General features: G+C 43.3%; 1 protein-coding gene and 1 long non-coding RNA gene across 16 annotated transcripts; one reads left to right on the forward strand and one right to left on the reverse strand.

The window, feature by feature from the left end:
- The first annotated feature begins 54,463 nt into the window (after positions 1 to 54,463).
- On the forward strand, positions 54,464 to 195,094 carry LOC140661773 (uncharacterized). 14 transcript variants are annotated; one of them, XR_012045873.1, is made up of 14 exons: positions 54,464 to 54,542; positions 55,232 to 55,344; positions 57,827 to 57,895; positions 59,395 to 59,501; positions 60,378 to 60,435; positions 66,536 to 66,668; positions 67,885 to 68,009; positions 91,160 to 91,220; positions 102,547 to 102,577; positions 108,430 to 108,509; positions 135,671 to 135,748; positions 146,957 to 147,239; positions 148,276 to 148,325; positions 149,179 to 149,830. XR_012045873.1 is itself a non-coding variant. In XM_072884419.1 (13 exons), exons 5-13 carry the CDS (start codon positions 60,426 to 60,428, stop codon positions 195,001 to 195,003), a joined length of 660 nt encoding a protein of 219 aa, XP_072740520.1. In that variant the 5' UTR covers positions 54,464 to 54,542; positions 55,232 to 55,344; positions 57,827 to 57,895; positions 59,395 to 59,501; positions 60,378 to 60,425; the 3' UTR covers positions 195,004 to 195,094. The 14 variants fall into 14 exon arrangements, 5 of the variants coding, with proteins under 5 accessions (XP_072740520.1, XP_072740524.1, XP_072740525.1 ...); XR_012045874.1 differs by having other exon boundaries at positions 146,957 to 148,325; positions 149,304 to 149,830; XR_012045872.1 differs by having other exon boundaries at positions 148,276 to 149,830.
- Positions 195,095 to 281,760: 86,666 nt separating this feature from the next.
- On the reverse strand, positions 281,761 to 283,512 carry LOC140661887 (uncharacterized). 2 transcript variants are annotated; one of them, XR_012045922.1, is made up of 3 exons: positions 283,410 to 283,512; positions 283,100 to 283,218; positions 281,761 to 282,819 (listed from the first exon to the last, which is right to left on the reverse strand). It is a non-coding gene; the product is annotated as an uncharacterized lncRNA (long non-coding RNA). The 2 variants fall into 2 exon arrangements; XR_012045923.1 differs by having other exon boundaries at positions 281,761 to 282,380; positions 282,531 to 283,218.
- Between the last annotated feature and the right edge of the window lie 4,846 nt (positions 283,513 to 288,358).

A 288,358-nucleotide genomic window follows, 5' to 3' on the forward strand; every position in this document is an offset into this window, starting at 1 on the left:
TGTTAGCGTTTAATGAAAATGTGAGCTATATCAGAGAAGATAATGATTTGGCTTTTAATTCAGAACTGCATATGGCAAGTCAGTAGTATCTATTGCATAGAAGAAAATTGGAGTTATTGAGACACCCTCCCAGCCTCTTTATTTTATGAATGCATTCATTATAGTGTGCTTAGTTGGTTGATTGTTAGTGATGCCGTAAAATAGAGGCTATCTCTGGTGTTTACAGACTTCTGCTTGTTTTCATGGTTCCCTGATTATGCTGTATATCTGCTTACCCTTCATGCCATCTTGTGAGGATGTCAGACCATTGTCAGTTGAACAGCCTGGTTCTTGTTCCTCTTAAAAGACTTTTTTCTCTTCTGTGCTTTTGTGCAAACCAAATAGCAGCCACTTTCCATTTTACTAGTGGTACCTAAACTGTAAGGAAGGCTGGCCGCTAGCCAATTCATTTAAGTCTCTAGAATAATAGTTTGCTCTCTAATGAATAGTCTGGCTTTAAATCTCTCCATTCAATTGTGGTGGCACTCCTGAAGTTGACAGGTACTTATAAGACACTGAGGAAAGGTCATTTGTTGGGTGTTAGTTTCATTGATTTGTCCAGAGAACCTTCTAGTCATTCCTCTCCGCTCTTTGAAGGCAAAAAAAAAAAGACAAAAAACCAGGCAGAAAATTCATTAATTTTCTCATATTTGCTTCAGAAGTCACAAATAATCCATTCTAGGTAAGAAGTTTCCTTCTTTTCGGCCTGTAAGTCTGGGTCTATCCATTATTACATGTATTGGTGGCCCATTATTTGTATTGGTAGTGCAGCAGCTGAATTTGGGGCTCTGTCAGGTCAGTTTTGCAGGCATATGCAGAAGGAGTTGCTTTCTGGCCCTAAGAGATTGTAATGCCAGTAGCCCTGAGAGGAAGAAGAAAACAAGGAAGGATGGATTGTTTTTCTGTTGTATAGATGGGGAAAGATTTGATGATTTGCCCAGGCTCACACAGGGACTCTGTGGCAGAGTCGGTAACAGAACAAAATACCGCGAGGGCTAAGACAGCAGTGTCATAACTGTAGGACTATCCTAATGCCTTCACGCTGGTTCTTTTGTATGTATCCTAGAGACATACTTTATATAGAAGTATGTTGCTTGATAACACTGTCTCCATGGATTTGCTTGTGAGTACATCATTTTATATTTTTATGTCTCGGACAAATGTAACGGAATTCAGCTTCACAGTTAGCATCATCTTATTCTGAGCAGGGAAATAGAGACGCAGAGCAAGGAGAGGACTTGTCTTGGACATCAGATGTATGTGCTAATCTTGGACTGGAATCTGGGTGCTCCTTGGGACTGGCTTGCAGTGAGCTGGAGTAACACCACAGTTACTAGATTTATTGCTTACTTCATCCTTCTTCCCCTGTACCAATAAATCAAATGCTACCATTTTCTTCCTGAAGCTGGAACTTAATGAACTTAAAAGCAATCTGAGGAAGGAGTCCTGTAGTACAAAAACTGGCTGTGCTAATGCCCTGTTCCATTTACAAAAGAAAACCAAGAGCAGTGGCAAAGTTCTTTTTACTGTAACTTTAATTTACTTGAGACTGCAGCCACTCCCAGGAGTTGCCAGTCATATATTTCAAGTACTGGCTTCTTGATGCCCAGGAGAATAAAGCCTAGAGTGACTTGGATATTTCTTAAGCCATGCTGGTAGGGAATGGCTCCTATCTGCTAGCAGCGGACAAGAATGGGCTTAAATCACACAGTTTTGGACCCAAATCTGCATTTTTCTTTGTAAACTTTTTGTACAGGGCAAGGGGAGGCAGGAGATTAAAACTGAGTAAATCGTTGAAAGCACATTTCTGGTGGCCATTTCTAGCTAGCTGCCTTGTGTCCTTTGGGAAAAAAAAGGAGGATGGAAAGGAGTGTGAAGTGGTCGGAAGAGAGGAATATGATCAGTGTTTGTGCAGGACCTCCCAGCATGCTCTAAGGGAAGAGCAGGGAAGAGTAGAAACCTGCTTGCGAGTGTGGAGCTCCAGCTTCTGCTCACAAGTCACTGGAATTGCTCTTGCAAAGCTGAATGCGTATGAGAAGAGGGTGGCATACTGTTAAAATATGGCTTTGAAACAAGGCCATTCAGCATTAAAAATGGAAGGCTGAGTAAAAGATCCTTTATCCGAACTGGTCACGGTAGCAGAGTCCTAGAGCTCTGTGGATCAGGCTTTGCAAGGGAGAGGATGGTGGTACAGAAGAAGGCATGGAAGTCAGGGTAGGAGAAGGGGACAAAAGGTTTAGATGTTGTAGGGTGAAAGCTAAGGCTAAGTTAAGAGGGAGTAGGAAGCTACCAGAATAAGGGTGTGCGTGGACCTGCAGGTGAGGCTGGGAAGTTTGAACCTGAAGAATAATGCAGGAGAGAGTCAGTGAAGCAAGGAGTGCTGTGGTCAGAGTGGACCATGAAATGAATGGGAACATTTCCCACTGTAGATAAGAGGAGAGCATGCCCGAGGTGAAGAGTGCTCAGCCCAGGGAAGTTATTAAGTGTCTGAATTCCTGGCGGCTGGCCTGAGGACATTGTTAAGAGAGGAATGAAGTCAAGCGTGGACCCCCACTATGACTTGGCTGAATGATATTTAATATTTAAGCCTTTTAAAGTGGAGAGAACTGCGTAGGAGCACCTCTTAAAGAGGAAGGAACACAATCCCTATTGATGAACTGTGTGCGTTCTCCATGATTTTCGTTCAAAATGATACTAGCAAATTAGCTTAGTCTGAAAAGAAGCTTTGGAGAATTGACGCTTTCCAGCTGATTCACAAGTCCTAATTACTCCTTCTCTCTCCCCTTTTTACCCAGTGTGTTTTTACATTTTCCTTTGGTTTGGTTGCAGCCAGGGATGGCAGAGTGCGTGGCTCTCAGGTGGTGCAGCTGAAGCTGATCAAAAGCAAAATAATACCTGTTTTTTGTCCGTAGCAGTTTTACTTCCTAGAGGACAAAGCATTCTGCGTTATCCCTGTTTGGTAGAGGGAAGTGAAGGACTGGAGAACGGAAGTGTCTTGTCACCAGCAAAACAGTAGTGTAGACAAAAATGGAACCAAGGTCTCCTCTTGAGAGAGAGAAATTGGTCAGAGTGCAGCATTTTCTCTAGGGTACAGAATGGAAAGTCTATTTTAGAAATTGGTCACTTTAGAAATCAGACTGTACCGGAAACTGAAGGTTATTTTGTAAGGAAAGAAAACCCTAGTCCAAAGATGACTGAAGTCACTGGAATTCTTTCCATTGCTTTCCATGGGAGCAAATCTTTATTTAACAGTGGTTGGTAACAGGCAAGATAACACCCGACGAACTGTTTCCCATCTCAGTCCTCAGGCTCTGCAACAAATACTGCTCTTCATTTTGAGCACGGTCAGCTGTTAGACTTCCATACCGAAAATGGTCAATTGACTTCTATTTGAAGGAGGAGGGAAGAAGAAATGGAGGTGAGGGTAAATTGCAGCAACAGGCAGCGCAAAAGTGAAAGAAAGAGGAAGCAGAGCGTATTTGCTTCTCACCTGCTACAAATTATCCTGCAGCACAATGGCAGCAGAAGGCAGTGAGGAGGAGGAGGAGTGGTGGGACAGGCGGCGGTGCAGCCAGCGTGCCCGGAACAAAAGGCTTTCTGTCTCAAAATGCTGTGCACCAAGGTGGAAGCTCCGTGCTCGCGCTGTGTTTCTCTGGGCTTTGGTTTCACCAGACAGACACGTGCTATGGAAGGGTTCCGAGAGGCTGGCCCACAAGTCTGGGAGATCTTTTGCTCCCTAATGACACTCAGGCTGTGTCCTGCTATTGCTGGTCAGCGTTTTCCTTGCAGGCTTATGTTACAGTTGTACCAGAACTCGTTCCATATTGGCATTTGATCCTGGGAGAACGGGAAAAATCTGGTCAATACGGTTCTCATTAGCCAAAAAAGCTGTAACATGCTGGAGTCATTAGTAGTTTGTTGATTGAGTTAACCGTGCAAGGCGGGCTGCAATTGATCATCTGCATTTTCATTAAATATGCCGCAGTCTAGGAGAGTTTGTTATGAAACTATTTGGAGGACATGAGGAATCTTGGTTTCAGCCAAGAGCACCAGTTTCAAAATATCTTTTGGCTTAAAGCTCAAACTGTATAATTAATATCAGAGATGAGACTGAGGTATAACATAAAAGTAATCTTTCACAAAAGTGTTACTATGCAGGGTCTTGTTTCAGCTCAACATGGGGAGAGAGATCGGGGCTGAAACTTAAATCCAAATCTAAACTTTCTTAGTGCTGCAAGAGGCAAGGGAAGTGGTGAGGGTCTGTGGCTAGAGGATTTCCATTTGGAACGGTCTAGTAGGTATTTGAAGGAAGGAAGCATTGCTGTGCTTCATTTAAAGATAATGAGGTATAGTAAACCCTAACCAAAAGTCAAATTCACTTCATTTTTGCATTGCTCATGAGGTAGTCAATAAGTTAAAAAGACACATATATAGAGAGAGGTGATACAATTTCACTTTCAAGAAATGGGTGAACAGGAGTTGCTGAAGAGTGTTACCTTGAAAATATATCATGATCACTTTAAACCTTGTCTGTGTCTTTCAGCTTCTGAAATGCTGAAGATCACATCTTGAGGGAATTTGTTAGAGCCTTTGAAGTATTTTTATGTTAGGCCCCTATGGCAGAAGATTGTACAGATCAAGAAAGTACCGAGTAGATTTATTCACAGAAAATGCATTTAAATTACCCAGCTATACGGGCACACACTCTTCATTTATAGCCTGGTGTCTGGTCTCTGAAATCCTCCCAAGAATTGAGGTCATAGAATTTGAAAATGAGCTTCTGTACATCATACTTCTGGCCTTTCAGATGTAATGTAGTCTGTACTGTGTGGTAAATTGGACAGAATTCAGAGAAGAGCAACAAAAACGATTAAGGGAGTAGAGGATCTGACTTACATGGAAAGATTAAAGGCGTTACAAATTTGTGGCTTGGTGAAGCAAAGACTACTGCAAGTCATTGGAAGTTTCTGGAGACAGGAATGCAGTTTCAAAATCCCCGGTCTTGTCTAAACCTGGTTTTGTTTGTGTGTTTGTTTTAAAGCAAAATCTTTTCAGAGCAATATCCTCATCTGGTGTAACTTACCACAGCTCCAGTGAAAACAATGGAGCTACGGGATCTGTGCCAAATTATACTGTCTAAAAATGTGGCCCTTGCGCTTTTTTAAAACTGGCAACAGGAGGAGTGGAAGCAGTAGTTTAGGGAGGCAACTGGTGTTTTAACTCCTGCAAGTTAATTCCTGGTATATTCAGAATACAGAGTGGTTACATGCAGAAGATATTTGGACGTCTTCCTTCTGCAGGGCCTCTGCCGCTGCTGGTGCCTGTGCTGGGGGAAGAGTGCTAAGGAGCAGAGGCAGTACCAGAAAGCTTAAAATTTTGTTTAACACTTCAGCTGAATATTGACAACAGGATGGACTGAAAGGATACCTCTGTTACCTTTTTCTTCACCTGCTCTTGCAGAAATACAGAGAGCTTTTAAGCCAGTAGAGAAAAGTCTAACGTAGTCCAGAAAATGGAGGGACATTGCCATGAGAAGTACCGAGAAGCTGCAGGTGTAATCCACTACTGAATGTCTATGACGTGCCTCCTTCTGTGCAACTTCTGCACAGAGGAGCAGTCTGGAAATACCCCAATTAGTGAGTGTAGCTTGTTGGAATAGGATATAGCAGCTCATGTTTTCAGCCTTAGAAACCCTTAGTTCTGTCCTTGCTGAGTTGATCAAGATGGTGGCCACTCTGCAGACACAAGGAACGAATTGTTCATGATGGTCCACGGGGATTGAATTACAGTGAGACTGAGCAATTAAAAACGTGGGCTGACTCTTAGGAAAATTAAGTGTGAAGCCCATTGTACTGCGAAATAGTCTCAGAAGGGAAGTGATGGAAGCCCTGTTGCTTGGGATGTGGTACTTTTCATAAGGATGGAGCGTTAATTGAAGCATTATGGCCAAATTTTAATGGAGAAGTTAATTTCTGGCTCCTTTGCGTGCTCCTTGTTCCAGCTGGGTAGGGAGTTATCCTGTCCCAGGGCTGAAGTGCGGTGTGGCTTGGCTGTGTGTGGAGTTCAGAAGCTGCCACCTTTCACGTAAGTGATTGCTTTTATGAGATGGGTGAAGCTGCTAGAGAGCAGAGGAAGGAGATGGGAGTGTGGTAGCTTCTGGATGGAAGTTGCTACAGATATCAGTTTCCCTTGTAATTCCTGTGTGATCTTCACTGAGGGATGAAAGCGGCCAAACCTGTAAAACATAATTAGGACTAATTTTCAGCCTTGCCACTTGCACCAAAAAAGCAAAAGCACTAAAAGGGCCTGTGGAGACTGTGCTGCCCTGTTGCCTTCATCCTGATTTCTCTGGGTCAGGAGTGGGGCACGGTGACCTGCCAGATACCTCATCATCCCTGTGATATCCAGCTCAATGGATGAATAGAAAAAAGAAGAAAACATAGCCCTCCTGAAATGAGCATTTGGAAAATGGGGATTTTGAGTGTGTGACTGAGACGAACAGTCAGACAGGAATACCGAATGTGGACCGAAGATGCCAGGGGAATTGTTTCCATAGAAACACAACCATGGAGGCTCACATGGCTCCCCCATCTCAGACTTACAAATTCATATGATTATCTTAATGGTCAACATAATGGATTGAAAAGAGGTAGGTGATTAGTAAAATTTGATCCGAGTTTGTTGCAGATGTAGGGAGCATTGTGCTGAAGTCTCTGTCTGATTGCAACTTAGAATGGCTCATATGCTGAGTGTGTATCGCTCTGATTTGCTGCAGTAAATCAGGATTAACTCCTGAGCAGTGAATGGTATCCTACTGGTGTCAAACAAAGGGAATCAGACCTAGTTTCTTTTAATTAACTTGAAGAAAAAAGGTCTACATTTGTTTCTTGATGCATTGTTCTTTCGCCTTTGTTGTCCAGTCCTTTTGCATGGCTACAGACATAATCTTTTGCATGTAAATCAATACCATTCAGAAGTGCCTCAGGAAATATTGTTCAGAAATGTACTCAATGGAAGCACATGCCTTTCTGTGCCAGAATTTATGAGGGGCCCTGGGAGTCTGTTTTCTTAATTTGTTCATGGAAATATTTCTTCTTGGAAAGTCCAAGATGTTTAGGACTAATTTATGTTGCTTCAGCCCCTTCAAAGAAGCTAACACCTAAAAGTGGTGGTTTTGCATTCTATCAGTAGGCTTCTGAGTGTAATATGGATGATGCCACGTTTAAACGAGTAAGCTTTAGTAACATTAAAAAGGGCATTTAACTTTCATTTTTATGAAATGAGGGTGTTCTAGGCTTTTATGGGTGGCATTTCTAGGTTCTGTGCATGATCTCTCTTCTGGTGGGCGTAGTGTTCCCAGTCGAGGTGTTTGTGTGGTCCAGTTGACCAGTCCTGCACAGGCACAAGCAGAGTGGGTTGCTGCGACGCTTCAGGAGCAGCTGATAAGGTGGCACTTCTGATGCGCTGGGCATCAGGAAGGATGAGAAACATCCTGTGGGAACGCTAATTATCAGGGGTTTCTTGCCCAGTAACCGAAATGTATCCTGATAGCTCCCATAAACCCCCAAATGGAGCACCAATGTAGGAGTCAAATTTCATGTGGGAGAAGAGGCTAAGCCGTATAGTGTAGGTCTGAGCAACCCCAAATGAAACCCCAAGGCTTCAAACCGTGGTGCAGATGTGTGGCTTGGGCTTCTCTCTGCGAAAGCCCGCGGTGGCCTGGCCATCTGCTGTGATTCTGTAGTTTAAGCTGGGCTGAGCTGACTTGGTCTGTCTGATTTCTAAAGCAGCCAAAACTTTGCAACCCACAAGCTTCATCTTTAATGATAGTCATTTGTGCTCTTTTTAGAAGAGACTCTGTCTATGTGGAGGGGGAGGGAAGAGCAGGAAGTGGAGACAGGACAGTTTTGTACATGATTTCCAGTAACTGATGTTTGTGAGAAACTGTCCCATTATCCAAGTCAGTAATGGCTCTACAGCCAGAAAAATATGTGGTGTTATCTTTCTGGGTGCATGTGGGGGGAAAGCAAAATAAAGGCTGAAATTATGGGGAAGATGGCTCTCATCTTTCCTCCTGGTTTCCCCAACCTCTCAGAATTGTCAAAAAGTTGCTAAAGACCCTCGAAGCCTTAAGACTAGCCCAGCTCCAGGCTGGTCTCTTGATAAGCATACATAATGCTCCTGCAGCTCCAAGAGGAAAACATCCGAGGTTTGGGAAGGGTCAGCCAGAAATGACATAGCCGCAAATATGAACGGAAGTCAAAGAACTGCAGGGTTCCGCCCAGGAGAGAGGAGAGCATGAGAGGCAGCTGGGCCAGCCAGCGCCGAAACAAGATTAACAGGAAGAGACGCCCAGAGAGAAGCATATTTCCTCTCAAACTTCACGTGTGAATTCAGTGCTAAGCTTGACCCATGCTTTCAGTTGCCTCGTTTTGAAATGCCCTCCCTTGAACTAAGTAAGGGGACTGCTCTTCCAGTGCTCCTAAGTTGCCTTTTTTTGTGGTGAATTGAGTAATGTTGGATATTTTTCTTAAGGACCTGGATTGTAGAGTGACAGGAGTGTGTCAGTAGTGTTGAGGCACCCTAATTTCAGTTGGAACCTCTAGATGATACTAAAATTAAAATAACACCACCATTTATAAAGGAAAGTGGAAGTGTTTCTGCATTTCCACACGTGAAACCTGTAAAGTGTTGTCATGCAAGATGACACATTAATTCCTTGATGGCATTCCTTCGTTTCTCCCATCCTGTGAGTTTCTTTTCCACACTGCAGTCTTCTAGGACTCTCCTCTTACCTCTTACCCTGAGAGCAGGGTAGCATTTACAAGAACATGTAAATGACTTGGACTTCCAAGTCCTATTGTAAACAAAAAAAGTGCTTAAGGGCCAGAATTTGAAAGGTATTCAGTGGATAATGACAGGGATAGGTTGAAAATGAGATTAAAGCAAACAACAATGGAAAGACTTGGTGTCTTGTGTCTCTTGAAATAAATGGGAATTTAGTGTTTCAGTGTTGCAGAAGATTCAGTGAGGTTCCTAGCACTATCTTTAGGACCCTAAATGCCTCTAAACTGCTGGTGACTTGTAAACCTATGTAAGCATTCCAGGCTTTTTCTATTTTCTCCCTTGAGCTTTAAGGCAGAGGCAGTCAGCTTTCCTAACTCAACATGTATGTCAAAACATCCTACGTCAGGAGTGCCACTGCTGTGCTGAGGGCTGCGCTGGTTGTGCAGGCAACACAACGGTACAGGCACCCTGAGCTCCTCTTAGCCTGTACTTGGCACAGGGATGCCCAGCAATCCTGCCTCCGGTGCTGTCATCTGCTGGGGACACGTTACGGGTCGAGGAGGGGCGTGTGTCCTGCCTTGCAGGCGTGCAGTGTGTGGCTTGGGAGGTAGTGGGGACCACTAAGTAGCCACTCCTGATTTCCCAAAACAAGGAGAGAAAAGGTGCAGCCCCTACCCAAACCCTATCTCTGAGCAAACATCCACTCTATCGTGAACACTATTGGTAAGTCGAAAGTTGTTAGTTTACTGAAGGTTTTCTTCCCCATCAATTAGTGAGGAGTGTAGCTTGGACCAACTTTGTCAAGCTTTTAATCTGGGGAGACTTTTTGCTGCTGAACTGCCTCCGCATACGAAATGTAATTGGTTCCCAGCTCACACTTCTCTGACCCATTCCAAAGCTATTTCATTTGATTGTGTTGGGTGATCTTTCTGAAATTATTTCTTGATTTTTATCTGAAATCCATTGATAATGGTTATTTAAGCTCTTTCTGTGCTATCTGGTTGTTTTAATTTCAGGGAGTACATTGAGGAGTTTAAGTATGTATTAGTTATCGTATTGATGGATCAGCCAAGCAAGGAACATTTGGAAATTCACATATTCCTTTTCATTGACCTATGATATTTGAAAAGCCTCTTGCATGCCATTAGCAGTTTGAACATCTATAAACATTTCTCAGTATGTTTAGATTTTGTTTTGGAATAGTTTGAGTATGTACATGTAGATTTTTCCTTTAATCCATCCAAGAATATTAATTGCCCATTTGGTTTGCTGTTTGCCATTTATTTAATACTTTTCCTTTAAAGTAGTATTGGTTTAGCTTGTGCTGAATCAAGTACACTGGTGAAAGCCGGTAGGATCTAGTGCACGGAAAACTTGCCTGAAAGCTGTGAACTATTGTGGTCTGTGACTGACACAGACATGACTTACATCCTGGGCCAAATTACGCACCTCTGCATCTCACTTCACCCAACTGTAAAAGGGTGAAAGTAGCACCTCCCCCTCATGAATGTGGTAAGATTTAAATAGTATTGGTACAATATGATATTAAAATTGTAGCGCTTACATTTTATTAATGGCAGAGCTCAGTGCATTTCAGAGGTGTTTTTGTGTAGGTTCTCAAATGTGTGAATTATTATTCACAGCTTTGTGCTGCTGAGCAGTTAAATTGCTTGTCAGAATTGGGCTCCAATGCATTTGAAAATCTTCAGAGGGGTAGAGGTCCCCTTCTGTTGCTGGCCCATGTTCACCTCCAATTGGAGGTAATCATCCCAGCCTCCTCTCTGGGGTCGTGCAGCGGAGGCACAGAGGCTGTCCTGGGAGCACACCTGCCTGTTGAATGCCATGCGTGGCTCTGCGGCTGGATGACAAACCCTGTGGGCTCCCGTTGGACAGAGTGGGACCATTTGTTGCACGTTGCTTTGACTCATTAGCATCCCTTACATCTGTGCCACATCTTACCCTGTTGAGTTTGGATGCATGATCAACCTTTAAGTATTTGTGGAGGACAGAAATGTGTTGAAGGGTTCTGCTCTGATGTGACAAGTGTTCAGCTAAAGAGCTGCAGCGAGGTTCATGTGCAAGTCCTGTAGCCTGTTATCATATGGTGAATCGGCACATAAACCATCTCAGTTTTGGTTTGTGCAGTTCCACTAGCTAAAGCTGAGAGTGTGAATTGACAGGCTGGACAACTCTGCCACTTGGAGATACGACACATTATCTCATCTACATACCTCATGTAAATAAAATGAAGTTGGTAGGCTTAGTGCTTTACTTCTGCTAAGGCAATCCCATTGACGCCAGTTGTGCCAACTTTGTTGTGCAACAATACCCAGGAAGTATTGGAAGTACAAACAGCATCAGTCTTTTGCTTGTGAGTCTGCTTGGGATGGATACTCAAAGCAAATGAGGAAAAGGAAGAAGTAACTGTGTTTAGAATCACCAAAGCTAGATGTGGAAAACCTTTAGTCACATAGTTTATCCCAATTGCAGGGTACACAGGATGGAATGGGTTTCCTAAGCACTTTATCTCATCCTGTCTCAGCAAGCAGGATAGCACTTCTTTCTACTGAAAATTGTCCCATGGATGTGTGTGGCATTCAGTGCTATCTGCTACCCTTCTGGTTAAGGTGCATGCCACTCCACCAGAGTCCCAGTTCAGTACTGCGTTATGCTGTTCTCCACATGGGCAGTGTTAACGGTGTTGATTTCCATAGCAAACGTAATACAAAATTGCTGGAGCCGCTGATACACCTGTAAATTGAATGAATCGGGATAAAGTCAATAGGCTCTGAAAATTTTTGTTAGAATTTGGTCCTCGGTACGTTATGTAGGTATATTGTGGCATGGCATTTGTTGCTTTGGGACAAATGCATCTGTCTGTCTACCTATCTGTCTATGGGTTTTGCATAGGTACATCAGCAGACAGCGGGGTGGGTCACTTCCTGCCTTTGCTTCTAAATTGCAGATATATGCTCTACTGTTACCAAAATTTGCTTTCTATGATCAGATGTGCTCTCAGTTTAGTGTCTGATGATCCTTTGACGGAGACTATGCTTTCATTATGTGTGATTTTTTCACTGCATCACCCCAATTTCTTTCAGATGTAACTGTTAAAATCAGTTGAAACTGGTTAAAACTTGGTAACTTGATGATGCATGAAAATGCATGATCCAAGGAGATCTCTTCAGTCTTTAACTTAGGTGATCCAGATGTGGAATCAATAGAACTACATTTACACTCTCTCCAGGAGCATTGTGAGGCTTACCTCACTGAAGTGTGAAAATCACTTCGTGATCCTTGGATAAAAAAATAAAATGCAAGAGCACAGAGCTGTAGGAGTGGTAAAGAATATAATTCTCTTTAAAATTTTGCAAGCATGTAAGGTCTCTCCCGCACTACCTCTCTAGATTCCCAGTATCTGCATTAGGAGTTAGATCTGGTCCTTAGGCAGAGAATTAATCTGGATTGTTCTGACAAAACACATCTCTCAAGTGAAACTTTTGCCTATATTTTTCCCAGAAGATTCTTCTCTTTCAGTCCAGAATTTTATCAGCAATTCTTATGCTAACAGGGGTCAGGAGATGAGATGTTTCTCACGTTACACTTGAAGCTTCTCATGAATAATGGCCTGTATCACCTCTATTGTCTGTCCAAAACATAAGCAACCAGACATAAGGCCAGAGGAGAAATTTAAAGAGTGCTGAATAAGCCAGCAGGACAGACCAAGAACTAAGATAGTCGGAGAGTGAAACAAATACAAGGTAGAGCAGATGGTTATTTGGGGAAATATCTGAGCAGATTAACTACTAGGCAGCTAGAGAATGAGTCAGTCCCTGGTTAAAAAGTACCCTGAAATCTTCAGAGTGAGATTAACGGAAGCACAGATGAAGATCACTGTAGCCAAAATAAATTAGAGGTCATTATTCCCTAGTGAATTTTCTTAAGTGTTAAGTAGAGCACATCAGGCTTTTCACAGAAATCTGAGGGGGGTTGCCATACTTAAGACTATCACTTGCTCCTGTGTAAGGGCAATCTGTCCATTTTGAAGCAATTTTTCCCATCAGTATTGTCCTTCTCTTCTTTCTCAAATTAATTTCCTTGCCTTTTTCATTCTCATATATATATGTGTGTGTGTATTGTGTATGGAAAAAAAATAGCTGCAGTTTGAGCAGGATGATAATCCCAAAATACGTGGAATTGGAAATTGCCATCATGGAAATTTTAGTTCCCCCCTAGCCCTCCAATCTTTTTGTTTTTCTTCAGTAAGACTGCAGCTGCCATCTGATTTGTATTTATATATGCTCTTTATAGATATTAATGCAATAACAGATTAAACCTAAAGTAACTGTTACTACACAGAGAAATCTCAGGGTCTGATCTTGCAAACATTAATGCCTCTGAATAACTTTAATCTTGTGCATTGTATATTTGAATTTAATGGGGACTCTTACATGCCAAAGTTTCTCACATATGCGAATGTTTGCTGCAACTTCAGACTTTCCCCATATGTTGATGTCAATTTGTTTTTGCAACCTCAATACGGTTTAGAAACCTAAGTCTCTGATCACGGTTTGTATATGTTTTTTCAGTTCTGCAGGCTTCATTGTACCAGATTTTCAATTGAAAAAATGGGCCCAAACCTCATTACTGTTAGTGAAACCACCTACTTATACCAGGTTAAACTTGGCTTACAAGGGGTTCTTCGGGCATTTTCTTTGAGGTCTGAGCAAGCTCATAGGTAACACGAGTTACAGAGTGGTAATGCTGTTTTTACAGTATCATCTCGCCACACATTCTGAAGGTGAATTCCTGAAAGAAACTGGATTGTAAAACTTGGAAAATCGTACGATAGCCCAGTAGCCAGTTTTAGTGCTTGTATAAATAGCTGAAAGTGTCCAGGAAAGAGACAGTGGAGTTGTATCAAACTTCTCTAGGGTAGTTGGCTGCTGATCTCTGTGTAAGGGTTCAAGGTAAACTGAAGAGTTCAGACTCACTGTGTTTGTTCTGTAGGGTCATCTTTTCTGTGTAGGGGCTTAGATGCCAAAAACTGTTTAGAGGATATTAGTTTTCTCAGATTTCCACTAGAATACAAAGTTTTGATAAATCAACTTCAGACCAAATATGGTTGGTCTCAGAATACTTTGGGGGGAACCAAAAATCTGTTTCTCTTGAACTGTAATACACAGATACTTAAACTCATGCACATCCTCCAGTGAGCCAAAGCAGTATATAATCCTTATATTCTGCCTTTGAAGGTATGGACCATACTCAGAGTGCACGGTCAGCCTGTTGTATTCTGCTGCAGAAGGCTGCTGAGTTGAAACACCAGTGGTTAGTTTTGAGTTCAATAATAATGGTAATTTTACAGGCTAATGTAAGGGTAATAAAGCCTTCCATAAGGCCACTACTGTGACCATCAGGAAAGTTTTATTTCTCCAGGTTCAACAGTTTACATGTGACTAAAGTACTCTTGGAGAAGAGGTGGCTTCCCTTTAAAACATGCAGCAGCTGACTTACAAGAACACTGATATGTCTGTGTTTGCAGTTAAGGCTCACTAACCATTGGCATAAATCTGATAAGCATCTGATAATACCTCACATTACCCCACTTCTCAGCTTTTGAGTGAATAAGACATATTTCTTAGCCCACAGATGTAAATAGATTTTTTTATTTTCTGTATCCTGGCATTATTTAAGATTAAGCTCCTTTCTGAAAGTTATCTCTGTATCTGTCAAGACCAAATATATATGTATATGTGTGTGTGTGTGTACATGTATATGAGTGTAGTAGAGGTAGAAGAACAATAGGGAGGTGAGAACCAAGGTAACAGACACAAGAAAATTATTATGCAGTTGAAATTAAGAAGAGATTCACTTAAGTAACATAAATAACATTGTCCATAACCTCTTTCTCACAAGTTTGCACTCCTGAGATATTAGAGGAATGCATGAGACATATCAGTCTGTATGTCAAAAAGTCATGTGGGACAGTTAAGATACTGGCTAGGGCTTTTGCAATGTGTAATTTTCAAATGAGATAGGATATTCAAGAGTTTTATCAGTTTTAGGCTGCTACATCCCTGTAGGAAATACCAATGTTAGTCATACAACGGCTGGACACTTCGGAGATGATTAATCTGGTCTAATTTTAAATGTCTAAAAATTAGTAGTTTAGGGCTATGCTGGTCAGTTAGGATATGTTTCTAACCAGTGGAGAGAAGGGGGCATGTCCAGAGAGTGAACGATGTTAGCTGTTTTAGATCTTGTGTTAGGAAGAAGTGAATTGCCTATTGGAAGTGTTGCTCTTTCCCTTCATTGTAGAGGGAGACTACATGAATAGTTTCAGCAACTGATTTTTTACGTCAGAAGTCATATGAGTGTCAGCCCTAAACGTGTAATGCTGATGTTTTAAAAGTTGTTTAGTTGTTGAAAGTTGCAGATAAAGGCCCAGTGGGGTTTTTTTTTTGGTGTTTTTTTGTTTTGTTTTGTTTTGTTAAATAGAGCCCATTTATTGGATATTTCTGAAAATCTTTATAGCATCTGTAGGCACTTATACAACTCTTGAAAGATGCTTGCTTGTCCTTCTTTAAAAAAAAGGCATTCTTTAAAAAAGCATCTTCTTTAAAAAAGCATGCTTGTCCTTCTTTAAAAACAAGTTGGCACTACTGAATTATTGGTGTTGATTAAATGACTGAGAAAACACCCCTGATGAGGGAACAAGGGCTTCTGTCTGGGTGACGATGGACTATTGTCCGCTCCTTTCTGAGCTGGGTGGGACTGATGAGTGTGTAGGGTGGTTCTTCTTGCTCTCTGCTATGGAGCAGCCTCCAAATTTCACTGACTTGCGGAGCAGCTGGGAGTCCTGGTATGGTTTAGTCTTTCCACCTTCTGTGCTATACCTCCAAGGTTATACCTCCAGGAGGTGCAATGGAAAATAAACCCACTGGGGAGCTGTTCTCACCAAGGCTTTGAGCAGAGATCCCGTCAGGGAGATCAAGAAAGGCCAATTAATAAACTCCTTTCTGTGCCTACTCCCTCCATGTGTGTTCTTCTCCTGTTTCAGATGGGCCTGAGGACTGGAGCTTGTCCTCAGAACACCACAGTACTAGAAGCTGCATTTTTTTATAAATTGGGAATGGAACTGGCCACCAGAGATTGAAAATCTGGCAGGCAGAGCTGAGTAGACATGCTCAGAAGAGCTTGCAATTTCACTGCTGGGTGCCCTTTGGGCTTGCAGTGAAAAACAAGGCTGAGCGCTGCCAATATTTGTATATGTGGTTCTATTGTTTTATCTGAGGATGAGATCACTTGGTGGAGAGACCCCAGAACAAAACTAAAGTGCACTTCTTTTTTTTTTTCATTCCATGGCATCATGAGCTGGGATCACCGCCCACCCCACCCTACCCTACTCCTAAACCAGTGCTCCTCAACCCTTTTGCGTTCCGGTGGCAACACACTGTCCTTTCAAAAGGACCTGTGCCTCTCTGTCTCATTTAGGTGCTAGGAAATGTAGAATTGTCCCAATATATGTCCCTGCCTCTTCTGGAAATCCCCACCCTTACTTGAGAACTTAAACCATGTCTGACCTCTTCCAGCCTTCTAATGCCGTAAGCATCCTCAGAATATTTTAGCACCTAGATGATCTTTAAAGGTGCCTTCCAACCCAAACCATTCTTTGATTCTATGATCTCACTTACCTTCAGGTTTTTCTTTCATTTTCTTATCTACCTTTTAACAATATTGTGTTGTCAGGTAATAATTTGTGAAATGCAGGTACTGAAATATACCTACTTTTATTTTGATGGAAAGGAGTGATTGCAGTGCTACGGTTTGACCGGGGATTTGGAGAAAGCTAAGGATAGGATTCCTAGATAAGGAGACACAGGGGAGCTTTTATAGGTGGTGGCTGACGAGCAGCATCCTTCTTGAATTGATTGTTTTAATGCTGAAATTTAATTGTAGTATTAATCATGTGCTAGAGCACCAGGAGCATTGTGAAGGTGTCTCTTTAGTTACTATTTCAGTAGAAAGAAGGAAATTGAATAATGACTATTTAAATGTTGTGATCAGTGGGGATTGAACCCAGGACCTTGGTAGCTGAATCTCTGTGTTTCTGTAGCTAAATTTCCAGAAATGCATCCCACCACATGGGACAAGGTCTGGGTCCCAAAGCTTAGATTTGGTCATGACTTTGAACATGTCCAGGTGGACTTTTTGTGTGCCTGTCTGTACGGCAACAAGACAGGTAGCTGGCTTTTTCTGTTGACAGGGGCTAACAGAGGCTCCACAGCTTTTGTAGACAGATGCATTACCACAAGGCCAGATGCTGCCATTGCCCCAGCCACCGAACAAGACAAACAATTATAGAAGCCTTCTCTTTATCAAATTCATTTGCAGTGGTTGCTCCCAAAGCTCCTTTGAGAGAGATGAGGAAAAGAACCCTGAGAATGCCTACTGAAAGCTTGTCCAAACCCATTTAAAAAAAAAAAAAAAAAAAAAGGAAAGAAAATATCGGTGTGTAAGTCTTTCTGCAGCTACAGCAGAGGGAAGCAGATGTAAGCAAGCCCGCCTGTGCCTTCTGAAGCTCTGCGAGTTCCTGGAAGGCAGCCAGTGCTGAAATAATGGCTGGAGGCGGCACCCCTTTCTCCCCTCTCCCTGACCTGCTAGCAGACAAGACATTTGTACGTTATTAAGCTGTGGAGCACATACTGTGCTTTGCAACGGGACAGTGCAGGGCACTGTTCAGAGCTGTAAATCTCCAGTCACATATTCGCTGTGAGAATCTTGTATGTCAGAAATATCCCCCCGACTCCTGCAGCCTCCCTGGGCTTACAGACCCCTCCCTGTGAATCGATGCTGACATGGGCACAAAAACTAGTTGGGGTTGTTGTTGATGTAGCGTGTCCTGTAAGTCAGGAGATGTGATCTGGGCTGGCTTCTAGCCTGAGTAGCTGGTTGTACCTTGGAGGTCACTGAGGTAGGTGTGCTGCAACTGCGCCGTGAAACCTGCTCTTCTAAGATGTGGTGGGATCCCAAGACCCCTATGGTTGTGCGCATTTACGTGCTCTATAGAGAGAGGGCAAGATACAGTGACATGCAATATAAATATTTCGCATTGAACTTCCTAGTCAAAGTTTCCTTTCGGTTTTACAGGTTTCTCATCCTAGATTTCTTTTTTCCTATTTCTTTAGCCTGCATTCAACTCTCATGTTTTATTTGTAAATGAATTGTCTCTGCTTCTACATGATTTATTTATTTATTGTTCTTTGTCTGCCAGCGAGTGGGCATCTCTCACTGTGCTTTAGCTGCAATTATTTTGCAAGTCAGCTCATGGGCATTGTCCCATTTCACTTATTGCCATGGTGTTTTCCGTTCCCCTCCTAGGCCCGCAAGCTTACAGTCCGTGTCTGACTCCGTGTGTGGCACGGATGGGTGCATTCAGATGCAGCATTAACAGGGCTTTTTTTTGAGGTGCTGCTGAAATTTGGAATTACTGAAATTTGATCATAAAAGATGCTAAGAGGCAAAGCCAGGAATGATCCTTTAAAAGCACTCTTTGAAAGGATTGGTGAAGTGAACCTTAAAAACCTCCCTTGTTTTCTGTTGTTCCGTTTCTTGTTTTCTCTCATAAAGATTTCTTTGCCCTTTCTGAAGACTTCCAAAATACACAACCTCACTGGAAGCCTGTTGCTCCCAAAAGAAGGTCTTTTTGTAGGTTTTGACCTGGGTCCATCTCCTATCACAGCTGCAGCTTCTTGCCTTAGAGGTAAAGCCAAAGCTGCTGAAATAAGTGTCAGCGCTGGAGATTGAAGGCTTCATCTGATCCAGAGGAAGGGGTTAACGGTGGCAGGGGCAGTTCACGTCCAGTTTCCTGTACAAGGCAACACAACAGGATCTTTCTGTAGGCACGATGTGTCTCTCGTCGCCTGTCACCCACCCTTGTCTCCTGGGAGGTCCTCCGAATCACTCCTTCCTTCTAAGCTGCTCGTCAGCCGCAAGGTGGTCAAGCCTTTTGGTTTGAGCTCTTGTTTCCCCGCGTGACCCAGAAAGGAGAGACTCGGTAGCTTTTTAGGAAAAGTGCCGCTGCGTAATATTCAAAGAGAGGGTATTTTGTAAGTCAGGCATTTTAAGGCCAAAAAGCTACCTTTTAAAAGAAAAGACAATTCCGAATTAAATCATTTTAATAAATGCAATGTTCTGGTTAATTGCCGTTTTCTCTTTCCTGTAGTGTTCGGCTCCTCCAAACAATACCCACAACGTTTGCAGTAAGGGAATTGAAATGTGCTTGGCAGCTCCATTCTGCAAAGCCTCGATAATTTTTGTCATCGATCCAAAATCTTATGCCAGTTCACTGACGTGAGGTCACTCTAATTTCATCCCATGGTTGCTGGTAGACTTTTTTGTCCCGGCTGCCCTCACCCCCTGCCCAGCTCTCTCCCCCACCTCGTTTTGTTGGAGGTTAATCACTGCGTGAGGTAACTCCATCCTTGGCATGTTCTGTGATCTGGAAATTTTGTCGCTAATTACCGCCTTCGCACCGGAGAACGCGTCTGCAGAGTCCTGCCCTGTAAGCGACTGCGCTCCTCCATGGCTCAAATTGCACAGAGGACGTTTCTGGCTAACAGGAGTCTGGTGGGGGTTGCCCAGTCTGAGCCTGGAAGAAAAATGGACTCCTCTTTATAATCTAGAGCGTCTACCTAGAAAACACTTCGTGCTCCATGTGCTTAGCAGCAGAAGAGAAAATACCTGTCTGGAAGGGGGACTGTCCTGCTTTCAAACAAAAAAAACTTAGGTGATTTTTGCTTTGAGCACTCAGGACTTGGGGTGAGACAGGAATGTAGAACCAAGGCTTGTACAGAGTGGCTTAAACATCCCCAAAAATCTTCCTAGGAGGATGAAATTTTCTTTTCTTTTCCCTTTCTGGTCACGTTTTACCACTGGAGTTACTCAGCGAATTAATAGGTATAGAAATGCAAAGCTCTTTTCTTATTACACGCCATCGATCTGATTGCAGTGTCATTAATTGAAAGACTCGGGAAATGTGATGGATGGTTCAGTTCAGGATTCCACATTCGTTTTGGCATAGCCCTGCAGGAGAAAAGCTGCATGAAGCTGATTGAAGGGCTCTTTTTGTCTGACATGAATTATTCTTTCATTGTCAAACCTTGTAACAGCATTCAGACATAGGGAGATTTACAATGTGAAATCCTAAATGGGGTCTATTCTTAAAATAAAATTAGAAAAAAAAGAGAGCTTTATCTCGCAACGTCGAAAATAGCTACGTTTAAAAAAAACCACAACTATTTCTACAAATTAAATCTCTTCTGCAAACCCAAGGGGCTGATGTTTCTCACTTAATTTTAAATTATTCCAATTGTAAGGCCTTAAATGAAAAAAAAAACCAATTGCTTTAATCACATAACGGTTGTCAACATTTTTATTGCGTTCAAATATGTTTGTTTGTATGAGAGGGTTTGCTTGTTCTTTCCACTGCTGTCATTTACCTAGCAGACCGATTTGTCCGTTGATCTGTGAATCCTGCTTGTCCTGTAAAATAAGACGAGGTTTTCTTTTTCTTTGGGGAAAACCTAGGTGGACGTTGTTTAAACGCTTGTTTTTAAGGAAGTCATTCTGCATTTTAGAAAGCATAAAAATGTATCAGTGTTGTATGCTGACAAGATTTCATCTCTTTCCAGCTTGTGTCTGAAAGCAGATCTTATCAAATAGCTCTGTGGATTTCATTTTTTGCTGTTGATCCTGGAGAGTTCTGTTGTTAAATTCCTGTTGCTCTTTTGTCTGTTTAAAAATTTGTGCCATGCTCTGAGAATTGTCTGCAACGTTATGAAATGTAACAATTAAAATCTAGCAGAAAGGTGCGGATCAGCTTCGCTTTACACATGATATCATTTGCAAAGCTGATGAAGAGTTTTGAATGCAAAGTAGCCACCCAAATTGTAGTCTCGTTTAAGAATAAAATACTGAAATAACATTATACGAGATCTGAATCAATGTCATGCCTATTACAAATGCTGGAGCTGGTAGAATAGCTAGATTACACAGAGTAGACAGATTAGATGAAGAAGAGCATTCGATTACATTACAACTGATTAGTGGTGTCTATTAATCTGGGTTTTTTTGTTGTTGTGTTTTTTTTTTTAAAGAAAGCTGACTTATTTTATTGGAATGCGGTATGTTTGAAGGAGCGATGGTATCAGGACTCAGGCGAGGAGCTAGAAGAATTGGATGTAAAATACAGTAGTAAAAATATCCAGCTCTCTGGTTTAACCGCGTTCCTCCCTTAGCTACCTTACTGCCTGATGGACCTGCGTGCCCAAGTGGTGTTAGTAGATAGATAGCCACGGGAATGATTACAGTCTTTGCTATTCTATTTAACTACTTTTCAACCCCAGATAAGTATCGAGCGATTAGTTTCTGTTTGAACTCCTAAACAAATGCCCCTTTTCACCTGAGATGTACATTTGCAGGCAACAGACTGGCCCGATAAAAGATGAGTAATTCACATTAAAGTGGGAAACAGCCTTTTCAGACACTAAGAAATAAAACGCATTGATGGGAAATGTTGTTCTCATCCCCCCGCCCCTCCCCCTGCCTATTCTGCATGTCATACCCTCGCGTACGTATATTTTAAGGTCTCATTGTTCGGCGAAGGGCGAGATTATTTTGTAGTTTTTGTTATGCTTTTGTCTGCCTGATAAAACCTCTGGCAAAGGGACCGCGCGCGTGGTTGTTTCTGGTGGAGTGGCAAAGCCGGCCACTGCTCTCCGTGTTGTGCTGGTCCTCTATGCGGTGCCTTTCTTTCAGAGAGCAAAGAGCCTGCGATAAACTCTGCGCTTGGCATATTGGAAATCTTCTGTCTCCATAGCGCCTGCAATTCCCAACAGCTAAGTTTTGAAATGAAACTGCATGGCGGGTCAGCACAACACCCATTTAGCACCGTTTCTTTTAAAGCCCGTTATTGCTTTATTTTACGCTGTACAGTCAGCTCTGGGACGCTTGCACTCAGGGCTTCTTTGGGCAAAGACATTGTTTTACTGCAGCTTTTCTTTAATCTTGCTTCATTGTGAGCACCTTCTGTGTTGTTAGCAGTGGCCGGCTGTAATCTTCTAGCCACTAGCCTGTTCTTAAAAGGTGAGGGAGCTGGAGAGTTGTTTCTTTAAGGAGGTATTTCTGTTGTTTTAAATGTAAGATTTTTATTTTTTCTTTATGCCGTCTAAAGCTAAATAAACTTGACAGTTTCTCGGAGCCCAAAATTGGGAAGAATGTTTTTCCTTTGGTGTCACTAATTAGCCTCCCATGGAAGCTGATACAAGTAGAAAGAGAGCTAACGACAGAGGGTTATGCAGCGTGCATCCTTGCAGGACTCTGTGAGCATATTGTACGTGAGGAAAAAATGCTTACTTCTCAGCAACAAACTCTTTCTGTCAAACTGCTTAATTTTTGGAGTTCCCTGCACTTCGAAACGGGGGGTATAATTTCTGCAAATTAAATTACAGTTTGGAGCCGTAGTCGCTCTTATCAAATCTGTGTAAATAACATTGTCCACAGACCGTGTTGTCACCTTTGAAATGCTCTCTGCTCATGGATAGCAACCTAGCTCTGTCTTTTCTTGTGGTGGAGTCAGGGTGGTGCTGGATTTTGGAGCTTTTCCATTTTATTGTTTTTGATTTTGTGCAGGGCATTTTTTTTAGTCCATTTTGACTCTGACAGTTTTTAAAGGTAAGGCTCATTTTTTGAGGTTAAGAAGAAGGAGAGAGTAAAAGGTACCGTATCTTTCTTCTTAATTGTTTGGCTTAAGTCTAAAACATCTGAAAAAACACCCTTAAAATGATCTTAGAAGTAACAATCTCTTAATTAAAAGAAAATAGTAGCAGATTTAGCTTACCCTCTTTATGGACTTAACTTCAGGAAATTAGGCATCCTCTCTGTCTCCTCTGGAATAATCAGTTTCTTATCTAATATATATGAAATGACCAAATACATCTACATCATTTGCATTTTTAACTCGGGAACAATTGATCAAAAAATGGAAGCACTGCTACAGATCAGAGAATCTTTTAGTTTAAAGCCTTTAAGTCACCATTTATTTCCATCTAGTTAAGCTTAATTTCCTTTTATTGTGTTGTTCAAATGAAAATATACAATGCCATGTCTAATTGTGTTACTATTCACATTAATAACCTGTAACTTTACATAACAATGAGCAAGAAGCATCGAAAAGGCAGAAACAGATGCGATTATTTGTTGCTAGCTAAGTTACTGTACGTGACCCAGGTGCTGTAGTACTATTTGCATGTGTTTCTCACCTTTGTTCACCCAGACACATGGGGATCTCAAGCTATTGCTGACTAATTGATAGTTGTAGTAACTGCTATAGGCTCCTTAGATTAGAAATGCATGCAGACGTGTGTCTTGATTCAAACATTAAGGAACACACACTCTCACTTACTTACATGGGCAGAAAGTCTTCATACTATTAGAGGTGTGTGATGGAGATAGCAGGACATAAAACAGAAGAGAGAGAGACACAGAGAGAGAGAGAGAGACAGAGACAGAGAGATGGCATGCAGCATATATACCCCTACAAATAGTTCTAAAATGCGTTTGCAAATGCAGAAGTCTTCAGAACCATCCAACAGTTCAGCACACCCTTTTTATCTCTTCTCTGCGGGACGTCTCCATCCAGATTACTCGAAAAAAGCGGAAAAGGTGAGAGCTCTGCCATCTTAGCTCTGAATTCATCTGATTTCCTTTTTTTTTTTATCCCCCCTCTCCCTTGTATTCCTCATGCCATTGTCCATTCTTATGATGGCAGCCGCCCTTGCTCTTGAATGCAAGTGTCACAGCGGGAGCAAAAAGGGTTCAGGGCTGCATTGTCAAAGCCATGGTTCCCTATTGTTTCTTAGCCTTTCACTGCTCTGCTTTTCCGAGCCTCTTTCCCTATCAGTGGCCCCTGTCAAGGGGAGGAGTAGGGAGAAAATTGCAAGAGTTAGTCGTCCTTTTTATTGCACACTGTTATGATAAACAGCCCAGCAATACATCCCACAAAATTAGGAATTATAACGACGGGATGGGGGAAAAATTCTTTGTAGGTTTGCGTTTGTCGCTGCCCTTATGTCAAAAGCTTGGTTTCTTAGGAAAGACTTTTGTATTGGTGTTTTGCCCAGCAAAAAAATAGAGGCAGCTGCAAAGTGAACAGTGAGCTATTTAGCCACAAGGTAAAAATTTCCTGTTGCTATTTGGATACTGATGCTTTTCAATTTTAAGGGTGGGGGGGAGGAAGCATGACTGAAAGCATTTCTCTACCTGTCCATCCGTTCATCCATCCATCTATATTTTATATTTTAAAGCAATTGAAAATGATTTTTTAAAAGGCCAGAGAGACTGTTTGCAACTTGGTTTTATTTGAGAATATCTCAGTGTAGAAGGAGGTTTGCGTTTCAGATGATTGAATCTTGTACTGGGAAATGAAGGGGGAATGACTGTCCTGCTCGTGCCAGAAAGTGCTGGTTTGTCAGGTCATCTAAAAGTAAAATCTTGTCACAATTTCTTCCTTTCATGGGGGGAAAAATGTATACAGGACTTTACTTGACATTTAAGTATGTGTTTGATTGTCTTGTGCGAACAGGCCAGCTTTTCCGGTGTTCAAAACTTCAGGGAGGTTACAAAGTCATGGCCTCAAAAGTTTTTTGTTTTACTGTGTTTGATATAATTTCTTTTTCTAAAGAATGTAATTTCTAAAATATGGCTTCCAAGAAGAGTACAAACATATTTACATATTCAAGTTGTAAATAATCTAGTCATTTCACTTTTTTTTGGTCTTAAAAATCTAACAAAGTAAAAGAGAAGCAAATGCAATTTGGTTTATGCTTTTAACTGTTTTTGTAAATGTGAGCATCTTTTCAAGCCTTAAATTTATACTTACTCTCCTAACTGTACAGTATATTTAGCAGTTTTGGGATTTCATTTTTCAAAGTCTATTATGATATTATTTTGAGTGAGCTATTACATTATCAGAAATTATAAAAAGAAAACACTACAGACCATTCAAATGTGTGCTTCTTGAGTCTGAATATCTAAGCCATTGCAAGTGTCTAGTGCTATTTTATCATGTCTAATAATAACAGGCAGAGTGTTTTCACAGATGTAAATACGGTTTAAGTCTTAAAGAAGCTTGCAGAGAAATACTCCTTACACTGCTGAATAGTTAGGCTCCTGTTTTGGTTATGTTTAGGAATATCTAGTTGTCCGAGTCTCCCAAATGATAAATGTTGTGAATTTACTTTAAAAGAAATGGGAAAAGATATTCCACCTGAATTCACTTTTAACTCTCAGAACGCTGAAATATAAGTGATTTGATGAACAAATTCACTTAGTTCATCCTACAGACAACTTGCTTTGCCTTTTATTCTCCGTATTAGTCTTTTTTACACATATATATTGTCTTGCATTGCCAAGTTCTAGGTCAAGTATGTGTCTGTTTGGAATATCTTTAGAATTGAAACTTTTTGAAGAAATGATGAAAGAACTCTGGCCTTGTTTTAAATCAAACTCTGAATGCAGCCGAGGCCACCCTGGGAGCACAATGTTTAATTTCCATTCGACATCTGCCTTATATTTACCATTGCAGACCAGTGTCTGTGTGGAAGGAGCACTTATCGTTGATAAAAGTTTGGTATCTCTTTTGTCAGAGGTTGTCATTTCTGTTCTCTCAATCTGGACTGTCATTTTGTAAAATCTTTTGTCACTGGAGCTGAAAGGAAAACCTGGAATGTGTAAGAGATTAAAGAAATGGGGAAGAGGATTCAAATGTGTAAAGCAATTCTGGTCGCTTGACTCTGAGACAGATGGTGCCTAATCCTGATTTTCCTTACTCCAGTGTAAATACCGAGCTGTCCCATTGAAACCACCGCTGAATACTGATGCAGCATCAGAATCAGGCCTGGCTCATTTCTTTGCTTTTTGAGACTGTGGGCTTATCTTGCAGTGCTTTATGCATGCAAAGCTCTCATTTTACACTCCTGATGATAGATGCCCACTGAGTGACTTCACGCTGATTGCAAACACACGGGTGTAAATCCTGAGTTTCAGTCATTACTCCGGACTCACGCTTGTAGAAGTGATATCAGTCTGACCTTCCAGAATCTGGGAATAAATATTTGAATAACTTGATGTGTTTTCTTTAGGTAGGTCTGGGTAGGGAAATATTATCCTCTTCTCCAAAGAACTGGGGTGGAATTTTGCATGTCTGGGCTTTCCACAGTGTCAGTGGGAATGTGGTGGTGGTGGTGGCTGAGATCTGGTCTACCTGGGAGGAAAAAGAAGTTTATTCAGAGCAAAGGCAGCAACATTTGGCCCCACAGATATGTTTTGCTGCAAAAAGGGTGATTCAGAGGGATTGACTGAAGAACTGTTACAGTCTTGGGATTAAGAGAGGTAGAGAGGGGAAAACTTTGCTCTGTGTTTAATTTTTTAAATGAATTTGATCTCCTTATTTATCCAGACAACTTGTGTTCATATTGCTTTTAATATCAGAAAAAAAAAAAGGCTTTTCCCCCGCCAGATCCATTCTGTATTCTGAAGTTGAAGTGCTCTGTGTACAGGGTCAGCTCAAGACCCAGGCACCTGTTTAACTTCTCCCTGTGGGATTTCAGTGAAGCACCCTTATAGTCCTGCTCTACATAGGAATAAATTTCCCTCTCTTCCCCCCCCCCCCAGGATTAACTTGAGTGGGATTGACTTCAGTGGGAATTGCTCATAAACAAGGAAGAGAAATGGACATCTGGATTCTTCTGAAGGCAAGAGTCAGGGCCAGAACTCTCCACGAAAGACCTACCCAAGACACAAGAAGAGGATCTCACCTACTGCCTCTTCTCCCGAGATTCCATCCCGCATTGGAGTTCAGGCAAGTATGGTTTTCCCCTGGTTGGAGCTTCACTGGTGAGTCCTTAGAAATCCTTGCTTCTCACACATATAAATTTTGTCAGTGAAGTTTTGTAATGAATCAGAGGGCAGGTTCTTGTACCCCAGTGTGTACTTTCACACCCTGCCGCTGGCCTGTGTGGCATTACATGCTCATGAGTGTGGTGGGTTTATGTAGTCCAAAATGCAAGAAGAGCTACCCTTAGTGAGTCATATCAGGAAAAGCTGAACCATTGGATTATTAACCTTTTTCTAATTCCAAATCCATATCCTGTTACCACCTGACACGCACATAGGTAGAGCAATATCACTTTAAATCACTGATTAGGTAACCCACTGCACTTACTGGCCTTTTGAGTTTTACAAACCGCCAGAGCCAACCCATTGCAATGAATTTTGTGTCCAGGTAGACTTTGCATGTCATGGGCAGCATCTTCCCCAGGGATTGGCACTGGTTTCCATATGCTTGTTTATCGAATTAGGTATTGTTCAATAGGAGCAAAGCGGTTTCAGCTTGGCAGGTAGAAAATAGGGTGGTTACAGCCCTGTTAAAAGTGGAAGCATCTGAAATAAGACATGGAAGAACACATTACGTTCCACTGGGAAAAGCCTGCTTGGAGGGACTCATTTAGCCATGGGAAGCTGGGAGAGAAGTGTGGAGTGAAAGACTAGCCAGGCAATTATTCTACTAATGGGTAAGATTATGTTGGTTTTCAGTAAAGCAGTGCAAATCTGTGGTTAACTATGTCTGTTGAAAAGATTCTGAATACAGAGAGCGTAAGGGGACAGACCCTTATCTGATGAAAACTGCCAGAGTGTTCAACATCAATTGGAGATCAGCTTCGACTGCAGGATGTGAGGCAGAGTGAAGTTCTTGTGTAAAACTGTCAGGGACTCCGTCCTGCTTGGTCTGGTCTTCCCTGAGGTTGAGACAGTTTTGTGCTGGCAGATTTCATTCTTCCTTATTCAAAACATGTGACATAGTTTAACAAAAACAGAACTTTGAAAGCCATTAGTATGTTAGCACAACAGAAAACTTTCATGTGACAATATTGGCAAGAAAGAGAAAAGAATTTTTTAATAATTGTTGCTTTCTTTGTAACTCAGGGTAATTGCTATATTTTGATATTGTGTCAGAAGTGCCTCATATGCTCAGTCTTAATTCAGATTTCAGAACATCATTTCAGCTTTGCAGGATATCGCTTTGCCACAATGTGATTTCGGTTGCAACATTATTTGCGGTATAACTTCAACTTTGTTTATATGCTTGAAATCTAGTCAACTGCTTTCTCCAACCTGTGTGTGGAATTCCCACTTTTATTCATGTGAATACATTTTTCTGAACCAGGGTAGTCGGTGTGGAAGTGTTGTGCGTGTGCTGAAAGTCGTGGACATTGATTTGTTTCTTTACATTGACTTTGACTATGATGAAGGGCTTAACCTGGGTGTAAGTTACAGATTTGAAAAGGGCAATAGACAGATTATGTTTCCACCTCCTACTTGTTCCTTTGGTTTTTCAACATTTTTGTCCATGGTTTGAGAAGGGACTTGTCTAATGGAAGGCACTTGTCTAATGGACTGGTCTAATGGAAGGCACTTGTCACCTTGTAGGTCCTGGCCTATTTTTTCAGTTGCCACAGAACGTGCAGCCATTTCTGAAAGGTTCAGAGGGCTGTTCAAGCTTTTATCAAAGCAAAAATCAAGCTCTGCACCATTAATAGTTTTCCTGTTCCTCACAGGTTTTCTTTGTCTTGTCCAGCTTCATCCTGTATTACTTGGCAAAACGATAAGGGAATGAGATTAAGAGACTACATAATATGCTGTGTAGAGAGAAGGTGTAATCAGCTGAGAGGACACTGAATGCAGGTGTGATCTGGCCCCAAGTGCCTAAGGAATGTGCCAACGTTAGGTTTAAATGCTGAGAGCGCCATAAACCAGTTGCAAGTCATGTTCTTCCTACAGAATTTACCTCAGGCTTTGTTTCTGGTTACATCTCCCTCCGTTCTGCTGATGATACCTACCTTGATATCCATCTCTGGTTCATATTCCCACCTGTGCATAGAAAAATCCTTCCAATCTTTGCCAAGTCATCACCTTCTCAACATGCAAAATCCCTCCTAAAACCTCACTTCTTCAGTATTGACCACAAGAAATAATTTATTCTTCTAATATATCAGCATATTTGTCAAGGCTCTAGATAGATTAGCTAGGCAGCGGGCACATATCTAAATGAACTGCATGATATTTTCACTGTAACCGTGGTTCTTTTTCCCTCATTTATTTAACTTTCTCATTTTGCTTGTTTTGTTGTGAAATAAGCTGATAAACTGCTTGAGTTAGGACATCATGTCAAGTGATTTCATTTATCCTTGTTATACATTTTGAATTCTGTATAAATAATAGGTAAGTGGTAAAAAAAATTAATTCAGGTACAAGCTGCAGCTCAGAAAAATGCCCAGTTGGCATTAAGATTCAGCAACATGCAGTGGGCAATGGAAATCAAACAGTGGTAATGATTACCAGCGGAGGATTATGTCTTGCTGAAAGCAACAGGGTGGATGAGGGACGGGGTAAAGCCTCAAGTAACTTGATTTGATCGCAGAGCTGACCCTGCGTTGAGCCTGAGGTTGGGCTAGAGGCCTCCTGAGGTCCTTTCCAACCTGAATTGTCCTATGATTTGGTGGATGTGGGTGGCCTGATGCTGGGAAATTATACGCATCCAAACCTGTTAACTCAGGCCAGTGGAAAGAGTGGGTTTCCGAAATGTGGCCTGTTAAAGAAGTAGACAGTTTGTACCTGTGAGCGCTGAACTTGTATGTAGTGCCACCATTCCTACTGGCAGCTCGTTATTGCTGTGCACGATGTTAGGCAAATCCGTTAGAAGCAGCCTCATTTCTGGTACGAGACAGTGATTCAGACTAATACTCACCAACTGCCGGTGCATGCTGGCGTTGGATCTGGGTAGAGGGTAACTCTCCAGCTGCACCTACTGAGGTGAGGCTAAATTGTTGTGGAGGCCTGCCATTCATTAGGCTCCAGGTTGATGGACGTGGTAGATGGACGACCAGCCGATGCTATCGTGGGCTCTGTTGTGGGAGGCTGGCTGGGACAGGGCTGTGGAGATATCATAGGTTGAGGCCAAGCCAAGGTTGAGGTCAGAACCTTGAGTGGAGTAACATATCTGATTAATTTAATTTCTTTTTTCTCTTTGGACGGTATTCTCATATCTAAAGGTCCTGAAATCTGCCTTGCGTGCAAATGTCACACTGCCCCTATCTGCTTATTTGATAAATATGCATTTTTCTATTTGCATATTTTAATCTTTTATTGGGATTTTTTTCTTTTGAGTTACTGCGTGTGTTCCCTCTTTGAATTATTAGGCAACATGTTAATATCTGGTAGAACAAATAATCTACCAAACATTAAATGTCTCAAAGAATCTCTTTTACAGATCCTATAGGACAAGCTGTATGTTCATGGCTCCTCTAGGAAGAAACTTGCCCAGTCTTTCTCTTGCATGATCTATTGTAGCTGTACCTACTAAATTCCCAATAGCTGGAGCTGCAGAAGGTGCCTTCTGCCCGTACTTCCATGGCTGGTGGGACTACTGCTTTTTTTCCACACAACATAGCGGCACAGTGCTCAGGGTGCCTGCACACGACAAGCCTGTGATGGGGAAGAAGAAGGGGTCTCACAACAAGACTGCTACTGTCAGGTTGTCTTTTTTTTTGAGCTGCAACTGGTTGTATAAATCACACGACTCAGTCTGTCTTTGACTGGGCTGTGCTTCTGGAGCAAAGCGTTTAGATTTAGCTTTCTGGGAGAATTCGCCTGTACAAATCTCACATTCCTAATGTAAAGACGGGCTTTAGGAAATAGGTCTAGATCATGGGACATCTCTTCATTGTAATAGGTGCCCTTATAATATAGCCTTTTTTTTTTTTCTTTTACATCTGAAGAAACTGTATGAAAGGAGAAATGATTTGCCAGTTTTTAGCAGTGGGTTCGGTATCAGCCCGTGATAAAAATGAAGGCCTTAATTTAAAGCAAAAGCTGATCAGGAGTTTTTCAGTAATACATTTTTCTATTGAAAACTATAATAGGTTAGTGAGTTAAATCCTGGGAGAGGTTTTTTTTATTTAATATCTTCTTGCAAAAAAAGGGAGAAAGAGTTCAGTTTTGATAAAGTTTTAAAAAATATTGGGAAAAAAGAAAATATTTACGTGTCATTTCACGTGATTTAAGATGGTTACATAGCTTTGTATACTTTCCAGGATGGACTTAACTATTGTAGGTAAAGTGGGTAAAATGCTATAAAAGGAAAAATTGAATGGGGAGAGAGAGAATTGAAGAAATGCCAGCATTAGTTCAAAGGCAGTAATTAATCCAGTATATAGTTTAATTCAGTAGTTAATAAAATCATGTTGTGAGTGTTCAGCAATTGAATATGTATAGAAAGGTAACGCATCACGTAGCATATACCCTCTTCCTTGAGTGCTGATGAATGAGTGTTCTTCAGTGTTTATGTTCCATATATTGACCTGAGAGTTTCAGTCATTAAGTCAATATTTTGTTTCCGAGGACACAGACCCCTGTTTTGGAAGCCTCTGTCCAGAAGGTGATAGAGAAACCTAAACCTTGGTAAACGATCTTTTGGGCCATCTGCTTCTGACTTGTTCAGAAAGTGGTGTTCAGAAGAGTAGATCAGACAAGGGACTCGGTGACAAACCTTCATTGTTCTGAGGATTAAAATAAACTTGTTGCGGCTAAAGATGACAGTGTTAGTTTCCCAGAATGTGTGTTGCCATTTCAGTGCAGTATGCTTTGTCAACCAAGCTGTGATTAATTGCAGCAGGGCTGCTTACAATTTGAAACAGACATCAAACGCTAATCTTTCCCTTAATGTACAGATCATATGGGGGCTGGCTATGCACACAATTAGTCCGTAATCCTACAGATACTTCTGCACGCGTGTGGCTGTGCTCGTGTGAACGGTCCAGTTGAAGTCATTGAAGCTACATGTGAGTCAAGTTCGGTAAGCACGTGTTTGTGTAACCCACTGGTATGCGTCTGATGTGTGTCCTGTTTTACTGGCAGCTTAATAAGTGCTGCTGACCTGTGTCTTGCCCTTTCACGCACTTAAGCAGGCACACAGAAATACTAGTTTGTCTGGCCTGTTGATCAGCCAGCCTCCCCGGGGACCAGATTTTCTGCCTTGTGAACTGGATCTGGCCCCTGAACTCACCAGCTGGCTATTCCACTCGGTGGGTATCTGTAACGTATAGAGAACAAACGGCCAACAGGTTAGTTCAGATGCTCAGAGCGGGACCAGCCTGGCTGATGCAGAGGCTAATTATGCCAGGTTAATGTGGCATTATACGTTTTAGGTCCTGAGCTGGTCTCTCTCCCTGGAACAGTGCTAAGATACATAGGCAAAATAGGTCTTTCGGAGTTAGTTCAGATATGTGACACAGTGCTGCTAATGGAGACTTACTTGAAGTGCCCCAACTCTAGGTCAGGCTATAATTACTTATAGTGTTACTTGGCCAACACTGTAGTCATCATAATTAGTGGAAGCTCAGCAGAGATGCCCAGGCCACTCTCTACTGTTCAGAGAAGGGTGTAGTCTGTTGGTCAGTGTGTATTGTGCATCCCTTGAGTGCCCAAATCTCAGAGGAACTGGGTCTGTCCTGGCTCTTAGACTTTGACCTTGCAGCTCAGGCTGTAAAGAATTGTTGGTTTGACTTTGGACATCCTGGGTGCAGTCCCAGGATAGCTGGACAAGGTAGCTCTGACAAACTAGCAAGCTAAAGAGCCCTAGGCTGCACATTTGTAGATAAAAAGCTTATGAACTATTAATATAATTTTGTTTCTGTGACATTACAGGCTGACTGTAAGAAGAGGTGACTTGAGATGTTTTCATGAACTAATCCACCATAAAGATGGGCATTGATTATGATGCTAACTGGTTTTATTACAAGAGAAATAGAAACAGTAAACCTAATTGGATGGGCATACTCCTTGCTGGGTAAAAAACTGGCTGTCTGGCCAGGCCCAAAGAGTGGTGGTGAATGGAGTTAAATCCAGTTGGTGGCTGGTCACAAGTGGTGTTCCCCAGGGCTCAGTACTGGGGCCAGTTCTGTTTAGTATCTATCAATGATCTGGATGAGGGGATCGAGTGCACCCTCAGTAAGTTTGCAGATGACACCAAGTTGGGCAGGAGTGTTGATCTGCTTGACTGGTTGAGGGCAGGAAGGCTCTACAGGGATCTGGACAGGCTGGGTCGATGGGCCAAGGCCAACTGTATGAGGTTCAACAAGGCTAAGTGCCGGGTCCTGCACTTGGGTCACAGCAACCCCATGCAACGCTACAGGCTTGGGGAAGAGCAGCTGGAAAGCTGCCTGGTGGAAAAGGACCTGGGGGTGTTGGTCGACAGCCGGCTGAACGTGAGCCAGCAGTGTGACCAGGTGGCCAAGAAGGCCAATAGCATCCTGGCTTGTATCAGAAATAGTGTGGCCAGCAGGGCTAGGGCAGTGATCATCCCCCTGTACTTGGCACTGGTGCGGCCACACCTCAAATACTGTGTTCAGTTTTGGGCCCCTCACTACAAGAGAGACATTGAGGGGCTGGAGCGTGTCCAGAGAAGGACAACGAAGCTGGGGAAGGGTCTGGAGCACAAGGCTGATGGGGAGCGGCTGAGGGACCTGGGGTTGTTCAGCCTGGAGAAAAGGAAGCTGAGGGGAGACCTTCTTGCTCTCTACAGCTGCCTGAAAGGAGGTTGTAGAGGGGTGGGGGTCGGTCTCTTCTCCCAAGTAACAAGCCATAGGACAAGAGGAAACAGCCTCAAGTTGCGCCAGGGAAGGTTTAGGTTGGATATTAGGAAAAAATTCTTCACCGAAAGGGTTGTCAAGCATTGGAACAGGCTGCCCAGGGAAGTGGTGGAGTCACCATCCCTGAAGGTATTTAAAAGACGTGTAGATGTGGTGCTTATGGACATGGTGTAGCGGTGGGCTTGGCAGTGCTAGCTTAATGGTTGGACTTGATGATCTTAAAGGTCTTTTCCAACCTAAACAACTCTATGATTCTAATTCTCGTCTCTCACTGCTTTGTCTCTCATTGTAACGTCATTTCAGTTCAGTGGGATTCTCCACCACAGGCTATGAAACAACGATATTAGAGTGGTTGCAAAGGAATGTATGATATTATGGAAAGTGGATCACAGTGACACACAACCCCCCCAAAGGTTGTAGGGAATTGGAAAATAAAGAAAGAATCAAAAAGAGACGGGATAGTTGTGCAAACTGGTATTTGCCTAAGTAGGTTTAAAGTCTCTTTCAACAAGCAGGAGTTTTATAAATGCATTCTTCATTGTGCTGTTACTGAATCCTTCAGTTAAAATGCAGTGCAGATTTTGCTGTTCAGTTTACATGGCTATGCTTGCCACATGAACTGTTGAACAAAACACAAGATGCTCAAGTTATGAAATTACTGTAAGTTCTGAATCTGTTCTTGATGTCTCCTGGATGGATTTCAGTGAAGTCCAAAGCTTGGTGTGTTTGTTGGAAACTGATTTTGGCTTTAGTAAAAGATTGACTGACACTGGCAAGAAGCGCAAACCAAAAGTAAAGAATGGGAAATTTATGTCAAGATCTCTGTAAGGTACAATTTGTTAAGCCGTGATGTTTCAATAGGATTGCATAGTTTGTGGCAAAAATTCACCAGCGTTACACCGTAAGACTGTTGGGCTGGATCCTCACCCAGGATGGCATGGTTGAAATCATGGCTGAGCACAGCTGACAGTCTGGTTTATGGGATGATTGAGGGGAATGGCTCTGCTTTCCATATGTGTCACTGCTGCCAATAGGACTGTTCTGACTAAAATAACACGAGATTTAACATCTTTTACATCAACCAAATCTTGGTCAAATCCAGGCAATCTTCGCTAAAAAAATTATTTCCCTCTTAAGAGTCTTAACTGAGAAGGGTTTAACTTCATGGAAGCCAGTAGGAGTCAACAAGCTGGTAGGAGTCTTTGAGGGAGCTCCAATGGATTTTGGATCAAACTCTTCCTAATACGTGGATTATCCTATATCTACTTATTGACAGTGGGGTTTTCACCCCTCTAAACAAGAAGCTGCTGGCTGAAATCAGCCACCAAATGGTGCAGTAGACAAAAGTGACTCCCTGTGATAATCTCATTATTTTGAAATGCGCTGGAATCTTTGGAATACTCCTCAGTAAACTGATACTGCATTTTGCATCACTGTTATTCAGTGAGCCTATTTCAGCTATGCCAGGAAAGTCATTGTCAGGTCAACAGCATTCATTTCCTATTGAGTTTTCATAGAGAGTTGAGCCACATTTCGGTTTTGTCCTCAAGACTGTTCACAGGAAGAGATACAGGAATACCTCAGCCTGTTCCCTGAGTTAGTCTGGTCCAGACAGATGGTGGCTAATTCACTTAGCACTTAACTGAAATTATGAAGGACTTTCTTATTATTTTATTTAGTTTACAGAATGATCTCAGTGCAGAGAATCCTCTGAGCTCAGGGATGGTGCTGATTTGAGCAGAAGCCCTTGAGTACCACACATGTCCCTCCTTCCCCTTTACGGTTTCTTCTAATGCTCTTCTGGTCCCCTTTGGCTCAGTAGCTTCCATATTCTTCAGAATTAAGAATTAGCCTTGTTGATTTATTTCCCTATTTCAGTGGCACTGGAGACAGATCAGAGCAGCCTGTTTTAAAAGTCAGAGAAGGAGAAGGAACCCAAAAGCAGAATTTGCTCTTCATCAACTTGCATATCTCTTCTTTTTTTCTGACAAGCAGGTTAGCTATAACCATAACAGAAGATATGGATACAACATAATTTTTATAATATACTTTATATTCTCATTATAGTCCTTATTAAAAAAATGAAGGTTTTGACAAAAGACCCTAACTAATCGATAATTATGCTATTTTGCAATCATTTTATATTTTTAAATAGGCTAAAAATGTGCTCATTATTCCTTGTCCATTATGTCAGTCTTGGTCCAGGACCTTTGCTCTTGCTGCCAAGGCTTGAAATTGGAGCAGCTATCTGGGTGTGGTAGCACTGCAGTGCATTTTCTCTCTGACCACAGGCAAATCCCTGAAAGCGGCATTTCGAAAAAGAGGTTTAGGAACCTAATCTGTTCTTAAAAATAATGTATGCTTCAGCTCAGAAGATGGTATTAATTTGAGGCAAGTAATTCCCATTGCTTTCACAGTTTTTTTTACTCTCTGTTGGTACTGAGCTTAGTAAATTACCACCCAGTCTTGCCTGGTATCTTCTACATGTGTAGTAATAGCAATAATAAACACCAGATATTTATGGAATGGGTCACAGGGACTGTGTGATAATTTTACAGGTCATACTCGTTGCCTGCACTGTATTTTGTTCAGGCAGAGATGAAGGGCTAAAGCCTTTGCTGTCACCAGATCCTGCCTCTCCGCTCAGTCCTCCTGCCTGGTTGCATGTTGTACCTGTGCTCACAGGTATACAACCTTCTTTGGCTTTCCCTTGTTTGCTGTTGCAGCTGCTACTTCTGGCTATTCCACGTGCAGCAGAGAGTTACTTTTTTGTTCTACATGACCTGATGTCGAGGAGACACCAGCTTGGGCTTGAAAATGGCGTTGCTATTTTAGTGGAGAACTCTGAATTGCTAAATCCCGTCTCTTTTCAATGCTTTTTAATCTGGGTTGGAGCTCCTCCTGATCAGCTGTTCTCCATCCACAGTGTAGTGGGCTGGCAGTAGGCTGAAATTTAGCCTGGCCTCAGGTGCCCAATGTATGTGGCTCAAAATCCTCATGGACACTGGCTGAAAATGGCACAACAAACTGCTGCTGGGTCCAGTGACCACTGCAGAGCATCCCAGAGGGTCTCTTTGACTTCGTTCCAAGAATAAAAATGTCAGTGGAGATTTTAAGGACAAAAGGTCACAAAAATTCCCCTGCACAAAGGGTCTGGGAGAAGGGAAAGACCTATATGCCACTGGCACTGCTCACTTCCCACTTTGCCGGTCAGGGCTAAGGTACCTTCAGCTGCAGAAGGTGGAAGGAGCTGAGAAGAACAGAAGTCCTGAAATAATATTTTCCTCTGCTGAAAAGGCAGAGAGAGAGAGAGGCTATTCATTCTGATATGCATCCAAGTTGTCTCTATTTGCACATATTAAGTGGCTGTATTTGCTATGGTTGTTATTTTAGGTTGGCACTGTCTTTATCTATACAATGGTAATTTATATATAAATGGAAGGCATAACAGTATCTGTGGGAATGAGCAGATCCTGGTTCCTGCCGAGTGATAGCAGTCTAACCATTTGTAGCCCTGACTCCTGCCACATGAAGTGCTCTTACCAGCACTCCTGTGTGTCTCACCCTTATTATATGGTGTATTAGTGATGGTGGAATTGGTCCCACAATATTATGTCACAGAATAGAAAACACACGACCCTACACCAGCTGTAATAGCATAATAGGATAAGTGCGAGGGAGAAACAGCAGGATATAATAGGTACTCAGCTGCTTCAGAGATGGGGCCTCTATATTTACCTAGATAGAAGAAGGCTGGAAAACTAGGGCAACATAAGAACAGAGTGACAGTGTAAGTGCTCCAGGAGGTGGTTGTGGGTGAATTGAAAATGCAGCAATATGGGATGTTATATAATAAATAATAACAATAATATCTGCGCTTAGTCCTGTTCATCCTGAAATATTTCACCCAGCTGCTTTACAGAGCACAAAGTAGTGTTGGGGCCTCTTTGCTATTAGCTTTCCTAATTCCTTCTCTTCTCCTGCTGTATAAAAGCCTCTGTGCGGTGTTTTGTGCTTTATTATGTCTGGAGTGTAGAGGAGCATTCATCTGCCTTTCTCCACCTGAAAGTCCTGAATTTCAGTTGCTCGTGGGGTAGAGAAATGTGTATGAATGACCAATGCCAGCCATGCTTCGTGATATTTGAGAGTGGAACTGATGGGGAAACGGGAAATCAAATGGGGGAAATCTCAACACTTCCTGCCTTGTCCTCTTGACAGCAGTACTCCATCATATGCAAGCTGTCTCCCACAGGAGGTCTTTTGCTGCAGGTTGCAGAAATCTGTTTTTCCGTATTTGGTTGCTGTGATGGTAGCAGGCCTCTGTGTTGAACTGCATACTCTTTCAGGCCAAGACATGACTTTCTGGCGCTCGTTAACATATTTAAGATGTGTTTTCTATGCCACTCTTTGATGTATACTCATATTTGCTCATGGCTTTCCGGCTTATCTACGTTACCAATTTTACTTTTAACTTATTTGCTGACTTGGCTTGAGATCCTCCTGCTTAAGTGATGAGTCATTTTTACTTGCATAAAGTTTTGCATTTTATTCCACAGAGGCACTTAGGAACAGGTTAAATGAACCATTTAGATGATTGAGAGAGAGGTGCCAGGGAAAGTGGTAATGTGTGCTGTGATGCTATTTTGTTACTCTTTGATTCAGATTACTTCTATTCAGTTACTTTCTTAGATGTGGATTGCTGAGTAGTGCCTCCCTCTGCATTGCCTCCCTTTCATGTATTTCTTGGTTTGAACTGGTTAGAATTCGTTCGTGTATTTTGGATTGTGGTTTTCCCTACAGTGCTGTGCCATCTAACAATAAAATTCACATTATAGTTCCAGAAATTGCCAAGGTGGACATATGCACTGTTGAACATACGTGGAAAGATGCACGTAGCAGTCTTTAGTAATAAAAGAAGAGGTGTAAAAAGTAGAAAATGAAACTTATAAATATTGTGTTCTTTGCAGATTTTCTCAACTGGAGCAAGTGGTTTTAGAAGGAAAATCTAGTTTAAAAAAGTCCCAAAGTATGAAACATAATAAATTTTAGAATTTTTAGAACATTTCCAAGGGGCATGTAATCTTTCCACAGCTTTGTGAGATTTATTAAGGGAAAATCAATGTTCATTTTTTTCAATATACAGAGGTGGAATCATTGTGCTGAATTACACGTGGTCAGACAAGTTACTGTCGTGGTTTAACCCCAGCCGGCAACTCAGCCCCACGCAGCCGCTCGCTCACTCCTCCCCGGTGGGATGGGGGAGGGAATCAGAAGAGTAAAAGTGAGAAAACTTGTGGGTTGAGACAAAGACAGTTTAACAGGTAAAGAAAATGCTGCGCACGCAACAAAGCAAAGCAAGGAGTTCATTCACCCCTTCCCATGGGCGGGCAGGTGTTCAGCCATCTCCAGGAAAGCAGGGCTCCGTCACGCGTAACGGTGACTTGGGAAGACAAACGCCATCACTCCGAACGTCCCCCTCCTTCCTTCTTCTTCCCCAGCTCTATATGCTGAGCATGACGCCATGCGGTGTGGAATAGCCCTTTGGTCAGTTGGGGTCAGCTGTCCCAGCCATGTCCCCTCCCAGCTTCTTGTGCACCCTCAGCCCACTCGCTGGTGGGGTGGGGTGAGGAGCAGCAAAGGCCGTGGCTGTGTGTCAGCACTGCTCAGCAGGAACAAAAACACCCCTGTGTGATCAACACTGTGTTCAGCACAAATCCAAACCACAGCCCCATACTAGTGACAGTGAAGAAAATTAACTCTACCCCAGCCAAAACCAGCACAGTCACTAAGTGAGGAGCTGAGCTTGCTTCCCTGAGGGATATAATCTGAGTTTGGATCCGAAGTAAGGAGGGGATATTTGTTGTTTGTGTTATCTTTGAGGACAATAGTTACGATATCTCCTGCCAATTCAGAACGAGAGGTTGAAATTAGTGAGCCATTTTGCGTAAGGGTGATGCAAAATCATCTGCATGCCAAGTCTGCCATGGAGAAAGAGAAGGACCTGTTGAAATATTAGCTAATATGAGTTTGATACTTTCTTGAGTTGTAGTTAACTTTGATTAAATGGTTTGTTAATAATTGGGTTAAACCATATAATAATTCTTCTCATGTAAATGTAGGTTCTCGCCTGGCCTATATTGCTGTAATATCAGGGTGTGTCCTATTTTGCTAATGTATTCTTCTGATAGCATCCCAAAGGCGGAATGCAGTGGTGGTGTCCTGTCTTACAAAGGGAAAACTGAGGCACAGAGGGGCTAAGTGACCTGACCCAAAGTTAAACAGAGCACAGTGGCATTTTAGGGACTTGAATGAGGACCCTTCCAAATTTTAAGCTCAGAACTTCCTCGTGGCACAGTCGTTTCTGCTTGCAACAACTGTATTGTTGGCTGGTTATTGATGGATGATTTGGGTGGGCATGTATTTCTTGTATGCGTATTGTGAGTATACACATACAAACGCACAGACAGCATTTAGAGGCTGCAATACACTTTAATGGTGAGGGGGTGGTTTGGAAGTGGGGTTTGTTATTAAACAGCCTCTTTGCGTGGGCAATATGTATGTGTTTCCAAAAATCCAGTGTCTCCTTGCTCTCCTCCCATTTTAGGTCTCTAAAAAAAGATGGGTAACAAACATCCATATTCAAACCTGCCATATGCATGTATCAAGCTTGAAAAGACATTTTACCGCAGCTGTGGGAACCTCAGACTGCCAATGCCGACGTGTCACATGATGGTCTTCAATCAGATTTCAGTCTGCAGTGTGCGGAGCGCAGAGCCCGTTTTAACTGCATTTGCACTGATTTGCTTCATATAGAAGACACTGAGTTATTTAGCATTATTGATTCCTCTTGACTTATTGGGTGCATTAGTTGCCGTTGACCCTGGCATCTTGCTGGAACAGACTGGTGCGTCATGTGATGCTGTCTGGCTTTGTCCTTGTTCTGAGTCAATTCCTGTTTTACTCAGCAGATGTCTTTTGTTCCTGACAAAGATTGCTCATCCGATTGTTCGGGGGTTAGCGGGTGTGCCCCGTCCAGCCCGGGGTCCCGGGTCCCAGCCCTTCCTGGGCCAGACTTACCCCCCTGCCCCCAGTCTGTACTGTGGCTGCTGTGAACACCAGAAGGAGCCTGGTTTGCTTTTGCTTTTTTCTCCTCCCCAGGGGTCTGGCTGGATTATTTCTGAAGCTGGCTTCTTTCTTCTGTGGAAGTAAGCCAGCGAAACTAGACTTTATTTTTTGGTAGGGTTTTGTGGGAAGCACCTGGGCCCCACCTTGAATAAATCAGCATAGATCCCTCCTTGGTTTTGATTTGCATCAGTAGAGAATCTGGCCCACAATGCCTAAAGAGATTTTTTTCATTTGCTGCATGGTAATGCATTGCTTCAACCTGCTAGAAGGGATGGGGAAAAAGTGACGGACTGTGACAGGGATTTGTGTGGCAGCCTACAGGATGTGGGTGCCTGATCCACTTCTCTCTTATGCCAGCATCTGCTAAAGTAGGCATTCTTGCTCTTCAAATCAAAAAAGACAAATCAGTGTAAACCAAAGTGAGCGCCCTCTCTGTCAATATGACTGCAATTCTTCGGGTGCCTTTAGGGCATTGGAGTACCTTGTGGGTACGCTGCTATAGTGAGCATTTTGGGATGCTTGAAAAAGCAGGGATCTGGCTACTACGCAGTGTCCTGGCGTGTCTGAGTTAGGAAAACGGGCATAGGTCAGGTGATGGACAGCAGAGAGGGAGTGAGAACTCGTTTCAGCCAACACCGCTACCTAAAGAACGGCTCATGAGACTGCAACCTGGGGCAGGAAAAGCTGATAAATTCGTCATTGTCTACTGATGGCTTTAGAGTTCAGGGTTTTTCCTTGAATTCTAAGATTTCTGTTTGGCTCTAATGGTATATTTGAAGACTTTCACTGCTTGTGGGGTGTGTGGAGTCTGGGCCAATCCAGGGATTGGGTTCTCCCCCACTTCAGGTAGTACTGGTAAAGTTTCTGCTCAGTTCCTTGTGTGTGCTGGATTGCCTTTCCTCTCCAAAAAATGAAGAAAAAGATCAATAGGTCTGATTTCTGCACCAGCTTACTGCAGCCAGGCTCTGTTTGTCAGCATTGTACTACTTCATTGCAACTTTATGCATGGAACCTGAATCAGGTCCATAAAAGCTGCTCAGAGGCCCATTATTTTCCATTATTGTTGCTTTTGTTCCATTTTTACTTTGTCTCAGGAACTAATTTTTTTTTTTTAGTTTAGTGTGGTTTAACTTAAACCCACACTTTTTCTACTAAACCACAATAAATTACTGTGTTAACACCTTACCTCAGTGACTGCAGCTTTGTTCACATGGCACAGGGATTCTTGGAAAGGAGGTTTTTTTTCTTACTATTTTTCTGTCACCAGTGGGAATTGGAGGGGGAAAGGGCAAAATTAAATTAATAAAAAAATCTGTTAAAGGAAAACCGATTCTGGTGGTAAACTCACCTTTCGGTCAGTACTGTATGTGATCCCCCTCTTCTGGTAGTCTGTGGAATTGGTCACGGAGGAAAGTTGCAGACTAGCACAGACAATAAGACCTTGGCAAATCTGATTGCAGGGGTATCGCTTTCATTATCCTGGTGAAAGACCTTTTTGGAATTATATAGCAGAATGTAATTTTGCTGCGTGTCAGATTCCCCCCGGCGTAACTCATTTGCTGGTGTTGATTTGCAGGCCGCGTAAGGGAGCTGAACGGGATCCGCGTGCAGCCGGACGCAGCTCAGCTATGTTTCGTGTGCCTCTATTTTTAGTGCGTCTTGCAGGACTGGCAATGGGGGAGACTGGTGCTCCCCGTCTGGCACCTGGCGTCGTCGTTTGTGCCTCTGAGAAGTCAAGGTGTGAAATGCTGCCATTCTGAGTTGGTAGTGCTTTAAATTGTATTTGTCTAGAGAAAAATCATGATGGGTAGAAGGCAGTTTAGAGCCAATCCTAGAGCATCCACAGGAGGGGTTGTGTGAGGCGTGAGTAGACAACAGGCAAAAAAATTCACATCAGGTGCCTGATCTGTCTGCCGTGGATGGTCTTGCTAGCTAAGAGCAAATCCATCACGCTATGTGGGGGTGAGAAAATGAAACGGGAGATCAGGTTTGAAACTTCTGGGCTTGAAGTATTGCAATATTTTTCTGGGTGTAGGTAGTGAGATTGTCTTTGGCTCAAAGCAGAGGTAGGGGTAAGCAGCCAACTTTATATCCATATCCAAGCTTCATCTTCCAGAAACTGAATCTAATCATAAAGGTCATTGAGCTACAGACATGTTCCTGACTAATTGTCTAACATCTGCCATCTTGCTCCATCCTATTCCTCTTCCTTTTTGCAGCAGTAATCACATTGGAGTTCATAACCTCTACCCAGACATTTTAAAGGAGGCAAGAAAATACTCTGGGGAAGACACTGAATTACAAACTGGGTGTAAATTGAAAGAGAAAACTAAAAGTGAAGAGAGATCACATAATGCCCCCCCAGCTTAAGGAAGTAGCATTCCCTTACTGTTGTCCATCCTTTCCAGGGAGAGTGACGGGATGAACAGTCTTGTCTCTTCTTCCTTCCTTCATGGGTTGAATTTACTGTAATTCCTGGTTGCACATGGCAAAAGAGATTGAACATAGATGTTGAACCCACTGTTGCATATCAAATGAGCCAGAGAATCTTCCTGGAGCCCAGACTTTCGTGGAATAGAAAAATATCCTCTGTTTCCTAGGGCCCCAGAAATCCTGACCCTGAAATGGAGCCCTATCGTAGAAGAGGGTTTCTTCTGGCTTTCTGTGTGTGCTCCTGTCAGACATGGAAGTCTCAGACAGAAGTTAGTTTCGCAGTTGTGTCAACTGGGGGAGACATATTTTCCTTACTGGAGTGGGAGATGATTTCTGAGAGATGTAAATGCCAAAGCATCCAGAACGTTGCAAGGTAACTTTGTCCCACGTGTCCAAGAAGAGGGTCCTCTTGGCCTTGGGTAGGAGGAATTGGGTACGGGCTGCAGATTGGTAAATGGTTTGGACTCAGAGTGTCTCGGTTTTGTTGCTGGTTATGTCATTAGTGTGTTTTAAGTCACCTCACCTCTCTGTTTCTCCTTCTCCCTTTCCTCTTGCTGTGTCTTGCAATCTAAATATCGAAAATTGTGTGGTATAATGGGGTCTCCGTGCCAAATAGTGCCTCTGGGAAATGCCATAATGCCAGTAACATTCGTGTGACCCTTAATGTTGAACCTGCTGGTCTTAAATCAGGTGCCCTCCTACCTTCAGGGGAAGCACTGTGGAAAGGGATGAGTCAAAAACTGCAGGGGGACTGCAGGAGAGGTCTGATTGAAACCCTGGGCTCTGCCATAATGGATCCATCTCCCTTTCTGCTAGAAAGTTTCCGAGGAGTAATAAATTCACTCTAGGTCTGCACTGAATGCAAAATTGATCAGACTGCAGGAGCCACAGGGAATCAATTTTGTGTGTGTGTGCCGGTGCGTGCGCCATCAGCAGCGCAGTCTGTGTGTGCACTGCATATACATTTGCTCTCTTTCTCTGCTTCCTCCTGCATTGGCCTGCGGATGCCACAGAAAATGGATTTTTTATGAAATAAAAAGGTGAACCGTGGCATTAGGCAATTCTGAGCCATCTGTCTTGTCAGGGCTCTTGTTGGAGGGAAGGCACACAGGATGGTTATTTAGAATTATTCATTAATAAAGAGCCACATAAACTGCAGCCAAAGATGTATCCTTCTATGTGAGAGAAGACATTTTCTTTTGTTTTTCCTACATAACCCATCGGTAAGCACAGGTTTTCTTTCCCTTAAAGACAAGTCAGCACACGCAGCACATCCAGTTGCATGCGTTTTCTTTTCTTGCCACCAAAGAGCCTGATCCTGCCAAGGTGCTGAATCATTCCTGAAAAAGCCAAGCACCTGCAACATCCCCCACATACAGGGCAAATCGCAGCTTCCTAGAGCCGCCGGCATGCAATCAGATATGTCTTTTAAACCTACCCGATACAATAATCTATTGAAACAAAGCAACAGATGCTGAGTCATGACCCAGCACTTTTGTACTACTCTGTTCACCCAAAGAAGCTGGAAATTGCTTGGCTTTCCTTAGCTCGGGAAGTAGGAGAGGATAGGAGGGTATCCGAAAATACGGGGCCAGAGCTAAGGTGGTTTTGGTAACCTCTGCAGGATTTGTGTGCTTTTCGGCACTGGTATGTCTTTGAGTATAGATTGCCCCTCCCCACCCCCTTGTCTTTTTCATTTTAAACTGACTCAGGGGTTTTTTTAGCTTTTCTTCTCTTTTTATATTTTGCTGCAATCTACAGCCAGTTTCTCAGCTGCTGCCATGGTAAAGGGCATTTCAGAATCATACCATGTCTATAAACTGCTCTAAAGTGAAAAGAAAGAGAGATTATGTTATACTCCTCCTTTATTTCACTGATGTTCACTATACCTTGAAGAAATCACAAAGTTTTTGGAAGAGATTCGACTTCCAGCCTGTAAACTGTGCTGTTTAGCTTTCTGAGGGGCAAGCTGCATCTTCCTTTTATTATTTCAATATTGTATCATGCTGAAGAGCCTCTGTTTTGAGATCATGTCAGAGATTACAGAGCCCCAGAACCCTCTTCTGTCCCCGAAGAATCAATCAACCTAAACTAATACTTTAATGACTCCTTTTCCTACCAAGGAAACAAATTCAGGCACACACACACGCATGAACAAAAAAAAAAATTTTTTTTTTTTTTTTTTAAAAGAAGCTAGGGGCTGAGGAGGACCTCGTCTGGTCAATGAAAGAAAGAGACGGATGTCTGGTGCCATGGCAATGGAACAGGGATTACTTTGCACTGGAAAATAGGTTCCTTTTTTTTTTTTTTTTATTCCAGTGTTTTTTCTCAGGCAGCTAAGAGTTGTCACTGAGTCTGAGAGGCCCATTTAGAGGAAAACGAGCCTCTGAGTAGAATTGAATGCTTGCTTTCACCGGCTGCTGCTTGAACAGTCTGCTTTGCTTTTCGGGCAAGGCAGGATGCAAACACCCATATTTGTTTAGAGCACTTTCACAATCACTGTGTGTGTGCATATGTGTGTATACATATCTATATAAAATAAGAGTAACTGGATACAGACTTGGGCTAGTAGGAACATACATTAGTAACAAAACCATGCAAATATTTGACTGTAAAAAATATCTAACATGGGCAGATATATTGTGTATGATTCTATGAGAATTTATCACTTTACTGCCAGGGATATTGTGTCTGGTTTGGGGAGTATTTAGCATTTTATTGCCATTAGGCTAGATTTTGACTGGGATTAATTAATTCCATTTAATGCAGGTCAAGACATTTTCTGACAAAAGTATTTTTTGTGGAAAATGCTGGTTTATGGAGACTTTTCCCAAGAAGCAATTTGGTTCTGTGCTGCTTCCTCCCTACCCCCAACTCTAAATGTTTTTTTGGAAACAAGTTACAAAGTTTCAAACTGAAGAAAATATTTTGGTCAAGACAATGTTGTTTTGAAAATTCATCTTATTACCGCAAACATTTTACAAAGAAATTGGCCAATGGAAACATACTGAGGTGACACTTTTTTCAAGATATTTTTTTTTTGACTGTGTTTTGAATTTCTGAACTTTTTAGAGGTTTTTGGCTTTTTTTGTCACCTCTTGGGGTGAAGGGAAGGCTTGCTGGCAAATGTGTACCAGCCAAGAGATGAAGGTGTTCTCTGCTCTGACCTGTTTCTTAGTGGATTCACCCACCAGCCTCTGGAGAAGGAGGTACTAAGCAGACTATTTATGGCAGGTAAAATGAGATAGAAGACCTTTCTGTGACTTTTCTGGGCTGGCCAAGGGATTCCCAGCTGATACCAGCTCAAAACTCTGTGACACCTGGGCTCCCCTTCGGGGCTCTTACCTCTCTCCTCTGCTGAACGGCCCTCTATTTGCCGTCCCAGAGGGTGAGAGTGTTTCTTCCCATCACACATGGCAGATACAACCCAGAAGTTAATTCCACTGGAATGTGTGGCTCTGATTGTTCAGTGCTTTGGGCCTTCCCTAGCCATGGACTTCGAGGGAACTGGGTTGATTTCTACCATTTTAAGAACTAGGCAGTGTCTTAACTTTGCAGTCTCGACTGCGGGGTCATTGAGACCCACGTTTCACTGGCATGAATGATGGCACAAGTTGCAAAATATTTACTCCCTGCTGATGTTCTGAGATGCTGTTGCTTTTTACCGTAGTAAAATTGCCTTAATGTATGAGCCAAAATATGGTTTTAAGCTATGTTAGTCTTATTCTATACATGCCGTGCTTTTTGCATAGCAAGGCCACATTAAAAGGGCCTTTGAAATCCTACTGTAATATTTTGTGCTCTCTGTCCTTTCTGGGCTGAGTAGATGTTTTAAGCTATGTTGTGGTAAACAGTACGTGTATCTCACCTCTCCTTGTCTGGAATGAAAAATAGCTTCTCTCTTTGATCTTCCCTCATTTGCTAAAAAGTAACCAAAAATAATCCCTTTTTTTATGTTGGGGGTAGGTGGTGAAATGTGCCAGGATTAAAAAAATGTGACCCTCCTTTTCAGTGATTACTAACTGTGAAACATAAAATCTCTGTCCAGGTAAAAAATTTGAGTTGTCATAGCAACAGCAGGATGGCTATTTATTTTTGGATTTCCATTTTCACTGATTTATTTAACACATTGACAATCCATTTATAATGAAGAGGAATTCAAGAGGGTTTTTGTTTCTGGTTAGGTTTATACTAAACCACGGTTGGGTTACTTCTCTTCATAGAAAATAAGCAAAGATAAAAGAGGTAAATAAAAAAGAGACCTTGTGCCTTTTAGGGGCTTTTCTTGTAGACAAATATGAGTGCTGAGTGGTGCACGGGAGGGTGAAAACATGACTTACTTTATTTTATGTCTTTTAGAAGAACCTTAGTGTTACGAAACGGAACAAAGATTTAAGCCCGGTGCAGCTGTGAGGCACAGGAGCCATAGCTGCTCCCCTCCACCTGCCTTTGGTTGCACGCACACACTTGCTGCCAAGAAGAGGTCATCAGAGCCTTTGCAAGTGACTCCCACTGCCCCATCTCCTTGCAGAAGTCAGGGAGTGCCCCTAGGCCGTGAACAAAAGCAGTCTTTCTCATTTTGGTTGTGACCTCTGCAGTATGCTCAGTGCCGTTCAGTGCACTCTCGGGCTCAGCCTCTGGGGTCACATTTGCCTGCTCTCCACATGTGCAAGCGGGTGCCTGGTCCAGGGCTTGGAAGGAGCCACAGAGCAACCTGGAGTTTGGGGAACCCAAACAGGCTCCATGCTTCAGCATGGGCTGGGTCCAAAAATGGTAAAGATGGCCTTGTCTCATTTTGGGGTGTTTGTGTTAAAACGGGCTGTGGTCTATTTTCAGGAGTGTTGATCACTTGCAAGTCCAGGTGAGGCCAGTAGCCCTTCGGGTAGGGGATGTGTCTGAAAGGTTTTGTCTCTGATGATTTGTGCCATCCCTGGATACAGTCAGTTTTGGATCTAAGCAAACAGGCACCCACAAAAATTAGTGGCACCTGGGAATTTTCATAGCTTACAGCAGTGTTGGTCAAAGCACTTTGACAACAGTGAAATGTAACAAAAAGCCCAAGAAATTCCGATCACCTATCAATTCCTAGATATCTTCTTCCCTGGAAATTTCATTTCAGTGCATGCCTTTGAATGCCATCAAATTTAACTGCCACAGAAGCCAAATCGAGCTTCAGTGTTTGGTGACTTTTGAAAACATCAGAAAATTGGGAAATTTGAGGCAGATTTTGCAGAAGTGAGCAGTGAAATGAGAGTGGAATAACACAACAAAAGCAAACCCAGCAGACTTCTGCCTGCCGAACGTGTCGGAGAGTACATAGACGAAGCAAATTTCTGCATGGGTTTTCTCACAGCCTGTCTTTCTGCAATTGCTCTGCAGATTGGTTCCTCTCTGGGATTTGTTTCCTGTGATGGATTTGGGTGACTAAGATTGATAGCTTTAACAGAACTAGTATTGATGACACATTTGTAAGGCTCAGTAAAAATTGTGAGCCTGGCAGATACTGGGGAAGTCTTCAATCATTTTCTTTTATTATTGCTATTTGTGGCGTGAATCTGGACTGTTTTCAAGACAAGTGTGACAGGAGGCCAGCAGCTGACCTCCTGTAAGTGTTGCACTTTCAGTCCAAACCTGTTAATATGTGAAGCATGGGCTTGTTTTCGGACCAGTCACTTCAGGAAAAGGTGCGCTTTGACCTGTGTGTTAGATAAAATCAAGCATTATTTCTGGATATGATCTTGAGCCTATAGAGAGGAGAGTACTGTCCATCAGTCACTGGCGCTTCCCCCATTTATCCTGGCGGAGGATTCAGCTTGCAAATTGTCTTTGGGGCTGAGAGTGGGGGAAGGGTGGGAAAACCCAAGAAATCAACTTCCAGACATAAATACAATATGGACAAGTCATAAACATTATTAAAGCAAGTCTATCCCTGCAGGGCAGGTTTTTCTTCATAATGCTTTCCTGATTACGCTTCCGCAAAGCTGGGGAAGTGAATAGTGGGCTGATTATCCATGGACCATGATCTACATCAGTGTAAAACTGTTTCCATTGTATGTGAGAAGAGAACTTTGCATATTTACTGGAAGGGAATAGCCATCCTGCTTCTTATTCCGTCTTCAAATTCACAGTGGGCCTGATCCAAAACACAGCTATGTCAATGGGATTCTTTGTTTGGGCTCTTCTTATGTTCCACATTACCATTGCAAAACCTGCCCTGTTTATCATCTTAAATATACATGCCATAAATGGACCTAGTATTGACATGGTATGTGATCAAACCCCAGACGGATTCAGCAAACGCTTTGGAAAATAGGTAGATGGATGGATAGGCAACTAGGAACTATTTCTGCAAAGGCTGAATAGAAGGGGAAAACCAACCAACCAGCCAACCAAAAAATGACTGACTCTGTGATATATTAACAGAATTGTCTCTAATTGTTTTTTCTTAAAAAACCAAAACCCTTGAGAGAAATCCAAGTCCTTTTACATAATGCTTTTTTGGAGCCAGAATCCAGTTGTCTAGCTCATCTTAAGTACCGCTGACTTTGTTAAGATTTCATATACAGTATGGCAGTGCTTGCTGTGAGGGTCCAAATCTGATCTTTGGTCAATAGTCAGAAAGAATCAGACTTTGTGTAAAGATTTGTGTGGGTAAGTATATCACGTAACAGGCCACTTATGCTTGATACAGTCAGAGTAGCAGAGACTTTTTAAACAAATGCACAAGGTGCATTAGTTTCATTATTCAATTATGACAGAATTTTTCCCAACATCTTAGTTAACATTCATTTACTTAGTATTAAACCATTTTTTCTGTTAAACGTAAAGATTGGTGCTAGGAGCTATACATTCTGAAAGATAATTGCACCATGTAATTCTGGTGCTTCAACAATTTATACTGAAATATTGATGGATATGGTCCAACATTCTTTTTTTTTTCACAAGTATATTTCATAATATTTTAAATATCTCTCTCCCAAAAACTTTTGTATAAAGTACAAAGCCTCTTATGTAATGGAAGTTTAATGCATCTGGGTACTGCTAACCAAACAAAAGCATTTCAGACCGATTTCTATTTTCAGAAATAAAAGAAGTTGTTAACATAAAGTATTGTAAATATGAATTTATGAGGGATCTTGCAATAGCAGAAGGGCATGACTAAGGATTCTTGAAAAGTTAAGGCCTCCGCTTTAATATTAGAAATATGAGGTATCTTTTCTGATTTTCATTAGCATAACTAAGAATAAAAAAAATTCCATTTTCAAATAGAAATTTAATGCTAAGTGACACTTTGCATAATCTCCTTAGGACAGTCACTCGGTAGCCCTACTGTCTGTGCTGTAGTTCTAGCATTGACCAAAGGCTGGTATAACGAACTAGAAGTGCGATGAGGTGACACAGAACAACGAAGGAGTATCTCGGAGAAGGAAGCCTCGCTCATAAACAGTGGCTGGAACAACAGTTGGTTCAAGGGGTTTGTATGTTTGTCGTGAAAATAAAACTTCAAGAAAGGAAATAATAGTCATTAATAAGTAGTCAGGATAAGGCATTTGGTTGTGAATTTATACAAACTATGCAGAAAGCTCTTGGGTCTGCTATAGGAGGAAACTGTTGGAAGGCTGCAGAGCGCGGAGAGCTCTGCCTCAGGCTGTAGGATTAATTGACACAGAAAGGTTGAGGGGTTTACCTTTAACACTGCTACTGGTTCCTAGTGTGTGAACAAAATGTAAACTGCAGAGAGAGACCTGTGAAGTCTAGTGAACGTTCCTTGAATTTGCTCCAGCGCCCTGTTTAGTTATGTACTTACAGTGCAGTTTCTGTTTCTGATGATCTGGGTGTGTTATTCCGCTATCCACTTGGCATGTCATGCCATGATGTTTTTCTGCTTATCTGCAGAGCTGGCTTTCCTACCTTTGTCTGGCAGCATTCCCTCTCTTTTGGTGCATCTTTCCTGCACTGTATCTCCTCTTTCTGCATCCTGTCTCATCTGCTAAAGAATTAAGTACGACTTGTAGAGGCAGCAGTTCTGAACCCTGATAGTTCACCCCAGCTCTGTCCTGGAAAGTCCCCTCCACTGACAATGAGACATAGATCAGCCTTTCTTCCCATTCAGTCCTTGGCTTCTTTGGTAAGACCACTAAGATGGATGCTTACTGTGATAATGGTGCTGACATTTGCTCACCAGGAATTGGAGTGAGACCAGCATTTCATGTCATATAGGTCTCCAGTAACAATCAAATGCTAATGAGTGCCAGGCCATTAGAGGCCTGGCGTGCACTCCAGCTAGCGTCCTAAACTCGGTGTCCTTAGCCCATTATCCATTGTATCTGCTAGGTATTGCTACAGTTTGCCCCGTCAGCAAAGATGTTGCACAACCAGCTAGTGACCACCCAGGGCTATTCTGTTTAGGCTGGATGCCATCTTTTCTGGGCAAGAGTACAGATCATGTCTTGAACTGTGCCAGACACACTGTTTGTGGTTCGTTTTCTGCTTATGAGCCTGGCTGAACAAAAAAGGCTATATATATATGTATATGTATGTACCAGTAGTGTTCACGTTACATACAATCTGACACCCGGTAGATGGTCCTTGGGGATTATAATGAGGCACCCACTGCTATACAGCATGTTTTGGCAGCCGGGAGGGCTGGTGAATCCCATGGCTGTCTTTCTTTTGCAAGTCTTTGAGTTTCTTTTTGGCACATACATGCAACGAAGCACAAGATGCAAATACTGCCAAAGCTTCTTGTAGAATAGATGACATTTATATTGTTATGCAGTTTGCTGATCTAAACATACCATTGCCTTGCCTTGATAGCCCAGGGCAAGTGCTAATCAGCTTGTTTCATGGGCACCGTGCCATCTGAAATGGTGAACACAAATAGAGACAGTATGTGCATCATCTAGGAGCGTTGCAAGAACACGATTCCCAGCTGAGAGTATCCAAATGTGTCTGTCTCCTGAGCTTGCATGTTGGCATGTAAAAGATAAGTGACAGCGTTAAATATAATGTATTTGGAATAAATCAGGGTTATATTCCTTAGGTGCTTCAAGCTGGTTTTCATTATATAGGTCACATCATCAACTGATGTAAATTGGCATAGCGGCATTGAAGGCAGTGGAGTTCACCGATTTTGATCTGCTGAGCATCTGGCCCCGTGTGACTGTTCTCCATGAGAAGCTTTCCTTCTCATTTTGCTCTCTAGGGCACCATCAGAGGTTGTTTAGTCTAAAAGGCAACAAGTAAGATGAGGAGTTTGGTTCCTATATTGTCTTCACAGCTCTGTCACTAACACTTGATGCTGGGCAATTTGCCCTCTTAGTATCTGTGTGCCTTGCTTCTCCTCCTGTATGTAACAGTACTTTTATTTAATTAGTACCTTAGTACTAAAGGCTTTAATGAAGGTTTGCTGGAATGGTAGGCATGGTGGAATAGTTAATGTGATTGGAGTGTTGCAATGGGTGGATACGGCTCTTTGACAAAAGATGTACACGGCAAAAGAGGACGGGGGTTGTGTTTTGTGCAGAGGAGTAGCAGTGGGTGTTGGGAGCTTGTGTGTCAGGATGAGAGTGGGGAGACCCACGAAGAGGGTATCGTGGTGGGAATCTCCTGTGAACCACCTGACTGAGAGGAAGAGCTGAATGAAGCCTTCTTTAAACAACCGGATAAAACCTTCTGTCATAGCTGCAACGAGGGAAATTCTGCTTGGATATAAGTGTGTGTGGGGGGTACCCAAGCCGGGGAGAGTGGTGCAGCACTGGAGCAGGTGCCCAGCAAGGCTGTGGGATCTCTGTTCTTAGGGAGTTTCAGAGCTCAAGTGGGCAACACCAGGTTCAATTTTGAGGTTAGCCATGTTTTGAGTAGAAGGATGGCTTAGGTGGCTTCCAGCAGTCTTTTACAACCTCCATGCAAAATACTATTTTTCTACAAATCTCTGTGCCTCTCATGAGTTTGTCCTGGAGTAGCGGATAGATGAGGTGTAGCCTCTTCATCCTTGTCCTCACTGTCAGTAGCATCCGAAGTAACCTCAGTGCCATCTCCTGCCTTCATTTGGCTGTTTCATGTACCGTCCCTTCTCTCTTTCTGTGCTTTTCTTTGCACCCATTTCCTATTTGCTTGCTTGTTTATTCCTCAGATTGGATTTTTCTGGCCATGTTATTCAGGAAAACATGGTCTGTGGGTATTACATATAAACAATTACATTTGAAAACCCCCGAAGATGCACTGAAAGTGGATACTTGCATGAAATAACAGGGGACTTTGGATGTACAAGTAGAACTCTAATAGCTGGCTTGAATTCGTTTTGGTAATCTGGCCCTTATCCCAGCCTTTTTGAAAGATAATCATCGTTCAAAGAGAGGTTTTCATTCACTATAGCATACACTTTATATTTCACTATGTCATGTAACCTTCCATACACTCAAGGAAAACAATTTACATAGCTAATTGCTGAACTCTGCAGATATAATACTTTAAATGGGTTATGTTAGATAAGAGTTTATGTTAAAAAAGAAGATAGGTTCTAGAGGAAAATTATTGTTTAGGGAATATTGATTTGCATGAATTAATGTTTTCACTTCAGTTGATAGTTAAAAATGGATACTTAAGCTAAGCGACATTTTTAGTGTAACATAAATGCTTCATTAGCTATGAACCTAGGGTGTGAGCTGAAGTCCATTGTTGTTTGTTTGGTTTTTTTAAGTCTTCAAACTTCAGTTGGCATTGGGTCAAACTATGCCAAAGATTTTTTTCTTTTTTACAAATGAAAAAAACCCCCTACATGGACTCAGAGATGGGAGGATGCTTTGGAGTTCTCATTGTTACTTACTCACTTTAGACAATCCTCTCCACCCTTCTGTCTCAGCCTACTTATCAGTAAAATTAGGGGTGATGTTAATTATCCCACCTAACACAGTTATTAGAAATTAACTGATGAATATTTGTACAATACAATATTTGTACAAAGGTGGTGTATTACATGTACTGCGGGAGCTGCCATCTGTCACACACATGCATCTCTCATTTAAAGACTGCAACAAAGATTTTGGGCTTGGGAAGTTAAGTAACTTTTGCAGCACTGAGATTTGGGGTTTTTTTGTGTGTGTTGCTGTTTTTATTACTTGTTTCTTATATTTTAATTTGGAATATAGCCCAAGTCTGTAACTGCTGTCAGTTATTGTGGCTTTATTGGCCCTATAGTTTGGGGTTATAGCACAAAGTGTCTGAAAAGGTTCAGCACTGTTTAGAAGGTGTTAGTAATGAACTAGACATAATGTTTGAGTTTAATTTAAATTCGTTTTCTCCCATGTAGCTGAGTGTTGGTGACAGATTGAGAGAGAAGGAATAAACCACAGCATTGTGTTTTAAAGCAACCCAGTGGAACAAAGGGTAGGTATATTTGTTTTCCATAGCGCGCTCTATTTATCTTGTAATTTCTGTGTCATGCTTGCCTTGGTTGTGTTTAAAGGAAGGTTGCAGATTCACATATATCTAAAGAAGAAGAAACTAAGGGTGATGTTCATGTGAGTCCGGGCTTAGCCAGTGAAAGTAGAAATGCAAATATGGAGCTGTCCTTAGTCAGTAGAGCATCGAGAGAGTGGACCAGGGCTCCGAAGGTAGGAGTCCGGCTCTCCTGATAATCAGCAGAGCCTTGAGTTGAGGCTCACAGCTTCTGCGTTAGGAAGCTCTGCTTCTCTACAGGTAAGGTATATGCCTAAAGGTCGACAAGTACCTTGAGCTACCTACCTTCTGCCGATGTAACTCTGCTGATTTCAGTAGACAAACACTGGAGAAGACAGCACAGCCCGCTCTGACCTCAGGCGTTGTTTCAGCAAGAGACTCTGGCTCTTGATTAACTTGTACTGACAGGCTTGTCCACTGCAGTCAGCTGGACTCTCATGCACTTACCAATGTACTGAAATACCTGAATTCTCCAGGCCTAGACTCACTCTTTTTTTAGGCATATATCAACCTTTCAGCATGTGAACAGAGCTGGGCTCTCCAGCAGTCAATGACTCAGTAAAATGTGGAGATCACATCTAATTCCACTATTGAGTGTGAATTTCCTTCTCTTTCAGGATCTACCAATACTGGTGAAGTCCCTTCCGTGAACCGCACGACAGAAGCTGCTGTCCCAGTTCATGGTGGCTCCTTCCCACTGGCAAACGGCCTAAAGAGGAGCTGTTTATAGGTGAGATGTTCAGCATCCAGTCAACTGAAGTGATTAGCTTTTTGCTCCTTTCTATTAGAAGAATTGCCTTACCAATTGTGACTTGAACTGATAATTAAGAGCTCAGAAGGTTTATAGCCCATTGCTACATTTGTACAATGTTTGTACAAAGCTGCTATAACGCTGCAGTGTATTACACAAGTCCATTGCTTCTACATGGTTACCTTTTTTCTCTTTCTTCTTCTCTTTCTGTTCTGTGAATTTTTATTATTTGAATTACCTCCTGCTACATCCTGTGATTTGCTGCAGCTAAAATTGATCTCACCTGTGAACACTGTAACTCTAAAGGCATCACTGTGTCTCTAAGTGAGTATCAGTATGGTACTGGCACTTGTGCGGGTCATTGAAAGAGCATGAAGAACAGCAGGGTGGACTCAGTGTTGAATAATCATGTATGTGGAGGTAATTCAAAGAACTAATCAGAGACAGACATAAAAAGAAGTTATCTTCTGGAATGCAGAAAGTCAGGTAGAACGAAAAGCAAACCTGAAAACAGTGAATCTGGTTTACATCAGTGAAGGCAGAGGATCCTACGCGGGATTAGTTTGGCCGTTGTCAGCACTTGGTGCTGCAGATAACACGAGTTCCATAGCAATGAATTTCAAACTTGAAATTCCTGGGTGCAAGGGTGCATATTAACTAGAAAACGGACTTGAGTTTCACTGAGATCATTAAAAACTAGCTTAATTTTATTTTCCACCCACCATCCTGCTCAGAAAATGGACTTATTTTTGAAGTCCTTAATTAAGGATGAAAATTTAGTGTCAGGCAGATGCTGTCATTTTCTTCCTACCCCTCCAGCAAAAACCCACGTGTAATGTGCTGCACTGGGCTCTGAGGCTGTAGGATGGGTTGTCAGTGATAAGCATCTGCAAAACCTGCAGCACATGCCCAGGGACTTGTAGTCAGATGAGTCATATGTTGCATGGGCCAAGTTTAATCCCAGAGAGAATGTTACAACACAGGAAGAAACCCCTGAAAATAACAGGAATTGGTACAGTATTTGGGCCGTAAACACAGGTTAGAACAGTCTGGGTATTTGCTTTAATCCTCTCTGATTCTATTTTGAATTGCAATGTTCCTGCTTGCTAAACCACTTTCCATTTTTGCTCTGTTTTACCGTGACATAAGGAGGAGGGATATTTTGGAAACTGGAAAACTGCCACTTGCACCAGAATGGCATGCCACTAATTTTTGCAGTTTTTTTGAACTGAGCATTGCCACTCTGAAAGCTCTGTCAACCTCTTCTTCTAGGATTCCCCGCAGAGATCCCCACCCTCCTACAAGGCAGGACATGCCCCAGGTTACAGGACTTTTGTTCCTTTCCCTGCAGGCTGTGCTGCCTCACCTGCTTCAAACTCAGGCACTTTGACATGATGAATGGAATATTTGAGAGGATGAGGGAGTTTGGATTTATGGGCTCTTCTGCCTTAGCCTCAGCAGAACAGATTCAGTGGCCCCAAACATTGCCAAAAGATCAGGAGTGCGAGCGCATCTGTAGTGTAGACAGGATGAAAAATTACTCTGCAATCTACAGTGATGTAGTTTAGCATCATTTCAAGCAAAGGTCAAGCAAAAAGGTCCAACTTGCCGTGAGGCCAGTCTCCAGGAAGGGTTTGGCTTCGTGGCAGCGAGGTGGCAAGGAACCGTCTGTGTAGTATGTGGGCTGGGTTGGGAGAGAGGTGCTTGTGACAGTCCTAGCGAGGAAAATGCCTGATGATGGACCTATCAGTGGCTGATGCTCATGGTGAAGCAACCTGAATGGTAGGTAAGAGCTAGAGATGAGGCTTGATTTTTTTTTTCTCCCCCTTTTTTCCCCCCCAGTATAATGAAATATTACAAGCGTCTTGCTTTGCACCTTTGCTTACTTATGCTGTGCCATATGTTTGGGTGTGGTTTAGCAGGCATGACAGGTAGCCAGGTTGAGGGAGAATCTCAAAATGTGTACAGTGACATAGTGAAGCCTCTTTTATAGAGGGGTAAACAAATCTCACTTCTACGTCTTTATTTTTTTCCTTTTCCCTTGAGCAGAAATTTGGGAAAGTCATTTAATGTCACCTAGTGAGTTTTAATGAAGGCTTGGAAGAAGAAGAAAAAAACCCCTCCTGTGTCCGCTTGTTTCTTAGGTGCGCCACATTACCCACAGCTAGTCTCACCACTCCCAGAGAAAGTTTGTGTAAGTCCTAAAATAATTTCATTCCGCTGGCCCACAAATATTCCCATTTGGTCAGCCTTATATAGAGTAATTACTGTTTAACATGGCACTGCAGCTGGGTCAGGGCTTATTTTGGGTTATGAGTTATAAAAAGCTGTTTGTAAAAAAAAAAAAAAAAAATTAAAAAAAAATTTAAAAAATTACTATGTTTGTCGATCTGTCATTCTAAACAAATGAGTCTAGAAACTTGTTAGTTTACTTATTCTTTTTTACTTGTTTTGCTTTAAGAGTCAGCATTCATGAGAGCACTGGCATTAGTACCAAAGGCATCCAGCCATCTCATCCTGGCTTATTTAGGTATGTCTGCACTTCAATTACAAAAAATGTAATTGTTAGGTAGCCAGGTGTTGTGGTGATATTGAGCGAGTATTGTGGGGTGGCACATGCTCAGGAAAAGGGGTCACGATTTAACCAATGGAGACGTGGGAAGTTCATTTTCGTGGGCAGGTGATAGGTGTGATGGGTGGGAAGGAGCATCTTGAGGGCAGTGTCTTGGCTCTGTGCTCTCATCCGAATAGGTCTTTGCATTTTATGTGCCTGAAGTGCTGTGCACAGAGCAGGCAGTTCATTCCCACAGCTGTGCTGTGGTGTCATTAGCATTTTTTCAGACCATGCCGAGTTCAACATCAAAGTTCCTTCTAATTTTAATAACTTTGATATACACACATATATGCATGTATTTTATGTTTGTGCATATATGGATATATATGTGTGTGTGCAGCTAGAAAAAAGAAAATATGGCTATGTATATACATGTGTCATTTCTTATCTGCTACTAAAATACAGGTGTCTCTGTGGGAAACAAGTTGTTAAGCTGTTTATTGTACGAGAGTTCAGGAAGCTGCGAGTATTATCTTCACTTATACGATTTCCCATGCTGGGTTGGTCATTTCACCTCAAAAATTAGCATCCCAGTCTGTTTCACAGAAGACCCCAATATTTTTAGTAATCATAGGAAAGAATGTTGTCCACTGGGACAGAGCAAGAGGCTGTGGATCAGGACTCAGGGTTTGGTTGTCTTTTTCTACTTATTTTATGGCCTGGGACAATTCTTAGTACTCTTCTGTGCCTCTGTTTAATAGCACAATGGGACTAGTAACATCGAGTTACCTTGCATAGAACTATTTAAAGACAGAATTGAAGTTTGGAGACCTTTTACTAGCCTTTGGCATCAGAGAAATAGAGCAATTATGAGAAGTATTCCTGTGGTTTGGCTTTATTAATCATATGAACTTCTTGAGACACTGTATTAATGAAATGGAGCTGGGAAAGAAACCAGAAGCAGATAGAAATCAAATCCCTTCATGGACAGTTATACAATGTGCTAAGTAAGGATGGCTGTATCCTTGGATTTTTTTCTCATGAAAAATTCTGAAATGCATATGGAGAATAGTTTCCTCTCTATAACAAAAACAACAAGACAACTGACATTTCAGTAATTTTTAAGGCAAGACAAATCTGAAAAGAAGTACATTGGGAGTTATGAAAATCTTTCAAACTGGAAATCTGAAAACAAAACTGAATCTGGGAACACGCGCTGTTGGCTCAGAAATGGCTCTCAGGTTTCTTGGCTCCTTGTTCTCTATCAGCTACGCCAGACAGGTGCTGAATGGCAGCCTGGAAGCCCTGAGATCCAAGCCTTGGACCAGAAGCAGATACGTCATGATAAGCAGAATTGGGGTGGGGAAGTAGAGCTACGGACACAATTTTTGCTCCGCTTGAGCTTGGGGTTTCCTGTCAGGTCATCCATCGTATTATTCCTTGTATTCATGTATTTCTTATTCCTCTTACCCCAGGTTGTGCCTGCTAAGTGTTGGAGGTGAAGAAGTGCACACCCATCCTCTTTGCCTTTCTTGCTGAGGACAGGTACAACGTGGTCATTCAGGACTGAACATATTGCCAGGTAAGGGAGCACACCTTCTGTCCCTGGGTGGTGGAGCGAGCAGCCAGAAGTGAACTGTCCACTGTGATAGTCGTAGCACCATAGGTTATAACATACCAGCTCTGCCTTTCTGTTGGATATTTCCTGCGTGTTCATGGTAAGAATCTAATTACTTTTCCACCTACAGCAAATCTAATAGATCCAGATAAATGTTGTTGGGTAAGCACTAACAGTAAGGAGAAAACAAGTTTGATCCCAGGCCGTCAGGGACCGAATCTTTTCCACTGTAGGTTGTGTCTTGAATTAGTCTGAAAGAGCTTTCATTTTATTTAAAAGGCTTTTATTGATCAAAAGGCTTCATTCATAGGCCCTATCTTCTTGAGTGGCTGAAGCAGGCTTAACTCATGATAGAAGTTCTTATTTGAGTTCACTTTTATCATCTTGGTTGTTGCTAAATTTCATGCTTTTCTGCTCTGTAAAGGTATCTGGAAAAGAGGCACATGGTTTAGAGTTATAAAAAAAAGTGTAGGTTTCCTTCCAGTCCATTAATTTTCTTTCATGGAGCTCCGTACCAGTTTGAGTGCACAATTGGGAGGAATCAAAACACAGACATCTAGACTATTACATAAGATCAAAAAGAGAACAGATTTGTTTTGAAGCTGGGTATAATGTATTTGTCCGAAGTCATGAACATTTTTGAGAGCTCAGAACATTCTTCCTGTTCTGCCTCAGGATGAAACTTAGATCATACGAACTGGAGAAAGATCCCAAAATACTCGAAGCCATTTAAGTAACTGTAGACCTAATTCAAAGTCCTTACTGAGTGAGGCCAAGCAGGGATTTGAACCTGATTTTTATGCACACTCTTTTCTTCTTTTTCCTCGTTCTAACTTGAAGTTCCATCTTGTATTGAAGAAACCATCCCCGTGGATTTCATACAAATGGATGTATTCAGGTCAGCCACTTAGGATTCTTTTTAACTGACCCAGTGTTTTGTGTCCAACCACCCCCACCCCTGAAACAAACAAATAGATTGGCTGTGGAAATTTCCATTGAAAATTTTCCTGTGTCTTGCCTCATAATTGTATTATTTTACAACAGTTTAAGTTAAAACTCTTCCTAACCGAACCTCTGTATAACGTAAAGGACAGAGAGCAAGTGGACTGTCCAGGCTAGGAAGATCTAGTATTTAGGGGACAGCGTACATCCAATGTATGTGCATCCAGCCGCAGCAGATGGTTTTGCTGGGTTCATTGACCTCTTGTAGTCTGTATACATGTCTACTAGGAACAGGCTAGAAACTGGACTGAGCTCCTTCTGCTGCCAGTCACTTGCAGTCCTGAACAGAAAAGGAAACACCAGTTTTTCTTCCGTCGTCCGGATGCTGACTCACCTGTGTGGTGAAAGAAAATAGCCAAAGGGTTGCTATTTCACCAGTGTCCCAATGTGCCTGGGGATATTTCATCAGCTGCCTTACTTGGGCAAGTTAAACTGCAAAGCTTTAAGGCCTGAGGCCAGTTCAGTAGTTACTCACACTTAACTTGGTCGTGCGCTTGATGCCCCGGTGTCTGAGGTCCCATCACCAATAAGTAAGTTTTATTTCGCAGTTGGTTTTAAAGCCATTGGCAACATCTAGTTGTTTGGCACTGGTGTTTCATTGATGCATGGTGTCAATTTGAGCCCATTTTGCTTGTAGTTGGAAACCTGTTCCAACTCACCTGCCTCTTCTCTGCGCCTGGTTCCCGGCCTTGACCCGGTCTGTGGTAGGACCGGGGAGCTGCCCCACTGCTGCTGTGTTTCCCTGCCCAGTAACGGGGGTTTTGGTGGGGTGGGGAGAGCCAAGCTGACAGGGATGCTGCAGGACGAAGGAACCACCGTTCCTGGATTTCTGTGGGCTGGCAGTGACCAAGCAGCACTGTTGTGGTAGCTGACTGTCATCAGCCATCCTGCTTCAGGCCAGGGGAACTTCCTCTGGCCTTGTGGAGTGTTTCCATGCTCTCTGCCTGCCCTAGAAGGCCTCCAGACGCCTTCAGACCAAGCAACTTTCTAAAAGCTTGCTGGAGAGGGCATCGCTTACGGTACTGCAGGAAAGGGGATTTCTCCCCTGCTGTACACCTTTTCCTTATTTTCAGAGCCGGCTGCCCTAATGGGTACCCAGGCTGGGGACACTAGTTCAAACAGCCTGCCAGAAAGGAAGTTTGCTCTGTGCCTCTAGGTCAGTGCTCAGGCAGGATGCCGATGGTCCTTGAATCGTGCTGGTTTGCCTGCAAGGTCGGGATCTGAGCTTCTCATCAGGTAGAGCCTGGCGCGAAGCTCAGGGCTAGCGCGTGCAGCAGCTGCCTTTGGCTGACAGCTCCCTGCGGCGCTGCTTTGCTATCGGTCTGCCATCTACGCTCACCTCTGCGAGCGTGGCCCATACGGCTAATCCGTGCTCAGCCGAACGCAGGGACGTAGGCAGCGAAGAGATTTAATGCAAATGTGGCACCGCACAGCCCTGTTCCTTCTCGCAAACTATTGATTACGTGTCTGATTTGCTCTCCCCTGGTAATAGGCCATAGGCAGAAGCCAATAGGGCGAGGAGGAGGAAAACCTGTCACGATCATGCGATGCGGCTGGCGAGCCAATGAGAGGAGAAAGACGTGGATTGGGCTGGGAGAGAGCAAGGGTGGGGGAACTGTCTTAGCAACAGCAGAACGCAACTCTTTCCCCCCTCCCACCGTGCAACCCTGCTGGAAAGTTCCTGACGATGGTCCTTAATGTATTTGTCTCGCTCACGCCAAGTTTGTACGTGATTTGTGTGACTTTGCCGCGTGTGCCGGTTTAGCCCTTTTCTCCGTGATCTTTTGGAAGGGGTAGAAGGGAATCTTTTCTGTTTGTCTGTCCTACTAAACCCAACTAGTGAGCTCAAGGTAAAGGGACCTGCTGCTGGATTCATTGCCGTGCAAGCCCCGAGAACAAAACTGAGTTTTGTATTGTCTTTTCGTGGTCGGTATCTTCCTCTTGACATCTTTCCAAGACAGTCTGTTGCTGAAACAGTCAGTTTCTTGCCAGTCTCCTGTGATAGTGGGAGCTGGACACCTTGACTGTATTCTCATCTCTGCTAAAGAGTCCTTAGATGAAACCAGGTGAATCCCTGTCCTTCAAAATCCAGATCACTTTGTCAGGTTGCTGGGCTCTCTGGTCTGGGAATTAGAAGAAAAGCTTTCTCAGCTGAGCCCTCCCTGTGATCTGTGGGCTGAGAAAAGCCAGTCCAAGGCACCATACTGCTTTGCCTCTTATCTTTTATCTGCCTTACAGCAGGAAATGTTCTTTCTGTCTCTCTGCCTCTCTCCTGGTCAATCTATCATTGGTTTAACCAAGCGAAAATGAAAATGGCAGTTAAATTTGTCCAAACCTTTTGAACATTTATTGGAACCAAACATTGGCACTTTCAGCACTCCCTTGAAAATGACCTTCGTTGTCCTCCTCTCACCTGCTGCCTCCTCCTGCTCATAAGCATTCACACGTTTATCTCACTATTTGCATGCTGATAATAGACATAGATTTTGTTAGTCCTGCATCTGTCCAGACGGCGGGGACAATAATAGAAGCACCGTCGGGACCAATATATATTGGTCTTAGGAGTGTGTCCAATAATGTCTGGGTCAGGGAGCCTTTAACTGCAGTGTCAGGGAATTTAGTCAGCTGTCATCGCTTCTTAATTAAAAATAGCTGAGACTCACTTACATTCCGTTGCTGTGTGTTAGCTCATTTGTCATCTTGTCCTCTGCTCTCCAGCAAACCCCCTAAACACCTTCAAAACCAGACAATGGATAGAAATGCATGCAGCAGGTAAGAAGACAAGGGAGCAGAGAGCGGATAACCTGTGCCATAAGCTGCTCTTTGGGTCAAGGGTTTGCAAGAGTTTAGCAGGATTCAAAGGGGATGAGGATACATAACACTGCAGTATGAAATGTACTGTGTGTATGTATTTTATATATATAAAACTAGCCTCTGCACAAGCATGTGTCAGGGAATAAATCAAACAGTAACTGTCCTGGGGTTACAAGAAACTTTCCTTGCGGGCAAACCAACTTATATTTTTCCATCTTGAGTTTCCAGCATCTTCCTCAGGTCCAGTACTCTCAAAGACAGAATGTTTTTTCAGTATGATCCAGTCCGAGGTTTCCTACGTACATAAGTGATTGGATTCCTAATTTCTTGCTAAATGGAATTTAGTGGTATCTGTGATTGCTATCACCTTCCAGTAGGTTTCACTAATTTATGTGTGATATTCCTAAGGGGACAAGGAGATGGGAGGTTACACAGAGGTTCAGGAGCTGCAGAGGGAAATAAATAGCATGCTGTAATATCATTACTGAAAGAAAATGTATCCCCCTCCCCCTGCCAAAAAAAAAAATTATTGTGATTCTAGCTAATGCTTGGAGCCAAGGGACAGTTTTGGCATAGGGAGAATTTTTCTGGCTTCCTTTTTACAAGTAAATCAGAGGTGGAAGGGCATTAGACTGACTAACTTCCTGAACTGGAAGTTGCATCCGGATTACCATATTTAATTGTCTGTGATTGACCTATCTTCCATGAATTTTGCTAATCCATTTTTGAACCTGTTTATATATTTGGCCTCCACAGCATTGGGTGGTGATGAGTCCCACCATTAAATCATATATTGTTTGAAAAAGTTCATCCAGGATGTCCTGTACAATGCTATCAATCTGTCCAGCGAGTAAATGCATGGCTGTTGCCAGGGCTTCAGATTCCCTCAGCCCAAATCGGTGATAATTCCCCTTGAGACCGCATCCATCCCTTGCACTCGAGAAGGGAAGCAGCCCCAGACCTTCTGTGCTTCACCGCCCAACTTGGGCGGCAAGGGACCAGTGTTAGCTCCCACACAGGCCAGCTTCTGCAGTCCCACTACTAAGTGGTGATTTTTCTGGCCATACATAGTTATTTTCCTCAGGACTGTGTTCCTGCTGACTTGCCTGAAGATCCAGTGATACTTGTTGATGTTCTAAGAATGTTGGATTTCCTGTAGAGGGGAAATTCACATGCAGCTTGTGGGATATACCCAGATTAATTTAAGATGTTCTCTTCAATTGGTCATTTTTTTCTAAGTCCAGTTCAAGAAAGCTGTAGAACAGTTTATAGGAATAAACAGGGAAGCCCACTGATCTGACTCGGTATTGTTTGGGGATTTTGAGTTACTCTGAGGTGTGCTGGTACAGAAAATCAGAAGCAACAGGTAAAAGCTCAGCTGAACCCCAAAGCATCAAGCTAAGGACAGACCTTCATGTTAGTAGAGACATTTTCAGACTGCAGATTTTTTTTTAAAAAACTAATTAAGCTCTGATGACTTCAGCTGTATTTTCAGCCTCTGATTAAGGCCACGATACTAATTAAACTCTTGAATTATTAAAAATGCAAATAATCAGACCTGTATGCAACAGCAGACTTGTGTTTCCATGCTCCAGGACAGCGGTGGGAATATTTGGCAGAGTCCCTTGTGGTGACAAGTTTTTCTTTTCCTTTTTTTTTTTTAAGATGGCTGCACTCCACTTGGTGCAGAGCTAAAAATGTCAGCTGCTGGGGTAAATGTCTCAACTGCCTTGCAGCTAGACAAGTTTGATTAAAACACAGCAAAGTTTTGGAAGGAACTCTGGGTCTCTTGACATCCCGACTGTGGCATTTTCACTGAATGGGCTGTTGGGATTGAAATACCATCTAGTCCTTAGAGAGTGAGTCTGCTTTCAGTAGCAAAACTCTTGGAGCTGCATTTAAGCTACCTACTTTGTTGTCATAGTTCAAGAGCATGATAAATTATTTAGACCTCTAGCTGTCCTCCCAGATCCTCTCCGTCTGGCATCCCCTACGACGATACATGCACCTTCAGTGAGACATATATATAGCAGGAGGTCTGACTGTGGCCTTTCCTTCAGTCCAGGTATGTTTTGGTTGTGGCACTATTAAACAGCAGGGGATCTAAAGGACGTCTTGTTCTCTTTACTGTCAACATCTTAGCAGGCACCAAGCACTTCTTCGGAGAAATAGCCATCCTTGTGTACAAATACATCTTTTGAAGTAGGATTTTGTAATCATAAGTAGAGCTCCTCTCCAGATGGATAGTCCTGCAGAAGTACAATTAGCTGGGCTTTGAGGTAAGATGGAGTTCTGTAGGCTGCGAGCTGGGCGAGCAAATATTGCCTCTCACTGGCTCAGCAGTGTGGCCTTGTACCTAGATCATGGAAATTTCTGTGTTTATAATAAAAGGTTTTGCACAGCTCCAGAGCCAAGAGCTCCAGCGATGCCCTGAGAACCACTTCTGCATCACTGCCTATACCCTGGTCAGTCTTTTGGATGTGCAGCCCTTCTTCTGGTTGAGGCCCGTGGGACTCAGAAGTGCCTGTCCCATCCTGTAGCCCTTTTACCTTGCCATTATGGAGGCTCTGCTGGATCTGGCAGGGTTTGCAGCCAGTACCAGCTGGGATATTAGAGGGATATGCCAGTAGGCAGTCTAGTTATAACCTGCCCAGAGGGAATTTTCTTCCTAGTGCCTATTCAGTTCATAATAAAGACATACATTAAAAAAAGGTGCACAAGGCACTATTCAAATACAGCAAGTGCATGTCATATTGAATAAACTGGAACCCTCGCTGGTGTGAAGTGACAACGATTTATTGGAGTCACTTACCAGATAAAAGTATGACCCAGTGTCTACAGTTGAGTCCAGTCAATGGCAGGTGTGATGGTAAAGTTATGTCATTTTTTGCTTCCCCTCTCGACTGTCCTTTTAGTATGTTAAAACAAAGAAATAAGTGGCCATTACTTTACCTATGACAACTGATTTTTTTCATCCTCCTGCTATAATGGGCTGCAGGTGTTTCACAGCCAGCCCAGGCTAATAAGGACAGACATTCTGGCCGCATGCCAAAATTATAAAACTGTCCAGGGAGAGAAGAAAAGAAAAGACAAGGGGCGGAGGTGGGGGGGTGGGAAGGAAAGGAAAAGAAAGCACGGGAGTCACTCCATGCTGAGATTTTGTACTTTTGTGTCTCCTGAAGTGAATACATCAGTCAGGAATCAAAGGTTTGAAAAGTCGTTCAGCCCCTCCAGATTAGAAGGCGAACCATCTGCACGACAGGATGGAGCTCTCCTCAAAGGCTGCAGGCCAGGGCTGATCTCAGTGACACCAGGGTAAGCCTGGAGTATCTCCACCAGAGTTACAACCAGCACACCCGGGATCTCGGATTCTGGCCTGGTGCATGCGTCTTCCTGCCAGAATAACGTTTTGGACCCAGCCCTTTAATGTTGTATCACCATAGTGACGGGCTCCTCTGCTCCAGAGCTGATGAGGAATCGCTGTGGGGTTGTCCAATGTTAATTAATCTCTTTTAGGCAAAATTTGAGCTCAGTGGAAACTGCAAAGACAAGGCAGCCCATTCAGAGCGCTGAAACCTCCCACCCTCTTCGATTTTAGCAATATGTCTTGCCCTCAAGTCCCACATGCCACAGCAAATCCCTTGTGTTTCCCAGAAGTTAGAGCAGTGATGGAAAGTCAATGGGGAGGAAAGATGTGCGGTATGAGAAGGGAAGATACGCAGGCGTCCTTACAGCTTTGCAGATGATGCTGTTTGGAAAGCCTGGGTTGTGATGCAGGCTTCCCAAGGTGCTGCATTTTTGGGCGTGAGCCAAACAGCAGCCAGGATAACCGAGCACAAAGGAAGAGCTGGATCTGAGGCACTGGCTGGCTTAGACCATTTGGCTTGAATTGCCCTAAGACATTGTAGCTAATGGCGAGAGATCGACCTCTCCAAAAGTACCTCTCTCGCCGTCGATTGCATGAGTGCCTTGGGGATGTCCCTCACCTGAGGCACCTCAGGCAGGTCCATAAAGGTAAGTGAGATGTGTCCAGGCCTAAGGGCATGTCCATGGGGTGAAAGAGATCCCAAAGCTAGTCCTGACTTCAGTTAGCCACGGCGCAGGGTCACAGAGATGCTCTGATCCCGATAGCTAGACTGCTCGTGTAAAACCAACCCGAGTGCATCTCCTCTGTGCTGCTGAGTGTTTCTGGGTCTGGATTAGCTCTCTTGGACACAACTGGAGTGTCCCTGACCCCAGGGTGCAGACATGCCCCTGGGCCACATCCTGAAAGATGCCAAAATACATTACCCAACCCACCAAATGGTTTGGGGTCCAGATATCCCAGTAATGGACACAGCTGAGGTAAATTTACTTCACTGGATTTAATATGACAGATCCCAACCACAAATTTCTTATCCAAGTTTGTTTGGAGCCAGGATTTGGTTCAGGCCAAGTGTTTTGTTTTGTTTGTTTATCTAAGATATGTTTTTGGATGCTTAGCAGGAAAAAAAAAGCCATAACTGATGGATGTTAATTATGTTCATTTCAGATCTCCTTTTGGCAGCTGGATGAGAAGGGAATGCCACCGCAAAGGAAGGATTACGGAGGCGAAGTTCAAGTTGTATTCAAAGGGCACACAAGTGCTGTGCATTACACCTACCAGCACCACGACAGGTCAGTACCTTTTCGCTGGAGTCACTCTCAGAGTTCTGTGAGTAGCGTCCGTGATAACTCAGTCAGAACCTGCATATGGATTTAAAGGTGATAAAAATGCCACAATTGAAATTCACTTGTGTCAGAAAGGAATTACACAGTTGTAAGGCTTAAATGATTTTAAAAATGGTACTAGATCACATGTTTTATAGTAAGCAAATGGTTGTTGAAAAGAACTTTCAGAAAGTGCTTTGTAATGAGACAGACTGAGTCAGCTTTGAATTTTCTGCTTTTTTGGATGGCCTTTGGGTTTTTGCATTAACCCGACTAGGTAGTTTGCTTGGAAAAGTCTGTGAATTCTGGCTTGTTGTTTGCAAAGTGCCGAGAACACTATGACATCTCTGAAAATACAAATAATAATGGTAGTGGGTCAGAACAGTGGTAATGAACAGCAGCTTATCAAAATCTTTTGTGATGGCTTAGAAATCCATGAATTCTTTTGCTCTCTGATTCACCCCTTGAAGTATCCTGTGCTTTGATTTCTGTCTTTGGATGCCAGTAATGTGCAGCTAAGATCTGGGCCAGTTCCTAAGAAATTGAATGCAATTTGCTTTCTTTGAAAGAGTTTCAGATAGGGCCGGATCTGCAGCTGGTGCAAACCTGTGTCTTGGGTGGCTTTAGCAGAAGTTATTCCCTAATCTGGCAGTCAGGGTTTGATTCTCCTGCTTAGAAGTTTAAGTTTCTTACAGTTCCCATAACCAGCACTCAGTTTTAGGATGGCTTCCTGGTGCTTTGATCATTCCTGTAGTTAACTTCAACATGGTTTATGCATATTCAGCTGCTGAGAAGGCCAAGTGCCAGTATAAACCATTCATGCTTCATGTTTGTGGCTTACTTTGAGACTGAAAACTTTTTAGGTGCATAGCATTTTATAGCGTAAGTGCACTAGAGCAATTCTCATTCTCTTGTACTGTATGTGCAAACTTCCTTAGTCCAAGACTGGTTCTGTCTAACATTAAGCATGTGGTTGGGCTGCCTGGGTCACAGTCCTATGCTTCCCAGCATAGTCTTGGGTGAGTGGAGAGGAGTAAACGGGTGCAAAAGGCAACTCAGACTTCAGGCGGATTGCATATTGCTCTGAAAGCGTCCATCTCTCCTGCTGATCCTGCGGAGAGCAGAGGGCATAGCAGAAAGGAGACGGATTCGGGGCACTGCTGTGCAGGCTTTTAAATGTGCTGCAGAAAAAGAAGCCAGAGCTCTTTATGGGGTGTCCTGATTTGGGAGCTGTTGTGGGGATGGGATACAGAACCACATGTATATTGGGTGGCAGGGACATGACTTCATTTTCTTTTCTTCTTAAGCTTATCTGAGGGGAGGAAACTGTAGACGTTATCTTTTTCTGAGTGGAAAAACTGATTTCAAGTATATATGTTTGAAGCTAGCAACAGCATGAGCCAGGTTAACTTGACTAAATAGGCATATGAGGCCACAAAATCTGACTGAGCCTAATTAGAAATCAGGATGCCTCCCAGCACTTAAAGGTTTCTTTTAAGATTATGATGAGCTGACAAAATTTATTAGTGAGAGGTGGAATTGGTATGAGCCACGTTTGGCATTTTACTACTTAGTGGAAGCAACAAGAGGCCCTATGTACAGATCAGAACCACACGTGCACAAACCTGGATTGATTCACCCCATCTACTTCTTGGTGTTTAACACCAATACCTAAGTTAGTTGCACAAAGCTCTCAGGGTCGATGAGGTGGGCTGAATGACCTTTGGAGATGCTGCTGATCTGCTGTGGAGCCCAAGAAGACTATGCTCTTAACCAGGGGTCTCAATTAATTGCCTGCACCTTATTGGGATGAGTGCAAGCCAAGATGTGGTGTCCACTCATCCCAGTGAGACAACTGTTGTGGTTTAATCCTAGCCAGTGACTAAGCACCACGCAGCCGCTCGCGCACTCCCCCCCCGGCGGGATGGGGGAGAGAATTGGAAGAGTAAAGTGAGAAAACTCATGGGTTAAGATAAGAACGGTTTAATAATTGAAGCAAAATAATAATAATAATAATAATAATAATAATAACAACAACAACAACAACAACAACAATAATAATAATAATAATAATAGAACATACAAAGCAAGTGATGCACGATGCAATTGCTCACCACCCACTGACCGATCCCAGCCTGTCCCCGAGCAGCGATCGCTGCCCCTCGGCCAACTCCCCCCAGTTTCTATACTGGGCATGACGCCATATGGTATGGAATAGCCCTGTGGCCAGTTTGGGTCAACTGTCCTGGCTGTGCCCCCTCCCAGCTTCTTGTGCACCCGGCAGAGCATGGGAAGCTGAAAAGCCCTTGGCTAGTGTGAACACTACTTAGCAACAACTGAAACATCAGCGTGTTATCAACATTATTCTCATACTAAGTCCAAAACACAGCACTATACCAGCTATTAGCAAGAAAATTAACTCTATCCCAGCCGAAACCAGGACAACAACGCATGGCTCAAGTAAATTGAAAAGGAGAATACCAGGTTCTCGTGCAATGCTTTGTAGAGAAGAGGCATTGCAGTCTGCCAGCTGTTGAATGCTGCTGGGTAGTTTACCAGCAGGGGTGAGGATTTAAAGAGTTGAAGGAGGGCACGGTAGTAGTTTTATACATTTCTTTCCAAGGATTTATTTTGCTTTGAGGCAGCGCTGTCTACCACTAGCCTGGATTCCTCTGCTATCTGTCCTGCCCATCGCATTAATACAGGCAGCGCGCTGCCTCTGTTTGTGGGATCAAGCCATCAGCACTGGATCGGGGCCTTAAAACTGTTGTGCCTGAGCGCAGCCAGGCTGCCAGCGAGAAGCGGGGCTGATTTATGCTGGCTGACAGTGGGACCCAGTGCCGACCAAATGCAGTCCTCTCCGTTCGATGCCAGCAGGTGCTTTGTCTATCTGGGCACTGCCAAGCTTCCTCCCGCTGTTCTCCTTAGTTCCAGTGTTTCATCTTTGCTTGTGCTGCTGTCTTTAATCCCTCTGCCTCGCTCCCAGCCCTTGGTGTCTGTTCAGAGACTCGGTCTCATTTGCTGTTGTCCTGGTGCCAGAATTTGAAGTCCGAGACGATGGAGCCGCCTCTGCATGGGGAGGACTCATGCTCGCTGGCTCCACCGTCTGGACCTGGCCCCCAGCACAGAGCTCAGCAACCCCTAACAGGTCCCCTTGCTTTCTCTCCAAGAATATGATTAGAGGTTTGAAACTGAGCAGACAGCTGGTATACTCTCCCAGGGCAGCCTCTGTGTCTGGGCCTCCATTGTTTTTGGCCAAATCATATCCTATTCCTTTCCAAAAGCGTTTCAGTCCGTAAAACCAGACCAGGTGCCTTTGGTTGTACTCATTCCTGAAATACCAGTGATGAACAAAAGCATTTTGGATTGGTCTTAAAATGGGTACGAAATTAATTTCAAACTGGGATGGGTTCCCCCCCCCCCCCAATTAAAGCATTTGAATCTTCCCTTATGCTTTCCAGATAGAAAACTGACCTTGTTCAAATCAGTCGTTGGTCTTATACCCGATTTACTGCATCCTCTTTTACTAGATCTTCAAAATTGCTTCATGCCACGCTGCAGTCTCTGAAATCTGACCTCTATATACGTTCTTTGCACCTTGACCTCTCGGGTTTTTTACGTAGAGTAAAACTACCAGCAAGTCAGATGATAGCTTTTGCTGCGGTGTGCTTTCCCATTCTGCTCAGTAACTTGCCAGAACAGCGGAAAAAGCAAAAGAAACCTTACCTTACCAGCCAAAATTGGTGGAAGTGTTTAAAAGCTCGGGTGGCCTCTGAGCCTTGGTTTAGTTCTGCATCCCTGTTAACTGCCAAGCTAAGTGCTTTGTCCTCCAGACTGTCCTTCATCTAAACAGCATGAGCAGTACCACTGGCACCAGGGCTACGGAAGGGCTCCTGATGCTGCCAAGAAGATGGGCCCTAGTTACGGAGCGGAGATCTGCCAACCTTCTGTGCCGGGGAGTTTGCAAACTTCCACAACGCATCTGTTTTATTTCAGATCATGGATCGCACTGAATAGTCCTTTTGTGTGCTCTGTCTCCAACTACTAAACCTGGCTCTGAAGAAGCCAGAGATAAATATGACAGCTAGTGTTATAGAGTATCCCCTGGATACTACGGCCTGACCTGCACCCACTGTCTATCTTAACGTTGTCAGTAATAATGTTTATATTGCTGTGTCAACTTCATTTCTTATCGTGTAACCAGAGATGGGCCAAATGAACGTGGAAAGCTTTTCTGTACCTCTGCATTCAGGGTCATTTGGAGGTCCACAGATGGAAGAGGCACTTTGCCACTGCACTGTTTACCCCGACGAATGCCATGATGTTCTATGTATCATTCAAGGGGAAAACAGTACTGTTCGAAACGACAGGAGAGCGTTACAAGGGTAGACTGAATGGCACGACTGCAGATCGGCAAGTCTGCCTACCCACAGCATGTGTTGTTACAGCAGGTTTTGCAGAGGTAGGCGCTGTCCGCATTTCCCGTGGGACATTACCTTCCAAACTGCCACAGATTCTCTGCGTGGGTTCAGATAGCTACAGTAACACTAACCGCAGTTTTGTGTACTCTTCATGTGCATTGTTAAATGGGCTTCGTTTTGCATTGTAGAAGTTCTTACACTTCAGTGGCAGGGGAAATGGTTTTGTGTCTCTGCCGCTGGATAAAGGTGTGCTTGCATATGACTATAGGTCCCAGTAAAGCGGTGTAAAGAGGAGGGCCATTTCATTGCACCTCTGAGCAGCAGGTCTTTGATGGCTGAATCAGGGTTTCCATTGGCCGATCTTATCTCCAAAGAGTGGTTATTTTGGAAAATTTGACCCATTTCATTTGTATTTAAGCACAGGCACCGGAAAGAAGTGCTTATGTCTCTAGTACTTGCAGCTCAGTTGCTGGAGTGTCACCAGTTCAAGACATCACCCAGTCAGAGCCACTGGGAGCCCAGCTCTCCCTGGGCTGTCTCTGGACAGTGTTTGACTAGACTGCTTTTATCTCTCTAGTCTGTCTGTGGGAGTTGAATCTTTGTACAGAGACTGCATTGCTTGGCATCTAATCTGCACTAGTTGACTCAGTCAGCCTCAGAAGGCAAGGGAGGAGGGAGATAAGTAGGAGGAAGAAAGGTGGGAGTGGAAAATAACATATTTGAGGGGACAGCAGGAAGCCTAGGCTCATTCGCATCTTGGGAATTGCTCAGGACATGACCAAGTGAGTGTTTCCTGATCCCCTCTTTTTTTTTGTTGTTTTTTGTTTTGTTTTGTTCCCCTGTGGGCCAGGAAGAAAGGACGCCTAGTAGGGCACGAGTGGGGGAATCCCAACATGGGTGATGCCCTTAGCAAATGTCACTAGAAAGCCAAGTGTCCCAGGTGGGTGGTAACCTTGACCCACCAAGATAGCTCAGCCGCAAAGATTTTCTTTATATTCTTTTCTGTGGTACCTGGATTTCCGTTGAATATCACCCGTTCAGTCCAGTCCTTGCTTATACCTTGAGAGGAGTGCTCTGCATGGAGGATATTTTAATACACGTTTGCTTGTTATTGTTTGCTTTTTCTGTGGGAAGATGGATCAAAATGGAGACTAAATGAGGTTCCTTGGTGAGGGAAAGAAAGTAAGAAAGACTTCTAAAAGATAAAAAATGTTACTGCTTTTGGATAAAAGGGCTGGGGGTTGTTTCAACCGGCAGGTTATTTGAGAAGAGAGGCCATTGTGGAGGTGGAGCTGTAAAGCAGGACAGGAAGGAGAGGGGTATAACCGTGTGTCTTTTCAAGTACTTCAGGACACTCCAATGTAAAAGTCGCCATGTGAATGTCAGACACCGTTATCTATTATTATTAAAGTTGGGGATCTGCTCATACTTTTAAAGATCAATAATCCCACATTCTCTAAACAGGCAGAGCTGGAATCACAGGATGCTCATTGCATGTTCCATGTACTTCAGGGATTGGTTATGTCTTTTCTTTGTCTGCCCTAATTAAATCAATAAATGGCCTTTGTAGTCACCTGTGTAGCAGGTGACAAGTTGAGCTGCTCGAGGTCACTGAAGAGGGCATCCCGGCAGCCTTTGAAAAAGAAAAGGATTTTGATCCAGAATAGTCATGATGTCCTAGTTTCCTAGTCCCTTGGGCCAGCTTGTTCCTAGAACAGGGCTCTGAAAGCACATAGAAAAGAACAGAAGAGAATTGTCTTCTCTCAGGGATGATCTAAGAAATCTGGTATTTCTCTTGTCTCAAATCTTCTGCTGTTTACTCCAGCTGTCACCTGTTTTGTTTCTTCTATGCTTGTCTTATTAACATATTAGTAATGCTGTGATGATTAGGTGAGCAGATTATGTGTCAATGTTGCATTATGATTTAGTTTCTAGTTGTACTGTAGCAGCTCCTGGGTGTACAGGCATTGATGGGAACTGTATTGTGTAGGTTGCTGTATAAACCCAGTGCTTATTTATCAAGGTGAGATCATTTTAAGTGGAAGTGGGTAGAAAGAAATTTTGATTCAGATTCCTCTGGGTCCTGTGATTGTTTGAAATCCAGATCAACTCCAAATGGATCCAAATTTTACATGCAATACGTGTTTCAAATCAGTTCAGCCTGAGTCTAAGACTGACACAGCCTCATTCTCAGAGATGAAAACAAATGCAAATCCATGTGCTGGGGTTTGTTCTGCTGGATTAGCCCGTTTTTTCCCAGATTGACGCAAGGGCATTTGCAGGTGTTTTCTCTGTGGTAGCTGTTGTTTGACACTGGGTCCTGGTACGCAGGTGTTTGGAAGAGTGGCCACTGTGACTAGCACAGCGGGGCTCCGGTAAGGCTGCTGCCATTAGCAGTTTTTTTGCCAGCCTCCTAGGATAAGGGTGTGTGTGCGGAAACCTGACCCTTCGGAGCACGTCCTTCCTTCCCTGGGACTCTCCGGGACGGATCAGCATTCCTAGAACCCTGTGCCTTGTTCTACTTGTTCTAGCACTTGAGGATTATCAATATAAAATAAAGCAGCACTACTAGGATGGGATTTTTTTTTTTTTTTTTTGCTCAGGGGTATAAAAATGGTATCTTTTAACCTGTCAGTATGCATTTACAACACATCTGAGGTTTGAAAGAGGCTGTCCAAAAAGAAACCCAAGAGTAATAGGAGTGTGTTAGTAGAGCCAGTAGGCACTGAATAGTCTCTGTGGTGGTAGAAAAGCCTTAGGCTTCAACTGATTGCTAATTATGTGGCTCTATTCCTTTTTAAGAAAATACCATGCAAGGTTTGTGAAGGAGGTAAAGTGTGTTAATCCATGGAGAGTTACCAGTTTTTGGGTTGGTGGTTTTATTCTTTTTTTTTTTTTTTCTTTTTTTTCCCATGGCTCAATTTGGTATTAGAGACCGGGCTCTGGTTTTAAAATGAAGCCGCATTCCCAAGTTCTGCCATCCATCTCTTAGAGCCGCTGTGTAAAGGGCACAAGTTATTCCACCTTAAAAAGAAAATAAAAAAAGAAAAAGGGAAAAAAAGCAAAACCCACGCTGTGTAGAGAGGGAGAGAGTTACAGAAAGTGGGCCCCCTGCTTTTTTCAGAGGGGGAATGTAAGCAGATCCTTGCTGAAACTGCTTCACTCAGCAGTTTTCAGCTTGTTTTAATTGGCCTGGCCTGAAAGAATTCTGAATGCTGTACCTGTGCCAATGAAAATGCAAATGTTTCCCCGAGATGAGGCACTCGGAGTGCCTGTGCCCCAGCTCTAATAGCAGCAGCAGGGGCATGGAGACATGTATGTGATGGGAAATGGGGAGGCCTTGATCTAACTCAGCTTAGAAAACAAAGGGCTTTGGAAAATGAAGCATGAATAAGGCAGACCAAGGCAAAATGTAGCGTACCTACTGGAACTCCCGCAAAACCAGGAGCTTTTCTGCAGTGAAGTCCATTACCCTCTCACCTGGCACTGGACTATTGGATACTTTACTAATTTACAGGGGAACTTGATAGATATGCCTCTCTCTCTGTTTTTGCTCATTTGTTTATTTGTTTAATTGTTATTTACTGCAGAAGGTCTCCTCTCAGAAAGAAGGCTATCCTTTCAAGTGCAGAGATGCTGTCATCGAGCGCATCCTTACAGCCAGTGGGTACGGTGATGTTAGGTACCGCCGTGTGCCGTCGGAGACTGTCTTGCAGCGGGAGAACTGAGGTTACAAGCTGACCCCAGACTCTTGCTACCTGCAGGAGTGAATAGGGTGGGCTGGGAGATACCAGTGATGTTTCTGCATGTGGAGTCTGGTGGCAAGGCTGTTGTTGAAGCAGTAGTTGATGGATCCTGCTCGATGGTTTGGGCTCTTCCTTGTCTGTGCTGCTGTAGCCCGGGGCCCCTGGTCTCGAGGGCTGTTCCACCTCACACTGGAGCCAGATTTTCTGGGTGGCTCAAAAGGGTAGCACCAGGGCCAGTGAATCAGACACTGACTGTGTCTACTAAGGTGCTGGAGTTTGATTTTAACTGAGAATTTGGATGAGGGAATCAAGTTGTTTCTCTGAACCAGTAAGATCTTTTCCCTGTCTATCTGGTGTAGCCTCATGCTCCTTAGTACTGAAACTTCAGCATCACCCCCATTTAATAATGATTATTCTTTCCTAACTCCATACAAACTATTACTTGTGTTGCTAGCTCAGCTGGTTACAGCATTTCTGAATTAGTTCAGTTTCACGGTCCTGCATCCAGACCTGGTGCAGTGTAAACTGTATTCTCTCCCAAAGCATCAGCTCAGTGCTGGAGTCAGAATTACTGGCATGACTGTCTTTATGCTCTAAGTTTGCCATTATCTTAAAACATGAAAAGATGACTGCTTAACTCTTTGTGTTTGTTTTCTGAGGCTTTTTACAACAGACCATCTTTCCAATGTGGAAAAAAGCCCAAACAAACGGTTTCCATTTCACTTAAATTTGATAGTAACTGGGTGCATCATCACTAAATTATGGTGTGTTTGTACAAGCATGGGCCTGGAACCTCCCCAGGTAGTCCCATACCTGCCTTTCCCGTATCCCACGTTTATGGTTTTCATTCCCTTGAGGTGCTGGCCCTACATAGAATTGTCTTTATCCCCAAGCCTACTTTTTTGCATACATGTGCATCTCCCTGAAGTAGCTACATGAGTGCAAAAAAACCCCCAAACCAAAACAACAACAAGAGTCTCATGTATTTCCTGTGTATTGATACTCCCCACATGGGCCTGGGTACCAATATTCCTTATATACTGAAATTCCCCATAGGCTCAGCATCCCTCAGTGTGACCATTCTAAATGCAGATAACTCCACAACATATGTATTACAAATGATAGCCATACAAAAGTATGTTCTTACGCATCCATAAAACATACCTCTTCATAAAGGACACATACTAAAGTCCTGAAGTGAATGAATAAGAAAAATTACCTGGCTCAGCTTATTTTTCTGCCTCATGTCAAATTACAGCCCAGTTGTGAATTGGGAAAAGAATTAATTTTCAATAAATGGTTGATCAATTCTTTTCTGTCTTTGTAACTCCCTATACAGTAATGAATATGCATTCTTTGCATTTTCCAGATAAATATCCAGCATCTTAGGGTATTTAAAATTAGATCTGTATACATTCACAGAGCAATGATTATTCTGAATTTCATCTGAGGCAATTAAAAAGCATCATGATGACATTTAAGGTGATATTTTTCTCCCCTATGTTAAATAATTATAAATAATAATAATGATTAAACAAATTATTCTGTTCCTCCCAGTCTGGATCAACCTTTAGGTTAATAATCTAAATCATTAAAATTCATCTGTGTCTCAAAGGATTGAGCAGTTAAAAAAATTGGAAGAACCTTTCTGCATAAGGGTGATTGATAATTACCAAAGCAAAGATGTTTTGTGGGTAAAAATTGTGAAGGCTCAGCAGATTGATTGGGTTATATATTGGTCAGGTTGAGGTGATATTTTCAACAATTAAACTCAGCACGTTTTTATCAACTGACATCCTCTTCGTAGGATGATGCAGAGGTCAAGTCCCACCCTGCTTCTTAGTAGACTGGCTCTCAGGAATTTGTGGTCCACAGCTGCAAGCTCGTTGTGTGACCTTAGGTCACTGATGGCCATTTTTTGAGATTATTATTTAATTACAGTGGGTGTTAGGCCCTTTTATATATATATATATATATATATATATAAAGTCTATATTTATTTCCTTAAACTGCCTCTGTGAGTGAGATTTCTCTAGACTAAGTTCAGTCATCTAAGATCCAGCTGTCTAGACCAAGCTACTACTCGGGGGAATAACTGGTAGTGTCTGTCACTTCCCTCTGCTTTAGAGTTGGTCGATTTACCCCCACAGGTGCCCGTATCTCTTTATTTGTGATATAAAGCACCTGAACAATTAGATGAGAATTGAAACCCAACTTTTAGATGGTTACAGCTAAAAGATGAATATGACTCAAGCTGTCTCTCAGCCCCTGTAACCATGAGCACTCTTTTCCCATAGACATTGCAAAGATAATGTGGTAAAAACTCTGAAATACTAGTTAGCTTCTCTATTGACAAGAGCAATTTAAGATGACTACCTGAAAGGTATATGGACTCTCTTGGACTTTACACCTCTCTGGATAATGAGAGACTTGCCTGGCCACAAAGAGCCAAGGAAGAATGGATTTCCAATGCGGGAAGGAAAGATAAGGCTTTCCCTGTGGGGTTTATTGGATTGTGAATTGCTCCACCTATTTGCAGAGTTTCTCAGAAGTAGTCTGTGTTCATCCATCTTTCCCCCTCCCTCCCTCTGGGCTATTAAATCTCTTCTCACTCTGCAAAAACCAAGCCTTCATGTTGTCTTTATAAATTGCTTTTCTTGTTGAACGTGACTGTGCTTTGCAGAAAAATACCCCCTTCAAAGTACCCAGGACCAAATAGATACCCTATATACAGAACACAGACTGAGGAGACTCTCCTTTAAAATGTGGGGGGCTACGCAGTTACATCTGATTTCACTGAACGCAGGCTCTGGCTGTTGATAACACTCTCCTCTGTCTTTCTCTCACTCTCATTTCTTTCTTCCCTTTTTTTTTTCCCCCTTTCTTAAACACATTTTTATATTCCCATCTCGTTTTGCTACTTACGTCTCTTCCCGCTCTCCCTCCCTCCCCTGTCGCCTTATCTTCCTGGGTGTCCCTTGCTAAGTACGAATGCTGCAGTGCTGGTATTCCAGCTCAGATTTAAAATCCACTGAGACGCCTTAGTCCAGCCCCAGCATCCAGTCGTTGCTTGCTGCAGACGGGCTGACGTTCCCTGGAGAACAGCCTTGCTCAGGAAATGTAGCTATTTCCGGTCTTGGCTGCAGCCAGGAAATGAGGAGGCAGCAGTGAAGATATTTTTTGAATTTGATGGGATTTTTTCTTACTTTGTAGCGAGGAATGCTCAGGCCGGCCGGTCCTGCAGCGAGGGGTTTGTTGAAACGCTTGGTCCAGGGAGGCAGCGTCTGAATTTGGGGTTGCGTTAGACCCAGGTTCAGATTAAGGCTTGGGATTTGAAAGCAGCGAAATGCGGGGGAATGATCCAAAGATTCGAAGCCAAAATAGTAAACATGACCTCATAAAGTGTTTCTTCTTTCTGTTGCTGATGTTCTCATTTGCTTGTTTGTTTGATTTGAGTTTGCTTGGGTTGTTTGGGGTTTTTTTTGCTTTTTCTTGGGTTTTTTTTGACACAGAATTAAATAATGTAAAGTCTCTTCTGAATCCAGAGCAGTGCCTTTTGGGTGCTGCACACGTAGAAATTCCCATCTGCTTCCACCACAATGAAAAGGCTTTCAGATCCCACACTAATATTGGCCCACTTCTACGTTAATTTTAAATAGACTTTCTTAAAATTAATCTCATGAGAATGTAAAGCAGTCAAGGGTACTTTAGTTTTAATGGAAAATGTGTGGCTAATCCCCTAGATTATTTTTAAAAAATCTCGTTCTTATTAGTGTGAATATCCTGTAAATTTCTACTGCAAGTAGTGGTTAAAACACTGAAAGTAAGCATTTCCAGTGAAAATGAAAAAATAATAATGGTAATCATTTCGTGAACTCGGGTGGCATTTTAGAAGTATGTTATTTTTAGAGCTAAACGGAAGATAATTCTTGCAAAGGATTTCAAATGTAGCTGTTTTCAGAAATAGGCCCATACTTTGAAATTCTCTGGAAGAAGCTTTTCCTCTACCTGTGCCTCTCCTTCTTCAGAAAAAAATACATTTGAACAGAATTTACCATTTCATCAAAATATTTACTATTTTTAGAAATATAATATGCATTCGCTATAGAGAGATTAAAAAGATTCTATGTCGATATTGAACTTTTCTTCAATATCTGAAAATATAATCGTAAAGCTAGTAAATGTCAAAGCAAAATTTATTCCTAATGAGAAATAAAACATTTTTTCTGAAATTCCGGCATGGCTAGTTTTACAGGATTTAAAGGTTTTTCCTAGTTTTATTCAATGCAAAAAGGTTGTTGTACCATTAGCCGGATTTTTCCTAGGGTGTTTCAGCCTTGGTTCCCTTGAAGCTTCTGTGATTATGGATAAAACATTAGCTACGTCTGTGACTGCGTTGTGTTTCGTTAGTGCTTCGGAACCGGAGTCACAAACCACAGGCCAAAATCCTGCCATCACCTTACAAACGCAAACAAGAGCTGGCCTCTGCTCTAAGCGTGCGTATTACAAGAGTGCCTACAGCAAACATTTCCCAACGGAGGAACGCGTGACAGCAGCCATATATGCACCCAAAGGGGCCGAGTATGTTATCTGCGTAGCCCCCGGTGCCGCAGCCGCAGGCAGCCCGCAGCGTTTAGGGCACAGCGATGTGCGTTTGCAACTCCAGCACAGGGGATCCAAGCTGGATCAGCGCCTCTGTCTGCTAGGGGTGGCACAGATACTTGGTATTTTTACTGCATCCCAGGAGTTTGCTCTAAATCTGTGACTTGCCGTGATGCTCTGGCATTGCCTGCCGCGTTGTGTTTTGCTTTCCACAGGTACGTCTGTGTTTAGGTTGGCGAAGCGAGTTGGGTGTCCTCTTGGCGCAGCTCTGTTGCTCAAAGAGCAGTGAAGCCTGCAGACTGTAGGTCTGAAGAGACAAAAGGGAGGGAGAAAAGGGGGGAGCGACTTGCTTGTAGTCATCCAGAAGGAAAACATAAATCTTCTGACCTGCAATACAATGCTTGTTCCCTTAGCACCCACTGCCTCGCAAGCGATGTCCCAGATCTTTACATATGTGATAGTCCCACTGAGTTCAATTGTGGCTAAGGAAACACAAATATTGTTACTCACATGTGGAGAGTTGTTCATGTACTAATCAGATGAAGAACAGAGATATCCATCTCAGCCCTATTAACTTCATGACACAATTCATCATTGAAGTGGCTAACTGAGGGCTCAATTAGGCACTTGTGATTTTGGCTAGGGCCTGCAGAATAGTGTCCCGTTGTATAATTTTGTTTGGTTTTGGTTTTATATAGTAAAGCACAAATAACATTTACTCATGAGACAGACTAGGGACACACTGCCAGAAATAGAGGCTCCCGACAATTATACAGGATGTTGCTGTGGTGTTATCATATGATTCATCCACTATGAGTATGAACAATTGTTAACCTCAAGGCACTCTCACTTTCACGCCCTCTGACACACATACCACTGAGGACAAATATCCTCAAGATGAGTAAAACATTAGGACTGGGATTTTAACTCATAAAGGTCAGTTCATTTCAGGTTCATACGTTAAGCCTTAGCTTTGCTGTCCAGTCCTTGAGCGTGGGGATTATAAGGAGGATTTTCTGTAAGCAATATGACGTGCTCGCTTAATAAATCCTTTTTGGATGCTGATTGACCATAGTAACGGCTGTGGGTAGAGACTATCAAAATGGTCCATGGTGGAAACCATTGAAATCAATTACAAAGAGAATAAATTTGGCCCAGATGGTCTGATACACCTGAGCTGAATGCAGGAGGGCGTTACACTGGGGAACGTATCCAGTAAAGCTGGAAGAAACATGGCCAAAGGCATTCAGGCGGTTCCAAGAGTGTCATTCTTGTGAAAAACTTCTGTGCAGGCTTTGCTTGAGCGTAAGCTTGGCAGTTATAAATTGGTAGAGCAATAGCAGCTTGTATCAGTGGAGCAGCTGGACTTCGAGACTTGTAGTTGCAAACTTGCATGTCCTGAATGTCCCCTACCATGGATAACGGCTGGATAATGGATGAGCTTCTGCGCAACCCCTTCTATTGTAAGCGTTTTGTTATCTTACGGACCGTGATGCTTATCTTTCCTGTAAATGGCTGAGGGCCACCACCGGGTGTGCCTTTTGCAATTCTTTTTGTCTAATTGAATTTAATTTAATTCTGGACCCTCCTTTCAGAACTTGACTCAGGCACTTGCTGTTGGTCAGCCATCTTTTGCCAGCTATTTTGCCTTGCGAACTCGCATCACTAGATGGCAGTGTAATGGCAAAAACCTGCCCTGCCTGTACTGCCAGGGAGAAAAGTCAAATTTCACCTAAAAAAGTGGATGAAATTTAAAATTTGGATGCAGAACAACCAGACCTTAAAATGCCTCTTCAACCTCCTTACATTCCCATAATACTCTCTATAAAGACCTCGGACAAGGTCTTCACTTATGACTCAATGGCATAGGAGCTACACCAATTTATGCCACCCACAGATTTGGCCCACAGAGCTCACATGAATATCACAGCCATGCTTGTGATTTGCACGTCTATGATGGAAATAAGGTCAGGAAATCTGGGTAAGGTTTAAAATGCAGAAACAGTAAAGCAAACAAACACGATATTTTTCTTCAAAATTAAGCTTTCCTCACTCTTCAGCTGTTGCTCACGCTTCCCCACAGGATAATGTTTGGAGTTGCTTTGCAGTCCCAGACTTTGTGGTGCAATAAATTAAGCTACAGGTCATCTCATTTCAGTTCTCTTGAAATAAAAAGGCTCTGCAGTATTCAATCCCATTTTGTGGCCCAAAGGGGAATTTAAGTGGTGCACAGGTATTGGTTTTGTTTTCTGTAGGGAGAATTGCATGTAATTGAAGCATATGGAGTACGTGCGTTCGTGTATGTTTTCTTAGGTCTGGGTTAGCGCCCTCATTTATGACCAAGATTTTAACAAGGAGGAAAATGTCAAAGTATAGAAAAATAAACAGGGTAAAAATAAATGGCAGAAAGACAGTCTTCACCACGCTAAACATCGTCCTTTTTGGACGTCACGAAGACAGCTGTTGGCTGAGAGTGAGATCTGAAGGTCTTTGTTAGGAAACGTTATTGCTGAGATTTTCACTGTTTGGATTTCCTGTTTTCCTCACTTCTGAACCCTTTAGCTTTTGTAATCTAAGCAGGGTCAGGTCTGGTCATCCGTGGGGAAACAGACTGACTGTGAACAACAAGGCTATGTACTGCAGGAACAGTGCTGGGGAGTCAGTAGGTGAATGGCTGGGTAGGTTATGGAGGCAGCCAGGATCCTCATCAGGGTCTGCTCTGACCTTCTGTGTAATGCTGGCCATAAGACTTCCCTGTCTGCGCTGCATCTGTCTAGATAAAAAATATCTATCCTTGATTTTAAAACGTTGAGTGATGGAAAACCACCCACTGTCCTTCAGAAGCGCTTCCAGGGGTTAATTGCCTTTGGCTGTTGAAAATGAGTGTCTTATTTTTGGTCAAAATCTACTTAGCTTTAATTTCCTTGTCATTGCATTTGGTTATACCTCTATCTGTAGACAAAAGAGCTCTCATGAAAATTTTTTGTAGAAGTCTTTGATGCCCAGATATGATATGCTCCAAAAGATGCTCCAAGAGCCGTCATCTTCCAGATAAGAAGTGAAAGTCAGGTTGGAACCATTTGATCCATTTGATCCAAAACCCATACTTTTTAAAGAATGTGCCAAAATCCATTCAGGTTTGACTATCCACAAACTCCCCCTCCAGTATCAGTGTCATAAAATGCTTTTAACAGTCTGGTCTGAAGTGGTGATCTCCCTGTATGCATGTGCCTTTGTGTCTCCATTGGCTGAACACTGTGGTATTTTTCCCTGCAATAGCTAAAGTAAAGTTAGCCCTAGAAGGGATGAAATTAAACCAATGTAAAGGTGCATGATTGAAAATATAGAGAGAGAGGTTGAAAAGTCCCACCCACTGTGTCCACACTTGGTGGCAAGTCATATAACTATACCAGCAGAGTTAAAGGGATATAATCCTATTGTGGTAGGTGCTATTAATGTTACTGCATAATATGATTTGTCACTGTGTGGTACTTAACAGTTACTCTAAGTAAAGTGACTAAGCACTGTACAACATGGCTGCGTATCAGGTGAGCCTGTGGAGTAAATCAGTGCTGTCTGTCAGTCCAGTTCTTTGTGTAGAATCTGAAGGAACCACTGCCATGGTGTACTGAGCTCATTTTTCCTTCTGCACCTGTATTTGGTGCGAGCTAAACTTGGTCCTGTCTCACCATCCCTGGAGTATGACCGGGAATTCTGCTTAGTACCATCCCTGGCAGCATCCCTCTTTTCCTTTCCGCCATTCAGTTTCTTACTCCAAACACCGGTTTTCACCAGCGAATAGGTTAGATCTGCTCTGGAAGGCAGTCTTCACAAGGCTAATATGTTTCCTTCCCTTCCTAATTTTGCATGGCCCATTTTCTCACAGTTATACGTTGGCTTTTCTCGGCGTTATCATGGCACAGCTCATCCATGTTTTTGAGTTCTTTTGTGGTAGTGAAATCCTTCCAGCTGCAACTGTAATTAAGTTCAACTTTTTTGAAGGACAGCTGGGAGGACTTTCACAGGGTGGTGTTTAATGGTGGATTTGTCCCAGAACCTCCACCAAATGCCTTGGTTTTCACCTTCAAGTTCGTAGGTATAGGGGATGCCATGCAGACATTTAGGACTTGATTCTCCTCTTACTTCTGCTGCTGTCTGGAAGAAAGGCAGAGAAATTACCTGGGTTATATCAGGGTAATTCATGTGTTTGTAAGAGGACAATTGGGTTCTTGGGTTGCTGGATGGAAAGTATGTGGTTTCAGTCAAGTTGCTAGGTATCTGAAGGTGTCAGGGCTATTCTGCAAATCGAACTACGACGTGGAGCAAGTGGACCCCGGGTCCTGCTGCGGTATCTCTCCGCCGTCTTCCCAGCGTACATGCCTGAGCGGGGCAGTGTGCCCCATCTCTCCTTCTCCAGAGCAGGTGGACTGTGCAGCGGCTCCAGTTCTCCCACTCACCGACCCTCCCAGCAGCGTTGCTGCAACAGGACGTTGTGATTTACAAGGACGGGCCAGCAGGAAATTCCTACCTCCGCCCCCCGGAGAAGGGAGGAAGCAGGAGAAGCGCCGTGACTCAGAGTCATGCCTGAGTCACTGCATACGCGGTTCCTGGGCTGGTGCTCAGCTCACACCAGCCGTTATCCTGACCCTGCGCGCGGTCCCGGTCACCATCCCCTAAAGTGCAGCTGGAATTAACTTGCGCTCCTGCGCTGATGCCTGGAGTTACTTAAGAGGGAAAAGGAGAAGCTGCATGTAGAAAAAGACCTGATTCCGTTAATGCTGTTCTTTAATACATGAATAAACAACTTATGGCAGGTGCCTGACAGCTTATGGTAATCAAGGGGGTATTTATTGGAGATCAGAAAATATACTTAGTTGAACAAGTCTCTCTTCTGTCTTTGGCTTACCACAGACCCGCTGAAATTGGATGGGGTCATTTGCTGTCTAGTCGCAGATAATAAATCAAAGGGCTGAAGAAACTGCAGGAGAAAGGGCATGAACTGACCAAACATTTAGCTTATTGTAGTAAGCATCAGCCCAGCCAAAGTGAAACTTTCCCAGCAAATTTTCACTTTTCTCAAATCTAGCTATTCCCTGTAGGCAGCTGAGCTGTCTAAGTAAATAGAGGTCACTTTACCTTGACTAAACAATGACTTTGCTATAGTCGGTGCCAGCTATGTAGCAGTTACAAAATGTACTTTAAAGGCTTGTTGGTAGCAGGCTGCCAGGGTGAATGAACCAGTCAGTCTGGTCTACTTTGGGCAGGATTTAGGACGCTTAGTTAGATGAAGCTGTGGTCAGATCAGCTGATCCTGTTCTTTGAGTGGGGATATAGTATGCAAACGAACAGACGTGTATAAGGAGGAAGCGGACAGGAGCTGGGGGAGTGGAGAAAGGATGACTTTCCTCTGATGTCAAAAATCCCATCATTCAGTGCTCGCAGTGAAAAAGACAAGAGGAGAAGAATGTGGAGAGAGAGAGAGGGAGAAGAAATGAAGGGAAAGGACACACTCTTTTTTCTCCCTGTTTCTGTAGGCTAACATTGTCCACCCTAATAGGACGGAGAAATAAGCCTGATCCCGAGTGCCAAGTTCTGAACAGCCTTCCAAGCCCCGGGGATTGTTCACAACCCCATCCCGATCTGGACTTGGTTAGTACTGTCTTGATATGAATAATCAGGTAGATAAAAATTGTCAAGAAACTTACTGTAGTTTCCTCAGAGCTCTCTTTGTGTTATCTTTTATTTCTGGCAATTTTAATTTTCTGATCATTGTCTGTGTTTGTCAGAGGTGTTAGATATCCAGCTCTCCTAGGATTTCTGCAGTGTTGTGAGAAAGGACCAGAGCTGGCTGTCAGTGAATTAGATCGAGCACCAGACGCAGGAGAGCTGGAGTTGCCTGGAGCTCTGTCCAGGTTGCTAATTCTTCCTTCCGAGGGGCTGATTTCAAAAGGTGCCAGATTTGTCCTTCGTGCATTTCGCTGTGTGCCATTGCCTGTAATTAGTTTCTCAACTGAAAAAGCTTTCTCAACTGGAAAAAAAAAAAAGGAAAGAAAACAAAGCCAAAAAACAACCCCACACATTTTTGGCAATGGGTTGTTTTTCTAAGCAATTAATTAAGCGCTGATTTTAAAAGAATTTGAATCCTCCTTCCACTCTGTGTCAAGCATGGATTTTGTATTAATCACTTCACTACTCTCTGGCTGAGTAAGGACTGAAAAAGATGCATAGAGTAAAAATTTCCTCAGGAAATGAATCAGACAAGGAACCTATGCCTCATCTCGCCTCCTACAAATGAAGAAAGAGAGGATTTTGTCAATGGTGGGTCAGTTTACAAACGTGTCCTTTGCCGTGTGAGTCATAAGTAGTGATACATTTCACAGCAATGCAACCACAGATGCAGTTTAAATCCAGGACCGAATGCCAGCTAAAGATAAATAGAAATGAATCCTCATGCCCATAATAGTAATGAGAACGAAAATGCAACCTGTCAGACCTGCTTGTATGTCAGCTAGCTCTTGCTGCGTTTTTAACCAGTGTCAAAGTTCTCGCTCACTTTAATGGGAGCAGACTAATCCCTTGGGACGTGGTCTTGTGATTTCCATTTGCTGATAACCAAGGAAGAGATGGGGATTTTTGCACGATGGAGCTGGTAGAGTACCTGCCCTGCCGTGAGCACCTTTAGCTGACTGCACTGGAGTCTTAAGGAGAGGTGACGGCGTTTCAGTAGGGTACAGTCTCCAGTCGAATGTGAATGCTCCCAGGTGGGTATCACCTCACTGCGGGGAGGTGATAAAGGAACTGGGAGCAGATGGGAAGCAGCACTGTCTCTGGAGCTGGCTGCAATGTGTTACTAGTTTTGAGATTTCCAAAATGCTGGACAAATATTTATTTTTTTTTCCCAGAAGCGCCAGCCTTTGTTAGTGTTATAGCTGTTAAGAGATGTGTAAAAACTGTTGTCATGAAACTACCATCAAGATTTGTTGTTGTTGTTTTGGTTGTGGGTGAGATAATGAAATTTAGCAGAAAATCTGAGCTGAAATACAAAAATTTTAATAGTTTTCACTGGTGCCACTTTCCCCAGCGTTTCCTGAGACTAACCCTTGTAAGTGTGTTAGTACTCATGTTTTTGTTTTTCTTTTCTGAGTTTCCTGTAGTCATCTCTAGCTTGCCAGGCTTTAAAAATGTTAGGCAGGAGATCAGACGTGGATCAGATATTTAGTGGGTCCGCCAAAGTCAATGGCACTATCGCAATTTATTACTGGCCAAGATCCATCCGTTGGTCTCCTAAAGTGTCATAAGATGAATAGCTGAGATGCTGCAGGGCTTTTTGTTAAAGATAATGGCCATCCTTGGAAAGATCTTTATATTAAACAAGTTCATAGACACAGATTGTAGTATATTTATTTATTAGTGTATGCGCAGTCTTTCAGTCTCTAGGCTCAAAGACCATCACAGTTTGCAAATATAAGCGTGTTCCTTTGTAAAAGTGGCAACACTGGGGCAGCACCAAAAGGTTTGAAATGGGATGGAGAATGGCAGACCTGGAGTCAAATTTAAATTTTCTAAGTCACTGGCCAGCACTTTAACCGTAAGATCAGTCCTCTTCTCTTTAGGGTTAAACATTTCTTCTTACAAAAAGAGCCAGAGGCTCGAGGCTCTTGATTATCCATGCAAAACAGGTCAGGGCTTTGATTTGTAAGGTTTTGTCTGACACATTTTTAAATGGATGAAGCTCAATTTAGATTCCAAAAGAAAATCTAAATTTGGTGGTTGAGACATATACCCACTCTTCTCTCTTATCCTGAGGCACCATTCTCCACCCTTCCCCTTTCCTCCTCAAAAAATGATACCACCTAATGCTTTGAACCAAGAAAGCATATTTCAAGATCAGTATGGAACAATTAAACCAATGATCTGTACGCTTCAAGGAGAAAACTGAGCTGCAGTAGCTCTGCTTTGACAGGTCTTTGGAGGATTTCAAGGAAGTTACACCCACTTCATTCATGATAATCGGCTGTTTAACGCAGAGCAGCTCAGTGTTATGAATGAAAGGGAGCATGTTTTGGCTTGCAGAACAACTCACAAATCTAATGCTTCACTCGTCAAATAACCAGCCACATTAAAAAAAAAAATAAATAAATCTGACTTCATTCTTGAAATGAAATTAATGAATGCAAGATTCAGTGAAAAAAAACCCAACAAAACTGACACATAAAACTGCATCCTCTCTTTCTTTAGAGATCCAGAAACATTTTACCTCTCCTTACTGTGGATTTGTGAGTCACTGTGGCTGGACAAGTTGGGGGAAAAAATGCAGCCTCTGAACGGACTTTGGTGCAGCTAAGACTGGGTCTTGGTGGGTTTTGTGCATTCTATCAGAACGTGCTGAATTGCTGGCTTTCATATCATTTTGGTGGTGAAAGGGAAACAGAAGGAAAGAGAATATTAGGGGTAGTATATGGACTACGGAAGTAATAAGTTTTCATTTGGATGGGGTTGTAGGGGCTCTCTGAGAAGCTGCGGGCTCTATGCTGTGCCTAAGTAGCCCTGCTGATTGTGAAGTACATGGATTTTTGTTCACTGAACCTGTCTTTGTGGAATACCACGATTTCCCCAGGTGTCGCATGGCTGCTGGAGCTGCCCTGTATCAGGTGCCTTTACGCCTTCTGGCAACACTGGGTTTATAGACTCTAGAGAGTCTTGGATGATAGTAGGAGTCCTGGGAGGTCATTGTAGGCAAATGTAGTTTAGGATATCTTGAATTGAAGGCAGAGCAAAGATAGTTTAAGGCTGTCTTTCTACCTTTCCTTATTCACAATTCATTTGGTAATAAAATGGCTTTCTGGAGGAGCAAAGTGCACATCCATCCTACTGTCTCCTTTACCAGGCAGTGATTTGCCTGTGCCTGGGCAGGAAGGAGCACAGTTACTTTGATCAAATAAACACCCAGAGGTGGTTGCAAAACGTTTGACATGGAACTGAACTGAATGTTTATTAATTGTAGTTTGGGAAAAAATGTGTGTAATCATTTCCCTTGCAGGTTCTCATTTGGATCTGGGGTAGAAGTGCCAGATGTAATATTTTTCTTTTTAGCAGTATTTTACAAAGCACTAATTATTTTCAACATTTTTCTTCTGAGGGGAATGTATCATCAGGTTTATCTGAGAAATACGTGGTGATGTAGGTTGATTAAGTGATTTTATCAAGAATGGGTCAATAGTAAAGACTAGGATTAACTATCTAATCCAAAAACCATTACAGCAGATCTGTCTTTTGAGCCCAAGAGCATCAAAGCATATGTCTCCATCTTAGTGCCTAGATCACTTCCAGGTCTATAGTACCCAAGCACTCCACAGCACTGCATCACCGTAAGCTAGAGCAGTGCTTTCTGTCTTGCCTTAGTAGGTGGGGAACTGATGTACCACAAGAGTACATGGCTTGCCCAAGATCTTGGAGAAAGTCTGTAGCAGAGGTATTTTGGCTTGGATGGGCTTTGGGTCCGTTTGACTTGAGGCTGCCAGCTTATGGTCCGGTGTAGTAGTAATAGTAATACTATCAAAAATCAACAGCAATAGAAAACAAGAGGAAAGCCCTGGAGCAGCTTAAAAAGTAAGGCCTAGGTTTCCCACACTTTAATGTTAATTAGGAGAAGAAATGATTTTTCAAGAAGTTTAGGGGAGTGTAATGTCTCTTTTGGTGTCTTCTGTGCTGTCATTGCTGTATCATATGGACAGGGATGTTGAGAGACCTCTTCTGCTTCTGCAGAAATCCCAGAAAATCGTAACAGAACAAACAGGAACCTAACTGACTTTTCATTATGCATAGAGAGCAAGAAGCAGAGAAGGTGTAGTTCAGCTGTAGGTAGGGGAATCATGGAAGAACCATGCATCCCTTAATATTCAAATGGATGCATACATTGAACATTATGCATGTGTTTCTGGAACTGACCTTTCTGAAAGAGTGAGTTTTACTCAAAAGGAAGCTAAACAAAATCAATTGGAGAAAAGTCAATTCCGCATGAGGATCTTTCATCTTTGTTCAGCAGCTGAGAGCCTCTGACGGAAGGTGGGAAAACAATTTTTCTCATCCATTTTACACCAAAATAATTCCCAGAACAATATTCAGCTAAAGCCAAGATCTTGCTAGAGCCCTTTCCACTTAGCAGTATAAAAAAAAGGCAGGTTGGCTGTAATCCCCTGCGTTGTGCCCTGCAGGGGAAAACGGCTGAAGGCAGAGCAAGGCAAAGGTGGGTTGGATGGTGCCTAGGAAGGGAAGGAGTGCGGGGGATCACGTCTTCGTCTGCTGCATACAATAAACTAATGTCCTTCTTTCTTTTTCTACTCTATAGAACTGTGCTTGGGGAAATCAAGAACTGAACAGATCCTTTTTTATTTCCACTCATTTTCAGGGTGAGTGAATTCTCTTGTCTTCGCTACTGCTGTCATGTCCTGTGCAACTAAGAAGTGTGACTTAAGGTTCAGAGGAAAATCTCTCCTTTTTTTAATCTTGCACTGATAACACTGTGCTTAATTTAGCAGCAGTGAGGCAGAACATTTGGATTTTGTCATCCATTTCCAAAACTATTGTTGGCTTCTTATTTCTTTGTGTGTCGTCGTGTCCCCCCCCCCCTCCCCCCCGCTTATTTTAGATTTACATTTTATTGTAGGTGCCAAAAGATAAGTTAATGCCAACTTGGTGATTAATTAACTAATACTTTTCTCTGCCCTAAGATGGAAAGCCTTTATCTAAGTAACCTATTAATTATTATTTTATTTATTATTGCATGGGTACTTCTAAATGGATTTGAGTTCTGCCCTCCTGAGAAACTTGGGCAAGAATTTATAGTAACAGGATGAAAGAAAGCCAAAGGAACCTTAAACTTGTTATCAGAAAGTATGTCTTAATGTTGGGATAATATTTATCTGTATTTTGCAAGCCCGAAGCAATAGCCCAGTCTCATTGTCAAAAGTGACTGGTAATATGCAGTTCTGAGGCTTGCCGGCATGCTTGGAAATGCAAAAATCAATAAAAAGCTTGATTTTCAAGAGGCTGTGAGAATTGCTCAGGCATTCTTAAGGTATCTCAGCCTAGTTGCCCAAGCTTAGAAAGAAGTTGTGGAAAAAGCACACCTGGGAGACTTCCAGCCTACCTGACCTAGGCCATGAAGGTGCCTTATGTAGCTCTGCAGAAGTTACCAGGAGCCTCTGCACTGCTAGTAGTGCTACACGTCCTTCTTTCCTGAGCTGCTAGCTGGCTGCAGACATCTCATCTCAAGTTAGTGTCTTTCCAGCAGAAGATTTGGAATTCAAGATGGAGTTCAGAGCTGCCTCTCACAGGGGGAATCGTTTTTCAAAGTGCCATAAATGCATAAGATTAACACAAGACCATAGATGTGAATAGGTTTAATTGAATAAATGAAAAGAAAGGAGGAAAATTGGGTTGGACAATGATAATAAATTTATTGGTGGTGAGATTAGTTACCTCATTCTCTTGAAATTACGATTAGACAGTAGGAATGAGGTAACTGCATACTTTATGGCACTTCTGAGAATCTTGCCTATGGGCAAAAATTAATGCTGTGGAAGTGAGAGGTATGATACACACCAGGTAAAATTCCCGCCATGAAGAAATGGCAGGACACCACGTAATAGCCAGTGCTTAAGACTTACAGAGGCACTGTACATAAAGGTGAATTGACCCAGTCAATCCATTTGTAAAGGGCTTCACCTTTGGAGATTTGAAATACCTCTCTTTGCATTGAGGTGCATCTCTCTCTACTTCTCTACTTACTTATGTTCTAAGAGATGTAACACATGTCTAATTGATGTCCCCAAGTGCTATTGCAGATTAAATATTGAATGCACATATGCCTACTGTGTAACATAGTGAATAACACATAGGGGTGTAGATAGCATGAGAATATGGCTTGCGAACTGATTAATAACGTGTGTGCATGCTTATATTCTGGGTCCAAACGCCTTTTGCTTTTATTAAGCCCTGTGCATGAATATGTTGACACCTGTTAATCTGCTGAATTCATTGGCGCCTAAATTAGAAGTGTACCAAGTTTTCAGAAGTCTTATAACTACCCTTGACTTCAGTGGGATTAATCTGTTCCCGGATTGTGTGAATAATGGGCTATTTTTAGGGGGGAGGGAGTAAGGGAGATCAGTGGAAGAATCAGGAAGCTAAGGGAGAAAAGTCTACATTTTTGCCCCCCTAAAAGAGAATCTTTTACCCCCACACCATTTTTTCCTCATGCTTAACATCATATGTTTGCCTTGAGCTTTCACAAAGCAAAATGCGGAACTTTAAAGGCTGGATTTGACAGGATGAAGGAAGAGTGGTAGGCAGCAGCAGCAGCATCTTCTTTTCATCAAGTGTCTCAGGAGTTAGTGTGGTCACGTCAGATGTGGGACACCCTGGTTCGATTACCTCCCCTACCTTTAGGAAATCTGAACCACATCCAGCTTGCAGGAATGTGTGGTAAACTCCAGCCTACGTTAACGCTGTTCCACTTTGCATGAATAACTAAGTATTGACAGAGGCATGGTCTTAAGGCAGGTATTCACCTTCCTACCTCTTCTAATGATTTGACTAGTGAATTGTTTTACTCCAGTGACTATTTATATTGAGATTATGGCTTTGAGGACTGTTTGGGCATTTTAATTGCTGACTATTTAATGCAGAACGTATATACGTAGTCCTTGAAGCAGGGACCGGAGCCCCGGGTTCCCCTTTGCCAGGTGAGTGCTGCAGGCAGCACATCAGGGAGCTGTGCTCCATCTTTCACGGCACTGAATCTTTCCATCTTTTTTCCACAACTTTAGCAGGAAGTGCAGTGAGTCCTGACACTAGAAAGCCACTGACAGCCAGCTGGTTAAGGCACTGACGTCGGAAGTTTGGAGAGCCTAGATGGGCGACACGGTCTTCTCCTCTGTTTCCTGGGTCTTTTCACCACTGGTCTTCTGCAGAAATGGAGGACTTCTTTCGGGGCTTTGCATGTAATTGGCCACGATCATTGCATTTTATGCAGAGGCCTGAGCGGGACATGCATGGCAGCAATCTGGGTAGCTAAGACTTGAGTCTGATATTTTGAGAATCACTCTCTTGGGCACCTCAGATCCCCAGGTTTCTGTGTAAGTAATCTGAGTAATTTTGTGGAACGAGCCTGAGACCATTGGGGCAGATTTCTTGCAGTGTGAATTTTACCTGCGAGAGTTGTAGCCCCTGTGAAGTTTTCATGGGCCTCTTTGCAAGCCGCAGAAATGGTGAGGGCAGGATACTGGTAGCAGCTATTCCCTCTCTTACAGATCTAAAGGGAATTCCCAGTAGATGCAAAACAGCTCTAGGAGCATTTGTGGACCAGTTTCCTAATTTAGAGCAGTTGCTGAATATTTAAAAGTTATGCCAGTGGACCAGTGTCCAGCTCCAAATTTGGAGGGTATTAAGGTATGCCCCTGGGCTGTGTGTCCTGATGGCTTAGCGTATAGGGGTCCTTCCTTTGGATTACTGAGCAGCTGGCAAAAGCAGGGAGATTTTGCGGCTTAGAGCTAGTGGAGGTAACAAAAAGCAAATGTCATTTGAGGCTGAAGCTGGGGGGAAGTCACACTGGTGTTTTAGATGAGCCTGTTTCTTGCACAATGCTCTCTGCTTATGAATGTTCAGATAACTGCTGAAAGAAGTAAAAATAAAGTTAAGTCTCCACTATACCACAGAGACGAAATAGGAAGAAAGTGTCCAAAAATGTTAGAACCATCTGGTTTAGGAAGGTGAATTAACTATATCTTGCATTAATATAGCTGCTTTGTATTAAGTCCTTTCACTCATAAAACACTGTGACTGTGCTTTCTCTGTTTAAAGTTGATTATTCTTAATACTGTATATGAAAATATTGTGGAACTTGCTGAAACTTCTGAGTCCTTTCCTACACCAGTAGATGGTGAGTGGAGCAGCAATGCTTGCGAGAGATTTTCCACTGCGATTGCCTGAGAAAGTTACTGGGCTGCCTTGTAGGAAGAAGCATCTCCGTTAGCGTGCATTAGTCCTGTTGCATGAATACCGGTGCCTCTGCGCTGACATTATTTGGATGTTTCTAATTCACAGCGATTTGAGGCATGCTTTTGGGGGAAGGGGAGGTTAATCAGGGAAGGAAAGGCCTGAGGGAGAACTGCTAAGGCGTTTGCTCAAAGCATCTTTGGGAGCCTCACTGAAAGGATGAGTGTTAAGGCAGCCTGTCCATCCCACCACTAATGGAGACACCTGGCAGATAGATGGGCCTTGGTCAATGTATTCCTCCCCAGAGAGGCTTTCGTTTTTCAGAAGGGTCTTTGACTAGGGGGAAGAGGTGGAGCTAGTAGCTTTGGGTCCTGCTGAGGTCTGTCCTAGGTCTACATGCTTTCCTAGGGACTTAACTCTCTTGTAGGGACCTACTCTCTTTCTCTAGGTCTACGCTCTTTCCTAGGCACCTATCCTTTTCCCTAAGCCTGTGCTCTTTCCTAAAGATCTATGCTCTTTCTCTAGGCATTGTTCTTTTACTGAGGATCAGCTGAGCAGGCTACAGTAGTATTGAGCATCATTATTATTATTGTATTTACAACATGAGAGAGAGCAGAGTTGTACTCTGCAGTAGCTATTGAGGCACACAGTTATTAGCATATTTGCAGTATCTGAGAGAGGAAGCCCGTGGCTGCAATAGCTGGACAAGACTCACAATTATTAGCATCTTAATAGTATCAGAGAGGAGGTTTCGAGACTGCAATAGCTATGGAAGCTCACGATTACTAGCACATTTGCAATATGAGTGAGGCAAGGCTCATGATGTTTATTATATTGCCCATCAGTCTGTGTCCTGATACTGCTCAGTCATGCATGCTAGGAACAGCTTATCCATAGTGCTCAGAGAACGGTATGCCAAAATCCTCTTGTAGTCCATCAGCAAGGCTGTCGGAGGACCTCACAAGGCTATAAAGGGAATGAAACTATATTAGTATCTGTCTCTCCTTTTTCTTTCCAATAAGCAGGGATGTTCACCGTGATTAAATTGTTGGGGCGTTGTAGGAGGTTAAGAACTTAACAAAGGGAGTTTGTCACGCAAGATGGGCTGTCAGGAGAGATTCCCTGGAGAAGTTCTGCCTCTGAGATGCTCACATACCTGTATTCTGGGAGTCACAAGCCAAACACAGTACAGTACTATCCAATAGACCAAGGAACAGTGCTTCAATGTTTTCAGCAAGTAGTATGTGGTTTGGGTTTTTTTTTAATCTCATTCCTTGCCTGTGCTTGTGGCAGAGGAAATAGGATGGGAGTGCCACACACGTGTGTTACACTCCAGATTTCTAGTGAAAGAGTCTCTCCTGGCCATGGTTACGAACTGTCCGCATGCAGTGGGCGATGCGTTAAACTTTGTGCCTTGCTTGGTTGTCGGTGAGTTTTCTAGTATCCTTAAACTGAGATAGGTATTGAGAGGATAAGCGCATTTAATCCAGGAGGAGTCAGGTATGGGTGTGGGACAACAGGTACCCTCATTGATAAAGATTCTCCTATTCAGCTGCCTTTTAAATAAAACACAGATGTCCTGAGTTCCAGCCTATGCCTGAACCACAAGACTAAAGGGAGGAGAGAGTATATGTTTATTTGAGCCCCTTGTTATATTGCTGGCAATGTATCGCTAGTTTCCATTCCTATTTTTTGTTCTCTTAGCAATCCATTTGCTATTGCCCTTTTCTTCCTCACTCAGCCAGTAATCAACACACTCCAAAACACAATGGGTTCCTTTTTGCGGTGAATCCCCTACTTGATGCAAACATTTGCTGGCCTCATTTCTCTGGGATACATTTCAATGGGAAGAAGAGGGGAAAGTATTCCTTGTTCCTAGTGAAAAATTGCACTGGCAGCCTGGGTTATTTTGTCGGACGTGTGGCTTTAAGTGACGCCTTTGCCATCTGTTCTGTCTGCTAATTATGAATGCAAAACAAACATAGCCCACAATTGCTTCATTTAGAATAAGGGAGATGGCAGTGACCAAAATAGTTTTATTTTGGTGTCAGATGCTCTTTTTATTTCTCCTGTCTCTTCCTAATCTAAAGCAGGTCTGAAGCACTTCTCCCTCTTCCAGTTTGCAGCAATAGACATTGCTATGACGAGTGAGACCATCTTCTACGTGTTCATCCTTTAGGCCTTTTCAAGGGATGATCCCTCACGCGCAAGGAAAGGGAAAAGACTACGTTTCTTGAACTGCGAGGGCTGGTTTCAGATTTCTTTTTTTTACTTCAATTATGCTGGTCTTAGATCTGCAAGTATCTCAGAGATAGACATCAGGATATCTCCAGAAAGTTTGACAACAGCGTGTGAACCGCTTTCTCAGTCTGTTCCATCCCCGTTTCCTCTTACCAGAGGCAAGTTTTGTAGCCATACTGGAACAGCGTGGTGATAATGAATGATGTATTTTCCTGTTGCTGTGTCCAGCAGCTGAAGAGGCGAATTTTCTTGGCTTTTGATTGTGGGCCCAAAGGCTTTTCTCCTTAAGTGAGCCATCACCGAAGGTAGGTGATCCATCTTCTTCAGTGACCGTGCAGAGACTGGGTTATAAGAAGCCGCCCCCATTTGCTAGTTTGACACTGCCTGCCCTTTAGCATTTCCGAAGTTGCTGCTGACTTACTTCAAGCCAGGGCTGTGGCAAATCGTAGAGGTATCACTAGCAGCGCAGCCACGGATTGAGGTGACCTAGATTTAGAAAATGGAGATGAGATAAAATGCTCACTGCACTCTCTTCTAAGGGGACATGCAGCCAAAAAGCTGAAGTGGTGGAACAATTTCTTTTTGAGTAATTTGCAACTGAGAGAGGCAGGTTTTTTTCCCCGTTAGGTGGCTCTATGATATGTGCTAAGCCGTGACCCCATTTGTTTCACTTGTCCTTTCTTTGGTCTCAGGCCAAAGAGGTGATGGACAAGTGGCTGTGAGGGTTCCCACCTGCCCCCCCCAACAAGACTGGCTGCTTTCAGATATACATCTGCTTCACTCCAACCCTCTTTGCTTTGGTATTGAGCATGTAGACACATGTCTCTTACCCCTCCTTCTTTCCCTCCCTAGCCATCACTCTTGCTATGATAATCAACATGTTTCACTTTATTTTCTGGCCGGTTCTGTGTTGAAGGGAAATGGGGTTGCAGTATTTTTGTACCTACTGAAAAGCAATATTTTGGACAGTAGAAGATGTCCCTTCTTCCTCCCCACAAATCTACAAGAAAACTTTTTGGTTCGTGCTTAAACATTCTCTTTCCAAGTTATCTTGAAATTCTGCTCACTACTTTACAGTTTTCCTAAAGTTCTGATTATTTCATTTTTTTTCCGTTTGAGGTTGTAGAGGGAAGGTGTGGCAAGGGACACTCTCTCAGTAAGACATTGTATCTGGAAAAATCTTTCACCATTTTCAGATCCCAGCAAACTGTCATAGCACAGCTGAGGCAGAAATATGTGGAGTGCTACGTCACGTCTGGGGTGTGAAATGCCCAAATCAGATATTAAAACCAGTGGGGGCTGTTATCCAACAGACAAGTCCCAAACTCTGTCTCTCTGTCTTTGAACATTGGGCCGTCAGATCAGGATCCTGCCCTAGGCTGGAAGCCACCTCTGCTACAAAACAATTATTGAAAATTATTCAGGATCTTACAATACAAGAGTTAAAGATTTTGTTGGTGTCCTAGGCCTGAAGGATGATCTTGTGGTTTAAGCATTTGGCCTGGAACCAAGAGATGTGAGATAAATTCCAGGCTCTGTTGTGCACTTCCTCTGTCAGCTTCTGAAAATTGCTCCTTCTCTCCGTGCTTCCATTCTCTGCCTGTAAAACATCATGCTCTGCTCTCACGATTTCAGTAGCGAACTTGCAATACTGAAAGCTCCTGATTGATGATGCAGGTAATTTTCTGAAAGTCTTAACTTTAGGGTTAAAATAGTGCTCTAGCCCCATGCCGCCTACAAGGGGGAAACCATTTAAAATTTGAAAGTGGACAGAAGCTCAGACAAGTTTGAAGGATACAATGATTAATGCTATTTACTCAGCCTGATGACAGCGAGAAACAGCCTGGTTCAGAGTGGTTGAGGGGTAGCAACACTGGGAAATGAAGGTAGGGTACATTTTTTCTCTGGGTTTGGTTAGATGCCCAAGGAATGAATGTCCATGAGCAATGCTAAAAGGCTGGCCAAGAAGAATCGGTTTTGTATGCCTACATAGCCGTATTTCAATAAGTTTTAAAGGCAGCAGTTCTGATTATTGCAATCCACTTATTTGGAGGAGGGCTTCGTAAATGACAGTGGCAATCTGATGGAGGAGACTAGGATGAAGGTTTGTCTCCCTGGTACCTGATATGGACACTTGCCAGCTTCATGTTAGGAGGGAAGGGAAGAGGGAAAGACAGTTGCTGGAGACTTCCGTTAGATGTGTCAACATCTATTTCGTACTAAATTCATTTGTACCCACTTGTAGGTTTGTGTGTCTAGAATAATATACAGAATCAATTGTCCTGTTTTGGGGTGTAGTGTTTCTTGTTTGAAGGTTTGGAGTCACATAAACATGACAGCAGCATTTAATGAAACATCTTTCTCGCATGATTTATATCTGACTTTCAAACCTGACGAGATGCCAGTCAAGCTTTTTGTCTTTGCTCTGACTCTTGGAGGGCTCCTTTGCTTGGAGCTCAGTGAATCAGTGGCCAAAGGAATGAACCTCCCATGGAATAATGCAGAAGGAATGTGTAGGTGTGTGCACACGTTCTCCCCGGGGCGCACATGGCAGGCACTGGCAGCTCCAGGTAGGGCTGGGCAGCCTGGGTGAGCTGCGTGTGCACCCGTCGTGGTCTCAGCACCCTGCATGCCTCCCGACGTTAGCCAGGGTCTGCTGAATCAGAATGAAGATGGTTGTCCAAAGGGCTGTCCGTGGGTTGACACACCTCCCCACCCTCCCCACACTTTTTGAAAAAGTGTTCCCTCGGCATGATGTGGCACTTTGGTAATGAAAACAACATTGCAAATCTTGTGTGTGCTATACAGCCTGGGACACTGGAGTTGGTTTTCCCTTATTGAACTTCCATGTGGCAGCTGCTTTTTGAGTAAGCAGCTGTGAACAGGGTTTGGATAGTAGAAGTTGAAGAAAAGATCCCCTACTGTGCCCCCCGTGTTTTGCTAACCTAGAAACTGTGTAAGGTTGTTCCCACTCTCAGAGAACCATTGCTATTCTGCCTAGAATTTGCCTTTGCTTATCTTGGTCTCTTCGTTACAGCTTTGACTTCAGGGTGGAAGAAGGTACATTTTTTTCTCCTTAGGATTTCGAGGATAGGGTATATTTTCTAGGATAGGGTATATTTTCTAGGATAGTGTATAATTTCTTGCTAGAAGGCCTCGACAGGCGTGAAAAATGTAACCCACGCCGTTCATAACGTGTGTGACTCTCTTCACTACTTCGTGCACTTGACCCACTCTTGGACAGCGTAGCAGCTTTTACACCAAGTACAGTATCAAGTCCCACACAGTGTTAGGTCAAATTGGGGCTGTTGCTTGTCAAGAACTGAAATTCTACATGTCTTGTTGCTGGTTGCATGACAGCTCTGATTGCTGCCTTTGAAATGCAGTTTTAGATGTCACTCCTGCATGCATCTGTCTCTCAGATTAGACCCAGAGGTTGAGACTTTTGGTCTCTTGCTGCTTTGCCCGTTGTGGTAGCATCCCGCTACTGGTGCCTTGCAGTCTCCCAGAACCTGATGACGTACCTCGGCTGTTGAGTGGTCTGTTTTGCCTGCTATAGGAAGAGATTGGAGTAGATCTCATTTACTTGCCTGTCACTTGGGGACAGCGGTGATGAGGCAATAAAAAATCCCCATAGCCATTAGTAGCAGCAAGGTAGATCAGTTACAGAAACAGCCAAACGAAAGTGGCCTCCTGAATTAAATTACCTGAGTTGCATTTACATCACATTATATGAACCTTTAAGTGGTCCAAAACTACTACTCTGTCAGGTCTGTTGTAATTGTGACTCCATGTAGCTCATTAAATAAGACATACTGTCTTCTGTCTTACAGTCCAACGCTGAAACAGTTTGATATATCCCCATCTTTTACTCCTTGGGAGAAACAGAACTTGCTGTGAATACAGTGTTTCCAGTGAAAGCAAATGATATTTGTACAGATTTTTCTAGATGGCTGTGCCTTGACTACAAGCTAGGAACAAGTGGGGTATTCTCCTTCTCTGCTGGGGATTTAGCCTGCTCTTTGGATGCTTCCAAACAGTTTCTTTCTCTAGGTGACTTTAAAGCGTGACCTGTAAAAGGATTGCTTTTCCTTTCATTGGGGATGCACTAGTTTGTACGAAATGGTAGGTATTATCCCAAAATATTTGCTCAAGGGGAAGTAACTCTCAGACCCCCTGCAAGGTTTTTATCTCCTCATCTTCAAATTACACAGTTCAAACACACAGATAATGACACATGTAATGATGATAAAATGTAAGTGTGACTGCAAAGAGTGACATTTAAAAATAATGATATACCTCTAACTAGGTCTTATAAAAGGAAGTCTTAAATAGCTAGAAACAGATGCTTTGGGGGACTTGTGGATAAAAATAGTGGCTTCCAATTTGCAACCAAAACAAAAATGTAGCCCCACTTAGTCAACCTCAACACTAGAAATTCCTCTGAAAACCTTAGGGCCCAGAACTAGCAAAGTATGCAGTGTACCTGCCACTGCGTCTGCAGTGGTTTTAGCATATTTTTACCTCTTCTGCCTTACCTTACTACTTGTCAATTTTCTGTCCATACTGGTGCCTTGCAAATAGCCTGTCTTACTGGGCCTGATGGTTTCTTTAATAGCTATCTAGTGGCCTGAGACCGATGGATTCTGTTTTCCTTGGAAAAATGCTCAAGTTGTGTCCAGGCTATGCACGCATGGTTGTCTACTCTCCGGTAGTATGGATTTTGTGAGAAGCAGCGCGGGTGCAGTCAGTGTACTCGGATCTTTCCCCAGTACTGAGCATATTTCTGTAGGCAGGACTGCTTAGGGCTCAGTTATCTACCTCAGTGATGAAAGACTAAATCAGCCTCAGCAGAGCTGGATATGTCTGCTTTGCAGTATGAGGTTTTCAAAGGCGAACTACAGATGGCTCGCTAGAGGCGAAGGCAAATATCCTCTTCCCAGCTCAACTGCACTGGCTGAAGGTCTGAACATCTGCAGGCAGCTCTCCCCCCTGCAGCTCACCCAGGGGAGAGAAGTGTGTGAGCAGTCCCTAATCCAGTGCAGTGTCTGGTTAGGTCTACACCATCTCCTTTGGTGGTTTGAAGTTAAAATGACTGATTTTTCATTGACACTTATGAGAAGCTGTGGCATGGTCCCTTCTCCGGGCTCTGCTGTAGAAGCCATAACCTTCAGAAGCAGTTAAGGTACAACACCATCTTCAACCTCATTTCAGCTGTTCATAAATGTGTGGACCTGAACACTTGGTGTACTGCAGGCAGGTGCTTTGACTCCGTGTTGTTGGGCTTGGAGTATCTATCTGTTCAAAGGGGCTGAACAAGCTGGGGAAAGGGAAATGTTCATTTTGTGTGCTTTTGTTTAACTTGGAAAAATACCAGTATGTGAGAAATCATATTTTTCTGATGATTCCGACATTTTCCTTACCTGCCAGGGCAAAAGCCAAACCTTTGTCTTAAATTAATAGTTTTAATGTGTTCATTTGGTATTTTTGTTTCAGGTGGTTCTTCCCAAAAAAGATAAACAGTCAGGTGAGTCAAATGTTCCACTTTCCGGTAGATCTATGGAAGAGGAATGAGAGATGACGAGTGGGGCCAGTGCTAGACACCTCTGAATTTCAGGGAGTGAGGGTCGGGGTGGCTCTGTAGCCACCTGAGCACTAACCCACTGAGAGGCATTTTTAAAATACATATTTCATTCTCTAACTTCTGTGCAGTGCCACAGATTCACTTGCTTTGGAGGCCAAATTTAGTGATTAGAACTTTATAATTTTCTCCTCTGTTAGTAATGCCCTCACACTGTCATTTGGAGCTGAAAGGAAAGCACGCTGCCAGAACTGGCCCCACCGGGTGCCGCGATAATAGTCTTATGAGTGAGATTGTCATTAGATTAAGTGGAAGGTACCAGTAGAGTCGTTCTTGATGGCCAGCCTCTCCTTTCTCCGCATGATGCTCTTGAGTCCAACTATACTTTTTCTTTCAGATTTCCATATTGTCCCTCCTTTATGCCTTGTCAAGAGCATTAGTCACAGTTATCCATTTGCATCTTACGTTGCAGCTGAGACAAAGCCCATGGGACGTGTGGCTGTTCAGCACCCTCACCCCTGCTGTAGCACGGGCTTCGAGTCCCTCACGTGAACAGCAGCTACTGGGGCAGGGAATGAGTGTTTGACTCTATATGCCCAACGCATGATGATGCTTCTCCTGGGTGGGGTGGCACCGTGGCGTGGCGTCGGCTGTGCTGAAATGAAGGCAGGGACCACTCTCAGCTCTGGCGTGGAAACCCTCTGGGGCTGAGCAAATGGACTCCCCTCTCCTTTGCTTTTGCTGGCCTGGGTATAAAGTGAAGATGATGCTCATTAAGGCAGTTTGGGTTCCCCTTCTGGAATATGCTGCCTTCAGTAAAAGCCCTCAGTCGGACCTGAAAGCGGGATAATGCTCTAGGACTAGCTCCAAGGCACAGCCCATGAAATTGGCTTTTCCTGTACGTGCTGCTGTTGAATTTGTCGATTACTGGATTCCTCATGTGAGGATTGAAATCCTTGTCTTGTGAAATGCAGTGTACAAAACAAGCAAAAGGCAGGTGTTGAATGATTGTACCGAGCTGTCTGTCAGTGGGAGAGGGTTTGAGATTGTGAGAGATGGAAGGAGGGCTTAAAGAAAGAGGTGTACTCCCTGCACCCAAATAACAAGAAACAGAAAAAAAAAAGTTTAATTTTGTCCCAGCCAAGGGCTGGTGCATTGTCAGTGGATGAGGAATGGATTGTGCTGTGCGGCCACAATCACCTTCCACGAACAGCTCAGGCTTTGATTTAATCTGCCCCTTCCTAAAAGTGGAAGGCGTAAATATTATCTCTAAATGTATGGTTCAGGAACACGCACATCGAGGACCGAAAAAAAAAAAAAAGGTTGTTTAATATGTATATATGACCCCACTGTGCTGAGAGAATGAGGTAGTCTGCGGCCCCGAGTGTCTGGTGGCAGAGAGTGGGTCCGACATTGTTAGATCTGGCAGCGTTTCAGACATCTGCCAGGGGACGGGGATTTTGTTCGGAGAAGTGGGAGAGAGAGAGGAGCGAGAGAGACACAGCGAGAGAGACGCAAGAAAGCTCAGGGAGGCTTGCAGCTTTATATATATGCCTGGATAACACTTCCTCTTTAAAATTCCCTTACTAAGCTCGGCTCCTATATTTTATATTCAGCACGAAGGTTCCCGCCCCCCCCAGCCCTCCCCACCCACCACCACCCTCTCTCCCTTTAACTTGTTAAGTTTGAAAGATGATATATACACACAGTTTGCTTTGCCAGTCAGCCCGTTTAAGGCCAAGATTAATGCAGTGCATTGGTGCAATCGTGCCGCAGTGGTGCGTGATCGGAATACGAGATGGAATATAGGGGGAAAGGCCAGAAATGTGCCTGTATTCTGAGTTTACACAAGTCTCCTTAGCAACTTGTCTGATTTTTTTTTTCATGGGGGGTTGTGTGTGTGTGTGTGCGCGCGGGAGCATTGTCCCAAATCACCAGTGAATAAAACATTCCCTGAGTTTTTAAATAGCTTCGGTTGATGGTCTTGTTGTTGTTTTTCCCTCTCCTTTTCCTTTTTTTAAATTAGTGGCTTATTTTTTTTTTTCCCCCTGGAGGGAGGAGGGTACAGGGGGAGACTCAGAAAGGGGTGGCAGTGGGGCTGGGGGTGGGGGCACCGTAATAGTTTTCATTGTGACTTCTAGAGAGTTGGTTTCTTTCCAGTTGTTCACATCTCAGCATGTGGAATTATTGTGCTTTCTCCCGATTTGCCACAGAATTGGCAGTAGACTGACATTGTTAGTCATTTGAATTGTATTTGGATCTGGGCTGATTTTTTTCCACGCATTTATTTATTTCAAAACAATTTCTTTTATTTTCAAAATATGCACAATATATTTTATTGTCTGTAAAATGGAGGAAGGAAAAAAAAAAAAGAGGGTGAGAGGATTGTGGCAAGACTGTCCCCCGAACCGTCCCATTATTCCCCTCCCCGTACAATTTTTTTTAGTTGCCTACTGAAGAAACCCCCTCCCTCCCCATAGGAGGGAGTGGCCTTTTAGTGATCAAGGTACGTTGGATTTTTTTTTCCAGTTTCTGTGATACTTTATTAATAGCATGGGGCAAGAGAGAGGATGTAGGGTGGGGAGAGCAGGGGAGGAGGTGACGGCGGGTGGAGAGAGAGGAAAGAGTTATCCTCGAAGTACTGTACCTTGAAATAACTCAAGGGAAAATAGTTGCTGCCTCACTTGAGTTGCTTTCAAAATCTTGCTGTGCGCTTTTACTTTTTCTTTTACTTCTATTTTTTTTAAGCTTTCCGGGGGGAGGGGGTAGGGGGAAAAAAAAGAAAAAAAGAAACTGAGCCAAAAAAATTTTGAAGGCTTGATCTTGGCTTCTATACAAACAGATGTTGCCTGTCATTCCGTTGTTAAGCAGGCAGCAGATTGGAGCAAGCAGCAGCAGTTTAGGGGGAACTGCAGCAGAACTGGAAAGTGGGAGATATATAGATATATAATTTTTTTTTTTTTTCTACAAATAAATATTTTTTCCCCTGGAATTATCTCTAATTACGACATGTCTATTTTCAATTTTTTTTAATTCAATTTTTTTTTTTAAGTGGGCAAAACAAATCCAAAACAAAATGGAAAAGCACTAGGAACTCTCACCCAAATTTTACCAAAGCAGCTATCTTTTGGGTTGTTTTTGAGAGCTTTTCAGTTTGCTTTTTTGTTCTTTTTCACATAGGCGAACATGTGTAGGAAAGGGGGTTCTATTGGAAATGCTTAAGGCATTCTCGGTAAGTGAATGTTTGCAATGAATTAGGTCAGGGATTCTGTTGTTTTTCTTGCTGCTAGCCCGGTTTCTGTTGGGTTTGCCCCGGAGTTCTTGCTGTACGTGGAATTGTGAAGGTTGAAGGCCTTTCTGTCTCCTTTCCAAGTTTTAGCAACGTTGTAAGAAGAAGAATCACGTTGTTTATACAGCAGAAGTTCTAACGAAGCACCGATACGCTCCATATTGTGGCTCTTTTGTGTTCTGCATGTGCTTGTGGGTTTAATTCCCCCGTTCTTTTTATGCTCTTGTTTTTTATTTCCCACTTCGTTTTTAATTTCTGCTTTCCGATTTAATCGTAGTGTGCTTGGGAGGAGAGAGAAAATAGCAAAACATGGGGAGTTTTGAGCCGAAAGAGTTAAAAGTTTCTTGGCACAAGAGCAGCAGTTTAGCAACAGATCAATTCATTTAAATGAAAGAAATCACAGACCAAGCCATCTGATTTTGAAATTTCACATCTTATGCTTCCACTTTAGAACAAAGCTTCCGTTTTTCGTTCCCCCTTATTAATTCACGCTGCTTTTGTTTAAGACTGTTGGTTTTCGTAGAAACTTTGTTGTCTATAGTCTGTGTCTTTTTCTCTTAAAATATGGAATACGGGGGTGTATTCATCTCCTGCTAGTTGCAGTTAGTTCTGCTGTAAAGTCAGCCGTAAACCTCTGCACGTATAACAGCTGGTGTCAGAGCTGTTTTCACCCTCGATTATTGTATGTTTGAAACAGCTTCCATTTTCTGGCTTGCAGGCTGTATAAACAGTCACCTATGTGCTGTGAAAAATAGTTGTCTCCAGCCATTCCGACTACCCTGCGTGATTTCGTATGCGCGTAGGTCTGGCTGCATGGGTAACTCAAGGAACCGTGTCTGGGTGGGCATTTTCCTTACACAGATAGGAAGTATATGTCCCTCCAACATCTGCGTCAAGAAGTAGTTGTTCAGACTGACTCTGTTTGTGTCTGATGGAACAGTTATATCATTCTATACTTTATAATGTATATGGAGCATAAGCCACCGTAACGCTTTTAATAGCTAGTTAAAGTCTGAGAAGGATCACAAGCAACTTTTTGTTGCTGTTTGTTCATTTAAATGCATTTGAGCCTTGGTGCCAGTCCCAATAATTTTGTTGCTACATCAAGTAAAATAAAATAAATCAACTCATATACAGGGAAGTTGGGGATTTTTTAAAAATCTATTCCTTTTACACAATCTCTTTAAAAAAAAAACCACAAAACGGTCGCTTACGATAAATGAATGTGTTTGATGAAAGAATTCGCAGCCCCGTACTGAATTTTGATGGAAGCTGTTGCGCCGTGATGCTGAGTCTCTTCACGGTGGCATTGCGTCAAAAGAAAGGCCGTGATGTTTGGGCATGGGTGAACTCCTATCAGAGGGACGCAGCAGAAGGGTGGGCAGGAGCCTGTGTGCGGGGGGAATCCTTTTGTTAGGCTGCTCCCCAACCTCTGCTTCCCTGCACCCCCTGGAAGAAATCCTCAATGAGAAAGAACAGTCTTAAGCCGCAGCAAGTGGATTTAAAAATAGGTGGTGGGGGGGAGAAGTATCAACCTCCACCTCTAATGTGACTACGGTTGATCGTAGGTCTGGACGTTTTTATTATTTCCTTCTCTTACACTAGATCCCAACTGTGTTGTAGGAAAACGCCAGGATTCTGAGCGTGAGTCCGTCCCCCCCAATATTGGAAATATTTCTGTGGGTGTCGTTGTGGTTACATCACAGCGCGCTCCTTCCTCATCTCCATTCTTGTGCAAAATTCAAATAATTCCCCCCCTCCCCGATAGCAGCTGTGCATGGTTTTTTAAGTCGGTCTTTAACGTTGCGAAAGGAACAATAAAATGAAAGGCAAAACCGGCATCTTAAAACTTGGCAAGTGAAAGCAGCTTGGACTGGCAGCCAAGAATCCTGCTGTGGTGCAAAAAGAATAGCATCCACGAAGCCACCACAATCCGGGGTTTCTCTTCTTTTAACAATCGCATCGGCAGAGAGAAATAATTATTCCTTGTATCAGTGTTAAAAGAGTCAAAAAGCTTAAAATGCTTGCTTGGTGAACCTTCTCAAAAGCAGGTAACGATCCTCCTATTTGATTCTGTTTTATCAAACTTTAATTGGATAAGGATCTATATATGATAACTAATCAGTTTAAGAAGTTGATGCGTGTTACTAACTAGCAGGGAATGCATTTGCTGTTGCAACCACCACGTTGCTTTATTTTTCTTAATCGCTTTGGTGGTAATAGAATTGGCAAACTTCTTAAATGTTTGTGTTACAAGAAATGCTTTATTTCCACAGATTTAACTCATCGTGTGGGGGAGGGCAGGAGTGGATTGATCCAAGGTGTAACATGGAAAATAATCTTCCAAAAAAAATTTTAAAATTGGGATATCAGGAGGGGGGAGTAATTTCTCTCTTAGGACCTTGTCTGTTCCTTTTGCTTCTAAAGCTGTAGCCTCTGGATATATAAAGGTAGAATCCATTTCTTGAAAATATGCCATGAAAATATCCATAAATATTTTGTCTTCCAGAATACGTTCCTTGAAGAGTTGGGCCTAGCAATATGGCAGCGCACATTCGATAAGAAATCTCGTAAAATGCTGCTACTGAGGTAATTTGGTTTCTCATACATTCTCCAGTCAGTATCTTCCTTTTCCTTATAATTTCTTAAAATTATTTGAAGTACAGAAATCTATTGATACAGGTCTTTAAGCCTAAGATAGCGTGTGTGTGTGTATCTATATAAAAATATATATACCTGTATATATATTTATAGGCCTAAATAGATTGGGGTTAAAATTGGGGGGAAGGGGTGGGGGAATAGAATGGGAATTATTTAGCAGTCGTGTTTCTTATTTGTCTTATTTTTGTGGCAGAAGTATGAAATGGCTGCAAACAGCTTTTTACTCAGGCACACAATGCATTCCATAATGATCGATTTTCCTGGGACAGGGCATTTATGCTTTGTGGTTTGCTAGAATACCACCCACAGACCAAAACCAATGTTACGTCTTTAGAGACTTTATTTCTACATGTTTCCTTCTATATTCCTTTGGCTATAAATCTATAAAATGCCAGTCTTATACTGGGTTAATACTAACAGAAGTGTATTAGTTTTTTGGCTGTCCCAGGTTCTAGTACCAAAGCCTTGTTGATCCTGTGATCATTGACATATTATAAAATTAATAGTGAAGCAAAGTATCCTTAGGATAAGGGTACCACAATCCTTAATATAAATACTATGACCCTTCATGTACAGGTTGAAACTTTTTATTTGTAATCTTAGCATTCTAGACAAATACAGTGTGAAAATGATTGATTTGTTTACCTGTCATGGATTTTCTGCCACTGTGTGTGTATGTTCATCAGGTTTTCAAAAGGTACAATAGCTGTATGATTAATCAATGTAGGGAAATGTTTCAAAACCCAGATCTTGTACAATCTATGGCTCTCATTCAGTCTCCCTGAATGTATTTGATATAAGTGAAATTCATCTTTAAGAAAGCGGTGCTCATTAAAAAAAAAAAAAAAAAAAAAAAAAAATCCATGTCTTTCAAAAAACAAAACTGTGTTCGTTTGCTGCTGCCTCTATCAGTTCAGTGTCTCAAAAATTGTCCATGAGTTTGTTTTCCAAAATGTATGAGAAGGAGTAGGTTGGTTCCTGGATACTTGTAATTTACAGCATACAGGTGCCACTAAATGAAATCTCTGTGCTACCGAGCTGCCTTTCTCCAGGGCTCACAGGAATGCAGAAGTGGTCGATCAGATTTATAGTGGGGACCTGCTTGAGTGATTTATTTGGCGTACATAGGTGCTTTTCTAGAGATAGCTATTGCTGCTTTCTCTTTTTCTCTCTTTCCTTTTTTAACAACTGAAGCTATGGCGATGGATCCTAACACTCGTTCTTCCCTTTTGTTTTGTAAAAGCCAATCAGGTAGCAAGGGAGAAGGAGATGGTTGGCCAGAACTGCAGCAGAGATCAGCCCTCCGTTAGGCAACGAAATAAAGGGTGTATTTTCTGTGCGGGTCAACACCTAACAGCTGCCCTCCCAAACATGTGATGGGCTCTCTGAAGGTCTGGCTCAGTTCTGTCTCTGAGAAGAGCTGCGATAATTCAGTCATAAAGAGCGGTTGCTGAAGTGCGTTGGGTGCCTGCAACTTCCATTCAGACCAGTCAGAATTGAGGACACATGTCCCATACCACAAGGAGGTATGTACAGGCCACCCAAATGTTACATCTTGGTTTCCTTCAAGGACTTGAACTATCCCAGTGGTTAGAAAATGAGATTGTGAGCTATTAAGGGGAAAAAAAAGTTTTAGAACTAGGAAAATCTAGTCAAAATGTAACCTCCACATAGTATGTGTATTTCAGTGAGATCATTACTTTTTTCCTATCTCATATGAAAAAATAAAGTATTTCTTTGCCAGCAGACACGCATGCAAATTAGCTTACCTTCGTATACATACATTAATGTAAAGAATGTTAGGGTCAAACTAAAGGTAAAGAAAATATTCTGTCTTATGCAGTATTGCATTGTAGCATGAGAGTGACATGCAAAAGTCTGATGGAAAAATTCCTTGCCATTGTAAGAAATACTGGTACATGCAGCAGCAGTGGCACTGACTCCTAATATTGTGCCTATTAGGCCTGATTAGAAGGGTCAGAAGACAATCTGAATTTTAGTCTTAGGTTCCCTGAAATAAATGAGCTTTGTAGTTGGAGGGCTTGAGTTATTTTTGGTAGGGTAACATTTGTTATATTCCGTTTGCAGTTCGGTTCCAAAGAAGTGCACAATACGTGTATTTGTGCATGATGTGACTCTGTTCTGTCTGCAGGACCACGTGCTCCCTGACCCATTGCCTTGACCGCTGCACAATTATTGCAGGGCCAGAGCTTTCTGAATTCTGGGTGCTCCTAAATTGCATTTAGGATCCCGCATAAAATTTGTCCTGGTTTTTCAAAGATGCTGAACCCCTGCAGCTCCTGTTCTTGGTATGAATTTTGGGTGCTGAAAACTTTGGAAAAGCTGGACACTTTTAAGGTAGGTATTGGAGTATAAGCATAGGAATCTAAATTTAGATGATCAATTTAGATAACCTTTGGACAGATGGCGAAAGTTTAACATCTCTATTGCTGGATGGAACAGGAGTTTCTTGTAACCCAGCCCAAGCAGTAATTCCAGTAAAGGAAAATTCTGGTTTAATTGCATACTTACCAGTCTGGAAAGCTTGAAAAAATGATTTATTTTAAGAACCTACACAAGAAGTGGGGGAACTTTCTAAAAGCATCCAAATAGCAAAATTATTTTCCAAGTGTTGACTGTTTCATTTTGTAGAGAATAATATTAGCTTGCATTAATATAGTTTATCTTCTTCAGAAGGAGAAGAGGTAGAAAGTGAAAATTTTGTGGCACTTTAAGCAACAATTAATCTCACTGATTTTGGTCACCAGTTCTATGTGGAGCTTACAGCCAGACTGCGTTTCAGCCTAATTCCCCACCAGTTGCCCACCCAATAAAATTTCATTAATGTTAGTTACGCAGGAAAGAGAACTTGGAAACTTCGGGAGAAGGAGGGGACACTTCTTGCTTGCAGTGGCAAAACTTTGCTCCACAACTCTTTTTCAAGACTTCTTAGAAAAATCCTAAAGAAGTTTTATATTTGTCTCTGTCATTTTAGGAAGAAATGCAGTGAGACAGCAGAGAGCCGGAGTTGGGGAAAATTTCTAGGTGGTTTAGCAGAGTGAAAGGATTTTTTTTCTTTAAAAATAGAATTAAAATAGAGCCCCAGACCAGTAATGACTTCTCTGAAAGTTGAAACAACTCTTACGCAGTTGCTTCTTCTGTTCTGTTTTAACCAGGCTGCCAGAATGGAAACAAGACAACTTTTTGCGGGGTGGGGGTATGCACGCGTATCGCAACTCTGTCTACATACAAAAACTTTGCTGTTTGATAATTTGCTACAGTGTTAGCGATATACCTCTAGTGTTGGCTGTTAATTCTTCAGTACTGTGTAATCATCAGTAATTCTGTCCAGCAAAGTACTTATGAGAAAGAAACACAGATCTGCTTTATTTTGTTTATTTTAAAATTCGTTTTCTTGTTTATTTTGTTGATTTTTTTTCAAAGGGTTACATGGGAGTGAAGGAAACTGTAGCAACAGAGCTAATGTTATAGCAAAGTCAATAAGCAACTCTCCCCCCCGTCCTCAAAGGAGGGGTTTTAAGGTGCTGAGGAGAATGAAGGCTGCTACTTACTAACAGCTCTGAAATTTCATTTGCAGAAATGGTTTTCCTCTTTAAAAACAAAATCAAAAAGCAAGCCTAGCAAATTACAGAAGAGATCCCTGCCTGTTGCCACAAACCCGTAGATCCGAACTTGTGGTCATATTCCACACAAGCTTGTATCTATAGGTATGTGTCTGTCTGGCAAGTGCGCAGTGTTGTGTTTATCCTTTTAAACTGACAATGTTCAACTTTGCTGTTTGTATCTTTCGTCTAATGCCTTCTTCCCTCCTCCCTTCTTTTGTTTTAAGAACTATAAAATTAGAGCTGCAAATCTTGTTCTGCAGTTATCATATCAGTTTTCAGCTTTGGTTCGTATTAAAATACACTCATGCAAAGCAGCGAGTCATTTGTGCCTGAGTAAAATGGGACGGGGGAGTTATTTGACATCAGACTGAAGCAATTAAATCTCAGATACGTTATGCATAGGTCTGGCTATGGGACATGGCAGGGGGTGTTCTCAGGTTGTTTAACTCTGAGGTTGTTGAGGAGCAGATAAAACGGTTTCATTTATAAAGTAATGTGGATCCATTCTTTCTTGGCTCAGTGGCGTCAATTTGTTTGTCAGAGCAATAGACGCTTCTGTTCGCCTTTATATCAAGTAACTTTGAGTCACTGGGTATACTGCAGGCTTGCAGCTCTGTAACAGAGGAGGGTATTGGCCCTCCAACTCCTATTCTCTCTCAAAAATTAGTTTATTGTAGAATCCCATTCCTTCCGATTTCATGGTATTTATGTCTTTAAAAATAGTTTTTAAGGGAAAATAATCATGCTGTCAACTCCAAAAAACTGGTAAAGCAGGAAGAAAACCCACCATGTAAGCAGGCAGTATAAAACCTGCTGCGTAAAACTAATATTTTTAAGCTGGGGAAGTGGAACAACTATTTTTTAAGAAGTCATTTTTTAAAACCCCAATATACAGCTTCTATATGAAAATAATTAGACTGTAAACTCAAAATAAAGTCTGACTATTTCTTTCCAGCAGCTCTCAGTGTTAATTCTACCAAAGATTTGGTCTGCATTTCCACTTTTAAATTTCTCTGTTTTTGAACTTGGCTGGTTTGACGCACACCGCTGCAGTCCAAAAAAGTTTTTTTTTTCTTCCTTGCTGAATTTCTAGGGTTTTCTATGTGTTTTCTATTTATTATAGAACCATAAAACGATGTCAAAGAAGGCTTCTGCTAATAAAATTTCAGTCTAACTACTTTTCTTTCTCCCTTGTGAATTGAACTAGCTTTTAGAGAAGAAAACAAACCACACAGTTTGGCCTTCTCTGTGACCGTGCATTTGGGTGTGGGAACCGGTGGTCAATATTCGCATGTATAGGAAATTAAGGTATAAAAGCTGCACTGCAGTAGATGCGTGGTTTTCAGAAGAACTTTTGCTGCGGGGCGGTCTCTGTAGTGCAGCACAGCTGTTTTTCAGGTGTGTGCTTACCTTTGCCACAGCACAGAAATAACGCTGCGGTCTGGTCACCGTTCTGGTCTCAGTTACATAAATGTGAATGAAAGGCCTTTGACACGTGTCCACAAGTAATGTTTTGGCTCTTCAGAAAACAGGCAATAAGAGGTGACTGAGGAGGGGGAAGGATAAGTCTCTTTCGGGCGAGGGTGCTGCAAAGCCACGTTGAAGCCTAGTTGTGGGATACTACCCAGAATATGGACCTTGAGTCGAGATCTCCTTTGGGACGTGGTGCTGGTTCCTGCCTCCACTTTGGCTTTGCTAGTGGTCGTTGTTTCATCCATAGCGGGATGAGTAGGGTATCATCATGGGCTGTGATAGAAGCAGGATGAGATTGCATCTAGTTGTGACAGTAAAACTTGTTTTTCCCAGAGGGGCTGTTAATGTTCTGCGTTGGCTTTTTTTGTTGGGTTTTTTGTTGTTGTTTAAATACTGTGAATATGCACTGCATTAGATTCCTACGTTTATGGCTATAAAGGAAGTATTGGCTCACGTAGTCTAACCTCCCAAGAGAAATGAGCTGGTCAAACCCAGTTCCCAGTATAATACATATTTCTGCATGGTGGTCTCTTCTCTGTAAAGCCATTTGGAGACACCAGGCTTCTGGCAGAATATGCTGAGAAAAGCCTGGAATTTGTCACGGATGTTTCTAGAGGCTGGCACTTCAGGTGACGTTGCTTTGAGAGTGCCAAAAGCCCATGGCAGGGGAATTGGGCAGATGTGTCGCAAAATGAGATACCACAGTTGGGTTTGAAAGCATATTTTTGGATTAGAAAATCAATATTTGAATCAAAGAAGAGGAAAGAGGAAACAGATTTTTTTGTAAAATATTTTAGTGTAGTTTCTCACTGACTATGTTGGGACCTGCTAATCAATATCCAACATTTCTTTTTTTTCCTTTTGGCGAGAGTCTTGATCTAAACATGGCTGGATGCTTAGAAAGCAAACCTTAGAAATGTGCCATCAGAAACGGGGCTAAGATGCAGGCCCTGTGCTGCTGTGAGGAGAACCGTCGCATTATATTCTGAGGCTAAGCATGTTTTCTGGTTGCTTCTGGTTTTCTGGTGCTTGGCAAAGAAAAAGGGTAGCTGTGCCACTGCGTGGGCACGCGTCAGCTCAGCCTGACGTGAGCTTGGAGACACTGTGGCCTCTGCTTTATGGGACAGGGTAAACATGCCCAAGGAAGCCTCTTGAACGCTGTTGTCTTCTGCAGCGAGAGGTGCAGCGGCGTGGCTGCAGAGAGGGTGCCAGCGTGGGCACAGGTAGAGTCAGCACTTCTGTCAGCAGTGCCAGCATAGCTTCTCTGTGCACAGCGTAGCCATGGTTTCTGCCAAAATGCGACATGTAATTTGGGTCTTTGTGTCGAAGTGCTCTCTCACTATACCTGTTTGCTTGATGTTGCTAAGGCTGCGCTCTCTGAGCCAAAGTTAGTGCTTGGGATGGCCTGGCTCCAACTTCTGCCTTCCTGCCACTAGCTCATGTGCCTTTCCCCTCCCCTCCTTCTCCTCTTACGTTTTACTCGATTTAAAAATTTATTTTAGTTTGTTTCTTGTTAAACTGCCCCCTGTTCTTTTTAACTATAGCCTCCAATACTCTCCCCCGCCCCTTTGTTTTTCAGCTCAGCCTGTTGAAAAGAACTGCATTGTGTTTTCAGAGTTAATTTGTATTTCTTTTCTGTTGGTTGTATTTCACCGCACTTCATTAAGTTTTAGAGTGAAACTGGAGTCTGACAAAATGATGTGAAGAACCTTGAAATGTGTCTTCCCTTTAGGATGGAAAAAACTAATTGGACTCTGTGGAGCTTCTACCTGTACGTTTCTTATGAATTTTTTTCCTCACTTTGTTGATAAGGAGCTTACATTTATGCAGCAGCTTTGATCCAAGTGCCATACAGAGTGCACAGAGATCTCTTCATCTGTCACTGAGGCACAGCGACTGCATAACAGTGCACAGACGCGCGGCAAAATTGCTAAGGGCAGGCAGTACTGAATACTTCGCCTAGTTTGATGTTGCAGGGGAGCTTAAAGACATAGAAGGCAGTTACTGTAGCTGGAAACAAACCAGAGCACCTGCACGTAGAAAGTACCAGGAAGGCCTTGGGGACATGAGAAAGTCCCAGTATCCTCTCCAAAAATTGGTACCTTAATTAATGCAGTCCCTTTCCCTAGCAATAGGCAGAGTCATTGCTTTAGTACCTCCCAAGAGGAAAAAAATGCCTCCTGTGGAACTACGTGGCTATATCTGCATCTGGGGAGGCTTTACTACAATTGTGTTTCATTTGGCCAGAGTTACAGTTAAAGCCAGAAGCAGTAGTTCTCGTCGGAAGAAGCAAACCAAAGCTTTTCCAAAGCAAACTCCTCTTTTTTCGGATTTGGTAAATCATGTCTTTCTCCGTCAAAATAACAAGACCATTTCTCATTTCTGTTGTTGACATCTTTCACTGAAAGCACCTGTAAGGTCCCTTGCAGACAAGCATGTTGCGTGGTATCCACTGGGGTATGAAAATTATTACATTTGCGTGCTCCCGCTTTTCCCAGTCTCGTCTGGTGCGGAGCACAGTGAGCCCTTGTCAACAGAGGAGCACACAATAGCATTCGGGTAATTAGAATAACCATATGCAGTGGCAAATGGGATTCATGATAAGCAGAATGTAATTGTGTACCCTGGAATTTGAACCATATCCAAATACTCTTATTCAGATAATCAAATCTGGTTAAACTCTTAAAAGGCACATAAATAACTATTTCAGTAATCTGATTTTTTTTTTCTCTTTGTTTATTTGCTTTTAATGAGTAAGGGAGAAAATAAGGAGAGGATGTTCTTAGGGGAGGAATCCACGACTAAGTAAGACACCTGCCCTTGAGCCAGGAAGTCTCCATCACTTAGGAGCATTACCTAAGTAGCATTAACCACAGCGATCTGAAGGAGGAGAGGAGATGTGCTCCAGCTGGACTGCGGAGCCTTTGGTTGTAGATATGCAGTATCGCGATGAAATACAGCCTCACCATGCCACCCTGGAAGTGGCACCAAGTTTTGGTACAGCTTCCTGGCAATCACCGATGAGTTCCTTTACTTTTCAGTGTGCGTGTGAAACCAGCCTTGGCTCTGGGTCCTTATCATGCTGTGCGGAATCTCGAACAAGAGCGTTCAACCTAGGCTCACTGAGCTTCACACCAACAGCACAGGGCACTGCTCAATCACAGAGCAGGCCTGGGCTAAGCAAAAAACCTAGGTTTGGGGGTGATTTAGAGTCATCAGCCTTGCAGCCCTTGCTAGCTTGTGCCACCTTGCCCACCAGCATCCCTGATCCACCCTTAGACCCAGCACAGAGCATCTGTGTCATGTGTTGTCTAACCCAGAGCTGATGCTGCACTCCAGCTGCTGACAAAAAGCTATATATGGCTCAGGAATGAGAGCATGGCTACCCTTCCCCTAGAAAGTACCAGATATTGAAATGTAATATTGAGTAAATCTTCAGATTGCTGTAACTCTTGCTAAAAGTTGAGGCAGAGACCGTTTTTGTAATGTGATGAAAAATTTTGGATAGCTTTCAAAATATTTACTTGCTCTGGATTTCAGCTGCGCCCAGATGAGACTTCTTTCCTTATTTTGCAGACTCTTGAAGTTCCAGCCCTGTTTAGCGTGTCTGCCAGACTTCTAGGAGAGCTCTCTGAGCTAGAGTAAACCTTTGAACCTCTTGAGGTTCCTCATCACAACCGAGTTCTAATAACAAAGTTTCATCAAGTAAAGCTGAATGGGTGAGATGGCCAGTAGGAATCATGTCAGCATTTCCATTGTAAAATCTCTTCTGTCTGAGGTTTATGAAAGTCAGCTGTAAAAAAGATCACTCCAGGCTGAAATTTAGCAAACAAGATTTCAGACCTCAAACTGGAACAATATCATTTGTGGGTTTTGGTATTTATTTTTTTCTCAATGACTTAAGGAAATATGTTTGCTTCATGAGTATTTTCTGCTTTCCACCCCCTCCTTGGCTAGCCCTGCAATAGCCTGCCTGGGATCTGAAAGTGAAGGTGGGTTCTTCCGTCTTCTACATCATTCACATCCATAAAGATTCAGAGCCAAATCTCAGCTGATGATTTTGCTGATGATAATAACAAAATAGAATTCAGCTTTCTTGAACACATTGGTACTGAATTTCCATTGCTGGTATCCTTACTGTCTTGTTCATATCTGTAAAGTCAATAGGAGGAGTCTGTAAATGCACACAAAGTGTGATAAAGCTGCAGGGGATTAATACACGAGGCACTGTTTTCTGTGTGATTATTTGGGAATATTCTGCCCTCTGAAACCCTGCTTTTCTGTGGATCATGACTAAATTGCTGCTTTGCATTGAAGCATGTTTTAAAAGAATAGAATATTCCAGCCATTCAGTCCTCAAAAAGAAGTTCTGGAATTGAATTCTCTCCTCATTCTTGGGGAAATTAAATATGAAATTCGGGTTCGTGTAGTGTAGAGTAGGGGAAGCAATTTCTGAATTCTTCTCTCACCTGAAGTCCATGAAGGGAACGGGCAGGGAAATGAGTGATGCTTCTGCATAACTTCCTAGTCCAGACTAAAGCTTGCACCTTGATCTAATGTCCTCTGAGGTCAGTGGCATGAACTGTTGTTAACGTCAGAGATAGAAACCCTTGATCTGTCTGGGAAGAACTGCTACAATGACATTTCCTCTCCATTTGAAAATAAGTGTTCACTGGACATGAATTCTGTCTTCCCTGTGATAAGACAGCCGTCTTTTTCATGTTTACTTCAGCTACTGTATTTCAGAAATCAGAGGGTTACACAAGTAAAAGGACACAATTTTTTGATTACACTGTTGCTTTAAAATAAAACTAGCTGGGCTGGGACAGAGATTTCCTTTTGTCCACAGAAGTGTGAAATCATTTCTGTGATTCTGAAAAAGCAAGAGGCCTAAAAGGGTTCACGAACAATAGGCGCTGGGGCACATGAACTTACATAGGAACGCACAGCTCTACACGTAATGCAGTTCTCCCTGCCGCAATATTTAATAGCAACTTTTATGACATCGATATGTATCATAATTGAACATTGTCATTAGATTACATATTTACCCTAATTACATAATTAGGTATGATTGTGCTAATTGGGTAAAGACATAATTGACAAAAATCACCAGAAAACAAACATGGAGATCCATGCCACCAAAAGAAACTGTCTTAATAGACACTAGTGCTGTGACTCTCTCTTGCTCTCCTCCCAGAAGAATGTTTATAGGACATAAGTGGTTAGCAAAGAGCCAGGCATTGATGGATGTTGCGAAGGTGCAGAAGTAATGGTAATCAGATGCCTTCTGTTTTAATATTTGATCTCAATTCCTAAGCTCAATACTTCATGTCAGTAATAGCAGCAGATACTCTAATTGACGGAATGACTAGATGCGTGACACTTTTTTCTGCTTGAAATTACTGTTCCTCTGGGATGCAAATACACTTTCACCTGTCCAAGCTTCATCTGGGCTTAAAGTGTTGGGAGCAAAATACCTGTAATTCTGAAGCCAAGCTCTCATAAATGGGGAAAATTTGCCAGGATAATCTGTGCAGCAGGCTGCGGAGGTGTCTAAAAATTGACCAGAGGGTGAGTTAGGTATCAGACCCTGGGACAGAAACTGCTTTAGTGTTTAGAAAATACTTTATCTTAAAGTCCCTTTGTGTTGCTCTGTAAAGCGAGCATAGGTTGCATACAGGTCCACATAAAGACTTGCTTGTTACTATCACATTTGTGCAGAGAGGCGTTGGCATATGTGGGAACTTGGATGAGAACGTTCTCTTAGTGAGGACCTTCTCCCGGCAGTTTGTGCTTGGACACTGCCATGGCACCTTGGAGCAGGTCTTGGTACTTGTGGTGGAAGCATGTGTGCCAAGCGGGGCACAGCTCCCCGGCTCAATATAGTGACGGGGGAGGGAGCGAGAATGCTCTTTGAATAAGTGCCAGCATGGAGCTGACAGCTCAAGGATTTGTAAATGTGGTGATGAAGAGGAAGTTGAAGTTGCGATGGAAGAGCGGCAAGGAGAGGTGGCGAGTCATGAACGAAACAGTCGCAGTGGCATTTGCCAACCTGAGGAAAATTTAGGTTATTTAGGCGCGAGTTGAGAGTAAGGAATTTTTTCATAAGGAAGTTTCTATTGTAATATATCTATGAAAGGGTTGTTACTGAGTTAAGGTTACAAATGAAACAAAACACTTTTTCTCCACCTTCTATTTTAGAGCAAATTATTGGAGGATTTTTTGCTCAGCTCTGCTTATAACTGCCTGGTCTGCAAGGTGTGGCTGTGTTAGTCTCAATGCAGTGGTGATGTTAACAGTACTTTCTTTAATTAAACTGATTAGATATAGATAATAATTTTTAAAATGTTTTGAATTATGTAATATCTAACATTCATGACAAGATTCAGATACAGGAAAATATTTGCAAGGATAAGTTGTAGAAAAAATGGGTAGTCTAACCATGTGATACTGAAATGGTTTAGTTTACAGCTGTAGAATATGAAATAGGATGTTTTCGAAAGTTTAAAGGGGAGTTACGTCTCCTATGTCACATAGAAATCGGGTGGGATTTGAGGTCTTCCGTCACCCTAAATGAGCACACAGGTTCCTTGGCTTCCATGGAGCTATGGTAGTTACATCATTGGATTTCACGTCAGAGGACAGATGTTCAGTGCACAAAAATGATGATGTTGCATCAAGGAATTGGGATGGTTTCAGGATGGTTTAAGACAGCAATAAAGCCTCCGGTCAGAGTACAGGGCCAGAGACCCATGGTTTCCTTATCCAGATTTGTGGTTGGATCACTGTTCTAACTAATAAAATGGTTAAACAGTGACTCTACTGTTAGGGTACTGTACTGTGCTGTTAACTAAAATAATATGTTGTATTTCCACAGAGCCTATCAGGTCAAAGTAAACTTTACCAAATATGGAGTCATTAGAAATTCCCCTGGTACTATCAACATCATACACATTTAAACCTTGCAGAAAGATTGTTTTTTTCAAATATTCTTCTGCTGTTGCAAGCTGAATTCTGAAGAGTGGTATTATTTCTCACCTTCCTCCTTTATTTCTAGTCAGGCTTTGAATGTAAAGGTAGGGCACCAGCTTTTTCATAATCAGCAATGCTACTTTATCCTAAGATAATAGAAACAACCAAGGTGCCATCTATTCAGCACAGCTCAGCATTCATTTATAGGGTTTGATTCCCTTGTAATCCACTTCCAGCACAGAGCTGAGGATGCATTCACCTGAGAGGCAGGATCTCAGCACTGATTCAGTTCCACTGTCTGCACTAGCATATTTTAAGATGCTAATCCCTGTTTATAAGCCATAATAAATAGGCAGCATACTGCTTTAAGTAATACCTTGGTGGGTAATGGGAATGAGTCACAATGATAACATCCTGGTTGTTTGACTGTGAACTAATACAAGTTAAAAATGTAATGTGTTCCTTGTTAAGGGAACACCGTCTTACTCTGACTGCTGAGAGAGGTTCGGTGTTGCATTTCTAAAATTGTTCATCTTACCAAGGGATTGATGCAAGGGTAAAATTGACTTAAAACTTTCTACCCTTTTCGCAGTTCTTCTCCTAATCCCACTTCTGCAATCATCCTTTAAACATTCAGGAGCCAAGGTGCATGTTCCAGGTCAACATTATGTGTGTTCAAAAAGGGAAAGACATGTTAGGACAAACTTCATCCTAAGCCTTCTTTAAGTGCTTTAAAAAATGTATGTATATGTTCTGTGCTGTAGTGCAGATGCATCTGCTGTGGAGGGGGAAAAGTATTTTTTTGGCCAGGGACAAAAATCCGTCTTGTGTGAAAAGTGACCGTGATCTTGTCTATATCTAGCGGTAATAACCATGGCTTATTGTGTCTTATCTATTAACATATGCAGTGTGGGGAGCTGCATTTGGTTTTGGTGTCTTTTCACCAGCAAAGCATTTATTACTTCTAAATTAGTGCGCTGAGAATTTTGAGGACTTTTCTGAACTAGAAACCCTGACATTATGTCGGCTGTGAAGTGGTGGGTAGCTTTCAGCATTTTTGACTGCATGCATCCAGGTTGAGGTAGTAGGTTGTATAGTTTAGAATTACACCAAGGGAGATAACTGTACAACCTCCTAGCTTTCCTTGGGTCTTGCACAGAACGGCGTGATGAGCGGCCATAATTCCTCAGCAATGTTTGCTCTGGACACATGGAACAGGAAAGAGCAGGTAAGATGAGCTGGAAAACCTTTTATTTCCTTCCGCCTCTCTAGAACTTCAAAAATGTTCATTCTCTCGGCATTTTTTACCTATTGGTGCTATATTATTGAGTATTTAGCAAATTCAGTGGACTAGTAATGCTTGTCTTCCTTTGTTAGCATTCGAGCAGCGCAATGTGTAACATTCCTAAAAAGCACCATGGCAACATATCAGTGTTACTGCCTTCGCGGTCAGCAATCAGAAGTCTCCAAAGGTAACATGAAAAACATCCTGTTTTGTATCTGTTTTTGAGATATGTAAGCAGGTTTCCCTTTCCATTCGTCTTTGGTTCAGTTAGTTCTACACTAGGAGTTAAACAAGGCTGTGCCCTGTAGCAGTATGAGACCTGGCACGCTCATTGTCTCTCAGGAAGCATAGGAGGCTGGTGCTGATGCTTCCAGATAAAGCCTGTAAGGGCTTTTGTGAAAGTACCTAAATCCACGCAGTCCTCAGGAGAGCTGTTCTTAGGGAATATCCATTAGTGATTACAGTCAGCTAAAATGGTGATTCTTAAGTGGGTTTTTTTTCTAGGCTTGTACAGTTAAATTAGGTGTTTCAAAGGCTGATGCTTCTGGAGGCATCCGATAGAGATGGTTTGCTTCTCCCTCACAGCAGTTTGGGTTAAGGAGCTGTGGAGCCACCCCAAATTTTGTAGAGGAGCTGTGCGGAGAATGGGCACATGGTGAGCCTGCAGTCTTGGGCAAAAGACCATGTTTCTAATGTATCTTGAATGTCTAAAATGCAGGGAATATATCTAATATACCTAGCTGCTATTGAAATCTACAGTTTTATTTGCCTAACTATTTATTTGAGGCCTAAAAAACCCTTATGAAACTCTGGCGTTTATCTAGCAAAGTTTGAACACAAGAGTCAAGATCTTCATGTTAGCAGGGTTCAAGACCCCTGGCAGCCTGGTTGAAGATGGTGGCCCTAATGCTTGCTCAGGGCCCAGAACATGAGCTATGTTGTGTCTTTTGACTATATATATGACCAATTCTGGCAAGAGTTTTTGAGTTCCCAGAAATAAGAGAGACTGTTTGCTAGTGGGTAAACTTTGTAGGCTAGCAAATAAAAGTAAAGGGTAGGCACAGGGTTCATTTCATTAGGCTAATCTAAAAGTGTGAAAATGATAACAGTATTTCAAGGTATCTAAATAACCCAGAAAAACGTTTTTTCTGGTAAAATGGCACTTAAAAAATTTAATATCTGCAAATCCTTGTTTACTGAATGCAAAGAGAAGCTGTTGGTTTCTCGAGTGTTACCCAGTGCTCAGTTATTAGTTATTCAAAGAGTGGATTAGTGGGATTTTATTTCATCATGTTTTCAAAGAGGTTATAGATATCACTACCATGGTTTATAACTCTGCAGTTCCTTAGGACAAGGAAAGTATCAGGGCTAACACAACGCTGCTTCTGTGTTTCATGAAGGCACATGCATTAAACACGTGCAGGTAGTTAAAAAAGAGGAATCTTTTTTGGCACGTTTTAGGCAGTACCTTATTTCCCCCCCATAAATCTTTTTGCAGATGGAAGTGCAAGTTTTCAGCTGTAAATCCACAAGCTCACATCCAATGTAGAGCTGTTCCATAAGGGTTGATTTTTTTTTACCTGTTTGGTACTTCTCTAGGAGTAGATTTACGAATGGGTGGTAATAACTCCCAAATAAGAACAGTCTCTTTTCTTTTTTGGTGGTAGCATTTTAGATCTGCTTTGCACAGGTATAAGGGAACTTCGTAAGGTTCAAAAATAGCGCTTATTTATACTAACGCGCACATTTGTGGCTGTCAAACTTAACTTTATGTTAAGTATGTTAATCATATGATATGTAAATCAAATGCTCTATCTTGCTCCAAAGAACAAGGAATGTTAATTAAAAGGGAGAATGGTCAGTGGTACATCGAAGTTGACAATAAAAATAATTCAATGTGCATATTTTTCTTCTGAACAAAATAGCATTCCAGCTCTCCCCCTGATGAGAGGAATGTATTGTCAATTAAATTAGACTTCCATCATATGTCCTCGGATGCCCTTCTATCATATGCCTTCCATATGTCCTTATGTCATATGCCTTCCATATGCCCTCTATGTAATTAAGCTTCTATCATATGGCTTCTATCATATGCCATTTAAATAGACTTCCAGGAGAATATGGCAGTGTTACAATTATGGACCTTTTGCAATGAGTGAAGGAACAACTCGAGCTGTAGATTAAAAGAGGAGGAAGCAAAAGGAAGGTGGCTCGCCCTGAACAGTTCCTTTAATTGCCAGTTCTGTTCCTCTCAGCTTGGGCAATGAACGGACAAAAGTGTCCTATTTTCCTTGTTTTCCATTACTGTTCCATTCTCAGTTTTCATTCAGTTAAGCCTGTGAATAGTCGGAAAGATAGCAACTGTTTTTCAGAGAACATTTCCACTGGAATGTAAAATGAAAAAGAAACAATCCACCTCCCAGAAAATTGTTTGTCCTACGATAATGAAATGTAAACTTTGATCTTGTTTTTGTCCCTTTACGTCTGTAACATAAAGTGAACTCCTAGAAATATCACGGTGAGAGAATTAATGAAAACGAGATGGTACGCTTTACTTAAGCACGCATCCCTGTTCTCCCTTATGGACAATGGGTGCAGATAGTATTGCGCTTTTCTCAGCATGGTGATTGCTTGGTAGATAGTGTCCTAATGTACAAGAATATGTAGTGAAATGGATTCCAAATTTACTGTGACTTATTAAGGATGAAGACCAAAAATAGGCACTGATGCTTATATACGTAATGAAGAAAACTGCAAGCATCCGAGGAATGATGAGGTCTTGGAATGGTTTCCAATGAAAAGACAGCTAGCGTGCTCGTTTGCCTTATGTACATTTGTGTATCTGTGCCGCCTTTCTTCCCAACAACTTCTGAGACTATTTTCTAATCCCAATCAGATTTGATAGAGGAGCAGTGACTTCCGAGACTATTCTGCTCCAGCAAGCTTTACAGAAATCACAGAAATCACAGCCATATATCCAGCAGTCAGGAAGAAGGTTGAAAAGACAAAGAGAAGGTAAAAGAGAGTCATATGTGCTGAGGTGTCCAAACTATAAAATGGAGAGCAGTTTGTAGCATACGCCAGTTTACCTGGATTAACTGGATTGAATAAAGTAATGAGAACAGTTCAAACAGATTCCCACTGGCTAGTAACCAGCGTGTCCCTGAAGACTTTGTACTCCAGTTGCTAGAGCATGCTAAAACCCATACCATCATGACTTCACTGCTATTTTTATGTGCTCTGCCTAGATTAAGCTAGAATTTAGCAAACAATGGTCCTATATTTTGCTGTGTAGGCATACTGCTAGCCACTATTTGTAATATAGATGCATTCCTGAAAGATAGGTGACAGGTCATATTTTGGCTTGATCTTTTTATTTTCAACTTAATTCTCATTTAAAACACACACAAAATATAACTGGTCCATCTGGAAGCGCTAGGTCATTAGGGAAATTATTTTGAAAAATTCATGTTGTGGTCCTGCACCAGCATTAGTTTGCTGGTGCCACAGTTGTAAACTGCATACTAAGGGAAGCCTTTAAGCCTCTTGTAGTGTACCCCTGAAATTATCTGTCAAGAATAAGTACTAAAGTGTTGTATTCAGAAATATTTTTTTCTGGTTTGCTGGGCAGCAAGAAAATACTTGCAATAGTGCACCATTGCAAATTTTCTTTTGCTTCTGTGTTTTCACATGGCTATGATCATAGAAATCATAGAATCATTAAGGTTGGAAAAGACCTCTGAGATCATCTGGTCCAACCGTCAAATGATACTTGTGAAGGATGGCAGCCTAACAGTCCTGAAGAAGGAGGAACTCTGCTTATCCACAGTATTGGTACGTGATTGCTTGCGACCCCATAAGCGTCTTCTGACCATTTTCTTGTGCTGCCTCACAGCTCTCCTTGGAGAGGGCCAGCCTGTGACGGTGAGAAAGCTGAGGCAAGGGCTCTTTCCTGGGACCTGAATGCTGTTCCTTTGGAAAGGAGGCTGACACTCAAACTTCCACCGTTAGAGCGATTTGTTTTTTTCTTTTTTTTAAACAATGCCTTTCATCTGTTTCCACACCCAGCTGAAACTATGCTGCAACACTTGTGCTGCTAAATCAGATGCATTAAGTACAGTCAAATTTGTACATAGAAGTTTTGTAAGAACTGGGATGAAATAGAATGGAATGCCAGAATGACTCATTGTTTAATGAATAAGGCCCTAAGTGTTCTATTGATGCCATTTATAAATCTGTATAAAATGTATAGAATTCATGTCATAACTGGAATTCCAAGCACAGCAACCTTGTGAGCTAAATTATGATGATGATAGGGTACTGCACAAATTAATACGAATTCTAACACGCTTCTGCTTGAAAGCTGCTCAGACAGTTAAAAATAAGACAATTTCATTACACAGATTCAAAGCCCAGACCTCAGAAATGCTGCTACTCTCTCCTTTTGAAATTCTAAATGACTGAAGAAGGAAGTCCTTTTTGTGTGTCTTAGAGTCAAAAAGTATAACCTGTAAGGGAAAAAGATGTCCTTTCAATTAGATGTAGGTATTGATTACAATGCACAGTGTAACTGGAAAATAAAAGAATTAGCTGGTATAGACCAGCTCAAGATTTGGAACTCTTCTGTTGGAAATGGACAGTCTGAGGCCAGAGCAGAGATCTGAACACACATCTCTCTTTGACTAACTTTTTCCTTCTCATTCTTACTTTTCCCTTTTCATAGCTTGGTGGCTTAGATACGAAACCAGGTGAAGTTCAACATTTCCAGCGTGAGTTTCTGAGATAAGTTCTATATCCATTCAGACTTCAGTCAGAGACAAACTCGTATATGTGTGGTGTTGGGCTACCGGGATTTAACCTTGCGATAAAAGCTTCCAGTCTAAACTGGAACAGAAAGGAAATCTGACGTTTGGAAATTTCCCATGGCAGAGGAAGATCCAAAATGTTTTATCTGGGGAAAAAAAACCCCTTCTCTTTTGTTTTTTCTTTCTTTTTTAAACAAGACAAAACTTCTAGTTGCCCTGACTCCACTGACGCTCCAGGCAGTCCCACTTTGCATATATTTAGATTTATATATTCAAAATATAAAATGTATTCTCCCTGAGCAAATATTTTTTTACATGTAATAGGGTGAAATTAGCCTCTTTGTGCAATGTCATGGCCCTGTTTCTTGGTTAAATAAGTTCAAGAATCAGGTTTCTGGGGCAGATATGGAAAGAGATTGAAATTCTGCATTCCGTGTTATATGCAGTGGCTCCTCCTTACCACCACCTCTCCCTGCTTCCTTCTCAAATTTGTAGAAGACAACTTCCTCTCCAGTTAGGAGATCCAAGATTGTCTGAGGTGTATTGTAAATGAAATACCACTGGCTAGAAATATTCCAAGCAATTATTTTCTTAAAAGCAGGAGGGAGTCACTTACCTATGGGGAAAAAGCTGTCAGCCCGCAGGTGGGAGCCTTACCAGCGGCTGCAGGGTGCCTGCTGGAGCCGCTCCCTGGCTCCTGCCAGCCACCTCTCCAGGTACAACCACTTTTTTAAGAAAAAAGCCCACCACACTCAAGACCCCTTCTAAAGGTACTGTTTAAGAGCAGTGTAGATACTGCTAACATACAGTCCTTGACATCTGTTTTCCGTCTACGTTCTTGTAGGTTCCCGCGTTCAGGTAGCCAAACTACTGTGTCATGCCACAGAGGAGCAAATGTTGTGGTGCAGGGTTCTCCCTTGCCCCTCTTGGGTCATTGAGGATAAGTCCGCTTCAAGCGTGAGTCACCCTCCTGCCACTTTTCCTTCCACCCTTTGCCAAGGTCTGATGACAAGACTGTGATTTCTCTAAGCTTGTCTTTGTTACAGGTGTGACACACAGCTCATAGGGTTTCATTATGGCTTTCATAATGTATTAATGAAATGTCAGGATCAAGTCATTTATAATTAACAGTGATGTGTAAATGTCATGTCTAACAATTGTAGTGTAAGAATATTTTTGTGAATGGGTCATTTTTTACACACGCAATTGCCGATGTCCAAAAAAGCCATAACCAGTCAGGCAAATGGTCGGTAAAGACAGATTTTTTTTTTCTTTTGTTTTCTCCTCATTGAATTCTTGATAAGCAACTAGACCTTGTTGCCTGTTGTTCCTAGATCCAGTACAGATATAAAGCTCAAGCCATGAATGGAAGCTTTCATGAACTTTTTAGGGCTTGATCCTATTATAAATGTGGAGTGGATAAACCCCTGCATAATACTGATGTGAAATTCCTATGAGCAGTGTCTGTATTTTTGGGACCAAAGACAGTAAGGCATATGGCATAGGAGCTGTACTACCAAATCTGAGGAGGAGAGGAAGAGTGGCTCAAAAAGGTGCCAGCAAAAATGGTCCCAAGGATGGAGATATCTGAAATTGATATACTGAAACCATTCACAGTAGAAAGGAAAAACAAATTGATGCTATAATGAAAAGAAAAGAAAGAATGAGGAGGTAGAGTGAGACATTCTCATAGTTTCACAAAGTGAATACAAGGAGACATGCAGTGAAATTAAATGGTGACAAATTGAAAATGTTTTAAAAAGCAATTCTTTTCCACCAGTATTTAATTAAAAAAATGAACCTAATTGCTTTTAGAAGTTAATGGGAAGTTTGCAAGTCTAGAACAGATTAGATACTTATGTTTTTAATAACCATACATAGAATTATGGTAATTCATTGTAATAGCTTTAGAACTGAGTTTAGACTTAATGTTTCAAGGTTTAGGATGAAGTGTAGCAATTCAAGACCAGGGGACAACCAGTGGGAAGGACAGCTCTGGGTTGTCCAAAGCCGCTAATACTTGTCACTATTGGAGACGGTATGTTAGAGAAGTCTGGATTCTGACCCAGTCTATATCTGTCTCCTGCAAAGGATTAAGCACATAGTTTGCCACTGACAGATAAAAGCGAAGGGTTGATAGATGTTTGGCCTTCACTTGGGCTCGCATATTGAATAACTGCAATACAACAGTGTTAGTAATAATTATCCAAGGGCATGGTCCCCCTCCGGTTCCTTACAGTTACCATGTGCAATGGGAAAGGATTGCATGACCACTGTCCAGAAATGAAAGCAGAGGAAGGTGAATGACTTCTCCAAGGCCAGGCAGCATATCATTGGAAGGGCTGTGTACAAGGTCAGTTGGATTGCAGATCTGCATCTAAACATATGTTGTGACCTTTTCCTTCCTCATTAAGTATGTTTCTTGGAACCCTGGTATTACCAGAAGTAATAAAAGTTTCAGAAACAGTGAGGAGGGTTACACCTGGTGCTGCTTTCACACCCACTTTTCAGTATGAGGCTAGAGCTGCTCTTGCCCATGCGAGAGCGTGTCATACAGATATGCTCAGGCTATGACGGCTGCTGTGGGATGTGATGAGCTCCGGTTGGTGCTGCACTAGCAACAGCCCTGCTGCCCGGGGGCCTGAGCTGGCACTTCCAAATGGTGCTGGCTGGAGATCTGTGGTTGCAGCAGCGCAGGTTGGTGCTAGATTTGGGGTCGCTGCAGTCAGTCCCCTGAAGAGTGTAGGCAGACCCTTTGTATTCCTCAGCTTAAGTGAGATTTAAGGAATTGTTGTAAACAGCAGGTCAAACTCATTCCCGGCTTAATGCCGCTGATGTGGGTTTCTTTTAAAGTTTGTTTTTCTTGTGTTTGAAGTGGCCTCTCATCTCTTCTGACAAGGGATAGCAGTTGTGGCATCAGAGAGTGGTTTGCAATAGTGGTGTTTGCAGTCTGTCAGATGCCACAGCTTCCCCTTGGCCTTCCATTTCCTTTCATAAACGAGGTGGTTAGATTTGGAGAGCAGGATTTTAAAAAAAGAATGAGGAAGAGAAGGAAAAACTGGAAGGAAATAGAAAGGGAAGAAGGCAAGACACGATTGCTCTCTGCTACAGATCTTGTGGTTTGAGCTGATTTTGGAAATTGCCCTTTTGAATAGCTTTTGAAATGTGAAAGGAGAACTTATTTTATAAGGGCCCTAAGATATTTCCGTCATGTGTTTCCCTTCATTTGTATGTGAGAATAGTTATTGAATGAGAAGTTAAACAGTGTAGGTCTTAGTGGAAAAAATAAAATCAGTGTCCGCTACTTACTATGTTAGTACTGATGTAGTTAGACTGCTGAATCATGTCTGTTTGTAGGGTTCTAGGATAGAAGTCACTGGTCAGCAATCTGTAACCATGGTGCTGTAAGAAATCCACACAGGCCCTATGCTGGTGGCTGCATTTCATGAAGTGACTACTCGGGACTTTGCATCAGAATTAAAGAACTGTAGTCTCTTCCTTCTTCAATAAGAGGAGATATCCATACTCTGCTGGTGGAATCGCTAGCGCGAGGGGTCCTATGATGCTCTGTTTTGTTTATATTCCAACAGAGGGGCAATTTGGAATTGCAAAATACATATCCACAATCTCATTACATGGTGCATACAGCCTCTCAGGACGTATGCACACCAGCTCGCTGCTGCGTATTTTAGAAGAAGAGGTGGGGATCTCGTAAGATATTCTGTCTTGGTGCTCTCTAACATTTTTAATATATATATTTGTATATATGTTTGTCACGTGCCTGTGAAGTAGCAAATTGCAAACCAACAGTGACTAATGAGTTGAAGAGCCAGCAAAGGTTACCTGGAGCAAAGAGAAGTGTGCGATAACTTTTTAGACTAATAGGATGCGAGGTGAAAGCCGAAAGTCTGTGTGCAGTGAGTCAGTCCTGCACCAGAACGGAGTCAAGAGGTTCTGAGGGGCACCTAGGAATGGTCCAGTGGAGCCAGGAGTGCCGGAATGTGGGGTGCTCAGTGGGGCAGTTCTGTCAGCTCTCAGTAACAAGGAACTCTCAATCCATATTGAAGTCAAGGGTTAAACGTTTAATCCATAAATTAGCGCTAGGAATTAAGAAAGACTACTTGACATCTGAAATCACAGGGAGGCTTTTTCTGTGTAATAAAAAAGCCTCTTCAAATTATTTAAAGCATGCTTCTCTTGCATTTTAAAACCAGGGGAAGCTGTGCAAGTGCGATGGGCCAGTTTTTGCTCTTGGTTTGTAATAACTTAGTTCATGCAAATGACAGCAGGATTTTTCTCTTTCCTGCCATGGCTTTAAAAGGAGTTAGATCCTAGTTTAATTTGCAAAGAAAATGCTTCCAGTTGCCATCTCCGTGAATCCTACTCTGAATCTCGGTTATAGAATCATGTCATTTGGTCATCTGGAAGTCTGTAAGTTAGCTTACAGACAAGCTCTAGGCAATGGGACTCGAGCATATCTTTAACAGCATTGCTCAAGCAGTGCCTTGAGACCCATAGGGACGGTGAATTCTGATGTAACTGTGCACATTTTTGTTTGCTTCTTGTATGACACAGGCCTGAAGCCTCAACGGTAATTTGCTAGAGTAACAAAGAGGACAAAATGAATCTCTCCTTTGCCTGGGTATCTGAGGGAGCTTTAAAAACTCCAAACAGGACAGAATTCACTTGGAAGTTCAAAGTTTGTAAAGCAGCTCCCTTACTCGTTGCGAAGCCCTTGTGCCTCACGCCACATTGCATTACATATTAACGCAGGCTTTGCATTATATATTAACGCAGATTTGTCCTCAGATACCCTGCTGTGGAGAAGGACATTTTAAAATCTTTAATAGGGCATTAGAGCAATTTGCCTGTGATTTAGTTTTAAGTGGGCAAGGAGAGTGGTGACAAACGAAGCCGGGAGGCCCTAAAATTCTTTGAATATTCCATGTTTTCCTGGAACTGTTGGGAAAAGGCTGCCAGAAAGGTCTTGGCAGGTTTTCTAGGTGGCTGGCCAAGTCTGAAGCAAATGGGGATAGTTAATAGGCTAATGCAGCTCTGGTTCCAAGTCCATACATATATAACATACGTTTTTATTTAAGAAATCCCACCGCATGGAGGAGCAAATGTAGTGCTAATATATCTTCCTGAAAGAAAATAGCAAGGGAAAAAACACTGTCATCTTGTAACGATAAAATAAGGGATCTTTTGCCCTTACTTTTTAGGGACTTGAATTGTCAGTTGAAGAGAAGACGTAGGAAATGAAATCAGTAGACAGGCAGTGGCTTTCCCGTGAGGGCCCCATATTAATCAGGAGTGGCTTATGTAGCAATAGTTTGCGTCTAAGAAAAAAGGCAGAAATTCTTCACAGAATGGATTTCCATTGCTAGATTGACTTTTTGTTGTTACCATGCAAGTAATTAAACATGGCAGTTAAGCAGGAAAGTGATCAAATAATGAGTCGGGGCCTGCTGCTGCAGTTGGTTCCATGTGAACAGCCTGTTCTAGCATGAAGCGTGAGGCCACCTGTGTGGGTCAAATCGTAAGAATTAAGTGCTGCTACTGAATCATCCCAGGTATAGGCTGGTTTGGGAGGGATTTCTCTGTGCACCAGGGTCAGAATCGTGGTTCTCTGCAGTCACAGGCACCCAGGGAATAGCCGTTTACTGTCGTGACTGGCAGGAGTTGTTCCTGGGAAACATGAGTTCAGATTTCTCTTAGACATCAGGTGAATTAGCTTTGTAATTTTAAAATTGTCTCCACTGCGAGGGATTCTTGTTCATATTCAGCTCATGGGGCCTGTCTTGTTTTATTGTTAATGGGGCGAAGACTGTGCACCAGCCTCTACCATTATAGTGGAACAATTTATTTTTTTTTTATTAAGCCGTTGGTGCAGACCCTGAAATTCTGCTACAGACTCCCTATGGGATCTTGGATGAGTCACTTATTTTTCTTTGTTTTTATTCACTGTCTATAAAATAGAGGTCCTTGTTCCTCATAAGGAGTATTGTAAAGACAGAAGAACTGATCATACGTGAATTGTTCAGAGGCAGTCATGTTGCATGTCATATCGGAATTGCAAGTGAGCATACTGTGTATCTCTGTGAAGAAGTGTTTCATGTGGACTACCTCCATGCTGGCATATACATTCATTAGCTGTACAGAGTTAAAATTGACAATATTTATAATCTAATACTACTTTTATACAAACAAAATCAACTTGAAAATGTTATTAGTACACTTTAAAAATACCAATTAAAGACTGTCATTTATTATCGTAATAAGTAATCTGTTATTCAGATTGTTCTGTTTGGTTTCTTCATTTTGTATCTCATAAAAACGTTACACTGTCTTTTTGCAGTATAAAAAACAACTAAATTTAAGTTTAGAGTGTACTAGAGCCTGCACTGCAACGTTAAGTGATGCAGAAGTACGGACTGGCACCAGGAGTGGGGAGACTGGCTGCTGCGCTTGCGTCCCGCTGCTATTTCTGGCACGCAGAGACTGAGCGGTGTCTGATGGGCCAAACGTAAGTCCTCAGAGGTTGCCGCGTCTTCCTCGCATTCTGACATTCATTCTGGCTGTCACATGCCTCTTGATATGCGGCTTTCTAATTTTTAATACGCTCCCAACACCAGTGAAGCAACTGAAAACAAGTTACTGTGTATTAAGACCTGTGTGTCTGGTTTCACAAGAGGTAAGGGCGACCAGACTTGCGTTCAGACTTTCCCCTGTGTTAAAGTGCCCAAGCCTGTTATTTCTTTGACAGCAATATCTAAATGGCTTGGCATCATGTAGATACCCTGTGAGAAGAGACTCCCTGTCCCCAGGAGCTTGCAGTCTAAATAGATAAGGCAGGCAGAAGAGGAAACACAAAGAGATGGAGAGACTTGCCCAAGCCACTTAGCACGTCAGGCGACAGGACTGGGAACAGGAACAGGTCTTTTGAATTCTCGCCACTGTCATCACCGCTGATTTGGGATTCCTCCGGCTGGTTCTGTGCCAGCTTCTGCCCGGTCCCTGTGCAGGCATCGGTGGCTTGGGCCCACCAACCAGCTGTAGAAAGTATTTTGGTGTCCTACCTTTTGGTTTAATTCTTAAGCAGTGGCTGAGACAAGTATTTTTTTCTGGAGAGAAATACGCCCTCGTGGTGTTTAATTTTTTTTTTTTCAAATTGTGTCAACTGCAGGCTGTAGCTGGAGTACTAGAAAACCTGAAAAACATTTCTTTGCTTGTCTTATCTTTTCAATAATTCCACCCTCTCTTTAAAAAGAAAGTCAGTGCTGGTGAAAAGGGCTAAGAGTCGGACAGAAGGTCTGGGGGATATTTAAGGATGACTGTGCTTTGAGGTTCTTCAGGTCCCCATAATCTCTCAAGGCTCTTTACAAACATTAATTAAGGCTCAGAGTCACAACTTCTTTCTTATGTGCAATAGTTATGTTACCTGTTTGTGTTGTTTTTATGTAGGGGAGAATTGGAAATAGATTGCGGGACTGAGGGTCCACAGTGAATTCACGGAGGAGATGGGAATACATCTGTGGACTGCAGGCAGCAGGCTCTGCCCTCCAATCACTGAATTACCGTCGCTCTTTTACAGAGCAACCCTAGCACTCCTTGCCTATTGAAATGTAATTCATTCTAGCTCTGCTCTTAGTCTCGTGGATTTCTAATTTTAATTTAATTTTCTACTTTTCTTGCCGGGTCAGATTCCCAAAATGTCCCTAAACTTTTATGCGTGTTTCTGAAGTTGAATCTAGGTTCAGCAGTTTAGATTCTAACTGAACAGCCTCAACATGGATTATTTTTACTGGCTTTTTCAGGAAAAAAAAAAGAAAGAGTTGTTTGAGGGGCACCATCTTTTTCACGCAATGATTCTATTGCAATTTCAAATAAATTTTAAAAAAGCATTAAATGTTGACCAGACAGAAAGTTTTTGTAGCAACCTGGAGGTTAACTTATTAATATAGCTCCATCGCTTAGTAACTGAAATATTTCCAAATTTGTTAGACTTTCAGTATGAAGCTTCAGATCCTAAGAAATTATGTCACCAGCTCAAAACAGGTTAGATTTATCTGAAATTTTAGTGAGGTTCTTGGAGCTTTTGTCATGTTTTAAGTGAATCAAGTCTTATTTTAAAATTTTGGTGGACCTGAAACCATGTGAAATATGAGGGTTTTCAGGTGCTTTATGTGATATGGAAATGGCAAATCATGCAAGAGTAGATGTAATACTTTTTTGCGTGACTTCATCCACATAAATTCGAGTTTCACCTTGAGTTTCAGAGTTCGGTTAAATCCGGTATGTATAGGAGAACTCACGGATAAGGGCAGATTGTTAACTCCCCATAGACAAAACGCACATAACTCTAGGTACTGCGTTCCCACTTCTCATACTCCTTCTCTGATATCGGGTGAATTCATCTCTGTAACCTTTCTTTTCAAATCCCTCTGTTACAACCACTGACCTTCTGTTGAACTCTTCCCATTTCCCTAAACTTGGTTTTCAATAAGGGCACGGAATGGTGCAGAATTCCAGGGCCTTTCAGCAGGCCCTGTCCACCAGGAGGTGAACAGCACTGCCTCGTTTTGCTTTTTGCTTGCTTTACTCACCTTGGGGTAGAATTGTTTTATGGCTTTCTCACCTTATTATTCTAATTGTTCTCCAATATCCAGGGATTGATAGAGTTGGAGCTCAAAGATCTTTGAGAAACCTGTTAGCAGAATTGGGGGATGGAGAGAAAATACAACCACCCCTTTTTAAGCTGTGTTGCTGTCAGGATGGTGCTTGGGTGAGGTGATTTGCTAATATATGCCTTCTTGGGTTTGGAGGTGAAAGTCAGTGGGTGAGTTGGGTTAAAAGGAATTGTTGGTGATGAAAGGGAATTCACGTGATCTTCAACCACACTCTGTCCTCTCTGTTAACTAACAGGGTATCAAATGAGGATAACAAAAGTGATCTGGATGTAGCAGCTTTCTTCCAAGGACTTCAAAGCACTCCAAGGACATGGTAAGCTTTGTCGTGATGGTTCTGTGTTATGGGGAAGCAAGGCAGGAAGAGGTGAAATGATTTTTATCACTGACTTGATGTGGAATTGGACAATGGTATACAAAACAGTGAGGTTCAAATTAGTAGCTTTTGGTTGTCAAACTCCTCACTTGATAGAGTGCTGTTCTGGTAATGCCCAAATCATGACACCTTTGCCCAACTTTGCTTTCCATGGCTGTGCCCCACATCCAATCCCAAAAAGGAATTTGTACCTTTCCTCACATCATTAGAATTCTTTGTTTCTATTAGTAAATATTTTTTTTTCTCCACTAAGAACATTTTATTGATTTGTAAACTATTCTCATATATTATCGTATATGCTGCCCATATAGCTGAGATAGAACTGTTATTTTAAAGGTATTTCCTAAATAATCTCTGTATAGTTTTGTCTAGGGTGAAGTTATTGACTTGTCTCAAAAAGGCCTTAAGGTTTTATAGTTAATGCTCAAGTTCCTAAAGCACCCTCTATGGCTGAGCATCCCTTCTCTTATGTGTCTTCTCCTTTGAATCACTAATTCTAAATGGCCTCAGAAAAAATAGTAGTTTGTCTTTACTCTGCTTTCTGCTATAACTGTGCACCTACCGAGGTCTCCTCTTCCTTTGAACCTGTGTCCATGATTAAATTAATTTTCTTTCTGTTTTCCAGCTTCTCTCTGCAAACTTCCTCTCACTCCATTTCTGCAAGAACTTTTCCTGCAAACCAGGTTCCTAAGAGGATTAGTGAAGGGGATACCAATTTATTTATACCCATCTCGTCATGGTAGCAGCCAAACTAAGTTGCTGGATTGTTAAATGGCACATAGCACATGAAAGAAGCTTCAGTCTTCTGGTGCAGTTCAGAGTGGATAAGTGTCTACCTCACAGCTGCTCTGAACTAGTCCCCAATTCTGGCGTTTGGTGTTTTTTTCCCTCTTAACTGTTCACATTAGTAATATGAACAGGCACGCTCAGGACTAAATGGACTGCAGAGACTTGGCCCCTTTTTAAATATGAGAACAATTTGCAGGCCTCTTTCAGTTGCACTTATTTCACTCAAAAAACCCCCCCCAAAACAACCCACAAAAAACCCCCAACAAACCCCAAACCAGAACAAAAAAGAAATATGAGGAGTTGCGGAAACCCCTCAAACTTTCTCTGTTTAAATTTCAAATTCCTGGTGGTCACAGTGCCAGCTGATGCTGCCATTTGTGTTTTCTTCTGTAGTGCCTGACTTGAATGATCCCAGAGCAGCAAGCTAAGTTAAATACATGACTATGATCAAAAGAGAATGATGCCTCTCTTATTTTGTGCCAGCCTGGAGGCCCTTAGGTTTTGGAATTCGAGTCTTTGAAAAACAAGGTTACTGGACTCTAGTAAATGAAGTGTCCGGATGTTAGTGATGATTCATAAAAGCAATTAAAAAAGGAAAGTGCTTTTCCGTTGAGCGTAATGTCTTGGTTGAAGATGTCCTTAAGTGTGTGTGTAATGCTGCAAATAGTGGCCAGCGGATAGTGACCGCTGTGTTTAAGATTATGCATCTGTTTCCAGCATAACACTTCTTTTCACATGGTTCTGATAATCAAAAACATTTTTTTGGTAGTTGAATCTTTCTTATTTAGTTTCTATTTCAAAATAGTTCCCATCTCTTCCTTCTGCTTAAATTTGTGAAAAAAATCTACTGAGGATGCAATATTTTCCATGGGAGGAATGTAGATTTTGCAACGTAAATACTGGAGACGGCAGATAATTGAAATTCATCAAATATGATTATTTTTTTTCCCCCCAGTGCTACTCTCTTGCATTTTGGCCCTGACCTTCCACAAACACAAAACGCCTCATTTGTACAGCTTTCAAAGCAATTTTCAATAAGCAAGACTGAACTCGGTTAAAACATAATTAGGGTTATTGTCGTATACAAAGATCCATCAGCCCGGCCACATTACCTAAGCAAGAGGTAGACCCTGAGGCACGCTCCACAAGCTTCTTCCTACATGGCTTTTTAAGTAGTCTCAACCAACCTGTTAGCTATTAGTGATGGCTATTAGGCTCTGCCGCCGCTGTTCTAGAGCAGACGCTGCCACTCTTACTACCTTCTCTAGGTGGATGCCTCTCGCTTCTCTTGGGGCCTGTGCGTATCCCAGAGTTGAGGCTTCAATTTGCTTTGCCCTCACACACTGTCCTTGGTTAGACCACGCATATATGCTAAGGGAAGCAAAATAGTTTACTGATTTATCATGGATCATTAGATGGAGTAACTATTCTTAAAACATCGCCAGTATAGATACAATAATTAGAGATGTGCTTTTGTTAACATTGCCAGCCTCTACCCTCTTGTACAGTACCCTTGGGTACTAAATAATTACCCACTTTGTGTGGTTATCTAGCTCACTAATTACCCACAAAAATTGGGGTCAGGTGTTAACTGCTTGAAATAAGTATCCTCCAAAGACTTGGTTAAATTGTATAAAGAAATTATGTGTTTGCAGCAAAACTTTAAAAAAAAAATCAAACATTTTTTTGGAAGGAAGGTAACGGAATGCGAAAAAGACAATGGATGTAAATTGTTCCGTGTGATGGCAAAATCTTGCACACTGCTGTGATGGTGAGGGAATCTGTAAGGGGAGTGAAAGGATGGTTGGCAGATAGTGTCTCTCTAATCCAGTCTACTTTTCCCAAAGATTAGATCCTTCACTACACAGGGTTTGATTCTTCCCCTATCTAGGCTGATGTCAATCAGGATTATGTCGGTATAAATAAGAAAATTTGTATCCATGGATTCCCGGACTGACTTCACTGAATAATCCCACCTCTTCTATCACCCAGGGACTTCTGCATTGCACCCAATAATTAAATTATGTATTGTATACTTATTTCCATATGCTTATTTGAGTTGTTTCAAACTCTGTATGCATGCAGAATTTCATTCTAAGGCTGCTGCTCATAAAATGTAGCTTGCTTTGAGCAATAATTTAATTCCTGTGTTCAGGGAGTTACCCCAGTGAGTCAAAGATTTCTAGATAGCCCCACCCTCCCCAACTTCCCGAACACTTACACTGCAGTCACTTTCCCTTTGCCAGACCCACACAAGATGTCTAACTAGCCAAAATCCCACGAGGCAGCTTCTCCTGCCTCCCCCATTTTAGCCCCAGAAATTAGGAAATAAAGCCACAGAAGCCCTAACGCCGAAGCCCCTGAAATACCCGGCGTGCGTAACAGAGGGATATCTAGTAGACGGTCTTCCTAACCTGGTTTCTTGCATGGGTGCTCTCTGCCTTCAATACAAAGGAAACAGATTTCAGTGGGAGCTGAGAAGGTGCTTCTAAAAATCCCACTATGCGCCCATCAGGACCTTTGGGTACCCAGATACCTTTAAGTCCTGAGCACCTGTGCAGTGCCCCGCGTAACAAAGACACTGCCTTCTTTCCCTGTTTCTGTATTTTGCATTAGGTGCTTCCTCTCCTTTATAGCGAGTAGCAACTTCTGTTCCCACAAGCACCTTTTGAAGCCTGGGCAGAGTCAGGTATTAGGCATTAACAGCCCCAGCCCCATTGCTGGGGCAAACGCGGGGTCTCAGGTAAGGCCCCACATGGCTAGGTGTGTGCTCCGTCGTCGGGGGCATACCTGCGCTCCGCATTGTGTAGCGCATCTCTGGAAAATGCGGGGATCAGCCTCATAAAGCACAATGCAGATTTAGTCGTCATCTTTGTCTCTTCCCCCCCGCTCCGCTCCCCGCTGATGTTAACTGTCTGTATTATTATTTATTGTTATCAAGGGATTTGGTTTGATCAATGAAGTGTATATGCGTCTGACGGACATTCGGAGAGGAAATGCTTGGAGAATGAGTAACATGTCTGCAGTGGAGGGTGTGTGTGAGGGAGAGCGAGGGAGCATCGGTACTAGAAACATTGACTGATGAGTTCATTTTAAAATCCAAGGGCATATAGCTGGTAAATTAGCACATATTGCAAATATAGTCTGGTGTGAGAGGCAGCAGTGCTGCCATTGAGCGGGGGGGCGGGGGGGGGGGGTCGAGGAGAGGAGATTGTCAGCTCTAAAGTCATCACGGGCATGAGCCAGGCAGTCTGCCTGCCTCAATGCAGACGCGGGGCGTGCGATTTCCACGGGCGGCTGCGGGCTGCAGCGTGGCGGAGGGGGGGAGCGGGGGGAAACCGAGATAGCAGCGGCGGATTTTATTGTTTTAAAATCCAGATCCAGCCAGAGAGATGCGAGGCGAAGGGCTGCAGTCCCACCACTTCCCCCCGCCTTCCCCCTCGGCCCCCTGCACCCCCTTGGGAAGGCGGCGTGGGGCGGGAGCGGGTGCCCGGCTGCCCGGGAGGGTCCCGGGGCTGCCCGCCGGGGCCGGGGCCGGGGCCGGGGCCGGGGCAGCCGCGCCGGGGATGCGCCGGCGGCCGCGGCGACGGGCTTCTCCCGGGAGTTGAAGAGCTGGTCGGGGAGGGGGGGCTGGGGCTGGGGCTGGTGTGTGTGTGCGGGGCTGGCGGCGGCGGCGGGGGGAGCCGAGTCCTTATTCTGTTAAAGATTTAAGTAGGCATGCAAGGAATCTCTAGGATAGTTGGCAAAGGGCGAGGGTGGGGAGGGGGGGAAGGATCCAAAAGAGTCTGTAACCAGACACTGAAGCTTTCCAGGAGTGAGAGTGTGTGAGAGAGACGGAGACAGAGCGAGAGGAAGAGAGGGGGCAGTGTGGTCTAGTACATTTTCATCTGGTCGTTGATTTGAGCCTGATGCTTGCTGTCCCTCAACAGCCTCCCTTGCCTGTATTTTTTCTTTCCCCCGCTCCTCTCCTTTCCCTTCTACTTCATCGAAGCCTAGGGGAGCCAGTAAAGATTAAATGTGCTTTCTAAAAGGCAGCCACTTCATGCAGCTATGTCTACTCCCCCCCCAGCTACCCCCCCACTCCCCCTTTTTGAAATAAAAAAAAAAAGAGAGGGGGAGACAGAGAGGGGGAGAAGGAAGGAGGAGGAAGAGGAGGACTATAGTTTAATGATGTCGGGACTGGCTGATCCAGAAGGAGGAAAAAAAAAAAAAAGATTTGAGATCCTGGACGAGGAAGGACTTTGGTGAATGGGCTCAGACTCCTGAGGTGAGAAAAGGACGGAGTGACTGATGATGATTCCGTAATGGTGCCTGTTACCGCTGCCCCCGGCCGTGCGGTGGCGGGGAGCGCCGGGGCGCGGAGCCGGGCTGGCCCGTCGTGCGGGGCCGGGGCCGGGGCCGGGGCCGGGGCCGGGGGGGACCTGCTTGCGGCAGCGCCGGGCGAGGAGCGGCGGATATTTTGCATTTTTAAACTCGGGCCCTGCGGTACGTTTCGGCTTCTCCCCGCTTATGCCGCTGGGCCTCAAGCGGTTCCAGAGATGGGTGGAGGGTGCAGATCCATATTATTTATTTGGGGGTGGGGGGAGAAGGAGGAAGGAAAGGGAGGGAGGGAGGGAAGGGGAGAAGAGCGGAGAAGGAGGTGGCAAGCTGGGGACGAAATCCTGCTCTCGGTTATGGCCGGCGTAAATTTCCATTGGCTGGGGTTGCACAAGGTGCTCGCAGCGGAGTCGGTGCAGGATGGAGTCCCTTTTGTGTGTGTGTGTGTGTGTACGTGTGCGTGTGTGTGCACGGTGCTCGGGGACCCTCCTCTCCCGGGGAAGCGGGTTTTTCTCCAGGTTTTCCTTTGAAAGCCCGGCCCGCGGCTGGCAGGGGAGGGTGGCCGGGGCTGCGCGGCGCTGCCCGCGCCCTCCCTCCCGCTGACAGTCTGGGGCTCGCTCTGGCATCAGGCTGGCCCTGGCTCCAGCCGCCCCCAGCTGATGCAGGAGCTGGGAGCGGGCCGCATGCAGACCCCCGGCCCCGTCTCTTTAATAATAATAATAATAATAATAATAACAGCAGCGGCAGCAGCAGCAGCAGCAGCGTTGGTGGGAGCGCGGAGGGAGGAGGGCGGCAGGCGAGGAGCTGCGGAGGAATTTGGTTCCTTTTCCTTTTCCCCCTTTTCTTTTCCTTGATATATTCCCTTTAAAAAAAAAAAAAAAAAAAAAGATGTTTTAAAAATGCAAGCGGCTTGCCCAGCTGCACACACCCACCCTCGCCTCCCTCCCCCGGCTTGCGCACACCGCACGCTCGCACTCGCTCGCTCGCCCGCGCTCGCTCGGGTGTCAAAACCCGCCGGGCACCCAGCCTGGTCCGGGCACTGCCCCTGCCCCAGCCCCTGCCCCAGCCCCAGCCCCTGCCCCAGCCGAGCCCGCCCGGGGGTCCCGCCCGCCCCCCCCGCCTCCCCACCGCCGGGCTTTTCCCCCCTGCTCTTGGCGCTGAAGATCGGAGCCTCCCCCGCTTCCAAATGGTGAGTTTCTACCTGATTTTCTCGCAACTCGGGGTTTTTCTCCATCCCTGCCGGCCGCGGGGCTGGCGGAGGGGGCGGGGAGGCAGCGCCTTTATGCTGCTGCATGCTTTGTGCCAGGCGGCTGGAGGGAGAGCCTGCATATTCCTGCTCTTATTTCTGCATTCCTTTTCGTTGAAACAATGAAAATAATTCCGTCACTGCCCCAAACTTCCCTGTCTTTCTTCCTCTTCGTTATTTAAATGCGGAGACTTTTCATGTGTTTGTCGCAAGCGACCTTGTGGGAAGCTGTAAGGAACCTGCCGCGCCTTGTCATTTTTGTATAAACGATTAAAAATGGAATGTATTCTCTCAACAGAGGGTCCTTAGAGAAGCTCTTTCCTTCCACCTGTGTGTCCTGTTTTGTAATCTTGAGCCATGAATTGAACTTGCCTGCTATTCTTTTCCTCTTTCTCCTTTTTATCTTTTATTTTTGATCCCCGTTTTTTGCAAGAAGTAGTTTGTTGCGCCCCTCTCAATCCCTGAGACCCTAACTTGTGATGTTTAGCTTTTAAATCCACGGGTTAGGCTCTTGGGAGCTGTGAGTTGTGCTTTGACATCTTTATTTTATTTTATAAATATATCCTATGTATCTGTATATGTGTGTGCGCGCGTGTGTATATATATAGACGTATACACACACGTACAATAGTGTTTAGTAGACCTTTTAAGGGAAAAAAAAGTGTATCTCTCCTCCTTAGGGTTGATCGGCTAATAGTAGGGCGGTGGTTATGGCCATTGACTGTAAAAATCCCATCTCAAATGAAAACTAGCGTTTGTACGACAGAGGGATTTTTTTTTTCTGTGTGTATATTCAAGAGATAATTTTACAGCTGATACAGATATGGGGGTGTATGTGTGTACACGTATAGCGATTATTATATATGCGTGTGTAGATAAGATATACACGATACGGATGCATGTAAATATAGCTATTGAGGTGTGTGTATAGATACACATATGGACGATGCGTGTGTATGAATATGTATGTAGGTAAATAGAACCCTAGATATGTATATATATTTACGTATGTAGGTATATTAATATACGTGCCTGTGTTTTCCTACGGAGAGAGAGGTTTGCCTTGCTGCAGGCCACTGCATATAGCATCTCTCTCTCTTCCCCCCCCTTCTTGAGAGCAACACAGAGTACCCTGAGAGCGTAACAGTAACAGCTCGGTACATTGGTGCTTGACCTCATCTGAAATCCCAGCATGCCTCATGCTTCCAAGTTTAAAACCGAACGATTAATCTTAGAAATGTGCTCTATGGACACACACACACACACATGCACACACACACAAAAAAAGAGGAGGGGAAAAAAAAAAAAAGTGAAAAAGCCAGGAGACGGGTTGGCTCTTACGGATGGTTAGGTGAAAAATAAACTGCAGAATAAAATGGTTGCATGTACCAATGGTTGGAAACTACGAAAAAGAAATTCTGAGCAAATGCTGAAGTTTTGTTTTAGTCCTTTTCTAGAACTTAAAACTTTCCTGCTTTTCCAGTCAAAATGATATGTAAATGACGAATCAGAAATGTTAAAAATGTTTCCTGCTGCTGTTTTTCTTTATTAGATTTTTATATTGCTGTAAAATTAATTATGGTTGGAACTGTATTTCTTATCTCTGTTCTGCAAGGCAATTTACAATGAAGTTACTGTACCTTGTTATGGCACCGAATTACTGTTTGATATTTGAATGCAAATGCTTTAACTTAAAACACAATGCACCAAAAATTAATTGATGGTGTAACATTTTGGTATTTCATAGCGTAGGATATGTTTGATGGTTCCCGTTGTTTAATAGTTATTGAACTGGAAAAGGTTGCTTGTTTGATTTTTTTTTTTTTGGGGGGGGGGGTTAGCTTCTTTTTCTTGACACTGTAATTTCATTGACTATTTTACCTCCACGAAAAAAACGCCGACAACGCCTTTCACTTCTGAATTTGTGTATTATTCCAAACGCCCTCTGATTTCAAAGGGAGAGACTTGTTCCGAGTTGAAATTTATTTTCCACGACCTGTTCGGCGTCCTAAACCCCGGTGCGATACGCTCGGACCCCACCACCTTTGTCCAGCCGTTACCTCCACCTCGGAGACCGGCGGAAAGGAGCTGCTTCCTCCTGAAGCCGCTTTTAATCGCCCTCTCCCCCCGAGGAGGGCAGGGGCGAGCGCTTTTGTCTGCCGGGGGCTCGCTGCGCGCCCCTCGCACCTCTCCCTCTGCCGTCTCCCCCGCATCCCCCGCCGGCCGGCACCGCGCTGCGCCCTTCCCGGAGGCAGGCAGCGGGCTGCCCGGAGCCCCCGGCCGCCTCGGGGCTCCCCCGGCCGGCTCCCCCGCCCTGCCCGCGGGCGGCGGCACCGCCATTGTCTCCGCGGTGCGGAGCGGTGCGCGGCGGGGGGGGCGGGAGATGCGCGGGGCTGCGGCAAAACAATGGCCGGGGGGGGCCGCGGCGGCCGGGCCTGCGGCTGCGGGGGCAGGGCCCGCTCCCCCCGCCCCGCCGGGCGCGCAGCGCTCAGCTCCGGCGCAGCGGAGAACATAATTGGGAGCTGGTTCAATCACTACCAGTCTAGACTCGCCCAGACACATCAATTAGAGGGGCTGTCGTTTTAAAGGGATAGTGCGGCTGGAACCAGTCAGCGCCTTACCGGTACGCAGCGCGGCGAGCGAGTAAAAGAAAATAAAATCGCCAAGGACAGTTGGCAGGGATTAAAATAAGGAGGAAGACCAAAAGCGGGACTCCCCCCGCTCCTTTCCTAGCGGAAAAGGCGAGGTTCTTGCAAGAAGAAAAAGAGGGAATAGCAACTGAAATAGAGCGCATTTTCTCCCCCCCCAGCCTACCAGCACCAAGTCCCTAACTCGGAGCACAGGGCATGCAGGTTCAGCGGGGTTTCTCAGCCAGATTTGCGCGTGTGATCTGAAGAAATGTCAGCCTTATTGAAACTTAATTACATTAGAAATATCCCGTTGGAACAACGTCTTTGTAAGCAGACGAAAATCAGCCCAGAACTTCTCCTGCCACATTTTTACCTTCTGCAGACAAAAGAAGGGATATTGCGTTCTGGTTTTATTTTTGCTTTAGACATATAAGGCTTTCTTGTCTTAGCCTAACAGAGTTCCTTCAACGATAATTTCATCAGTCTCTAGTTGTACATTTTCACTGGAATAAAAGGAAGCTGTGGACAAAAAGCAGTTTTTTACCCTAAGAGGAAAATGGCAGAGAAAATAAATGTTGGGCATTAATTTAATTAACAAATAGAATACGTAAGTCAGGCTTAGTAAGGACTGAAGATCTTATTCAGCACTAAAAAAAAATACCAGACTTGGGACTAGTTTCAATTAAAAGTATGTCTAATATGCTATCGTGGCATTTAATATAACACATTCCCAAGTATTTGGTGCAATGCGTGATGCAAATAATTAAAAAGGGGAAAGATAAACAGAGCGAGGCATATTTTTTTGAATATTGCTTTTTAGAAAAATAACACAAATTTTGCAAAACGCTGGCATCTAGGAGTTTTGCCTGAGCAGCAGCTGTAGCATTTAGCTCTGTGACTTTGACCTCGTTGCAGCTTAGTTGGAAGTTGCTTTCCCAAGTTGAAAGGCATGGGGTTTGGTGGCAGTAAAAGGTAAAAAAGGTCTAAGGCATTCTGCAGCTTTCCATTGTTGCTCTTTTATTTCAAGGGTTTTAACAGTACCTAAAGTCACATAGTACTGCAGCTCAAAAAATGGAGAATACTTTTACTGTCCTTCTTTCCTGAATCATTTCCAAAGTACTTAAGGATTTATTGGGCCAGATAGGAAATTATAGTTGAGATACTATGTAGTGGCTAGTGCTGATTAGATGATTGATTAATTTCTAATCGATTTCTAATTCAAAACTTCATTCACGTGATAAATTATAAATATATTAAAATGCAGCTTACGTTGAAATCTGATTGCAGCCTCTTCACAGACAAAGTCATATCAACCCAGTCAAAATGCTAGCTGAAAATGGCATAACATGCCTCTTTTTTGTTGAATTTGTTAACTCTTTAATTTCTCTGTGATGAAGTCTTTGGCCATACTTCAATACTTTGAAGTGATGAAATGTTTATTCATAGTATGTTTGTGCACAACCCCAATAATAATAGAATACACTGTACTACCGAGAGTGTAAGGTAACTGTTAGTCTGCATCTGTAACAATTGTCAAATGATTTTGACTATTTTAATGGCCACTTTCCTTTTGTGCTGCCCTCATTTTGTTCATTTCTCTGTGAGTAAGGTGGAATGCAGGCGTACAGTTAAGAAGTTCAAAACGTGGGCTTACAAAAGGCACAAGTTTCCCAGTGCCACTGTGCAGCTCTGCACAAGGCCGGTGCTCGCGTTGCTTGGAAGAAGAGCCTCTCTGCCAACTGTGCCGCATTCTTGCTGCCCTGCCTTTTTCCCAGGGCTCAGAAGGAAAGAGCATCCCAGTTCTTCTTCACTCTTGGGAACACACACATTGTTTCAATAATCCAGGCAATAAATGCCAATTAGTAATGCTTAAGGACCCTACCAGTCGGAGTAATTATCATAATTTACCTCTTCCTTGTTAAAAACAGTCCTTGCTGACTTAAAATTTTTTGAAGCAAGTTTCTTTCCTTTTCCCCGGGAAAGCATTCCTTGTTGCGTTAGCAATAAGTATATGGGTCTGCTGTAGCACTGAAACACGTTTCGTGTATTGCATAGGGAGCTGGAGCTAGAGACAAACACGTGTAAAGATTTTCCCACACATAAAAATTTATTTTAAAACTGATATTTTTCCTTTGCCATCCCTCTCTGCTCCCCCCCCTTCTCCAGCACCACCAAAAACCACTTACAGAGGGAGAACAAAGGAAATCGCTAACTATAAAGGCATCATTAAGTATGAACAGCAACAGCAAGATAGAGTGTGTGATATGACAACATATTTTATTGCAGAAAAGTAGAGATAATTAAATAATTCAGTGGTATTCTTAGCTAATTAGCACAAAGATCTTTCAGAAGCCATCAAGAAAATGGATCTCATCAAATCTAATAATATGCTACATTTCCTAAAGATCCTATATTTTCCAGTGTTGCTACTGCTTCACCACCTGATACGGTAACACAAAATGTTACAAATAGTTGCACAGTTAATTGGGCTGTTTCTCAAGATAATGTTTTCTGCGTAAGGTGATTAGGTATTTAGAGGAAGTGAATATGTACAGCTGGAATTTTCAATATGAGTCAATAACAGAGAAAAAGATCATAGCTTCAGAAAAGCCAGATCTATTATAAGGGATCCATTAAAAAGATTAAATTATCAGCTAGGAGCCATTCTTGGGTTGATTGTGATGGGGCTGACTCATTTTGATTTGGCGTTGGTGAATGAATGCTGGAGTCCGAGATCTTTTTATAGAGTTAATTGGGGACCTCGATTGCCTGTTCTCAGCTTTTCTCGACATTGAGAAATGCGTGGCAGAGGCTAGGAGAGGTCTGGGACCTCTGGTTTAATGTGGGCTCTAATTTCAAGGCCAAAGCATTGTCTCATTTGCCAGTGGTACAAACTGGGAAGAGCTCCATTCTCATCAGTGGAGTTGCTTTAGGTCTTCAGTAGGACGACTACAACTATCACGCCACGCAAACACTTTTTCCTCTAGACGCGTGAGTTTTTTAGCTGGAACCAGTGACTGTAGGTGTTCGTGAGCGCAACCCAGGTTGGCAATCTACAGATCCTATACAGGGGAACAGGCTGCATGGACAAGTACCTGCAGGGCATTGATACCGCTGCTGGAAAACTCTGTTAGGCATGTTCTCAGTAATTAGGTGCATCGAATATTACTCAGAATATCTCATGGTATTATTCAGAATATCTCCTTTGATCTAAATGTATCTACAAGTTCATGTGATGCATTTACAAACTGTAATTTACTGCCTCTATATTTGATATACTCAAGGTTGCTTTTTCCTCTGCCAAACAAAGGAATGTCTGAAAATTTGACTTTGCCAGTCAGTTAAACATCTCCTGTTTTAAGTAAAATGTCAGCATGCAGCTCACCCTTTAAGTAAGGGAAGGGGATGTGCATCAGTCTTTTAGATACAGCACTAGTTCTTACTTTTACTCTGGGCCCAAACTGAACTTTACTCCTGTGTTACAGTTATGGTGCATATTGACTCCATGGACTACCCAGACAAGTAATGCTGTGGGGTAAGATGCTATGGTTTGTAATTATTTGTTATGCATGTAAGGTAGAACTTGTAGGCTCACCCTGAAATTGCCCAGTGCCCAATAGAGCAGTGTCCCTAGTACAGGGAAAGAGACTTTTCCCAGCTCAAAAGAGATGGAGACTGATTTATACAAAGTAGATGGAGGGAATATGAGGGGAAAAGGCACCAAGAAGTGTTTTGTCCAAGGAAGCACAGTACATCATTAGCAAAGCAATAATTCATGTCTCCTGGTTTACAGGGCTGCTGTACTTAATAGCATACGTTCTTCCTCTGTGGAACTTTCCAGGTTGTGAATAAGGTTACTGATATGCCAGGGGACCCTCTCGTGTACCCCCAGATGTAATTATGAAAGAATATGTTACTTCTGTGAGCAAGGCATGCATTTTTTCTCTTTTGTTTTTGTGTCATTCACCCAATGCTCTGGCAACTGTATGTGATATATGAGGGCATTACAACCAATTGAAAAAAAGATATTTTTCAAGATGAAAGATGAGTCTCTGATTTACATGGTAGTCAAAGTAACTGTGGAAGGCTGAGACTACTGCAATTGTTTTTATTTAACAGCTCTTCCCACACTGTAGTCAATGAATCTCTAATCTCCTAGACTGAAATGTCTGACACTTGTAGAATCATTTATTTGCTGGCCCTTGTATCTGTGATCGACTGTGTCGTGCTCACAGAGCTCCACCTACAGCAGTGTCTTTAACAGTGGGCTGATGGTACACTGGATATAAATTATATGTTCTTTAAGGAGCAGGGGGGGGGGGGGCATAAAAGGATGAACATTGCCTTTGCTTTGCAATATGTGCTTCTCATGCTATCCTTTACGTAAGGGGTAGTGTCCAGCAGCAACTGTTGAAGGATGGCTTGGGCTTCTGAGAAACAAGGAATAGATTAGCTCTGGCAGAATTTATTTCTTGCTGCTGACTGTCAGACCGTGGCTACTCATGTCAAACAGCCAACACGCTGACCGAAACTTGGTGCTATTTGCTGCTGTATACCTTTGGAAGATGGGACAGAAGGGGTGCCCTTTGGTGTCCTATATGGCAAAGAGGAGGATAAGCTAAGTCAGCTCCTGAGAGAAGTCTCCAAACAGCTCCCTCTGGCCACTACAAGAAGCTGAATGGATGGCTTCTGTTCCCTGGAAGCTGTGGCTGATGATCACAGGCCATTATATACTTCTCACTTGACTGCCCTTCTGCTAACTCCACTTTTAAGATGAATTATGCAAGAAATGCTGTGAAGCATCAGACATTCGGGAGCTGAGGACTGGGAAGAGTCCTCTCTCAGTGTATGAACTCATTTCTGGATAAAGTCTGAGACTCACCTGGATTCCAGCTTCTCCGGAAAGGACAAAAAGTGGAAAGGATCAAAAAATAATCGGTGGACTTTGATTTTCCTGTGCATGAGTGCTTGTATCATGTTTGAACTTGCAAAGAATATACTTGGTTATTCACAAGGAATCCAGTAAATGGTGGATCTGTAAATCAGTTACTTAAAGTGTGTTTGTCTCATTTGATCACCCCTTTCTCCCCTTTCCCCCAGGGTATGCCCTTGCTTTTAGAGCACTTAGTTCCCCTCGAGGAGAGGAGTGGTTGGGGCTGGGTTCTTCCTGGGGCTGGGATGGGGGGAGAAGACCTTCTTGGGAAGAGGGTTGGTGGGCTCACGGAGCACCTCACACACAGATTGATCAAAATTTGCCTTCAAATCTTTTGTTTAGTTGTGTTTTCACTTCACGAATATCTGGCAGGGTAAGGTGATTTAAAAGATGTGTTGCATCTCACTGTTGAGGGCCAAAATACACTAAAAACTCATGAAATCTGTATTTCTCTCTCCTACGTTTCATATGTAATTCAGAAATAACAGGGCAGCTTTGGCATAATTCCTGTTCTCCTTCATCCCCCTTTGATCTTTTTCATGTGACCTAATATCCCATGGGTAGTTTTGGGGTATAATGTGGATTTTGAAAGACGGTGAAACATAATTGAAGGAGGAGGGAAGCCCTGGTTTTGAATTAGTGCTATTCTGCTTGCTGCCTTTATGTCAGCATTCGGTTCCTTTTGGAATATATGAATAGAAGAATTAAAAATAGCGATCAAAACCCAGTAAAAACATGACATTTTGGTACAATTGCCAAAAGTATTCAATAAGAACCTAAAGTCCCCATATTCTTCAGGCAGCCAAATGCTTCTTTTTCTTACAACCATGGCATACAAACTGGCATTGCGAAGGCAAATAAAATTGCTCCAGTTTTTTTCCTCACTCCCTCTTTTAGGAAGAACTTTCCCCAAATTCCAGCCCCCAAAAACACAAGCCTCTATCTATTGTGCTTGCATGGAGGACTCTATATTAGAGCATGTGTAGTTGGGGTGAATTCACTGGGAGCTGGAGCTAGGCAAAAGGAGACTCCAGTGGCAGAACCAAAGCTTAAATTAATATTTCTCCTGAGGGATCTGTCCAAGTCCATACATGAAACTGCAGTGGGGGAGGTGTGTTTCCACATTTATCTTTTCAGTTGAGATATAAAACCCAAGGTCTCCTCTGTTGTTCAGGGACAGATGTCCAGGGAGAAGTTATGTTCCTTTGGCACATGCTGTGTGAAACCTTTCCTTCTTTTTTTCCCCCCTCTTTTAAAGAAAAAAAAAAATATCCTATTTTGGTTTCAATACCCAAAAAGAGACAACAATGTTGTTGGAACTGTCTCCTCACCTCAGAAATAAAAAGACAAAATATTCTGGGATGTGTTTGATCCTCTCCAGGTTGGAATGTAGTATCTGTCTGTTGGAAAACAACACAGGGCTTAATGTTATAAAACATATGGAGCCATATATGAGTGTGTTTTGTTCACATACGATCGTACCTCATTATTTAGTAATGCATCACTTCTACAGCAAGTTCCATCTGTGGATCTCAAGGCACTTTCTGCAGAGAGCTGAATTAACTCTCACAAGTCCTTTTGTGAGGTGGGTATGGAAATGTTCCTATTCCTTATTCACATGAGGGGAAACCACAGGCAGAGAATCAAGTCCCTTATTTTCAAGATTTTTAACCTCTGTGTCCTCCTTTCCACTCTTCCATTTTCCTGATAACATGGTGTAGGACTATTCATTGTCAACCCAACTATCCAAAAAATATATCAAGCACAGCAGAATCAAATATAATCTGATTATATTTTTTTTTTCTGGGACAGGGGAGGGGAGACTGGCTTTCAATACAGAGGGTTTGCTTTTCAGAAGGCTGGGGATCTGTTATTCTACACAGAGCTTCTGGGGTGGGGAGGTGCTTAGCACCTCTGAAAATCAACCTAGCCTAAAAGCACTGATTAGAAAGTTTGCCTTAAGCATTTTGCCTGAGATGGCAGAGCTGATAATTGGATTTCAGTTTTCTGAGATCCAGTCCATTACTACAGCTATAAATCACAGTGCCTGCAATCACTTGTCTAATGCGCCCTTAGATTTAAAAGTTTCCTTTACAGCCTTTTCCATCTGTGCCTATGAAGACACCTTGAATATAGGTAGTATAGCAGTGGAGGGATAAAGCTGTGCCTTCAGTAGCTTTTAGTGCAGTGCACTGTACCTTGTTGACTCCTACCCAGCATTCTCTCTCTCCATAAAGCTGTTTTGGGTGTTCAGAGTGGAGTGCGCTACGTTTGGCAGCTTGAATAGCTTTTACACCTGTAAGGATTTTACATCCTAGTCAGGGAAGCTACTTTCTTACATTTATTGGGTCATGTTAGGCTAATTTCAACACAAACTCCCTAATCATCCGCACCATTTGCTTGCTCTTTAGCTTGTGTCTTGGGACAAAGAAATTTCCTCCCCGCACTAAGAAGTTTGGGCACAGGATGGGGACCTGCAGCCTCTGAGACTGCCTCTGCAGGCTCCATCTGCACCACCTTCAGCATCTGAACTCAAGCCTGGGTTTAAGCTTGTGAGGCCCTGTGAACTGAACTGAGTGCCAGGTTCAGATAGATTTGCAATGCCAGTTAGCTCCCATTATATAGGTAGTATCTGAGGTTATGATTTTGCAAAAAAAAAAGTTCCTGCATTAACTCACATTAGCCTCAATAAGACAAGTCACATGGAAAAGGTGCACGTACAAATCTTTGCTAAATCAAGACCTTAACTTCTTCAGATGCTAAGTTTGTTTTGACCTCAAGACTAAAAAGCTGCTATCTGCATACATGGGAAGTCCTGCCTTTTTTTTTTTTTTTTTAAAATAGATAAAATGATAAAACCCTCACTGACTCTGCACACATTCTCTTCTATCATTAGATTTTGCCTTACAGGGTAGATTGATAGCCAGACCTCTTTTTGGATAAATATAACAACAATGAGGTAAATCTGGGAGAAGTATGCAGGATCAGGGAATACCCTAGACTAAGTTGTAGCTGAAAAATGAAGTGTGGTTTTTGCCATGTGAAGCATTAACTTAGATCGGATACTAGGATCCCTTGCACTTCATTAGCTCCAGCTCTACTGTAGTGCAGTCAATGGAGTGACTGCAGAGTTACATTAATGTAAATCTTACCATGTGGTCCAAAATAGCCTAGCCCAGAGAGGGTTTGGAAGCTGTGATTGGGGGATTAAGCAGGAGGCGTGTTCCACTAGGGAACATAGCTTTTGATTTTGGTAGCAGCCTACCCCTACTTTTTACATCACCTGGGCCAGAATATCTTTTCATATGGACTTCAGCTTTTCCCTGCTTGCTTCTGAAACAGAAGACAAAGGTAATAGGCTTTCTAGTGACTGACTTTCCCCCTGACTATCTCTAGGCAATGAGTTCTTGAAATCTTCAGCGTTGTTGGTGCATCTATGTTCCTCCTATAAAACATTCATTTTTACTGCTAGAGGAGATGCAGTAAAAGTAGAGATGTTTAAAAGAATGAGCACTTAAACGTGCTCTTTTTTTTTTCTTTTTATGAGTTTATTTCTGAGTTTTGGCTTTTTCTCTATATTTGCTACCTTCAGAGTCTTGTCTCTTTCCTAAGAGCTGGACTTTGGTTGATGCAAAAACCACACATGCAATGGGACAAATTCTTTCTTGAGCTGCCTCTAATGTTATTGTCAGAATTGCACCAGGAATAATTTTGACCCAGAGACAGTAAGATCAGATGTTAAAACACTGAACCAAGAGCTCATCAGCAGGAAGCCTTGTTCCTGCTGAGGTTAGTCAAGCCCATTCTCCTAGACATTTTTTATCCATATCAAGAGGAAGTTTGGAACTAGATATAATCTATTTCCCAGAAGTTGCTGATGCTTTCATGTAAAATGAGGAGTTTGTTGTCAAGACAGGAACAAATTTTTGGAGCCATCACAACACTTTCTCTGATTGGTGTATCAAAGAGATGGACTAATTTGATATATGAGGGCCATAATAGTTATTACTATCTCTCCAAACACACACATCAAATTCCTTTCCTACCTTCACACACCCACAGCCCCTGTCCCATGCTTAGGAACACAAAAAATGGAGAATTAGGCCCCACCTCACCATTCAGTGTTCCTAAAGAGATCCAGCTGAGTAAACCAAAGTGATTGGAACCAGCCTTTCATCTACTAATGATCTAATGGGATCCCTTTGTGTTGATTTTAGCACTTTCTCTTCTTGGCTGAATTAAAGAATCCACTGCAGTAATGCCCAACCTTTTATTGTTGTGCCATGTTATTCATGAATTATTCCAGTTTCATGGTTATTTTTGTTTTGGCATATAGCCTGTTTTAAAATATTTGTAAAACAAAAGAAAGGAACATAGTTTTTCCACTTCCTGTCTGTCTGTCTAGAGTTTGTGGGTCCAAACAGTTTCCAGCTTTGAGAATCTAGCTGATAATTTATGAGAGTACGGGATGGTGCGAACCAAGAACTTGGCATCCATAGACCTGCGTGTGTTCTAGGCAAGTTCTAGTCCTGCTCCTCAGCAATGATCATTACTGACCCACCCCTACACAATGTAGGAAAACCAGAACCCACGTCTTGAGTGTCCTTACAGTGCAGGCAACATTTGGACTTGGACTTGATTTATCCTGCCAGTCAGTCTTTCTTTCTTTCAGAAGGAGACCCAGCAAAGTGTGTTGAGAACTTGGTCCCACCCTTGATGAATAAAATCCTGTCACATCCAGGTCTACACAAACCACTTAAAAAGAATAAAACGCAGAAGTAACATTAGGCAGTATTGTGTGATACGGGAAATTCCCCTGCCCCTTCAGTAACAATGGATCAGTCCATCTAATATTGCACAAACTGGCATCTCTCTTCTAAAAATAGATGTCTGAACATTCAGTCAATGGAGTAATCCAATTGCCTGAACATTCTTGGGTGCTTTATCATTTAAATTGTAATAAATCACAGTATGCCACAAGCTGTATTGAGCTGCATCAAGTTACATTCCCACCAATAACATGCGGTAACCAGATGAAATCAGTGTGACATGATGTAATTGAACTGAAAATTCAATGCATGCACTGTTTTGTCTTTAAAAGTTGGTTTAAATAGGTCTCTTAAAAATTAGGGGGATTTTCTTGAAATCGCTGCCAATGTCACATTTTGACTCACTGTTTGTCCCCTTTATTTACTTTAAATAATGAGCACATAGGGCCTGCCCTAAAGTCCATTGAACTCTATTGAAAGATTACTATTGATTCTAGACTTTGGACCTGGCCTATTGGGAATTTTACAGGAAAATACAGAAGAATCAGTATAATGCATTTTTTAGGACAGCTGGACTAACACACTAGTGCTCCCATGAGTTCCTCAGGAAGATGCTTCCACAGAATATACCTACCATTGTTTGGAAAATTTTCCTTATATTTGGTTTCCCCCCGCCACCTTTCTTAAGTAAAAGTATTGGGATAAAATAATTTTAACTCTCCTAAGCAATCCCTTATTTCTGAGTAATATTCCCCTGGACCACCTTAACAAATTCCCTCCTCTCCTTGGTTTTATACGTGTTTCAGATATTTATACAAGATGTATGAACATAAAAGGATTATTCATAACGCTGTTTCTGAAACAGGGGACTAAAGCTAAACATAATCTGGTTCAGTCCCCAGCTGATGTAAATCATTCTAGCTCTCCTGGAAGTTGCTGATGAAATCTTTTTGTGCACCAGTTAAGGATTGCTTTCTGCAGGAACGGGTGGAGGAGGGAGAGCATTGAATAAAACTGATGGGAACAAACTCGTGCCACCTGTGGTGATGTCTGTGGATGCCCAGTGTGCTGGAAATTCATCACAGAGTTTGGGTCTGCTGCCAGAGGTGAAGGTGTGATGAGATTATGGCTCGGGCCACCAGAACTAATGCCACTGCTGACAGGTAACGGTGGGGTGGAAATGCAACGGCATGGAAGTTAGACTGACCTAGTTACCTGAATAAGTATGCAGAGCCCTTACTGAGCTAGATCATGGTGAAGTGCATGCTACCTGTTTTGGCTGAGATGTTGCCAAGGTTAGCTAGTTCAGGCCTAGCTACGTGTCCTGCTCTCAATTGCAGTGGCGCTTAAGCCCCTGTCTAGTTCTGCTAAATTTATTGCTGCAGAGTTACGATGACAAAACTGAAACCCCTCGTGGGGGTGAGGTTGGTATACACTTGCAGTGGATAGAGCTGATGTGTAAGAAGGGAAGAATACCACATCTGACTCATTTTCCCTAAAGTAAGAGAGATATAATAGGAGATCGAAAGAGGTATTGACTTGATAAGAAAGATGAGAATGAAATGGGAAATCAGAGGAGAAGAATGTGGGAAAGGGGGAAAATAAACCAGCAAGGGATATGTCTCCCATTATGAACTCTGACCCCAGCTGTGAAAGGGAAGGTGCTGGACAGTATTAGCCTGTTGTGTGCAGCTCACTCTCACAGTGCAGGGTCACTGATGAGGCACTTGAAGTGCCCTCACCATGAAGTGTCCACAGGGACAGAAGAAGTCACTGTACTGCAACTACAACAGAGGGCAGAATTTGTCATCCTTACCCCCAGCTGACCAGCCCTGCAGGCACTGATGCAGGCTGCAGCCATGCCTTCCCTTAGCCTGCTCAAAATGCTCCACTGCACATTAAACTGTCTTTTTTTAAACAGGACTTTTAAAGCCTGATTAAGAAGTGATAGAGCATGCAATTGGGCTGGCATTTCTAGTGGGAGATACCTCCCCTATTCCTCCTCCACTGAAAGCTGCAATGAGCAGCAGCTGCTGGAAAGAACCTTTGAGAGAAGCTCTGCTGCAACCAGAGCACATGAGCATCCATGAGCAGAGCTTATGTTCCGCTCTTCTTTCTTTGCATGCTTTATAAAAGTTAATTAAAGGAGGCTGGGATACGAAAAGTGAGAAGTACCATTGCCAAACCATCTCTTCAGTGTTCTCTTTATTGTTCCCTCTGACCAGAACATCAGCACAGACCTCATTCCTACTACTTACATACCATATTTCCACAAACTTAATGGTTACAATGTGGTAATGAGCAATAGATTATCAGATGTTCAGATAGGATGGATCTAATGGCCGTGTTACAGTTTGTAGGGTAAATACAGTAATTATTAAACCCCCCATTTTACAGGCACAGGAAAATTAAATTACTCACCCCAAATTTCACATTAAGTCATTCACAGAGTGAGGGAAATGGCTAAGGTAATAGCATGGCTATATTGACAGCAGTGAAAAAACTGCCAGGATTTCATCAGGTAGCTGTAGGCTCTAACAGTCGGGTAGTGAGCGTGCAGAGTTACTGCAATAAAGAGAATATGAAACTTAGACTGGTGCACCTTGTTCTCCTACACCAGATGAGAGTGCATAAATATCACCTTGTCGTGGAAGAGATTTCCAATACCTCTTACATCCTGCGAAGTCCCAGCCAGTTGTAATGTAGTGAAGCAGAAGAGACACAATCTTTAACAAATGGGGCCAGGAAGGAAACGGCTTTAATTCTTTGGCCAGAAAGACTCTCTGATGAGCAGCGGTTTACATGACTACAAACAGACAAGAACCCTCTGGGCTTTTTTTAAAGTCTTATGGTCTTCATATTTACAGGAGAAAAATGCCAAGAAGTATCAAAGCTGTATCTTGTCTTAGTTTGTTAGCACGATTCCCCAGCCTGCAAAGTTGATTCTTTTTACTGAACATGAAGAAACCCCTCTTTTCCTGCCTGTTTTCAGTGAGGGCTATCTAAGGTTGGCACAGAGGCCCTCCAACAGCTTTCAGTGAGGTCTTCAGCCTCTGGCCTTGAAGCTGAAAGTTACCATCGCCCTTTCATGCGTAAATTCCTGCTAGGAAGTTTGGTTTTCATGCTTTACTATGGTTTTCCTACGAACTTTGATCTTCACTCTTGGGAGTCTCATTTACACTCAGCTGCATCCGCATCTCTGGCCTTAATCTTTCATAACTGAGTGGCCTACTTATCAAAGTGTGACAGCTATCTTAACCCCCCACCCACTTGCCAATGTAGATGTAGGAGACTCTCCAACTGTTATGAAAACAGATAAGTTAATTGACTAGGCTGTTTCTTGTCATACTCCAAATATTTGGTCTCCTTTGTCACTACAGCTTGAGTCCCTCAATTCTCCGTCAATATAGTCCTCGTCTCCGTAGCATCCACGAGTTATTTTTTGTAGAGTAGCATGTTTCCATGAACAACTGATTCATTTTTGCTCACCACTTTGCTGAACATTGCTTTATTCTTTAAGGGCCACCTTATCACGTGTGAAGACTAACAATTACTATATTCTTAACATGCATATGTAGTACCAGCTATCTAAGCATGGGTCAGTGATGTCATCCTATTGGGATGTTGTGTATGAGCAATAAATGTGCCCCTCTACCAAGCAGAGCCTTGGCTGCAGGACAGTATCTTCTCTTGGGTCCGTGCTTCAGTAACGATATGAAGCAATCACTCTGCAGGGAAAACAGCAAGAGTGGTTAGAGGTTTGTGAGTAATGACTTTTTTTGGGGAAAAAAAAATCTGAGAGAACTGGGGTTTTTTATTCAAGAGAAGAGAAGGCTGAAAGTGAAACTTGAAAATTGCCTTCAAATGCATAAAAGAAAGGAGCAGAGAAGGGAGTACATTGTTCTCCATGTCCACTGGAGATGAGGCCCACAAGACAGTTCTCTCTGCCTGTGATTCTTCTCAAAGAAAAAAAGAGAATGTGCCAATACAATCTGACAGAGACGGGACTGCAGGGTGTAATACATTTTGCCTGCATTTGTTGGTCTACTGTGGATTGGTGACAGGTTTTTTTCCCCCTAGATTCCTCCTTGGCAGTCCATTTAAAAGTGGCTCACATTCTGTTATTACCTCTGATGGTTAGCAAACGACCATATCTATGAGTTAACTCTCATTTATGATCTTCTCATAATGATAAAGTGGTTCTTTTAAGAGTCCTGTTGCTTGCCAAAAACCTATTACTGCAAAAGTCTAAAGCCATTTCCAAAATAATTTATTGGACAACTGCACTCTGAGTAAGAAGCACTAGGAAGGCTCTCATTTAATGCCAGCATTTAAATACATTTTAATGTACCCATAACCAGAGTATGCAGATGCCATGTACATAAGCGTAGCATTGTCTCTCCAAAAGAATCGTTTTCCCCAGCCTTCTTTTATAAATGCTGCATTGGTCCCTGAGAGTTTTCAGGAAGGAATTTCGGAGAAGCTTGCTGAGGACCTGCCTAGCCAAGGGATGTACTTGAGCCGGCTCTCCACAAACGGCAAACAGCAGCGGAGGACTTATCTACACAGGCAGGTGCAAAGAGACCGAAGCTTCTCTTGCCTGTGTCCAGAGCTGGCCAAACCAAGCTGACTGTGGTCTGGAAGCCATGCAGCCATGTTAATGTATTAGGATATATAAACTAGGGCTGGAGCTGGTTCACATCCACAGCATAGCAATGCAGGACCATCCAACTCCATGGAAATTAAGGGAAGCTATGTACCTTGCCACAAGCAGATACTTCTCCCAGAGGTTGTCTGTGAGGCCAAACCATGCAGGGTGGTTTTGGGTCCAGATACGAAATTCATTGAATATATAAAAATGTGTTCTTTGTGGTATTTCAGGATATTTATAAATCATTCTCTCTCCTTTGAACACAAGAACATTCACAAAGGGGAAAGCCTTGTTAACTAAGTTATTTCCTTTTTTGAGCCTCTTATACTAAGAATTAGTTGGGGTTTTTTTTGAAAAATCACATGAGTTCTGTGACTCACAAGGGCTGTAGGTGGTATTATTTGTTTTGGTGTCTGGAATCCCAACGTCAAACTTGTCTTTGTCAGGAGATTGATACAACGTTGGTTTTGGCGAGAAGCTTGGTAGGAGAAAGGACATCACTTAGCAGATACTTAAAATGTGGTCAGGCTCTGAAAAGTGACTCTTAGAAATGACGTTGTGGTTTTCCATATTTATTTTCTCTCAACAACTTCCAGAAACAATCTGCTGAGTTCACAAATCTAAAGGTGATTTGTTGAGCTGTCACCTCTCCGCGCTCAATGGAGGGTTTTGAAAACCCCGCCCTCTTCCATGTGTCTCTTCCATCATCACTGCTAATAAGGATTCCACAACTGGAAACTAGCTGACATGTTGCTGATGGATGCATGAGGCCGAGTAAACTCCAGCTTGCTCTTCCACAGCTCTCTCAGCTTATCAGGGATAAGAAGAGCCATAATTCAGCTTCAGCTTGAGTTAACACAGAGGTGCACAGAAGGAAGATTATAAAGCAGCGATAGGATGGTCTAGTGGTTAAGACGTGGCTCTGAAACTAAGGAGGTCTCAATTCAATCCCCATCTTTAAAATAATACATAGTCATAGTCAGTATAGAGTATATAGGGTATATACTCTATACTGCCTTGCCCAGCTGTGGGCTTAGGCAGAGCTAGGAAGAGCAATTTAGAATTAGTCAATATGACTAACACGTAGATATTTTCTTTTAAGAGGATCGCTTTTCCATTTGGCCAAGGCAGGTATAAGGTGTGCCCAAGGCTTAAAGGAGCATTTCCCAAAGTTTGGTTTTCATGGTTCTGACATTCAGCTGTGGGATCTCCCATATGGCAAAAGACACCTATGCTACGTCGTGGTATGTGATAGGGGAGAGATAGAATTGACATGTAGTAGCTGGAGAAGTGCTGTATTTTACTGTGTTCTCCAAATCTCCTGATTTTTGGGAATTAGTGAGTCAGATAAAGCAGAACTTCTTTTCTTCCTTTCTCACAATGCAGAAACAGGAGAATGCAGAAAGGTTGGAGAAAGCAGGAAATTTAAAATCTAAATACTGCTTTTTGCATTGGACAAAATCAATTTGGGAGTTGCAAGATAACATCATCAAGAGTAAGACCTTCACTTTTTATAAATCCAGTTGGTAACAGACAAATTCTAATGGAGGTTCCTGTTACCTCTTGAAAACTGAATGGAAAAGATGTGCAGAAGGAATAAGCCAGCTTTCAGATGAAGGGTTTGGAAAGCAACTTGCAATAAAGAGAAGTTTGTAATCGCGCTACACAACTTGCTTGAATGGAGACTGGCAAAGGAAGTAGCCAGATCACTCCTTCAGCCCAAAAAAGCAGTTGCTGGCTTCCTGGTACCTGTGCAGGATGTCAGCTAAAGCTACATGCAACATGTAGATGATATTAATTTGGCTCCAAAATGTAGCATAACTGTACTTAATGCAACATTCTTGCCTGAAAACCGAAGCTAATTAGTCCATGTGGAACGGAGCTGCTGATGCAACTAGACTGCTGCTGATGCCAGAGCTAGCAGGGGTTCCTCTCCTTGGTGCCATGCAGACACAGTCACAGGATACTAGTCAAGCAAAAATAAATCAAGATAACTGAAATGTCCTGGACTTGTCATGGCAGAAAAGTCAATCATGCAAGTGATGATATTGAGAAAAATAACTTCATTTTTCTGTGGAAAATATTCAAAGACAGTCAAGATGCCAAAAAATTAAGTCATTCTTCTATAATCCATTATACTGAGTGTCTATGGAGAAACATTAGGGATGACCACTTCCTTTAGATAGATACCTTAAAAATCAGGTAACTGGTTTCCCCATGTAAAGACATGCATAGGTTATGAATTTTTATTTCAAAAACATGTCATCTTTATGACTGACATGCTTAGAGTATAATTTTCCTGTGCAAAGGTGAAGTAATTTTGGTTAAGCAACATTTATTGCTTTGCATTCTTATTTAATTGAATTAACTACATTTTAAATCAGTATGTTGAGAGAAAGCTTGTTGGGAAGAAATTTGGCTTATCGAGGCCTGAAGTTGTGAGCCAGGAGCGCTAGGTCCTATTTCACAGTGCCGTGGGAGGCCGTTAAAGCTTGGTCCAAAACCAGCTGAAGTCCAACGAAAGAGTCCCGTTGACTTTAAAGGGTCTGACTCAGGCAGCTTTTCTCTGTGTCGGTTTCCTCATCTTTAAAGTTGGCAGAAATGCCTACTTCTTAGGTATGGGAGCCTAATGATTCACCCACACTGTGCAAGTATCACGGGGAGTTTTGCCTGAGGGACAGCAGAGGAATTACAGAAGACTTATTTTGTCAACAGTTCTTCCACAAAATGGTAGGAGAGAGGTTTTATCTGATAAACCAAGAGGTTAGTAAGAGAAGACGTCCGTAAAAATCTATGAAGGGTATGGAAGGTGGTGGCGCTGAACCACGAATACTATGAGGTCTCAGGTTACATAGCTGAGGAAATACGGCACAGGTTTAGTTAACGCGGCTTGAGCAGGCAGAGTTTTTGTCTCAGCTATGAATATTATTGTGTGTTTATGAAAGCCAGTGCCTATGTTATACCGTGCATCAGGAGTCTGAGCTTTGCAGGTTAGGCATTTTTTCTAAACCCAAGACTCATTTGTGTTTTGAATCTATTTTATTCAAATTTGGGGGTACAAATGAGAAGATAGACTGATACAGTTTTAGCTCATTTCCAGAAGGTCCACGCCTGAACTAAGCCCAGGTCCAGACATCCTGGTCTTTAAAAGTTGATCGCAGGTTGGAGTTTGGCAACTGGGTCCTCTTCCATCTTTCTGCTTTCAACCTTTTGCTGAATGCCCCCTAACTTGGTGTCTGTGAACCTCAGCATAAACCAAAACCGGTCCCTGTGTGGCTGGTTCTGACCCAGGGGGACTTCCCAGAGACTATGGCAGAGACTTTCCCAGGCCAAGGTGAAGGCATTGGATGAATCCTTGTGGGATCCTTGGCTTGAGGGGGTCTTATTTAGTCACGGGTTGAACAACTTCATATATGGCAAGATTCCGTGCCAGCCGCCCACCATAAACTGCAGAAAGGAGCATTGGCTGCCCACCCTCAGCTCTCAGCTCCAGCCTCTTAGGGGCTGAGTGGGACGGGACTGGGAGGAACTGGGTGGGGAGCAGGGTGGAGAGCAGCGCTGCAAAGACACCTATTGTAAAGGTGGATGGGCTGGAGAGGCCTCTTTTTAAAGCTTTCTCCATATTTCTGGAACAAAGAGAGTGGTGGGGAAAACAGGGATAAAAGCCTATTGACAAATGATATCTAAAATTGCAATAGAGACACATGCAGATACACATATACCACATATTACAGTAACTTTAATTGCTTGTAATGTAGCCCCCTCTCCCCCCTTGCTCTCCTTCCTCCTCCCGCACTCTCTCCCCCCGCCAGTCCCCCCACGAGTTAATCTGTCGCTAGATTCTCAGCTTTTCTTTTGCTTCTGGTTTCATTTTCAGATGACAAAATTCAAGGCACACAGCTCTGCTGTCTGGTTGCCGTGGTAACGGCAGCCTATTATCGTACCTTGTCATTCATCAAGAAAGAATTGCACTTGACAGAGATAGACCAAAATGCCTGCAGTCTGCAGCATAAAAAAAAAAGAAAGAAAGAAAAAAAAAGAAAAAAAACTGTTTTCTTTTCTTCCAAGTATGTAAAAGGCCTTTAATGCCTATTTAGCGACATGTTTTATTTAACATTGCTTATTATCCACTAAAGTGATTGTCGATACTCATAGAAATAGATATTTCCTCCTCAAAAATATATTTAAGTCGAATTTCTAATTCTGCCTCGCTTTCAAACCCTTCCACCCTGATGCACAATATAAAGGAAATGGTTAAATGATAAACGTTTTGCATGTTGAATTCACCAAGTGACCACACAAATGCTGCCTTTCTGCTTAATTATGTCTTGTGTTGGGTAGCTTTCCTGCTCTCTTTATAGAGCTTCAAAAATAATTAGCAGGGTATGTAATAAATAATTGAATTTTATCTTTAATTAATCCTTCAAGTGCAGAGTGTTATGGAATACAGATAAGTGTATGTACATAAAAAGCACATATATAGCGTGCGTGTACACATATGTATGTTGTAGGTATTAAAAAGGTAGAGGTTTGTCTGAGCATAAAATCTGTAATCACTCTTTCTGAAGTTGGACCAGTCCCAAATTCATTGTTCTTCAAAGGCAGGAAAAGGTAATTGCTTGTTATTTTGCCTACCTCATCTTTGCCATTTGAATTAACCCAAATTAATTCCTGAAATCTGTGGCCTCATGCCTTTTGGTTAGTGAGCACTTTTATGCGGTGAAACGCCCAGTATTGTGATTTTTTAAAAATCTGAGTATTTTTCTGATAATTATATGGCTGTTTAAATGGCTTTAATTGAGGGTTGGGTTTTTTGGGCTCTTTTCTAAAAGGGTTTTGGGTCAGTTTTTGCTTACATTGGTCAATTTGCTTGTTAAAGGTGAGATATGTTGTAAAATAGGTTTTATTGGCCATGTGGTATTTTAAGTACATATCCTCCTTGCTTGGGGTTTGAATCTCTGATTGTTGAATCTTTTGTCCTGGAGATCAGAGAAAAAGGAAAGAGAGATAGCGGAGGAGAAAGATAGAGTGCACTTAAAAAAGGGGGGAAAAAAAAATTCCTCGCATAGATTCTAATGCCAGCTCTGTTTATTTTCATTAAGTGTGTCATTGGCGTTATACCCAGCCTGCAGGGCTGAGGAGCTCTGAACTTTGGAAGTTCACTTTACGCTCCCCCACCGAAAATAGAAATCCGCGTGTTGCTCTCTTTCTCTGATCGAGCTTTCTGTCTACACAAACTCCCACATGGGTAAGGGATACATGGGGAAAATAGACGGTTGCGATGGCACCAGATCAAATGCAGATCTTTTCATTAGAGGGGTCCTCGGTGCGTGAGGGCTGGGAAAGGCTCCCGAGGACACATCCTTACCGTTTCAGATTCACAAACCCAGGGCGCTTCGCCACGCGGATTTCGGTTTCATTTGTAGCAGCAACCCAACAACAAAAAGAGCAGGGAGAGAGGGAGATGGCACTTAAACCCTGTACTAATACGCTAGTTCCTAGAGCCACTTCTGAACTTTTTACTTTTTACTTTAATAACGCCGCAACACCAGTGTTCATTTCCTGTTCAACCTCGGTCCTACCTTTTGATTTTTAAATCTCCCTTAGGCTAGTGGTTTCAGCGGACAAAGAAATGAACAGGCAGAAACAATTAAACTAGCAGATACAGTGAAAACCAACACCACAGCACTTTCGCAGAAATTGCAGTGTATGAACGAATTCTGTCGTGTATTTGATGTTTCAACAGTCGGTCTTATTCTTGCAGTTTCTTCCAGCCTTCCTCTCGGCTAAAGGAATTCTGCTGTCCCTTAGGACCTCATAAATACATAGAGGCACTGGAAATATTTTTTTGTATATTAATATTACATGATAATCTCGTTGAAGAAAAATAAAATGCTAGATCTAGATCTTCTTAACTGCAAAATGGCTCTTTAAATCCCTTTTAAATATTCGCATATGTCTTTATGAAAAATTGGAATTTGGAATGTTTATACAGCCCCGAATAGTGCAAGTGAATATCCTTAAATTAGCTTTTCAAGTTGATTTACAGCCTGAAAATTCTGTAACAAGACACAAGTGTTATCTGTTAAGAAAGGAATAGGTTTTTCTGTTATTGTCTGTCTGTGTGTCTTTGCTGTGAAACAAAATGGGAGCCAAAATGCCAGCTATAAAATGAACTTTCAGGAGGAGAAAAAGCTATGTGGGAATTAACAAAGAAGGAATTAACTTACTCAAAAGTTAAAATGCTGCTTGATTTAAAAAAAAAAAAAAAAAAAAAGGTATTTTAACCAAGATCTATTGATCAAGTCTTACAATACAAGGAAAAAACCAAGTCCCTGGGAGTTGGTATTTGTTTTACTTGAGAAAGGACTAAACATCTATCAGATCTATCTAATTAATTGCTTCTGTCTATTGATGTGTATATCATTTATCTCACTGTCTTTCCAGGCTCTTATTTTGTGCGTATAGTCCTGGTACCCGAGTAGGTGATAGATCAGAAAATAAGGGCAGCGGGACAGAGCTTTATGTATTTCTGAGCATTTTTAACCCTCTGTTCTGATTCAGCCACAAAAAAGGTTGTTGATTGAAGTTTCAGTTGGGTGGATGGAAATGGATTGGTAGATGGTAAGGCCATAAGAGACCCTCATAAACAGCTTGCCTGGCCCCCTCCGCAAGCGAAGCCGGGGAACCTCGCTCAGTAAACTCTACACGCAGTGTTTCAGCAACTGCTTTAGCTTTATTTGTACTCTGGCACATGGGGAATAGTTGATTCTCTGAAGCCAAGTTTTTAAAGCACACTTGGCACATCCTCTGGGTTTGAAGTCACCCTTAATCTCCGAAATAAGTGTAAGTCAGAGAGATGCTTTCTGTGGGTCTGACTCAATAAAAAGCCCTGTCCTGCTGTGGCAGGAGGGAAGCCCATGCTAACGCTCACAACCCTCCAAAAATTGACTCTGGAGGTGAGGAGGGCTGCTGCGAGGTCTTAGAGGAGGTTGCTCTGTGTGAGAGCCAGATGGAGGTTTTATTGAATCCAGCCTTTGGGTATCGACACAATAAAACACCTCCTGTAAACCAAACTCTTTCTCTCTCTTTTCCCTTCTTTTTTTCCTCTCTCTTTCTCTCTTTCCTCCTACTGCAGTGAAAATTTGAGGAATGTTGTGAGTAGACCAAAACCATGGCACAGTGTGTGCTTATCTAAAGTTCAGCCAGAACAGAGTGACTCTCCTACCTTTGAATATGTCTGAAATTAAAATGTCATGGCTCAGATTCCCACTTTTGCTCATGATGAGTTATATCCTGTGCTACAAATCTTTCCTTGCAGTGACCAATTTTTTTCTGAAAGTGAGATGCAGTTGTGGGACAGCTAGAGGAAGGCTCATACTATTTGTCTCCTTACTCCATATGTATACACAGTGCATGCATTTCTGTACTATTTTTGCATGTAGAATCACTGTTTTCAGTGGTTCCACTGAAGGTTAAGGTCTAGATCTGCGGGACTCAGATGCCAGGTTTTCTAAGTCCTATTTCAGAGGTCAGAGCTGTGATCTTTTCCATTCTGGAGGTACTGAAACATAACACTTCTTGTTTGTTTTGTTAATTAGTTAAAATGGAGTGAAAGCAAGTGAAAGAAGAAAGAAATTTGTTACGATGAGGGTGGTGAGGCAGTGGCGCAGGTTGCCCAGAGAGGTAGTGGAGGCCCCATCCCTGGAAGCATTCAAGGTCAGGTTGGACGGGGCTCTGAGCACCCTGATCAGTTAAAGATGTCCCTGGTCTTGCAGGGGGGTTGGCCTAGGTGGCCCCTAAAGGGCCCTTCCAACCCAAACCATTCTATGATTCTGTGAAAGACGTAGTTTGAGAGTTAAGGGGCACGCATGCAGGACAGTATGCTTACAGTGGCTTTTTTCTGTTGAATGCTATGAAAATAGCCCAGTGGTACCATCTGAGCAGTGTAGTTTGTTGGGCAATCCAGAATCTTGTTGGGATTATTTACATCAAGCAAGAAACATTATTTTTTATCTGTTTTCAGTATTTCTCTCTGATGTGCGACTGGTGTTCTATCATTTTAGTCTCTGACGTTATGACCTCTGGATTTTAGGTCTGATTTTCAGCTACTGTCATGGGATGGGTATGCCACAGAGCTATGAGGACTTTACATCTAGTACAGAATCTAGTTTTCCATTAGTGGAAGGGGATATTGTCTGTGCCCCTAGGGACTGTGCTGGTTTACTACTCACTTCACACCAATATATTAACTCTGGATCTGACTTTCCTTAGGCCTCTCTGGCTTGAAGTTGTACTTTCCGTGTGCCGTCATGGTGGCTGAGGTTAGTGCGGAGGGTTTTCCTGGCAGATCCTATATTAGAGCAAAAGAGGGTAAAGCAGCTGCTGGAATTCCCTTTCTGCCGAGTAGACACTGAATTGCCACCAGGCACGAAAACCGGGTTATTTGTTTTCTGCTTGCAGGGATGATTGTAGGACTAACATGTACTCCACTGGCAAGTGATCCTCCCTAAAACTACCCAGGACACGTCTGAAGTTAGAAAGTGCTAGTGGAAGGTGGTTCTTCTGTAATTCTTCATTATGGCAGTACTTTTTCCTGCATAAGAAGCAATGGCTATGGCTCATAACTAACGATTTTGGACTTACGGACTTGAATGATCCATTGTAAACTGTGAATGGCAAATGTGAAGTTCCAAAGCTCTGCAGATACCTTTATACTGTCAGAAACAGCTCTAAAGGCTGAAATAAATCTTTAAATAATCTTCCTGTGTCGCATCAAAACCAATGAAAGATCATCTCTGTCCACATGGTGGACAGTACCTTTTTTGTTAAATCCATAGAAATACCTTAGTTTACATATGGATAAGACAGGTTTTCTAATTTTTTTTGTATTCCTCCCAGGGCAGTTTTTAAGCTTAATTGAATTAACACAACTGGAAAAACTTTATTTCTTATAGCAGGACAAACCAAATGGCCCCATTCAAATATCCACTTCTTTTCTTTTTGAAATTTGCTTCACAATTTAGATCAAGATTAAAAATTTCTGAGTGAGGAATTGGTTTAATCATTAAGTGCAGTGTATGCCAGACTAAAGATCTGCAGTGGTTTGTTGAGGCATCAGAGGGTCTTTGCAGTCTCTTTTCTCAATTTAATCTCTAAAAACCTAAATGCTGCTTTGTTTCATTATCATTTAAGTGTTTTGGCAAGGACTTCAGCCAGATTTTACAGCCTTTCCACCTTTTCCCTCAAATTCCTGTAATCAGGCTGTTTTAAAAGCTGGTATCTGATTATTTCTCTATTAGTTTCCCCCAAAGCATATCTTCGCAAAAACAAAAGGTGATTAGAACCACTAATGCTGCTGGATTACCACACCCAGTATAGTCGCCTTTAAAAAGCTCTTGTTTATAAAAATGAGACAAAAGTCCAAAACTGGATGAGGATTTAAATTGTGGAAAGACCTGAGAGAATAAAAATGCCTCCATTGTTCTTCTGGTCTTCCTATTTGTTTCAACTAGATCATTTTAGACATGATAACATGGACGTGCATAGGATAGATATTTCGCACCACCGATAAATGGGATGCAGGAGCTTAAAGGAGTTAGAGCAGGCTTTTGCCACCCAGCTGCTGGCTGATAAATACTTTTAAAATTTTGATTTAATGACCAATATGAATTTGCATAGAAAAAAGCAATGGAGGAAGGAAAAAAAAAAGCGGAAAATTTCACGTTTGTGTGGACACAACTACTGTAAATGAATGTTTCCCCACGCATCGCAAACAAAGGGCAAGCTCGGCTATTTCTGTTGATATTTTACCATTACTTTTTAGTATCAGCCAGGCTGCTGGTTTTGATCCTCCTTTTCTTCCTTGCCAAGCACTTTCTTTTTACACTTTGTAGCAATGAGGTGTTGCTGTAGTATTGCTAACTGAAGCATTCAAGACTCGAGTGTCAGGTGCCTAACATCACGAGTCTTAAAACGATGGGATTAGGAAAGTAATACGTGGGACTTATTCTCATTGCTTTCTAGCTTTTGAAATCAGTGGTTCTCTTCGGGTTACATTTTACAAGACCTTCCTCCTCAACCATGAGTGTTAACGGCATCTTCCTTTTTCTAGATCCCTTTTAGTGAAAACTGATATTGTCACAGGTTTCCATGATTTCAGGAACTGTGTTTCATGGCAGGCACCGTAAAAGCGTTGTTAGACTTGTGGTAAGAACACGGTGGCAGGAAAACTCTGTCACCAGAGAGTTAGATGTCTCTGAGCTGTAAAAGGCATTTACAGATTGTAGTTGAGGGACACGGGGTCAAATATTGCAAGTCTTATCTCATCCGTCCTTAGCCGAGTCCCTACCGACTTCGGTGGGAGCTCAGCTGGAGTGAAGAGATGAAGATGTGTCCTACTTAGAAGTTGAGACCCTGTCTTGTTGGCAGGGGGTTGTTTTGTTTAGTTGTTTTGATTTGGGAAGCGAGAAGAGAGAAACACAGCTTGGCGAAACAAAGGGAGCTATAACCAGACCGTGCTCATTACAAAAGCATGATATTTAATGATGGGAATTAAACAGAGCAGAAAATACATTTTTTCTGGTAGTTCAGGTGCTCTTTCCCCACTGCCTTTGCTGCACTCGGGTCTGTGAGAAGCACTTAGATGTATTCAATTCAATCTATGATTTTAAGGTAGGATAATTTCTCATCCAGTTTTAGAAAAGAAAGAAACCAATCTTGTGTGGCAGAAGGTAGGTTTATCAAAGCAGGTTCTGATCTCAGTATTTCAATGGATATAAGATCTTGTCTCAAGTGTTTCTACCAGGACCCCTTGGGGAAAGTATGGGGAAGACAGGAAAAACAAAAGATACAAAGGCAATTTTAAAAATTACATTTTAAAATACCTTTTAATGAGCAACTCTGCTAAAAGCACCTGTCATTTACTTCCAAATAAGTTGTCTTGAAGGTTTGGTGGATGCTTTACAGTGGTTATTTGCAGTAGACCAAATTATGTATCGTTCTGAGCACGCACAGTTTCCAACAGAAATCCTGTTGAAGCTCCTTGTGTTCCTCACAGGAGCAGTGGACTTGGCCATCTATTCCGCCTGGGTGTAAATCATGCCGTCCAAAACCTCCTGCTCATGGTAGGGATGGAGCAAGGTCCCCCTTTGGAATAGCCAGAGCTATTCTGAAAGCAGACCCTTTGACCAGCCAGACATTCACTGTTGGCTACGAATGATAAGCACTTCCAAAAATCAGACCTTGCAGCTTCTTTGTTGGCTGGAGAAACTGGTCACTTCCATGTGGAACAACAGGAAAAACAGGGCAGACTCTAATCTTCACTATTTTGAGTAACTCTAGAGAAATACTATTAGCTGCAAATCTGCAATTATTCCCAGAACCACAAGCATCAGGGAAGGTACATGAAATCTTTCTTTTTCTAAGCAATTTGATCTATAGTGTAGGGAAGAGTGCTGAATGTGCAGAGAGTTATTGCAAAGAATTTTAGGAAACATTCTTCTCCTTCCCTGTGCCATGTGCAAGTCTTGTCTCTAATAACCCCTTTCTGAGGTTACTGCACACATATCTGTATCCTGCCATGCGACAGATATATTCTGTGCAGTTGAAGCACAGTGAAAAACTCAGAGAGTAGAGGGATTTTTGGTCTTCTTTGAGCATACCCAGAAACAAAATATGCTTTTCTCTGTCTTTTTAGCATCTTAATTTAAAATAAACTGCCTCAAAACTATGATGCTGTAAAACAAAGGAAAAAGAAAAGCTCTTAAAGGAAATGCTCTTAAACATAAGGATATGAGATAATGAAATGGGCTACTGGGATAAGCATATTTATTGGGTTTGTTATGTATCAAATGTAACAAAAGTAAAGTGTCTGAAGAACTCCATGTGTGGTTCCTTCACACTCTTTGATCACACAATTCCCCCTTTAATTCAGATGCAGTAGAGCTTAAGTGGCTTCATTGATGTGTTAAGTGTGGAATGATTTTTGTATAAAATAAAAAAAAAAAAAAAAGACCCCATTATGTGTCCAGAAAAGCCTTGTGTGCACTTGTTTATTGAGACAGGAAGTCGGTTTCCCACACCGAACAACAGTGCTGAAACACTGAAAAATTGTGTAGGGAAGAAAAGTAAAGGAAACTTAATTTTCTACCTGGCAGAAATCGGCCTCCGGAGGAAGAAGTAGACAATGAGATTGGGCTTAAACTGAATAATAGAGCCTGATTGATTTTAGGAAAATGCTCCACACCATTTATATGGGGGGTTCATGTGCTGCTTTTGTTAGTAAAATGCGAGGCTTTGGTACAAGCGTCTTTGTAGTCAGCCTGCTGCTTAAGTATTGCTTCCACTATTGCATTGCCCAGAGGAGAAAGCACCCAGAAGAACGGCTGTCAGGTAGAAACACAGCATTTAAATATGTATTAAAAATAAAAGAACAGCGGACTACTTTTAGGACATTTCTTACCAGTTTATCACTGACAGAAATCTGTGTGAGGTCCTTGTGAACAAAGGCTTGGATGCTGCAGTGGTGTAAATCAGGATAGTTTCTTTTATCTGAGACAAAGGAGCCACTCGCCGCTCCCGCACCTGACGCTCTGGGCCAGCCTTCTCACAAAGCAGCACAGCAAAAAATATCATTTCTATAAGACCTGAATTTTAATATTAAAAGCAAGACAAAAAAAAATCACATCGGGAGGTTTGTAGGCTGATAGTTAATATGTATTTACTAACACCTAGGAATTTTAACATGATTAATAACAGGCTGCAGCATTCTGATGTATCTCAGTCTCCTATTTGGTCAGTGAGCGTTATAGGCTGCAAGTGAAATACTGAGTACGGGCATTTATTGGTGTTTTCAGAAGCAGCTGTAAGTCCCCAGAAAGGTCAGAAGTGCAGCGGGCCCAGTGCTGTGGGCTAAGAGCCCAGAGTTTTAATCGGAGGAAACAAACCCAAGGTCTGAGGGGCAAGAACAGCACAGAGAAATCAAGTGACTTGCCAAAGGTCACATAATTCGTTGGTAGCAGAGACCAGAATAAATATCAGAATTTGCAGGTTCTGTATTTTGCTGCAATTTCATATTTCCTGACTTTTCTCTGGTTTTATTCAGCAAATAAGTGATGTCTTCTACCTCTGCCACAGTAGCGTGCTTTTGTGCTCAGCACTAAGGTCTCTTTTCGCTTTGGAAGCTTGTAAAAATGTGCGGTTTCCTAGACTCTGATGCCAAAACCAAGGCTGTTCAAAACAAACACACACAAAAGCCCTCCAAAATGCAGACTGGGCCTTTGTAAATATTACCCTGAGGTGGATTTTTGCAAAATGGTCACAGGGAAAAGACATCCCCTTCCCTTCTCCCTGAAGCAGCGGGTTTGCAGGACCTCAGCGACAACAACCGTCAGAGGTTCTCCCTAGCTGTGTCCCTCTTGGGGTGAGAAGCGCTGCAAAGCACTTGTTCCTTTTACCTGAACGCCAAACCTCCCTCACAAATGTGCGTGCTTATACGTAATGAGGAGCAATCTGAACTTAAGTATTTTTACCAGCCTCTTTTTAATCCTTGTAAGGCAAGACTTGGAGAGAAACTGCACATTTTCCTAGCACGCGTGCACTCTCCCACTGACACACACAGCTCCCCTTCCACAACCCTGCTCACCCCAAGCCTTTTCCAGCCCATATAAAACTCTTCTTCCTTTCAGCACCATCTCCCCACACCCAGCACATTCCTTTCATGTGCACAGACTGATGGCCTTATCTCTCACTCTCGCCCTAATTATGAAATGTGTGGTATGTTGCTGCTCCATGAGAACAGAGAGCGCTGCAACTGGGCAGAAGTTAAAGGACTCTTCTTATTGCTCTTCAGGCAAGCCAGGTTCAGGGTAAACTGGCAGTCCTCAGTTGCTTTTGGGGTTTTTTTTTAATTTCTTTTTCCTTGAGAACAAAAAAAAAGAGAAAATTGAAATGATCACTAAACCCATAAGCTATATCTTGCTTATAAGGATGGCACAGGGAAGGTTGTTTGCACTGAGCTAACCTTTCCAGCACTGAATACAGGTCTGAAGCATTCGTACATTTGTTTGTCGCACCTGACAGACGCTGAGACAGCACAGAGGATTTGGACGCTGAGCTCCTGAGCTCGACCTGGGGCTCCGGCTGTTTCGGTCTTGCTGCATCTTGCCGTCAGCATAGGTCAGCACAGACATGTCTCTCTGTTCTTGAGAGCTGCAGGACCTCAGTACTTAGCAGGAGGCTTTCTGTGCCTGGCAGGCATGTGGTCCTTAAAATGCAACTGTCAGACACTTTGCAGTGGGATTTTCAAAGCGGATGACTACTGGCTTATGTCTGCTTCCACCAAAATTGTCTGTAGCAGCAAGACAGCTAGACCAAGATACGAGTGCCTTTGAAAATCCCACCATGAAATACTGTATATCTGAGAGCTACATCTGAATTGTGCAGAACGTACCTCTTCCTCAACTATTTAAAAACATAAGCTATACTGTGTTGGCCTGGTCATCTGTTCAAAAAGAGGAACATATTCGTGACCTGCCATCAATTCCTGCTGCTCCTGACCCTCCCCCTATCCCCACTTTGTCAGCCCTTAGTGAACCAAAAACTGGCTTTTCTGATTTGAATCATGATTCAGCCTGATGCGATTTGAAATGCCTGAATTCTTAACCCCCTGCATGATGGGATTTTATCTAATGGAAATGCCAGCAGCCTTTAAGTCAGGCATGGCAGGGTCTTGCCAGCCGCTATACCCAGCATGCTAAATAAATTATAAATATTGTTGCACATATGTTACATCTGTCAAAAGTCCCAACATCACGCAATCATCACGTGGCCTTTATAAGGTGATGAAAGGAGCAAAAACAACAACAAACCCCAATGCAAACATCAGATAGGCATTAGACATCCTCTGCCAGTGCAAATGAAATACCCTGTTAGTGAAACAGGCTTGTAAGGAAGGGGGATATCTTTTATTAGGTAAGGTAAAGATCTGAAAACTGTGGACATGCTGTGGATTCAGAGTCTCTCCATCAGGTCAGGCAGCGCCCAGCTCCCCTGTGTCCTTATTCTGCAGCGCGTATGGTGCTGTTACTATTTGCATTTAAGGGGTGCCAGGTTCTGTTTTTAAACACCAGGTTCAGGTGTGGGAGGAGAAGGGAAGGTAAAGAAAGAAAACTCTTAAAGATCTGAAATACTGATGTTACTTTTAAACGTTAGATGTGTAGTCCCACATCACACTGAAACATTTCAGCTTGCTGAAGGTTGGTGTATGCTATTTTACTCTTCCGCAAGGCAGGAATTTTTAGTATCTCTTGCTCTAGAAGGGGCATTTGGCCAGTCACAGAGAGCATTAAGGCAAGACTGCGATCGGCCTTAATGCCACTGTTCAAGAACGTGCAAATTCCTTGCCTATCTGAGGTTTCTCAGGGTTACCTTGAAGGGCACCCCGCTTCTGCAAAGGCCTCCTTCTGCCTGTGGGAAGGAGAAAGCAGGGAGGGGGTGAGCAGAGGGAGGAGAAGGCTGTCAGTATGCTGAGCCATGGCTCCGCTCCTCTGCACCAGCTGGATGCTGGGGAGGAAGGATGCTGAAGTGCTAATGCATCTTCCTTCCCTCCAGCAGAAATGAGTCGCTGCAGAGGAGCGGATCCTCAGCGGAGTGTTTCAGAGGCAGGGTCCCTGAGGGGAGGAGCGGAGGGGAGGTGGAGCTGCTCCACCTCTTGCCCAAGGCTCTGCCTAAGGGCAAATCTCAGCCCAAGAAACGTAGCCCTCTCTCTCCCTCCCTCCTTAAAAATAAGGGTCACAGTGGCATTTACCTTGAAGTCTATTAAAAAACATTGAACTCCCAGACTGTGGCATGTGTGTTTCCTATTAAGAAAGTGGTTCCAGACTAATAACCATTTTTAATGGCTGCTGTTGTGCTTTGCACTAAATGATATCAGCTATTATTACATGAGAAAGGCAAAGAAGCCTGGAAGATTAAATGAAAGCCTTCTGTGGAAATTTCAAAGGGGATCAAAGATGCTCCCCAGCTTTTGCTTTAGCCCAGGTGGAACATTTCCTAGTTACGGTGATAAGGTAGGGAACCCCTGGAAAAGCACTGCTGCAGAAAGCAGGTATAATTTTCCCTTTCCTTCTTTGTCTTAAACCGAGTAACTGTTGGAAATCAGGTAACTTAATACAAATGAGAATAGAATCAGGTCCACCGAGGCTCACGAAGGTCAGTGCAACTGCGTGGACAGTGGCAGAGGGCAGGAGGAATGGCGTTTGGTCAATCCCTTGAGCAGGGGTGCACACACATGAAAACCCCAGCCGACCTAACCGGCTTGAAGTGTCCTTCTGACATTGGGTATGACACATTCATCACCCCTCATTGACAGAGAATGGTGTTGGTTGCGACTTATAACCAGCGTGTACTGACATCTAATTTTCTCTGTGTTTGCTCCTCCGTTCTTGTTGTGCAGACGTTTGCAGCAGTGAGTGGATGTGGCAGGTCTTGTAGCCTGTGGCTGCGACACCCGTGCACTCCCATGTGGTGCGGAGCAGCTGAGTGGTGGTTTCCCGGCTGAGCCTGGGATAAAGCATAAAGCTGAGGTCCCTGTTGATGAGGCTTCTGTCACTTGGAGGTAACCCAGTATTAGAGACCAGGGCAGAACTTGAACTAGTAAACTCTACTGGGCATGTCTGCATCTGAGCTAATTGTGTAGACTCACTGGTGCTCCGCAGAGGAAAGAAATGCTACTTGTAGGATGTGATTCATCTTATCCTATCTTATCCTACAATAGGTCAGATGAGTTATACCATAAATATGGCAGTTTCTTTCCTTTGTAGTAGGAACCAAGGATGATGAGGTCTAAGAGTAAAGAACCTACCTCGGGAAACGACAAGAGGGAGAGCCCGGGACAGGTTTGTTGACCTTCACAATGTGTTTCAAATTAGTTGTAGGCTATGACTGCAAGTGGAGAAAAATTCAAACCAGCCTGATGGTATTGAAGCAAGTAAAATTTGGTTGAGGCCAAACGGTTTGTAATTTAGTTTAAGACCATGACTGTGAGTCTTAAGAATCCCAAACAGTGGGTCTTGCTGGCAAGTTGAGCATCTACTAGTAACATGGCAGTGAAAGCAGAGGGTTTTATCCTCAGGGCTCTGTTCTACCAGGTTTCCAGCTCCCCAGACCTCCCACTACTTGGGCGGGAAGTGAAGGTGCCCAGCACCTTGCAGGATCTAACCCTAAGGATGGGCTGCACACTCACAGGAATAAATAATCTTTTTCCCATTAACTTCAACGGAGTTACCTCCATTTAGACCACATGCAGAAGTACTCCTGGTTTCTACAGAGAAACTCTGTAAGTCGGCGTGATCCATTTTGATTATCCTATTAAAAGGATGCAGCCTGCTTTCCAAATGCACAGAAATCTAACTAACTTAGTTGCTCTAATTAGCCCCTGCTGCAATTTCCACCATGCTATTAAAATACGTTATACTCAAATGCAATGAAATGCTTGTAAATCAAGTGAGATTAAAAATCCCTTTGGCTGCAGATATGTGTTTATCATAAAGACTTTAACATCCTGAATTTAAAAAAAATGCTGTACACTACTAAGGGAGTCAGGGTTCATAGGGAGGAGCAGTCTCTTTTACTGCATTGTCTCATGGAGCTGACGAAGAAAACAAAATAAAAAAGAACAACTTTTCAGGCACACAAACCCTTTCTCTGGACCAATGCAGGAATAAGCACATGTGAAATCACACAGGAATGAAATGTTTACTGTAAACCCAGTTTGGGGGTGAAATGAGTCCAGTTGTCTGTGTGATTGCATTGCAGAGGTTTGGATCTGGCTTCACTTGTACTGTGCTTGGTACGTCTTTCCTTTCAGAAACCTTCAGCTGTGAGGACCATGCCTGTGCACGCTGAGTTTCGTTGTGACATCCCTTCAGATACTGCTATCACATGCTCCTTTTTTAGCACAAGATATGTGAAAGTTCAGTTGTTTAGGCTGAAGGTGGGTGTTGTGCGGTGCATGTTCAGAACCTCCTCGCTGGGTTTCATTTCCCGGTTCAGGGTTGGGTTTGAATGAATATAGATCTGAAAGGGAACTGCAGAAGATTATTATCTGACCTGTAATGAAAGTGGTCTTAAATCTCAATTTTTTAAAAAGATTTTCTTAAAAAGGAAACCAGTAGTTTTAAGTACTGTTAAGTTTACAATTGACTAAGGAAGGGCGATAGACCCTCATGTAATAAAAATTACTTTAGGTCCTTTAAGGCTATTTTGGCAAGACTGGGATACGTTAGGTGAGAACCTAATCCTAGAATTTATGCCAGTCTTTGCTCATGGCTTATTAAGCTTATATTTGCTTACTCAATTCCCAATATTTTTTTTTCTTTTCTTTTGGATGGGTTTGGTTAGATCCCTTTTGGGTACACACCCTCTCACTTATAGTCCCCTCTCTCCTCCCCTTCTATGTACAGGGCATGGAGAAAAAGGGCCCAATATATCTGAAATGCATGAGGAGGCGGTAAGATTTATCTGCGCTCCACTTTCGGAGAGGTGAATTGCCTTGCTGAAAATCAGTTAGGGAAGGCTGTGGCTAATCTTCAACCAAATCTCCCTTTCCAGCATCACAGGAGAGCAAACGGGTTATTTTAAGTTGTTGTTATTTCTGTTTATTCTAGCCGAACACTTTCCTCCCTCCCCTCCGACTTTGCCGTGGCGGCTGTGAGCGTTGCTATGTTGCTGAAGAGCCTTCCTCTTTACAACAGTTGTGCAGAAATCACTTTCCTCTGTCATTCCTTTTCGGCAGCAGCAATTTGTTATTCGCCAGAAATAGCTGCAGCTTAGCACCTGTTGTGCAGCCCGAGAGGCTATCATCTGGCGCTACACAAACAGAACTTATGTTCGCAGGACTGGACCAGGATCCTCTCGGTTTTTCGATAGAATTCTCCTTCTGTTTTACCAGACAAATAATCTGTTGCGACTCTTATTGCTTCTTATCTTTTGCAGCTTGGACTGGTTCCATGCACCATTTTGTTCTCAAAGATGCCTAAGCTGATTCTTCAGTGCTAGCCAAAACAAATGAGAGTCTTGGCTGCCGGCGTGGTAGCAGCAGCTGGTTTCACTATGGCTCCCTCCACCTAACACTGGGGCGGCTTTGACTTAGATAAAGATCCTTTTCCCTCATTAGGGGACTGGGAAGTGCTGGGGAGCGGGCAGGAGGGAAATGAAGTCCTGTAAAGTTGTTCGGCTGATCCTGGTTTTAGTGGAACAGTGGAAGGCTTTATTAGAGGTGTTTGTTTATTGTGTGTTGTCCCAAGGCGTCCGTCACGACGGCCTCTCGAGAAAGAGCGGGGTCGAATGGATGGGGCACAGGACTGGGAACTGAGACACCCAGGATCTGTCCCAGACACTCACCCGCTGTGTGACTTTGAGTTTTCCCTGCCGTGCCTTGCCGTCCCCATTCAGACTGCCAGAACTTCACAGCTGGAGCTGGCTTCTGTTGCGCGTCTGTACAAACTAACATAAAAGGCACCTGGTCCCAGCTGGGCCCTATAAGCATTGGTGCAATGCAAATAGTAATATATATTGTCCAATTTATCAGTCCTGGTAGATATAGTAGATAGTACAGCATCCCCGGGAGATTTTTGATGCCTACAATGAACACAATCTGAATTAAAAAAAACAAAGAGAAGGTGTAGAAGAGAGATGGCGGTTAAAGAATAAAGAGTGCAACAAAAGACAAGGTCCAGCAAGTTTCTGAACTTCTGAAAAGTTCAGATCTAGACTCAGTCTGGATCTGAGCTTTCTGGTTCTGTGCTACCAGTTCTTCTACTCCATAGGTGAGCTGAATGAGTTCTCAACTTCTCTTTTGCAGATTGAAGCCCTCTTTTCCATGCTGCTTGTGTCCCTTCACCTGGACTGGAATGGTTAGGAAAAAAGGCGGGCCTTGTAATTGGGAAGCCACAGTAAATGAGCTGGGTTTTGGGATTGCCTATGACTTTGGGCAAGTTCCCTGGTCTCTTATTGATTCCCCTTAATGCCCCATCTGTAATAATAGCATTTTCCTACCGCTTCTGTAGGGCTGTTGTGGGATAAAGATAATAAAACTAGAAAGGTGTTTGGCTGTGTAGGGACTGTGAAATTATGATGGATGGATAGATAGATAGATAGATAGATGTGTTTCCTTTGCAATATGGGAAGGCCAAGCCGGTCAAAAACTTCTAGACACACTGTCTCTTCTGAGCCGAAATATGTCACTGTGAAAATGCCATGCATTTTATTTTAAAAGGACATTATGGCAAGGCTATAATCAGATCTCGTAGTGCCTTAGACAGCTTCAGAACCTGATTCAATAAAAACATGGCTGGACTCCAGCATTATGAGGAGAAGCAGGCTATCTGTGGGGGCTCATCTCTGCCTGTAAAACCTCTATTTCGGAGCGCTTTTGAGCACTTGAGTCCAGGCTTCTCTTGTTTGTTTGCTATTGAACAGGGAGTTTGTGAGGGGACACCAAAAATATAGCAATGTGATATGATGTTTGGGTGGGGAAAGCTAATTGATTTGACAGTTAATCAAAAACTACTAAGGGAAAATCAATATAGAGTAAAACAATCTAGTCTTCTGTTCTATATCGTATTCCCAGTGGCATTGTTGATTGTATAGCATCAATGTCATCTATTTTAGATGGAAATGTTACCAACTATAATGCCACTGTTGATGTTTCAAAACGATTCTAATCTCATTTCAATAATAGCTTCTGTCTCTCTTGGTGACACACATGCCATAACATTCTTGGCTAAATTGACAGCACTAATAACACACTCGGTTTTTATATTATTCGGACCACTGTCTGCATTTTTGAGCATTCACGGTATTGCACAGTACGAAGGGCCTGCATCTGCCTCGAAAGCTTCAGGTAAATGAGTGTTGGTAGCACTCTCGCAGCCCACCTGGACATCGCCGATGCTGTGCTGGCACTTGGAGAGTCAGCTCCTTGGTTAATAGGGATTTGGGGGCCAAACGGAGGCCCCTGAGCTTGAAAGGTCTGACTGGAGGCGATTTGCTCAAGGTCACAGAGAATAAGTCAGGAAGGGCAAGGTTAGGGCTGAGATGATGGCCAGTTTTGTGGTTTAACTGGTGGACTATGTACTTCCTCCCAGGGTCCTGAGTCCTTCATAGTGGACAAAAAAAATCCCACAGGGAAATTCCTTGCTGGTTTTCTGGAAACTCTTCCTTTGCATCAAAGCCTGACATACCAAACTCAAAGCCTCTTGTGTGGTTTCATGGCACATTTTGTTTTCATCCTGCTCGCAATCCAGAAGTGAAAAATAAATGTGCCAACAGCCCAGATGCCGCAATGATGGGCAAAGGGTGAGATGGACACCTCATGATGAATCAGGTTCTCCAGACAAAGCAGGGAGTTTTCAGTTCCTGGATGTCTCATTCAGATGAAATTCGGAGTACAGCTCATAGTCCTTTCTTGGATGGACCTAGTGATAACTTGACTTCAAAATTTAAGGAGGTGTCTAGAACTTTTTGTGGGGCAAAGTTTGGTCTCTCGGCACATTTACTGTCTTCCCCCAGCCTTCTCCTGTGTGGGGTTGAGCAATAAATGCACTGACCAGGCAAAGCACTTAAGCAGATGCTTAGCTACACACTTAATTTCAACTCTGCTGAGCATAGCTTAGGCTTAAATTTTAGCAAATAGAAAAGACACATAGGAGTCAATGGACTCTAAGCCTGTGCTGAATTTTAAGCATGGACTTTGCCAGAGCCCTGCACTTGAACCTGTTTCTGGAATATACAGTACATAATTGGGAACACGGAAACAAAATCCTTCAAATAGAGCCTTCATTTAAAACAGCTTTCCTCTTCAATTATCAGCTGTGGATTTAAATGGGATGAAAATTCAGTCTTTTCTTTCTGATTTTATCTTTTCTCCTTTCTTTTGCAGGGGAATTTTCTCTTTATTAACTTTTTGAGCATAAAATGCAGAAAATAAATGAACAAACAAAACCTGAAGCAATATGTGAGATTTTTGACTAATTCAGCAGTCGTTATTACTGACATCAGGAGAAAAAAATGCAAGAATACAAGTCTACTGCTTTAAGCTGGGATTTTCAGAAGAGCCTGTTGGAGTTTGGCACTCAAATCCCATGAAATCCCCTTTATACTTTTCACTTCTCTTTCTTTTCTTTTAATTTATTTTTCTTTGACATGGGAAAGGCCCGGTGCATTTTGTTAGTGTGCGTTATTACATGATGTTTAGGATCAGCACCTAGGATTAAAGCAAGTTCAGAGCCCTTGTAGCGCACAACGTCACAGACAATTCCTTCTCTGAGGCTGTGATGTCTGCGGATGGATGCGCGGCTGTGGAGCCAGGTTCAGTATTGAACACGCCAGCTTCCCAAGCTGCTTATGACCTCCCAATGGCTGGTGATTTTTTTTAAAGTGCTGTTTTTCTGCTATCCTGGCTGAATTTGCACTGAAGCAGATCAGGAGTGTTCCCTCAGATGTGCACAGCACTTCTGCTCCGGGACAGAAGTGCTGAAGGGAGGAACCAACAAACGGGATGGTTTCCCAGCTCTGCCTGTGCCATTGCTGGATAGATAAGGAGGAGGGAAACAGGACACAGAAGTGTGGTGCTTTGCAAATGAAGGGCAAGAGGATGGAGAAGAGGGAGGCATGGTGGGGACAAGGTAGCTGTAATGAGGCACAGAGGATGAGAAAGGCAGGGGTGTAATGTGGAATATAGCAACATTATAAACACGTGTTCAAGTGATACCAGTGTTTTCCAGCCCAAGGGCTTGCTGTTGCCAGGTTCTTCCATGAATCTTTTCAGCCAGAAGACACAGGTGATGCATCAGACTTGAAGGAGCTGAACGGTGAATGGCTGGTTACCAGTGCTCATATATTAATATATATTTCCTGGTATGCCTCGGAAGATGTGCGTGTTCCGGTTATAAACTGTTTTGTGATACTGCTTCCTTGTTGTGCCTGGGGTAGCGTCCTGCAGATCCCACACTACAGCTCATAGCTGACGTGAATAGCCATATCCCACTGTCCTGAACACAGTTTGCAGAGGGGCATGGGGGCATGTTTTCCTATTTCCCAACTGTGGAGCAACTTGTGCTTGTATTACAGTAACATTTTTGTCATTTGTGGCAAAAAACCTATCCTGTTGGGAGAAGTCAGCCTGAAGCTTGCTGTAGTTAGTTAAGCCAGCCCTGAGCTCTGTTTTTCTTCCTTTTCCCGACAGAGGAAAATTTGTATTTTCTAACACACCTAGTAGAATTTGCTCAGTTTTGCCTCTCATGTTAGTACATAGGAATCATGTCTTCAACACAAACCAGCGGTACGAAGTAGATTCTCTGCCCTTGTGATCAAAACTCCGAAAGATTTCAGGCCTGTAGCATATCTCGGATTTTTGGTATCCTACGCCAGTCCTTCCTTCAGCCTGGCAACCACTGTGCTGATTTCTGACCTCATTACAGTCTCTCTTATGAAAATGAGGTACCAAAATTTAATGCCTGATGTAGCCTCTGAAATATGGTTGTGTGCTATACTGGTCTGACCTTTTCATTATTCTGCAGTTTGACTGACTGGCTATCCCAGCCCTTTTCCACAAGTTGAGGAGGCTGTAATCATCGGAGGAATGGAGCTGCTAGATAATCAGCATTCAGAATGCCGAAAAGGTCAGGATAATCCAGAATACATAACAGATGGATGCGCAGATAGGTAATACACAAGCAGAACCTGAGGACTAGATATGTGTTTTCTCACCTTCAAAGAAAGTTGTATTCTTTCTCCTATTCCCTCCCTGCCCAAAGGATCCCACAGACTTGTTATTTGTTGTTTTAAAAAATGCATATAGTCTTTACAGTTTTTCATATACTGCAGAAAAAATGCATTTCCTGCCTGACTGTCTGCAGGACAGAAGTGACAAGGTTCAGGGGAAAATACTAGAAACCTTTTAGCATTGTTTTCTTTCAAAAAATAATTTCAAACATCTTATCTCTGCTCAGTTTTTTACTCTTTTCCTTTTAAAAAAATTATGAAAAAGATATTAAAATGGATATTTCAAGAGGAATTTTGTTAAAAATTGCAAATAGAGTATTGTGAGTCATTCTCCCTTTTCCCACTAGTGAAATAGTATCAACAAGAGATAAGAAGGGAAAATGGGAGAGATTTTTAAAAGCAGTGTTTTGTTCTATTCTCTGAACTACAGGACTGAATAATTGAAACAATGAGAAATTACTGGCTTTCTTCTAAAAATTTCATGGCCAAATATCTAATATTTCTTATTATTACCACTCCTTCAGAATAGTACAAATTACTTAGCTGCAAGGAGATACTAAGGTACAGTATTAGCGTACTGAAGTCAAGACACCAGAATTTATCACAGGACTTAGATGAATGTACTAGTTCAAATTTACATGCCCAACAGCAACAGAGGGAAATAATTGAAGAATAAAATCTAAATAACTTGTAGGAGGAACTTCCATGTTATTACAAATCAGTTTGGTTATCTTCATTAATCAAGCTAGAAATCAGTCCTCTCCTTTCTTAGAGGTTTCCTTCACAAGATTCAGTGTAACCCAAAGGCTAGAAAATAATTACCTACAATTAAAGAATATGCAGGACAAGCCAAGGTCAAGGTGAAGCTCTAGGGAACTTTCATTAGCCACTTTAAGGCAGGTTGAGAGTAGGCTAATAAAAATTCTGGCCTTCGATATTTTGCTGCCTAAGAGAAACTGAACCTTGTTCTGCAAAGAAGAAGGGTATATTCCTCTTGTCATTCCTCATGAGGGTAGAGAGTCACAGGGATGACTTTTAGTCACAGCGAAGTTTGTTGAACTAAAAACCCTGCAGACTGTTCACTTCAAATACCTGGCTGAGCAGGGTATAAAACCTGAGAACAAGGCTCAGTAGCGGATGCTGATACATTCATGACTTGTTTGCCATGATATTGCTTGTCCCTGTCCTGTTTCTGCTACTGGAAGCTGCCTTGGATTCTGGCATTAGCGTTTCTTTTTATCACCTAAGAAATAATCCCTCCCTCCTAGTCCTGTCAACACCATTTGCCTTGCTCAGGTCTTCATCCTTTCCCCGTATTGATTGCTCCGGTTTGCTTTATGAGTTAGTCCTTCAGATGTTCTGTGCACAGCTCCTTTGTAAGAGCTGTGCAAGGTCAGATGTCCGTGTCCCGGCCCACTCAAGCGGTAGCAAGAAACACAAATCTCTTCCCAGTTCCTGCATGAAGGAAGGGGAAAAATATATATGTACCTGGACCCAAGCCAGCCCCTGTGCCCTTCCGTTTTCCTCCAGATTTCAGGAGCCTCTACACCAGTTCTCTCCCTGAAATCACAGGTGATGAAACATTTCTCAGGAAACACTGATGCGAAGGACAGGACTGAACCTGGATCTCCTGCTGGTTGGAGGAGGTCTCTAACCTCTGGAATAGCATATATTTAAGCAGAACCTCTTTATGTCCTAGTTTAGGTACCGGATGCCATCTCTGGTTTGAATCTGGCCCTTTTTTCTCAGCCTGCAGGGCATCTGAGGCCAGATCCTCAGTTATCCCGTTTGATCCCTTTTTGGCGCCTAAGCCAGCCTGCACCTTGTGATGCTCAGGTACGGGGTTACTCCTTCTCCCTACTGTAGGCTCAGGAGAGCAGGCGGAAGGGTCTGTGTTAACGGTGTCCCGAGGCTCTGATGCCCTCTCCCTAATCAGCTGCCCTCAGCAGCTATGTTTTTGAAGCAGGCTGCAGGCGTTCACTACCCACTTGAGCACTAAAAAAACCCAGCTCTCCTTTGACTGGCATCTTAAGATGTTTTGCTTCAGTCCTGGACAGTTCATGACAAAACAACCAAATACTTGGTATTTCCACGGTCATTGTCCAGAGCTTGTGCTTAACCCGTCCTGTGCCATAATGAAACGTGGCCATTGCTTCGTAGGAATTACTGTGTGCTTAGTAATTGAACCTCAATGGATGGGACAGGTCATTTCTAGATGATCACTTCAGGCTGGAACCATATCGCAGTCTTACATTTGGCTAATTCTTATAAAGACTGACTGGGTTGGTTTGGGAGTTCGCTAGCCAGCCACAGATAATTGGTTTTATTCCTTTTGCTATCGCTATAGCACTGTGTATGACTTTCCATACTGAATTGTCATTTGAATGCATCTTAAGCTTCCTTTTCCTGCAGTGTCATTTTTCCACGAGGGTAGTGAGGGTTGAAATATTCAAGTTTTGTCTCTTTCCCTACAGTCAGATATACCACCACAGCCCCCTGCAGTAGGAGGGCAGATGTCACCTCCTGCCACCTTTTTCATGAAGATTGATGCCCGTTCACTTCTTTCTTTCTGTGTAACTAAATATCCGCTAAACATTTAGCAGATGTAAAGCTGCACAGTCTACCTGAAGAGGGTGAAGCTTCAGGCGGTGGTGCCAGGGGACAACCTGATAGTGTCAGGCAGAGTGGGATAAATCTCAGAGAGGTTTGTCGATCTAATAGCCCTAGACCTAGTCTCAGTTAACCACCTATTTGGCAGTGAACTGTCTGCTCAGTGGAGAGATATGAGCACTTCCAGAGGATGATTTATTCTGTCCTAATAGGAGTGCTTAAGAGCAGTGGGATGAATTGCCGTTTGGTACCATCTTTTCCTTCATTGTGTGATGACAGAAGACTGTAGGTAGATATACATATATTTTACAATCTGAGCTGGATAGGGTGATGTCTGTGTGTGAGAACACTGAGGAAAGGGAGGCTGGTCCTGCTTTGTTTCATTTCTTTTCTGCTACAATTTATTTCTCCCATTTCTTCTCTGACTTCAGGAGACAATACAACAGAGATTTATTACTAAGATGTCAAATTGTTGTGATTAGATCCAGGTTAAATCTATAGTTTCTCTTAGCCCCACTGGCTCTTCCTACCTGTATTCCAAACACCAAGGGAGAACAGCTTATGAGCTCAAAACTCAAAGGAAAACGAAGCAGCTTTAGGGAGTGAGAACTTTGTGAGATGGGACCTAAATTAGTCCCTGCTGTAAATCCATCATAGTCCTAGACAGATTGGGCTGAGAGCAATGCAGGTGATGAACAGTAGGCAAAGGCACAGTACAGGCTGACTTATTTCTCTGCAAAACCTAGCTTCTATCTTAGTCATTGCTGGTCACGTTATACTTCCCCTATATTTAATAACGTTGCGATGGATAGCAGTAAACTTATTGGTTCTTACTCTTCAAGGTAATCCTTAAATCTTAGGGGCACTACTCTGTCCTTCCAGCAAACAGCGCTCAGATCAAATTGCAAAGCAAGTTTCCAGAGGTCCCTGCTGTCTTTGATTGCCAGCACCTTGCATTACTACATTTTATTCTGCAACATCCACTGGATGGTGGGAAGTATCGGCACAGAAATGTTTCATGAGCGAGGGGGCAAGGGACGGGTGTAGTTAAAGGACACGATTTGGGAGACGGGGAATATCCTCTGCTCCCCCCTGACCCATTTTAGATGTAGGAAAATGGAAAAGTGGAGCTCTAATGCTAATGTTGCACAGGTGATCAGCAGCAACAGTAAGGACAGACCTGTCTCCTGAGAGTCCTGTGTCCCTCCCTCCTCCGAAGGGGTGTACCTGTGGAGCTCCACCTTGGCTCACTCAGCAGGGAAAGAACAGCCACAAAACTTGGCTTCACATCACTGCTCTGAACAGAAACACCCCAAGCCCTGGTTTGTAAATCTGCAATACCTGTGCTTTTGCTACGAGCCAGAGCTCGTGTCTAAAGAACAGCCTGACTGCCTGAAACAGAGGATTTGACTTGACACCTTCCTTTGAACTTTACCCCATGACCATTATTACTTTTTCACCTCTTCGAGAGCAATAAGCTGAATTTAAGCCGAACAGGTATGGCACACTAATTATTAGTATAATAAATATGGCAGCTAATTAAATAAACAATTTGAATTTAGCCTCTATTGCCATTTAACTATGATTGAAGTAAAAATATAGTCCTTGAGGCATCAAAAATGAATATGGAGTGTACTTCCTGCGACTGTTTTCATTGTTTGAAAACAATTGGGTCTCAGGAAGCAATTACAATGAACCAAACTGCTTGTGTAACAGCCAGGTAAGAGAATGTTCAGGTTACGATGAGCTCCTTTCACATAACAAAACAGAGTATATAGGTTATTAATCTCAACTGAGCAAGGCTTTCTTAATCCATGCCATTGTCCAGACTAGGGTTAAAGCATTCTAAATGATTGAACAGCTAAAAGAAAGACTCACTACCCAGTCTTGTACAGTTTGACACCAAAGAGTTGGTACTGATCCAGAAAAGGAAAACAAAAATGATTTAAAGGAAGGGATTTGTCACAGGTAGAAGAGATCTGCTGAACTGCTTATTTCACCTCTGTACGCTGCCGCTCCTTTGCGGCTCTGGTGGGAAGCTCAAGCCTCGGCTGTGCTTGCCCCATCTCAGAGGACAATCAAAGCAATTTTTAATTCCTCACCTTTTCTGGAGATAGTTGGAGTTTAGGCTACAGAGGGTCAAGCCAGGTCCAGCACACACCAGACCTAGTTCCACGTTTTCTTTTCTATTATCTGATCCGCTCTATAAGACTATTCCAGCAGCTTGAAGCCACCAGAGAATATTAGATTCCAGTCTGTCCAGTTTTCCCCTCCCACTGCCACTGCCTATTAACGCTTGACAGGCCACAAAGCACCATGCTTTCTTTGGGCAGCCTGTGCTGGTCTTGTGCAGGGAGATGAAGGCACTGCCAGCTCTCCTGGCTCTTCCCATGCCTGCTCTTGAGGAATGAGGAGGACGTTCCCCGTGGGAATCGACCCCACACTTTCTTTTTTCCAACCTTCCTTAAAAAAAAGCCCTCCCACTTGTGTCTAATGTCCTTCCTGAACACATTGTTGGTTGTTGTCCTTCTTCTCAGTTTACCTGGCTGCAGTACAATTAAAAAGAAACTTAGCGTTTCTCCCGCAGGCAGATGAATTCATCCTTGTTGCAAATCCCAGGCAGTTTCTACCTTTTGGGGGCTTTGTGTATTTCCTTTGGCATCCCTGTGTGAACTCTTCTTTGGGTTACCCATTCACATGATGAACTTGATATATCGTAGCGTGGATAATCGTGTTACTGAATCCAGGGCCAACTACAGGGGAGGACCATTAATAGCTGCCCATGCCGAGACAACATGGCTCCATCCCCTTGCCATGAGTCATTCCAGCTGCTCGAAAATGCTATCTTTGTAGACTCCCCTTTGGTCAGGAAAAGGAGTATGGAGATTGCTCCAGTACAGCAGTGAAAATATCTCCCCAATTTGTAGACAAGAGAGCTCTTTCAGAGACATTCTTGGACAAAACACCTAATAGTGCCGTGCATGGCACAAACACAGTCCAGTTCCCGAGGCCAGTGGATAAAAGACACGTATGCTGTCACAGATTAGATATGAAACGAGCATATGTTTCTGCATTGAATCAACTGTAGAATCAAGTTTGCTGGTATATCTGGTCACAGGACAGGTCCCTGGCATATGTACAGGGAGGGGAGTGCGTAGGTATGCAGAGTCAAAGATTTACCCTGCTCTGGAGCACAGAATCACAGACGGAGTGGAATGACAGCAATTAGAGATGGAGATTAACACTGCGAGGTCTGAGAACATAATTTCAGTGGAGTCATTTCTGATTTACAAGAGAAAATGCAGGTCCAGCAGCTCCAAAATCTTGCTGCAGTCTGCTTCATATTTTCTCTCCTGCCATAACTAAACAGTGCAAGACACATATGTACATGCATACATACACATACACACACACGATTCCAGCACAGCATTTCAAAAAGAGGGTATGTTTTAAATTTCATCTAAGTCCATGTAAAACACTACCTTTTGTTTGACTTGCAGTAGAAGTTAAACATATTCTAGATAGTCAAGTATTTATTTATTTTTTTATTTATTTCCCAAATAACAGGCTAAAACAAAACGAGCTTTTTTTTCATGATATTGGTTGTTACTGCCAATTTGCAAACTCGGGTCACGATTCAAAGTGGTCTTTGGATTGGATTATTCTCACTTTCCGTTTCCACTGCAGACACCTGACACACTCAGTTGTGAGATGCTGACCATCCCAGATAAAAGTTTCAGTATTTCAGACCCTGGTAGCTGAAGGTAACCCTGGCTGGACTGGTCCTGTCCTGTCTATTGCTCGCTTTCTCTGCTCCAGTTCCTGCTAAGCAACTAAGGTACTTCTGACTGTCTAGTCGTGTAATCCTTTTAGTTCTCCTTAATTTCAGGGAACTGTTTGCAGTTCAACACAGCTCAACATTTAACTATAAGCTCATTGGAAACAAGAGAAGGACAAGGGAGAAGCTGATCTCCTGTGCAGTGAAGGAAGAGCGATGATACTGCGTGATGGTGAAAAACCTGAACGTAGTGCCTCTTTTTGTTTGTTTTTGGATGGTGTTGGAAAGCTAGATGTCTGAAATGCGATTGGCCTGATGAACTTCATCCTCTATGAGTTACAGACTGCTTGGTGCAATCTCTGTACTGTTAACAGCTATCTCTGAGAGTGTGGGGAGGATGAGGGAAGAAACAACTATGAAAGGACACGCGTGATGCTTAGCTCCAAAAAAAGTTGTGAAGGGGAGGTGTGAAGTCCGGGAAGTGGAGAATCACAGACTAGTCATTTCAGTGCCAGCCCATGGAAAATTATGGGAAAAAATAATTGAACCAAGTATTTGTTCACACCTAGAGGATAACAAGGAGGAGAATAAGATGGCATTGATTTGTTGAGCAAATTGTGCCTGAGCAGGCTGAGCTCCTGTTCTGGGATACCCAAAACTAAATCCAAATGAAATCAGGAGTTGCAGACAAATTCACAGGCAGGCGATGTAGGATACTTTGTACTCTTTACGGTGCAGAGCAAAGATGATAATAATATCTGCCTCAAGAAACACGCTGTCCTGTGCTTGATTCCATTTCACTATTGGGACATTACAAGGACCTGTTCTTTAAGGCCCTCTGTGAATCTGGGATGGCTATATCAAAAATCCCCTCCCGAGGCACAGATCACTGGGACAACACCGCTCCTCCCAGGCAACGTGTTTGACAGTACCCAGGAATAAGCATTCAAGAGCCAGAGATTTAAAAAGAAAAAAAGAAAAAAAAAAAGAAAAAAAAGATTGGCTAAAACAGTGAGTTTATTCTGAAGTGTTTCCAAATGGCCACACATCTTTGTTTCAGTGGTGAAAATCCCTTTTAAAAATTATTTTATTTGATCAATTAAATGCTACCAATTTCTGGATGCACTAACCACAAATTTGCTAAATTCCTGAGCTAATGAAAGGCTGGCTTGCTTTGACATGAATGGGAGTTTTGTTTGAGTAACAATCGAATAAGGACTTGGCCTAAAGACAGCAAGGAAAACATTTAGATGTTAAATATGTATTCAGAAGACCTTTCTTCAAATCTTTTCTATTACAGCAACAGGATAGTAATTGTGTTCTCTAGAAGGGACAGTTCAGTGAGACGTCCAGCACCTCTCAGGATTTAGCAGAGTGAGCAAGAAACTATGCAAATATTTTAGTTTAGGAATACTTGTAGATCCTTTTCAAACAATGAAAGCCTCAATTAAAGCCAGATCTCCGTTATTTAAAAATTCCAGGCAGCAACTGAGAGAGAAAGAGAGTGAGTGAGTTTCATTTTTTTCCCCTCACTCGCAAACTTAAAGTCCAAGGTATTTGAGAGTCAGGAAAATTGTGTCTAACATTAAAACTGTGAGAGCTGAGAATTCTGAAGCTGTGATTCTTATCTTCTAAAGAGTTTTGCAGTCATCAATACCTAAAGTAAGCTGAAGTACAAGAAATAGGTGACCTTAATAGATATAACTCTGTATGGGTTCATTGTACCATGAAATTAAATTTTTAATCTGAATTGATGAACAAAAATGCTGGTTTGATCCTCCCCACACACAATAGTTTAAATAGTTTGGTAACTATTTCGCTTCCAGAATGTAGCTGCACAAACAAGACCAGCAACAGAATAATCCACTTCATGGACTAAGGGCTGGGATGATCCAGAAACAAAAAGGTCTTGGAGAGTTTTTTTTGGTTTGTTAAATTGTTGCAAGCAAGGTTTAGGATTATTGGGGAGGTAAAATTATGTTCTTTTGCTTCTGGTAATTTGAAAACATAGGGGTTAATCCCAAAGTCACTAAAATCAGTAGTCTGTGAGTCTTTTGATGGCCTTCAACTGGCTTTGGATGTGGTTCCTGGCTTCTGTCTTTTGCCAGTGGACGCCATTGGTTTTGTGTATAATCACATTCAGCAACACCTTATCCTCAGAGCTCATCTAATTTCAGCAGGTTTCCCTTAAAAGTGATGCACTTCCTCCAAGTGTACCTTTAAAATACTTACTGCCAGGCCGGATTCAAAGCAGATATGTTGTCTAGAAGGGATTTGCTGACTATTTGGCTTATGACCACTTGATCTCAAGAATGCTAATATAAGTTTTAGAAGCTGAAATGAAGCTATTAATAGAGGAACCCCTGCCAAAAACCAAAAAGAAGACTTTATCTTCTTTATTTCATTTTTAAAAGCCAACTGCTTTTCCATTTTTTTAAAGTTCATCAATATTAAAAATGCCCCTCAGCCCATGATCGTATTTATGGTTTCTTTTTCCCCTAAAATTGCTAACAGAGATTTGACAGATAAAAACAAACAGAAAAAAAAAATCCTCTCTTCATTAGTATCAAAGCCTGAACTTGGATATGTTGGTCAGCTGAAGCTGTCAGAATGGCTGGAGGAATTATCTGCTATTATCTGCCGAGTAAACACCATCACAAAGTGAAAACTGATGCCATAGCATTTTTTGTAATGCAACAGGCATGGCCCTCACTACTGAGTATTGGAGCCAAATGTTCTGCCATGGCCCTATACAATAGCACTCTTTGACAATAGCTCAGTATTTAGTTTGTTATGAAATCCAGTCTATTTTGGGAGGGCCCTATTGTTTCCATTTTATATGTGCTGCAGACTTGTGTCTCGGAAAACACAGAACTAATTGCAGAAGTTGTCACTGTTGCTGAAAAAGCTGAAGGTTTTGTCCCAGTGCGAGTGGAGAAGGGTCTTTCTGCCAGCTGGAGCCTCGGAGACAGCTTGGTCCTGCAGGACTGCACGCATGTTTGTCGATGCCTGTGGGAAGGATCGGTAGTGAGCTACCAAGCAAAGCTGATGTTCAGCTTGTCACCTTTTTGTAATAATTTCTGGGAGTACCAATGTCTGTCCTGGAGGTATCTCATCTTCTTTGGTATTTCTCAGAGAAGTATCTCATTTTAGCACCAGTCCCTGAAGGAGGATATAAAACAGTAAATGTAAATATCAGGCTCTTAGAACTCTTCATTTCCTGAAATAAGGTGGTTTTGTCCCCATAATGAAGCTGACTCATTTCTGCCCTTATATAGGAGGGCTTGCTTTACCTGTTCTGCTCTCTAATGGCCTGATTCTGCTCTCCTTTCTCTCACAAAAGACAAGGTCATGCCATTACAGTTAATAACATGATGCATATAGAAGTGAGAGGAACAGGAGCTGATTGTGCGTTCTCCACCCCTCTCTCACATGCACTGGTTCACTTCTACTCTTATTTTCACCAAGGAAAGTAGGATCCTTAGTGAGAAGCGACTGCAATGCCAAATTGAATGCATTTTCAAAAAAGAGCTCTTTGGGCAGTTCCTGTGGGATGCCTCATTGCAAGAGACCCCTGTCCCTGAGCGTGTCCATGCCCCTAATCATGCCCCAAAATGCCCATGGCTCTTGTCTTGCTCTCCCTCTGTAGACCCATTGCCTGAGTCCGTAGCTGCATCAACTCCACAGATCACTTTTTTCCTTTCCAAACTGCTGGTTCTCGCTGTAGCATTGTAGCATTGCTTAATTTCATAATTTCAGGTAAATCAATGATCTAATGATGTATTCAGTTGTATGTGAGGTAATCCTAGCCCTGGCCTGTTTTAGAGAGAAAACAAAGTAGACAAGGATTTTGTGGGGTTATGAGAAGTAGAGAATATCAAGAGGAAAAAGGGTATTTCCCCTGCCTGGTTTTATTAGTGAGCAGTGATGCCCTGTGGTTGATGACGGGGACTGATGTTAATATTTCAGACATTCATTAATGTTCTGACTCATGATGAGGCACTGGACTAGTCACTTCACTTCTGCTGTTCTGTGCCTCTACTTTTAAGACTGTAAAAAAAAAGGCATTAATATTCAACTCTAGAAGATCATCATCAGAAGCTAGAGATTTATTTGAGCCCATAAAGATGACTAAAAGAAAAGACAAAAAGTCTAATTGACTCCTTTCTTTAGCTTTCTTTCGATTTTTGTCTTGGTTTTTATGCTTCTAAATAATTACTGACTTTCCAAAGTTCCCCATATGCTTACACAGATATCCTTTCCAAAACTGGGGACTCAGAGTCAGATTGACAAGTGGACTAAGGCTGGCAGAAAGACTCATGAGGCCTTTTAAGCTTAGTCATGGTTCCACAGAAGAAAAACCTTCCATTATTTTAGACTTGAACTCTTTGCTTTTGTTCACAGTTCCAGAAGTTCACAGCAGAGCTGGGAGCAGTCTGAGGCCCAAGCCTTTCCTAGTCCACAGAAGCTCTATTTGTGCATCCTCATGCAATCTTACTCAAGTTACTGTAAGTTTGAACAGTCAGCCTTTCTCTGCTGAGATCGATCTGAGTAAATTTAGAGCTATCGAACCTCATTAAATATGTATTGATGTTTGTTGTATGTGTATTTTTTCTTTTTTTTCCGTTTAAAACGATTCCAAGTTTGTGCATGGAATGCAAATCAGCAAATGAGAGCTGATGAGGAGTTTGCAGCAAATAATGTTGGTGCACTGGTTCCTGCTACCTGTTTCATCCTTCCATTTTAGAAGACAGAGTAAGTGACAGGTAGCACAGAAGTGGTGCATTCTCATAGTGACAGAATCTTCTGAAGGACTGTGCCCTCCCCTGGAAGCATCCTGAGAACATTAATGGAAATTAGGGGCACGTACTGAGGAGAGTGGAGGTGGAGCATACGGAAAGAAATATTTGTTATAAAATGTTTGCGTCTAAACTCAGTACAGGTGAAAGGAGCTGGACTGACAGCTCATGGGAAGCACAATATGTTCCCACATGCAACCCAGCATGGTAGTAGCAGAATACAGGAGGAAACTTCCCCTGGCTCATCTGCTTATTTCCAGCACTGATTATGGGGAACGATGCATGTCAAGTTCTCTGTTTTAGCTTACTCATGGGCTCTGAGCATGACTGCTAAGTGATTTCAGGGATGACAGCAGTTTGATGTGCCTGTGTTGACATATATGTGTTTGTTTGCACATGTGGTCCACCTTTGTTCTCCACTAATGTACTCCATCTTTAAAAGAAACAGTTAGTGCTCGGACTTGTTGTGGGCCAGATGCTTACCTGGTATGAATCAGGGAAGTTCTGCTGGAATAAAACTGAGCTGCGCTAGTTTGTGCTGGCTGAGGATCAAGCCCAGAGAAATATATGTATGTGTTTTATCTATTTTGTAAAATTGTACGAGAAATGGCTTGCTTTGGAAGCTCACCAACCTTCCCGTTCTAAATTTGGATTGCTTACATGCACCAAAGCATTTCTAGATGAAGGACCATGTGGTCATCTTCCAGACAATGTTCATATCCTCTATTGACTAGAATGGTGTAGCCTCAGTTATTTAAAATATAGCTGCAATCTGCAACATCAGAGCATTTTATGTCCAGTGTGAGTGCTTTACTCTGAAAGTAAAGTCTTTTTCTTTTCTCCCTTAGGTCCCTCAACACAGCATGTAAAACTCAAGAAGACATAGCCTGAAGGGCCCCCGTCTTATATCTAATCATGGGAACTATCGTTTAGTATTGATATTGCCTTATTAAAGCAATTAGCCAAGCATTTCAGAAGCTTGTTAATGTTTCTAGAGTGACTTCTAATGAGGGATAATGATAACAAGCATGGAAGGTCTCTGGTGAACTTTAGATAATGATGTAAATCTGAGAAAGGTCAATGATATTCGTGGATTCAATGATGGCCATTCCATTTCCATTCATTACCTAGTTCAGCTTTTATTTTCTCTTCCCAGGCCATTTACATCTACAAGAACATGTTCCTTATCCAATCTGGAACCCTACCACTTGGTTCACAGGTTGACTTAGCTAGGAAGTAAATGACGCTGAGCCTTAGCACTCCTTGTAATGAGCTCAAGTCCAGACGACAACAAATCAATTAACAGAAGGAAAGCAGATACAGCAGGAGGCACGATGACAATGACTATGTTTTGCATTTACATAGCAAAACATTTCCCCAGAAGATCCCAAAACAGGGGCCTGGACATCACGAGGAGCATTGCGTGGCTGTGGAAAGGATAATGCCAGGGGGAGTGAGATCAAGCAGAAAGGCATGGAAGGGTCCTACAGGCAAGCAAGAAATGGAGCTGCTTTGCCAGAACTGGACTGGAAAGTTCAGGTAGGACAGCCAGGTCTAGAGCTGTAGGAACTATTTGTATTGGTATTATATAGGCATTTGCTAGCATAGAAATATCAAGTACGTACACCCCATCCCCACTAACACGTCTGTGCTGACAGATTTCTAATCTATCCCTGTCCCTGGTCAGGGACTATGGGCCTAATCCACAGACGTCAGTGCAACACTGACTGTGCACAGGACTGCAAAGCAGCCCTGCCAAAGGGGTGCAAAATTCTGGAAGGGAGCTTGAGAAGGCTGCGGGGGTCAGACTGGGCACTGCTTCAGTGCAGGCTGTCACATGAAGTTCTGGCTAAAGGTCTTGTGCAGTCCTTCAAGGAGGAGGATGTGAAGGCAGGGTGTAGCAAGAGGAAGGGTATTTCCACCCTTGCACAAAGTCATTACAGGAATTGGTGCTGTATATAATTCTGATATGAACATTGTTTTTATCAAGAGCCACAGAAGTAGTTTGAGGGGTAAGGAAAGATAGACTGAAAGAGCTGTCTATTTAGGAAAAAGAATAGAGAGAGATTACTTGATTACTCCATGCTGGCACTCCACTGGTACATTCATGAGAAGAAAATGCTAGATACCGAAAGGCCATTTAATCTACTAGAGATAAGCATAAAAGCCTGTTACCAAGCCAGGCAAATTTAAAATGGAAATGAAGTGCACTGTGGAGGGAAAAAAAAACCTCACTTTTTTTTTTAAAGTAAGGGTGATCAGCCAGGGGAAGAAACTCATTAGTAGGTCAATAAACTGCCTCTTGCAATTGGTCAGGGACTTGAGAGCACCAGCAGGTGCTAATGGCCTTGCCCAGCCTCACCTTGCCCAGCCTGCTGCCCGTTGCCCCCACAGCTCTATTTAAGCTCAGGTGTGGGCCCCCCAGATTCACCTAAGATTTGCTGGGGGTATGTGTCCTGCTGTTCCTGACCTGTAGACTGGTCTTCCCAGACTGATCCTGGACCTTCTGCATCACCTCACCTTCACTAGATGGTCACTGGAGCATGAGCTGTGTCCTTGCTGGTGAGGCTGCCCTTACTCCTCTCTGTGCCTTAGTTTACCCATCTGTTTAGCAGACCCCATTACGCTTGTATTACTGACCTGATAGGTGCTATTATGAGGATTAATAATTAACAATGGGATTTGTAAATCTGGGCTGACTCTACAGAGCTCAGAGAATTGTTCCAGGCTTGGAAATCAAAGGAGGCAGAAGGTAATTGTAAATCATTTTCAGGAAGTAGCTTTATGCCTTTGGTGGAAAGAAATATATAAGGGAAAGGTATTAAATGGAATGCCTTCCATTCACACACTCTTTACTAATATTTTGAAGCTGTAGATCACCTTTTGATGATTAGTGCAAATATTTGCTCTTTGTTTATTATTCTGTGTCTCTTTAAGATTGAAAAGGAAGGGAACTAGGAATGGCTGGTGAGAGGGGCAGATGGGAATTATTAAATAAGTAAATAAAAGGCCAGTCATCACATTAATCACTCCAGTCCCCACTCTGTAAGGATCCCTGTGCTGGTGAACCCTTCTCCCCGGGCACAAAGTCACTGGAGCCGAGAGGGCCCGTGCCTGGACGTGTTTGCCTGCTGGCAGGAGCTCCCGTAGGACTGGGAGCGGGCTCTTCATCTGCATCTCCTCCTCCTTCATCTGTCCCTGCTTTTTTAGACTGCAAGCTCCTATGTGTTTGGGTAGCACTGAGCACGGTAGGCGAGCTGACTCTGTTTCATAATAACTGATAACTGTAGAGAGAAGAGAATGTTGTTTTGGGAAAGAATTGGTATTATTGAGTGCTCAAGCTGAGACAAGCCAAGCCATCGAGGCTCACTGTAGGAAATGAGAAAGTTCATGCACTCAGGAGAGAAGAAAGCTTGAAGGGGAGATGCAGAAATTAAGTGACTTGCCCAAGGTTACATATTTGGTCAAGACCGGATAAACCACTTGCTCAAGCCCAGCCTCAGGGAGCCCCGCTCCTTGGGCTACCATGCTTTTCCAGGTATATAACTTTCAGTCACAAGCTTCTTCCCCAGAAGCCTCCCCTAGTCCTGCCTTCATTTGAAATTTCTTTCTTGGCTTATTAATTTGAATTTTTCCCAGCCAGGGTTTGTCTGAATATCTGCTCTGTTTGCCCTCTACAACTTTTACACTTCAGAAGTTCTTATTTAAAAGAAAAAATCCCACCCAAACCAACACAAAATAGCCCACGAAAACCACACAGCTTTGCCACAGAACATCCCTTGTCCTCTCCCTGAGTTTCTCTCTGAAGAATGTGTGAAGAATAAGAGTTGCCTCATGGTTTGGATGAAATTATGTATCTTTATTAGGTTTCTGTTCTCAGGAAACAATTTATTAGACATAAGAATGTTATGTTATACTACCTCCTCCTTTTTGCCTGGGAATTTACAGTTCACACACTGCACCAGCACATAAATCCAGTTTTATTTCTCAATTTATTCACCTGGAACTAAGTGGATTAAATCTTTTTTTAAAGGAGACCGGCACTGCATTTTCAAATAGAAGCACTGCAAATAATCACAATTGTTAGGCAGACAAATTAGAGGTGGCTGTGGACATGCAGTTGCTTTCTATGCAAACTTTTATGCTTGCCGAGTTTAAATGGTGATTTTTTTTTTTCAGTGCAAAATTTACCTTTAATGACCCTCTTTCCCCTTAATAAACCAGGATTGATTAGAATTTGGCTTTAAGAGATGAAAGGACTCTGCAATTATCTACTTGTATATGCCCTTCAGTAAACTACCTTGTCTCCCCCTTTCTACCTCCCCTTCTTAAGAAGACTTTCCCAGGTCCCTCTTGGCTGCGGTTGAACGATGTTGGCTCATGTCCATGCTGCAACAAAGACCTGGCATTCCAGCTGTCTGCTTCTAATCTCCAGTGTCAGCTCTTGTTAATGTTTCAGCATGAAATCAGAGGGGGCAAAGCTGCATGGAATATTAAAACCATGATCAGAATTCCACTGAAATGCTGATAGTCTGCAAGCACCATTAGGAGGGCCGTCAAATCACTGTCTCGCATTAAATAAAAAGAAAAGATTTCTATCGCTGGGGCGCACGGGAAGTACAATCAGTGAATCACTGAACTAAATTAGCATTTTTTCAATTGGAGATCGAAGTTGATTTATTGTTCTACACAACATTAATGTAACTATGTGCTTGACCTGTTAAGGCAGCTAATTTTTCATTTAAATGGGTTCTTTCTGTATGCAAAAAGGTTGTAATCATATTTCAACTTTGCAAAGTGATCAGGAAAGTACTGGACTGTTTCAAAATTGTCTTAAGGAGTCTCTCTTCCCTCCGTCCCTCCCCCCCTCCCTTATGCCTAGTGGTCAAGGGCAAGCAGTTTAAAAAAAAAAAAAAGCTGTCTCAAGTAATAAGCTTAATTGTCATTTGACTTGAGCTATTTTACACCACTTTGGCCACGTAGAAAAGCATTTGAGTGGGTGTAAATTTCACACCCCCGAGCCCTGCAAAGGCATCTTAGTACACAAGGAGGATCTGTCCCATGAATAATTTCAGGTTTTGCAAAAAGGGGGGGTTTGTTATTCTTCCACATTTATTTTTCTCACTGTCCTGAGTAAACAGTTGCTAGATATGACCATAGACATCTTGTATTTTCTGTAAGTTTAAAAAAAAAAGCTCTGAGTTCAATGGCAGCAGACTGAATTAAAGACTGAGAAATGTAGGCCAATACAAAGCTCAGTTCAGAGTGAGCAGTGCAGAAATTCCTGCTGGTTTTAATAGACTTTGCGAGGTACTATACATGTAGAGTAAGAGTTGTCGTTTTCCAGTGACGTTTGTTTTGCAAATGAAAATGATGACTTACTGGAAGTGAAGCTGCCTGTGAGAAAGCGTTGCTGATGAGTCTGAAAAAAGCATAGCTGTCCAAGAGGAAGTCTACTTTTCTGGTCTGAAAGGCCACTCCATTTTGCAAATATAATTTATAGTTTGCAAAGAGAGGAATGGCTTTTTTAAAAGGCAGAAATCCAATCTGTGTGCGAAACCTGCTGAGGTTGTCCCTTTCTTCTTGGTTCAGGAGGGTGAGGAGGTGGAGATTTGCAATCTCCAACAGTGGCAGGATGGGAACCCATTTCCCATCTGACTCCAGGATGTTTCCTGTTAAATGTGTCTACTTTAAACCCGGTCATTTCCAACTGTTGCTGCCTCATAGTCCAGCATCCCAATCCGGGAAAAACTTTTGTACAAATTGACATTCTCCAGATGACAATGTAGAGCACCCCGGTGCCTCCTCCCTAACAAAGTGAAGATAATATACATTTCCAATTAGTGGCACACATTCTAGTCATGTTCTCTTTTTACTCCCTAACTATCTTTGTTTTGCTAAAAAGCTGTTCGGTCATTAATGAAATCCTGCAGTTCTGCTAATCCTAGATACAATGCAGCTTTTCTCTAGCAAGCTATCCCTGACATAAAACTACAGTTACCCAAGCTCCCCACCACATTAAGATTCGTTGTCATTTGCCTTTCATTACATACCTGATGTAGCACAGTAGCAGTCAAATGTCCTTGGCAGGCAAAGCAAAGTATTTAATTGTATTAGTTTCCGCTTGCTCCGCCTTAAGAACAATTTTTTTCTTGGGAGGGAAGGGGGGAAAAAAAAACCCAACTGTATCATGGAAACTTATACTTTCTGGTTGGACATAAATGTAATTATACTTAAATTCTCAAGGCAATCTTGCAACCCCCCCCTCCCCAGCAACACTGTATTGCCAGTGCCATATGAAATGCCTCTCCGTAGAGGCGAACAATGAGGCATTCATCAAAGGGAACTAGTGATTAGATGTTTTTCATTTTCAGAACTTTAAGAGATAAATAGGGGCCCTGTTCCTTCATTTGATGTACAGTACTGTTGGGATTCAATTAATCTCTTCTGATAAATACTGTATTTCTGCAATATTATTTTGTAAGAAAGAGTGTCACACAGAATGTTGACTTCAATTCCTCAGAATATGGGTGCTGGTTTTCAATAAAGAAATATATTAAAGAAGGCTTGGATGACCACGGGGCCTAGAACAGGGCTATGAAGCTGTACAGCTTTTCTACTGAACAGCCTTGTTTTTTCCCAGTGTTTCCCTTCAAAAAAAGACATTAGATGGAATAAGGAGCAAAATGTGAAAACTCTAGCATATGTTTTAGGAGATCTGAATTCTGTCCCTGGCTTTTCTGTGGAATTATTGAGTCTCTTGGTGTGTTTGTGCCCAATTCTGTTACTGGAAGTTAATAATCTTGTTCTTCATCAAGATGTTGGGGATAGCTTTTTTAAACTCTTTTGAAATGCTCAAGTACTATGGGGTTAAGCAGTGCAGGGACCTCTATAGATAAATGCAGTTACTATGTGTAATTTCTACAGTCTTCATTTGAATATGCAGAATTGCAACCAAAGGGAGCTATCGCTGGCTGCTCTATGGCTTATGAAAAATGAGTTCCTGCTTTCAGCCCTGAAAGCACAGTCTAGGCTGTGTGTCTGTGTTACAAAAGCTGTCTCTGCAATTGATAATAATTTACTCATCTATTCCCATTGACAATTTTATTAATAAGATCAATGACTGAACAGGCCTCAAACACTGAACACGCATCTTGTCATTGCTGGAGCAAATGAGGGCTATTGATGGAGCAGGGAGGTGTAGGTTTGTGTTGCTGCTGCTGCCCGGTACATTATCGGTGGGTGGACCAAGAAAATAGGTCAGGTTTGATCAATAGGCCTGCTCTCGTGAGTACTGAATCTACTTATACAAATGGACCGGCTCAATTAAAAAAATAAATAAATTAGGTAACTATAAGGCCCTATTTGAACTTAATCTAAAGAAGGAATAACTACGCTCCTGGCAGCAATGCTGAAGTTGTGCAAGTGCTGCGAGGAAGCTCTGTGAAGGCGATGCCTGTCAAAAAGGTTCCTGCCTGATGTCACGGGGTCCTCGGGTGGATATTTCGAACTCTTTGTCCATACTGCCATGAAGAGCTGAGACCCTCAGCTGGTGTAGCCCTATGGGGTGATTTACACAGTTAAAGCCCAGCTCAGCACAATCCCAAAGTTGTAATATTGCGCACGCATTTTAATCAATCTGGCTTAAATTGCCACAACCCCTTTTAGGTCCATTTGTGGTTTTATCATGATCACATTCCACTGCTAGAACTTATAATCTGTCTTTCCTTGTGATTATTCTGCACTAAAACTACTTTGTTTGTATGTTTTGCTATAGAATGAGCAGCCATTTATTTAGAGTGGCACACACTGCATTGCTAAGTCGAAAGATTTAACAAATGGTGTTCATTAAGGGTTTGATCCTCCTCCCATTTACCTCTTTGGCAAATCTGCCACTGGTTTTACTAGAGCAGAATCAGATACTGATTAAATACGAGTTTACCACTGAGGACAAGATAGGGATTTATGGTCAAATGCTGCAGTCAGTTGCCAGAGCACCACGGAAATATCAAGGGACAAGTGGCAGCTGTACCTATGAAATGAGAAATGTTTTTGGCACAAATCTTGATCTTTGTATTTTAAAGATGCAATAGCTCCTTTGTAGTCTTCGGGATTGATGTTAGGCTTGTTGAGGTCAATAGGAATCTTTCAAATGATTTCAAGGGCTTTGGATCAAGTCTAAAGACAAACTGCTCATAAAAAGTCAAGAACTAGACATAGATTTGGGGAGGGACAAGGAGGTCATTCAGTTAAAAAAAGTGGATTTTCTAAATTTTTGCTGGTTTTATCAGGTGCTTTCTGAATGCAGCTCAGCTTGTATTATCTGCAAGATTTTATGTCACTGCAGTATCTCAAGCTGCACCGATAACAGGATCTCACAATGTATTCTTAACACAAAACATGTAGAGAGTTTTGGAAGGTTTAGTCTCTGGATTAACTGAGTGGAAAATGTCTTTCATTGTAGCTACAGATGGCCCACAACACAGGGGAGGAATCTGGAGAAAAAATCAGAACCTCTTTGTCTTTGCCACTTCATTAGGTTTTCCAAAACTCTGAACAAGATTGGTCATAAGATGAGAGAAGGGATGGAGAATTATTATTTTTCATATTTCCTCATTCTTTTTCATCTTCTTACTGTTTTCCCAAACAGAAAACATAAAATGCATTTCTCATTTAAAAAAATATGAACGTGGGGAAAAAAATTCAAACCCTTTGTATTTTTTACTCTATAGGAGAGGCTAATACTTGAAGGAAACCTAGCAAGCCACCTTGCAAAGAATATGAAAAGGTTATAAACCCAATTCAAGCAATTTGAGTTGCTTGAAATTTGAAATTGAATTTCAAGCAACAGAAAGGAGCCATTTGATCCTTGATTTCCGATTTGTTTTGTTTTTCTCTGAGGTTTCTCTCCATGAGGAGTTTGATTCCTGATGTGCTGTAGTGAGATTGCTGAATATCTGGTGTCATGGGAATTCGTGCTCCCCTCTGACGAGTCATGCTTCATTACGACTATCATCAAAATCAAAATAGCAACATTTTTGCTGACTGTACTGCTAATCCAATGGAGACTGGAGAGAGAGAGGTGGGTGGGCAGAGAGAAAGCATAGCAGTGATAATGTCACTTAGTTGGGAACAGGATACCTTCCTGTATAAGATTAAGTTATCAAATTAAAGCCTAGTACCGTGATCAACAAACTCAATTCTCCATATATGATATGATTGCCGGTCTGGGCCAAATTTATCCTTGATAGAAAGCCATCTGTGTGTATAATTCTGTCCAGGTTGAAGTGGGACCCTTGATACTAACAGGACCACCACCACTGACAAAGATATCTGTATGTAAACACCATTCTTGGGTCTTGTGAATAATACTACTGAGATGCCTAGGGTGATTTTCATTTAATTTCTCAAGCCCTTACAGTAAAAGGGTCATACCTCCATGACAGGATATTTACCAGTGAGAAGACATCTCTGCTTTGTGGGAAAACGAAAAACTAGGCCAGCCAGCAATTGCAAAGGAAATCTGTATCCTGTATTTGTAGCACATTAATAACATGACTAGTGACCTTTCTGAAGACAACAAATGCGTAGAATTGATTGTCCTACCCAGGAGCTGTGCAGATCAGTTATTTTCAGACCAGTCTTTGTTGTGGTCACATCTTTGGCCAGTGCAAACTCAGTGTGGGTATAGTTTAGTCTGGTTAAATCCAAATACAGTTGAGTAACTAGAACAATGCCTTGGTATGGCTGCCAAAGGTACAGCTGCTGGTGGCCATGCTTGAGCCTGTACATTTTACAGAGTTTCTCCTAAAGACAAGGTAAAAGTCTTTGGTTTGTTTTGTTTTTGTTTTTTTTTTAAAGCTCCAGAATCTCACTTTTCTCAACTATATATACATATATACACACACACTTGATTTTTCATTATGATCTGAGAGGAGGATGGTAATTCAGGTCCCCAGAAGTTTTTAGTATTTTGGTAATTTCATACTTTATGAGGGAATAAAAATCCCAGAGTCTTGTGTCCTCCCTTATTTGGAATTAATCCCAAGGGCAGCACCATGGTTTACTGCTTTGAAAACCCAGAGGTCCCGGATCTAAGGCAATCTGCTGGGTCAGCTTTACTGGTGGGTTTCTCCAGCCTGAGAGTTGGAATTTTGAGCAGTTCTCCAGGGTTATACTTGGAAATCAGAGAGGGTTCCTTGGGTTATGTCACACCTGCAGAAAAACCAAACCCTCCTTGGAAAATACTCTGATTTTGCAAGCTACCAGTTTTCAAAAACCTCTGATTTTCTTGACAATCTCTATCTTTCTTAGTACATACCTGCCTCTCCTGTGACTTGTCACTCCCTGAAGACAAATGGGACAAAGAAAGGCTACATGATTTGCTGCAGGCCAAGGAAGAGACAGAGGAAGTGCAAGACTTCTGTTTTCTTTCTCTCACAACTGCAGTGAAGTCCTTCTATAAATTGTAAGGTAGCAACAGATCCTCTAGACCGGTCAGACCTGTCTGTTTGTCCACGTGCCTAAAAATTGTTGCGAAGCCCTCTCTTTTCATGAGAATCCAACCAGATGATAATGTCTGTGTGGCATGGGGTATTCTTAACACCAGTCATTAGACAGTCACTTGCTCTAAATTTCCCTTAAAATATTGCTTTATCTACCCAGTACTATAAACTTCTATTGCAACAGGATTACCAGGAAGGTTAATTAGGGAGCAAACAACTAGCCTGAAACCTAGTAGGTAATTTGCAAGTTGGGTTTCCTGCATGAAGGCAGGTAAATCTCTGGTACCTAGGAGTGGGGTGGATGGTTTGCTTCCTGCGTGTATCCCGGAGTAATATACAGAATCCATTAGAGAGATGCCTAATCATCTTAACCTGTCAGATCCAAACCACCCTCTTTTAAGAGCCAATTTGTTTTCCTGCCAGATCGATGTTCTTATCTGTAATTGCACAGGCCATGAATGGCACCCAATAACCAGTTAATATTCCGTTCCATTCCATGGCAGGGTGGGGAGCAGGGAAATGTCTTAATTTAAACATTTATTGTACAACTGTGAAAATGTCCTAAGTGAAATTAATTGAAGCTCATGGAGAATAACTTATAAATCACCTTGTCTGGCTTGCATAAAATGATATAAGGATATGCCGAAGCCTTATCGTGGTGCTCTGTAGAGCTGGAGAAAGCTTTAACCCTAAGGTTACTGCTGTTATTCTGGCTCCAGGATGGAAGAGATCTGACTCCTACAGGTTATGTGATAAAGGGAGGACTGATTTAATTAATAATAATTCACAAATTTTTACTGTTAGTTTGCATTTTCCCAACATCTCTCTGCAATGGATTGTGCTAGACAATTTGAATATAGTGTTAATACTGTCAGCCATTCATCCCTTATACTTCAGTAGCACTTTAAAGAGGGGTAATAATCCCGTCAGACTGTGCTTTTCACAGTACAAATATCACCAGAAAATGGAAAAACAACCCTAGTGACATTAGCAGAATAGGATATAAACAATACTGGCTAAAATACAAGATGGAAATTAGGCAGGCTAATGGGGAATTTGAAGAGCACATAAAGACGCAAACAACTTGCAGAGAATTTATTGATTTGCTAGAAACAGTGGGACTGGAAAGGAAATACTTGTTACACTTGAGGAAGGTTAGAAGAACACTTAAGGAAAAGAGCAATATTGCAGACAAATAAAAGCCATACCTACCTCTTAACTCTTATGACAGTGGATAGTAGGGGAAGACGCAATGCAGTGACAGAAAAGGAAGCACTGAGACAGGGATGGAGGTTTGAGATGGACTGTATCTTTTAGTTTGCTTTTGTGCAGCATTCAACACCATGGAGGCCTGGTTTATGGCTCCTATCTGCTGCCATAATACGAACAGTAAAAGAGCAAGAAGTTACAAGGACCAAAAAGCGCATACCTGTGATTTGTGAAAGACATGACCGAGCTATTGAGAAAAACTGATAATCCTGCTCAAATCAGCTGCTCTATAGGAAGCCTGCAAAGTCTGCCTCTTTGGAAACATTCTGCATATTGCAAATCAGCAAGGCTTAATTAAGCGGTGGGCAGGCTGAATGAAGAAGTTATTTAAAATAGACTTCTGTAACAACTACTTGATACGATACAGAGAAACCAATGCAGCTCCTGTAAAGGAAATTCACATCTCTATAACAGACACTTGGGAACAGGTCAACAAACTAGTGAATAAAGGAGAACTGGTTGACATAATTTATATAGACATGCAGAAAGTCTTTGGACAAAGTCCCTAACAAGAGGCTACTAAGGAAGCCAAGTACCCAAGGGCTGACTGGTAAAGCACTGTCATGGACTAGATATGAGTAAAAAGCCCCCCCCCCCCCGCCCCCCCCGCTATACACACACCCCAAGAAGGGAAGTAAATGGTCCATTTTTAACGTGGCAAAAAATCAGTGCTATGCCTAGAGTTTTGTAGTTGCTTAAACATATTTACCGTTGAGTTGGAAAAGTGAAAAGTAAGGCGGGAAAAGCTGATTTGGGCTAAGCTGGAGGTGGTTGAATGGTTTTAATGGAACCCTACATAGTAGAAGGGAAGCCTGAGGGGCAGGGTGGAAATTCCTGGCTGACAACTCCAAGGGACTCTTCAAAAGAGTATCTGGACAGCCCATATCTATCAAAGTTATCATTGAAGAGAAAGAAAGAGGTCTCTAACTGAGCAGTTCAATGTTATCACTGTTCAGTCTACAGCAGTGGCTAAGAAAAACACCAGTGAAGTGGTAGGAAAAAAACAACTAGTATGGAACATGATATTGAAAATATAAAGATATTATATCAGTGTCCCATGATATTGGTTACTCCTACGCAAGTAGGATACAGCATAAATAGAAACAGCTGGGAGACGGACAACAGAAATAATTAGATGCCTGCAAAAGTTCTCAAAAGAATAATTTCTTGAAAGAGATTGTTCAGATGACAGAACTTAGAAGTAAATAATAAAAGGAGCAGAGAAGGTGAATTGCAGTACATTCAAAATGGTTAAAAAGAACTGGGTTTTGTACAATTTACAAAAACCTGTGGAGTTCTTTGTCTCTTGACATGGCTGAGGCCAGGAATCTGGTGGGATTGAAAAATTCATTGAACATTTGTACAGTGAATGGAAACATCTGCAGTAAAATGGGTGGGATGCTATTCTTCGAAAAGAACCAGCACCAACCCTCCTACTTTGGGGCACAGTTTAAATAGTGACTGAGGAAAGGATTGGGAAGAAACTTCCTCATTAAGGTTTTCTGTTGTGATCCAGGAGGAGATATGTACTTTCTTCTGAAAAGACTGACTAGCAGTGTCAGATCGCTGTAATAGGTTACCCATGGGTCTAAATAAATATGGCAACGCATAGTTTTAATTATAGCATATTGTCACGTTGTCCAAATTTTTGTGAAAGGAAGGGTAGTTTAAGAGCGAATTAAAATTTCTCCTAGCTGCAATATGGCATCATCAATGCACATCTGTACCCAAATGCTTAAGGCAGTAATTGAACAAGTTTATAACACTCAATTAAAATTTATTGCACAGGTATATTTAAGTGCTAGCAATAAATGACAGACTGAGGGAGATTATTTGTGGTTATTCTTAATAGGGGGGATGAGACTCCTGCAGAATTCTCAAATTATTTGCCCAGTTGGGAAAGGATTGAAAATAACGGTGAATTTTCATTTACAATTTTTTTTTTAATGAAGCAGACAAGTAGCATTTCTCCAGTTGGAGAAGAAGCCCATCCTTGGCTGAGGTGGAGGGCAGGGCGAGAGAGGAGGTGTCCTGGGGGTGCAGGGGATGCCCATGGGGTGCAGTGCTGGGGGTCCCGATGCAGGGGCGGGGGCTGCCTGCTGTGCTTGCCCTGGCCACCTCCCCGGCAGCCCCTCGGCCCTGCCGGGTGCCTCCTCCCAGGGCAGGGGCCCAGCCCAGATTTGCTGAGCGCCCCTGGATCACTTCACAAAAGCGTCAAAGAAACCTGGGGAGTCCAAAATTCAAGAGCCAAAAATTCATTCCTAGGAAAGAAAAGAAACCAGAACAAAACAGCAAAGCCCCAAACCAGGATTTTAAGACGAGCTGAAACTTGGTGACACAGGCAGTAAATTTGACAGCTTCTTGCCACCTCCTCCTGGTGTGATTTACTTTGAACTTTTCAATATAAACAGTGCTAAAACTGTACTCAGGTAGGGCTTTTATGGCCAAGGTTTGCAACTTTCCTGCAAATTACTGGCACAGAACAGGACACTAACAGTCCTGTCCACCTTTCCCTACTGCAAAACTGTTATTAACTCACTGAAAATGTACATGCAGGGAAGCAAAATCAGATCTCTAAATATGAAGCAGAAACAAAGCATGAAAAGAAAGAAAGAAAAGCATCGTATTAGACCAGAAAATGTATCGGGCAAAATAGTTTTGCTCTGTTCTTCAATGCAAGTCAAAAGGATTGGGATAAAATATGCATGTGTGTGTATATATATATAGCTGCACAGGGAATTTTTTTTCTGTTTTGAAATCCAGATCAGTGCAACAGGAAAATAAAATGCTGAGCCACCACACAAACCTCTCGTCTTTCTTTTCTGTGTCAACTCTTACTCGCAGAGAACAGCATTTCGTTTCCTACTGTTGAGGCAGCAGCAACTAAAGTGAATGTTCATATGTGTGGTGAGGCATTTGTCCCTGGAAAAATAACATCTCTCCTTCTATTAACGTTTTAATTAATCCCTTTTAGTTATGAAATGTAACTTTACATTACATAAAAAAAAATTACATGCAGTCTCTTAATCTGCTAATCCTTTCTCCAGACAAGCTGGTTCTTTTTAAATCAACTGCCATTTTATCAACCCAATGGAGCAGAGATCCGGACTCAACTCTATTCAACAATACATTCTTTTCATGAGAGACTGGCCTAGCTAATATGACACCACAAAGGGCTTGAGGAATTCCAAATACCCAGCTCTTTGGATTAAAAGCATAATAATCCCATGCAGTTTTTTGTTCAGAATTGATAGAATGGTTGTATAGTGAGTCACACTTGTTTGAACTTATCAAAGTAACAATATATCAAGCGTTTCGTAGGATGATATTTTATTTTCTCAGGTTGATTCAACTTCTTTCAAGTCTTTTTTTTAAGTGTGTATTTATGACTGCCAAATGCCCCTGCAGTTAAACAATTAAAACATATAATTAAGCACAGAATCCGATAGCTGTTGTTTTATGACTAGATTTCTATACCGTTTTTATATAGACATAAGCATTGTTTTTTCCAAAACAGTAACAGCGGCACAGCACAGTACACAGTGTGTACCAGTGTAAAAGTAATTTATACTGCTGCGACTCTTTCCCCTACCCGTTGACATGCCTTTACTCTATTTCCAGGCTATATTGCAGCAGCGCCAAAGCAGGACAGCTTTTGTGTGTCAACAAGCCCGTTGGGAGACAGAAAACAAGGCTGTTAGAATTAGCGGCCCAGTAGCCTTAATAAAATCATGTGTGAAGCTAAAGCTTTGGAAAGAAGGGGGTACGGAGGAGGGGTGCAGGGCCATTGCTGTCTGACTGCCCCCACCCCAGACCTGCTTCTGCAGCAGCGAACCCCCCGTCCACCCGCAGGAAGGGACCGGGCTCCTGTGACTGTTGTTTTCTGCCAGGCACGGTGTAGTTTTCATCTCCTGTTAATGCTACCCTGAACTCAACTGACGTGAGGCTAGCCCACACGCCTCACTGTATTCCCTCCCACTTTGCATTGGATTAAGGGAGAGGAGACTGAGGCCCAACGTTTTCTTTCAGATAGGTTTTATAAGCTTATTAAAAAAGCTATCAGTTGCAATTACAAAACAGATAGCCTCTTAAAAGTGAACTGAGATACTCATTACCGTATTGCAGTTCTTGTTGGAGGAATGGGTGTTTTTATTATGAACGTGTTTTCTGCTAGCGTCAATAGGGCTGTAAGCAAATTTCATGCCTGTGAGCTAGGAGTTAATGGGCTGGAGCGCTGTGTAAGGACCTGCACTTCAGCTAGCATGGGAAGAGCGCATAGCAACTGGAAATACTTGACTAGCTCCAACAGAAGAGCCTTACGAGGGGGCTCCTTGGCCATCGCTGTCTCTGCAGGCTTCCAGGCCAGCAAGAAACAGGTCTTCCCTTTACACTGAGCTGCACAGGACACTCTGCCGTAGCTTTTCGCTCCAGTTATGGCCACAAAGACGAACCAGGATCCCTGATCCAACATCTTCCCAAGGCAGGAGTGTGGGAGAACATCTTATTCTTCTCACGGGGCAGCCACAATTCCCTATTATGCATAAAACCATACAGAACTTGTCTGGCCGGTGGGGCTGAGCTGGCGAAGTGCTGACTAGAGCATGGCAAAATCAGCCCGAGGGCCTGTGGGGATGCTCACTCACTTGCTGGCCTCCGCGTTTTCTGTAAAAACTCGGGACTGAAAGAACCCTCCCGTGCCGTTGCCATCTTATCCCTGCACTGCTCAAGGAACAGAAATTTCTTGTGGCTGGACTGGTGAGTCCTTAGTCATGTCCCTGCAGAGAACACAGAACTTCCTTTATTTTATTTATGTTTTTGTTTTCATTGTCATAACTCTTCCCTTGAGTTCCCACCCCTCCTACTCCATATGGCATCTCACAAGGGAACAATAGAGAGCTCTTCGGGGGTTTGTACTATAACTCTTCAGAAGCAAAGTATTCTCTAAGGAGCGGGTTGAATTTTTCATCCCAATTATTTCAATATTTCTACTGAATTTCAAAACTAAATACATTCACAGAAGAATTGGCAGTGTTCGGGTGAATATTTTTCATTTTTACTTTCGACCAACTGCGGAGCTAACCAGAACATTTTGAAATTTGACTCCCTTGCCAATGCCTGCTGTAAAGAAGGGAAATTTGGGAAGGGTGGTGGCAGAAATGTTTGCTAATTTCCCCGTTTCTTCTCTTTTCAGTTTGGGGCCCGACCCCAAAACCAGTGAGCCACCTCCTCAGGCTAGAGGAATAAAAGTGTTAATGAGGAAGCAAATACAGTTTAAGACTTCAGTTCTTACAGACATAGGGGAAAAAAGCAAGAACAGACACAATTTTTCAGGCCGGATTAGTACACCTTTCTTTTGCCAAGTTAATATTGTTTGCATGCCTCCTTGAAGGAGGGCTAGGTCCTTCCATACTCTGCCTGTGCCCCTTTAAACAAACACCTCGTAATACTATAGCTATAAATAGCACCGAGGTGGAAATAGCTGGATATGTTTCTCTGCCTTCTTTTGCCTTCACATTTTTCAAACATACAAACCTTCTCCCATTTTCCCCCCTCCTCCACAATGCGTGGTTATATATAGGATATTTATAATAGTCTTATTTCTAAGCAATTTTCACCACTGCCACACAGCAGGAAGAAATTGAGAAATTGCTGGTTGTTTATTTATTTATTTCTCAGTGGAGATATGCACTTAATCCTGCACAATGTGGGAATATATACTATATATATGGTATGTATTGAAACACATACTGTGTATCTATAGATAGATAGATGCATGTTTGTGTGTGCGTTTTAAATGCAGACCATATTGATTTCAATGTGGAACTTATAAAGATGGGAGATGTTCTTATCTCTGCAGGAAATAAAGTGTTTTGGGTAATATTTATGGGCAAGATGGTGACCAGCTTATGCACCCCATCATTCACAAACCTTCTTATTTAAGTGAGGGGAGGTAGACTGGGGGCTAACTGTTTGCTAGTAAGAAAGGAAATTACAGTCCAAGTACCAAGATCCCACCCCTGTCCCAAAGTCACTACAGCCCACTTGAAACCAGAGGAGTATATTGGGGAAATACCAGTGTGCACTTACCCTCCTCTCCCACCCTTCGTTAGGCATCTGCTGTGGTAACTATTAATGGGATATCAGGCTTAATGGCTAATTGCTGTGTAGCCCTATTAGCAATGCCTCCTCCGTGGCATGGGAGAGGGGAAGAGGTTTAAGGGGATCACAACTCACGCCAGCCCGACACCGTGGCAGAGGCTGGCAAGGATTTCTGCCATCTGGGTTTGATGGGGAGCCAGCCACTGCTTGGATGGCTTCAGGGTGTAAGGCAGCCACGGAGGATGCCGTGCGGCGTACCTGGGCTCCATGCGGTGCGTTTGAAAGATATGGCCCATGTGAAAAGGAAACGACATTCGTATCATTGAGCTTGGCTTGTGTAGTGCAAAGGTGCATTTACTTAAGGCTTGCTTCTCATTTGGGACCCACCCTGCCCCAAAAAAAAAGAGGATTCAGATGTTTCCAATTTTGAAATCAAGCCCGGTGGGGTAGAGAAAGGGGAGGAGAAAGGGGAAGGGTAAAGCTTTAGCTGGTAGTTAAGGCAGTCCTGGGTGTTGGATTGATCCCAGGCCTGCTGTCCTCCTAGCCTTTATGAGATCTGTACGAAAAACCTTACAGGTTTTAGCAGAGTATAATGCTTGTACAGAGCTGGTCCATAAGATCAGGTGTGTTGTGCTTGGTTCAAGGCAGCTTCCAGCCTCTAGCAGGAGCTGGTAGCTGACGCTCAGAGTTCAAGAACAATGCCAGTAACACCTTCACAGATTTCCAGAAGGTGGTGTTAACTTCTGGTAACCTATAGCTTTTGTGTTTGCTAGCTCAGGTGGGCTGTTCTTCTCCTTATTAGTCTACATGCCCTTAAAATCCCTTTTTATCAATGGACTTTGTAACATCCTGTGGCAATGAGTTCCCCAAATTCACTGTGTGCTGTGTGTGTGGGAACCAGGTGTGGCTTTTATAAGATTTTTCTAATTCAAAGTGGGAATTCTTTAGGACTGGGGCTTCCCTGCTACATGGAGGACATGAAATACGTAATAGAAGAGTAGCAGGTTTTGAGCTATTTTTTCTTGATTGCATTTGACAAGTCCTGTCTATCAGCTTAGAGAAATGAAAAAGAGCAAGCATTTATCTCAGCCCTTTTTTCATCGGTATCAGGCAGCATCTGAAGGAAAGCACTATTATTTGAAAGGATTAGACCCTGAAGAATGTGCATGGGACATGAGAAGTATTGAAGCACAGTGGGTGATACCAGGAGCATCTGTGATCTAAGAAGCCCTCAGAAAGGCGAGGAAGAATGTGTGGCTGTTGCAATGGGTTCCCTGGAATGTCAAATGAACATGTGGGTGCCACCGGGTGCTGCCGAGAATGCAAAACTGTCTAGGTGGGCGCCAAGATATGCACTAAACAATATGAAACATGCCATGCGAAGCCGCTGCGACAAAGGAGAGGGGTGGGGGCGGGGAGCAGGGTGCTGGAATTAAAACATAGATTAAGCTCCCAGTATGTTTTGCTCTCACTTCTGAAGTATCTGTCTCATGCTGTTCTCCTCTTAATCTGTCAGTTACAGTTAATAGCTGATCAGAGCAGTACTTTAATGAGTCAGCCAGATTGTTTGCATAAACAGTTGCTAGGCTGATGTAACCAACAGCAGTTTGATACCGAATTCTCCCTGGATGACTTACACCTGCACTCTCCCCTCTCTCCCACCCTCTGGGTTGTTTTCTGCCAGAAGGGCACCTGAACAGGCATGGCTAAGTGGTAGGTTGTTTTTTAAAATGTATTTACATCAGTGCAGCATCCTTTTCCTTACCCATTTCCTCCTCTCCCGCCATCTAGACGAGATTTTGTGGCTAACGCACTCCAGGACGTGACTTCAGGTGTAATAATTCACAACTAGAGCTTTGCCTGAGTACTGCCTTTTGCAACCGGGTGTGAAGTATTAAGCTCTGTTTCTCACCTCAGAGTGCCTTTATCAAGATTATAATAATAAAAGCAGTACAAGAAGAGCTAAGTGCAGAGCACAACTCGGGAGATTAAATTCAAATGCTTTTCAGTGTGCTCTGACATATTTACAACTTAAATATTTTGCTTTGAAGTGATTTCAGGCATTTCATATCAAGGTAATAGTTCTGTCTGAAAAACAAATGTTTGCAGACTCATTCATTAATTACTATTATGAGAGATTCGAGAAACCCAAGGCTTAGAGCTGTACAAGTTCTGATCCAAATCTGATTTCCTTGGCCTCATCTCAGCACTATTAAAATGGCTTTCCATTTATGCAGTGCCTTTTTCTGTGACATTCTGAAAGCCCTTGATAAAAATTAATTAACCCATAATGCAAATCTGTCAAAGCTGGAAAAAGAACCCCTGACTCTTGAAAGGTATTGCTTTGCATGAATATCTGGGCAGAATGACTCCCAGGGTGAAACTTCTGATGATGCTACCATGCTTGGAAATGTACCTTTTAAAACAGTTTTTGCGTAATGCTGTGTGGGCAAAGTGAGCATTCAATATTATTCTCCTCCACAGATGGGGAAAACAGTCACCAAGTGACTAAATAATTTGCTCGTAGTCACAGAGGAGAAGAACACAGTGTTCCTCATTCAAGCCACGTGCCTTTCTCATTCCCATCCTGCATACTCAACATGGTATGGGGAATCTAAAGGGTTAGATTCCTGTATTTTACAAAAGGTATAAGGTAAAGAACTGGACCTCTTTTGAGAGCTCACGATCCCTTGCACAGTTCCCTTTCACCGAGTTGTGCTTGTACCCTGGCCAAATTTCAATTTGCCGAGTTATTTTTGATTTACCTAAAATTATTCTCTTGTAGAGTAGGTATTCCTTCCTGCTAGACTCAAGTTAACCTTAAATATTGTGTGTTTTAAAAAGCTATAGCATTCCATCATTGAAATTGTCACTTTGCAAAAGTTAAGATTCCCCTTTTAAATCACAGGTGAGAGAGACTTTGAGATCCTCCAGAGGACATGGAGCCACAGAAAGGCTGTCAAGTTACCGGTACTAATGAACAGAGAGGATTTCTTACAGCTCCTTTTAGGACATTTGGACATTGCTCAAGCACACCTGAAGAGTCAAAACCCGGTGAGGTCACTGTACATGGCTGCCTGCCCGAGAATATTGGCACAAAGAAATTGGCACCATTTTCATAGAAAATGGACAGGGATTCACTTGACTTGTGCAGTGGGAGAGACTGTGATCCATACCATGTGTAATTTACTTTCAGAGAAAGATGCATAAAGAATATAGTATAATGAACCTATAACAATGGATTATTTAAGTGTTGGTTTTTAAACAGAAAATCACTTACACACCACTTAACAGTATTTTAGCATGACTCTAATTCACGTTCCTTTTGTATTTTTGATCCTGTGTGTTATTCAGCATGACAACAATCGGACTTTTTGTGGCTGAAATGTCAGATATATGTGGACATGTCTCCAAAAGTTCTCTCTGCAATGCTGCTTCTATTTGCAGTTTGTGATCTCCCGGGCCTATTATTTAGAGATGCTGTGGATTCCAAGTGGCATTTAAAGCACCCAAGATGTTTCAGCTTCTACAGTCCACTGGTGATGGGTATGTTTGGGTGTGGTGATGTACTAAGGATGAAAAAAAGGAAATTTCATTAAACAAAAGCAAGTACTGAATGCCTGCTGAAATTCCTGTTGTCTTTTCTTGCAGCTGGTATAGAGGTGCTGAAAAACCTGGAAGTGAACCCTTTTGATTAGAGTTATCTTTCCAATGGAGAGCACAGGTTTTTGACAGCAGTGTTTATTGGATGACAATGCCTGCTTTCCCTGAAGAGCTCCTTCAGGCCAGCTGGAGCTGGTGGGTGTGGTGCTGCAGAGGACAGGCAGTGGGGATGCCCCAGGAGAGGAGCCGGCCAGGCCAGCTTGGCTCCTCCAGAAGTACAACTTCAACACCCAGTGGAGAGCTCATCCTCCCTGCGCCAAGGTAAGCCATTCTGGCTTCTTCTAAGGCAATTTTGATGGTGTTGACTGTAGAATGTGTTTAAATGAACATCCTGGAAGTTGATTCATGCAAGTGGACCTGCAGAGTGGTGCGTTTCTGTGATTTCAGAGGCTTAATTAAGGCTTCTTGGTCTTAATTTTCAGAGGACAGACCTGCTTATCTCCAAACAGCTTCAGGGAGAGATGGGGGCAGTTGGGGACTGTACAAATCAAACTAGTTGTTATTTATTTCAATTTTTTTAAGTCTGAATTGCACCAGCACCTCTTTGATTGATAAGGTTTATTACAGTAGTCCCTAGGGAGCTGCTTGGAATGAGTTTCCCATGCGGGTGGGAAGTGAAAGTGAAAGTCTTCCTCTTGCTGTTCCCAGTTTCTTCCCTTTCTGAGACACAGTGAAGCTTTTCCACCTTCTGGGCCCCTCCTTTGTCCCCAGATGATCAACCCAGTCTGTAACTCTATTGTGCTTCTCATACTTGTTGGAAATAGTAGTGGTTCTGGGCTAGCAGGACTACAGGAGCCTGACTTCCAGCACCATTTCTGTGTGGATTTGCTAATGTTGAATTAAGAGTGAACTTGGTCTTTCTCTCAGTGATGGCATTCATAGGGTTGCTTGCCTTTATCTGGCCCCTATTTTATTGACATTTGCATGGAATTAAGGATTTTTCAGGCCTTTACCGTGTGTTCTTGGTTTGTTTGAAATCAGCCAGAAAGTTTAAAACTTGGGAAGTGGTAGGAGAACACAGACTGTAAGAAACCAATATGTATCATTTCACGGAGAAACCAGGCTGAAAAAAATGCTGTTTTTTCACTATTTGTGCTTTGATTGCTTTAATGCTGGTATCTGTAAAGAGTGGTTTGCTTTTATTTTTAATGTTTGTTAACAAAAGGACTGTAAAATGATGAGTAACCCAAATGTACACTATGTCTTGGCCATGCCAATTTTATTTTTGTTGTTATTGGTACCAATAATATATCTCTTGCAGTTGCATATGTAATAGCATCTTCCAAACTTGTTATGGTTCCTTACAGAGACTTCTTTTTTCTTTTTTTTTTTTAATACAGCCCCTAATTGAAGTAACAGTAAAACTCGGATTACTTGCATAAATATAAGAGGAAATTGTATTTTGTCTGTGTTTGTGATTACTTTGTGTAAGAACTACTGGCCCATAGGCAGCAGCTAAGATCATTTCCCCACCCCCTCTGGCTATATTCTTGATAAATACATAGGGGGAGGAGGTCCCTGCTGGCATACTTATAGTCTGAATAAACAACGCACAGAAGGGGAAGCAGAGGCATTGGCAAAGCAAGGTAACACACACACAATTAGTGGCTGGGCTCAAAGGACCCATCATGAATCTCATGATGCTTAAGGCAGTGCTGCAACCTCTGGTCTAGGCTGCCCTCCCTATAGGTACCCTATAGCTACTTCATCCGCCCATAGTCACACTCGCTCCTGCTCTCTCCTTCACATACATGCTTCTGCTAAAATATTCACGGGAAGTGTGAAAGCAGCTGCTCTTGTAAAGAAACAACCTTGCATGTTATTAAGAAAGTGTTCCCAGTAGTTCAGGCTTCAGAATGATGTTGTGAGTAGCCACTGATATTTTCCATAAAAAATGCCCAAAGGGAATTATGTGTCCAGTCTTGTTCACAGCACTATTGTGGGATGGAGTCAGTGTGCAGAGGGTTAAAGATTAACAGGGCTGGATATGACAGGCTGATGTGCTTTCCAGGTAATCAGGATAAACTAAAGCTCATTATAAAAGGGATGAGCTTGAGCTGTCTGTAAAATACAAGTACCTTAGAGGAGGGTGGGGCTGCTTTCTTAGAGAGCGTTAGGGAGCAGAGGCAGGAAGGAAAGCGGGAGGTTTTATTCCTCCCAGTCAATAGGTCTGAGGATGGCTGCTTGCTCATTTATTATTTCTTTAGTGAGGCTATACTGGATAATCAATATGCTGCAGAGGAGGTTTTGATAGTGTTCATACATCCTGGGTGTGGTATATGGGCTAATCTGAAAGCACTGCTCTGAAGCTGCGGTGTTTTTTTGCTAAGCTGCCAAGATCCCTATAAGTGGCTGGGTTTTTTTATTTTTTTTTCTTCTCTTTCTTCTTCCCAAGGCAGGCAGTGGGAAATGGCTGCCTTGCTGAAAGAGTCTCAGTGAAGCTTTATGCTTTACATCTACCACGATTATTTTCCGCATCCAGCCTATTCAAAAGAGTGAGATTCTAGAAACAGGCATCATATCTGTGATGCAGAGAGGCTGAGCATTTCTCTCTCTGTACATAGGAAGGCTATAGACCTCTGCTGTATATCTAAGCGTATCTGCCCTGCAAAACACTGGGCTCCTCGGCCCCCCCTCGATATGTCAAGTTTAAACCTTTGAAACACATTATTTTCATGCTCTGCAGGGACTTTTACAAGAGGATTAAGATACTTCTCTAGTGTATTATAGGGAAAGAAACATTATTCCCTTTAAAATAAAAGTATTGGAGAAAAAAATGCTTACAAGTGCACTACAACTAAGTATCATGTTTCCTAGCATAGTATAAGTGCTCTTGCAGGCAGGCTCCTGTTCTTTATAGTGCTCTCGAACCTGTGCTAAGTCCTGCTGCATTCAGTCTGAATGGGATATTAATTTGAAGATAGGGTCCGGCTGATGATACATCTTCCAGTTAGGCAGCAAACGCTGCAAAATGGGTGAACTTTGGTCTCCTTTCTACACTCATCTTGTGAAAAACTAAATGGGGAATACCTGGCACTGGGAAGCATAACAGAGGTCACAACGCACATTTTTGACGTACTGGGTGCAGCCTTGGTATCACAGCTGTAATGGTCCTCTTTCTAAACTCTCTTTTCTGTGTTAGCGTCTTTCACAGTTAAGTTCAAGTTGCCCAGAGTCATGCAGAGCTCTCTGGTCTCACCCATCTGTGAGGAGACCTCGTCCTGTGCCTCAGTCTCCCACGCAGGGTATTGGGGAAGGAAGATTGCTGGCATTCTCCGAGGGACTCGGAGACCGTGAGAATGCAAAGCAGAATTTATTATTACAGTATATTAGAACTTCGCAAGCCTGTAAAACAGGGTGGGGAGTTCAGCTTAATAGAAAACTTCCCATGGTCAAAATACAATTACTAATGATTTTGAGATTTTTCTTTAAAAAAAAAAAGAATTAATAATATTCCCTGTGAAATAGGAGCTATAAATGGTTTCCAATAGCCAGAATCCATTTGCTCCTGTAGGTGCCTGACTGTAGGCGGTACAGCGTAAGGATGTCCAAAGTACCTCTGCTCTTAGAAACACAGATCATTTACCTAATGTTGGCTTTCTTTTGTCTTTTCCATTACCTCCAGATACTTGCATGAAGAAAATGCAGTTTGCTGTTTTAAGAACTCAAATATTAGGAATGTCACACTTTTAAAAAAATAAAGAAAAATCCCTTCAACATTTCCGCTTAGATTTTCCAACCTCTTGGCCACCTATCCTCTTTCTCCTTGCTTGACTTTGTCCTAGTTAATATTTCAACAGGTGTTTCCTTTTTCAGTGGAATTTTTTAGGCCGATGTCTCAAGAGGCCTTCTGCATAATAATGCTGTATTCATTATGTGGCAGCGTTACTGGGAGAGAACTTTATTTTCTTAACCCCACCATTTCCCCTTCTTTCAGTGAGCATGGGGGGTGGAGAAGGGAGCAGGGAGCGAGTTGTGATTTTCAGCATCTTCTGCTACTTTGTCTTTTGATGAGACCACCGCATGGTACCATTTTGGATGAGCCCTGCTGGGAGGGTGACAAGGATTAGGGGATGGAGAAGTGAAGCAGAAAGTCTCTTTTCTTCCACAGTTTGCAAAGCATCTCAGCTTCTGATTCCTGTTTTGCTTTCCTGTTGAGAGACTGGTGGAAATGACAGAGTTAAAAATAATGAAATTAAAGCTTGTAGGCAAAAGAGACTCATCCCTTTGTGCCCCCTGGTGCATTCTGATATTGCTAGAAATTTACTGCAGTGACATTTTGGTTCGAGGGTTAACAGGAGCCGCTCGTTAATTCCTACAGCAATTTGAAAGATGCGTTGAGGTGACTTCTCTGCCTCTTGTGAAATTTGCCCCTTTCTACCTCTGGCTGATGCTGAGCCATCATTGCCAGAGTGCGACAATGTTATACACGAACATAAAACTAAAGAGCAAATATTTTGTTTCAAGGTTTTACCAAGTTTGATAGCTTTTTAAAAGAAGGATGGAGGGATATAAGAACTATGTGCCAAAGCTTCCCCGTGCTCAGGTTTCACAGTCCGTGAAATGCTGGTCTCTTCTATTGTTGCACTCTGTGCAGTGGTATGGTGCACAACGGAGGAATATTTGCAAGTGCATGTGGTAACTACAAGTTTGGTTCATTTCCAATAAAAAACCCAGGAGGGAAGAAGAATAGTAACAATGCAACATTGTAAGACCCTCACGTTATTTGAGGATTAGCAGGATATGCTTTGTCCCCAGCTGACCAAAGTAAATTGTATTCCCACCAAGCCAAATCAGTGAAATTCATTGCCATGTGCCATCACCAAAGACGAGGGCTTAGGTGGTTTCAAGAGAAAATGTGGCATTTGGAGGAATATCCAGAGATGCAACAGTAACTAAGCACGTATGTGCAAATTTGGAGACTGGTGCATACCTTCATGCTACAGGACATGAGCTTGACCTAGGAGGTTTCCCAGTTGTTTATTTCATAACTGCATTAGTAACCAAGGGGCCAGCCTGTAGAGCTTCATGTCCAGAATAAGCAGGAGGAATAACGAATTCTCAGCCCTGTAGATTTTGAGTTTATACGTGTATATTAAATAAATACCTGTCTGTAGAATAGTACCAATCTGCACCTATCGAGAATATTAGAAAAGGGGAAAGACTTGTCAATTAAAGTTTCAGGTTAGCTTTAAACCATCTCACTTGCCCTGGGTTCACTTCTATTGCCCGCTCCGTTTAGAGGTCCCTAAGACATATCACTTGCCTTTCTTTCTCTGTTGCCTCTGCTATCTATCTGTAAGACAGTGAACAGCTTTTATTCTTCTATCCATTCACTGATACTTTGATAGTAAACTCTTTGGAGCAGAGACTGAATTTGGCTGTGTCTCTACCCACCGGAACAGAACACTACTCCTGTAACTATGATTGGTGCAAAGAGCATGATGCTCCACTATTACCTGCTGTTTTGCATGCTGCCGATGGATGGATTGCACAAAGGGAAGCTGAATTTCTTCTCCTTTTGTCGCAGCGATCCCACCACTTTTGTGAAACAAGAGGGTCTCCCCATTAGCTGGGTGCCCTCACTTCAAGACGATTGTGTTGATAGAGATGCACAATTCCCTGTCCTATATGTGAGATAATATCTGCTAGGGGTTAGGAGATCTTGAAGGAAGAAGGCAGAGTTTTGCTGCTGTCTGCAAAGATTTTTTTTTTTTTTTTCCTAGTAAAGTGGCCAATAAAGGAGTCCTGGCATTCTGGGTGTTGGGCATTGATTAGTGGGAAAAGCTTAGATAACTCTTCCAACCTGAGTCCCTAAATCAGGACCATATGTGCCAATATTTTCTTGTATACCATAGATGTACAATATCACGTAATTATATATTATGTATGGCAGAGAGGAAGAGGGATGTGAGTGCTGAAGCAATATAGACTATGAATAGATTAGGTTCTTCTGTTATAACTCCATTAAAAATTGAGTGGACAGTAATGTTGTGCTATTCTTAGTACAGATAACTTTTTAAAAGGTTAAGACCAATAAATTCGCTTGCTGTTGCAGAGCTCCTAATTCTAGCATGGAATGGGGTAGGTGACCTCAATATGATGCTACAAATTATTGGAAATAAGACAATTGCAATTCTTGGAACCTTTAATATTGATTGCTTAAGTAAATAATCTGTTAAATGGCAATCTAATTTGAAAGCTATACATTGAACTGAATTAATAAGTGAACTGATCAGATTCAGATGTTTAAAAAACCCACAATACTGCTCAGTTTGGTTGATTGGGTGCTTATAAACAAATGTGGAAGAGGGAGATGAGATTACCATATGTACTTAAGGCTTTTTTTCTCATATACTGTGTTAGCCAGACATTAAAGACAGGGTCCTCTGAGAGACTGTAGCAATTATTGTGGCTATAATTTTTGCAATACAGTAAAAAAAATATTTTCACAGCAGAACTTTTTTTCCCAGGTTGCTAATACATGAAATTATTATATCCAAAAGAATAATTAAAACAGATTAGGTATATTCTGCTTGTTTACTTGGACAATGGAAGTTATAATTTATGTTCTTGCCAAGCTCATCACGAGTTCCTAGCCTACTGATACATTATTTTGGTGTTTGTATCTCTGGCTCTTTAGAAGGATGCATTTTGCTTGGTCATCCTTGTAAATATGCATAAGAAAATCTTGATACACTTGAATAGCCCTTTTGAATTCAACTGAAGTACGTATCAGGAGGATCTAAACTATAGACTGTGGGATACTCAGAATCCTGGCTGCAACTTATCCTATTTGATATGTATAAGTACTTCATATGTTTACATGGCTCATACATACAGTAACATTAAAGAGATTTGTCACAAGTGTAACTATTTTAATGGTTAAAAATATTGACCAAGTAAAATGTCTCTGTGTCACGAAATCTTCGTTTGGAGAGTAATGTGTTCCTGTTTCTTTAAGGTGGGCTTTGCGTTATGCAGCTATTACAAATGTTTTTCAATATTTTGAATTATGAATAAATATAATTACTTACTGATTCCATCCTTTATGTTTACATTGCATAATTACTAGCCACTCTTGATGCTTCATAATAATTGACTTTATATTGATAAATAGATTAGCTAATACAGTAAATGATTATTCCCCAGTAAATGAATCAGTATGCTTTTGACTTCAAGTGCCATTAACAATAAATGCATGGATTCAGGACAGCTTATGCATTTTACATTAAGCAGCCCCTGAATAAACACCCAGAAAGCAGGGACCAGCGCCTGGGGTTGCTCCTCCTTCCCTGTTGCGTGCACTAACCACTTGTTCTGCTCCTCCTGAGCTTGTTCTTGTGTTCCTTGGTTCTTAAAACTGCTGCTGTACCTACAGCACGGACAGGCTTTCCTGGAAGGCTCTGGAGTTGTTTAAACCCTTTCTAAGGCTGAGGACAGATCAGAATGAACTTCTGGGGGAATGCTCTATCCACTGTGTCACTGCGTAAAATGTAGGTGTCGCTACCCGCCTCTCTGGCAGCTGTTTTTTCCCAAAAGAGAGTAGCTACACCTAGGTTGATTTTTAGTTTGGTGGTTGTTGGGGTTTTTTTGTTTGGTTGGTTTTGGGGTTGTTTTGTTTTTGTTTTGTGAGCAGCCTAGCCACTTACTGTAGGATTGGTACAGTCCAAGCATGTCCAGGGAAGTTAGTACCAATGCATCTAGTTTCTGGATCCTACAACAGATCTTCAGCTTATTGGACCTATTTGAGTCAATTCTGGACACTGGATCACTGCAGAACTGAAACACAGGAACTTGAGGATAGAAGGAGGGGAATGAGGCTCCTCCCCAGGAATAGCTGGCTACTAGTCAAGGCAATTTTGGATCCCTGTTAGAGACTTTGGTACCTGAAGACCCCCCGAGTCTTTTCTGGGCCTGACCCAATCTGCTGAAGGAGTTGACAGTCAAAATGATTTATGGGAGTAAATTCTAGACCATATGTTGAGTGAAATCTTGGCTCCATTGAAGTGAGTTGTGGGGGAGGCGGGGACACTGGCCTGGATTTCATGGCATCAGGTTTACAGCTGCTGTCTGCATGTGGGAAGGGCAATGGGATATAGAACAAATAACTTTTCTTGCTGGCAAGGAGAATGGAGCAAGCTCTGAGCCTTAATTCCACTGTTCATTAAGTCAATAGTAAAATCACTGTTTTAAGGGAATTGAGGATTGAACCTAGTAATAACAATATGATTTCCTGTGTCTATCACATGATCTGGGTTTATCAGAGTCATTTAAAGTCCTGTCACTTTCCTTTCTTTCCTCTTTTGCAGTCGCTTTATTAACTGTAATGCTGTCTACATGATATATGGGACCTCAAATATCAACATACATTATATAATACATAAACATGCTGTTTCAGCCTCATTACAGCACCAGTATTGGAGGAAAAAAAAAAGGAAAAAAAAAAAAAGCTAAAATTAATGCAACAAAATTGGAACCAGCCCTTAAATTAATAGGAATTGTAATCTGACGTTACAGTTCTATAGCATTGCATCCAATTTGCTGGGTGCCTGCAGTTGCTTTATATTAGGGTCCCAAATCCTGGAAATGTTTTAGCATGTGCTTAACTTTAAGGTGAACCATTCCCATGGTGATTCTTTCTGGCCTGTGATTGTGTTAGGGTGAATTTGTAGCTGAACTCAGAATTCCCTAGACTTCTGCTGCTTTGCAATGCATTTCAACTCTTCCAGCTCCCCAGATTAGTATGAGGTGCATGTATAAAGCTATAAAGATCCTTACTGGTACTGTGGGGAGAGAGATCTCTGCTCAGCTTCAGAGGATGGAAAAACTTGTCATTGTTCTTTAAAAGGATGAGCTATTTTCTGGATCAGGTACATAGCTACGGGATCGAATCTTGATATCTTTGACTGGCGATCGCAGTGCTGGAAATTTTTCCCTTTGACTTACACATACTGGGCTTCTGCAAGTGAAGTTCTAAAGGCATTATGGAACTTACATGCCAAGAAGGAATTTCACTTGATGCTAACATTTGAGAATTTTTAGCAAAACATTTTTAAATAGCTAGTGCGATTTTATGTATTTAACCAGGCTGATGGTTGCTTCATCTAAAGCAAACAGGGTGTTTAGCTGTTTTCTTTTTCCTTGAAAGACTGACATTACTCTTTTCTCAATTTTTTTTTTCTTGCCATGTTTGATTGTTTCATTCTCTTCATGCTTTAGATCAGCTATCTCTTTCAGTATTCAGTACTGATAAGTCAAAGAAATATGATGTCTTGGTATGACATAACAATGTTATAATTCAGCTATTGTTCTTGATGATTTTTCTCTGCATGCTTAAGTGAAAATGCAATAAAAAGTTATTTTAGGTATGAAAGATGAATGCAAATTTGAATGCCAGTGAAGGAGACAGATGTTCATGACAAAGCAGGACTGGAAGCAACACACAGTCTATCTTCTGCTTTGCAGCACAACATTGGCTATCAAGGACCTCAGTAAGAATATTGACTTTATGTGTCTGTGGCAGCCTATTAAGTTCACCTCGGTGATTAGATTTGAGATACCTGTGAGCACACCAGACCGCAAAAGCGTGGTTATTTATGGTCAAGTGAAGGAGGATTGTAGAAAGTAGGATGGCTCCAGAAACTTTTGGATATTGGCATAGAGAATTGGCCTGCACGGACAGAACTAGGAACCGCTCTGTCCTCCAAAGGTAAATGTACTGTGTATGCTAATTTACCCTAGCTTTGTGTGAGATCTTTTTTAAAGCACAGCATGAGAGAGTAAAGCAATCCAGGACGGGCAGATGGTATGGAGGAAATAGTTGCCTACAGCTGCTGGGAGCAGCAAATAACAAAGTAATAGCAGCCAAAACATAGGCACATCCAACTACGGGACAGGGAAAGCAGAGACCTGGAGTTTGGGCAAAAAAGTGAGAGGTGGGAGCAAGTTTAATTTTCAATATTTGGTCAATGATGGGTCTGTCCATGAGCTGAAATATCACCTTGTTGATTTTTATGATCCCTCTCCACTGCATCTCGTAGAAAATCAGTAAAGAATTACCAACTATGAACAGTCACGTTCTAAATTTTGACAGAATAAGTTGACTTAGACCTTATTTCTCTAACCAGCTAAACAAGATTGATTCCTAAGAAGTGTTTCTGTGACTCCAGGATTTAGTATGAGCTGTTGACTCTCATCCAGAGCAGAACAACTCTGTTCTTCACTATCAACAGAGCTGTTGTCAAAAAAGATTTAGGAACAAATGAGCTTGAACCTTAATCTCTCCACAGAGGTACAGTAGAAAGCATACTTTCTCACATTTCTCCAGTGCCCACCTATTGTGTAGTTCTTGAGCAAATTAACCTTTTAGAAAACAAAGCCTGTGGTTATGATATAATCAATGTTTTCTGGGTGCAGAGACACATGAAATCAAGACCCCTATGGAATGGTTCCATGAAATTTAACAATAATAAAGCCAGTAATGGAAGAACTTATTGGTGAACCTGGAGTTCTTACTAGACAATAAGGTTATTTCTTTTCTTGGATTTTTTTTAGCTGTCTTCTAGAAATCTAGAGCAAGACTTTGATTGTATTAAATTACATGAAATGGGTAGATCCTTAGAGAAGTGATCGTTCCTGATGAAGATCGGAACTCTTCTATAATCTGGGGGAAAGGGAAAGACCTATAGAATTCCTGTTATATCATAGAAACCGTTCAAAAGGTTTCTCATTTGTGTTGATAAAGATTAAAAGCTCACCACGTGGGAAAACTCACTTAATTAATGCACAGGTCAGATAGGATACATTTTTCATTACGGTGCTGCACTGAAAACTGACTTGGTGGTAATTTGGAATTCATAATACTTTGGTCTACCAAGCAGGCATTGTTAAACTTGCTCATTGGCAATAAAAAACCACTCATGATGTCTTTCTAAGGAAGCAATGGCTGTTTTGCAACTGAAACAAAATATGTTCGGGTTTGTTTTGGGGGGGAGGTTATGCAATGATCTGCAAGTACGAGCCCAAGCCTTGTGAAATCCAGCTTCTTCAAAACTTCTTCTGGGGACTCGATCCCTTTCTTCTCGCTTGTGAGAAGTGATGGATATTCAAATCTCCTTGTCTTGCTATAATCTTTATCTGGGAAAGAAGTTATTTGTTTTTCCTCAAAAGCTTTGGGTGCTTTTGGAAAAGCAATGGGCTTGTACAAGTATTGTTAGTGCCAGCAATCATGAAACAGCTCTATTCCAAATTTACAAGGGTCCTATTTTTTAATTTAGCCTGGGGGGGTCCTGTTTTTCTCAATTAGGTTTTGGAGGTGTGCATTTGTTGCCTTATTATTTTGGTATACTTTTTTTTTGAGAGTCTAGAGTATCCTCTGTGATGGGACTGTGAAAACATCTTACCTCAGGGCAACCAGAACATGGATGACTTTGAATCTGTGAAAACTTAAGAACGGAGATCATATATGTTGGTTACTTCTTTCTTTTCACAGCTGGGGAGCTGACAGTGAGAGGGGAAGTGATGGGAGTTAGATGCCTATGACAATTAGAAAATCCCATTTTCTAATCGCATTATTCTATGCGTCCTCCGTTACATGATGTGTTTTTCTCTGCATCTTCAGTTATTCCAGATAACGCTGGGGTCCCAAATGTGGTCTCAAGATAGTTCCCTATGTCATACAAGAAGTTTAGGACTCAGCTTGAAGAGACATTTGATGCTCTTAGATCAAAGACCAGGGTTTTCGAAACAGAATTATCCCTTCTTTGAGTCCTTTAAAAATTGTGGTTTGTAATCAGTAAGAGGTGGATTTATGACGTGAGAGACTAAACAATCTGTACCTCTCCTTTATCACTAGCATCACACTCTCCTGCATTCCTCCTCTGCTGCTCTCACTGTGATCACCCTGGCTGCTCTTAATCACAGCGCACATGTGATGTCATGGGGGCACTGTGACCCATTAGGCAGTAGACCTGGCAAACTGGATACACAACTGCTCTGGCTTTACTCCCGCTGCAACTCCACAGCCCATTAAAAGGCAAAACAATTAATTTAAAAAATAATTTGCTGCTTTGGTAGGATTCATTTGACGTGTGGCAAAACTCAGGAAGAATTTTGAAAACCAAGATTTTTTTGTTTTCATAGAAAATAAGTAGTTCATTTAAAAATCCTTCTCATTTGAAGACCAGTCTTTAAGATAATGAACATCCTGCATCTAAAACATTCCTTCCTTGCTTTACAAGTTCCGGGGGGAAAGACTCTCTGGTTCTATAACAGACTGAGTAGAATGATGTATTTTGTTGATTGAGTCTCTGTGTGTGTTACTTCTACGGTGTGTGTTTTTGTTAGTTTCAAGATCTCCTAATTAAGCCAAAGGAATTTGGTGTTCTATGTAGCGTCGATTGGTACTAGTCAGACTACCAAACCATAAAAAATATCTGCTCTCTTAAAACAGACGTAGCACTCTTACAGAATGGAATTTTTGGGGATCACCCTCGCTGCTGCTATTCCTTTTTCTCTGCTCTGCAGTATCATAAACCACCTTTTGAAAGACTTCTTTTATGAGATCATTTTTGGACAACATAGCAACAGTAAGGTATTGACACCTGCGTTTTTAGTTTCTAGGATATATTGGTGCCAGGTGGGAAAAGAGTGGGAGATCAAGTCCTTGCAACAACCTTTGCAACTGGATCTTTACAGCAAGCAAGCGAGACAGCGAAAAATAGTCAACATTATTTCAGCACAGTGGGGAAGAAGGGATGAAAGCTCTGCAAATGAATTCATTGTGACAACCTTTGTGAAGAATCTGAGTGTTTGATCTTTTAAAAGATTTAATAATTCTTTTGATAGATTAAAGAATAAACTGGGTGGGAGGAGGAGAGGAAGTTAACTTTCTTTCCCTGATTCTGTCAAAACAGTAAATAAAAAGTGCAAATCCCTAAATTTAGTAAGCTTCTCCCCACACCACCTCTTTTTGGGGTGGTGCATGCATGTCACGTTATAGTCCGAGCATTAGATAAACGCTTGAAAATATGACCCTTTAGATAAAGATTGTGGACAATGATCCAATGTGCTTATATCCAATGGAAATTGATCTAAAAAGCAAAGTAATTGAGTGCTTGGAAATCAGTATTTCCACTATGTAGTGATCGATATAGCAATTTATGAAGTCCTAGGCATCTCCAAAAAGCCAGACCTTCAATCACAGTATTGTTGGTTTTGGGTTGGTGGGGTTGGTTTGTTTGTGTGTTTTCCCCCCTGCTTTACCCATATATTCTATCACTTGCTCAGGCCTTTAGGTATCTGAGCGATGCAGGATTTTCCCTGGCAAATATCTTCAAATGGCCTCCAACTGATGAAGCCAAGCTCTGAAGGTGCTTGCACTGACGCTGCTAAACTTATCTTAGAATAATTTTTGGTTTCTTTTAGCTTGAAAAACTTTGTGTCTCAGACCCTATTCTTAAAGCTAACTCGGATTCATGATCCTGTGATGCAAAAAGTATTAATTCCTGTTAAAATTTTTTGAGGTATTGCTTAAAAAAAACCCCAAACAACAAAACACAAACCTCCAGGAATTTAAAATGGGTAGATTTTTCTATTAAAAGACCTGGTGCTACTCTTTGTAAAATAAGGAAATGATCTCTGTTGTAGAAAAAGGTGTTTTGGGGGAATCAAACCTCTCTCCTTTGAAGAAGTGCTTATTCCTAAAAATTAACAGAGGATTTTTGGTTTAGGCTGGCCATTAGGCTACTGTTAGCTAACAAACAAACAAAAACCAGTTTTGACTGGTAACAGCCGTCATATGTGTAAGTAGAAAAGTGTAGGAAGACTGTATAATCATTTCCTCATCGAATGCTGAACAGCCTTTCATATGATAAGACCCCAGGGTCCTACAGAGTGAGCCAGAAACTCATCTGGACCAGAGCTGAACAGGAAGGGCACTCAATATAGGCATCTGTTTCAAAAGACTCCACATAATGAAGATTAATTAGACCTTCTTTGCCGATCAAAAGTTAAATACACATATCCAAGGCCTCGGGCTTCCTCACACTACCAAAGAGTTTCCATGGAAAGCCAAGAATAGAAAGTGGTAGATGGAAGGAAGAGGATCGACTCCCCTGTAAAGTTAATTTTAAAATGTACCAAGATTGACTTTGCTTATTCACATATAAGTATAAAATGCCATAACATGTACTTCCAGCACAAAGCAATGTAGGAATAAGATTGTATGTCTGTTTGCACTAATGCAGCTGGCTTCTCCAACCACATTATTCATAATCTTCTTTTCAGTGGCTGAGGGCATCACTCCTCCTTTATTTCATGTACACTGTATTCAGATACATGCAATATTCTTCTCTTTCCTAGCAAAAGGACAAATTCACGTACCTACCTCTTCATTTTTTTTCAACTTGAGTCTATACCGTGAGCTAGGTTTCGATTGGACTTCAGAGTTTTGCAATATTAGCTTTCTTTCTGACCTGTTTTCCTCTGAGACATTGCTTGGTCTACAGCTCAAATGCAGTCTGGAGTGATCTTGTTCTTTGATCCTACAGTTTCAGGCCTAGGATCTGAACTAATTGCCTTTCAAATGGCACCAACGGGGAGTAAGACACCAATGCAGCACGTACTCAAACTGAGGATGTTGGAAGGGGATGGGAATGACTCGCTTGTATTTTTCCAGCTGAAGGATGCGTTCGAGTAGTTGGCAGAATGAGGGGCTATGTCTAAGGCAATCAGTAGCATAGGCCATTGCAAAGGCAGAGTAGGGGGTTGACTTTATAAAATACTTATTAGGTATAGACTGTCCCCAGTTGCTACTTTAGAAACAACAGACGGTTGCTATCAGCACAAAGAAAACTTAGGCCACGAGTGGAAAAGGAGCTGAGCCCTGGCTCCTCGCGGAGTGTCTCCAGCACCTTTGGGCACGCAAAATCCTTGTAGTGTCTTATTGTCAAGGCTGCTGACTGCTCTCATTAACTTCAAGTGGAATTGAGTGCTCAGCACAATGGAAAACCAAGCCCTTCACTACTTCTGTTTAAAGTGATCTTTTGGGTTTCATATTTATTTGCAAAACAGGGTAACGTATCCTGAAAAAACGTTTTTCTCCTCGCATGGAGTTTTAGGTAGACGCATCTAGGAAACGCATGTTCTTCTAGCACAATAGCAACTTATGAATAAGATCATACTTGTATTTGCATTAACACGGCTGGCTTCTCCAACCAGTTTTACATAATCTCCTTTTCAATGGGTAAGGGTGTCATTTCCCCTTCATTTCATACAACTGTGCTTTGAAAATGTAGGGAGGAAGTATTTAAAGAAAGTCCGCATTTTATGAAAGGGAAAATTGCCGGCGTTCCTTTGTGTGTCTCAGTAGGATTTGGATAGATTACTCATACTTAAAAAGGAAGGGAGCTTTTGCTTTCTCTTGTCCTTTTTTAAAAACTTGCATTAACATGATGTATTGACATATTACAAAATCCAAGGAATGTTGGAGAGCAAATCAACCACAACTTTGTCCACAAGTTGCAACAAATTCTTAAAACGTCGTCACCTTCTGAAATAAAATTGTCACATTTTGGATACAGGCAACTTTTATAAGGACTAAAGCTTTACATATTAGATAGGGACAACAGCATGCTCTCTCTCACTTTCTCTTTCTTTCTGCTTAAAGTTTGTTTCTCTTTTTTTCTTTCTTTCTTTTGATCCAATAAGCTTGCTACGAATCCAGCACATTTTAACAATTTTCATAAATCAAGCAACTGGAATAGATTTTAATACAGAATTGTATTACTGCAAGAATGCAAGGCATGCAGGCTCTAAGCACTAACATTTCTATTAGTTGAATGGAAGCCAATGCTTTAGCTGTAAGCGTGTTAAAGGAAAATAATTCTCCGCTACGTTTCTGGTGTCTCTGATGTCAAAAATCCTCCCTGTAAGTAACTCGCAACTTTTTCAAAGTTGTCCTTGTCTCATGGGTGTTACGACTGGTCAGTCACAGTTTGAATATGTTTTATTCTTCATGGTCAGATATGAAAGTCTATTGAACTATTGTTCTCTCTCTGACATTCTTTGATTTAAAAAGTCATGTAGAAGTAGAATATCAAGCTTCAATGCTGTAAGGAGCTATTAGTTCAGTGGTACCTTTTCATAAAGGTTTTCTGTACTTTATAGGATGTATATTTATATTTGCTGATCGCTCTTTGTCAATCTGACACTTGCTAATCAACAGTTGATTATAATTGTCATTCTTGCGAAGGACACTTCATCCTATGAGGTTATAAAGACATTTTATACACTTAAATGCACTGTGTGCTTACGTGTATATGAATCTGTGCTTATGTTTATATTGACAAAAGATGTTTATGCTAACACCACTTTTTTGGTATACTTTTGATACTTCTCTTCTTCCTTCTCATTTGTTGCTATCTTTTTTCATTCATCAAATGCTGCTCATTGTTAAATCATTAACAAAGTTTTAAAGGTAGAGGTCATTTTGCTGCTTAAATCTGAGGAAAAAAAATTGCAAGGAAATTTCAAAGGTGTTTTTGTGAAAAACTGTTGATAAACATTCAACCATCTTTCTCTTCATCTTCTTTCTTAAAAAGAGAAGGCTTTTTGTGAAATCAGTTGATGACATTTTCATCTAAATCAATTTATTGTCTCATATTTGAAAAGCATTTAGCTCAAAAGGGCTCTGTACCATCACTGCGATTTCTATGTACCATTATATCAAGCATCCTAACTTAAGCACAGATAAAAGATAACACTATTTGTTACTCTCTCCCTCAAAAAGAAGGCAAATAAGTTAAGGCATCTGACACTGAAGGTGTTGGCCATCAAGCCAATTTGAAGGCATTTCAGTTCATATTTCAGCACTGAATTTTATTATTTTTTGTCTTGGTATTCCACAGGTTTTTGATGTCTTAGACTAGCCATAGTCTACGTCACTGAAAACTAATCAGATTTTGAGTTGTCTTTCAGGGCACCATGTTTGCTAATCATAGTACCTGAACACGTGGATTGCTGAATTTTTAGTTTGAGTTCCCAACACTAGGCATTCAACTTCAGAAACCAAAGGACTAGAAAAATTTATTTCCATTTGCATGTACCATTGGTTGGAGAAGAGTCGTCTTCTAAATATAGCAACATGTATCTGTTGTCACAGGGCAAAAAGATAGCTTGGGCATTGCAGATTGCTTTTCTGCTGGAGGGGAATACTGGTACATTCTCAGTTTAATTGCCCTATTTAGACTGGTGTACCAGTCTTGGAGCAAGAGTGGTCAAATAATATGCAGGATAATCCCTTCTTATAGGAATCTCAACCTAACCTCAGTGACTGGTACCCAGAGACTGATTCTGGCTCAAGAACTGACCTCAATCAGAGAGCAGGGCAAATGCAGAAAGCAAATTATCTCACTGCTTCCACAGTTTGCTCCCGAAGGACTACAGAACCTTGCATAAACAAAACTAATTATAACACACACAAAAAATTCATAAAACTAAACCTTTGCTTGCAGACTAACAAAAAGAACCTGGAAGAGTGTATGTCACAGTGCCATCTACTGACGCCAGTCACAACAATATACGAAGAACACCCAATTACAGTAATAAAATAAATAAGGCTGGGAGTCTTGGAAGGATTATAGTCTTATGTTTAAAGGAAGGAGATGACTGCTAATTAATCTGACAAAAGAGAAAGCCTCACCTACTGACAGGTTATTCATCCCACAAATGTTAGATTTCTCTTCAGTGCAATACGTCGGTTCTTGTAATTCTTGGAAAGAGACTTGCACTGGAGGAACCGCTGACCATAACTCTTAGTGCCAGCTCCTATATCTCTATTTTGTCTTGATGAACGCTTTATACTGTAGGAGAATTACAGCCTACTATGGCGAGCAATTTGAAAACATAAAGGAATTCCATAAAGGAATGCAATTGCAGAATAAAATCTGTTCAGTCTACTGTGCGATAACTTTATCTGACGCAGAGAATGAGCAGTAACTTGGAGGCAGGTAGGAGCAACATGTAATCCAGTTGACATAAATGAAAAGATGATACTGGCAGAAAATTGGGCTGCATATGAATATAAAGGCTGTTGAATAACAGGGAATGGAAAATGACACGCTTAGCAGCAGTAAGGTAAAGATGAAATAAGTTCAGAAAACATTTGTACCGGAGAAGCCAAGTACAGGTCAATAAAGACTGAAATTCTTTGCTCCTAGAAGCAGAGCTGAATGCTGAAGCCTACAGTCCTAGCTGTGCTAAGGCTTGCCAAATGGTAAAGTGTCAAAACAATTAGAGTTTATTCTCTGGTTGCTAATGTGCAAACTAAAGTGGCGGCTGAGATGTTCAGCAAAAACATTACTAAGCAAGGTGATGTATCATCTTCTGTATTGCTTTCAGAAATTCCAATGTAAGAATGAAATGAAGGACAAGAAGAGAGTGATTGGGAATTGAGAGGCAGACAAAAAAAGTCAAGAGGCGAGGAGACTGCAGAATGTTGATAGAAAAAAAAATTATATATATTCTTAAGCCTTATGTCAAGTATAAGAATTCAGAAGGAGGGTAAACGTGAGCACCTGAACTGTACTTGCTAAGATTCACTCTGATATGTTGTGGCAGATGGAGCTGACATCCTGAGAGAGGTTAAGAGGTGAAAGTAATAATGAACAATCTTCACAAAGTAAAAGCAGAAGAAATATTAGAGCTGTTACAAGAGAGCAAGCAGGAGATGTTTAGATTTATGAGTTCTTTTGGATAGCAGCCATGGTTCGTCTTTATTTCCTAGTAACTGGTTCTTGGTTTTGAGCTTTGTCAGGTCATCAGATTAGTGCCATCAGCTCTAGGTTTTTAGTCCTTTCTTTGGATCATCTAGCAGGCAGGGAACTAACATGTGGAGCGCAAACATGATATGCTTTGGGGGGGGGGCTGTCTTGGTAAGTAAAAGCAGCGGAAATAAGTAAGAATAGAGAGGGGATTTTATTATGGCACCATCTGTCTCCTTGCTGTTAATATTTTTCTCAACTTTTTGCAATGATTTTGGAAACTGGATTTAAGGATGGGTGTTGTAGTTCAGAACTTTGCTGCTGCTATCAAGGGATGGTTTCAGAAGGGAGACCTAAGCTGTGATAATAGCTGTCTATCCGCTACAGCAGAAAGCAGATGTTTCATTGAAGTCAACTGGATGACATTGATCTTTAAAGTAACACACGCAACTGAGTCTTTGCTTGGATCAGGGCCAACAAGTGAAGTCTAATTTATTGCTCTTCCTGGGTCTTGGTGTAAGCCTCATGCAAGGCGTTTCTCCTGATACTCCTATTCCTCATTCTCTTCTTCCTTGCATTACTTCATTTAAAGTCAGTTAATGACAGTCCAGACTTGTCTGGAACGATCTACATCTATACAGCACCTACCACCATGGAGCAGTCAGTTGGGAGAAACACCTACTGAATGTTAGTGAACCCTGACAAGTGCTTTGCTATCACATTGCAATGTATTTCTCAGCTGATCCAGAGATTTCAAATAGCAGTTTCATTTTTCCTTTTTTAATTTAGTTGAAGAAAGTAAAGGAAGCTTCTGACTTTCACTGGTGAATCCTGATGAGGACTGAAGCAGTTTAAACTCGACCGACCTTAATCATGCAGGTCACCCTTCTAGAACTTTTGTTTACCTCCTGTTGAGCTGCTGAAGAGCGGGTGGGGGGGGAGAAGCAGCTTTCAGTTACTAAACCCCCTCGTGGTATTGAATTCTAACCAAGTACATCCAGCCCTGCCAGCCAGAAATGCCAGAAGGAGGAAAGCTGCTGAATAAAAAGAAAATCAGGATTGGGAGGATGGTAGGGAATATGAGAGTAGCACTAGGTGAGTTTATTTGATAGCCTTATTGCTGCTTTGTATTTGCAGATCATCTGGGAGTAGACTTAGGTTTTTTGGGTGTTTTATTATTACTGATTTTTGTTCCTAAATTATTTAGCAAATGTTTTATGAGAGCAACTTCCAGCATATAGATTAGTTATCACCAGCTATTTGCTGTTCTTGAATAAGCTTTGCTGTTCTGAGCTGAACTCGCAAGATGCCAAAAGCTTTTGAACACCCCGGGCTATGGTCTGAGTAAATGGGAGTTCATGGTGCGCTGCGCCTCTTGGGTTCAAATCCTATTTGCATGGTGTGGAGTGGCCACTTAAATCATGTGGTTTTCTTTCTGCTACCTAACTGAGTGACTCTCAAGGGCCTTTCAAATCATTCACGTGAATGCTCCTGCCACAAGTACTCAGGCAAATAGAGTAGCCCTGGCACATTCTCCCTGTCTGCAAGCCCAGCTGCATGGCCTTGTGGGCTGGTAGCACGTAGTGTGGCAGTGGGAGATGACGGACAAGAAGGTATAGCCTGTGGCCAGGCGCCAGCAGCCGAGGGTCGCAACCTCTGGTCTCTCGCCCCTATCTGAACTGCAACATGCCCTTCCTGTGGGTCTGCAATGCAGATGCTCTGTGCCTCCCTGGTACAGGCCATCAGTCGGTCACTGGCAGCGAACTTGGGAACAATTTGGAAAGTGAGCACTGCCTTAAATACTAGGGTTCTGCTTCCCTGCCCAGGTGGAGTGGTCCTGGGTAGACAAGATGGACAAATGGCTCCACCTTTGCAGCCATCGTATGCTGTGATGGAGCATCTCCTCTCTGTAAGATGGTGGCAGAATCACCCACCAGATTTAGCATGCAGTCATTTCTCTCTAATTTGTCAAGCAGAGATGATCTTTGACCCAAGTGTAATGTCATTGTGTGTGGTGGTGGTGGGAACTCCAAGCGGATGCTCATTTCACTGTAGACTTTATTGTACCTATTGGGGTACCAACCCAAACCTAATTTAGCCACATCTTGACTTTGAGACAATGAGCAGCCCTTGTAGCATATTCTCAGCTTATTTGGTTTTTTGAAAACCACCAGTCTGCTCCCTGAGAAGTAGGGTGGCATTATTAGGAAACCTAGGAAATACGCCGCACTGGCCTTGTACAGCAATGTGTCTTTGCTGAGCGTGGTTTGCTACAGTATGCTGTGTAGTCATCAGCTAATTAATGCCGATTGATTTAGAAATATAGTCTAGCCATGGCTGTCTGCTTTTTCAGAAGATCCTGTGTATGTCCTTTCTCTACCACGCTCGATGGAGTATGTTTGCTGAAGTTGCTGTTGCATACACTTAAGCAATAAAACATTTACAGCTATTTCAGAAATTGTTGCAGTAGGCAATTTTCCTCATTAATTTTACCATTGTAGATGGGATTTCATGGGGTGTGAAGGCATGCAGAGTCATACCTTATACTATCCCTGATCCTGCTTGTAACACCAACCTTTTAAGGAAAAAAGCATTGAAATGAGAAAGGGATATTTTATGGAAGATGGAGCAAGAAGCTTGACGCATGATGAAAGTAGCGACTCTTGCGCAGCTCCACATCCAGCGATGCGGTGACTTCTGCTCTTGTTCTGCATTGTTATGTTGATTGGTTTGTATCAATCTACCAGTTACTGAAGTGTAATCTGCCAGTCCCCTTGGAGACATTTTAAAGGGCATGTTATCATTAAAATACACTTTACTGCAGAATGAAGAGTCATGACTTCATAGGTGATATCACCGCCATTGACACAACTAGTGCAAGGGCCATTCTTCCACTGAAAGGTGAAAACAAACTCTTATCTACCAATGCCTCTCAGAGTAAGTAGAATTCAGTGTACTTGTCACCTAACAGTGTGGAAGATTGTCTGCTCAAATTTTGCTTTTCCAATCACATAGATCTTTCTCCTTTGCTCCACCCTACAAAATTGTGATTTAGATGTGTATCTAGCAACCGTGTACTTTTACAGGGTTGCTAGCTTGCACCAAAGAGGAGTATGGTATGCTAGGGCACTCTTTGCTCCCTCCTACCCAAGACTATAGAGACTTCAAGATACCTTCGGGACCCTGCAGGAAGGAATGGACTATAATTATTTCTTTCTAGCACCTTCAACTAAGGAATCCCTAAGCATGTTTCAAATATCGAAGAGTAAGAAACCCGTTGTAGTATTGTCCCCTGGGTATAGGTGGAAATGGGGGCCCTCAGAGGTAGAAAGAATTGTACAAGGCTAAATGTAAAGCCAGTAGCAGATCAGGAGATAGAACCCAAATCTGGCCCTCAGGTCTGACCCTTGCTGCAGGAGTTGTCCCCATCTTGCCTTCTGTATTGGGATAATTTTTTTAATAAAAATACATACACGAACACAAGGTCTGGTAAATATTTTGATATGTCTTTCTTGCAGAAAGAAGGCTTCTCTTCCATTTTAGAAAAGCTAAAGTGATGCCTACACGTTTGCAAACTAGAATATAACAAACTACCAGACTATAACAAATTACAGAATGCTCTGCTCCATCCTATCAGTCACAGGGCTGTGTTTCTACTTGACTCTCCCGTAAATATTAAGACACATGATAGATAGTGATAGGTCAAAGCAGAGAAGATCTGGAATTATTCTTTTCATATTCCAAAAGAATGAGCCTTTGTTATTTCTCACACTTCCATATTTGCCCCAATTTATGGGGTAGATAAGGCTTGCATTTTGAAGAACAGCATCATGAATTGCTTTTCTTATTGATCTAGCTTTTAATGTGCAAACAATGAAAACAATAAAACTTACATTTAAAAACAAACATTTCTAGCACAGGAGCTACATTAAAATGATACAAATTGCTTTTGTGGGCTGAATTTAACAGAACACCCATGAGGTTCCACTTAAAAACAACAAGCCAACAAAAATCAAATTGCATTGTTTTACTAGCAAACAAAATGGTGAACATGCCTTGGGCTACGTTTTCAGCGTGTTTTCTTGGAAGATCAAAGCTTAAATCCCATTAACCCTTCAAATGTCAGTCTAGTGAATTCATTTCTTTACCTCTGGGCTTCTAATACTCCCTTTAACATGAACCAAACTCTTTGCCTACATCTGATCCTTTTCCTCCTCCTCTGAACGCAGTCAGTGCTTCACTTGTCTCCCCCACCGGCATCTCTACGGAAGCGCCACCTTGTAAGTGGGCAGAGTTCAAACAGACGGTTATCCATCCCACATTGGTTTCCCATTTTACTAACTTGGAGATCTGGATAGAAGCCAGAACTGAAATAATTTTTTTTTTTTTAACCATTCACTGTGGCACTGCGTACCTCACTGGCGAATGGCTGAATAAGACTCATTTTGTTGGCCAGCAGACCCATTTTTAGAGCAAGTTGGGGCCTCTGTTTGACCCCTCCCTGTTAATGATCTCCTCCTGGACATCAGGTTCAGGTACATTGGTACTTCGAAGTGTCTGGCAGTTGGTTGCTCATAGTGAAGGAAAGCTGAGTTGTGTTGACGTTTGTCACAATCACTGTCGCTTGTTCCAACAACCACCGGCCATCTCGTGTACCTCCTATTCACATGAGTAAATGCACGCAAGATGCCTCCTCCTGAGGGTTAGCTGCTTTCTTGGGGACAATAAACTAATACCCTTGCACAAGCATGCCTGTTTTGACGTGGCAGGCTGGATCCTCATCCGACTTTACCCTTATTTCACTGCTCTGCTGGGACCCTGTTTCATGTATAAATACAGAATCCTCCAGATAGTTACTAGTTCCAAATATCTGTGTGTCCATGTACGTTGTGTAACGTTGGGAAGATTAAGAAGATAGAACAGATGCACCCTTCTGGTATTGGTTTGGCCTTACGGGGGAGCGTGGAAAGATTTAGATGCGCTGGAGAGGAGCAGCATTCTCCCCCTGAGCACTTGGGAGCTGTAGGCTTATCCATCCCAGCCCGGGACGATACCGACAGTCCAGTCGGATCCTTGGAGCGTTTGGAAACTTGCCAGAAGGCAGGGGTCAAAAGAGAGGATTTTCTTGTGTGTCCAGACTTAAATTTCTTAAAAATAAACCCAACCAAACAAAAATAGAGAGAGAGAAGGAAAAAGAAAGGCAGCAGCCTGCATGACTTTAGTTCCAACCAGCTCTGCATTCGTTAGCTTGAGCTGTGCGAGAAGGTGAATGTGTCCTGGCTCATACAGAAGCAAACTGTACTTTCCGGCTGCGCTACCCTTCTCGGGCCTCCCGTCGACATGCCAGAGTTCACTCTTAAAATGATTCAGTTACAGTACCAGCCCCACAGCTGTCTACAGCTGTATGCCTCCCAGCTCCACACAACTGGCTTTTCACACAGAAATGGCCCCTTTTAAAAGGGTTCACTCGAACAGATTGCTTCAGTCTAACAATGTGTAAAACATGGTACTTCAGACAGGCTTTCCTTTTTATTGTGTGGTCTTTTTTTGGAGTCTTTTATACCCCCAGATGAGAAGAGCTATTGCCAAGTAACTCAGCAGCATTTTTTTTTCACCTGAGTGCTTCACAAGGAGGGCTTCTGCCTCCCCCGCTGCCCCCTTCCCCTTTTGAAATGCCTCATCCTAGCTTTGGTTCTTTCCAAGAAAAAAATGAAAACTAACCCCACAGTCCTTTCTATTTGAATGATTGCGATGTAAAGGCCTGAAAGGCCAAGTATACAAATCAGACTATAGGCCCAAGGGCTGTCTCCTCCTAAGCACCTGCAGGGAGACTCTCCAGCGGGATGGCGGAGTGCCTGTCTGTCGCCGTACAGCACCGGGCGCAGTCGTGACCATGGCAGAGTCCCCCGATCTGTGATACAAACTGTAAGCGCAGATTAAATCCTCCCTTCTCACCCTTGATGTAGATATTTCACAACTGATGCCCGAAATCTGAGGGAAGTGAGCAAGAATAATAACTGACAGCAGTTTTTTATTATTTTATTTTAGAGAATACCTCAAGTTTGCTTGATCCCGCGCAGGATAGAGTTAAAGGAGAATCTCTTGCTCGGGAGCGTTTGCAGTCAGAGCATAAGGTGCAGAAGTTTGTCATCTTTCCTCCTACTTTTACTCGACTATAAATCTGTGAGGAGGAAAACTGCATTTTATGATGGGCGGGCAAAAAAAAGCATTTTCCAATGTCTTTATTTCTGGTAGTTTGGGGGTATCTAGGGGTGGTGGGGGTTGTTACTGCATATAGGAAGGCCTTTATTGCTTCCCCTTCAGTACAAACTAGGTCGTGTCTCTCCCCTTGATTACCCCTTTTTCTACTGGGATGAGGAAATGAAGAGAAAGGAGGGAAACAAACAGAAAAAGCAGCACTTGTTTCCCTTTGTCTATCACTCAAAACTTGTACATGTGTTTTGGGGGAGAGGGGAAATTAAAAATTATCTCTAGGCAGTCGATTATCCCTTATCAGCCATCACTTGAGAGGAGATGTGAAACGAATTGCCTTTGCCACCCTCTGCCAATAGTTTTCTCTCTCCAGTTCAGCAGGTCTTGCAGAGACTTGTTCCGAAACGCACGCATACCACGGCAATACCTGCCAGGAGGTTGCTTTTTCTGTCGTGCTGCAATTTTTCTGGGGATTTCATGAACGTGGGGAGTTAGAGTAATGCTGTGTTGGAAACCCAGATTCCAGGGAGAATTTCCCTACACAATGGATTGCATTTAAAGAGGCTTGCTCCAAACAGAGTGTGGTGGCTGAGTCCAATTTCCAATGTGAAGCGAGGTGTGATTTTTAATTTAGTTTTTATGAATTCTTTTTTCCTAATCCCATCATCATTATTCTGTTCTAAGGCCTTTGCCAAATGCTGGCGTTTGGTATTGATTTGAAAGACAGCTAACTCTCTTGGTGCCAGCTTGCATGAAATAAAGGCTGACCTGGCTACTGGGTAACTGTGGCCAGGCTGGTAGCACAATGATAGGGCTTCCCCTGGTCCCTAGATGGTTTAAATCCGCTCCCCCCTCTGAACCGGGCTGCTTTTCAATTAGCTGGAAATACACCCATTTTATACTAGCTGTAGAGATGGTGGACGTAGTTTCCACAGCGGAGAATTTAGATGAAGTTACTTTCCATCTGAGGGCACGGGGGTTGCCGGCGTGATGTAGCGCAGCAGCCTCACCTCCTTATCGGGTGTTGGCAGTGCCACTGGGGAGGACGCGGGGTCCCCACCCCACCCCTCCGGTGCTCCCATGAGGTCAGGGCTGAAGCATGCCGGACTCTCCTCTCTGCCATACGGCAAATAGAGACGCTGAGGTTGGTCAAGCTGAAACTTTTCACCGGCCCTACGTTCTCACAGGCCGTTTTTGTAAAGGAAAGCTAATATCTTGGCTCTTTCCTTTGGGAAGTGTTGTGGGATACCCAGGAAGTGAAGGCATCAAATGAGCAGGACCTTCTGGGATCAGAAGGCATCCTGGAGGCATTAGATATGGATGGTATTTGATACAAGAACTGAGGTTTTTCCGTTTTATTGATTTAACCTATTTGTGGTTGTACACGCACAATGGGCTACATTATGAGTGCCATGTGGATCTGCGCTCCTGCCAATAAACCCAGAAACCCCCCGTGAGTGAGCTGAAGGGCAGATGTTTCCCACCCGAACGCTCATTCCTCTAAGGGTGAGAGAGGGAGAGGCCGCTCCCCAGGACCTCTGCAGCAGAAGGCACAGAGGTGCACATTTCTCTGTATTTGGTCACATTTGGCCCCTCGGCAGCAGCAGCAAACTCCCTTCCTGTGTAGTTTGCTCGCGTTCCCAGCAGAAATAATGCTTGCAGGCTGAGGGATGTCAGAGGAGAACGGCTGCTCTCAGCTGGACTGCGGAGCATGGTGAAGGGGTCTGTAGCATGAACACACCTGTACTTTAGGAGCATTTTTTTGCAGCATATCAGAATCATTTAGTGATTGTTTGTGCTTGTTTTGATGCATCTTTGATAAAAATGCTTTTGGAGGGGATGAGATCTTATGCCCAAGTTTTTAAAAAGGGACGTCTAGCTTTAGACTGGTACCCAGAATGGGGACACGCTAAAGGTGGCAGGGAAGACAGTGGGCAGAGGATCTGAAAACCAAGCTCTCGGTGTCTCAAGCTGAGCCCCTCAGAAGTGAAGCTCAAGGGTCAAGAGAGATTTAACTCAAAACCAGCAAGTGCTGCTGCAAATGATTGGGCCATGGGGTTTGGCTTTCCACGTGTAGCTCTCTTCAACACAAATCTCGACTCACCCAGGCACAGCCCAGCCGAAGACACATTTCAGGAAAACAAGAGAACTGTGAAAAATCCAGGCACTACACACGTTGGTCACTTGCTATATAAATGAGGTACAACCTCAACGTGCCAGGGTCATAATGGGTGTTTAACTTGGAAAAGCATAGCAGTGGCAACGCTAATAGCTGTTTCGTTAGGTGCTAGAGGGAGACAGCTCGGACAAAAGGCATAGCCTGGTATTTGCTCTGCTCACATGGAGGCTTGTACTCTGCTCAGACAGCAGTGCAGGTGTGAGGAACGGGATTGTGCTCTTCTGCAAGATTGCAGCAAAGTGTCCTTCTTCACTCTCTGTGGAAGCAGAAAAGAGAATGCTTAGTCTCTAAACATTAAGCCGCTGAAATTTCTATGATGGGACATTTTTCATTTAAGCTGTTACCTTCCTGAAAAAAAGCCTTTGTTTTGAAAAAAATAGTTATTTACTCTGTTTCAAATCAAGATGGAGCATTCCAGTGAAGATGAGACATGCTTCCTATACTCTTCAAAATTAAATGCTTCAATTTTCTATTTGGAAATGACTTTTCATTTCCATTTTTGTATAATACAACTACTTTTTTTTAAAAGTCAAAATTGAAATGAAGCACTTCGGGTTTTATTAAAGTGAAACCATTTTGAGCTGTGGAGGAAATATTTTGTGCTGGGAACAGAGGGGATCTTTGGGCATTCTCAATGTTTGAGTCCTCCTCCTTCTGATTTTTAAAAAACACTAACGTCAACAAAATGTGGAAAAATCAGAACTACCCACAGAAGAGTTTCCAGATTACAGCCAGCCCCAATAAGCAGTTCAGTGTAAGGATTAGCTGTATATGCTCATGCACAGCACGTACCAGAATATTTTGCAGTTGGACTGAAAGTTTGTATCTAAGTAGCAATAATTTACACAAAGAATTGACAGATTGGAATGCACCTGGTTCAAGCTGTTTGTTCCTAATATCATTCTAAGTTTTCTCTGGTGAAAGCCAGACAGAATACTTTATGGGTACATACAGTCATACCTAGGGCTGCTGTACTTAAATATGCCCTCAAATTAGACTTGTGCTGTGGGTTCGCAGGGCTAAATCTCAGAGAGACAGCTGAATTTAGGAGGTTTCCAATACGAAGGGAGCCATGCGATACAGAGGGCTCTGCATCTCCCATGCGAGTGTACGAACGTGTGCACCAAACCGGTCCCTTTAAGGAGACTTCAAGCAGGACCCAGAAAATCGGAACCACCCCAAATCACTAGTTGCTTTCGAAAATTGAGGCCAAGCTACTTAGCTGCACTGCTGGCAATATTGTTTAAAAACAATGGGGCTCAATTAGATGAGAATTATTTTAACACTTCGGAAGGCTGCCAAGTCATTTCCTTCTCCTTTATTGATTTTTTCCGTTGCCAGTAAATATATATGCAGCAGCAGAATGAAAGAAGTAGCATTAGAGAGGGGGAAAAGTTAAGTGTTAAAAAGGAGACTGTAACAAGATATGTCCCTTGAACCTCTGGGAAGAAGGAGGACATTTTAAGACAGAAGGAAGAAAGGGATTCATGAAGGCATTTCACAGGGTTAGATGTGGTAGCAGACAGCCCAATATTATTTTCCTTCCAGTGCTTGCCTGATCCTTTACTTAGATTGGCTCCTGTTTCTTCCCCTTATTGTGTAGTCCCTGCGTGAGCTGGTCTCTATGTAAAGACATTCCACCTACATTCCTTTGCCACCGGGTGAGAGGAGGGGGAAGCGCAATTATGTGGGCTAGCAAGACACAAAAGGCTCCGCTCCAGAGCTAAAGATTATAAACTTGAGTTAACTTTTTCCCCTAAAAAAATAAAAAAATAAAGGAGGAAAAAAAAAAAGAGGTTGCTGACAAGGGTCTGGTTTACTCCCCTCTTTTCCTACCAGCCTACGAGTGAAGGCTTTTGAGCTGTAACTGTCCCAACCTACGGATATTTCCCTGTCCTGCATTCTGTAGATCACCATGGAATAAATACTCTTTAATTTCTTGGCAATATCGGTGTTTCTCTCAGGCTTTTTTATGTGTGTCTTCTCTGTACTAATGGGTAAGGTGGGAACAAATCTAAACAGTCCTTGGATAAAAGGGGCCATAGGTGATTAATTCTGCGAGGGTACTTGTGTCATACATCTATTGGGGTCTAATGGGGGCCATTATAGCATCTGTCCAACTAGTTTCCAGGCTTCAGGTGTGACCCTGCCTTTCTCCATCTTCACCAGCATCCTCGAGAGTCATGTCACTGTAGTCTTTATAAATGCTAGGCATATTCCACTATACACACCACTGGAAGGAAACTCGCTCAAGAAGGAGACCTTCTAGACGGAGACATGGCAGGAGACATCTATAAAAGCACTGTGAAACACAAAAAGTCAGAGTTGATCAAATTCTCCAGCCGAGTAAGCTGGAGCATGGAATAAATTGTTTAGAAGTGCACATAAAGTGGACCTTTTCCAGGTGAACATCTTCAAGGATGTTACCAGTGCAGGATTTGTTATCAGCGTTATTACACTTCTCAGCAGTGAACTTCATTAGCTATGCTTTTTCCATGTGCAGTGCTTTCTAAATGTTACTGTCCTGCTTACCATATTGATTTCTGTGCCCCTGCACTCTTTCTTCCCATTTTGTCTAATAAGCAAATTTCATTACCTGACTTCACAATTTTTCCTCTGGGCCATTAGAATTGCTTGACTGTATTCCTGGCAGAGCCCTTAATTAGAGATGGATCAGAACTGATGCCATTAAACTGATCCATTAACCACACTCTTCCTGTGACTTCCAATGCGGGTGGTTCAGAGAAAATGCGACCTGGATCCAAATCACCATTGAATTCATTGTGCAAAGCCCCAAATTTCCTTAGATTGCCAAAGATGAAGAATAAAAATTAAATGAAGCCAGTCACCCCCATGGACCTTTCACAGATTCTGCTTAAGTGGTCCTGACAGAGGAAACATCTCCGGTTTTATTCTGCAACCAAAGCATTTCTGATGTATAAATGATTTCATGTCTTCTTATTGAACTATTTGGAAGGCTAGGTCCTTACTTCGGCAAAATAAAAATGTTATCGTTTTCCTCTTCGCATAAAAATCTTCTGAGACACAGACTTTCTTCTTTTAGCACAGAGACACTAAGAGTGAATACACATCCCCTGAGCTGTGTATTCTTCCCACATCTCCAGCTGTCTCTGAGTAAGGGTCAGTCACTGTGCATGCTCTGGCACACTGCTTAGAAGAAAACAGGCAAGCTGAGCCTGGCAGGACCAAGCAGTCCTGCTGCGTTACGCTTCCAACCCCGTGTCCCAGCCTTCCTGAGCCCCCAGTTGCCTGGACGTGTTAACCTATAACTGCCTCTAGCTCCAGGGACTCTGGTTTCTGAGAGTAGAGCACGAAACCAGGGAGCCAGGTTTGGTACATGGAATTTCCGAACTGTATTCACTTTGCTTTTAACAAAATACCCTTGAGAGCTCTCTGAAAGCTAGTCGAATTTTAAAATCTCCCTATAACACCCAATTAGGTTGGAATCCAGGGGCTAAGATAGCCTTTTGGCTTTCTGTAGCCCTGTCAGGTGCTGCCTTGTCCAGCAGCCTGGACGCTTGCTTAAAGAAATTGTTTTCTTTAAGATTTGCTTTCCTCTATTTTTCTGTGTATTTCATTGGGGTTTCGAACATCTCCATCAGCTAGCGTGTGCTGAGACGGTCAGCGTGCACTCCTGCTCATAGGAGCCTCTTGTACTGATGGCCTGTGGTCCCTTTTTAGAGCTAGACGTAGCTGGAGGTGGACACAGAGAAGCTGAACACGATGATCTCAAAAGAGATGCTCTGAATTAAGCAGAAGGTTGCTATGCCATGAGAGTGCTGTACTCTCCAACAAAAGTTACAGCGTTGAGTCCTGACACAGAATGGGGTTTTCCAAGCAAGAGTCTACAGAGACATACCCTTAGCTGGCTATGGTTGTAAAAAACCCTTGAAGTCATCTAGGATCTCATCTTGTACCTCTTGCAGCATCCACGTTTACTTCCCCACAAGCAAACCAAGCAAAACCAAACAGCCTCCCTTCCGCAAAATCCTTGAGTGTGCAGAATTGAACTCTGCCTTGTTCTGGTGCTTATATTTATTTACTTAGAGATTACAATAAAAATAATATTTGATTCTCCCCTTTAGTCCCTGGAATGGCTGCCCCAGGGTTCCCCCAAGGATGGCTCAGCACACATCTCGCATCGTCCCTCTTTCCAGAAAGTTATTCCCACCTCTCCTCCAGCTGGAGAGGGTTAACTTGGCCTTTCCCCGGCCCTAGCAGGGGCAGCACCTGCTAGCAGGGTGGGGTGTTCCCTTGCACAGCTTGTCAGAGGCAGATTATTATTATTATTATTATTTTGTAAAATAACACGTTTCTTTGTCTGCGTCCTGCCCCGCAACCTTCAATAGAGCGTCGCTGGTCTCTCAGCCCTCGCTGCCAATTTTGCTGCTTTCCCTGTTCGCAGAAACCTTAATGCTCTCTTTGAATTGGCCTGCAGAATAACTATTTGAGAAGGGCGAGAGACAGAACAAAAATGGGAGGCTTCCCCCGGTCCCCCCTCTCATCCCCCCAAAAAGAAGTGTAATTTGCCTTTAAAGGCTCTTAAACAGCAAACACATTCTGTCTGATCCTCCTTAATAAAGTATCCCAGCAGTGCTACAGTGCCTTATTTGAGGTCTGTGCAGTCTCATTAAATTTGATGTGTCACAGAGGGCTTGGACATGTGAAAGGGAGGCTGCAGGAACCAGGATTGAAGTTTGCCAGATTTGCTAAGGAAAAATGATTCATTACGGCTTTTCAAAATGGACGCCCTTCAGGCTTCCCGCTCCATTGATTGTGTGTGTGCAGACGAGGGAGAGACGGGCAAAGGGGCCATCGCAGCCTGCAGATTTAACCCTTATTAATAGCTGGTTAAATTAAGGATTCGGTTTGATCTCTTAAGATGTGCGCTCATACTTCTGTGCTCTGAGTAAAGAAAAGAGAGGTTATTAAAGATTTAAGGGCTGGACGTTTCAGCTGAAAACTCGGGGCTTGGTTTTCCTGCCGCTGCGCTGCTGTAGGGGAGGGAGGAGGGCAGCAGCTCCAGGGTTTGCCTTCCCATGCTCAGGTCATGCAAAGTCCTCCGTGACCCACACCTGCAGCCAGAACAGCCTTCGAGCTGTTCGAACCAGCGTCCTGCTTCCCCAGTGCCTTGAAAGGGGAGAGTAGGTGCCGAGAAGCGTGTTTGGGTCATCCCTTTGATGTAGCCCCAATGCCGTGGTTTGAGACCCGAGCATGCTGACGCCGCAGAGCTGCAAGGGCTGTTGCACAAGGACCATTTTGATGGGGCTGTCTCCTCCTCCTCTCCACGCAGGAAGATTGCGTGGGGATCTGGTTTCCCGGACTCGCGCCTTGTTAGGGACAGGTAGTTGGTAGATAATGACTGTCAGGTGTGCTGCGGTCTGGGGCAAAAGACGCTGTCGATGGGTTGGCTTCTGTGTGTCAGGGGCTTCAACCCTGGTCAGTTCTTGCACCGGCGCAGCTGAGTGGCTCGGTCCTGAAAAACCGCTCGGGTATCTGCCCCGTGCCTTGCTGGGAGGAGAGCCAGTGCAGCCCTGCTGGGTGTCTGCAGGGGGTTTCTCTCCTGCAATCACTTATGCTGTGCTAGTGGTGGGTGAGGAGGAGGAAGGTGGCTTGGAAAGGTGTCGTAGGAACGGTACCGGAACAAAGCGATGCCGTTTCCCTGGCAGGCTGCAGCTCCTTGGAAAATAAGGCAGAGGCAGGTTAAGCTGGACACCAAAAAGTGATGGCCTAGAGCTAGTGAGCGTGTCTGGAGACCGTGTCCCAGGTCAGTGGTTCCAGGCAGCAGCAGGAGTCAGTGAAGTGAGAGATGTCTCGCAGCGTTAGCCCACGCTGCCCTTGCGACGAAAGCAGTGACACAGCCAGGTTTATGGGTACGAAAAGGTGTTAATCCTGGGCAAGAGGCTGCAATAGTGAGCTGATGAGCAACAGGCTCACACGTTGCATTTCCTTCCTCTCTCTTCTTCTCTCTCTGTCCATGAGCCTACCGCATAAAGTTCACAATACAGCCAAATTTCAATTCAAGACACCAGGGGGGAAAAAAAGTCAAGAAAACTGATCCAGGGGATCCATGTCCATTTCTTTGGATAGCAACAAAAAGACAGGAGAAAACCAGCAAGGGCGATTTCCTGATGCTGCAAAGATTTCTCCTGATTTGTGGCATCTGAGTTAGGGGGCTGAAAAGAAAAACATTTGTGCTTTTAAAAAGGTCGTAAATCATGCTCTGAATGCTCACCATTTACATTTTAAGTGAAGTAGCATGTCAAACCATTTTGCTTTATGTTTATTTTCAAATACTGTACGCTTTACCATCCACTTTCTCTAGTCCCTGTGCCATTTAAATCATATTGTATATAGCCAAAGATGCAGGGAATATAAATCTCATATGGTGTATGTATACACCAATTATTCTTGGGAAATGCAGCCTGCCAGCTAGAGTTCGCGGTACCTGAGAAACATGCATACAGTGGGCTACGTTATTTCTGAGAAGCTTTGGGTGTGATTCTTACCCAGCACAGATTTAAGAGTAAATCCACCTAGCTCAGTGGTGTGACACAGGTATAAAATGCATGTAAATGAGATCTTTTAATTTTAGAGAGCAAATTTCAGCTGTAGATGCATACAGATGCTGTGTGATAAATACAGTCTCTCAACTGCATATTTAAACAAAGCATTAAAGCATTCACACTTCCTGTTGGAGAAGTATTTTATTTCTTTTCCTTTATTTATACAGCGTGGCAGAAAGAGCAGAAATAAATTTCATCAGCTTCTTACTGCCTCATCACCAGCAGACGCACACAGGAACAAGATGAAACATTGTTCAAATAAAATGTAAATTTAACTTGCATGCCTTGTCCAGTAAAACACTGTGAGACTTGGCGGGGAATAACACAGTGCAATATGGAGAGCTAGACGGGGCCACGGGAGGGATGGACCTGGTTGTGGTCCAGAACTAAATGAACTGAAGTAGTGGGGGTATTGGTATACAGGCTTTGGGCTCAGCTCCATCCCTAACGTCCATGCTGGAAGCGTGCGTACCCGTTCCCTGAGTCCCGGCGCCAATGAAGTTAGGTTTCTGTTGCAGTTGTGCCTCGGTTTTGCTTTACTCGGTCTTTAAGAAGGTGAGTTCCCACTAAGGCTTTTGCAGTGGCAGTGCTATTTGTGAAGCGCTCTCTGCTGTAGATTCTCTGGCCTTTCATAAGGTGTATCTTTTCAACCTTTCCACAAACCAGAGGGTTTGCCTCTACTCCGACCTGCCTACAGTTGTGAATATCACGGGGATGTAATTCCTGTTGAGACAGCTCTGCCTTTGGTGAAACTGCCTAGCAGGTGACAAAGGAGTTAGGGATGGAGACGTGGTCAGCACGACCACCCGAGCCTCTGTTCTGCAGGAACCCATGCCAAGCCCAGCATCGCTGATGGTGCAGGTAGGGCAGGATCTGTGCCGAGTTTGTGCTTTCTGGACAGAGGAACTTGGTGTGTTCTTAGGAAAAATATTTCTCTACTAGCAGCGTAATGAGAGGTTTGGATTGCCTTGCCTTGCAAAGAGAGACCGTCTTCCTCTGCCTTTAAGTAGCGCTGCTTCCCTGACCTCAGAGAAACCACGCAGCTTTACGCATCTGAGCGTGGGGCGCGAGGGAGCGCAGAGCAGGGAGCCCCGGTCCCCAGTGCGCGCCCGGGGAAAGGGCTGGGGGGCAGCGCCTGGGCCTGCACGGCTGCACCTGCGCTGGAGCCGTCCCAGCTCCGGTACCAGCCCAGTGACATGGGGGCGGAGGAATCCGATTCACTGGGAATTTGATTTGCAATTACTGCTCTACCTTAATTTGTATACGATTTTCTCACAATGAGGCTGGAAACTCAGCTAAGAGACAGCGCTAGACCTTCCCTGAGCTGCCCTCCTGGTTAATTAAAAGAGATTCTCCCCTATAGCTCCTAGCACAAATCCCATTTACCAGGCTTTCTCATGGGCAAAGAAAGGCTGAAATTCAAGCTATAAGGCTAAATAGATCCACATTGTGCTGTAAAAAAAAAAAAAACACCAAAAAAACCCAACAAAAAAACCTCCCACATCACAATTCAGTTAGCTGCTTAAAAAGCTGCCTTGCTTATTGCCATTGTTATAAAACCTAATAAATCATGAGATTACTTTCTCAGGGTCCTAGAAGCTATCCTGCGGGTGGAGAGATTTAGATAGCAGATGAAATTGGGATGTTGGCTCAGCACAGGTTCAAATCAGCGGGCACAAGTAAACACCCCCCAAGCCCCGAGTGGTATGGCTTGCACACGAGGGATTTGTGCAGGCTGGGGATTTCTGGTGGGAAGGAAGTCTCACGAAGCCTCCGAAGCATTTAGGGAGCTTGCAGGGCTCTGCTGCCTTGTATCTTTTAGCTTACATCTTCTGTTGCTGAAGAGGCTTTGCTTTGCAGTCACCCAGATCTTGTGATACTTCTGAAATGTGAACACAGGCACCCTGTACAGTATTCTGCCTGATATATTTTATAAAGGATATTCCTCAGCTTTTTAGTATCAGGAGGTCTGGCAGCCCTCAGGATTGAAGCTAGAGTAGAAAAGATTGTTGTCCTGTTTCTGTATTGGACTCAGTGTGTCCACTGTACTTCCAAATTCCCCGTGTCTGAGGAGCTAGTACTTAACCACCATACAGGTGCACATACCTAAAGAAATCATGGGTGTAATTCCATCCAAATTTGTACTGCTATTGGAGATGATCTTTTGGTAAACAGCTGGTGGAATAAAACTGAAAAGTATGTACGACACTAGGATAATTCATGAAGCCCCCTAAAATATCTCGTTCTTCATGAAAACTAGTAGTTTCTGTTATAGTAATCCTAAGAATTGTCTTGATTTAATCTGTTACATTCTGCACGTAATGACTTTGACCTAATGTCCACGTTTTGTCCATAGAAAATAAGCTGTATTAAACTACAGCTCAACCTGCCTGTACCTAGCAGTAAAACCCGACTGTGGGAGCAGGTTTCTACTGGAGGCAGCATGGTGCCGTGGATGGGACACCGGCGTGACAGTCAGAAAGTGTGGTAGCTCTTCCCAGCTCTGCCACTGACCTGTTGGGTGGCTGGGGTGAGTCTTTTAATCTATTTCTCTTCACCTTCATCTATTTAGATCGCAAGGGCTTTGAGGATGAAACAGGCTGTGTGCGCACGTGCGCCGCTGAGCGCACCAGGGTCCTGCTCCGTGCTGGGACCAACGTACGAAGCCCCACTGTCATAGAAATGAACCCAGAATGAATTCACACAGCTCCCTTTCTGTCAGTAGAGCTGCACCAGCTGACACCAGCCGAGCACCTGGTCCTAAATTTAGCTTAAGACCTGACACATTCTTCAAGTCAAACTGGGACATTCCTGTTCCTGTGTGAGCAGATAGGAGCAATTCAGAGACATAACACGTTCCAGGTCTTTCTCATTACAATTCTTCTCATGCAAGATTATCTTTGATTTTTCCATAGCTCCTCCACACTGGCAGCCAGAGGCTTTGTTTAAAACACATCCATTATTATCACTGCAATGTATTATTATTATTATTATAACTTATTCATTCATATAATATTTTCCCACAACAACCTAGGAATCAAAGTGTTTCACACTTTGCAGCCCGAAAGCAATCTGCAAGAAGAAATCTAGGGGGCAGGGGGAGAGAGGTTAAAAATACCTAAGTAAATCTGTGAAACTGATTTGAGGTTCACAGTGAAAACTCCAGGTCTAAGTAGAAAGCTAAATAATGGTGCGGAGCTGTGGGTAGCTGAGAAGGAAACTATTATGTTGGGTAATGTCAGATGAAAGAGAATTTAGAAAAGGCTTTGCCTCATCTCTACCTTGAAGGATGTTCTCCAGGTAGCTTTGTGGTACACAGTACCTCATCTCTAAAACACGAATCCAGATCTTGCTTCAGCATGTGGACATCTGGGAGCTAAGGTATAGATTTAGCTAGACGTAATTAATAAGGATCAAGGCTGATGCCTTAGCAGAATGTCAGTGATACTAACATTTGAAGTTCTCCAGGTCTGTGCTTTTCTCTGCAGCTATCTAAAAAAACCCCACAAAACAAAAAACCTCACAACCCCAAAACAGAAACAGACACACAAATGAACAAAAAGAAGGGACTTGGAACTGCATGAGGTCAGTGTAAAAGGGGAGAGGTGAAACCCTAATTATGCCCCAGTTCCTTCTCAAAGAGTAAAACTCTGTCTCACACCTCCATCACTCCAATTAAAGACAGCAAGAGACCCCGAAAGAGACTGTAGTGACATCTTGATTTTAGATCTATCCAGACTAAAGAACCCTGAAGCCTTCAATAATTCATTGTTTTCTCCTCTTAATTTCCTTTCCTGCTACGAACATGCACTGTGCCATGTATTTCATGCTCAAGGTTTTGCTGAAGGTGATTCTGTTTGTGCAGCTTTTAGATGCAGCGTCTTCCCTTTTCAATTTTAATGCAGCATTTTGAGGATGTCTCCTGAAAACCTTCATGTCTGCTTTGTGGAGTATCAGGAAGGCATGAAAAGATATGACTAAGGAAGATTATGATATCATTCTGGTTAAGTGCAAATGCATTTTATAAAATGCTTTGGCTTCTTACCAAGAGGAAGTGACAGATCATCTTTGGCAATTTTATTAAGGCATCTTTTCTGTATTGTTCTATATACCCTCATTATTTTCTAGAAACGGACACAGGCCAGCAATATTTTTCTAAATCTTTCCTGTCTCCTCTCAAAGAATCTTGTATAGATTTGGAAAATTGTATCCCAGATTCAAATGATCTTTTTCTTTTATGTATGTATCTGAAATCCTTATTTGAATATCTACCCACTGGTTATCTTATATTATCATTTGCATAGTTCATGTTCAGCCTGATTCCTCTGCGAGATTAAAGTATAACAGCCACCCTCTTGGCATGTATTAGCAGGACTATTACCTGCCTAGGAGTTCACCTAGATGTCTCTTGAGAGCTGCCATGTTCACAACTAGAAAATAAGGAAGAGGGTCACAGTGGCCAAGAATTTCCTGGACACCTTCCTAACCAATGTTCATGACAGCCGAGAACCTCCTTCTCTGTCACCGCCACTTCCCTGATGCGTTGCCATCCCTCAGGGTAACCTCCGAGGTAAACAGGAATGGCTGGCCTATAAAGTCTGTCTCTTTGGATGCTTGCTAGCTCACAAGAGTTTTAGCCTTCTTTTCTGCCCTGCCTTCCTTCCATCACGAGTTCAGTGCCTTTTCTGGTGGGATGGGAGGCAGTTTATGTAAGTCTAGTATGAAAGGTTTGTCTATAAAACATGGTGTCCATCTGTCCAGCGATGCAGAATGAGCCGAAGTGTCCTTATGTTCTGAAGGCCACATGGTGTTTTTGCCAGAGGAATAGACATAGGGCTAATTACAGCATCAGGGAAATGCTGAGAGACTAGTTAAATACAAAATATTCAATTCATTTAATATTCCTGATGAATAGGCAAATTACTCTAATCACATTAGTTATTCTATTCATTTATTAGCTAAGAGTGATTAGTAGTGAATAGCTGTAAGAGGATCTTCCAGGTGCAAAAATTAGGCATCTATAGTTTCATGATGTTTATTTTCAGCTGAAGATAATTGTCTCTTTAGTTCATCTCAGACATACATACACACTGACACACGCAGATACACTCTCTTTTGTCCAGGCGTGGGGAGAAAAAGTAGAAGAAAACAGGGCTGGCACACAGGTGTGGAGAGATAAGGACAATTCACTGCAGAATTTAACAGGATTTATTTAAAAACAGTTGGGAAGAGATTTCTCAAAGGTCATGCTAAGTGAATGCAAAGGGATTTGGATCTCTGGTTCCCACAGAGCACACTGATAATGCCATTTTAAGCACTGGGCTCTGCTACATTCATGCTTCATTTGATTGCACTAGCGAGTTGTAGCTTGGCTTTATCTGTAGCACAAATATGACACAGGTCCCTTGCGTGACAGTGGCACTGCCATGCTGCTCCATTTTCACCGATCCTCACTAGTTGCCAGATACTCTCTTGCGTTGTTCCCCATGGGCTAACTGCTTATGCTGTCTGTGTACAAAATTGTGGTGGCTAATTTACAAATAACACACAAGTCTGAAACTTTTCCTTTATTAGCAACTATATCAGTGTGCACAGATGACTCCAATACATCAGGAAGAGAAACTAAACTGGCTGGAAGTCTGCCTGAAACAACTTAATTTATAGAAGTCCAACAAATATTCGTAAGAAAAACCCATTAGCATGCTTGCCCAGCTCTTCCTGGGATGGACAGTTAAGCACTAAGAGACACATCCAAGAGGGGACAGGTAACAGGATAGCCGAGAAAAGCAGTGGGATTGGCTGCAGGTAGTGTGAGAGACAGGTGAAAGGGAATTTCTGCATAATTAAACTTTGGCTCTCATACTGGCATCGCTGCCTTGGGACTCATCTCCCAGTTAGTACCTTGTGGCTTGATGGATTTCACTAGGGCTCTGCACCGGTTTGTCTCCAGGCATTAAACTGCAAGATCAGAGTTTGGATTGCAAGCAAGGCATTTCACTTATTTCACCAAGTAGAAAATCAATGGGCAATACTATTTGGACAGTTAATTGACAATAGTATTTACTTCTATATTGCACGCAGTGTTACCAGGTTGCATTAATTTAATGTTCTCGTGCACTTTCAGGATGTTATGCTAAGCTAAGGCTGAGCTGTCATTACATTTTTATGAAGTCAATGCAGTTTCTAACAGCTTAGAAAAAAGAATTTTAAAAAATTGATCAAATATCTCATTTTTCTAAGAGAATCTGTTCCTCTGGATTTCCCTGAGCTGTCGGCTTTCATTGATATGATCTGATTGATGCTGTTTGCCACATTAAGAAACGTTGGAAGCTAATCTGTTTTAATCCCATTCTCTGTTTTTAATATAATACTCTTGAAGGGAACTGAAGGTTATTACTTATTTTAAATAGCTTAAATATTTGTGTCAAAACATTGTCCTGAAAGGTTCAAATCCAGCCTTTGCCACAAGGCTGGGGAAAAACAAAAAAAGAAAACCCCCAAACCACCAATGTTGAGGCCATTTGGAATGATCTAATCCATGCTTCAAATCCCTTTGTTCTCCTGTTCCCTTGCAGTGTTGGAGAGTTTGAGCTGAATGCTATTTATTAGATTGTTAGAGGGTGTGCTGGCTGCTAAGTCTCGTTTCAAAGATTTTCTTCTGTAGGCTGTTTTGGGAGGCTGCATTTTTCAAACTCACAATTTGCTCCCAGTTTGGATGAGAGCTGCCATATCACAAGTCATTTTCTATGGCAAGGACTAAGAATCCGTCACTGCACTGCAGGGAATGCTCCGTTATATTAAACTGGTACCTTTATTTCTGGGGGCGAAAGCTGTGGGTTTCTGGGACTTTAAAACAAGTATTTGGGGGGACTGGAAAAAAAAGTTATTGGGTAATGAGAGTTGTACATTATCTTAGAGGAATCATTTATCTCTATGCCAGTTGTTTAGCTGGGTTTGCCAAGCTTGAAAATTTAGATTTATTGGTGCCAGAAATAGGAATGGAAGCATTTAATGGGCTTGTGCTCTATGGAGGTGATGAGGAAAAGCAAAAGAAAGTCAGGAGGTGGCTGCAAGGGTGGCTGGAATTGTGCACCAATGACTGGGGGGTGGGGGGGTGTTTGTTTGGGGTTTGGTTTGGTTTTTTTTTTTAAAGAATAAATTCTGATTGCTGAAAGAAAAGATGATTTTTAGGAATATGCAAGATGTAAGATGCTGGATCTGCTATAGGCAAAACTGGTCAGAATTCCAGCATTTCATCAGGGGATTGATGACATGACTTTAAATTCCTGACAAAGCATTACACTTGAACTTTAAAGTCACACCTTTCCCTGTCTGACCTATATTGTAGCAGTTTGCTGTGGCCAGTCGGCCTGAATCGCAACAGTTCAAACACTGCCATTTTATAAAGCACAGCTTTGACTTTTCTGTAGTCACCGGGGAGCATGTACTGCCTCCATCTTTGCTGCAGTGCATCCAGGAAACAACCGGAGCTCTTCTGCTGAGGAACCAGCCCCGTGCAGGAGCCGAAATGCTGCATCCCCTCATTCAGAGAGCAGGGAAGAGCCGGGGGACTGCACTGCTGGCACGGGCAATAGCCCTCCTCCCGCGCACCAAAGTGGAGGTGGAGAGCTAACCTCTGCGGGGGGCTTTTTTAGCAGAGAAGGGACGCAGATCCAACCTGCGCGTGCACGAGGGCCAGGGGTTGTGTGCGAGCGTCATCCCAACAACCGGTGCCTTTGTCGGGGCTCAGTTTGTTTTATCCCCTGCGGTAAACCTTCACCTGCAGAACTGCTCCGCAGCCCGGCGCAGGAGGTGTTTTCTCCTCCCGGCTGTTGCCAGGCGAGGCACCTCTCCGTTTCCGAAGGTGCTGGGCTCAAGATGGCCCCCACAGCATATGCACGTTTGCTTGTGCTTGTGTTTCACTAGTGATGCTGTTGTTTACACTACATGCTAAAACAGGGCTTGCACTGGCTTCGCAGGAGCAGATGTGAAGCATAATCTTGGACGCTTTCCCAACCCTCGCTCAGAGCGTCCAAGTGCTCAGTATTTCCTGCACGAAGCAAGTCTAGTCTGACACAATGCCAGCTGCACTAAATGTGAATGCTCAGAGTGAATGCTCTGTGTCTGGGTGGCTGATAGCTCTCATACAAAACCAGCGTTTTCAGTCGGTCCCATTTCTAGCTCATTTGCTTCCCGCGCAGCTGAACCTTAAGCACTGCGGTGCGACTTTTGCCGCCTCGGCAAACGTCGGTGTTGCTCCTGCGTGGAGTATCTCCAAGTAGGATCGTGATGTAGGAGGCAGCGGTGGTGAAAACACGTCCGTTGTGCCCGACGCCTTCCCCGCGCACCTGCTGGTGCTGCTGCTGCTGCTGCAGGTACCGAAGCAGCTGCCACTGCTTTCCCTGGACCTGCAGTGGTCCAGCGCAACCCCTCAGGTTGCGCCCGAGTCTGGCTTTCTGAGGCAAGCTGTCCTCATGGAAGCACAAACTGTGGTCCAAAGAAAGGGGTTTTCTCCTGCCCCGGTCACTTGCTTTTGATTATGTCTTCAGATTTAGAGCTAACAAGCACAAGTGCATTTATGGTTTATGTAGATCAAGCAAAGCGGTGAACATTCAGTTCCTTCCTGCCAACTTTTTCACTTGCTATAGTACATAGTCCACTTAAGAGCTACAATCTGGTTGCTTCATTTGCTTTCAAATTCGGTTCCCATTTGTTCCTCCAAGACATTTGGGTAAGTGGCAGCATCTGTCCTATGTTTGTGTTATTCACACTGAATTTCCAAATGGACATTTCAAATGGGTGCAAGATGCTACTCTGGCTTGAAAATCAGACTTCTCCAGGCTGCGCTTGACTTATTAGATGTTAAATAGGCTCAGTTTTGATGTGGGGCTAGATGGAAGACCTCCAGAGCAGCACCGGAGCCTCGGTAAGGAGCGCTTCTCCTGCGGAATCTCTGCGGCAGGGTTGCAGCGAGGGCCGGGCAGGCGGGAGCGCGGCAGGGTCTCGCAGCGATGGCGGTGCCGCTGGAAGGGCCGGGGCCGAGCCCTGTGTCTTTGTGCCCCCCGAACGGTCACCTGCCTGTCTCCGCAAAAAAATGACGGGCCTTCAACCCCGATGGCTTGGCCGGTCCCGAGCCCCCGGCTACCGGCGTTCTGCTGGCCCAGGGGCCCTCTAGCGGCTTTCCCTGCCTGGCGTGCCCGGCGCTTCTCCTCCTCGGGTGCCGCAGCCCGGGGCGACGGCCCTTGCCACGGCGGGAGCGGTGCCCGCCGCCGGCAGCGGGACGCACCCTGCCCCTGGGTCCCGCCCCTGGGTCCCGGGTCCCCACCGAGCAGCAAAAGCCCAAGCGTGGTGTGAAGGAGGCCGAAACCACGGCAGGCTTCTCGGAAACCCGCTGGCTCTGTTGCTGGTTCGAGGGGTACGGCAGCACCCTCCCTGTCCGCCCGACACCCCCCGTGCCAGCCCCTCTTCCCCAAAGGCTTTTCCCTCCCTGTAGCTGATGTAGCTAAACTGCCCACGTCCCTGCTTTATGCTTCATCCTGCAACGGCACTTCCGATGGCAGGATTAGCTCTTCCCGGGAGGAGGTGGACGTGGTCTTCACCTGCCCCGCCGCTGAGTGGGGTTTCCGCTCCGGGGCGCGGGAGGGAGCCCGGGCAGGCAGCAGCGTGGGGACGGGCAGGTCAGGAGGTGCGAGGCCGCGGCCGCTTGCCTTCTCCGCAAGGTGCTGCGACAGCCACGGCCTCCCCAGGTCCTTACGTGCCAGCTGAGCCGTCCGTCCACCTTCTGCGCTTGCTTGTGACCGGGGTGTTGGCTGTTTTGCTGGCTCGACAGGACTGGACAGGGGTTTTGGGGACAGAGAGGGGCCTCTTTTCTATCTAGCTTTTCCCTGTCGCTTCTAATATGACTTTTCTTCTCCAAACTTGCTGGTGGGAACCCATGTAAGTGAAGGAAACGTCTCTGCTGTTTTATAATACGATAAACACCTGGCCTTCCCTGGGTAGGCTCTGTTCTTCACTTAATTATTTCTACAGTTTTTTGTGTTCCCCTGATTTCCTCTTTTTTCATTCTTCAGATTTTCTCCATCAGCAGTTTCTCCAGTTTCTAGGGCCCCTTTTCCAGTCTGTTTGCAAATAAATTTGCCACTGCCTATCCCTTTTTTCCTTAGACAATCAATTTTTTGAAGCTGTTGGAGAAATTGTTCAGATGTTCCCCCCAGCAAATAGAAGCTTTAAGTTGTTCCCTGACAGTTTTACTTCTTATCCCTTTCATTTACAGTGGGGGGGAAATACAGATAATTGCAGATCCTGTACATCTCAAACTGTTTGTGGTGATAGTTACAATTATCTAAAATAATTGGCAGAAAGATCTGTGGACTTAATGTGCCGGGCTAAATTAATACTTCAAATGCTAGCATTTCAACAGCCTGTTTTCGTGACATTGCCTGTGCTGGATCTTCTAAAATGGGCTAAATTGGCCATGCTGGACTTAAGGAGGCATAAAAATGTTTCTCATGTCATTTTAGATTGAGGTTCATCTGAACAGCTATTAGGAGAGACAGGGAGGAGTATCGTTTGCACCCGTAGGAATCTACTTTCTTCTCAACGTAACCATGCGACCCTCATCCCTCAAAGACTTTAAATAGAGACAAAACTTTCATCTGCAAAACTATGCGCGGGTTGTCCAGCCTGTGCTGCACAGAAAGTCAATCTTCATCAGTGTTTCTCATCCAGTTTGCAAGTAAAACCCTCTTCTGGGTTCTTCTGTCCCCATGTGAGGCCACTGCTCCACATGCAAAATGGCAGAAGCTCAGTTATGCTAGTTTAAGGGAGAGGAAAACATCTGTAATCACTGGGTGCACATTCCCTTTCCCCAAAGGAGCAGAGCTGCCCAGTTGATGAAGAGTGTCACTGTCCCCAACAAAAAACCTCAGCAGACCGGGATGGGAATCTTTAGACACTGAATTTGGGATCAGATTCACCCAGAGCTAAGTACTTGTGAAAACTTATGGTTTTAAGGGTGGGCTTGGCCACTCTGTAGATGGAGCCGGTCAAAACCTCTAGGAAAGGGAGGCAGAAAGAGGGTGGGGGGTGCAGACAGAGACAGTGCTTTGCCTACGGCCACGCAGGCGGCTCTGAAAACAGAACCACGGCTCCAGCTTTTGCCAAGAGACCTCACTCCCCCACCAGCCAGACTGTGGGGAGAAAGACATTGGGAGTGAAGGGCTGACAGAGACTGACAGAAGCTTAGCACCCTGCTGGATCCAGCATTTTAAAATCTGCGATGAAAGATAAAATTCTCTGCGCTACGATGGCAGCAAAGTCCCTGGTGCAGCCCTTTGTCTAAAAGATGCCAGTGAAGACTGCCAAGGTGCTTTTCCCTGACCATCTGCCTTATGAGCCCACATGCCAGGGTTGATGCAATCCAAAGCCTGATAGCACACAGGCCTGCTGGTTTATGAGAATCCATTTCACAATTAAAACAAATATTTAGGATTTCTTCTAAATGAAGTGGCCAAGTCCTTGGAAGGAAAGTCTGGCGGATCTGAACAGGATAAAGAGGCTTCCCTTGCTCTCATGACAGATGCAAATAGCACTAAGATTCAAGGAGTACAGAGGTCATATACGTCATTAAAAAAAATCACGCTGGACCTAAATTAAAACAAAAAGGACTATAGAAACTCCAAAAAACTAAAAAAAAAAAAAAAACAGAGAGAAAGAATACTGGCTGTGCTCCTGGGTAGAAGGCACATCCTCTCCCTTCTGCTCGGCTTAGATCTTATAGTGATAGGCAAGGCATAAAAGATAGAGATTATTCAGTTACCAGGGATGCTGATTTTGACTTCACATTTCCTTTACGATGTGCCACAGGGCACCTACTCTGCACCTGGAGAAAAACTCCATCCTGGCTCAGACTGGGTCATTTCCGTACTTCCACCTGAGCTTTCAAGGGCAGTAGCTCTTGCAATGGGGCTTGATGTTTCCTGAGCTTCCTTCTAGTGCTACCACCATGTTAAACAAATGCATATGCTTCCTGCAGTTCCTTGGCAGTCCTTTGAATATCTCCTACATGGTAATGATGAGGTCTGGCATGCCACTGTGCAATCCAATGGTCTCACACCCCAACAGAGCTCAGCTGCAGGTCATATGTTCCCCTCTGAACCATATTTTCTGATGAAAACCTTTTTGGCTGCAGCCTCATAACCAGCTTGAGTTAAGTCAACAAGACAGAGGAAAGGACTTGGCCAAGATGAAATGGCAAATTGGTAGTGGAGCTGGGACTGGAATGGGGTCTCTTGACTCAAGGATGGGTCTTTATTGCGGTGGTTGATGAGCACAGTACGAATGCCAACCCATCCTATTAATGACACACGCACCTTCATCAGCTCATTTGTTTCTGATGAGCAGAGAGAAGGAAGAAAACTAACTCCCCTATGAATATTGCAGTGTTGCACATCAGAGAGATAATCCTTAGGCTCCCCCATGCAAGCACCTCCGGGCTGTCAGACTTCCCCAGTCACGCATCCATCCTGTACCTGCCACATGCCAGCAGCTGTAAACTGTATCTTTTGTTTCCCCTTGATCCAGAGAGGAAGGACTGGCTTTAAGCAGTGAATGCTCTTGAGGCCCCATAACTTAATGTGGTGTGGTTTTGGCTACAGTTGCCTAGTGTTATCTACTGGTGCTACCTACTGAATAGGGGACACGTGGATTGCTCTGTCTCTCTGTGCTGCTCTCCCTTTTTAAGCTGTGCTGTAAAAAGGAGTGTGGGACCTCCTTTTTTTCTGCTGGCAGGGTTCTGGCTATCATTCTCTGTGGATGGTTTCTAGACACACATTCCTTTGTTTAGGAAGACCCTGTATTATGTTGACACAGCAGCATGTGGCACTGGAAAAGGAAATAGAAAAGGCTTTTGAACACAAACTGGACTAGCGTTAGAAGAATGCAGGGGTTTGCGGACAGCCCTGCTCCCTTTCGGGAAGAAAGATGATTAAATATTAGGGAGCAGTTGAAGTCAGAAATTCAGATCTGCATCTCTGCTTTCTGAAGAATGTGGGGCAGGAAGCCTCAGTGATTTATTCCACTTGTAGGGCAGAGTTACCAAGGCGGGCTCTGTACCCGGTGAGGTTCCTCGGGCAGAGTCCACCGGGGCACCGTACGGATATTGTGGGTACCGAGAACAAGGAAACGCTGGAAGCTCTTTGCGTTCTTTGCCTTATTCTTGCATCGTGTCACTTTGTGGTGCAGTAAGTCCTGCTCCCTAAGCCTCAGGTTCTCCTCTGGGAATATTAATGCTTATTGGTAAAGTGCTTTCAGGGCTTGTCCATGAATTTTTAAAACACAACAGAATTGCCAAAAAAAATCTGTGGTTTGGTTCCAAGTCAATAATTTCCCACCCCCTAAGGACCATGTCCTCAATCAAAACACATCTGTTGCAGTCAACGTAGCTCCATCAGTTTATAACACCTATGTCAGAAGTTTATCTAAGCTGTTCCACCGATCTCTGTTTCCCAACGTGTTTCCTAATGGATATTCCATTAAATATGCCTCTTGAATGGCCTGCACATTCAGGGCTCTTTCCTGGGATTCCCAAGCATAGATTTAATTCCTTATCTTGCTGCAAACTCCCCATAGGTCTGTGCACAAAACCAGCATTTACGCTTTTACTCGGGACTCGTATACACCATTTCCATATTTACAGCTTAACTGTTGCTGCAACTCAGCTGAGGCGCATGAAATAATCGTACAGGCACTCAAGCTGGTGTGATAACAGGGAGGTTTGATTGTGTGTCTGAGCCCCCAGTGAAAACAGCATGAAGGGACGTTTTACACCATCTTAAAAGTCCTTTTAGAAGAACACCATAGGGTAAAAGAGCCTTACAGTGTACGAGAATTAGGTTTAATCTCTCTGTGCCGCAGCTCCGCAACTGTAAAATGGGGATAACTGGTATTTTTCATGTGGCTTTGCTGGCTCGGGTTATAAGGACTTTCAGGGTAGGCACCTAGCATCTCTCTCTCGATGCAGGGTGCCCGGCAGGACCGTGCCCCAGCTCCACGTGGCGTGCCCAGCCGTGATTGCAGTATGGGGAGGGGGCGCAGAATTTGGCCAAAGCTGTGGGCTGCCCTGCAGCCCCCAGGTCTTGCTCTCTGTGCTTTGCCTCCCAGTCCTGATTTGTTTATCTCTTGGGGGCCTTTCTGTTTTTAATTCCATTGTTCCTCACCTGGGAATTTCAGGCTATTATTTAATTTCCTTCCAGATTTCAGCCCTTCCCCCTTGCCTCCCAGGTCTCCTGCTCCATCGCCAAGCCCCATCCCCTCAGAGAAGGCGTTTTACTTTTCTGCCCCTCTGTGAGAGTCAGTTTTCGTTGGCTCTCGCAGCATCTCCTCTTGTCAAGGCATTATCCGGTGGGGAGCCTGATTATTTAGATTCCTCCAGTTTCCCCTTTTAATATATCTCCTCTGTGTCCTGCAGCCTGACCCCTGCCAAAGGACCTGCCACGAGGGTTGTTTCTCCCAGTCTGAAGCCCTCCCCCAGCTTCCCTTTCATCTGTGTTTTCTAAGAGGTCTGTGCTTCAGGCAGCAAAGTCAGCGAAGGGTTTGGGGCCTCCGGGTCCACCGCCGGATCCCTCCCCCATCACCTGAGAAAAGGCAAAGGCAAAAACCACTTCCAGGGCCAGTCCTGGCAGGGGGTGGGGAATAGCTGAGCCCAGCGAGGGAAAGGAAACCATTTAATCCCCTTTTTCTAATTTGTGGCACAGTTCCTAGCAGACCGTAGGTGCTCTGGGCCAGATCCTCTGCTCTGCAGCTTCCTTTTTGGGCAGCAGACCTGGGAGCAGTGAGGAGGGAGTCCCTGCAAACCAGAAAGCAGATGCTGTTAATGCAGTGCTGGCCCAGCCTGGGTGTGAGCTGCCCACGCTGGAGGTCAGCACCCGGGAGTGCAGTCTGGGCTGGTCCTTGGTGGGTCCGGTATGCCCAGTGTCCAGAGGGACCAGTCTGAAACTGTGCATGGGGACCTCAGGGGGCCCCTCACTGGAGTCAACAGGAGACGCCGGGTGATGCAATTTGATTCCCTGCTCCACAGAAATATTATTTAGCACTTCTCAGCCACTGATCTCCAGGGGTTTCGCATAGCAAGGCATGGGCGGTGCCGGTGCAGTGCCGAGGTGGAAACGGAGGTAGGCTATCCAGGATTGTCGCTGAGTATGTGAACCCGGCGCTTGCAAGTCTCTGCAAGCGCAGCACCGCAGAGAGCTAATTCACTCCAGCGACGTTCGCGTTTCGAGGAGCTCAGGGAGGCTTCTTTAACGGAGGGTGCACATCTGGACACCTTTCTTATTCGAGGTGGTACAACTGTCATCTCACTGACTTCATCGCGTTGCCCCCTGCTTTCACAGGCCACTCGGAGCTCCCACAGGGAGGGCTGACACCAGCTGCAATTGTCGAGATACTCGGAGCAAATCCCCCTGTGATCTGTATGATGGAGAGCATACGCGCAGCCCAGGATCTGAAGGAAATCACCTCCCATATGAAGAGCATAAACATGTTTTCCTAGCTCTCTGCCAGGGTTTTATGTGTAAAATTGCTAGAGAAAGAGGAGACCCTTGGAGGTCTCCAAGCTCTAGACCCAAAATAAATAAAATATTGCTAGAATATATTTAGCAAAGATAATGTTGAACACAGAAAAACAGAGGGAATGATGGAAAGATCTATCTACTGAGGGTTTCTATCCAGGGAGCAGGGCACTGTTTAAATGTTTTGATGGGTGGTTCCCTGTTCGTGGCTCAGGTAATGTGTAATCCACCGGTGCTAGTGTTCATACTGAAACCCGGTCCTACCAGAGTCCAAGCTGAAAGGCAAATAGAGGGAAAGAGGGTGTTGCCCACATAGCATTGCTTGTTATTCTTGAGATGGGCGCATATTCTCAAATAAGTGTTCTCAAATATGCCTCCAAACTGGTGCCAAATAGCATCTGATGGCTTTAGATCCTTCTTTAGCTCATACCTCTGGTACCCCTCTTTGCTTCATCATGCGAGAGATGGATGATTTGATCTTAGGAAATTGTCTTGTGGTCAGCCAAGCTATAGGAGCCAGAGCAGACGGGAAAATCTCTCCTTTAATGTCTGGGTATCAGTCTAGGACCAGAGCCAACTGCAGTGACCTTGTGTGGGGACAAAGGTACCGGTCAGCGTGCGTGTCCCACCAAGACCTGCAGCTTGATGTCGGTGCTCCGAACTACTACTAACAGCTCTGACTTGGTTTAGTTTTTCTTAATCCACCCTTCCAACAACACACAGCAAAACCCTACTCTTGCAGAGAGCTACCTCCTCTGGAATCAGCCAGCACTGATCCAGTAATTACCACGACTTGTCATTCCCCGTCCCATCTATCACGCAGCGCAACATGACACCTCAGCTAGGGAAATTCAAAAAGAAGCAGTTTTCTGTCGGCTTCAATTTACCAATAAAGAGTGAGAAAGGCTTTGAAAGCAGGGCTTTAAATGACTGTATTCTCAATGAAAACCTCTCTTATAAAATGTAATGGGACATTTCTCTTGGAGGAGTGCTGGGCCAAAAACATGGTTAAAACTATTTCCCCTCTTTCTCTACCACCATCCACCCTTCCCCTCCCAGGCCAACAGTACCATCAGATTTTTGGCTCTACTGAGTGTCAAGGGAGAGTTCTGTATTGCTCCTCGCCTAGGGATGTGGCCCAGCACTCATCTAAGTCCAAGCATCTGAGCAGTCCCACTGACACTCCTCCCTGCCCTTGATGACATGCAAAGGAAAAGCTATTAGTATTGAGCAACAGCTCTTCATTGATATTTTCAAGGGGAGGGGCTAGGAGCAGCAAAAGAAAACGTTCATCCATAGCTAGGACTGTTCCAGCTAAAATCCTGTAAATCCTTCCAAGTCCTGCATGCCTGGGTATTCCTTTGAATTGCTGAAGTTAGTACCCCTCGGGCAAAGTGATGGTTTGGGCTGATAATGAGTATGTTGCAGCTATATAAGTTCCATGCCTCTGTTAAAATGCATCTGTATTATCCCCGATATGTTACACTTTTAAACATTTGGTTCCAGGAGTACAACAGCGCTGTCATATGGTTTCAAGTAAGCCCCATGCTTCTCCAGGCCAAAGACTGCAGGCAACCAATATTACAGGAAGCAGAGATTTGACATCTGGATCAAAACTGCAGTGCAGTTAAGTTAACTTCAGGTTTAAAAACTCCCCTAACATTAACCTCACCCTTGACAGTTACCGTCTCGCCTTTCTCCTACCTGTCTGAACAGTGCCGTAAATATAACTTTCTGGATGATTGTCTCAGTTCCCCCCCCCATTTATTATTTTTTTTTAACCTCCATAGTGAGCTCAGCCTGGGAATTCCTATAACAAGGCACACAGCAGCCCTGGCCTATCTAGCATCTTTCTCTCTCATGCTGTGAAGATCTCAGTCCTTACCTCTTGCTTTGCTAGAAGTGCCTGTCTCATCTCATCATCTGCCGGGAAAATGACTCCTGCCTCCAAATGCAACTTTGCTAAAGGCATGAGCAAAGTTCTCTGCACTAGCAGTTGAGAGTCTGCCCTTAATGCCGCTCTGTGCTCCCAGGGACTAACTTGTCCTGCCTCTGGCCAGTCTCTGTGCTCCAGAGTGCAGTGGGAAAAAAAGAGTGCAAGGTGTCTAACTTCAGATTTGCATTGTGAAATCTGTGGAGTTGTCTGCATCCTTTTTAATCTTATGTTTATTTGGTATATAGTGAAGTGGGGGAGAGCCTGCAAGCAGGATGATTCAGCAAGGGGAAGGGCAGGAGTGAATGAGAAGATAGGCTGAAGCCTCTGCTGCTGTAAAAGGAACAAGGCATCCCTGGTTTGGGGAGATTTCTGTCGTGTTGAGAATCTGGTGATGAACAGCACAGCAGTGATTATTTTCTAACACACAGAGCACATATTAACTCAGAGTTCAAAATTCTTTATTTTCCTTGGCATAGCGAGAAATGAGACCTAACATGGCAATCATACATAATACATGAAACAAGCAAAAAGATATAAAGCAAACAAAAACGAGATCAAATGCATAGGATACGCAGCAGTACAGGGCAACCCACCACTTGTGTACCGCTGCTAACAGCGGTAACAGTGGCTCTCCTCCTGCACCTTTCAATGCAGGATCCCCCAGTATCTTGTAGAAAACAAAACTATATCAATTAGCCTCCCAGCACCCATTTGAAGGAAGGAGAGGGGGAAATGTTTGCTCACCTCCGCAAGGAGAAAAGCCACCATCCCTAGGGACAAACACAGCCGCTGTGTAACCGTGCGCAGCATGGCTGAATGGGCGTTTAAGCCAGGCGCTGGAAGATTCTATCGATGCTGCCTAATTCAGACTCCTGTAGTAGCTGTGAGGCACCTAGTTTGCTGCTAGAATCAATAAAGAGAGGAAAACTGCTCCAGAGGTTGGCTTTAAGCCAGACTTGTAATTTGGCCCTTTGGCAGAACTGTTTTCTCTCTATGGGCGGTGGCATCTATGGTTAGGGACTGTAGGGCTCTGCCACGGATTCAGGGGCAGGGAGGGCAATATGCTCTTCCGTAGTGCGTGGTCCTTCTTGAAATTTTCTGAGCTAGCCTGAGGACAGTCAGCTTGATGCGGTTTGGATGGTGATCTCTTTTCCCTGTGTCTGTGTTTGGGTTGGTGCCTCCTCTTGTCCTGGGTCAGTTTACCAAGAAGCGATGAGTGGCGGAGATGTGGTCAACTCCACGTGACCATTAGTTACACGGGCTCTGGTGGTCTTCTGAGCATCCCCAGAGAGAAATGTGGGTCTTCCTTAAACAATCCAGATAAAAGAAGATGCCAAACCTTCAGCTGGCAAAAGGTTTTAGAGCTCCATTGACTTTAATGAACTGAGTCCCTAATGAATACTCTTGTCACTCTTGGATTGTATGTAAGGTGCGAGGGACGTGTGTGATGAAAAACAAATTTGAGAAGAAATATAATCTTGAAAGGGTGTTTAGCAAAATGAGGGAAGTCAAAGTATTTCTTGAGCCTTCTTTGTTTAATCACTACATTGTGATTTTTCCCCAGCAGCATGTAACACATCCACCATCCCCCTACACACACGCATGCACAGACACACACTCCGCACCAGGGCAACTGCTCTGAATTTTATTGGAAAAATATAAAACGGCTTTGCATTCTTACCTTTATTTCAAGACCTCCTACAAGAAACAGGAAGGGTAAACATGAAAGATCTGTTTCCTTTAAATTGTGAGTGTGGGGGAGTTTTCCTGTAGTGAAAGGACTGTTTTGAGAAGCCCTAAATGCTTTTGAATTGAACACATAGAAGTAATGTACACACGGTTTGAATTTACAGTTCTGGGTCTCCTATCCCCCTCCATATGAATCCTATAAGTCAGACGTGTTGCTACAGTGATTCCCACCGGGAAAGTCTGGACCTAGACTAGGAACAGCTGTAGATCTACAATCCACCAAAGTCGGCTTCTGAAACAGATATGAATTATTGGTTCAGTCAGATAAATATGGCTTTGCCTTTCCCCCACAGGCAACCACATATGGCACTTGGAAAGAATTAAAACCTTTACCCTTGGCCAGGTCTGGTTAAATAATGGCTCTTTCTTATACTTTCCCCCTCTCTCCATTTCCTCTCATTCATTCTTCTTTCAATTTTCCTTTCATGATCTTTTTGGCACCAGTATCCGAAATGTCACCTCCTCAAAGTGACCCTGAATTTTACAGTGTCACCTACAGGGCTGCGGGAGCACAGGCAGGCAGATGTATGGGAAAAAAGGTAGTTGTTATTCAGCAGGGATGGAGCTCTGAAAAGAGAAACAAAACCACCTTTCTGTCTCTCAGCGTGGCCACATTGAGTCCAGAAAAACCTCCGAGGCTGCAGCTACGCTATCAGCTGGATGCAGGCCTGCCCCGGAGCCCAAATTCGCCCACCATCCCTGGCACAGAGGTGCGGGAGGATGCTCCAACGCCCCTTCCGGGGGCAGAGCTTACCTCCTCTCCTACGCCAGGAGTGCCGATGTAGATATATAGGCTTTTTAGCGTCTCTGTGTTATGGCTTGTGTTAAACTGCTCTAAACAGCGAGGACCAGTGGTCCAAGGCTGAAGCATCACAGGGATATGCGGGATGTGAGGGTTTGGCTGCTGGCTCTGCCATGAGCATCATTGCTCTGAGCCAGAGCCGTGCACGGCTGGGCACCGAGCCGTCCCTGCTCTCCCTTCTCTCTTCTCCCTTCTTTCCCCTTCTCCCCTTTTCTCCTTCTCCCTCCCCTTTTCTCCCTTCCTTCTCTCTTCTCCCTTCTCTCAGCCTCTTCTCTCCCTTCCCAGGTCCCTGCGCTGCTGGGGTACATGTGTCAGGATCTGCCCCTCCAAATCCAGGGCATGCAGGCGCAGAACGGCATCCCTTAGAGGAGGATTCAACCCCATAGCTAAGAAATGCCCTTACCTGCGTCTCTTGGGGTCCCTGAGATCCCCTCCTCTCTCTCTGCCCCTCTTTTCTACCCTTAGTCATTCATTCATTCAGCCTCACGAGCTTGAGGAGGCTGCCCCCCAGCCAAGCCCTCCACTAGGTTTAACCCAGTTCTCTTCCTAAAGCTACTTCATGGGCTTTAAAAATCTGGAATTAAGAAACCTGTAACTTGCTGCTTTATCTCATTATCTCCTGTTTTGCATTTTAATGTGCCTGCTCTAAAAAAGACCTCATTGATATTCTGGTTCGGCATGTGTTTGTTTGTGTCTCTTGGGAAAATTGGCTACAGATATTACTAAGTCAAAAACACACACAGGAGAGTTTGCTGCATATTTTCCTTTCCTTTTTTCCTTCTTTGAAAGAAGATGTTATTTTCTTCACTTTCTTGAACGGCAAGCAAATTGAAATGGCAGAATTTTGAGACAGCTCGGGATGTAGGATATAATCTACTGATCTTGGAGATATCTCTCCAGCTCTGTGGCCGTAGCTCCCGGATTCCTCCTGCCCCTCTGCAAAAGGACCCCAGGATCCTGCTCTGAAATACAGGTCACTGTGCCTGGCATCCTCCTACAGCTTCCTATTCACGCGGCGCCTCTTCCTGAAGTCCTAAAAGTCACGGTGCAAACAGGGACAATCCAAACGGTCGAAAGCAGCCCTTGGGAACCAAAGGACAGTGTTGAACCTGAGGTGACCCCAGAGGCCGGTGTTTCTTGCTAGGCAGCCAGCCCTGGAGGGTGGCACTGGGCAGGAGCGTGCCCATCGGAGCCTGTGGGCTCCTAAAGGTGGAGAGTGCCAGCCCCGTGGCATGCAGCAGCCTTGTGCGGACGGACTGGCCCCAGTTCGTCCGTGGGTGGCCCGCGGAGCGGCTGCGTGGGCAGAGGGCAGGCACCCTGCAAGCAGCATCGCCCTGGCTGACAGCAGCTCCTCGGCGGCTGTGCTGAGCTCAGCGCGGTTGCTTCTGGAAAGGTACGGGTGACTTAATTTGGATGGCTTGCTTTCCACTAGTCACTGCTGCAGCAAGATGTTGCCAGAGCTTTTTTCCTCTCCCTTTTGAGGTGCAAAATTAGCTTTCTGCCCTTGTGCAACCATTAAAGATCCCTCTGGTGCTCCTCTCGAATGGTCATTTAACTGTTATGGTCCTGACGTGTTTCCACTGCATAACTGTTTGGTGCTTCCTGCTATAATCCTATGGTTAGGAAGTCTTAGGATGGGAGGAATAACCCTCTGAAGGTATCAATGCCTCTCCACTGACTAAAGAAGGAGTTTAAACAGTGACTTCAGACTAGACATTGAATTTTTTAGGTGAATCAAAATTAGATGAGGTGATTTCCCAGCGTGGCTGCTTGGGAAATCAGTGTCAAGCAAATCATCAAACAGATTTTTTAAAAACGCAGTTGTTTTCAATGTGCCCTCGAGAATCATAAACGTTAAAATATCTACTGTCAGCCTGGGACTCTGCGTACAAGGACTTCTTGATTGTATCTCCCTGGGTTTTGGCACTATATTTTGTACAGGTGGCATCTTTGTGGTGGGAGGGGAGGATATACATTAATAAAGGAGGAGGGTCTGAGTACGTGTGAATCGGCTTCAGAACTATGGTAGCTTTAGGGTTTACTTGGGCAGGGGATGATTTAGTAAGCCCTGCCATCACACGGAGGCCTTAGGCTGGATAACCCCGTAGAGGTGTCTTCCCACCCAAAAGATGCTGTCATCCTTATTTAGTTATCTTTATTTAGCCATCTTCCCCGTGTATTGCACCGCGATGCTCTGGTGTAAGCAATGAACGCCATTCCCATTACACAAGACCGAAGGCCATTCCCATTACGCAAGACCCCAGGTCCATCCTACTGCCTGCAGGCAGGCTCCAGGTGTCTCTCGCAGGCTCTTGCTGCTTCTGCTGCTCTTTTTGTAGCTTTGAGCAATGCCACAAACTCTTCTGGCAGCCTCCCCATCTGCCCAGAGTTTGCTGTAAGTCAGCAGCAAATAAAGGTATTTCTGAAGAGTTTATCTCTCAATTTCTACAGTGCTTTGCCCTCTATGAATTGGAGCAGTGAGCAGCTTGGTATTGCTAATGGCAAAGACTGCAGTGAAGCATTTTTCATCTTCATTGCTCTTCAGGGGCCCTGTGCAGGAGACTAGGCAGGGGCTTTTCATTCGGAGTTTGAACTCTGGGGCTGGATCGTGTGTACACGCTCCATAGCACAGTGCGTTCAGATCCCCGCGTGGCAGATAAAAGTGCCTTCACCTGCACTACGGCACTACAGCCACCACCCCAAACCTCTCGTGGGAGATGACAGTATCAAACAGAAGCATGTCCCAGTGGTCAGGGTCCACGCGTTTTATCGTGGATCTCTGTGCCAGCAGGCATCCTCTCTGACCTTCTGCTGTGTCACTGAGGCCTGAAAGTTTTTCAGAGGTAGGTGGTTCATTTTGCTGTCCCGCTTTCTGGACTCCCAAAGCTGAGGCATGAATGAGACCTGCTTTTAGAAGTACGCTCATCAGTTCCTCAAAATTAGGCTCCTTTATGGCATCTCAGCTGTTGAAATATAGGGCTCCCTCTCCCCGTGGCAATAACTCTCCCTGTACCACCAACGTGCAGTGTACCGGCGTGTCTGCGCGGGGCGGGTGGGACGCGGACCTGCCGGAGGCAGGCAGGGAGCACCTGTAAGTCTCGGCAGCACCTCGCCGGCCCACAGCCCGGGGCACGTTTGAGCCGGTCTCTGACAGCAGCCTACCCGCAGCCGCTGCAACCCATCTCAGCACGCCCTTCCCAGAAACACGGATCTATCTGAGGCACCATTGTAATCTAACGTTTCATTGCCAGTATTTCTACCTCTTAGGCGTGCATTTATTTAAGTGTTGTAGGTGCTTTTTTTTTTTTTAATGATCTTTTTATTTTCTTTAAGGTTTTGGATATTTCCAGTGGGACTGTTGAAGCCAGTGCCTTTCTTTTTCACCTTGCACTGCTGACCACCCCGACACAGTAGCCCCTGTCAAAACTGCAGCAAGCAGGAGCAGCTTTCAGGGGAAGAAATGGCCCCGTTGCCAGATGCTCCAGCGAGCAAACAGTTTCGGAGCCCTGTGATTTCCCCCTGCTGTATAGCAAAGGCTGCTGCTGTACAGAGGGCTCCCGACAGCACCGCAGCCATGCACTTAACTGACTTTAAAAGGGACCGAGGTGAAGTAACCCTTCTTTCTTTATTTTTTTAAATACCCTGTGGTGCCGAACTGAAATTGCAGCCAGCTTCTATTTTCAGAGGCCTCGGTAAGAGAATGTTTTTATCTGGAGATACAATGACTGTCGCCCTGTAGCCTGCAGTTCCCATGCTGGTGCTGCCAGGACCCATGAATGCATGCTTTATGAGCTGCTCTCGCAGGTGTTCGGGGGGCATGTAATCACTAATGAATAGTAGGGAGACATAGAAACTCGAGGCAGGCTCTGGCACAGGGAGCTAGGCCAGGCTTTTTTCATTCTGTGAGAAAGGGGAAAAAAAAAGTACAGTGCCTTTCCTCCGCTCCCTTTGCATACTTGACTGCGGAGAGCTCTCCCAGCCTCTGCCCGGCTAGCTAGTTACCGGCTCCATTTATACCGACAGAGATGTAAATTTGGCCATAGAATTCAATGTGCCTTTTTTTTTTTTTTTTTTACCTCCCTCCGGGAGCTACTGCCTGTAGAAATCCTGAGCTGCTGGAGCAGGCAATGCTCCCGTCAACATGGAGTTTGCAGGAGCTAGTCTTTAGGATTTGGCTCAGGATTTTGTGCTTTATGCTCCTTGCTATCTTCGTGCCAGGGCTCATGCGTAAAATAAGTCAGGAACAGTGACTGCAGGACGAGTGCAGTCCTCGGTACAATTTGGAATGTGTGTGTTATGGATGGGGCCTATTATGATAATGATGATTAATTCACCATTAAGCCTGTCTGATACTTCCTCTTCTACAACCCTATGACGACCGTAAAAGCTTGCATGGTAATGCATAGGCACAAAGGGAGGTGGATTGAGTTGCATGGGCAGTTTGAATTTTGGCATGCTGACTTTGCAGCCAAATAACACGCTCTTAACAAAGTTCTGTGTCACGTGTGAAAAAAAAAAAATAAAAACAACCCCAACCAGGATATATTTTAAAAGGGGAAAATCCCTGTCTGTAATTTTCTGAAGCTTCCACTTTTAACCGTTCTAACACAACAGCTCAGCAAAAGAGGGGAAGTCAGTCCAGTTTATTTTCTGACTCTCAGAGCCGGGGTCTTTGGATCAAGTGATTTAAGCCCTCTTGACTTGTAGGACAGTGCAGAGGTGACGGACACCCAGCAGTCACACACCATGTTTGCTCAGGGCTTGAGCCCCGACGGCCAATCTCCCGCGCTGCCCATGAACTGCGCCTCGCTCGGGCTTTGGTCTGGGAGGGAGCAATGGCTCTCCGAGCTGGGAAACGCCAGTGTGCCGACACAATTGACTTTGAGTCTTTTGGCTTGGAGAACCTAAGCTCCAACTCCGCTGTGGCTACTGCAGGTGGGGTGGACGTGGCCACTGGCTCCCAAGGGCAGAGCTGCTGGGTCTCAGCGTGCCTGCAAAATGTGGGTGCAGAACCTGAATGTGAAGCCAGCTACCTGCCAAAGTGGTAGGATTTCCCCTGGGAAAACTCCCAATGATTTCTGTTTATTGTTATTATTTAAACATTCTCTGGAAGAGAATAGCCCCCAAGTTATGATTACTTTTATCAGTCGGTGCCAGGTTAACAGTTATCTATAAAGCAATATATCCTTAAGCTTAAAAGGAAGACGCTATTTTGGAAAAATATTAATATTCAGGGTGTGCAGCCTAAGCCAGTGTTTTTATTTGTGCTCATATTTTTCATTGCCTTTCTTTTACACCTCAAGGACACGTTTATGTTCTCTTCATGGTATTTCACTTCTGAGGTGATGGTGATGCATTGAGAAAAAACAGATCTCACATTAATTTGGCCCCCAAAGCCATTAAAGTGCTTGTGGAACAGGGAAACGTGAGTACAGTTCTTGGATACTTGGCTGTATTTATCGGGAGTTTGCCATTTTGTGCTTTATATCTGCAGTACCAATATATGCAAAGGCCTAACATTGGGGTAGCGCATGTTTTCTTTAGAAATAAAGGGAGAGTCAAGCACTCCCTACCCTCCTGGAAGCAGCATCCCTGAAGGATTTGTCCATTACGTAAAAATCTAGGATACTGTCTGAACATGCCAGGGAAAATAAAACCTTCATCGTTTTGTCTATGTTTGCAAGTAGGGTTTTACCCTCCAGAGGAGGAAGCAGAAATGCTGAGGTGATCTGCCAGTAAATGAGGATAATTACTGATGAAGAACGATAACACTCTGGGCTTGCAGGATACGTTTCGCACTAGGCTCTTCTAGGACTGGTCTGGTGGTGTTATGTCTGCTCTACGGCTGAGGGAAACGGGCAGGGAAGATGCTCAAGATCACCTGTAGAGTTAGTGGCATGGCAGGAAAGAAAACCATCAACTCCCAAGTGCCAGAACATGCTTTAACCAACAGGAAACACAGCTTTTTGGTTTGAAGACGGCTCTCCAGCTGGTTTTGCCGCGTTCTTCGAGCACTTTGCGAGCAGCGATGCAGCACCTGTAAAATAGGAATTACCCCGATTTACATGAGGGAAAACGAATCATGCAGGGAGGAGATCGCCACACCTAACCGCAGCTCTCCAGAAGTCGGGTGTCTGTTCGAGGCAATAGTCTAGGCTCAGCTCAGGAGCAAGGAGACAGACCCTTGCGGGGGGCAAGTTATCCCAGCCGAGATCCTGGTGGGTTTCATCACCCTCCAGAAACGTCCGTCTCCACCGAGGGCTGTGTTTGGAGGGAGGCTGAGGGGGGCAATGCTGAGGGGGCTGAAGGCACCGTTTGAGGGTGCCTGTGCAGCACGATGGGCTCCGGTGCTCACACACAAGATGTGGTTATAACTAGGGTGGCTTGACCAAGGCCAGACATGGGAGTCGTAGGAGGCACATAAGGATCTAAACGCAGGGTACACAGTGAGGACACAGCTACTAGGCCTCTCTGTCTTGACGTGGAAGCAGTATTACTCTGTTGTTTGTCACAATCTTGGCTTTTCAGTATCTCATTTCTGGAAAAAAAAGCCCAACAAGCAAAGACAGCCAACCTTTGGTTCAGGGAAGAATGAATTTCCCCAACCTGAATGGTGGCACCAAGTCTTTGCTAAAATTTGCATTTATTAATTTGCATTTGTTTTCCAGTAATCTTGTGTTTGTCTGAAAAAGGCGATTGTGTATCCCCCCGCATGCACTTTTTTTTTTTTTTAAACAGCACCTTTCAACTTACAAGTAATGGGACTGCGTAAGTCCTTAAGATGACATTTTCATTCATAAAGATTTCAGGATCCACCTCAACTCTTACTAGCATATTTTACTACCTCCAGAGTGGGGTATGGAAGCCATTTTAATGATGCACAATTTATATTTGCACATGATTCACTTAAGTCGTGGGTTTATAATTCTGTGGAGTTACAAAGTTCTTGTTCTGTAATCAGTTGCTTCCTAACTTGAAGTCATCTCAAATTATAAATTGCTTCTCTAACCAATGCAAAATACGGCAGCATAATATCATGATTGATGCTATAGAGAAAACTCTGGTGCAGTTTGCATGCTATCAAATATAATCCTGGTGCAGGTGGGTGAGTGAAGCATTGGGTAAATGCAGTTGATTAGATATTTTGTCTCATTCAGGATCCTTTTCTGTGAGCACTATATGACTAAATGCATATTGCATGAGGGGCCTGTTCCAAAGTCCATTGAAATGAACTGAAAGACTCCCATTTCCCTCGGCGTGCTTTGGAGCAGGGCAAAAACACTGTCAGGCAGACAACAGAGATGTTGCGTTCCAGCTTGCGGAGACTGTCTCTTCTAATGACAAAACCAAATGTTTTGTCCATGATGTATGGAGCTATTAATGACAGTAATTCCTTTGAGAGCCTGATGATTTGCAAATATTGAATATATGTCCATTTTACAGGGGATTGGTAGAAACTGAAGTATGGAAAATTAAACGAGATGGCCAGGTCCTTAGAGAAGAGCTAGAGCCCTGACCTATGCTATAGCCTAAATACGCAGGGAAACTTATCCTAGCAGCATTGCGGGGAGAATATGTCTGCGATCGTGTTCCTCGCTTCTAGCATCGTCCCTGCTGGGAAATGGATGCTCTTCTCTTCACACATCCAGCGCGTGAGTCCAGCCAGGTTGATATTAGTCCAGCAAAGGCCGTGGTAGGGAGGACCTCAGGCCACACCAAACGGCAGTGTGCTCCAGGAAGAGAGCAGGAAAAATTAAGTGTTGGCATTTCCCAGCTCTCTTCAGCAGCCGAGGTGCCGTGGCAGGGACAGTCCCAGCCCACGGCTGGGCCCCAGCAGAAGCCTCATCCCCTGCCTGCGTCGCGGCAGCGCTGCATCCTCAGCTGGGACCCAGGAATTCCTCCTGCAGCCCAGACAGGAGGTGTGAGGGCAAGGAATTGCAAAGCTGAGTTTATTTTTCTCTGTGTTTGCCAACTATGTCTGAGCGTCTCTCTGTTTTCCTTAGAAAAATTGCTTTACCTCGCTTGGATTTATTTGTTGCCAGTGATGGGGAAAGCAGTGCCGCCCGAACCAGGCTGTGTGCTGCTGCTGCTCCTGCTCTGCAGAGGCTAAACCAAGGCAGAAAAGGCACGGGCGGCCAGGAGGGAAGGGGAATTAGTCACGTTTAGCGAGGATCTCAAGCCCGCAGATGGGACAGACACAGGGGCAGCGTTGCCAAGCTGGGAAGAGAGTCCTTATCCCCACGACCATCTCATTTTGCTTTGTACCGGGGGTACAAGCAGAGCCCAAGAGGGAGGGAGGCAGCCGAGCGGGGCGGGAGGGGTCCGCTGCTGGGACCCGCGGCCGGGGAGAGGTGCAAAGCGCTGGTGCTGTGCAGGCAGCCTGCCCGCGGGCTCCTCGGGCTGGCAGCCAGGTCTGCGACCCCAGCCGGCCATCCCCGCCGGCCGTGACAAACTGGATTTAGATGGGTTCCAGCCTCGGCTAAATTTTCATATTTATATGTGCAACATTTCTCCTTCTTGTGCCCCTTCTTCTTCCTCCTCTCGCCTTATATAGTCATGCGAGGCATGGCTTCAAGGAGCAAGGGCAGCTTGCCAGAGCCTCCGACCTCCCCTGCCAATGCCGACTGCTCTCAAGAGCCGAAAATTTAGCCAGAGCTGCAGCTCTAATGTAACTGTTCGCTGCATCGTGAGACCTTGTTTGTGTGAACGCCCGGGAAAATAAATAAATAAATAAAGTGGTGGACACCTCGCGCATAACGCGAATCTGCAGCCGGAGGTGCAGCCACTCCCTTGCAGCCCTCGCCGGTGAGCAATAAATGAAACTTTGTTCCCCCGAAAGGCGTGTGGGTTTTTATCCCCTTTGCTGGTCTCTAGCGGTGCTCGAGACCTCCAAGAGGTCTGGGCGCAGATTGCAGTGACTTCCAACCCCGGCCCCAGCTCTTTGTGCCAGTATGGCATTATCTGCGGCTTTTCTTCTTTTTCTTCTCCTGCTTTCTTTAAAAAGCCATAAAACAGCAAGTACTATTCAGTCATTAAGATTATTTGGGTTCACTTCAGTCCTGGCATGGTGCTAATAAAAAAAACGTTAAAGGGTTTGTTCTCTCATTTGCAGAAGAAACCGTCTCACTATGGGAATGAACAATTAACAACATTTAAATGAGCTGAACTTGGTCCTTTTCTTCCATTGTCTTTGTGCCTTTTGAGTCATCTGGAATTGGATTTTTCTCTGCTGTATATTTTCCGGTGCGCTACAATGTTTTACATAAATTGTAGACCAATCCTGAGATGTAACCCCCTCATCCCCATGGTCCACAACGCCTTGAAAAATTATGAAATGTTGTGGTTAATCACCCGGATCTGTTGTATGATTACAATCTTTGCTGACCGTGATTTTTTCCCTGCCATTTTTTTTCCCCTAAAGGAAATACAGTGCAAAGATGGGGAGGGCGTTCTCTCCCATTCCGTATCTGCAGGCATTTCTGCCTTCATTAATTAAAAATGATAGCACGGAAGGCAAGCAAAAGGCTTTGAGCTTTGCATCGAAAAAACGGTATGCGGCCTCTGCTAAAACCTTTCAGCGACAGATTTAAGCGCTCCGTTCACGCGCCGCAACCTCGGTGGGCTGTCTGTATCTCAAAATATTGCCTCCCTTCCCCGGGAGCTCGGTGGGACATGACCCATTGGATCAGATACGGGGAAAAACGACCGTGGAAGTACCTCACGGGGTTTTTGTCTGTCTCGTAGGTGCTGCCTCAGGTACTCCCGGTGGTTTATTTTGCCTGGAGAGTAAGAGGGAAGCGGTCCTTCAGGGCGTAAGCAGCGACAGGGGGCTGCGGAGGGGCGTTCTGGCTGGGCGAGCTCGGGTTTGCCTCCCAGCCGCAGCAGGCAGCGGGACAGGCGCTGCGGTGGCATTGCGCTCGGCTGGGGGGCACGGCGGGGAGGAGGCGGGGAGAGGGCTGAGCTGCCTGCCCTGCACGCCGCGGACCCCCGGCGGGGGCCGGGAGGCCGGGGCGAGCGCAGCCGGCGGGGGGCGGCTTTAAGAGCCGAGACTGAAACACCTTAAATGAACTCTGCGGCAGACAGCTGAAGACAGCGCCCTGGCCCCGCTGCCGCCCGCTTCTTCGTGATGTCATTTTTCAGGTGTCAGTTTGCCGGAGCAGGACTGGAACAGGCCTTGTTGCTAGGACGTGAAGGGAAAGGCGGCGGCCGATTGGCTGGCGGGGGTTTCCCGGGCAGCCAATCGGGGGGGAGCAGTCGGCATAGAAATGAGAGGCAGGGAAGCGGCTGGCCGGACGATTAATGTGTGCGCGGCGTCGGGGCGAGCCGCGGCGCGCAGGACCGTGCGGGTACCGTTAAAGCGAGAATCTTCCCCCGCGTAGGCTGGTGAGGCTGCCCTAATGGACCAGCCTTGGGTCCGAGGCAATTAGCAGCCATGCTGCCTTCTGTTTGAGTTGGCAGCTCGGAGCGGCTAGCGCAGAAAGGGGACGTTTTTCACTGGCCTGGCGCAGGAGATTATATAACATTTTTATTACCTTTAGCCTGCAGAAATAGAGTGGGTAGAATTCATTTCCTCTAATTTTTGTAATTATTGTCGTTTAAGCCCCTCATGCGGAGAGCAAAAAGTACCAGCGTGCTGCAGCGACTGCCCGTAGGAGGAAGGCGAGCGGGGAGAGCAGCTGGGGGGAAAGGTTGGTTTCCTACCCTGCGCCGTCCTGCAGTAAACGCTGCAGCAGCGACAGCAAAAAGCCGGCAGGAGCCTGCTCTCTGCACGGGTCTTTGAGTAGAAAGCATCGCTTTATAAAGCGTAACTGAGTACGATTCTGTTATTTCAGACCCCGGCTATAAAAAGCGTTCCTATTTAAGCTGTTAGTAGTGCCTGCCTGACAGAGGAATAGCCAAGTAAGCAGATTTGCCTGCCTGTCATCCTTAACTGTTTGCTATACAGCAGCCCCTGCGATGCTGCTGTAGCAGAGGCAGTTTTCTTACATAACCGCCCGGCTTTTCCGCAGCCATCCCCCTTCCCGCAGGAGAGAGGCACCTCCTGGGTCATCGAATCCGGTCCCTCGCTTGCCAGCAGCCATTCCACACAGCGCCTCTCGGAGAGGGATGGAGCTCCCTCTCCAACCGCCTTGGGGCTGCTGCCTCTTAGTTCCTTCTCTTCCCCCCTCGTTACTTTTCCTGGAGAGTCGTCCCAGCCTGTCCCCGCTCTGTCGGGAGCTGGGTCCTGCCACCGGGACGTACCCGTTGCCTCCCGTGACTCTGCAGTGGCACGTGGTCCCGCTCCGTGGCCACCGCCGAGGTGCTTTTGCAGAGCTGTGCGTGCCCCAGGGTGGCCCACGGGGAGGTCAGCGGTCCCGTTAACAAAATTACGAGCATCGTGTATGGGGCGAGGGGGCTGCGATGCTGTCGGGGGCCGAAAGCTGGCGATTGCTTTCGTGAATCCCCGCAGGGTGCGGGGTCAGAGGGGTGACTCCTGGCCCTGCCGGGGAGCGGGGCTCTGTCCTCTGGTCTCGCCCGCTGAAATGGCAGCAGGTACTATGCGGGCTGGCACTGCCTCGCGTTATAAGCCTCCGGCTGCTGAGAAGGCCTTGGGGCTGTCGGATGGAAGGAGTAAGTGCCACAACCTGCCCCTCTCCCCTGCGCTGCTCCTGGGCTCGCGGTGCAGCACCTCCTCGCACGGCTGGGAGGACGGCTCTCCGCAGCCCAGGCAGAAATCCCACCGGTCCTCGGACCACTTATGAAACCATCCATTTTATTTATACCAGCCCAGAAGCACCGGGTCTAACCTACACCAATTCAGAGCATTTGTATTTGTGGCCCATGTCCAACAAAATGTTAAAAAAAAAAAATAAAAAAAAAAAATCTCTGTGTAACCAGAGCTCATCCTTAAAGCAGGCAGTTAACCATTTCAGTTCCTCTGTCTTCCCAGAGCAGAAGCTATTTTAGATGGGTTTCTATCGGTTTCCCCAGAGGGTGAGGCGTACTGAGCGTCCCGTCCCGGTGGTGTGCACGCGGACGCATACGGGCACCCGCAGGCTTGCTCTGCCCGGCTTTCCCGCACGGCCGGGTTGTGCCCGCTGCGCATGCGGCACTGCCCTCTCATCGCATCCCCGTCTGTCACCCGCAGCCTGGCTGCCTCTGAGCAGAGCCTGCCGAGCTGCCTGGCTTGAGGAAACTTCCATTTGCAAGTTCACCGTGTTAAAGTAAATGAATTTCCATGTAAGAGGCTGGGGGGGGGGGGGGGAGGGTGAGAAGAGGCAATGCAGACACGCAAACCAGAGCCCTGCTGCAGAATTAGGGCAAAAGTCTGGCCTTGTTTATTCTCATGTAAATCAAGAGTAAACCCAGGCAATTTTGTCATTCTCCGCTCTGACGCATTACTGTAAATCCTACTTTCGTAACTCTGTCATTATTTATGAGTATTACCGCAGTGCTATATGAGATCAGGGCAGAGTTATGCCTGGTCACGTGCGTGTATTAAGGACTACAGCTTGTACATTTAAGTAGAGGAGACAAAGGCAGTCGATCATCTTCATTTTACAAATAGGGGCGTAGGATTACACGATCTGCTGGAGAGCGTGCAGGAAGCCAGTGTCTGGTCTGGACAGGAAACGGTTTTCCTGTCCTGAAAAACTTTTCATAGTGGGGGGGGGGGAAAAAATCCTGTTTGACGTTTGGGTGAAGAGTTTCGAGGGCAGGGAAATGCAATCAGTAACTACCCAATGTCAGTTCCAGGTTTGAGCCCCTGGTCTGCAGGGAGCAGACGAAGGATGTGCCCTTGCAAATCCCTCCTCGCTCAGCGGCTTTCCCCTAGTTGGGGGGCTTATGGATCCTCCCGGCCGCCAGTGCAGTCAGGGATTTCTGCTATCCGTGATCAATGATGATTGCTCGAGCAGGGTCGATTCATCCTCAGTACTTGAGTTTTTGTCTACTACATCATGTGCAGAGCACGGTGGAAAAGATAAAACAAAAAAAATTTTGAGCATCACCTACTAGGACAAAAGCATTTAAAAGAAAAAACGGGTCTCAAGATGAAAGGCTATATGTCTACCGTATATATGCTATATGTGTACCATATCACCTGTTTAATCATCTTCTGCATAGGAAGGTGGCTCGGTTGAATGTTCCCATCTCCTGCCCAGGCTCTGGCTGGCATTGCCCTTAGCCTTTGCTCACAAGCTGAGCTACTGGGAAGGATTGCCCTTATGACTGTACCAGCTTTTCCATCTCCAGATTGCCAGTCTGTACCACCTGCTCCCCAAAGACTGGCGACCGGTCGGTTGCTGTGTGCTGGGATATCTGTTGCTGGTATTCAAGGACTTCCTCCTGCTTTGTTTGGCCATATTATTTTCCTGTATTTAGCTGGAGGACTTAAATCATAGAGGACAAATGTAAATACCATATAGTAGCCTGCCTTTCACCGATGAGGTCAGGCATGCAGCATTCACACAATCACTGCATCTCAGTAATCTCATGTTTCTGCATAACTCCACACCCCCCATCTGACTTTTCCATCTCAAACGGCAGTATCGGCTAAAACCACATCAGGTAAACGTAACGCCTCAGTATTGACCTAGGAGGAGAAAAATGACTTTCTAATCTGTTGAAGACGGTGTTTTCTTCTCAAATCAGCCTGTCCCCTCCTCCTACCATCATGCAGTGCAGTAGCCAGGAAAGATGAGGTCTCAGCCCATGTATTGCAGAGGAGCAGGCTTTGTTAGAGACAGTGTGTGGATACTGCAAAATACTTGGGAGAGCTGAGCAGGTATCTTTTAAAGGAAAAAAAGGCAATTAATTAGACTAAATAAACATATATTAGGGTTCAAAATATGCACAGCCAAAATGAAAGCCACATTCTGGTTCATTAAATCTGAAAAGACTTCACACGTTTTAAGCCTGTAATCATATTCACAGATGCATACCCCCTTCCCAACCTTCCCCCCTCCCGCAGATTTCACACCTTGGTAATGGCTATTGTAAAAAGGAGCTGCCGGTCTCAGTCAGGCGAAGGTTTGCGGCGCAGGCAGCCTGCTGCAGGGGACGGGCTGGGGGGAGCGGATGCACATACGGCAGGAAAATGACTGTTTGCTGTGGCATCTATGTCAGGTCCTCACCGCGGAGTCTGTCATTACCAGGAGGACGCGTTCAGGTGCACGAGGAGGAGGAGGAGGAGGCACGAAACCTTGGCTCTCGCTTTCCTTCCCCACCCTGCTCCGGCATCCTGCGTGACCCGGGCCCGCTCGCTGGACCCCCTGCTCCCATCCCTCCCTCCCTCCCCTGAAGGGTGGTATGCTACCGGGGAGCTAAACTACAGAACATATGGAAACGTCATGTGTGTATATATAGAAGAGGAGCGAAAATGGATGCTCTTGGGGACAATAAACGTTAGCGTATCTGCAGGGGGGGGGGAAGAATTTCAGCTATCTGCGCTGCTTTTGTGGATTTTTGTCAGTGGTTTTTCACTACTGTTTGTAAAAATAAATACATATATACACATAAAATTTATTTGAATTAGTAAGCCTGTGAAACCCAGGAGTCACTCTTTACGTGAAACTTCTGGTTTTTTTCCAAAATGGCACAGTCAGAAAGAAAGATGTTATGACTGCATGCCAGTAGATATTTGTAAGGAGACATTTTGAAAATCTGAAGTGATCGGTGTGAACATTTTCAAGATGTTGGGGCTTGTTCTGGAATACCTTGGTGATTCAATGCTTTCTTCTGGTTTTAGGTAAAATGAGATCAAAATTAAAATGTTTCTAGTATGCAGAATCTCACAAGCAGCTTTGTTTGACCATTCCTTTCTTTTAATATTTTTTTCTGGTTTTTAAAAAAAAGTCTAGCGAAGATTTCACTCTGCCCCAATGTGTGTATATTATTGAGCAAGGAGCCAGCTCCCTGGTCTGCAGCTCACTGTATTCTCTCTTTTCAAGAAAGCAATCCCGAGGAATTTGATGCAATTGCTCAGGGAAGTAAGAAAGCTCAGCGTAAGGTGTCTTGCACAGAAACCTGGATATCGTGGTTTCTGTGCCTGGATATCTTGATCAGTTTAAGCTGATTAGAAAAGCTTCTCGGTTCATTCTTGGGCAAGCTGGAAAATGATCCCTGCTTTGTATAATGAAGTACGTTATCTATCCTGCCCTATAATAAATCGAGAGTGGGGTCGGAGAGGGATTGTCATCTGGTCTAAATTAGCATTGCTCCACTGATGTTGACGGCGCCTTGACAGTGCTCACCAGGTGAGGATGTGGCCCATTTAGGGAGCTCCCATGGGGTTACAAAAGCAGCATTGAGGACCACAATTTCAGAGAAGGAAAGAAGCCAAGAAAGGAACAGGACAGCTTGTAGGGAATCTTAAATGACATTAATTGAAATCTTATCACTTCCTTCATCTTAAGGTGAACCCTGGGCACAATAAAGAGCAATTATCTGCCATCTTCCTTCATCTGTCCCAAGTGCAGGGAGGGGAAGAGTATATCCATCACTCTTTCTGCTCTACCTTTTTTTTTCAGTAGACAATACGATATATTTACAGACCTGTCACCCCTTCAAACCCCTCCTTTCACAGGAGAGCTGAACAAAAGCAGGTGAAAGCAATGGAGCTGGGAAAAGAGAGGGGATTTGGAAACTGGAACCAAGTAAAAACGGGGGCTTCAGCCCTCCGAGAAGCCATTAAAGGGACTTGTGTTACCACACATCGGGGGAGCTGCCGCGGGAGGTTTTGCTGCAGGCTGGAGGGATGCATGCTGGCAATTAATAGAGGCCAGCGGAGGCCTGGTACTCTCAAACCTGGGACATGTAGGCTGGGTGCAACACTTGCTGGAAGCCGAGAGAGGCAGGGACTTGTTAACAGTGGGCACAGCATCCAGCGTGGGGACCGCTGGCAATTTTTTCCCCCGGCTGCCCCGTTTGCGTGGCTGGGAGATAAAATGGAGCCCGTGGCCCCATTTACAGCATTAGCAGGATTAGCAGTGATCGTCCCCCTTCCCTTGGACAGATGCACCGAGGAGACCCAGAAGCTTGGGCACATCCCGGCAGACCAGGAGGGTTCAGAGGGGAGCTTTGCCCTGTCCTCGCATGTATTATATCCATTCTGTGAATACACAGAGAACTTCGGTCCCGGGGCTGCTAACTCGACACCCTTCCCCAGTGCTAAAATCCCCACGGAAGGTTTCAAAAGCAATACGGGTGTGCAGGGTCGTGCCTGGATTCCCTTTACCTAGGGGTTGTGTGTCTGAAGCAAATGTGGACAAATCAGCTCACTCTGCAAAATGTAACCCATACTTTTGTCTAGGCAGCAGGGAGGAAATTTTATCAAGTCATAATAGGAAAATGTGACCGAAAGCTTTGAGATCACTCAGCCAGCAGAAAGAGGAGTAGAAGGACGTTGTATGTCCGTAAGTCTAGAGAACCAGATTTCCTTGTTGTTGCTCACTTTCTCAGGATTCCTTGCAACCCTGGGCAGGTTGTTTAGTCTCTCTCCGCCTCAGTTTCTCTGCTGGTGAGCAAACAGAGCCCTACCTCCTGGGACATCTGGGATGCATTGGGTTTTTTGAAGTGCTTCAAGGTCCAGAGGGAGAAGGCTGCTATGCGGTTGCACAGATTGCATGTGGTTGATGGTTTTGGAAGGCTGGGGCTGCACTGGGAAGAGCAGGGCTCACCAGCTCACTCCTGCATTGAAAAATGTTTTGGGGTGTGAGGAATCAGCTCGAGCCCAGGGGAGGAGGGAGGAGAGGATGCGCTTTGCTGCAGGGTGCATCGCTCCACGGAGGGGAGCGGAGAGGCCACGAGCTGTTGGGCCCTTTCCCTCAGCCCCTGCCCAGGTGTTGCTCCCCCTGGGAGAAGGGCCGGCAGGGCTCTGCACGGGACCGTGGCTCGCGCCCCTCGCCTTCCCCAGCAGCCGAAAAGAGGAGCAGCATTTCCCCCGCAGTGCTGCAGGAGTTTGAAGGGAGCGGGAAAGGGCACCGCTGCCAGAAGCACTGAGTGCAGCCCATCGCTGGGAGTTGGGATGTGAGAGGAGCAGGTTCCAGTCAGCTGGATTTCGACTGCGTGTACAGAAACTCCAAGGCCACGGTTGCTTTCTGACAGCAAATCGATGCTGCTGTAAACACGAGAACAAAGGAGCTCGCAGAGGAGAGGGGGGAAGGAACAAGGAAAAGGGAGAGATGGAGATCTGCTACGCAGCCAAAGCTAAAACAATGTTGGGAAAAGCTGAATTACTTCGGTACCTATTCATACCCTGGCCAAAGCTGGTTGCTCGCCCGTTCCCAAGGCCATCGAGGAAGTCATGGCCTCGAGCAGATTAGGTGTGAGGGCGAGAGCCAGGAGTGCGGGGTGGCTCGGCTGCTTCTGTGCTCGGTAGCCCCGGGCCACTCGCTGGGAGCGGAATTCTCTCCCAAGGTTTAGCAACTGTTTAATCCTCAAGCCGAGGAGCTGGATGAGGCAGACTCTGTACATGTGCAGCTGGTTAGGGCTGAGCGTGCCCCTCCCCTGTAAAGAGTTGTGTCTTGTGATGGATATCACTGGCAGGGTGAATTCCCATTCATTTGTCCTGTGGCTTCAGCAGTGCGAGTGGTTTCCATACAGATCCCGCAGGAGAGAATACCGTGGAAAAATGGGGGTTTGGGAGCCAAGATGCTGGGACTTTCTTCTTCCCAGCTCTACAGCGAAAGAGCAGATCTGGGGCCCAGCAGGTTTAAGTTTGGGATGGGGTCGGCTCCTGACCTGATATGGAGGTCATGTTAATGCACGGGTTTAGAGTTTAACCCATTGCATAGGCTGGTGAAAGGGCTATTTGAGATAGCCCAGCTTGGAGCACTGTGCTGATCTGCATGACAGAAGCACAGGTTTCCACCAGTGTTGATGGAGTGGGAAGGCGGTCAGATGCTTTGCAGGTACAACGTGCCATTGGAAGGCTCAGCCTTCCATGAAGGCAGGATTTTCTTGTTTGGTTGGGGTTTTAAGCTGATATATTTTCTCTGGCTGTCATTGAGAAGGCCACATGGAAGAGCTTTAAGGACCGGTCCTGAATGGGGAGAGGGGAGTTTGGTGCACACAGCTCAGTCCCTGAGTCTATCCATCTGCAAAGAATCAGCATAACAACACTTAACATACTTCTCCAACATGGCAGTTGTGGGGCTTAATTAAAGTGTGCAGAGTGCTTGGAGATCCTCAGATTAAAGGCTGTGTGTACAGTGAATTACAAAAGCAAACAACATGAAATTTTTGATGTGTTGTGCTATAGCTGTCTTCATTTACAAGAAACAAATCATTTAATGTACCTCTTATATGTAACTTGTTTATATAGGATGTGCTTATTATTTCAGTAGGAGGGAAATCTGGTAGTTTTGGTTATCGCTTATGAATATGTAATCCACATAAGGCATAAAATTTGAATTTGATGGTGAAATAGTACAAATAAGTTTTTTAACTATATATATGTGTGTAACTAGCCATGGGAAACGTCATCAGTTTTAATAGGCCTGAAAGATGGAGGGAGGTGAATTTAATATAGTATAAAAATAAAGGTAATCCCAGCAAAAGACAAGCGTGGAGCAGTTACTAGAGTCACTGCAGGCAGAGACAGTACATGTTTTGTGTCCAACAATAGCAGTGTACGTGACTTGAAATGCTCTTTCCTTATAAAACAAAATACCCACTGGTTTGGCTTATTAGCGCTAATCTTCAAAGGGAGAAGCAGTCCTGAGGTTCCTGGTTCAATTCATAAGTTCAGCTCCGCTCTGGCAGCGCTCGCTTGACAAAGTGCCATTGTTGCCCACGGCCGGGGCCGTGCGTGCGTGTGTGTGTGAGGTTTAACCTTCTGCGTTTCCCCTTTTCGGCTGCACAAGGAATGCCCAAAGCCGTGCAGAAATATGTCTCTGATGTATAGTTTACATGTGAAAATGCTGCATT

The sequence above is a fragment of the Ciconia boyciana genome, chromosome 20 (genome assembly GCF_034638445.1).
Source record: "Ciconia boyciana chromosome 20, ASM3463844v1, whole genome shotgun sequence".
NCBI lineage: Eukaryota > Metazoa > Chordata > Aves > Ciconiiformes > Ciconiidae > Ciconia > Ciconia boyciana.

Coding starts and splice junctions, on each gene's coding strand:
- LOC140661773 (XM_072884419.1), top strand. Junction 68,010..91,159: donor ACCTACCAGCACCACGACAG/GTCAGTACCTTT, acceptor TCTACTCTATAG/AACTGTGCTTGGGGAAATCA. Junction 135,749..193,722: donor CAAAGCACTCCAAGGACATG/GTAAGCTTTGTC, acceptor TTTTGTTCACAG/TTCCAGAAGTTCACAGCAGA.